The 288358-nt window shown below is 43.7% G+C and overlaps 1 protein-coding gene across 1 annotated transcript; it reads left to right on the plus strand.

The window, feature by feature from the left end:
- The first annotated feature begins 20943 nt into the window (after positions 1-20943).
- On the plus strand, positions 20944-21558 carry LOC126452264 (uncharacterized). The gene has a single exon (XM_050091055.1). The coding sequence runs from the start codon at positions 20944-20946 to the stop codon at positions 21556-21558; it is 615 nt and encodes a 204-aa protein (XP_049947012.1).
- The last annotated feature ends 266800 nt before the right edge of the window (positions 21559-288358 follow it).

Consider the following 288358-nt stretch of genomic DNA (forward strand, 5'->3'; position numbering starts at 1 on the left):
ACTGTCTAACTTTGCAATTGGCAAATTATAGCAAATGGAATGTTAAATTAAACGCGATGTATGGACTGTGCCAAAGTATCGTGTGTGAAAGTTGCAGTTGAACTAATACGACCTTCAAGTACTGCATAAACAGTTTGCTTTGTTCTGGCCTACGACAAATGGTTGCTACGCAACTTATTACCACCGCCAGCCGAAACAGAATGTAAGAAAAGAGGATATATTAATGCCAGGGATACGGCTGGATGACATCGACGCGCAATTCGCCGAAGTGGCGTCAAATCGAAAGACTTGCACCCGGCGAACGGTCTACCCGACGGGAGGCCCTAGCCACACGACATTCACATTCACGACTGGATAAACTTACATAATTCGTATAAGGAACTTCAAACTGATTCTCCTGCCGTCGCCACATCACTCCGTCCCACAACAGATAAGAATCGAAACAATTCCTCTCTTCGTCGCCCGGGCTGGCCGAGCGGTTTAGGCGCTACAGTCTGGAACCGCGCGACCGCTACGGTCGCAGGTTCGAATCCTGCCTCGGGCATGGATGTGTGTAATGTCCTTAGGTTAGTTAGGTTTAAGTAGTTCTAAGTTCTAGGGGACTGACGATCTTAGAAGCTAAGTCCCATAGTGCTCAGAGCCATTTGAAGCCAATTCCTCTCTTCGAGAAACTCACAGTTGTAAACAATTTAATTTCTTTCTGCTTTGTAATAGACTGTCTCTTAATGTTTCTCTCCGCAAATAAAATTATAGGTGTGTATTGGAAATGCTGTTCACCTTCAGTGATTGTTGACTCCACCGCTAACAGTAGTTATTGCCATCATTTATTTTTTGCTTTTCAGTGTATTTTTACTAGTCGTTATTGCGTTGTGTGTGTCTTTGGAAGAGTGTGCTTCGACGTGTATATACAGTAGTTTAGGCAGAAGAATTTAGGTGTTGTACTGTGAAATGTGGCCAGACGTGTAATTTGAGGCATCCGCCATTAAAGTTATTTATACCGGTCACTTAACAAAGAAGTAGCTTACTCGCCATTGATTCAAGTTGACGTATTACAGGGAACTTTGAATCTAATAGCTGTCAAACTACGCGATCTCTGTTTACATGCCACTTACCGTCATATTTCCATCCATTCATGTTTAAATGCAAATTTATCTGAGTTTAACTGTTACTGGTAAGCAAAATTACAGTATACTGTGTCCTTATTTATCAGATTGATTTAAGAGCTTTTCACTGTTTTCACTATCAAAATATTTTATTATCAGAATTTTAATAGGATTGGAATACTTCTCTTTCATAGGCTTGCATTTGAAGTTTCCGGAAGTAAAATGGGTTCTTAGGGTTCATGCAATATTAATTTATTTCGCGCTGTTTTTCTTTAAACATTTTCTGATTACAAATTCACGGTCGTAGTAAATCTCCAGGAACCATTCTCTTCACACAATGTACAATGCTCTGTTTACGTGGTGGCTGACTTCTATAATCATCTCCTGCCAACTGCATGTGGGGTGTTTACTGCGGAATTAATGGCAATTTCGCAGGCCTTTTCCTTTATTAAACAGTCCCAACTCAACCGCGTTTTGTTATGTACGGACTCAACGAGTGGCCTTCAGGTTGTTAATAGGTGTTCTCTCCTCCATCCCTTGGTTTCGGCCATGCATCACCGTTGTTTCTCTCATCTTCACCATGCTGCTTGTTCCGTTGCCTCCCTTGGGTCCCTGGCCATTTGGGTATCCCAGATAATGAGCTTGCTGATCGTTTGGCTGGGGGAACAGTCACTTACTCTCCCTTCTCTGTAACCCCTCCTGCAGCGGATTTACGGCTTCACATCAAATCCCACTTCGCACAATCATGGGCCAACTCTTGGGAGGCTACCTCCCTGCCTAATATACTTCGTGCAATTAAGGTGACACTTGCCCCTTGGCGTTCTTCCTTCCGCCTCTCCCGAAAGGACTCGACCACCCTGTGTCGTCTCTGCATCGGCCATACCAGGCTGATCCACGGTTTTCTTTTGCATAATGGCCCACCCCCTCTTTGTGTTTGTGGAGCCTTCCAGTCAGTAGCCCACATTTTGGTGGAATGCCCCCTTCTTTTGGCTCTGACAGCACTAAAGCCCGATAAAGGCAGAGAAGAGTGGAACGATCCGCATCCCAAGAGATATGGGCAAGGAAGCGAAGGACATTGAGTTTATGGAAAGTATGAAGTATGATATGAGGCAATCAAGTGAGCTTGTTGTCGAAAAGAAGACCCAGGAAACGAAACTGTGGGACCACAGGTAATCGTTGTGCATCGAGGCAGATCTACGGATCGGGGTGGACCGTAGTATGGCGACAGAAGTGGACCACCCGCGATTTTAAAGGAGAGAATTGAAACCCGTGTGAGAGAGTCTATGCAGAGGCATGCTGAGGCCATCGAAGAGGAACTAACCCAAGTACAGAAATCACCCACATACAGGGCAGGGGTGACCAAAGGACCAATGGAGGCCACAAGTCCATCTATAGCAATGAGAAAAAGAAGTACACTCAGTACAGAACCCTGTGGGATGCCATTCTTCTGGGTCTGTGGAGAACTAAAAACAGTACCAACCCAAAGCCTGAACGACCGATGGAACAGGAACTGGTGAATAAAAATCGGGAGTGGGCCCCAAAGACCCCACTCATGAAGTGTAAGTAAGATATGATGGCGCCAAGCCGTGTCATAGGCCTTGCAAAGATCGAAAAATACTGCAACCAAATGGCGGCGCTACGAAAAAGTCTGCCGAGCTGCAGTTTCCAAGCGAAGTAAATGATCGATCAGAGATCATCCCTCTCGGAAGCCACACTGGTAAGGGGACAATAGATCCCTAGATTCGAGGACCCAATTGAGCTGATGGGCTACCATCCGACAACGTTTGTCAGACTAATTGGCCGATAGCTTTCGACAAACAGGGGGTTATTACCAGGCTTAAGGACGGGAAACACAATGCTATCCCTCCATTGAGAAGGGAAGTACCCCTGGAGCCAAATACGGTTAAGCACCCAGAGAAGATGTTGTCGTTGTGGAGCACTGAGATTTTGATGCAATTGGTTATGAATGCAGTCTGGGCCAGGGGCCATCTCATGAGAAGAAGAAAGTGGAGAAAGAAATTCCCATTCAGTAAAAGGGTCATTGTAACATTCTGACAAGGGGTAAAACATAAGGCGGAAGCTTTGGCCTGCTGTATCTGGTGAAGGAAAGCAGCCAGATAGGAGGTTGATGCTGATGCTGTTGCAAAATGGGTTGCAAGATGTTCCATGAGAATCAATGGGTCTGTGCAAAGGCCATCCGGGAGGGCAAGGCCCGGGAGGGTATATTGCTGATGACAACCTTGGAGAGAGCGAAGTGTAGCCCATACCTATGACATAGGGACAGTAGAACTGAGGGAAGAAACAAAGCATTCCCAACACACCCGTTTGTTCCGTTTTATTAAGTAACCGGCTTTGGCGTGAAGGCGTTTAAAGATAATAAGACTGACAGTGGATGAGTGCCTCTTAAGGAGTTGCTAAGCTCGACAGGGATCACGGATGGCAATGGCCGTACTGGTTCAAATGGCTCTGAGCACTATGCGACTCAACTTCTGAGGTCATCAGTCGCCTAGAACTTAGAACTAATTAAACCTAACTAACCTAAGGACATCACACATATCCATGCCCGAGGCAGGATTCGAACCTGCGACCGTAGCGGTCGCTCGGCTCCAGACTGTAGCGCCCAGAACCACACGGCCACTCCGGCCGGCAATGGCCGTACTCCACCACGGAACTTGCAGGTTGCGAAATGGACCAGATGAGCGTTGGATAGCAAGGCTAGCATCGCATACAATCGCATCAGACACGTCATGTAGGACGTCATCAATACAACCCGACAAAGAGGGAGAAAAAACGACCTGTGCAATATATAGAGGCCAATCGGCGTGTTGGAAAGACCAACGAGGTAACCTGTCCATCGGGGAGTGGGAAGGAGCGAGAGAATCAACAGGAAGTGGTCAATATCGCGAAGGTCGTCGTGTGGTAACCAGTGTAATGAAAGGAGGAGGGAGGGAGAAGAAAGAGAAAGATCAATGGTAGAAAAGGTACCATGACTAGCACTGAAATGGGTAGGGGAGCCATCATTAAGAAGGCAGCGAATGGGAATGGACAGCCCAACAAGGGATGATGAGCATTAAAATCCCCAAGAAGGAGGAAGGGAGGAGGAAGTTACTGAAGAAGGGCAACTAAGGCAACAGGTGTAAAAGTCCTGTCACGAGGTAGACAAAGATTGCAAACTGTGATTCCAGAGTCCAGGTGGACCATAACAGTAACTGCTTCCAATGTAGTTTGAAGAGGAATTCATGTGTTAGCAACATCCATATGGACCAAAGTACAAACACCACCAGAGGCCTGCAGTTGGCTGACCCTATTGCTACAGAAAGCATGGAACCCCTGGAGGGTTGGTGAGTGATCATCAGTAAAATAAGATTCCTGTAGGAGCACACAAGTTGCAGAGTAAAACATAATAAGGGATTTCCAGAAACTGACGGTAAAATCCGTTACAATTCCATTGGATAACCACAGAATGATGATTCAAATGGGGGCTGAACAGACTAAAGCCAGTCATGCCACTGGGTCACCATCCTTCACCGACAAGAACATCCATAAACAGCAGGTCTGAGTAAGGTTGCGAAGGTGGGGACAGGACCTCTGGCGATACCAGAGGCTCCTTTTCCTGGGACTTATTTTTCTTCTTTTTTTCTGTTTGAGATCGAGAAGGGCTGTGCTGCAAAGAGGAGCCAGCCGCAGCAAGATCTGGAACAGAAAGATAGAGGGCGACTTGGGGCCCATAGACTGTGGTTCTTGTGGTCGTCGGGTGGCAGCAGACCTTTGACCAGGAAGTTGCCAGGAAGTGAGGTCCCGGGAGGGGCGCCCTTGACCTGCAGACTCCGAAGAAGTGGGACACTTCTCCAGCTGGGAAGGGGGAGCAGCACCCAGAGGGGAAGGTGTGGGACCCACAGTAGAGATGGGAAGGAGAGGGGTTTGGGGCTGGGATAAGGAAGGGGGAGGAAGGGGTGAAGATGTAACTAAAGCATAGCTAGACATCACTGACACAGGATGGAGACGTGCATACTTCTTACGTGCCTCGGTATAGGTTACACGATCAAGGAACTTATACTCCTGTATCTTCTTTTCCTTCTTATAAACTGGACAATCCAGTGAACATGGAGGATGATTGCCATGACAATTAATACACACAGGAGGGGGGGGGGGGGGGGAACACAGGAACTCCCCTCATGGTGTGGACGGCCACAGTCACCACAGAGAGGGGTCTGTGAACAGTGGGAAGACATGTGTCCATAACACAAGCACTTAAAACATCTCATAGGCGGTGGGACGTACAGCTGCATGTCACATCGATAAACCATAATCTTGACCTTCTCAGGGAGGGTATCCCCTTCAAAGGCCAGGGTAAAGGCACCAGTATCAATGCAATTGTCCTTCGGGCCCTTCTGAAATCGCCCAACAAAGTGAACATCCTACCATCCTAGATTGTCCCAAGTTCCTCATCAGTTTGAAGGATGAGGTCCTGTGAAAAATTACACCTTGAACCATATTCAAAGACTGGTGTGGGTAATGGACACAGGAATTGTTCCCAGATGTTCACAGGCACAAAAGGTCACAGATTGGGCAGCTGAAGCAGTTTTGATCGACAATGAACCCAACCATATCTTGCTCAGAGAGTCCACTTTGCCAAACTTGTCTTCAATGTATTCCACGAAAAATAAAGATTTGGCATTGGTGAAAGTATCCAAATCAGTCCTGATGCAAACCAGTGGGGGAAAGGTTCTGTCCCTAGCCAACAAGCCTGACCCTCCTCCCAGAGGGTAGCCATGGAAGGGAAGGCTGAAGGGGCAGAAGAAGCAGCATGAAAAGAATCATTTTCATTCAAAGAGATGGCTGTAGAGGAATGGCCGGAGTTCTGGACCCATATGAGTTTCATTTTCATAGCATCTGCCTTGATGCCACCCATTCTGATCAGGGGCTCCTCCCACAGGCTCCGCCGGCCGCGGTGGTCTCGCGGTTCTAGGTGCGCAGTCCGGAACCGTGCGACTGCTACGGTCGCAGGTTCGAATCCTGCCTCGGGCATGGATGTGTGTGATGTCCTTAGGTTAGTTAGGTTTAAGTAGATCTAAGTTCTAGGGGACTGATAACCACAGCAGTTGAGTCCCATAGTGCTCAGAGCCATTTTGAACCACAGGCTCCACCCAACCACAGAAAGTGCCGCCTGGCACAGCGGCCATTTTTGGGAGTTCTGATGCTCCATGATGACGAACAACCACTCCTATACTTACATGAGGAGGTCACAGCTCAGGTATCAGAAGTGTGATCGTTGTATTTTCAGGGGGCTCAACCAAAAGGCTACATAGCGACCCCACCACACAAGCCGACTACCATGCTGGTTATGTACCCTAGCATCAGAAAACGACGTGAAGGAAAAGATGGAAGGAACTAGGTGGGCACACGCCGGAGACACTAGGTAAGGTGCTCTTCCCCAGATGGCTCACACTACGGAACAGAAATTTAGTAATGGAGGTCAAACCCCAGAGGGGGACCAGAGAATGCCAAAAGGATGAGTAAATACTCAACAAAACCAAATCGCAAAGCCAACATAACCAGGAGGATAGTGGGGTCAACATAAACAAGGACACGAAGAGAGCGAGTGGAGAGGGAAAGGAGCAAGGACAGCAAAGGAGGGGAAGGGAAGGGAAATCCAGCCTGGGAAAGAAGGACGGCTGCAATAGCTCGGGCCTCCGTGCTCGCCACGCACGTACTTACGAAAGGACCATGAGCCCCCTGAGCGGTGTGGCGGTAATAGTTCATGTTTCCCACTAACGGCAGGAGCTGTCCAAATGGAGATGCCTGTTGGGATGCAGGAATGTAGTTGACTTAACCATGTCGTCCTCTACACGGCGGCGAAATACTTGGTATTTGTTGGAGAGCATTCATGATCGCGTGAAAACTTGAAAAGATTCAATATGGACATGTGTTTGTGCTGGACCAATATTCCCTCCCACATAAATTGTCTGGTTGACTGCTGCTACACGTTTCCCGTCTTTACTTGGTTGAGAGAACATCGATTGTGGTGTGTGCATCTAGCAGGTGAAAGACGGGTGGAAGACACATTTCCTGGTTCTGTAGACATGAGAAACACCTTAGTTGACTATGTAAATCGGTATTCACAAGTGGAAATATCAGTTTCCGCTATTTATTATAAGGTCTTCGCAGACGAGATCAGTTTCTAGTTACTCAATCGTTTACAGCACGCTCCACCTCGCTAAAGTTTCGGGTTTCTAGAAAAATAATCTCCAGTCTATATCTTCAGAATTATGTTGCAAGAGCGATCGGTAGCACACTGCGATGTGCTTGAGAAATCGCGAAAATGTTATGATATTCTCGCAAGCCATGTGAAATTAGATGCGTTTTTGTAATCCTAGGGTCTGGAGATTGGTGTAGAAAACAAGCAAGCAAGCAAATAGGTCGGGGCCAGAAACAGTGACGCCTTTGTGCCGAGGGGAACCGAGCCTGCCTTTGAAGCCATGAAATCATTGCGACGATTTTGTGAAAAAAAAATAATGTGTGGAACTGTGGGAGATTTCAATATAGAAGTGACACAAGATTCAAAGTCTTCGTGTGATTCGTTTCTGAGAAAAAAATCGGAGGTGTTATAGCTTGAATGCAACTTGTAACAGATACATATCTCGGACATTCCAACACAGAACTGCTTTCTTGCTTTGTCGTCATCTCGTCAAGACTAATTGACCTGGGCGCAATACATACTCTGTGACTTTTTAGTACTATTCATGCATCAGTCGTATTTGTACATGTAATAATGTAGTCTGGGAAACATAGTGCTTTGAAAACGACTGAATCATTTATATTAGTCCTATCTAACGAAGATTTTTTGCCCCCTTATATATGTCAGAACTAGATGCACAAAACGTATCAAACTGATACTCAATTAGTTACTATGTTCGCTGTGGCAGACCCACATCAGTGCAGGCCAGGTGTACCCAAACTTCCTCTGACGCAACACTCGAAATTCTGGCACTTTGATGGAAAATCTTGTTTGAAGGTTAATTGAATTAATAAAATTTTAAACAATGAGAAAACTTGTTTAATTGAATGTTTACTTCAGCATAAAATCGTAACTAATAACACAGAAACAGTAATAATTTTTTTTTAAATACCAAAAAAAGTCGGAAACAACGCCATGATATTAATAGTTTACCACAGAGCAGTTATTCAGTTCCCAAGGAACACCTTTTGCTGAGTGGAACACAGTTTGCTCACCCTGGTATAGGAAATACCATCAGCAATCCTCTGTTTAAGGTCGGTGATGATCCGTACTTTTGTTCGATAGATGACATGTTTAACAAATCCTTACAGAAAGAATTTTGGGGGAGTTTCATCTGGTGAATGAGACTGCCAGGGAACTGGACCACACCTTCCAGTTCATAGAGCTGGAAGCATTTCATTTAGAAACTCGCCAACATGCAGTCCCTCCGTTTGACGCTGAACAAACTTGCTAGAAAAAGTGATGCCACGTATTCCGACAAAAGGTTCAGGTAAATATCTGCCCTTTCTGATGTGTCGTCGAAGAGAAACGGACCAAAGATGCGATTACACATGATTCTGCACCAGTCATTCACCTTTGGAGTTGCTCACCGAAGTTCCGTAGTCACATAATGGTTTTCTGATCCACAGATCCTCATACTGTGAGTATTCAGTATTACTGAAATGTCGTCTGATCACTAAAACAAACCCTATATGAAGAGGGCATTAAAATGTAGTGCGTGGACAATAAGTTGGAAATGTGGGTCGCACTATTCTCTGTGTCCTCGATGGCTTAGTCGGACAGAGCGCCTGCCAGGTAAGCAGGAGATCGCAGGTACGAGTTCCAGTCGAGGCACGCATTTCCAGTTGTCCCCGTTGTAAGCAGCTAAAATGGTCTGGATTTCATTGTAATTTCAAAACAAACTCTGGTGATAAATGTTTCATCACCAGACGTTCGTAGCACTATGTTATCCATTAACTCTTTTCGTCTTTTTTTATCATTTGGCTACAGTGGTTGTAACAATTGCACATTTAAAGTTTTCAGACGCAAATTTTGGGGTAATACTTTGTGCACTGTTGAACGTGGTCGTTGAAACTTTCTGACAGTACTGTGGATATAATTTGTGGAAAAACAAATGAAGGCTTGTCTCATTCTATCGATCTTTTCCTCAGATGTTTTGCTTCTTGGTTGTTCAGCTGTTCCATTTGTGGGTTGCTGTTCACGTATCCTTAAATACCTCGTGCCATGCACGAATTGATAGTCGAGATGGTGAATCTCTTCCGTCTTAGTTCCAGTGTCGCTGAGTCTGCAGGCTCGATTTTGTCTTAATAAATCATTATACACACTGCACTCTGCCTTATATTGACAAGTAGCCATTTTATATAGAGTTCCTTCCAGTATTCCACTCGTCAACAGGGAACCTGAAACAAACAGATGCAATCTGATTAAAAATTATGATAACCCCTGACTGCAGTGTAAAAATATGATGAAGATGTATCAGCAGTTGCTTTTTTAATAAAATTTTGAAACTGTTAAAAGACTTAGCGACCATCCTGTATATGAATGATGATTTGGTTAGCTTCGGAGCTTCCGTGAGTCTGTTTGCGGACGAAGCTGTTGAATATAGCAAAACAACAAGAAAGCTGTAGCGGTAAAAACATAAACATCCAGACGATCGACGTTTGGTGCACCGGTCACGCCAATACTCAAGAAAAGAAACAGGAGTATTCCGCTGAATTACAGAGCTATATCATAACATCGATTTTCAGTACGGTTTCGGAACATATACTGTGTTCTAACATTACAAATTGCCTCGAAGGAAACGATTTATTGAGAGTCAACAGGGATTCAGAAAATATCGTTCTTGTGAAACACAACTAGCTCTTTATTTTATGAAGTAATATGCCCTTTCGACATGGGTCAAATTGATTCCACCTTTCTAGATTTCCGGAAGGCTCTTGACAACAGTGCTCACAAGCAGCTTCTAATCAAATTGCGTGCCTGTGGAGTATCGTCTCTGTTGTGCAAAATGGGCTCGTGGTTTCCTGTCAGAAAGGTCGCAGTGCGAAGTAACATGGAAAGTAATCGAGTAAAACAGAAGTGATATCTGGGGTTCCCCAACGAACTGTTATAGGTCCTCTGCTGTTTCCAGTGCTTAGTTCTAATATCATTCTGGGGGTTTGGTATTACCTAGAGCTGACCTTACAAGGCTAAATTTGTTTACGTTTATAGCGTTGACTTTACAAATCCAGTTGACGTTATTTCTTTTTTAGAATTTAGCTGACCGTGATCATGTGTCTAATGGATTAAGCAATCGAACTATTTATTTCTTTTCCTAGAGTAGCTAAATAAAACAATAACAAGATTCGAACCAGTGTCCCTCAGACAACAGGAACTGTATGTGCCAAGATAATCAAAAGCAGCCGCCAATCAAAAACGGACAAACAATTTCAGAACGTATGTAAAAAAAAAAAAAAAAAAAAAACTATGAAACTTGAGAAATGGAAACAACATGTGGGATTTTCTTTATGTTAAAAATTCATGCATATTATAAAAGTGGATGTAAACAATTCCATTAGGAACGCTTGTGTGAAATTCCAAACTGCAATGCTTGGCGACTTGTGGCATTAAGATCTTTGAAGCTCCAACAACAGCCATACGAAAGGTCAGAGAGCTGCATCGCTGCAGCAGGCGTACTGACCACGAATGTAACACTGCGTGTCTGAGATGCGTCAGAAAATGACGGTGGAACAACGATACAACATCCAGTTTTGTGTTAGGTTATGTGTTTGTGGGCGAGAATTCGTCGAATTTGACCTGAATACCGAGAGGAAGGTTCTTGGTTTCTCCTCCACGGCAAAGCACCAGCCCATAATGGAAGATCATGCACGAGGTTTTGCCCAGCAAACAGATCACGGTCCTGCATCATCCGCCGAATTCGCCGGTTTTGGCACCAGCCGAATTCTGGTCGTTACCCAAATTGAACTTGGCAATGAAAGGATACAGTTAAGGAAATCCAAGAAAACTCAACCGCAATACTAAATGCAACTCCTAAAAAGGATTACAGTGACTGATTCAAAACACTTTTATACCAATTTCAGCTGTGTATCTATTCCAGGGAAGACTATTTTGAATAAACACAGTAATTTTATGAACGTAATTCACAACTTTTATTATTCGTAGCAGCAGTTCTAACGGAACTGGGACACATTGTGTGTGGGTCTATGTTCCACATTTCCTCTTAAACCACTGGACTGATGTCAACCAAACTTAATACACATGTTACTTATCATCTGGACAGAAATAATGTGGGGTTAAGGACTGCTCATTTCTCAAAGAACTGGGGGTGGGAGTGAAAAAGAAGCGTAGCTCACGACGCACAGATAGTCAGACTATAGTCATCCAGTATTTCAGAATGAGAGAAGATGGTTACTTTGAAGTAACTTCACACATAATTTCACATTTACGAGAATTTTTCTCGCTGACACGCTTCACGAAATGACGAAGGAAGAAATTTATAGCTTACTACATTTCAGCTGTTCATGCAGTAAAACTGCCGCATCAGGCATGACCTTTTAATTTATTACTTCTGTATTACTTACTCTATTCACAACACATTTTGGTGACAGTATTCACATACACCGCTGGATGTACAGTCATGCTCAAAAGTATCCGAACGACCTGTATTGCATTTCGCCTGATTCGCATGCAACCCACATAAAGCAGCTGTCTAGCAGCTCCTCTAATCGCTCCTGGGTACAGTCGTTTGACTATTGAAAATCACAAGTCACCACTAGAAAACACTGCTCTGTATCGCAATAACTCAAGATGTAAAGTAATACCACGATACTACAAATATCAGGGAATACCTTATCACAGATAAGACTGTCCTTAAGGCTTGTAAGCTCACATTTATTACAATAAATGACATACCTGAAATGTTACCACTCTCATTATTACGTCAGATAGGTAATGCACGTAGTAAGTTCGTCGTATTCGTGATTTCCTCTTCAAAGTAACATACCGTGCTTATTATTTAACACACAGTGAGATTAAAAATTTAAGTTATTCACGAGCAGCTAGTTGAGGATATGTATGAACTTCAAATGACACGACGAACCGTCTCGTTCTGCATATGGATTCAAACCCAGGTCATGCAGACTAAGCAAAGATTTCGTGACTGACGGAAACTAACAGTAATTCCTGATTAGGCATAGAGAGAGTGATATACATCGATTTTAGATAGTATCAGTTAGCAAGTACCAACTTTAAATTACATAACGCAAGCATTTTTAACGGACGCGAATTCCTACCCAGCACCTATTGTCCCTGTTAACGAACTACGAGAGATGTTAAATATTGCTTCTTAACAAGTAACTTACTTGAATTGCCGTGAGGTAAAGCTTTGTGTTGGACAGGGATTCGAGCCCAGAACCTAATCGGATAGATATCGACGCACAATCAACTGTGACATTTCGGATTTTTTTCGGCAGTAGCTAGATGTTTTAACTGAAATGACGAGACGAAACATTAATTTTTTATCTTGCCAGGACTCCAACGTGGCACCTATCGCTGTTATATTAAAGAGAAACCGAACGTTAAATATGGGCTTGTTGCACCAGCAGCGACATGTGAGCATGTTTGAACTAGAAATAATATGACGAAGAGTTCAGTGCTGACTAGGAATTTATGGTCAGCGACTAAGTGTAAGGTCAGTGAGTCGGATGCGAGTTTTGCAACTGTGAAATACTTTCCTACATTATAGAAGCGAATATTAAATTTGAACTAATATGCGAAAATTTTGTACTTGGATAGCTTAGAATGAAAATCTTTCTGTTTATTGCAAAGGAAAACAAATTGATTTTCTAAAACATTCTCTGTCATACACAACTTTAAACAGGTCACGTCGACCAAATCATATGGAAGAACTGACAGCGACGTATATGGGCAGGCAGTAAGATCTCTTGCCTTTTGGTTTGGCATTACTTGATAGCCATTTCTAGGCGCAAGTAACTGAAGAAAGGCAGCGCGTTTTTGTTATCAAGTAACGTCTCCATCAATTACTTTAGTTTTACTGTAATGTATGAGTAATTGGTGATGTTTGATATTAACATGAAAAGAATTCCGTAGACAGGGAAAGAACCTGTTCTTGGGAAACTACTTCTATAGTGACCAAAAGGCATCAACTGATCTTCAAGTACAGTGTTCCAGCAGCGGTATGAAGAAAATGATAGTAATAATGAAGTTAATAATCGAATTATCCGGTAACTTCACACTTCCCAATGAATTTTCTCGAACTAAGAAATTTGCTGAATTTGTGAAAATTTCAAAATGGCTTCACATCGAGCCTATGATGCCTAGAAGAGTCTTTACATCCTGCTGACATGAGAATAGCATAATCTCCGCGTCAGAAGCTTGCTTCTACTTAACCATTTAATAGACTCGCGTTTTTTCCACCGTGACTGGTTTTGTAAGCTAAGCACATCATCCGTTACAGCACACTCCTGGGGCTGGGAAATGTGACTACAATGGTCTGGTGGAACGAACTATCACAGGTGCAATGCATGGGTTCAGGCATTCACTTTTAAGAGGCACAAACAGATTTACTTTACCTCTGGTAACCTCAAGACAAAGACGTTATAATCCAGAATCCGCATTAAACATCACGTTCCTTCATTACCAACTGCGCAGAGCCGGTTTACGTTGGGAAATGACATAGCGGAAGTCATGGTAAACAGAAATACAGTCACCAGTAAACTTACTTACATTAGAAAATTTTATTTTATTTGATGAAGCGATAGCCATTTAAAGGAACAGAGCTCTTATTTTACTTGTACTTGATTGAACTAGAGACGTTGAAAACTTTGGTGCTGGACTGTGATTCGAATTCGTATCTCCTTTTTCGAAGATCTGAATCTCTCGGAACAGTATAGTTCAATCATTTCGTTCCTTTTCCCAAGACTACAATCTTCTCTAGGTCTCCTCCAAAGGTAAGTATGTGGGTCCGAATCCTGATCCAATACAAAAATTTTCATAATTTCATTTCAAGCCCTATCACGTGCACACCGTCCTGCTAGTGAAAATTAACGTGCATTTTTAATGTTTCTTCATGTGTTGCCAACAATCGCAATAGGTGTCGTTATTTCTGGTCAAACACGCACATATCTTACCGTTGCTGAGTAAGCAACTGATATTTAAGCTATATTCGTGGATGCACGGTAGGTGTGCAGTTCGATTGTCGCTTAGGCACAAAAGTTTGTATCTTTATTTTAGATTCAAACACCTAGCAGCTGGTAAGAAAAACTGATACGTAACATTTGATTTTACTTAGTTAACAATCCGATAACGTGTTGGGTTCGTATCTCCGTCACAGAACTTCACATCATGTACTTCATCTTTAAATGCATGCAAACTTTGTTACTTCAGAATGGAGGTATATCAGACATCTTTCGTGGTTAGTTAACAGGGACGAAAGGGTCTTGATAGGAGTCCCGGTTTATTACAAAAATTGTCGTCTTTTAATATCAAGTTTAGATTTGGTTACTGGTATTGGCAAAAGTTTCGGTAATTCATGACTCTTCATGGCTAGTCATCAATATGATATGATTAGATTAGATTAGATTAGATCAATTCTTGTTTCATAGATCATGAATACGATATTTCGTAATGATGTGGAACGTGTCATTTTAATGAAAGATTTCTTTACATACCATGATTCAATATCTTTACAACAATTTTTTACTCTCTCTCATTCTTTTTGATTTTTATCTCTCTCTCTCTCTCTATCACACCCACACACACACATTCTTTTTTTATTTTTATTTGTTTGTTGTGCTCGACTATCGGCGAGTCACGAAAACGTCTGTGAACGAGTTTCTTAGTTTTGAGTACTCTTACGAAAGAAATATAAAAACAACTATGAGAGTTACTGATTTATGATGCTTAGTTTGCAGTGAATTCTGAGTATTATTAGTAACTAAGCTCCAGTCACAGAAATGCGAATCAGACGCATTACGTATTCCAGGCCGTAGCAGCCGCGACTTAGAGACACCAGCTGTGGTCACTTCCCAGCCCGCTGTAGGATCACATCGGTTCGTCTTCTTCCTGCTGGCAATGTAACTGAGATTTAGCAACAAGGCAAGGTATGTTTGGCAACTCTGTGATCGACGAGTTACTTCCTGGTGTGCACGGAATTAAGCCTCAAAGTTCACTTGATTTTACCTGTCATTTCCATTGAATAATCTGAGTTATTATCGCTTGAGGTTTTAAAAAAGATTGTAAATTTACGGTATTCAGTCGTTGCACGTGGAATCGCAGCTAATCTCGTCCTTTAAATAGCGGTTTACGAGTTCTAGGCACTATTGATCTCGTAATAGGAAGCTAAGACACGTACTTCTTCGCCGCCTCTGTGGTAACGTGCTGACCTGTGAAAAAGTGTCTTATGGTTCGCAGTTCCAGTCTCTCTGACTGCACCGTTTTTATCCCTTCTGTGCAAGAGCTACAAGCAGTCAGATCAAACATCGATAAGGAAATCGCAAGAAAATACTTTCGGCTCATAGTGCAATGATGAAAAACTTACAATGCTGCACAACAGGTAACTCCTCTTCCCGCCTCTGACTAGCAAATTTTGGGTTTCTAGGAATAGAAAACTTTATTTATGAAATACCACATTTGCACTGCACCACATTTTCAACAAAGCGATAGCGCAATAGAGTAGCTCAAGTGGAAAGAAACACTTCCTATTTCAATTTCTGCATCTTACACTGTTGGCAGTTCTGTGTAGGTGGCATTTACGTGATTTTATAGGGAGAGACAGATTCCATTCTCTTCTGGCTACACCAAGTGAAGAAGATATAATGGCATTGTGGTCTGAAATTAAAAATTCCTTCTCAACCAAGTAGACGTTGGGTTGAACCACAATGAAGTCTGGAGTGGCGACATATAGAAACTCTATCACCAGTAACCTATCTTATACTAGTTATTTATTTCTAGTGACGTAACAAACGCTGTGTAGGCTCACAGGGCACTTATTCCATCTTTTATCTGAGCTTCTGAATGTCGATAACATTGGTTCTGAACTGGGAATGCAAACCAGACCGTCCTTAACGCTGAATTAGATCCCTTTGTGACAATACAGCTCGGTTACAATTCGTTGTTTGTTCAAAACTGCAGATTCCTCAACATCTCCACATCTTGCGCGTGAATGGGTTCGAATCCTAGCCTGGGACTAAAGATTTCATTATGTATTATCAAGCTCTAGCATGAGAACACCTATCTGCTGGTGGATAATAAGTTTGATTTTTAATGTATTTTAATTCGTTGTCGACACTAACGATATGTGACGTTTTTGACTCCCAGTGAGACTCAGAACTATTTACGAGATCACTGTAAGTTCAAGATGTTAGTCCGAGTTGAGGAAAAATTCGGTAGCTGACGTCTCTTTGTGTGTGTATCAACAACGATATGTGTGGAGCTCTATTCCTAGTCAGCACTGAACGCTTCGTCATATTATTTCTAGTTCAAACATGCTCACATGTCGCTGCTGGTGCAACAAACCCATATTTAACGTTCGGTTTCTCTAGGATATAATAGTGATAGGTGCCAGGTTGGAGTCCTGGCAAGGAAAAAAATTAATGTTTCGTCTCGTTATTTCAGTTAAAACATCTAGCTACTGCCGAAAAAAATCCGAAATGTCACAGTTGATTGTGCGTCTATATCTATCCGATTAGGTTCTGGGTTCGAATCCCTGTCCAACACAAAGCTTTACCTCACGGCAATTCAAGTAAGTTACTTGATAAGAAGCAATATTTAACATCTCTCGTAGTTCGTTAACAGGGACAATAGGTGCTGGGTAGGAATTCGCGTCCGTTAAAAATGCTTGCGTTATGTAATTTAAAGTTGGTATTTGCTAACTGATACTATCTAAAATCGATGTATATCACTCTCTGTATGCCTAATCAGGAATTACTGTTAGCTTCCGTCAGTCACGAAATCTTTGCTTAGTCTGCATGACCTGGGTTTGAATCCATATGCAGAACGAGACGGTTCGTCATGTCATTTGAAGTTCATACTAGCTGCTCGTGAATAACTTAAATCTTTAATCTCATTGTCTGTTAAATAATAAGCACGGTATGTTACTTTGAAGAGGAAATCATGAATACGACGAACTTACTACGTGCATTACCTATCTGACGCAATAATGAGAGTGGTAACATTTCAGGTATGTCATTTATTGTAATAAATGTGAGCTTACAAGCCTTAAGGACAGTCTTATCTGTGATAAGGTATTCCCTGATATTTGTAGTATCGTGGTATTACTTTGCATCTTGAGTTATTGCGATACAGATCAGTGTTTTCTAGTGGTGACTTGTTGGGACCATTTTCAATAGTCAAACGACTGTACCCAGGAGCGATTAGAGGAGCTGCTAGATAGCTGCATTATGTGGGTTGCATGCGAATCAGGCGAAATGCAATACAGGTCGTTCGGATACTTTTGAGCACGACTGTACTTGCAAATATGTGTCGTTGTACCACACGTAGTTCAGGATATATGACGTCACAAACATTGAACTGATGCAATGGTTCGCAGGAGAGCTTTTGTAAAGCCTGGAAAGTAGGAGAAGAGGTACTGGCGGAAGTAAAGCTGTGAGGACGGGGCGTGAGTCATGCTTGGGTAGCTCAGTTGGTAGAGCACTTGCCTGTGAAAGGTGTAAGGGGTCCGTAGGCTCTTACTATAAGTTTGCACTTGGCACAGGTCGATAGGGCAAACAATCGATAGTGTCGTGTTGCGAGAGTGAGTGTAGAGTTGAGTCAGTTCCCAGGTTGCGGGCCGAGCCGTGTGGAGGCCTGTTGCTGTAATGCAAGGCTTTACCGACAAAGGGAGTGGCCATCGCCACGGTTTAACCCCTTTGTGCTAGAATAATACGGGAAAGTGAAAAAGTATAATTACGAGAGTGATCAGTGATATTTCTGTGCCGATATTTGTGGTTGAGTGACGTCACACAGACCCGTGTAGCAGCTGCGCCAAAGAGCTTCGATCTGCGAGGTGATTTCACACGTCATCCCAACTACCTGTGCAAGGAGTAGGTCAAGTACAGACGCACTACACCGACGGTCTTCAGTGCGACTTCGAGACACCGAGCGCCGACCCGACATCTAGCAGCCGAACTACAAACTACGCCCGCCTGCAGCGCCACGGAGCGGCCGGCTGAGAACTACGACGTCGCGCCACATCGAGCAGCGCAACTTCGAGACACCGAGCACCGACCCAGCATCTAGCGGCCGAACTACAAACTATGCCTGCCTGCAGCGCCACGGAGCGGCTGACGGAGAACTACGACAACTCACCACAGATCTTCAGCGCGACTTCACGCGGCTCTGGCGGCAGTACAGCGCCACGTCCACTTCAAACGTCAAAACATCGCGACTCGTGGTAACGTCAGTTGGTGAGTGAAGACGACTGGTTGACATAACATTAAATTGTAGTGTGCAGTCTTCGCGGTAAATAAACATTTGTAAACTGAGTTTTGTGTTAGGAAAAGTGCTCAATTACAGTAATTTCCGAAGAGTTTGCGAAATATACTCTGAAATATAGCATACTTATTGATGCATGCTGCACTGTATAAATGGTGATTATACAGATATGCTCATTGTTTTTGGGGATTTTACATTTATAGATTTTATGAATGGTGTGATTTATCTTATTTAAAACATTTTACATAAACTGTGTATGTGAGAATTGATATTTGAAGTGATTAGGTTTTGAGAGTTGTTATGTTCAGTACTCATGCATATTGTATCAATTTTGGGATTAACTGAAAATACTGCAGGTACTGTTTGATTAGTTTCATGGTAATTAGGAGTGTTTTTGGGTTACTAGAGGTTATTTTGTATTACTTGCCAGTGCATTAAAAATAAACCAAACATGTCTACTGAAGATAAGCGGGTTTGTGAGGCAGTAGTTGAAAGGAAAGGGATAGGACAGGAAGACAGAGATGATTCGGGAATCAGTGATTATGGAGTGTCATTAGATAGCCCATTAGCACATTCAACTAGTTATCCCAAGACACCGGGACAAACGACGAGAAATAAGTCAGTTTCAGAAGATGCAGATAAGTGGTCAATGTTGGTAAACTTGATAAAGGAAAATAACGCATCATTAGAGAAAGGTTTCAGAGAATCATTAAAGGAAGGCTTACAAGAAAATAACGCATCATTTACAAGAAAATAACGCATCCCTAAAGGAAGATTTACGAGAATCATTAGAGAAGGGTTCACAAGAAACAAGAGAATCACTAAAGGAAGATTTACGAGAATCATTAGAGAAGGGTTTACAAGAAACAAGAGAATCACTAAAGAAAGATTTACAAGAAACTAGAGAAGAGGGAAGAATATTCCACGAATCGTTAGAGAATGGTTTACAAGAAACTAACGCATCATTAGAGAAATGTTTACAAGAGATCAAAACATCGCAAATGAAGATGGAATGTAATCTGAAGAAGGAAATGCAGGAGTTACAAGAATGACTGAAGATGGACATCGACGAGAGAGAGAGGAAGCTACAGAAGAGCATAGACCAAGTCCAGGGAGACGTGGAGAAGATGGAAGGAAAGTTAACAAAAAGGATAGAAGACGATATTGAAGAAACGAAAGTCGAATTGGGAGAAAGAATCAACGAAGTGGAAACAAATTGCAATCATCGAATCGCCGAGGTGACGCAGATGCAGAAGCAATGCAATGATCCTGTTACAGGGATAGGAGATAGGCAAAACCAACTGGCTGTCAATCTGAGAAATGCTATAGCCGTGCAACGAGAAGAGGATAACAAGAGGGTTGCAATGGAGGTCAGGCAATTACAACAGGGAGTGCAGCAATTGGAGAGGAAGACAGAAAAATTGATAAACGAATTAGCAATGCCACTTTAACTGTTGGGGAAGGTAGAGTCGTTACCTTGATGAGCAGTGATAATCGGTACATCCAAAATAATACAGGGCAGAAATTTAGACCGAAAGGAGGGTTGCACCCAATGATATTTATGAAATGGTTAAAAGGAGTTTTCCCAGCACATCTTAAAGACTCAGACAAGATTCAATTTGCAATAGATAGAATGGAAGGTGAGGCCTTCACTTGGGGAGTCAGGAAAAAGGAAGGGACTACTAGTTATGATCAGTTTGAAGAGGAATTCTTGAAGAAATACTGGTCCAAAAGTCATCAGTTTGCAGCAACTGAGGACCTACTCCACCGAAAGTCACTTAGTACATGGAGAGGAACGTTGAGAGAGTTTGCTGAACATTTGTGGGAATTGAACGAGACCTTGGAACAACCCCTGAGTGATGACATAATGATATCAGCGATAAAAAGAAGAATGAGCCAGAGAATGCAAGAAACTGTATCCGGGAGCCTAATTAAAGACAGGGAGGCCTTGATGGAAATACTGGAACAGTTGGAATCTGTTCGATCACAGGAACACAATCAAGCTAATGATCAAAACCGAGGGGGAAGTAATGAGCCAAGGAATCATTTTGGTAATTCGTCTAATTATAGAGGAAGAGGTGGTGGCTAAAGGCACAGGAACCATGGTGGTGAACGGCAATGGAGAAATGATTGGAAAAGGAGTGAAGAACCAAGAGATCATGAGAGAGGATGGGATAGGCGAATGAATGACACAGTGCATATAGAAGAGGCGGAGAGACCGGAAAACTGAATGACACTCCAGATGAGGTCCAGTCAGGAGTGAGAGCTACAAGGACCAGAGTAAACCTACTAAGACACGACAATGGTGGAGATCTGAGAGAAGATCTAGTGGAGGAAAGAAGTGGGATTCCCAAAGAACCCATACTACCCATGATAAGGATCAAGCTATGTGGACTGAATATCGAGGCGTTAGTCGATAGGGGAAGTGAAGCATGTGCAGTGTCCAAGAGGTTATATGAACAGGTACTAAAAGCAAACATTAGCTTGCCTAGTTTCCCGGTGAGTGGAGTGAGAATTGTGAATGCGTTTGGCGCAAGGAGTAAACCTATTAAAGAACAAGTGTCGATTACCTTCGAGATAGAGGGAGAAGAATACGAAGCAACATTTTTGGTGGTGGCTGGATTGAAAACATCAATTATTTTAGGGCTAGATTGGTTGAATGAAGTTGATGCAGTAGTGAGTTTTGATGAAGGTACTATCAAGGTCAAAGGAAGAAAGGGAGAAGAGAAGAGGTTAAAGTTTGCTGAGGGGAGTGCAATCGAAGAAGAGGAGGAATTCAGAAGGATAAGTTTGTGTTATGAAGAGGAACCCACCATGGGATACGGGGAAGAAGAACTAGAAGAAGAAGTGTTGATATACCTTGAGGGATTAGCACGAGAGGATAGACTTAAAGAGGATAAAATCAGTAAAAAGTTGGAGGAGATGACACACCTAGATGAAGGGACTAAAAGGAAATTAGCCACAGTTTTATACAGGCGTCATTAGGTATTTTCTCAACGGCCAGGTGTCATGAAAGGGGTGCAGTGTAAGCTAAAGATAAAGAACCATAAACTGTTCAATATAAAACAGTATTCCATTCCCCAGGCGAAACGAAGAGCAGTAGATGAAGAGATACAGAGGATGATGGACCTTGGTGTTATAGAAAGGGCCAACAGTCAATATAATAACCCCCTATTTGTTGTTGATAAGAAGGATGGAAAGGTGAGGATAGTGTTAGATGCGCGAACAGTGAGCAAGATCATCGAGCCTGAGCAGGACAAACCTGAGACTATAGAAGAACTGATTCAAAAATTCCGAGGAGCAAAGGTGCTTAGTAGTATCGACTTAACTGCTGGTTACTGGCACATACCATTGGCCACAGAGTCCCGCCAGTATACAGCATTTACTTATGGAGGGAGGTGCTAACAATTTAGAGTGTTGCCATTTGGGCTTAATGTGTCAGTGTCTGAATTCATAAGAGCAATGGATAAGAAACTAGGCGAGGAGTTACTTAAAAAGGTCACTGTCTACGTGGATGACCTCTTGATAGCAAGCGAATCATGGGAAGAACATTTGAATAGATTGGATGCAATCTTGGCAGCTTTTGAAACCGCAGGGGTAACTGTAAACCTGGACAAGTCGGTATTTGGCAAGTCAAAGATAAAATTCCTGTGCCATATAATATCAGAGGAGGGTATCTATCCCGATCCTAGTTAAATGGAGGCTATTAGAAATTTTCCGACCCCCCATAGTAAGAAGCAGTTGTGAGCATTCTTTGGGGTTTGTGAGTTTTATAGAAAATTTGTCAAAGGATCTGTACTTAATGCCCCGAGTATGAGGGAACTGACCAAGGCGAAGATGCCATGGCATTGGAGTGCAGAGTGCCAAACCGAGTTTGAGAATATCAAGGAAGCACTATATAGTGCAGATATATTGTACCACCCGGATTTTTCCAAGGATTTTTATTTTGGAGCAGACAGCTCTGACTATGGACTAGGAATACATTTGTACCAAATGGAGAGGAGCGGAAATGGTGAGAGTGTAAGAACAATAGCGTTCGGTAGCAGGAGTTTAAATGCTTGGGAGAGAAAATATTCGATTACTGAAAGGGAGGCATTGGAAATTGTGTGGGGGTTTAAGTGTTTCCGGTATTATTTGGCCGGGAGGCATGTGAAAGTAGTGACTGACCATAAGGCCCTTACATTTTTGACCACAAGCAAGTTGAGGCATAGCAGACTAACGCGATGGGCCCTGGCATTACAGGACTATGACTTCGAGATAATTTATGAACCAGGAGCAACACATATAATACCTGATGCTTTGTCAAGATTACCAGCTGACTCGAGAGGAATGTTGGTGGACAGACCAAAGGGAGAAGGAGTTAGAATTAACCTGATGAAGGGAGTACAGTATGAAGAATTCATAAGGAAGTTCCTAAAGAATGTGTGCAGGGAACAGAACGAGGATGAGAAATTAAAGACAATTAAAAACAAATACAGGTGTGCAGGAGAGGAAAGAATTCGCACATTTTATTATATTCATAATGGGATACTTTATAAAAGAAACAAGGAGAGTGAGGAGAACTGGAAACTCTGTGTGCCTGACCATGTGGTAGAAAAGTTAATTTGGTATACGCACTATAGTAATGCGCATTATGGACCGAAGAAGTGTCTGGAAAAGTTGAAGTTAGATTGTGCATTCAACAACATGGGAAGGCATATACGTAAGATACTGAGTACATGTGACACCTGTCAAAAATCTTAAACGACTACAGTACAGCACAAAGGATATATGCATGCAATTGTACCAACAGCGATTAAGGACATAGTTGCAGTGGATCTCTTTGGGCCACTTCCTGCCTCACGAGGGAATTAAACACAAATCTTAGTAGTGGAAGAACTGGTTTCCAAGCCAAAAGGTGTGTATTCCTAAGCGAATTTTGAGTGATAATGGTCACAATTTAGGTCAAAGGAGTGGACAGAGATGCTAAATGAGCACAGAATAGAAGAAATTGCCATTTCTAGGTATAGGCCAGCTTCTAACCCTGCAGAACGAACAATGAAGGAATTGTTGAACCGTTTATGCCGAACATACTGTCATAGGAAGCATGGTTCATGGAAAGAATATCTGGAAGAATTTGAGCAGGTCAGGAATCACCTCCCACATGATTCTACAGGGTTTGCACCATGCGAAGTATTGCTCAATCAAGAACCCGACAGTATTTTTCGTGAGTTGCTAGTCTACCCGCCAGGAAGTTCATTGACCTGGGAAAGGAAATTGGAGCTAGTGGAATTAAGTATGAAGGAGAAGGCTCGGAAAAACAGGAAAGACACGACAAGCTAGTGAAACCGATAACTTACCGAGTGGGAGACTTGGTACAATAGTTCAATTCTTTTATCTTGGTGGCTCGCGCATGCCCGCCCAGACGCTGGAGATTGCTGCGTTGCCAGTTGCACACGACGCACACGCCAATAGAAGCAGCGCCATAGTATAGCATAGTTCGCAAGCTTACATGTAGGGGGGAGCGCGCAGTTCATGAAGTAAAGCCACCACGGCCGCATTAACCCTTTCGCTGCTACAAAGACGTGCTCCCTGCATTCCGCGCTGTGGGCGATTTGTCACTGCACTGCTCGCCTGTGCAGACACATTGTGTTCCGACTGCTTTGACACTCTTTATCATTCGATTCCACAAAAACTATTTGGCTCAAAAATTAGATTTTTACCTATCTTCTTGACTGATACCTTCCCCCCATAAATGACTTAATTTTGTTTCGATGTTCAACGCAGTTATTATGCAGCATCAAATATAGTAAACCTTTGCACGAAATTTTGAAGAGTTTGCAGAGGTAAAAGTCCATAGAGTATACTTTCCGTATGGTCGATTTTAGTTGCCACAATGTTGAGAATGAAATGTGGACAAGATACCTATATATTTCATTTAAGTACCACATAAGTGTCGTATGTAATATTGAGAAATATTCCACCTTTCGCGACTGTAACAAAAGTTTTACTTACATTGGGCACGTTTGGCTTTATTTTAAAGCACTTCAATCAATCAAAAGGAAGTAGACAAAATACATTAAACAAAACTGTGGACTTACAAAAACATTAGGACTTGAATATACCGTCTGTCAGTGAAGTGCTCAGAGCTATGTCAAATATAATTTTGTGTGTGGCACATACAAACAGCATTTATTTGCTAAAACATGAGCCAACACAAACGTTGAATATTGTGCTACCGCAGCACAAAACTACGAAAGGTGACTTGGCAATGGCGGACACAAAATACATGATGCTTCAAAAGAGAGAAACGCGTCTGGTCTAAATACGTCGCTTATTACAGTTGCAGAAGAGGGATATATTTCAACACCATTGGTAAAACTGCGACTGTGGAACAAAAACAAGAAATAGAACATGAATACCATTGTGTATGTGCCATACCTTTCACCGATGGAAGTGCTTTAAAATAAAGCCAAACGCGCCGTGTGTATATAAAACTTTTATTACAGTCGCGAAAGACGGAATATTTCTCAATATTACATACGACACCTATGTGGTACTTAAATTAAATGAGATATTGTTATACAGTAAATATTATATGAAATTTAGGTATCTTGTCCACATTTCATTCTCAACATTGTGGCAACTAAAATCGACCATACGGAAAGTATACGCTATGGACTTTTACCTCCGCAAACTCTTCAGAATTTCGTGCAATGGTTTACTACATTTAATGCTGCACATCAAAACAAAATTAAGTCATTTATGGGGGGGAAGGTACCAGGCAAGAAGACGTGTAAAAATCAAATTTTTTGGCCAAATAGTTTTTGTGAAATCGAATGATAAGTGTGTCAAAGCAGTGGGAACACCATGTGTCTGCACAGGCGAGAAGTGCAGTGATGACAAAATCGCGCACAGCGCGGAATGCGGGGAGCACGTGTCTGCAGCAGCGAAAAAGTTAATGAAGAGGCAAAGCACTAGAAATTTCATTCAAACGAATAAAATTCGTGAAGTAAGGCACTCCAATATTGTTTTTAAATAAAGAAAATATTAAGCACCGCATAACGTTTGAACTCATAACCTTTCACTTGGCAGTCCAACACCTTAACCGTTCTGCTACCTCAGCTCCTTGAACAGTCTAACTCCATAAGGACTCTAACAGCACACGCAACTACTTATAAACACTGTTGGTATGACTGATTACTCACGCTTCGTCGAAGTACAATAGGAAATAAACAATTACCGCTGTTCTTTATTGCGAAAAAGCAGTTCGTGAGATTGAAACAAACACCTTTCCTTGCTATCGCCTGAGTTAGGAGTCTTATTGCTTGTTTGGTTTAATTAATTAATAGAATATGAAGCAATTGGTATAAAGAATGCTTTTTCCAAACTTTCTGTAAAAGAAAGTCTGCTATCAAGACATTGCTTTTGTTCTATTACTTTATTTATGACTGAACGTTTCTAAAACTGAAGACACTCGTCCGTGCTCTGCACTGCTGTCGAGATCTGGCAACATCGTTCTCTGTTCATTGGCTGACTGTGTTTTGTGACGTCAGATGAGCAGAACGAACCTAAACTCGGCCGCCAAGATATATGACGCGCACTTTAGTAAAGGTTCATGCAAAATCAAAGAAAATAAACTCTGAAATACATAAATTCAACCACGTTTATAAGGGACCATACAGGATTATAAAAATTGGTCATCCTAACACTGTGGAGTTGGAGTATGCACGGACAAAGAGAGTGCATGGTAAGGAACATGTGGAAAACATAATAAGGTACTACTCACACGAGAACAGGGATAACCCAGATGAGGAAGGGGAACTCAATTAGGGCGAATGTCTGAAATGAGAGTGTTCAAGCTCCTTGATGTAGTTGGGTAGGACATGTTTAGGACATTTAGTTGTTGAATGGACATTTGAAAAAGGGGAATGTTTATTTGCATTGTATTTTCTGATGTATTGTAACTAGAACTTCATATTTCATATCGATGAGTACCTGAGAATGGGTGTAAAACCAGTAACAACTATTTTGTAATATAATAACTCATATGTCATATGTTCACGTAATAATTTTTGATTGTATGTTGTGTGTTACATTCAATATGGACTATAGAGGATTATTGTTGCTTGATAAAAAAATTGTAATTTGGACAATGCCATGTTTATGAGATGTAATAACCTTTTGTAGAATATTATTGTGGAGGCAGCCCACTACCGGAGTCGAGGGATTATTTGGTGAATTGTAATTTCATTAATTATTTACACTGTGTGTTTTGTTCAGATGTAGTAATGTCTAACTCCCTAGCCGATTCTTTTATGCCAGAGGCTCCAAAGAAGTTTTCAAGGGCGTGGATGTAAGGGGTCCGTAGGCTCTTACTATAAGTTTGCACTCGGCACAGGTCGATAGGGCAAACAATCGATAGTGTCGTGTTGCGAGAGCGAGTGTAGAGTTGAGTCAGTTCCCAGGTTGCGGGCCGAGCCGTGTGGAGGCCTGTTGCTGTAATGCAAGGCTTTACCGACAAAGGGAGTGGCCATCGCCACGGTTTAACCCCTTTGTGCTAGAATAATACAGGAAAGTGAAAAAGTATAATTACGAGAGTGATCAGTGATATTTCTGTGCCGATATTTGTGGTTTCGCGTCTACCGCGCCGGCATCATTTGGATTGCAGTGTTGGATTGCAGTGATTGAATTTGCGTGTGATGATAATGAATAGCGAGGAAGCCTGTGCTGAGATTAGCCGTAATTAAATATGTATGACGAAGGCAGTGGCTGTCTCCTTCCTTTTGTGTTTTTGAGACGAATATAGGTTCTTGATTAGTGAAGCTGTGTTGGCGTTCTTCTTGTCACCAGACATTTCATTATTACAGCATTTGAGAAGGACAAAATGGAATGTAACAACTTCGTAGCAGTCAAATCCGATTGCCAGCCCCATTAGGTACACGGTCACATTAATTAATAATTATTTGGGCTGCTATCAGATCCGGATCGGGTCGAGATACATAAATCGGACTTGTTACAAAGGCAAAGGTCCCGAGTACGAGTCTCGGTCTGGCACACAGTTTTAATCTGCCAGGAAGTTTCACATATGGATTTGGTAAACAATGTGCATGGTTCACAATCACAGCTTGCCATTTAGCTTGAAGTTTACTTGAGTGCCACCAGGTGGTAGCACACTGCAGCAAACTCTTATCCCCGCCCGCTTGGCATAAATCCCGCTAGATGATAGCACACTCCTCAGAGCCCGCACTGCTATCCGCACCATCTATCGCGCTGCTTACCGAGCGGGAAGGCATGCCGGTCCCCGGCACGAGTCCGCCCGGCGTATTAATGTCGAGGTCCAGGGTGTCGGCCAGCCTGTGGATGGTTTTTAAGGCGGTTTTCCATCTGCCTCGGCGAATGCGGGCTTGTTCTTCTTATGCCGCCTCTGTTGCACTATGTCGGCGATTACTGCGCAGACACTTTTTCCGCGTAAGCCTACACCATAATTGCTCTACCATGCAAACATTTGGGGTTACAATCGTTTGTTATGAGACGTTCCCAGGAGGTCCACTGTGGGGCGCACCGCACAATAACCCTGGGTTTTGTGTGGCGCGGCGGTGGGGCTGGTAGACTGCTGTGGCCTGCTGTGGGGTTGTGAACCACTGAGGACTGCGGCGGCACGAAGCCTCTCTGTCGTTTCTAGGTCCCCAGTTAAATACGCAATACACACACACTCCTCAGATATGCTAATTCAGTCACTATATACTGTTGTAAAATTAGATTGGTCGTCAGTATATGCTATATTTGTACTGTTAATAAACCTATTTTGTGTGTATTATGTATTTTATCATACAGTAATCCATTTGAGGCGCTGAGAATCATAATGGCCTAACGAACATTAACGTCGATTGTGAGATTGTAGCATTTATTCAAATGGTTCAAATGGCTCTAAGCGCTATGGGACTTATCATCTGAGGTCATCAGTTCCCTAGACGTAGAACTACTTAAACCTAACTAACCTAGGGACATCACAAACATCCATTCCCGAGGCAGGATTCGAACCTGCGACCGTAGCAGCAGCGCGGTTCTGGACTGAAGCGCCTAGAACCGCTCGGCCACAGCGGCCGGCATTTATTCATGTTTCTGAAATTTGTTGATCTTATCTGTGCTGTACACCCACACTGTATATATGAAAATTCACGAAAGGCTGTATCACTGGTTTCTCTGATATTCACTTAAATGTAGGATCGACGGCGGTGTGCTTTAGGCCCTTATGGATCTCAGCACCTCATTTTTATTCTAGTCAAGTAACCCTGTTGGTAGACATTACTACCTGAAATTAATCATTTCCACAAACGGCACTTTGTGTTTGGACTTGGATGTTTAGTGTGCGAGAATCAGATTTCGTGTGCAGTGTAAACATAAACTATGTCGAATCTATTTTAAATGCTAACAAAATGGTTCAAATGGCTCTGAGCACTATGGGACTTAACTGCTGAGGTCATCAGTCCCCTAGAACTTACAACTACTTAAACCTAACTAACCTAAGGACATCACACACATCCATGCCCGAGTCAGGATTCGAACCTGCGACCGTAGCGGTCGCGCGGTTCCAGACTGTAGCGCCTAGAATCGCTCGGAGAAGTTATGCATCATCTTATTATTATTACTATTATTATTATTATTATTGCTGGCAGTGGCTGTAATTATATAGACTTGTTGATAAGCATAACCGGTATTCAGCAGTTGCTATTAAGTCCACACTCTCAAATTTATCTGAATCTAAAAATTTGTGAACACCTCGAATGTGTACTCACGAGCCACCACTGATTCTACCCCGTGCGAAGTAATCCAAATGTTGTCTCGCGGCGATGTGGTAATGAAGAACACCGCCACAGTGCAGTTTAACTGGTCGCTGATAGACACACAGACAGACACTGTCTTTTCACGTTCCTTCAACTGCCTCGTGTTGCGGGGCCAGCCCCTTTTGGAGCTGTAGTCACATAGACCTCACACCATGCGACGTCCGGCTGTCTTTGCACGATTGGGAGACCCCTGGCAACGTGCTCCAGCCATTTCATTCATTTCCGCAGAACAGTTAATATGTTATGTTTATGTTATGTTTCTTTATCTATCTCGTTCTGAAGTGTTGCAGACGTCCTCCCGTTCCTGTCCCAAGTTTTCAAGACTGCAGCCGGCCTGCTTACTTTCTGGGGCGCTTCTTCCGCAGAGTAGATCAAGTCGACCTACATTTACATCTGAATCTAGATAGACTTCTACACTCTACTAGCCACCCTTCGGCGCATGGAGGAGGGTACGTCTGGTTTCGCAGTTTTTTTTTCATGTCATGAAGGATAATTCGAGAAAGGTGTGTGTGAGAGGGGGGCGGGGGGTGGGAAAGCAGATAATGTACGGTCTTCGAATTTAAAACTAAGCTTCTCTGCGATCCCAGCGCCTCTATTGTATCGAATATGGTTGGAGTTTGAGGAGCATATCCACAACGCTCTAGCAGTAACTAAACGACCCCACAGTTACATTAGATTAGATACTGTGTGCTTTTCGTTCCAGTGGATCCATAGTGAAGAAATCATCCAGTATGTAGACACATATCAGGAAGACAAGAATATGCAATAAATATTTCAAAAGAAAAACAGATTTGCTAGTATGCCTTTCACAGATCCCAACCAAAATGGTCTTCACAAACGCGGAATAAGTCAAAAAACGTTGACCATATTTTCTTTTAGAAGCTAATAGCAGATTTGTCTCATAACATGTAAATGTTTAGCACAGTAAGATGAGTATTATGATAACTGTTGGGCTATTTCAGCCAGCTGTGAGCAATTGTTCATCTTCGCTAGTGTGACATCTATATTGAACAAATGCTTGTAGCTCTTAAGGTTTGCGTTTTAAAGGCCACGTTTACCAGCCATTTCCACTTACTTTGGTCCATACTGTCACCTCAGAAAGTCGAGTATCCTACAAAAAATGGTTCAAATGGCTCTGAGGACTATGGGACTTAACTTCTGAGGTCATCAGTCCCCTAGAACTTAGAACTACCTAAACCTAACTAACCTAAGAACATCACACACATCATGCCCGAGGCAGGATTCGAACCTGCGACCGTAGCGGTCGCGCGGCTCCACACTGTAGCGCCTAGAACCGCTCGGCCAAACCGGCCGGCCTGTGTATCCTACAATCTTGGCAACAACAATACAGGTACAGATATTCCACTGTCACAGATATCAGAATAGTTTTTGCTTATAATGTAGACAATTTTAGACGTATGTCTATGCCATCAGTGTTTGCTAAAGTTATTGAAAAGGCTGTATATGTAAGGATAATTGATCATTTTATGTCACACGATTTGCTATCAAATGTACAGTTCGACTTTAGTAATCTTTTAACAATTGAAAATGCTATATTCTCTTTTCTCTGTGAGGTACTGGATGGCTTAAACAAAAGGTTTCGAACGCTAGGCATATTTTTTGATTTAACTAAGGCGTTTGATTGTGTTGATCACAAAATATTGCTCCAGAAGTTGGACCATTATGGAATACGGGGAGTAGCTCACAATTGATTCACCTCTTACTTTAGCAAGAGACAGCAAGAGGTCATTATTCACAGTGTTGAGAATGGCTGTGATGTGGGTTCTGAGTGGGGTATGTTCCAAGGTGGGGAGGGGAGGGGGAGGGTGCCCCAGGGATCAGTGTTGGGGCCACTCCTGTTCCTTATTTATAAATGATATATCCTCTAGTATTACAGGTAACTCAAAAATATTTCTGTTTGCTGATGACACTACCTTGGTAGTAAAGGATGTTGTGTGCAACATTGGCTCGGTTTCAAATGGTGCAGTTCATGACCTAAGTTCATGGCTTGTAGGAAATAAACTAATGGTGAATCACAGTAAGACTCAGTTTTTACAGTTTGTAACACACAATTCAACAAAACCTGACGTTTTAATTTCACAGAATGGGCATACGGTTAGTGAAATTGAAGAGTTCAAATTTCTAGGTGTTCAGATAGATAGTAAACTGTCGTGCAAAACCCACGTTCAGGCTCTTGTTTAAAGACTTAATGCTGCCATTTTTACTATTCGAACGGTATCTGAAGTAAGCGATTGTTCGGCACAAAAATTAATCTACTTTGCTTATTTTCAATCGCTTATGTCGTATGGTACTATATTTTGGGGTAACTCTTCCCATTCTAAGAAGATATTTTTGGGTCAGAAACGGGCGGTTCGGGCAACCAATGGTGCAAGTTCACGAACTTCTTGTCGACCCCTGTCCACGAGTCTGATATTTTGACATTGGTCTCTCAATATATATCTTCCATACTGTCATTTCTTGTTAACAATATAAGCTTATTCCCAAGAATAAGCAACTTTTACTCTGTTAATACTCGGCAGAAATCAAATCTGCATTTGGATCGGACTTCCTTAACTCTTACGCAGAAAGGTGTGCAGTATACTGCTGCATCCATTTTCAAGAAGCTACCACAAGAATTCAAAAATCTTAGCAGTAATCCACGCGCTGTCAAATCGGAACTGAAGAGTTTCCTCATGGGTCACTCCTTCTATACTGTCGAGGAGTTTCTTGAAAAATTACGCTGATTCCTAGGTTATGGTGTCGATTTCGTTTATTTAAACGTATGGCTTGACTTCTTTTGAATTCATAAACATTTTATTTTATCTGTTATTGCTTTTATGTCGTAATTTCATGTACTGACAAGTTCCATTACCTTGGAGATTTGGTCCTCAATTTGGTCCTACGGAACCTGGAGTGTAAATAAATAAATAAATACAAAATGTGGGGTACGGAACGACAACATGAAGTTGTACAACATGAGAGGGTCTCTCCAAAATTTAATGTGTTTTGTGCAGTTTCACGGGAAAAGGTGTATGATCCATTTTTCTTCGTCGAGAACACTATTACAGGAAGCACATATCTCGATATGTTTGAGAACTTTATTTTCCCACAATTGGAGACTGATTCGAACGACTTCATTTACCAACAGGATCGGCCACCTCCACACTGTCATCTGGAAGTGCGGGAATTTTTAAATCAAAGAATTACTGAACGATGGATCGATCGCACTGCATCAAATGTCTCAGCCGTACATTACTGGTCTCCAGGGTCACCGGATCTGACTGTAAGAGATTATTTCTTGTGGGGGTTTATAAAAGACTCTGTTTATGTGCCTCCGTTACCACCAACAATGAATAAAATGAAACATAGCATAGCAGCAGCTGTGGAAGCTGTAACTCAAGACATGCTCGCTGCAGTGTGCGAAAAATCTGAATACCGCATTGACGTATGTCGTGCATCTCAAGGGGGCATATTGAACACCTCTGAAAAGGTATGAAAAAAAGTTTTTTGAGTTTCCAGTGGATCAAAAAACAAAATTCATTCTATATGTTTATTAGTTTCGGAAATATAGGTGTACCATATCTGATGATTCTTTTCGACATACCCTGTCTTTTGGGTAAGAAGCCATGACCGAAAACGCCATCCAGCGGCACAGAGCGCCAAAGTTGTAGGCACCGGTGCGTGTTAGTATATATATATATATATATATATATATATATATATATATATATATATACAGGGTGATTCCGTGATGTTGCAAACTTTCGTGGGTGATGGAGACGGATAAATGTATCAATTTTTGGTAAGGGGTCCTGGTTCGGAAACGAACAAGTCGAAAGTTAGAAGCGAAAATCATTCTGATACCCCTGACAATGGAATAAATGTACCCGCGCGGTCTCAGGCGTCTTGTCACGGTTTGCGCGGCTCCCTCCGTCGGAGGTTCGAGTCCTCCCTCGGGTTTGGGTGTGTGTGTTCTCCTTAGCGTAAGTTAGTTTAAGCTAGATTAAGTAGTGAGTAAGCTTAGGGACCGATGACCTCAGTAGTTTGGTCCCATAAGATCTTACCACAAGTTAGTTTAAGTTAGATTAAGTAGTGAGTAAGCTTAGGGACCGATGACCTCAGCAGTTTGGTCCCATAAGATCTTACCACAAATTAGTTCAAGTTAGATTAAGTAGTGAGTAAGCTTAGGGACCGATGACCTCAGCAGTTTGGTCCCATAAGATCTTACCACAAGTTAGTTTAAGTTAGATTAAGTAGTGAGTAAGCTTAGGGACCGATGACCTCAGCAGTTTGGTCCCATAAGATCTTACCACAAGTTAGTTTAAGTTAGATTAAGTAGTGAGTAAGCTTAGGGACCGATGACCTCAGCAGTTTGGTCCATAAGATCTTACCACAAATTTCCAATCATGCAACTTTCAGAAGTGGCAGTACGGGCCAAATCAAGGAAAAAAAATCTAGTAAACACTCATTCTACAATGCATACCTAAGGAGCTGTGAGCAATTGTTCATCTTCGCTAGTGCGAAACACATCTCTGTGGAACAAGTGCTCCTAGCTCTTAAGGTATGCGCTTTAGAGGCCATGTTTATCAGACTTTTTTACCTGATTTGGTCCATACTACCACCTCTGAAAGTTTCCTACCCTACAGTCTTAGCAACAGCAGTACAGGCACAGTATTTCCACTGGCAGAGGTATCATAACGATTTTCGCTCATAACTTGCAATTCGTTCCCTTCCGGTACAGAGACCCTTACCTCGAATTGACACATTTACCCTCCTCCATCATCCTTGAAAATTCGTATCATCAACACGGAATCTCTCTGTGTATACTCGCCGTCGCCTATTACTTTGACCCTCTGTAGTATCGTTGGATGACGTTTGGCGGATATGGGTTCCTACTTAAAATACTACGTACTCACTCCCTTGTACAAGTTCTAGAAGTTTGTAGCGGGAATTCCCGAACACCCCATATGTGCTCCTGGGTACACTTTACAATCCAATACCTGGTTTCGGAATATTTGTCTGATGACGATGTAATCTAGATGACATTATCCCGTATCTTCAGACCTTTTTCAAGTATTCCTCCTCTTGTGGTTTTTAAACAGTGTATTCGCCATTGCTAGCTGAAATTTATTTCAAAAATCAATTAGACTTTCTCCTGTCTCATTCTCACTATCAAACCCATATTGAACCGTAACCCTTTCTTCTATTCCTTCCCCCACAACCGCGTTCCAATCCCGCATGGTTATTAGATTTCCATCTCCCTTTATATACTGAATTACCCGTTCAGTACCGTCGTATACTCTCTATGTCTTTTCACCATCTGCTTGTGACGTAGGCGTGCATTCCTGAACTATTGTTGTTGACGTCGGTTTGCTGCCGCTTCTGTTGAGAGCAAACCTATTGCTGAACTGTGAAAGTAGCTCGCTCTCTGCCCTACTTTCCTATTAATAACGAATGCCACTCCTGTTATTTTCTGCTGCTGTTGATATTTCACGATATTCGCTCGGCAACAGTTTCTTATCTTCTTTCTATTTCACTTCACTGACCTCCTACTACATCCAGATAGAACCTTTGCACTTCCATTTTCAGATTTTTCTAGCTCTTCTTCCCCTGTTCAAACTCCTGACGTCCCACGCTCCTACTCATGCAATGTTATCCCTTCCTTGGTTGTTCAGTTTTTTTCTCATTGTTACCTCCCCCTTGGCAGCCCCCTTCACAGATCCGAATAAGGGACTAATCCGGAGTCTTTTGCCAATGGACAGGTCATCAGTTACAAGCCACGCGTCATGTGGGTACAAATTGTCGTGTCTTTAATGAAGAGCTTTCCATTGCTTTCTGCATCCTCATGCCGTTGATCATTGCTAATTGTTCTGCCTTTCGGAAAATTCTCGAAAATTTTTGTTTTGAATTTAAGCGGCTTCGAAGAACACTGGACCCTGGACGTTTTGATTATTAGTGAAAGTCAGTCCCCCCCCCCCTTTTTTTTGCATCAGCTCGGGGCGGACGTTGTAAGACATCCGTTTTAGTTCGTTGTTGATCGATTAGCTCAGTTTTTTTATTACAGAGGGCTGCTAACCCTCTGACCGAACACGCTGAGCTACCGTGCCGGCATGCCTCAAAATATAAGGAGCGCTGAATTACGTATATTACAACTGCTCACTATTCTTCAGCGCTTTGCAGTATTATTTGTAGTGAAATCCTGTAACTGGGTTCTGACTGTCCTTCATATTATGATGCGGCACCTGTTTTCTCTTACACGATATTGTAATGTCATTAATTATGTAAATCGGTTGCTTATTAGTACTGCACATCTGCTTACAGTTTTTTAAATGAGAAAGTGGTATCAAAGAAAGTGTTTATGCTTTGTAGAAATTTATTATATTTCTTGTTCAAGTTGTCTGTTTTGTAGCCTTCTTGAGGAGTTTTCACTTCGTGATTGGCTTTAAATGACGGCTCTGCAAGCAGAGTCAAATTTTCTCCACTCAGGACTGGATATGCGTGCCGTCCTCGTCATTCACATCGTTGTCAGACGCAAATCGCCGAAATGGCGTGTAATACTGGGTTGGCGCATAAGTTTGTAGCCGTTTTCCGCAAGTTTAATAAACACAACAGATACACATAACAGGGGCTTTAGTCATCAATAATATATTCTCTCTCACTATTTACAAAACTCAACGCTGGGATAGTTTCTCGTTCCGTTACTGTAGAAATTACGTGGTTTGGAGGCGAAGAACTCGTCGAGCCATGTTCGGAATGCATTTTCATCGAGAAAGGAAGTTCCTTGAAGGTTGTTCGATAGAGAGCAGAAAAGGCGAAAATCTGGGGGCGCCAGATCAGGTGAATAAGGTGGGTGAGGAATGACTTCTCAACCCAACTCGTACAGTGTCTTTTGTTAGTCTAGCAGAATGCGGGAGGCCGACAACATGGAGTAGCATCACATCACGCAGTCTCCCTGATCGTTGTTCTCGGATTGCGTCTGAAAGATGTCTCAGTCGTTAACAACAAATGTTAACAGTGATGGTTACACCTCGGAGAAGCAATTCGTAGCACAGCACATCGCCGCTGTTCCACCGGATGCATAACATTATCTTTTCTGGATGCGCGGAGGTATTTGTACGGTGAGTTGCTGCTTTGTTTGGGCTCAACGATACCTTTCCTTTCCGTTAGTTAGTATGTTGTTGATGTTGTGGTCTTCAGTCCACAGACTGGTTTGATGCAGCTCTCCATGCTACGCTATGCTGTGCAAGCTTTTTCATCTCCAAGTAACTACTGCAATCTACAGCCATCTGAATCTGCTTAGCATATTCATCTCTTGGTCTCCCTCTACGATTTTTACCCTCCACGCTTTCCTCCAGTACCAAATTGGTGATCCCTTGATGCCTCAGAATGTGTCCTACCAACCGATCCCTTCTTCTAGTCAGGTTGTGCCACAAATTCATCTTCTTCCCAGTTCTATTCAGTACCTCCTCATTACTTACGTGATCTACCCATTTAATCTTCAGCATTCTTGTGTAGCACCACATATCGGAAGCTTCTGTTCTCTTCTAGTCTAAACTGTTTATTGTCCGTGTTTCACTTCCATACATGGCTACGCTCCATAAAAATACTTTCAGGAAAGACTTCCTGACAGTTAAATCTATACTTGATGTTAACAAATTTCACTTCTTCAGAAACGCTTTCTTTGCCAGTGCCAATCTACATTTTATATCCTCCTTACATCGACCATCATCTGTTATTTTGCTTCCCAAATAGTAAAACTCACTTACTACATGCTTTAAGTGTCTCATTTCCTAATCTAATTCCTTCAGCATCGCCTGATTTAATTTGACTAGTGGCCGTGTGGTTCTAGGCGCTTCAGTCTGGAACCGCGCGACCGCTACGATTGCAGGTTCGAACCCTGCCTCGGGCATGGATGTGTGTGATGTCCTTAGGTTAGTTAGGTTTAAGTGGCTCTAAGTACTAGGGCACTGATGACCTCAGATGTTAAGTCCCATAGTGCTCAGAGCCATTTAATTTGACTACATTCCATTACCCTCGTCTTGATTTGGTTGCTGTTCACCTTATATCCTCCTTTCAAGACACTGTTCATTCCGTTCAACTGCTCTTCCAGGTTCCTTGCTGTCTCCGACAGAATTGCAATGTCATCGGCAATCCTTAAACTTTTTATATCTTCTCCATGGATTTTAATTCCTACTCCAAATATTTCTTTTTTTCCTTTACTGCTTGCTCAATATGTTGTTGTTGTGGTCTTCAGTCCTGAGACTGGTTTGATGCAGCTCTCTATGCTACTCTATCCTGTGCAAGCTTCTTCATCTCCCAGTACCTCTCAATATACAGATTGAATAATATCGTGGATAGGCTACAACCCTGTCTCACTCCCTTCCCAACCACTGCTTCCGTTGCATACCCCTCGACTCTTATAACTGCCATCTGGTTTCTGTACATGTTGTAAATAGCCTTTCGCTCCCTGTATTTTATCCATGCCACCTTCATAATTTGAAAGAGAGTATTCCAGTCAACATTGTGAAAGCTTTATCTAAATCTACAAATGCTAGAAATGTCGGTTGGCCTTTCCTTAATCTATCTTGTAAGATAATTCGTAGGGTCTGTATTGCCTCACGTGTTCCAATATTTCTATGGAATCCAAACTGATCTTTAGTTAGCATAAGGAAACAATTTCTCGTCACCAGTAACGCCACAGGATAGGAAAGATCGGTGTTTTTCAGAAGCCGACTGAAGACGAGCAAGTAGAGACGCACATTTGGCTGCCAGCTGATTTTTGTGATTGTGGGTTAGAGCATGCGGTACCCAGACAACCGATTTTTAAACTTCTCCATTGCATTCAAATGTCACACGATGGTGGACCAATCGCAGTTCATCGCATTTGCCAGTTCTCGAGTACTGCTAGTTCTCGAATACACTACCGTGGATCATTGTAGATTAATGCGTTCAACCGATCTTCATCAAACTCCGAAGGTCTTCCGGAACGTGGAGAATCGCTAATGTCACAACGATCCTCCTTAAAAGGAAAAAACCGTTTTCTTGCTGTGCTCTGTCGAGTGAGACCCACCCCGTACAGGACGCAAATGTTTGTGGCTGCCTTCGCTGCTGTCACCCCTGCATTTATCTCAAACAGAAGAATATATCGGAAACGTTCCGATTCCTCCACTTGGCACTCAATTTGCTAGCGTCCACAGCTCCACTCACTGTCTCCAAGTGTCAAAATGGAAATATTTTAACTCAAATAGCAACAGTGATCTACAAATAAAAAATGACAATCGATAAGTAAACGTACAGCAACCAGAATACCAATAATGCAACAAAAACGCTACGAACTTATGCACTAACCTAATAGAAAGAGTAGCATCTGGCGGCTAGAACAGGCCCAGATAGAGTCTCTCGGCCAATAAATCCGTACTATCATTTCATTTACTGAAGTACTGAGAAATGATGAGACGGATTTGAAGTTCTCTGAGGCTATAGACACTGCGATAATCAATAACACAATAGGCAGTTCAGATGAAAACGAATGAACACTCTAAAAATGGCATACACAGAATCTGTACCACACACACATAGGTTCCAGGCAGATAACTGTGAAGAAACCTTGAATAATAGAAAAAAAGGTACTACAGTTGATCGACGAAAGAAGCGAGTACGGAAAATCTATGTAAAATTAATGGAAACAGAAATGTAAATCACTTACGATTGAAATATATAGGAAGTGTACGGAAGCCAAGGCGATATGGCTACAAGAAAAATATGAAAAAAACGGAAATGAAATGGCCGTCGGAAGGACTGATTCGGCTCATTGAAAAGTCAAAGCAGACTTCTGTGAAACTGAAAGCGAGGCCGTCAACGTTAAGAGTAAAATGGGAATTCCAGTGTTGAGCCTAGAGGAGAGCGGATAGTTGGAAGGAGTACACGTAAGGTCTCAATGAAGGGGAAGATTTGTCTGAAGACATGATAAAAGAAGAAAGAAGAGTCGACAGGGAAGAGATAGGGGATCCAGTATTAGGATCAAGAGTTGAGCTCTGGAAGACTTGCGATGAAATGAGGCAGGAAGGACAGAAAATATTCCTTCGGGATTTCTGAAATCATTGGAGGAAGTGACATCCAAGCGATTACTCAAGCTGATGTGTAGAATATATAAGTCTGAAGATATGCCACCAGACTTTCAGGAAAACATCATCCACAAAATTCCGGGGACAGCAACAACTGATGAGTGCGAGAGTTATCGCGCAGTCGGTTTAGCACCTGATTCTTCCAAGTTGCTCATAAGAATAATATACAGAAGAATAGAAGAGAAAATTAAAGATCTGTTAAAATGACGATCAGTTTGACTTCGGAAAGGTAAGAGAGTCGGAGAGGCAATTCTAACTTGGTGATTGATAATGTAAACAAGAGTAAAGAAAAATCCAGGCACGTTCATAGGATTTGTTGACCTGCAAAAACCTTTTGACAATGTAAAATGGTACAAAATGTCCGAAATTCTGAGAAAAGCAGTAGGCTGTAAGAAAAGACAGATAATATACAATATGTACAAGAACGAAGAGGGAACAATAAGAATGAAAAACTAAGAACGAAGTGCTCGGATTAAAAAAAAAAAAAAAGAGGACACGGATATAGTCTTCCGTCCCTGCTGTTTAGTCTAGACATCGAACAAGCGATGACGGAAATAAAAGAAACGTTCAAGCGTGGGCTTAAAATTCAGGGGGAAATGATATCAATGATAAGATTCGCTGATGTCATTGCTATCCTAAGCTAAAGTGAATTACAGGACGTGTTGGATGGAATGAACAGTCTAATGAGTAAAGAGCATGAATTGAGAGTAAGTCGAGGAAAGACGAAATTAGCGAGGTGTAGTATAAATGAGATTAGCTATAAACCTAACATTAAAACAAGTAGGTGACGTGAAGAATTTCTTCTGTCTTGAAAGCAGCATAGCACATGATCGACAAAGAAAGGAGGACATTAAAAAGCCAACTAATACCAGCAAAGAGAGCCTCCCTGGGCAAAAGAAATGTACTGATATCTGGCGCCGGCCTTAATTTTAGGAAGAAATTTCAGACGATGTACGTTTGTATTGTATGGAGGTTAATAATGGACTATGGGAAAACTGAAAAAATAGGGAATCGAAGTGTTCGAGGTGAGGTCTTATAGACGGATATTAAAAATTGGATGGAATGATAAGATAAGAAATGAGGAGGTTTTCAGCAGAATCTGTGAGGTAAGGAATCTTTGGAAAACACCTACAAGAAAGGCGGACAGGATGATAAGACATGAGGGAATAATCTCATGTTAATACAGGGAGCTGTAGAGGGCAAAGATTGTAGGGGAAGACTGAAAGATACATCTAGGAAATAGCTGATGATGTAGATTGCAAGTGCTACTCTGAGATGAAGAGGTTGGCGCAGGAGAAGATTCACGGTGGGCCTCATCAAACCAACGATGTGACTGACTTAATAAATAAAGTATTGCACATTGTATACTATTTTGGCTTTTTGTTTTGTTTCTCGTACTGAGACGTAAGTAATGGCTAGACTTGGTTTCACGTTCTGTAGAAACATGATGGTTCGATGCTGCACGGAAAGTTGAAAAAGAGAGAGTGAGGGAGAAGTGATATAGACGTGTGTATGATAAACCCTTTGCATCAAAAATATTTATCTCTTTCATACCTCCTCTGTGTTACCACACGTAACGTGTCACTCATCTCATTTGTATTAAGATTGCAGTACGTGGAGGTGGGTGCCTATTTGCTTACACCGCCCAGAGTGGAATGCATAAATCTAATAAAAGTACACCAACCTGCAGTCTTCTACAGTTGTTGCTCCCTGCGCGGAAAACAGCACGTAGATTGTGAATCCGTAATCTTGACGCTGTAAGAAACCCTTTGAGAGGGACTCTTATTTTAGAAATGATTAAATTTCCAATCAGTTTGTTTATACCGGATGCCACTCGCTTTTTATTGGCAGAGCACGAGAAACTGCACAATTACATTCCTTTTCAGAGTCACAAATGATTTCCATTCTTCCACAAATTAATGAACGGTATATTTCCGTAATTATTATCACACTGTTCTCAACTATATGTCCAAATAACCATACATTGCTAATAAAGTCTTAACTGACACCTACCGCGGCAGACTACATGTCTGTCTTCCGACATTGCCGAACCAAATAGTTCAAATGGCACTGTGCACTATGGGCCTTAACATCTGAGGTAATCAGTCCCCTAGAACTTAGAACTACTTAAACCTAACTAACCTAATGACAACATACACGTCCATGTCCGAGGCAGGATTCTAACCTGCGACCGAGCGAGGTGGCGCAGTGGTTAGCACACTGGACTCGCATTCGGGAGGACGACGGTTCAATCCCGAGTCCGGCCATCCTGATTTAGGTTTTCCGTGATTTCCCTAGATCACTTAAGGCAAATGCCGGGATGGTTCCTTCGAAAGGGCACGGCCGATTTCCTTCCCCATCCTTCCCTAATCCGAGCTTGTGCTCCGTCTCTAATGACCTCGTTGTCGACGGGACGTTAAACACTAATCTCCTCCCCCTCCTCCTCCTCCTCCTCGAACCTGCGACCTTAGCAGTCGCGCGGTTCCGGACTGAAGCGCCTACAACCGCTCGGTCACAGCTGCCGGCCTGCCGAACCAGCTCTGATTTACACATTAGACATTTCTAACTAAGTCTTAACTGATACCGCGGCAGACAACATGTCTGTCTTCCACACTACCAAACTAGCTCCGTCTTACAGCCAAACCGTTCCGCCCGCCATCCAAGTTAGGCGCGATCCGAAGATCACCGAAGGGCTTCGACGGCATTTTCGTTTACCAGCTGTTTATTACTCTGTTGGTTATTCATACTTGTGAAATAATGGAATAGTAGAACGCTATTGAGAGATGCTTCAATTTGCAATGCAAGTAAATGAGCTATTTAGTTTGTCTAATACACTACTTTCCATTAAAATTGCTACACCACGAAGATGACGTGCTACAGACGCGAAATTTAACCGACAGGAAGAAGATGCTGTGATATGCAAATGATTAGCTTTTCAGATAATTCACACAATGTTGGCGCCGATGGCGACACCTACAACGTGCTGACATGAGGAAAGTTTCCAACCGATTTCTCATACACAAACAGCAGTTGACCGGCGTTGCCTGGTGAAACGTTGTTGTGATGCCTCGTGTAAGGAGGAGAAATGCATACCATCACGTTTCCTCCTCTGATAAAGGTCGGATTGTAGCCTATCGCGATTGCGGTTTATCGTAGCGCGACAGTGCTGCTCGCGTTGGTCGAGATCCAATGACTGTTAGCAGAATATGGAATCGGTGGGTTCAGGAGGGTAATACGGAACGCCGTGCTGGATCCCAACGGCCTCGTATCACTAGCACTCGAGATGACAGGCATCTTATCCGCATGGCTGTAACAGATCGTGCAGCCACGTCTCGATCCCTGAGTCAACAGATGGGGACGTTTGCAAGACAACAACCATCTGCACGAACAGTTCGACGACGTTTGCGGCAGCATGGACTATCAGCTCGGAGACAGTGGCTGCGGTTACCCTTGACGCTGCATCACACACAGGAGCGCCTGCGATGGTGTACTCAACGTGAACCTGGGTGCACGAATGGCGAAACGTCATTTTTTCGGATGAATCCAGTTTCTGTTTACAGCATCATGATGGTCGCATCCGTGTTTGGTGACATCGCGGTGAACGCACATTTGAACCTAGCGTATCACCTGGCGTGATGGTATGGGGTGTCATTGGTTACACGTCTCGGTCACCTCTTGTTCGTATTGACGGCACTTTGAACAGTGAACGTTACATTTCAGATGTGTTACGACCCGTGGCTCTACCCTTCATGCGATCCCTTCGAAATCCTACATTTCAGCAGGATAGTGCACGACCGCATGTTGCAGGTCCTGTACGGACCTTTCTGGATACAGAAAATATTCGACTGCTGCGCTGGCCAGCACATTCTCCAGATCTCTCACCAACTGAAAACATCTGGTCAATGGTGGCCGAGCAACTGGCTCGTCACAACGTCACAATACGCCATTCACTACTCTTGATGAACTGTGGTATCGTGTTGAAGCTGCATGGGCAGCTGTACCTGTACACGCCAGCCAAGCTCGGTTTGACTCAATGCCCAGGCGTATCAAGGCCGTTATTACGGCCAGAGGTGGTTGTTGTCGGTACTGATTTCTCAGGATGTACGCACCCAAATTACGTGAAAACGTAACCTCATGTCAGTCCTAGTATAATATATTTCTCCTATGAATACCCGTTTATCATCTGCATCTCTTTGTCATTTTGGCCGGCAACTACCGAACGCAGCAGCCTATCGCGGAGAAGGATCACAATTTAGGCGGTCTTTCTTACGATACCCGTACGGAACAAACCTTCTGTCATCGGTACCTGACACTACATTACGTCATTTTGCAACTGCTGTCTTTTCAACTGCTCTAAGAAGAGTTTTTTGTAGCTGAATATGATGGCTGCAAAGAAGGAAATATTACAACTGGTCGAGGTCTTCGTGTCTTTCTATATGTAGATCAGTGTTCACAAGCTATACTGACATTGACAGTCCAGATTCTCATAGATTTAAACAACTCAGTGCAACGAATTCTCTTGATACTTTTTGTTATAATTCGTATAGTCGTTTGTTTCACCTTAAATGCTGTTTGTTTATTTTGTTCATTTGCTCCCCTTAAGGTTATCCAATAAATAATTAGGGAATGGACGTAAACTAGTACACACTGAAGTTATTATTCGAACTGCAAACGCTACTGAAGCTATTCGCTTTTCAAGGACTGTAATATGCTCCGTCCACTTTAGTTGTAAGTCCGTATACTTCCGCAGAATTTTTGTTCTTGCTGCACATTCTACGAGCTCATCTTTCACTTTTAGAGAGATACTGTTGGTTTTTCTGCTTTGTGGAAACTAATACTGTTGATTTTTACTTTAAATGTGAGGTTAATTTGTTGTTTACTATCCACCTGCATATATATATATATATATATATATATATATATATATATATATATATATATATATATGTGTGTGTGTGTGTGTGTGTGTGTGTGTGTTTCCTAAGCTTTGTCCTTTAGTACTCTTGGTGACTCATTGCTCATTAGAATGTTACTTTAATCATGATAAATGACACTCTAGGAAGTCATCGGCGTGTATTGAAAACACTATTGGACTCAGCATACTACTATGCGAGATACAATATTAACGTATTTTGGGTTAGAAATATGTTTTATGATATGATTGGATTTCGTTTGAGAAATTTCGTCCCATTGTACGATGTTTTTCGGGTACGAAGGAAACCAATTACTTCTACTCCCCTTGTTTCTAATATATACAGTTTATTTAGCATTATTTAATGGCTTACTGTGCGAGAGACGTTGGTAAAGCCAAGGAAGATACCGGTTTCCAGATCTCCTTTGTTTAGTGGTTCTAGACCAACGTTTGTGAACTGAGGTATAGCTGAGCCTCTGTTTTTACCAAACGTAAAAACGAACTGTTTTCTTTTTTACTCAGAAGATTGCACTTTGTTAAGATCTCTGTTTTTCGTGATGGTTTCCATTAGCTTTGAAAACGACGAGCTAGAAATGGGGCACTAATTTTCTGTATTTCGTGGGTCACCTTTCTTATATAGAGGCAGAAATTTTACATGGTTTAGTGCCCTGGGAAGCAACTTGTGGCGAAAGATTCATTTATGAAGCACACTACAGGGTCGTTGCTGCTGCCTATATAGTCCTCGGGACATCGAGTGATATCTGCTGATGTTTTATTTTTTTAGGTTGCACGCAATAGTACTTAGTTCTTCCACAGTGAGTGGTCGCTGCATCATTGAGTTTGATACGTAGTTGAGCCTTTGTGCAGGCTGTCTTACATCAGATTTTTGTTGTACCTTGGTAACTAAGTTGCTGAATATTGATTTGCGAAGTTTTCTAGTTTTTCTGACGCATCAATTGCGGTACCATTCTGCTGAAACTGTATGTTTATTTGATTTAGTTTTTTTTTCTTTTTCTCTCCTGTTTGGTGATGTTCTAGGCTGCTTACATTTTTTCTACCTTTTCTGTACATTTATCATTTTGGGAGATTTTGGCTACTGATAATACTTTCCTATTACTTTTCTATTACGTTTTTGGCGTGTAGTAGTAGTTTAGAAATGCAGCATCATTTTGGTTGATTCTTATGCTGCTGAGGTGCTTGGCTGTTATGGAAGATTTACTTATCTCTCCAGTCACCCACTTATTTTTGTTTTGTACTTTAATGATTCTTAATACTTTTGGAAACACTTCTTTTAATGTCAGCGTTGTTGGGAACTTTGAAAACTTCCCGTTTGTTCTAATCATTGTGTACACTACGTCCTGTGTTTGTTGCTCATCTGTGGGACAAATTGAACTCTTTTTAGCTTAGAGAAAACTCTAGTAATATATTTTTGTTTTCTACAGCTATGTTTAATTTTAAGGTCTGACTAGAACGATCTGAAAGATTAAGGTTATCTGCAACAACATTAAAACTTCATTTCTCTATGTCCATTAGTATCTGGTCAACACTTGCTGCTGCTTTCTTTATTATCCTTGTGGCTGTGTTAATCATTGGTGATATTCGTTAGCTGTACATAATCTTTAAGAATGTGGTGCAGAATCCATCTGGTTTCATTGAGTTGATGTTAAATCACCAAAAATAATCATTTTCCCCTTAGGATTAGAAACCATGTCCAATAGTTGGGTTAATTTTCCAATGAAAGTATCTGTGTCATCACTGGAAAAACAGTAAACGCATAATATAAGTAATCCTTGGAACATGTAGTATATGACTTTCTTATCCAATGTCTCTATGTATTTTCCTTGACTTAAAGAAATAATTTCATTTCTAATTATCTATGTAAGCCCTTCCTTCGTATACTCATACGTGCGTGATCATCCATCTATCAAAATTTTTATATTATGGACTGAAAATCCTCGAGCTCAAGATCACAAATAAGTTTTAATTTTGATTCCTGGTTTCAGCTGGACACGAGCCACCTTCAGATCTAAGATATAAAGCTGCACCTAAGAATACAGCAACTTGCTATAGTTTATAGGAAACAAAATTACAGACCCAAAATAGAAAATGCACATAAAATATTAGCAAATCAAGCATACACAAGAAGTAGTAATTACAGGATACATACCATAAAATTTCTTGATTAGTTTAATTGCCATAATGACTCAACACATAGTTAAAATCTTTTTTAAAAATAACAACTTCCATACATACATCATATACTATGATTTACTATTCAACAATTGCCAATAACAGAGGTATTGGTACATTCACACCAAGCCCTTGAATAATCAATATATTCTTTTCAAACATGTGTGCAACACATATAATACAGAGATACAGGAATATACTGTCATACTTTGTCTTACGCAGACAATTTAATCATATTTGTTCCTGTCTCACAGCCATTTTAATCTAGACTTTGGGCAACATTTCCATATAGAATTGGACGATAACTAAGACCCATTTCCTCTGGTGCATTCTGGATAAAACATACTAACGTATTCTGTATGTATTTGCTCTTAAGAATGGGAACGTCAATCTTGTGGTAGAATGTGTTGTGATGTTGGTTGCAAATAACGATATTTCACTGATTGGATATCGAAAAATACTACATCTAGCCCTCGAGTGATGACTACTGTTGTTTTTTGATATATAAGATTAAGATAAATTCCAATGACCCAAGTTTTGTAGCTTTTATGTATGCATTTGGTAGACATCTAGCTACTGAGATCTGCAGTTTTTATTACTTTTATAATCTATTTCCATTATATCATTTTTACTATTGTACATTTAGTATCTTTTTTCGTTTTCAGTAATTGAATAATTTTTTATTATTGCTTAATACCATCATTAAGATGAAAAACTGATTACCATTATTTCAACCTGTTATGGTCCATAATGTTGTATGTTGATAATATTTCTTATACTTTGATTTGTTATGAAGACATGTCGTTTACAGTTTCAAAATGCTTAGACTATGGCTGAGGCCGGTAAACTTTAGTAAATTATCAGTTTGGTAGAATATTACATAAAATTGGATCGCTTATTAACGCTAATAACCTCGTATTATCAGGTCATACCATCATTAGTTGAAGCCCTGTTCATTCAGTTATAATGTGGACTGTATCGATGTTAATAATTCAGCTATAAATACAGTTGTACCCTGTATTATTTTTAAATTTTATTAGAACATTAATATTTTACGCACATTGCATAGCCGACTGCTAATCCCATCTAGCGATCATTGCTGTAAGTGGATTACCGAACTTAAAAAATGGCTATTAGTCCCCTCTTCACTGCAGTAATGGCCACACATGTTTACATGATGTGTATTTCAAATGTTTTATTTCTTGATTGTTGTGATGGTTATCAACTGCAATACTATTCTTATACGCCACGTGTTAATAACGTACTCCTGATGATATCTGCTACGAGGTAATATAAATACTGATTAAATTGTGTCAGTTGTTGTACACTTCTGTAATCTCATGTGAAATTTTATGTCGTAAATCAGAAGATGGCTCGTGTGTACCTTAAACTAGTAATCAAGCTAAAAATTTATTTCCCGTCTTGACATCGAGGATTTTGAATCGTTGATATAAAAATTACGGCAGATCGCGTGTCTCCAACGTTGACAATGTCAATAAAAGCTACCTCTCATAGTGTTATACCATAATGACAAGTTAGACCATGAGTTTGGAATTGCAGGTGCTATTTCAAATCTTCTTCACCAATATTTTGTAATGCTAGCTACGAGCTATCAAGAGTCTTCAATTCTATGTTTAGCTGCGGCACTGTATTTCTTATGAAGTCGATATTTTGCTGGAGAGCTAAGAAAAAAAGCACACTACTTACCTTGGAGACTTCTCCTTCTTCTTGCCTTCAAATAAAAAATCATTTGGACGGTGAGGAGGTATAGGTTTCTTACCGTTCCCTTCTCTATCCACAGCTGCTTCTGTTTTTTATTTTATTTTTATTTTACACATCTATTTCCTTTAGGACCAAGCTGAGGAGCTAATCTACGTGATCATGGAACGTGTCAGTACATGAAATTACAACAAAAAAGTTGTTTATGAATCCTAAAAAGACGACAAGCTATACGTTTATGTAAACGCAATCAACAATATTGCACCGGAATCACCTTGATTTTTCAACAAACTCCTGAATAGAATAGAAGGAGTGGTCCATGAGGGAACTCATCAGTTCAGATTTGAAAGCGCATTGATTAATGCTAAGATTTTTTTAATTGTTGTGGTAGCTTATTGAAAATGAATGCAGCAGGACAGTTCACTCCTTTCTCCACAGAGTTAAGGAAGTGCGAACCAAACGTAGATTGTATTTCTGCCTAATACTGAGTGAAAAGTGGTAATTCTTGGGAATAAGCTGGTATTGTTGACAACAAACGACACTGAAGAATATACATATTGAGTGACGAATGTCGAAATACCCTGACTAATGAACAGGGATCGACAAGAGGTTCGCGAACTTTCAGCAACTTATTGCCTGAACCGCCAATTTCTGAGCCAAAAATACCATTTGTGGATGGGAAAAGTTACCACAAACTATAATACCATACGTCATAAGCGAATGAAAATAAGCAAAGGAGAATATTTTTCGTGTCGAACTATCACTTATTTCAGATATTGTTCTAATAGTAAAAATAGCAGCATTAAGTCTTTGAATACGATCCTGAACATTGGTTTTCCAAGACAGTTTACTGTCTATCTGAACACCTAGTAATTTGAATTGTTCAGTCTCACTAATCATATGCCCATTGTGTGTAGCTGGAATGTCAGGTTTTGCTGAATTGTGCGCTAGAAACTTTAAAAATTGAGTCTTACTGTGATTTAGCGTAATTTATTTTCTACAAGCCATGAATTTATGTCTTGAACTGCACTATCTGAAACAGTGTGAACGTTGCACACAACATGCTTTACTATCAAACTAGTGTCATCAGCAAACAGAAATATTTTAGAAGAGACGCCAAAGCACCGATCCCTGGGTCTCCCATCCCATGTACCTGTTTTCCACTCGGACACCACATAATAGCCATTCTCAATATTGTGGAGAATAACCTTTTGCTGTCTGTTCTTAAGCTAAGAAGTGAACCATTTGTGAGCTACTCCCTGTATTCCATAATGGTCCAACTTCTGGAGCAATATTTTGTGATCAACACAATCAAACGCCTTAGTTAAATCAAAAACAGATGATTAACGTTCGACACCTTTTGTTTAATCCATCCAGTACCTCACAGAGAAAAGAAGATGTAGGATTTACAGTTGTTAAATCACTTCTAAAACGAAACTGTAAGTTTGACAACAAATTATGTGACATGAAATGATCAATTATCCTTACATACACAGCCTTTTATATAACTTTAGCAAACACTGATGGCATAGAAATAGGTCTAAAATTGTCTGCGTTATCCTTTTCCCCCTTTTTATAAAGCGGCTTTACTACTGAGAACTTTAATCTTTCAGGAAACTGACCATTCCTAAAGGAAAAATTACAAATATGGCGAAGTACAGGGTTGACGTGTACAGAACAGTACTTTTGTATTCTGTTACATACTACATAATGTTCAAGAGAGTACTTAGTCCTCAGTGATTTGATTATTAACTCGATCTCCCTTTGTATCACAGAGGAGTATTTCAGATATCAGTCTCGGAAAGGCGTTCCCCAAGAGAGTTATATGATTCCCTGCAGAAACTAAGTTTTCATTTAGTCCACCAGCTATGTTCAGAAATTGATTGTTAAATACGATACGTATACCTGACTTACCAGTAACAGAAAATTTTTACTACGTACTGACTTTTTATCTTCGACTCTGTGCTGCTGGCCAGACACTGCCTTCACGGCTGACCATATGATTTCAATTTTATCCTATGAATCGGCTATTCTATTTGCGTACCACATACTCTTTGCCTTCCTAATAAGATTTTAAGCACCTTACTGTACCTTCTGTAAAGGGGTGCTGTTGCTTCTAACATTTTGATATAATTCCGACTTGTTCTACATGATATCCTTATCGCACTAGTCAACCATCCAGACTGCCTTATACTGCTAGTACCCTGTTTTGAACATTCTAATGGAAAGCAACTTTCTAAGAGCTTGAGAAATTGGATATATATAGATATATATATTTGTCATCCTGACACTCTTGTTGCTTAATGAGGTTTAAAGAACTCTCTAGTGCCATTGTATTTCCTTTTCTACATTGTTTCTAATTATATACAACATTTGTTTGAGAACAAAAAACCTTTCAGTGTTAAAATTTTTGCATCATAGTCTGAATGCCATTGAACCTTTTACAAACAGAATGTCCATCTTATAATGAAGGATGATTAGAAATACTGTCTGTGGCTATGCTACCTTTCCTCTGGTTGGAAAAAAATACGGCCAGCATAAGATTTTATGAGTTTAGGAGATCTTCCATCATCCTTTTTCTTCAGAATCACATACAAAATTAATAATGAAGCCAATACATAGAACTAATTTTTGGTACATCCTATAAAGTGATCCAAGAACCCTCTCTAGCTTGAGCAGAAAAGTTATGAAGTCAAAATTATGGGAGCTACAAATAATAAGAATTAGAAGTTCAGTTTCACTGAATTCAACTGCCCCTGTGCAACATTCAGATACCTGTTCAGTGCAGTATTTTGACACTTCTCCTCATCTTTTTTAGCTGTCACTGCTACTAGTGCAGTTTTTATTGGCAGTGATGCTGATTCTGACTCTTCTATCTCTTTTAGTAGTGCTATTGTTGCAGCTGTTATGGTTGACGACGAAGTTACTACTACTGTTTTTGTTTTGAAATTGTTTTCGTGTTTTTTTTATTACCTTGATTATCGCGTTCGCCAGATGTGTTTTTCCCCAAGCCATTTAGGTGTAGTCCGCTTTGTGTGTAAAGTCTTCTGTGACGAACAAACTTTGGTCAGTCTTCGGTATTCTAGTGACAGTGTTTCACGAATTGAGTATCGTATAGGAAAGAATATAAAATTAAACATATCTTTCTTATTCTCTTTCTTTGAGCTTTATTGATCCATTTGGTGGACTTGTACATGAAAACGTAAGTAAAAAGTGTTTTGTAAATACATGTTACTTGTGTTACGCGTGTAATATTATCTCAATGTAATTTTTATGTTTTCTCTTTGTACTTCTAGAAAATGAGCCTGCTAAGGTGTAATCTGTGTACTAATATTTGACGAGCAAAAAGGAGAGACAGATGATGAGCGATAAGGGGTTCGAAGCCTTATTTTTTCCCCCTGGATATCTGGAGACGTTCGGTCACGAGCGCGGTTTAAATCGGGGAAAGTGTCACTAAATTCTGAAGGAAAGACCAATTTTGCCAGAGTCGGAAGGAAGAGGAATTCGAAAGAAAGTAGAAGTCGCCATTTGGAGGCTGAGAACGTCATTATATACGGAAAAAACGCTAATTGATACGTGAAAAGTTTTAGAAAGCGACTGCTGCATTCTGGTTACTACGAGGAAGAACTAGACCATATATCGACAGAGGAGAGGACGCGCAAGAATAAAAGACAGCAGGAGAAGAAATCCCACGTGAGAAGATTCATCGAGGAAGATGGAGGGAAGAAAAAGATAGAAAGAGTCGTCACAACTTTCAGAATCTATAGCCGTTAGGTAGAGAGAGTATAACTCACTCAAGCAGCAAAATGAACAATTTACTTAATGATCGTGGCCAAACGATGGACAGGGATTTGTTTGTTCGACCAATCTTCAAGTGAAGTGGATTGATAGTTGAACTGCGGCTTCTTTTGTTTTCAACTGTATTCCAAATGTGTAAGGACACAACTTTCGATCGTTAATTTGAACGGTGTGTTAAACAGACGAGCTGACACATAAGAGTGCCGTCAAGCAGTCTTCCCTTGATAGAAGTGAATATCTGTGTTCATGAACTAAACCCGACGTCTGCCCATTTCGCTGCTTTAGAATTCACCTAAATATTAGTCTAACAGTGTTTTACTCAAAGTTTGAGGCGTCAGAGCTGCCTAAAAGTTTTTATTTTCAGCTTCCGTGAATATTTTAGAAATCGACGAAACTGCCTTCGCATTTTAGCAGCAGCTTTGCGATATTCACGGAACAGCAGAGCGCTGACTCCTGAGAGTACGCTGTAGTCATCACAAGGTAAGAGGTAACTTAAGTGACGTCTCTATCAACAATACGCAGCCATTTGTTTTGCTTGGTCGTACCAAAAGAAATCTGTTTACCTAACATCAGGCTAAAGAGTACTACACAACAAAACAGTGTTCATATTCCTTAAGGTGATAATTAAAGATCTTAATTTACCAGAATTCCCGAATTTAAAACAGAGTTGTTGTGAAATGTAATTTGTGCACAGCTGTCAGCTACTTTAAATAAAAATTGCGTACTAAGGTAGTTTATTCTATTTTATACAAGTAATCGCTAGTTTAAAGAATCATTTAATTCCTATTACGGTTTATATTGCTACTTACTTTCATCCCAAGCAGTATTTAAGAATTATTGCCTCGATCGGTCTGAAATGTGACAACACGAATCTGTTAACGCTTCCCTACAAATATATACATTTTGTTCACTTACTCTGTGAATAACATTTACATAAAGTGCATTTTCATTACTTGTCCACACATAAACTTCCGACAGCTAACAATTACACATCAATAATAACCACCTCAGCAGCACTTACATATGCTGTGTATTTATTTGACTGTAGGCATTGGTTGTGTGATTGCCGGGGGGGGGGGGGGGGGGGGGGGCGGGGTCAGTGTGTAGAATGGGCGTAGCCTCCTTAAGTAATGTTGTGGTCTATACATTCTGTATCGAGCTATTATGTACTTATCACAGTATAGCATATTCTGAGAATCCAAGTTTGTATTTAGTGTGAGAAGAGCACAGGATTCTTACATATCCGTTGATTACAGTGGGAGCATACCGTAAAGCACGTCAGCTGTTTACAAACTCCACGAACAGTCTTGAAACAATCCTAACCAATCAGGAAACAGGCGTAGTGACTAAACGGTTTTAAAAGCAGAGAGAGAGAGAGAGAGAAGGGAATTAGAACCGTTCCACTACGTCCTGTATTACTTATATCAACTTTTTACAATGACTGCAGGATTTATCAAACTTCTACATTAACAGATGACTTAGTTTGTTAGTTAGTTACGTATTCCATTGATCTGTCTCACTTTAACCGTTATGATGTGGAACGTGTAAAGTGCATAAGAAATGCAGATGTGAATCAAGGTTCGTTTTTTTAAAAAAAAAGAAAAAAAAGCACCTTAAAATTTTATTACCTACCTCATTCCTTTAAATGGCATAAAATACATATATTATACCTATAGATTTATTTATTCCTAATCAAGAATTCATCTATGGTAAAGAAGAAGTTGTCAAGGAAATACGGTTTCAATTGATTATTAAAACTATTACTGTTGACTGTCAGACATTTTATTTAATCGGATAATTTATCGAAAAGTTTAACAGCAGCGTATTTTACCCCTTTCTGTGCCAAAGATAGTTTAATTAGAGGACAGTGTACGTCTTTCTTTCTTCTGGTATTACAGTCATGACTGTCTTTGTTGTTTTTAAACTGGTCCATGTTGTTGAGAACAAATTTCATTACTGAGTAAATGTACTGTGATGCTTTTGTAAGAATTCCTAACCTTTTAAACAGATGCCTACAAGATGTGCGACTATGAGCACCCCACATTATTCTGACCACTTTCTTTTGAGCAGTGAATTCTTTTTGCCTAAGTGTTGAGTTACCCCCAAAATATTATTCTGTATGACACCAGACAAAGTATGCAAAGTATGTTAGCGTACTAATTTCTGTATCCTCAAAATTGGCAATTATTCTGATAGCAAAAGTTGTTGAACATAGTCGCTTTAAGAGTTCCAAAATGTGAATGTTCCAATTAAGATTCTCATCTATATGTACACACAAAAACTTAGTATGCTCTACCCTGGCTTCTGACTTCTGTTGATGCGTTATATTTATTGAAGGAACTGTACTCCTTGCAGCATAGAATTGGATGTACTGTGTTTTTTTAAAGTTCAGAGCAAGCTCATTCGCAGAAAACCAATCAATCACTTTTCCAAAGACATTATTTGTATAATTTTCTATTGGAGCTTCTTTTATTGAATTAGTAATGATGCTTGCATCATCAGCAAACAGTGTCAGTTTAGCTTCTTGTTTCAGATAAGAAGGGAGGTCATTCACATACTTATATCAAGAACAGAACGCAACCCATGATCGAACACTGTGTAACACCTGATGTAATTTCACCCCAGTCAGATGAATTGGGAAATTTTCTTAAATCGCTTAAACCATATAAGGAAACTTTTTGCCTCCTGTTCTGTAGTATGACTTAAACCGCTCGTATGCTGTTCCATTTATGCCATAGAATTGTAATTTCTGTAATGTAATGTCATAGTTCACACAATCAAACGCTTTGGATAAGACACAGAAAATTCCTATTGGTGACATTTCACTATTTGAAGACTCCATTATGTTGGCAGTGGAATTGTATATTGTTGTTACAGTGGAACAGCGTTTCACAAGATCGTGCCGATGCGGAATATTCACATTTATAACATTTCTGTGTGAGGTTGTCCATACTCCGTTTAAGATCGCCTGTAGCGCTGGCAGTTTGATTTTTGCAGACGTCGTTTGAGTTTTTAAGTAGTACAATAAAGTCTTTATCGTGTAGTTGGTAACCTCTGTGGCTGCAATCATCTTTCTAATTTCAGAAACTGGGGATCCCGGCTTCACCATGCGACAAGAACTTTTTTCCTTTGATTTATTTGCAGGTCCACGACCGTGACTGAAAGCACCAGCGGTATGCTGTTATAAGAGCTGCTTCAGTTGGGGCGTCGTTTTGTGTTGTTTCTCGTAATTCACGTGGTACTTCATGCATGTTTCGTGTTTTTACGATGTTTCCCTCCTGTTCGTGAGTTGATTTTGAACCTGCCACCAGAGACTTTGATTTCACACTCCTCTGGTTTGGCCCACTGTTATTGAATGGTGTATTTCCTTAACATGTACCTTAGTTGTGTTTCTGTCTCCTGTTTCTTCGCTGCAGTTACATCTGCAAACAGATTTATTTTCATGCGTTGATATTTGTGCACTGTATTGCGCATCGATTATGAATAGAATAAAAGTTTAATCGTTTGATGCCAGTTGTGTGATGAAAATCTTCATAAAGTTTGATAAATATCGGAATGGAGATCCATGGTGTAATACTGGCCATTTTCATTAGTGAGTATGATATCTGGGAGTCAATGCAAACAACCTATCGTAAGTTTTAGACGGACAGTGTTGAGGGGTCAAAAGATAAACTATTATTTCTGACAGAAGGCACAAAAACAAGGAAAAGTGGTGTCCCCGGAAGTACAGGAGAGGGGAGGTAGAGAAATTAAAAAGAACTGCAAACACGACATCTGTCTGATGTCTTTCAATGCGAACATTTTAGGGTCTCCTTGACCCTGACTAATTTGCAACTAAAAATTAGTGTACTGAATCACAGTGAAAGTTGTCTGTTAATTGGCCTCTTTCAATGGCGAACTTAACTTTGCTATTACCTTGTGAAAAAGCCTCTGTCACAAATGCCGATATATACAGTATATATTCTTTGAATTTGTCTCTTTGGGAAGTTGGTGTTTTATCCAGTCGACTCACTGGTAGTTAAGAGTAAATGCTCCCGGTAAATTTCGAAACAGTCTGTTTTGTTCAAAACTCCGGATATGGCGTGTTCGCGGTTTTATTTTTGAGAATATTTCATTTATCTGCGTGTGTTCGAAGTGATTGCTCATCAGCAAAATTTTGCCATTAATTCAGTAGTATCACAGGATTTAATTTTCCCGAATTTCGTGTGCCAAAATTGCTATGATTGGTGAAGGCGAGCATGTATCCATGCACACAATGTTAGAAAATTTCGTGTCCTTGGGAATTCGTTGAGCTTGACGTTAGTAATGGAGGCGTGGTGAAAAGTAATGCCTCTGAATTTATCTGAGAACCCTTAAAGCTTTTGAGCTAAAGCAAACATTGAAACTTCCTGGCAGTGTAAAACTGTGTGCCGGACCGAGACTCGAACTCGGAACCTTTGCCTTTCGCGGGCAAGTGCTCTACCAACTGAGCTACCCAAGCACGACTCACGTCCCGTCCTCACAGCTTTACTTTCGCCAGTACCTCGTCTCCTACCTTCCAAACTTTGCAGAAGCTCTCCTGCGAGCCTGAAAACAAACATTATTAACATTCTACTTCTTCATTCTTCACGTCTACGTATTTGCAGCCCTCTGCCGTTAGAGGGGAACGAATTGCAGTATGTAACATGGCGATGTGCAGCATAAGCACACTAAAAAAAAGAAAAGAAAGAATTATCCGAATGGAACGGTAAGCGGTAATTGTGGTGCGCCTGTACAGACAAACAACTCTTTACAGTTTCATAGCCGGCCGTTGTAGCCGAGCGGTTCTAGGCGCTTCAGTCTGGTACCGCGCGACCGCTACGGTCGCAGGTTCGAATCCTGCCTCGGGCAGGTTAGTTAGGTTTAAGTAGTTCTAAGTTCTAGGGGACTGATGACCTCAGATGTTAAGTCCCATAGTGCTCAGAGCCATTTGAACCATTTTTTTTGAACAGTTTCATATAAACTGAATCATTTATTCCAGAGAAAGAGCTTCACACACTGAGCAAGTCAATAACACGCTGGACCAACTGCGGGCCTTATACAAGCAGTTATTCGGCTTGGCATTGATTAGCGGAGTCGGATGTCCTGCGCAGGGACTTTGTCCAACTGCCGCGTTAGATCGTCAAAATCACCGTCTGATTGGAGGGCACTACCCATAATGCTCCAAGCGTTCTCAATCCAGCAATCTTGTTGGCCAAGTTAGGTTCGTGGAAAGAAAGATTGTCGGTATGCCTCTGTGTGGGCTCTAATCTCTCTGATTTTATCCTCATGGTCTCTTCGCGAGACATACCTAGGAGGGAGCAATATACTGCTTGACTCCTCGGTGAAGTTATGTTCTCGAAACTTCAACAAAAGCCAGTACCGAGCTGCTGAGCATCTCTCTTGCAGAGTCTTCCACTGTAGTTTATCTATCATCTCTGTAACACTTTCGCGATTACTAAATGATCCTGTAACGAAGCGCGCTGCTCTCTGTTGGATCTTCTCTATCAACCCTATCTGGTACGGATCCCACACCGGTGAGCAGTATTCAAGCAGTGGACGAACAAGTGTACTGTAACCTACTGCCTTTGTTTTCGGACTGCATTTCCTTAGGATTTTTCCAATGAATCTCAGTCTGGCATCTGCTTTGCCGACGATTAATTTTATATGGTCATTCCACTTTTAATCACTCCTAATTCCTACTCCCAGATAATTTATGGAATTAACTGCTTCCAGTTTCTGACCTGCTAAATTGTAGCTAAATGATAAGGGATCTTTCTTTCTATGTATTCGCAGCACATTACACTTGTCTACATTGAGATTCAATTGCCATTCCCTGCACCATGCGTCAATTCGTTGCAGATCCTCCTGCATTTCAGTACAATTTTCCATTGTTACAACCTCTCGATATACCACAGCATCATCCGCAAAAAGCCTCAGTGAACTTCCGATGTTATCCACAAGGTCATTTATATATATTGTGAATAGCAACGGTCCTACGACACTCCCCTGCGGCACACCTGAAATCACTCTTACCTCGGAAGACTTCTCTCCTTTGAGAATGACATGTTCCGTTCTCCGATCACACAATTGGTCTGATAGTCCATATGCTCTTACTGTGTTCATTAAACGACTGTGGAGAACTGTATCAAAGGCCTTGCGGAAGTCAAGAAACACGGCATCTACTGTGTCTATGGCCCTCTGAGTCTCGTGGATGAATAGCGCGAGCTGGCTTTCACACGATCGTCTTTTTCGAAACCCATGTTGATTCCTACAGAGTAGATTACTAGTCTCCAAAAAAGTCATTATACTCGAACATAATACGTGTCCCAAAATTGTACAACTGATCGACGTTAGAGATATAGGTCTATAGTTCTGCACATCTGTTCGACGTCCCTTTTAGAAAACAGGGATGACCTGTGCTCTTTACCAATCTTTTGGAATGCTACGCTCTTCTAGAGACCTACGGTACACCGCTGCAAGAAGGGGGGCAAGTTCCGTCGCGTACTCTGTGTAACATCGAATTGGTATCCCATCAGGTCCAGCGGCCTTTCCTATCTCTCTGTCATCTATTTCGATATCTACCATTTTGTCATCTGTGTGACAATCTAGAAAAGGAACTACAGTGCAGTCTTCCTCAGTGAAACAGCTTTGGAGAAAGACATTTGGTATTTTGGCCTTTAGTCTGTCATCCGCTGTTTAAGTACCATTTTGGTCACAGAGTGTCTGGACGTTTTGTATTGGTCCGCCTGCCGCTTTGACATAAGACCAAAATTTCTTAGGATTTTCAGCCAAGTCAGTACTTAGAACTTTACTTTCGAATTCATTGAACGCCTCTCGCGTAGCCCTCCTCACGCTACATTTCGCTTCGCGTAATTTTTGTTTATCTGCAAGGCTTTGGTTATGTATACATATATATGCTCTGAAGTTCCCTTTGATTCCGTAGCAGTTTACTAACTCGCTGAAGACAATTCTACTCCAGTCAATGAGAGTCCAGGCCGAATACATTTCAGGAGACTCCGTGGACAGCGGTGGGACACCGACCTGCCTTGTCGCCCGCTATACGCCCCGACAATCACAAATGATGTTCTGGATGCCATTACATTTCATAGCAGGACTCCTTTGGTTGCCATCCGTGGCACTCTTACAGCACAGCGGTATATAGAACATATTCTACTCCCTTTCTCGTCGCCCTTCATGGCAAGCCGTCCTGAGCTTACATTTCAACAAGATAATAACCGTCCGCACATGGCAAGAGTTTCGTCTGCTTGCCTTCGTGGTTGCCAAACCTGATCTTGGCCAGTACGGTCGCGGAGTCTCTCCCCAACTAAGAAAGTCTGCAGCATTGTGGGCAGGTTCCTCCAGCTAGCTCGGGATTTTGGCGATCTACCAAGCCAACTAGATAGAATCTGGCACAATATTACTCGGCAGCGTATCCATCAATTAATGTCAAGCCGAATAACTGCTTGCATAAGACCAGAGGTGCATCAGTGTATCATTCACTTGCACAATTCGTGAAGCTCTTTCTATTGAATCTATTGAACTACATCTCCCGGTTTCTGTACCATTCGGATACGCAGCGTGGTCCATCGTTAGTGACCGGGCCAAATATCTCACGAAATAAGCATCAAACGAAAAAACTACAAAGAACTTAACTCGTCTAGCTTGAAGGGGGAAACCAGATGGCGCTATGGTTGGCCCGCTAGATGGCGCTGCCAAAGGTCAAAAGGATATCAACTGCGTTTTCTTAAAATAAGAACCCCCATTTTTTTTATTACATATTCGTGTAGTACGTAAAGAAATATGAGTGTTTTAGTTGGACCACTTTTGTCGCTTTGTGGTAGAGGGCTCTGTAATAGTCACAAACGTATAAGTACATGGTATCACGTAACATTCCGCCAGTGCGGACAGTGTTTGCTTCGTGATAAATTACCCGTGTTAAAATGGACCGTTTACCAATTGCGGAAAAGGTCGATATCGTGTTGATATATGGCTATTGTGATCAAAATGCCCAAAGGGCGTGTGCTATGTATTCTGCTCGGTATCCTGGACGACATCATCCAAGTGTCCGCGCCGTTCGCCCGATAGTTACGTTATTTAAGGAAACAGGAAGTGTTCAGCCACATGTGAAACGTCAACCACGACCTGCAACAAATGATGATGCCCAAGTAGATGTTTTAGCTGCTGTCGCGACTAATCCGCACATCAGTAGCAGACAAATTGGGCTAGAATCGGGAATCTCAAAAACGTCGGTGTTGAGAATGCTACATCAACATCGATTTCACCCGTACCATATTTCTGTGCACAAGGAATTGCATGCCGACGAATTTGAACGTCGTGTACAGTTCTGCCACTGGGCACAAGAGAAATTACGGGACGATGACAGATTTTTTGCACGCGTTCTGTTTAGCGATGAAGCGTCAGTCACCAACAGCGGTTACGTAAACCGGCATAATATGCACTATTGGGCAACGGAAAATCCACGATGGCTGCGACAAGTGGAACATCAGCGACCTTGGCGGGTTAATGTATGGTGCGGCATTATGGGAGGAAGGGTAATTGGCCCCCATTTTGCCCCAGCAATGTATGCTGACTTCCTACGTAACGTTCTACCGATGTTACTACAAGAAGTTTCACTGCATGACAGAATGGCGATGTACTTCCAACATGATGGATGTCCGGCACATAGCTCGCGTGCGGTTGAAGCGGTATTAAATAGCATATTTCATGACAGGTGGATTGGTAGTCGAACCACCATACCATGGCTCGCACGTTCACCGGATCTGACGTCCCCGGATTTCTTTCTGTGGGGAAAGTTGAAGGATATTTGCTATCGTGATCCACCGACAACGCCTGACAACATGCGTCAGCGCACTGTCAATGCATGTGCGAAGATTACGGAAGGCGAACTACTCGCTGTTGAGAGGAATGTCGTTACACGTATTGCCAAATGCATTGAGCTTGACGAACATCATTTTGAGCATTTATTGCATTAATGTGGTATTTACTGTTAATCACGCTGTAACAGCATGCGTTCTCAGAAATGATAATTTCACAAAGGTACATGTATCAGATTGGAACAACCGAAATAAAATGTTCAAACGTACCTATGTTCTGTATTTTAATTTAAAAAACCTACCTGTTATCAACTGTTCGTCTAAAATTGTGAGCCATATGTTCGGACTATTACAGCGCCATCTATCAGAAAGCGAAAAAAGTGGTCCTACTAAAACATTCTTATTTCTTTACGTACTACACAAATATGTAATAAAAAATGGGGGTTCTTATTTTTAAAAAATGCAGTTGATATCCGTTTGACCTATGGCAGCGCCATCTGGTTTCCCCCTTCAAGCTAGACAAGTTTCGTTCTTTGTAGTTTTTTCATTTGACGCTTATTCACGATATTTGGCCCGCTCACCATCAATGGGCCACCCTATAAACAAAGATGATGTAACTTACCAGACGAAAGCGTTGGTAGGTTGATAAGGACACTAACAAACACAAACAAACACACAAAACTCAAGCTTTCGCAACCCACGGTTGCTTCATCAGGAAAGAGGGAAGGAGAGGGAAAGACGAAAGGATGTGGGGTTTTAAGGGAGAGGGTAAGGAGTCATTCCAATTCCGGGAGCGGAAAGACTTACCTTAGGGGGGGGAAAAGGACAGGTATACACTCGCACACACACACATATCCATCCGCACATATACAGACATATATGTCTGCTTGTGTCTTTATATGTGCGGATAGATATGTGTGTGTGTGCGAGTGTATACCTGTCCCTATGTTGGTTCGTGAGAAACAGCGTGCTGTAATCGAATTTCGAATGCAAAGAGTTCGTTCACACTGGTGGAAGCATCCTTTCCTTTAGCATAACAGTGCCGGACCACACAACAGCACTGACATGTCTGCAACAATCCGACGCCTTGGGTTCACTGTCATCGATCATCTTTCATACAGCATCGACTTGGCATCATCCCATTTTCATATGTCTCCAGACCTTAAATGGCAATTTCGAGGAATTCACTATGATAGTGATGAAGCAGTGCAAGCAGAGGTGAGGTTGTGGCTCTCTTCAACAGAATCAAACGTTGAATAGTGACGGTATCAACAAACTAGTCTCTCGTTGGGGGATACGTGTTCGTCGTTTTGGTGACTATGTTGAGAAATAAATATGTTGGCATGAAGAATAGGGATGTAGACTGTTAATAATGATTTAGCACCCTTTTGCTTTTTATGGAGTCGTACAAACAAGTCTGTGTCTTTGTGTATGCTTTTTCTCTCAGTTTTATGTTTTTTGTTTTTAATTTTACACTTCTAGTTCCTTAGGACCAAACTGAGAAGCAAATCTCTATGGTTATGGAACGTATCAGTACATGAAATTTCAACAGAAAAGTAAAAAAAAAAAAAATAGATAAAATAAAATATTTATGAATCCTAAAAAGACGACAAGGTATAAGTTTATATAAACGCAATCGACATTATAGCACAGGAATTAGCTTGATTTTTCAACGAACGGCTCGATAGAATAGAAGAACTGCCCATGAAGAAACTCATCAGTTTAGATTTAAATCCATGTGAATTACTACTAAGATTTTTTAAATTTTTGTGGTATCTTATCGAAAATGGATGCAGCAGAATACTGCACGTCTTTCTGCTCAGAGTCAAGGAAGTGCGATCAAAATGACGATTGGATTTCTGTCTAGTATTAACTGAGTGAAAGGTGATATATATATATATATATATATATATATATATATATATGTACATATACATATATATATATACACTCCTGGAAATGGAAAAAAGAACACATTGACACCGGTGTGTCAGACCCACCATACTTGCTCCGGACACTGCGAGAGGGCTGTACAAGCAATGATCACACGCACGGCACAGCGGACACACCAGGAACCGCGGTGTTGGCCGTCGAATGGCGCTAGCTGCGCAGCATTTGTGCACCGCCGCCGTCAGTGTCAGCCAGTTTGCCGTGGCATACGGAGCTCCATCGCAGTCTTTAGCACTGGTAGCATGCCGCGACAGCGTGGACGTGAACCGTATGTGCAGTTGACGGACTTTGAGCGAGGGCGTATAGTGGGCATGCGGGAGGCCGGGTGGACGTACCGCCGAATTGCTCAACACGTGGGGCGTGAGGTCTCCACAGTACATCGATGTTGTCGCCAGTGGTCGGCGGAAGGTGCACGTGCCCGTCGACCTGGGACCGGACCGCAGCGACGCACGGATGCACGCCAAGACCGTAGGATCCTACGCAGTGCCGTAGGGGACCGCACCGCCACTTCCCAGCAAATTAGGGACACTGTTGCTCCTGGGGTATCGGCGAGGACCATTCGCAACCGTCTCCATGAAGCTGGGCTACGGTCCCGCACACCGTTAGGCCGTCTTCCGCTCACGCCCCAACATCGTGCAGCCCGCCTCCAGTGGTGTCGCGACAGGCGTGAATGGAGGGACGAATGGAGACGTGTCGTCTTCAGCGATGAGAGTCGCTTCTGCCTTGGTGCCAATGATGGTCGTATGCGTGTTTGGCGCCGTGCAGGTGAGCGCCACAATCAGGACTGCATACGACCGAGGCACACAGGGCCAACATCCGGCATCATGGTGTGGGGAGCGATCTCCTACACTGGCCGTACACCACTGGTGATCGTCGAGGGGACACTGAATAGTGCACGGTACATCCAAACCGTCATCGAACCCATCGTTCTACCATTCCTAGACCGGCAAGGGAACTTGCTGTTCCAACAGGACAATGCACGTCCGCATGTATCCCGTGCCACCCAACGTGCTCTAGAAGGTGTAAGTCAACTACCCTGGCCAGCAAGATCTCCGGATCTGTCCTCCATTGAGCATGTTTGGGACTGGATGAAGCGTCGTCTCACGCGGTCTGCACGTCCAGCACGAACGCTGGTCCAACTGAGGCGCCAGGTGGAAATGGCATGGCAAGCCGTTCCACAGGACTACATCCAGCATATCTACGATCGTCTCCATGGGAGAATAGCAGCCTGCATTGCTGCGAAAGGTGGATATACACTGTACTAGTGCCGACATTGTGCATGCTCTGTTGCCTGTGTCTATGTGCCTGTGGTTCTGTCAGTGTGATCATGTGATGTATCTGACCCCAGGAATGTGTCAATAAATTTTCCCCTTCCCGGGACAATGATTTCACGGTGTTCTTATTTCAATTTCCAGGAGTATATGTATATATATATATATATATATATATATATATATATATATATATATATATATATATATATATATAGCGAGAGAGACAGAGAGGCCAGTGTCAGACTATTCGGACGACTGGACAGGGATCGACAAGAGGTGAACTTTCATCACTTACTGCCTAAACCGCCCAGCCGCCCGTTTCTGAGCCAAAAATATCATTTGAGAATGGGAAATGTTACCTCAAAACATAATACCATACGTCATAAGTGAATGAAAATAAAGTAGAGTACTTTTCATGTCGAAATATCGCTTACTTCAGATACCGTCCTAATAGTAAAAATGGCAGCAGTAAGTCTTTGAACTAATTCCTGAATATGGGCTAATCGTATGCCCATTCTGTATAATTACAACGTCAAGTTTTGCTGAATTGTGCGCTAGAAACTGTAAAAACTGAGCCTTACTATGATTTAGCGTTAATTTATTTTCTACAAACCATGAACCTGTCACTTGAACTGCACTATTTGAAACAGTGTCGACGTTACACTCAACACGCTTTGCTACCAAACTAGTGTCATCAACAAAGAGAAATATTTTCGAATCACCTGTAATACTAGAAGGCATACCACTGATCTCTGTGGCACCCCCCTCCCCCCCCCCCCCCAAGTTTAACCGTGCCCCACTCGGACACCACATCATAGTCATCCTCAGTATTGTGGAGAATGACCTTTTGCTGTCTGTTCTTAAAGTAAGAATTAAACTAATTATGAGCTACTCCCCGCACTCCATAATTGTCCAACTTCTGGAACAGTATTTTGAGATCAACACAATCATATGCCTTAGTTACATAAAATAAAGATTCCTGGCGTTCGAAACATTTTGTTTAATCAATCTAGTACGTGACAGAGAACTGGGAATACAACTTTTTTAGTTGTTAAACCACTTCTAAAGTCAAACTGTACATTTGACAACAATTTGTGTGAAATGAAATGATCAATTATCCTTACATATACAGCCTTTTAAATAACTTTAGCGGACACTGATGGCATAGAAATAGTTCTAAAATTGTCTACGTTATACCTTTCTCCCTTTTTATAAAATGGCTTTATTACTGAGAACTTTAATTGTTCAGGAAACTGACCATTCCTAAAGGAAAAATTACAAATATGGCAAAATACAGGGCTAATATGTGCAGCTCAGTGCTTTTGATTTCTGATACATACTCCATCATATCCATGAGAGTCCTTAGTCTTCAGTAATTTAATTATTGACTCAGTTTCCCCTTTGTCAGTATCACAGGGGGATATTTCAGTTATCAATCTCGGAAATCCATTTTCCAAGAGAGTTATGTGATGCCCTGTAGAAACGAAGTTTTTATTTGATTCACCAGCTATATTCAGAATTTTATCCCATGAATAAGCTGTGTTCTATTTGTGTACCACATTTCCCTTTGTCTTCCTAATAAAATTTATATGCACCTTACAGTACTGTTTGAAATGGGCCACTGTAGCTAGATTGCGACTACTTCTAACATTTTGATATAATTCCTACTTTCTTCTACATGACATCCTTCTCCCACTAGTCAGCCCCCAGGCTGCCTTTTGCTGTTAGTACCCTGTTTTGAACATTCTAATGGAAAGCAACTTTCAAAGAGAGAGAGAAAGATGTTAAAGAAATCATTATAGTCCTATTTGTCATCTATGTTATCAGAACATCCAGCCACTCTTGTTCCTTAACGTTGGATTAGTTTTTCTATCTATTTTGTAATTATATAGACCATTTGTTTTATTACAAAAACCGTTCAGAGTTAAAATTTGTGCAACATGGTCTGAAAGGCCATTCAGTCGTTTACTAATAGAATGCCCATCTAGTAAAGAAAAATGAACAAAAATATTGTATATGGTTGTGCTAGTGTTTCTCTGCACGCTGGTTAGAAAGAATACAGTTTGCATCAGATCATATGATTTTAGGAGATCTTCCAACATCCATTTTCGTGGACAAACACACAACAAAATTAATATTGAAGTCACGACATAGAACTAATTTTTGGTTCTTCCTATAAAGTGAACCAAGAACCCTCTCTAGCTTGAGCAGAAATCCATTGAAGTCAGAGTTAGCGAACCTATAAATAACTATAATTAAAAGTTTAGTTTCATTAAATTCAACCACGAGTACACAACATTCAAATATCTTTTCAGTTCAGTGCTTTGACACATCCACAAACTCAAATGGAATACTGTTTTTTACGTACCCACTCACCCACCCCGCAAAGAGCTCTTTGAAAAACAACCAGTTAATGTGTAACTTGGTTCATGAACACAGGTTTTTCGGAAGCTTATTGGCTCGTATTCGTTGCTAACTTGGAAACAATTATACGAGCTAATTGCACATGTTGATTCTCATTTACATTTTCCTAAATCATTTATTAACTATTTACGTACGTTTTTAAGTGTGCTTGTCCATCTCGTGTTCACTTGTTGAAAAGCTGCGCGGAGTGGCCGCGCGGTTTGAGGTGTCATGTCACGGATTGCGCGGCCCCTCCCGCCGGAGATTCGAGTCCTCCCTCGGGCATGGGTGTGTGTGTTGGTCTTAGTATAAATTACTTTAACTAGTATGTAAGTTTAGGCACCGATTACCTCAGCAGTTTGGTCTCTTAGGGATTCACACACATTTTGGAAGTTGTGGCAAGTTGTCACCTTTGTCTACCTAACTGTTGCACTTAACAAAGCTTGTGAAGCATTTCATTTCTCAAATGATTTCCCATTATTTACTAGTAGATGCCCCATTACATTCCAGCTGCGAAGCTAGATCTTAACGACAGGCGCTGAATGAAGAAGAGCTGTCGCTGAAGCTGTAGAAGCATGTGGTCAAGAACCACAAGCTAAATTGCAGAGAGAGTTGCGTCGATGTGTTACTTAATAGGTCACACGTTTTTAAATTTTTCAAACTGCAGCTTATTCAAATGATCCTGACTCGTATTGCCAGCAGTTGCTAACTTTTCATATTGGACTATTGACGTTAGACAGAGGAGCCTTGATTACCATTGCACAGTGGTCGAGAGGTTCACTATTACGCTCAGTAAATTTGGTAAGATCTTAGAAGCGATCTTCCTATTCATTGATGTTAAGTTATTCATGCTATGCCCGCCTTTCATTACGTTGCACGATCTACGCATGAGCTGCTCTTTCGGTTTACTTTTTCACTATGGAAGTCATATAGCGTAACAGAACTGATTAGTTCGATCGTGAGTCTGTTTATTACAAGGCATAGTTTCAATAAATCAGGGCTTCATGTTTCTAATTCTCCTAGTAGCGCCATTGTTCAAAAGAGTAGCCACATTACAACAGTTTATCGTTCTATCCTCTATGCGCTTCTACAGGTTCTGCCTACATAACGAAGTGGATTTATCCCAATTAGTAAGGCACAGACGCTTTGTATTACGACTTTTGTGAGAACTCTGCGAGACCATCTTTCAGTACTCACAGGCTACTTTTCCAGCCTATTGATATCAGAAATAATTTATAGGCATCATGCATAAGTGACAGATGAGGTTGTAAAAGAGAGATTTGGGCGGATTTAGGATCCAAACTACTAGGTAAACGATATGCCTTGGAATAGCCATTATATAGTTTTATCAAACGTTAACATGGCAAGTGCTGACAGACATTTAGGGAGGTGCGGCGGGGTGGGGTGGGGGAGTGGGGCGGGAAGGGAGGCAGTAGGTCTTTAACTTTTCTAAGCGGATTTATGCGTTCCATAATTTCCATAATTCATATATGAGGAATGCCAAGATCATTCCTGCCCCATCAAATGTCCAATCCTCCCACTCTCCCTTCCTAACTCCAAATTCCTTCGTAATGATCTCTTTCTCAATGAGACAAAGTCTTACTTCCCCTCCTTATTGATCTCAGCTGCCTTGTCATGTCTGAAGAATATGATATCACATGAAAGCAACGAATTCTAACACTTTATCCGAAATGCATGGTAGTTTCAGGCTGTCATTAGTTATTTGATGCTTGCGAATGAGGTCAGTGGCAATGATTCAATGTTCGTTCTATGTCTTGACAACAAAAGAAGCTTCAACTATATTAATGGACCAGAAATGTCCAAGAAGAAATCTCACCTGTGGCCAAAATTGCAGAATGTTGTATTAAATCATCCTAATGTTAGTGCCCTATGATTTATATATTACATAGAACCTATTGGTAGCACAATGCATTTGATGACCAAGACAATGGTTATATCTTTTGCAACAGTTCTCTCAAGTTAGCGGAAGAAAGAAATAAGGATTTAGGTTTAATGATCCACTGTTGCAGTGTGTTTAGAGATGGAATGAGGCACAACAAGTGTGACAATTTGTTGAATAAACTACTGCAGCATTTGCTTCAAGTAATTTAGTGAAGCCAGAGAAGATCCACATCAGGTTTATTGGACATAGAGTTGTGTCCCACACCTTCAAAATGAGGTTTCAGTGCCCAGAGATTTTATTCAGAACTGCATTTGTCTTAAATGATTAAATGGAGTCATATGATTTCCTAGATATCAAGTCAGTGCCATGTAGACATACCTTCTCTGTGTTTTACCTCCATTTCCCAGTTATTCATACACTGTGAGCTACAACAGTGTGGCTAAAACAGTGTTTGGGTAGGAATATTAAGGAAAATGACAAATAATTTTTGTTTAACATATTTTATTACATTATACTGGCATAAAAATTACATTGTATCTTCAGTCTATAAATATAAATAAATATCTACAATCTTGGATGTAGCAGTGTCAATGAAATGTTTTCTACAAATCACTACATACAACTTAAGGGGAAAATAGATATAATTCTGTTCTCAAAAGGTGATTAAGCAGCAAAATCACGAATACTGTAAAACGACATTGTCGATATAGTTCAATTAAGACACTAACTTTCCAGTCAGAGAGTGATCCAATAAAGCCCAAGAAAAAATAAGAAGCTTATGTAGACACTCCCACATAGCGCGAATACTGTACTGTATATACACTGGCTGCACAATGTGTGGATTCTCCTGAGTTTGATCAGTCGGGAAACATAAGACCACATACAAAGAACTTGTGTCATCTGTGTAGTTCATTGTACAATGGTATCATCAGTCGTGATTGAAAATATGCTTTGGAAAAGTAATGAGTGAGGAAGACAGTCTTCCACATATCAAAGTGAACAATTTTCTTATCTGAAATAAATGAAAAATGATCATAGTATGATAAACTTATTTACAATATGAAAGAATAGCTAAATGGATATGATAAAACTGAATGCTGTGAGAATTGTTTAGTCAAGGATAGAAGCAGAATAGGAAGGGCAAGGGAAGGAAGCGTGTGGACAGGAGGTGTGGATAATGTAAGGAAGAGAATATGAACCATAGAAGCAACATTTGCCACTCAAGGACACTTGCAATATTCCCAGCAGTGTGACAGCAAAACATAGACAGTACAAGAGCACATACCACTGTTGTGGTAACATATGTATATGAAATTTAATTTACTCATTACTGACTGAGTGATGGATATGAAGAGATTGATTACAGTAAATATTTGATTTTAGTGACAATTAAATGGCTACTCAGACACAATTTAGTGAGTACACTAATATTTGGGTCATAGTTTGGGTTAGAGATTGCATCATTAGGTAATATTAATAGAGAAATTAACATGTGCAATCATATTTTGAACAGAAGGCACAAGTAATTTTTGACGTTGTTCGTGAAACATGCATTAAATACTGATTAATCTCATAAACTGTGACAAGATCTGTGTCAAGCACTAATAAAATAAAGATGGTACTGATACTGAGAGGAGCACAGTTGTAAAGAAGTGGCCAGTTGAATGCTATTAATGCTACTTGAGCAGAGAAGAAGAAAATCTGGCATTTGGAGAATAATTGTTTCTTCTGTTAATCCTTCCAGGTGGAGAGGCTGTAGTCACTGCTTAAAACTATTCACTAACCTTTTGTTCCTGTATGCAGGGTACACATTCAGAGGTGAGTCACTGACAATTCTTTAGAAATTTCAAGGTGCCTGAACTTACAGGGATAGAAAAAGCAGATGTAAACAGAAGTAGACAGTGCTTTCGTATTACTTTTGGAGAATACGTCGGGCAAATGTACGTACGATGGAAGAATGTGTTCTATTTTTTGTAGGAATAAAGGTTGTGAAGTTTGGGAGGGTAGCACCTTTGTGAGAAATCAGAATGGGTTCGAAGCACAGTAGACTGAGCAATGAATGACATTCTAATGGGAACGATTTAAATGACAGAAACAGCCACAGAAAAGAAATAAAGAGGAAAGTGAGGCAGTCGAATACGTGTTAGGAACTGTCACTGGGGAAATATGCGAATGAGAGATACGGGCTGGACTGTGGTACAGAAATGGAGCTACAGAGTGTTAGAGAGTGATGTCGGCTAGGAGCATCCAGTAGAGGGAGAGTAACGGTTTGCACTGTAATGGAAACTGTTTACACAATGCTCGAAATGGAATGGATGAAAGACGAGCGGTGTGGGCGAAAGGAAAGTGAGACACCGTTCGAGTGAGTAGCCGCCGGGATCTGCTGCCGGACAGACGTGCAGTGGCGGCGGGTGGTGTGTGGCGTCGCGGTGGCTCAGGCCGGGCAGTCGAGGTTGTCGAGCAGCGTCCAGGCGGCACCGGTGGCTGCGCAGTGCGCACGCACGGAAAGGTTGCGCGCGGCTGCCCAGGAGCGCAGCGGGTATAGCGCGCAGTCGCACGCCAGCGGGTTGCCTCCCAGCTCGAGGCGCGCCAGCGAGCGCAGAGGCGCGAAGGCGGCGGCGGGCGGCGCCAGCAGCTCGTTGTCCTGCAGGTCGAGCCTGCGCAGCGCGCCCAGCCCGGAGAAGGCGCCGGCGGGCAGGTCGCGCAGCCGGTTGGCCGACAGGTCGAGGAAGAGCAGCGCCGACGAGGCGGCGAAGGCGCCGGGCGCGGAGGGCAGCGCGCGCAGCCTGTTGCGCGCGAGGTAGAGCGCGCGCAGGTGCGGCAGCGCGGCGAGCGCGCGGCGCGGCAGCGCGGCCAGGCCGCAGCGCGACGCGTCGAGCACGAGCAGCAGCGGCGCGCGCAGCCAGGCGCCGTCGGCGGGCAGCGCCGCCAGCGGGTTGCCGTCCAGGAAGAGCTCCTGCAGGCGCGGGTTGTGCGCGAACGTGTCGGCGTGCAGCGCGCGCAGCCGGTTGTCGCTGAGGCGCACGGTGCGCAGCAGGCGCAGCCCGCGGAACGCGTCCGGCTCGACGGCGGCCAGCGCGTTGGCGCCCGCGTCGAGCAGCTCGAGCGCCGACAGCCCCAGCGCCGCCAGCGAGCCGTTGCGCAGCGCCGTCAGGTTGTTGTCGGACAGGTCGAGCTGCTGCGCCGCCGGGTCCAGCGAGGCCGGCAGGTCGGTCAGCCCGGCGGCCCGGCAGTCCGCCTTGGAGCCGGTGTACGTCCAGTAGGTCTTGCACGGCGACGGTACCAGCTCGGACTCGTCCGAAGACGAGGACGCCGACGCCTTCATCGTCGACAGGGGCGCCGAGACGACGGCCGGAGCGGCCGACGCCCACGACGCCAGCAGCAGCAGCGGCAGCGACTTTGCGATACGTAACATCTGCGAGACACAAATTGTCGGGGTAAACGCACTGATCTGAGCGCACTATTTAAACGTAATAAATTATTGACAGATGTGTCGAGGAAATCGAATGAGGAACAGTACTGGCCAAAAGCACCTTCCTGCAAGTTTCGCAGGAGAGCTTCTGTGAAGTTTGGAAGGTAGGAGACGAGGTACTGGTGGAACAAAAGCTGTGACGATGGAGCGTGAGTCGTGCTCGGGTAGCACAGTCGGTAGAGCACTTGCCCGTGAAAGGCAGAGGTCCTGGGTTCGAGTCTCGGTCTGGCACACAGTTTTAATCTGCCAGGAAATTTCATATCAGCGCACACCCCACTCTAGAGTGAAAATTTCATTCTAAAGCCTTCAGGTTGATAACAACTTAACCATTCAATGTAACTGGTAACGAACTTACACTGGCCATCCGCGGTGGCCGAGTAGTTCTAGGCGCTACAGTCTGGAACTGTGCGACCAGTACGGTCGCAGGTTCGAATCCTGCCTCGGGCATGGATGTGTGTGATGTTCTTAGGTTAGCTAGGTTTAAGTAGTTCTAAGTTCTAGGGGACTGATGACCTCAGAAATTAAGTGCTCAGAGCCATTTGAACCATTTTTTGAACAAACTTAAAATTAGTTTTTGTTTTAGCTACATGTTCTACCAGATTTTGATTAAAAATAGAAAGAATTTTCCAGAAGACTTATTTTAGGCTAGGCTTAAAATCTGATACGTTACCTGTCAGACATTTTGTCTTACTCAGCGAGAGATAGAAGTACGAGTATTTCTGCCTAGTTACTGAGCTCCATTCTGAGATGCTGACAGATATAGTCTCGAGTAACGAAGTCCATTTTTTTCATTGTCTTGTAGGCGTGGACATTACTATCCTTGAAGGGAAGAAGACGAGCTTCTCGCGAAATAGAGAAAATTTATGGAAACAGCATTTGCGACAGACGGCAGAGCAATATTGCAATCTACAAAATCCATCTCCATCTACATCTATATTCTGCAAACCACTGCAAAGTGCACAGCACTGGGTACTCATCATCCTACCATTTATTATGACTTCTTTCTCCCTCATCCGTGCATGGAGCGTAGAAGAATGCTTCTTAAAGACATCTGTGCCGCTGTAATTAGCCTCATTTCACTATCGACATCCCTGCGGGATCGATACGTAGAGTGCTATAGTATACGTCCAGATTCTTCACTTAAAGCTGGTTCATGAAACTTCCTAAGCAGACTTTTCTGGGACATTATACATCTAACTTCTCAGTTTGTGTTGATTTCCTCAGTTAGTCCTTTTTGACACAAGTCCCACATAATTAAGCAATATTCTAGGGTGTGTCCTACAAGCATTTTGTAAGCAATTTCCTCTGTAGACTGATTTCCTTTCCCTAGTATTCTAGCAAGTGAAGTCTGCCATCTGCTTTACCTGTGGCTGAGGCTATATGATGACGAGCAGTGGTAGAAAGTACTCTAGCCATGTACTGTACTATGACTTAAGGAATATACGCTAATCAGCCAGAACATTACGACCACCGACCTGCTATCGATAGAAACCCGTCCAGGCGATAGCAGCATCACCTCGTAAGGAATGACTGATAGTCAGACACACGCACGGTGCATGTAGTATCACTGAGCGTGCTGTCTGAGTGTGTAATGGGGAAGGCGAGCGATCTATCTGTCTGACCGAGTGCAGATTGTGATGGCCTGGAGGCTCGGCAGGAGCATACGGGAAACTGTACCACTTGTTGGGTGTTCAAGGAGTGCTGTGGTGAGTGTCTTCCAACACGTCGCGAAACCAAGGTGGAACCACGTCTAGATGTCGTGGGGATGGGTGGCCACGCCCCATTACAGACGTCGGACGTCGTAGGCTGGGCAGACACGAAAAACAGGACAGGTTGCGAAATGTGGTGGAACTACACTACTGGCCATTAAAATTGCTACACCAAGAAGAAATGCAATGATAAATGGGTTTCATTGGACAAATAGATTATACTAGTACTGATATGTGATTACATTTTCAGGCAATTTGGGTGCATAGATCCTGAGAAATCAGTACCCAGAACAACCACCTCTGGCCGTAATAACGGCCTTGATACGCCTAGGCATTGAGTCAAACAGAGCTTGGATGAGGTGTACAGGTACAGCTGCCCATGCAGTTTAAACACGATACCACAGTTCATCGAGAGTAGTGACTGGCGTATTGTGAAGAGCCTGTTGCTCGGTCACCATTGACCAGACGTTTTCAGTTGGTGAGAGATCTGGAGAATGTGCTGGCCAGGGCAGCAGTCGAACATTTTCTGTATCCAGAAAGGCCCGTACAGGACCTTCAACATGCGGTCGTGCACTATCCTGCTGAAATGTAGGGTTTCGCGGGATCCTATGAAGGGTAGAGCCACGGGTCATAACACATCTGAAATGTAACGTCCGCTGTTCAAAGTGCCGTCAACGCGAATAAGAGGTGACCGAGACGTGTAACCAATGGCACCCCATACCATCACACCGGGCTTCCAACGTGCGTTCACCGCGATGTCGCCAAATACCGACGCGACTATCATGATGCTGTAAACAGAACCTGGATTCACCCGAAAAAATGACATTTTGCCATTCGTGCACCCAGGTTCATCGTTGAGTACACCATCGCAGGCGCTCGTGTCCGTGATTCAGCGTCAAGGGTAACCGTAGCCATGGTCTCTGAGCTTACAGTCCATGCTGCTGCAAACGTCGTCGAACTGTTCGTGCAGATGGTTGTCTTGCAAACGTCCGCATCTTTTGACATGGCCGCACGATCCGTCACAGCCATGCGGATAAGATGCCTGTCATCTCGACTGCTAGTGATACGAGGCCGTTGGGATCCAGCACGGCGTTCCGTATTACCCTCCTGAACCCAACGATTCCATATTCTGCTAACAGTCATTGGATCTCGACCAACACAAGCAGCAATGTCGCGATACGATAAACCGAAATCGCGATAGGCTACAATCCGACCTTTATCAAAGTCGGAAACGTGATGGTACGCATTTCTCCTCCTTACACGAGGCATCACATCACCGTTTCAGCAGGCAACGCCGGTGAACTGCTTTTTGTGTATGAGAAATCGGTTGGAAACTTTCGTCATGTCAGCAGGTTGTAGGTGTCGTCACCGGCGCCAACCTTGTGTGAATGCTCTGAAAAGCTAATCATTTGCATATCACAGCATCTTCTTCCTACGGTTAAATTTGACGTATGTAGCACGTCAATTTTAATGGCCAGTAGTGTAACATCAGACTTTAATGCTGGGCCGAGTACAGGTGTGTCTGAACACACAGTGCATCGAACGCCCCTAACGATGGGCCTCCGCTGGCCCAAGTGGTCGAGCGGTTCTAGGCGCTACAGTCGGGAACCGCGCGACCGCTACGGTCGCAGGTTCGAATCCTGCCTCAGGCATGGATGTGTGGGATGTCCTTAGGTTAGTTAGGTTTAAGTAGTTCTAAGTTCTAGGGGACTGATGACCACAGCAGTTAAGTCCCATAGTGCTAAGAGCCATTTGAACCATTTTGATGGTCCTCTGCAGCCGACGACCCATGCATGTTCCAATGTTAACAGCATGACATCAGCAACTACGACTGAAATGGACACATGACGATTGGCACTGCATGTTGGCGCACTGACAGAACGTTGCACGGTCTGATGAATCCCGATATCTTGTTCATCTTGCCGATGGCAAGGCGCGAATCCGTCATCTTCCAGGGGAACAGCTCCTTGGGAAATTTTGATGTGGGCATGTATGGGTCCATCTGAGCTCGTGCAAGGCACCGTGACGGCCAAGGAGTATCATACGCCGGTTGCAGACCACGTACACCCCTCCATTACGATCATGTTTCTTGACGGCGGTTGCATTTTTCAACAACGTAATGTGCGGCATGTCACAAGGCCAAGAGTGTGATGGAGATGTTCGAGGAACACAGTGCCGAGTTCCAATTGATGTGCTGGCCCGGCAACTACCCATATCTGAACCAGATCGAACGGATCTGGGATGTTATTGAACGTGCCATCAGAGCTCATCGCCCCCTCCCAGCAAATTACGGGATTAGGTGACTTCGTGTGCAGATGTGGTGTCAACTCACTCTAGCGACCTACGAAGGCCTTATTGCTTCCATGCCACGATGCATTGCCTCTTCTTATCTGGCCCATAGGTGGACGTACTGCCTATTAGGTACGTGAACATAATGTTCCGACTGATCCACGTATATCTATATGTAGAAATACGGGAAACTCAACATCTTTATCGATGTAACGCAATTCGTAGTGCCTCGTTTTCGTACTAGGAAATACGATATTGCAGCGCCTGCGTAATTTCGAATGACGATGTGATGTTCCTTCTGAAATGCATGTGTGTCCGAAGGAACAAGTACTGCTGCGACTACAGCCGTCACGAAATGCATGAAATGTATTCGCAGTTGCGAATATGGACTACCATCAACCGCGTAATGGAATGACGACTATGAAAATTTGTGTCGAATACATTTCATGTACTCGGAAATGATAAACAGACATTATATAAGAATTGCGGGAAACGTAACCCCTGTCACAACAGATAGAGCAGCTTCAAACGCAATAGCTAGTACTGCGAAATCTGCGCGGAGAATGAATCGGAGGATTGACTTTTACTGCGGAAAAAATAAGTGAAGATAAGAACTAGAAATCAAAACAGCTGTGTTGCACGTATTGTACGTCACACAATCTATTGGAGCTCAGACGGCGTTTGGCGATTTCAGCGTACCGCGTGGCGTTTTTGAAATGCTTGTCCGCTGTTTACGTCTCTGTGTGATACGGGAATGTTGCGTAAGCTAGAGGCTGCGTAACCATTTAGCAGCGAAGAATTACACGAGTGCCTTGAAAACAAATGTTTGGAAATTTGTGGTAAGTTCCTACGGGACCAAACTGCTGAGGTTATCGGTCCCTAGTCTTACACACTACTTAAAATAACTTACGATAAGGACAACACACACACACACACACACACACCCATGCCCAAGGGAGGACTCGAACCTGCGACGGCGGGAACCGCGCGGACCGTGGCAACGTGCCCAGAGACCGCGCGGCTATCCCACGCCGCCTTTGTAAACAAAGCTATCGAGGTCAACACCCGCAGACCAGCACACAACACGAAAATTCGCGACAGATTACATCTTTGTGCTGCAGCAGGAATAGAACGTGGACCTTCGTCTTTAGCAGCCAATGTTCTGCGATCAGATGTACAGAAAACCTACGTCTCGTTCACTCTTCTTGGAGTTGCTGTCGAGTTCCTTACAGACTTTGCGAGTGAATCGTGCCGCTATTGGTCACAGTTTAGCGAAGTTTCTTCTAGATCAGATACGTTTTCTGTGGTAAGAAAAGAGGATAGATCACATCCATCTACAAAAATGGAATTAGAACCGATCCACAGATCACGTCCGTTTCCAGTAGACCCAGTAAACATACCCCCCCCCCCTCCTCCCCCCCAACCCCATTCTTTAAAGAACAGGACTCTCATGTATAAGACGTCTCATCTTGAGAGCTACGTGTTGTGCAGTGCTGTAATTTTTCATGTACGTTTAGTGGAATATGTGGAATCTGTCTACATAATGCGTTGCGAATAGACTTAGTAGTAAAGAAGTACTAAATTAAAACGTCATGCCTAATATTGAAGTTTTACTGCATGAACAACAAAAATGCAGTAAGTCATCAATTTTTTTCTTTCATTTTGTTACGGTGTTAGCGAGAAGAAGTTTCTAAAAGGTTTAAAATTATGAGTAAAGTTTGTTGCAAGTCACCAAATGCTCTCATTCTGGGTGACCGTAGACTGAGTAATTTTTGCGCCTGTCAAAATAGGGGCCAGCTTTCAAAGACAGATATCTGTAGATTTCTGCTTGATACAGCGATCACTGAACTAATGAGATCATTTTACCATTGCCTTCTCCAGTATGCGACACTGGACGGATGTATCTTTTATGTGTCTTTATCTCGACCGTAACCAAACACAGTTATGTGTAAACGACACTGATACATCGTGGCCAGTTCCATTATACCAACATTCTGGACCTTCTGTCGTGTGGCTTGATGGCTTTGTGGTAAGTGCTGAACAACAAATCAAAAAGCGCGGCTTTCGGTTTCCGCTGGATTAATCAGTTCAAAGTCTGAGTGAGGCAAAGAAGATGTCACCGTCAGTAGGGTCGTGCCAGAAAAGAACCACAGTGATCAAACTACCTTTGCGCTCAGGTTGCTTTACAAATAGGAGTTGGCCAGGACTAAATAGCCACTGTATGGCAGGATTTAATGAAACATGATTTCGTGAACAGTGGACGTCGCCGCAATTACGACACTGGTGAAAATGTTCTTACTCTCAGTCTACCTAAAGATGCGTAATTTATTTAGGTCAGCACAGCCATGTCAAATTTAACCGTTTCCCCAGATGTTAGATAAAGCTGCGATGGGTTGAAACCTACCTCATGGGAGAATGAATACGACAAGAAAATGTATAGCTACTGATTGCTGTTTCGGCCAAATTGTCGAAGTTTTAAACCACATCCACTGGTTCAAAATAATGCGGAATGTTAAAAATAAATTTACTTGTAGCTGCGTTGTGGGAGCTAGGATGTTGATACCGATGGGTCCCTTTAGGATTTCATAGTACCATTCCCGACACATTGGACGCTTCGTCACAATGCCCAATCGAGAAGATCGTAACTATACTGCACAACCTTTCCGAATAGTTAGTTCCAACTAATGGTCTTCGTCAGATTCTGTTAAAAACAAAAGGTGTAAAAGTTTCTCCTTTATTCAGGATATTTAATTATTTTTTTAAGAAAAGCTTTACATTTCCGGTCTCAGAAAGTTATTTTCACCAACAAACCTGGTATGAATTTTAACAAAAACTTCCGTCGAAAGCTAAAGAAAACATCTCGTAGAAGACATCATGGTTCGGCTGAGAGTGTGTTCTTTAAGTTTTATTTGTCACTACTGTCCAATTTCTACTACATCATAATTATCAAACATATATGACCATACACACATCAAAATAGTTTTGCATCACCCCGGTTCCAAGAACTCATGAAGACAGACGTTGACGGTGAATAGTGAATCACAGACATAGTCCGTTTTACTGTTCAGAGACGTCACTAAACCCTCCCAAAGATGTAAACAACCATGCATGAGCAGCGCCTATTAGACGGAGGCGGTCCGACAGCCGTTCAGTTCCAGTCATTCTACTAGGAAGGAGGTACACGGCTCGTGTTGTCTGTAGTTCAACCATGCCTAGACGGTCAATACCGCAGTTCGATTGCGTCCGCATTGTTACTTTGTGCCAGGAAGGGCTCTCAGCAAGGGAAGTGTCCAGGCGTCTCGGAGTGAACCGAAGCGATGTTATTCGGACATGGAGGAGATACAAGAGACAGGAATTGCCGATGACATGCCTCACTCAAGCCGCCCAAGGGCTACTACTGCAATGGATGACCGCTACCTACGGATTATGGCTCGGAGGACCCTGACAGCGACGCCACCATGTTGAATAATGCTTTTCGTGCAGCCACAGTACGCCGTGTTACGACTCAAACTGTGCGCAATAGGCTACATGATGCGCAACTTCATTCCCGACGTCCATGCCGAGGTCCATCTTTGCAAACTACGAAACCATACAGCACGGTACAGATGGGCCCAACAACATTCCGAATTGACCGCTCAGGATTGGCATCACGTTTTCTTCACCGACGAGTGTCGCATATGCCTTCAACCAGATAATCGTTGGAGACGTGTTTGGAGGCAACCCGGTCAGGCTGAACGCCTTAGACACACTGTCCAGCGAGTGCAGCAAGTTGGAGGTTCCCTGCTGTTTTCGGGTGGAATTATGTGGGGCCGACGTACGCCGCTGGTGGTCATGGAAGGCGCCGTAATGGCTGTACGATACGTGAATGCCATTCTCCGACCGATAGTACAAGCATATTGACAGCATATTGGCGAGGCATTCGTCTTCATGGACGACAGTTCGCGCCCCCATCGTGCACATCTTGTGAATTACTTCCTTCGGGATAACGACGTCGCTCGACTAGAGTCGCCATCATGTTCTTTAGACATGAACCCTATCGAACATGCCTGGGATGGATTGAAAAGGCTGTTTATGGACGACGTGACCCACCAACCACTCTGAGGGATCTACGCCGAATCGCCGTTGAGGAGTGGGACAATCTGGACCAACAGTGCCTTGACGAACTTGTGGATAGTATGCCACGACGAATACAGGCATGCATCAATGCAAGAGGACGTGCTACTGGCTATTAGAGGTACCGGTGTGTATAGCAATCTGGACCACCACATCTGAAGGTCTCGCTGTATGGTGGTACAACATGCAATGTGTGGTTTTCGTGAGCAATAAAAAGGGCGGAAACGATATTTATGTTGATCTCTATTCCAATTTTATGTACAGGTTCTGGAACTCTCGGAACCGAGGTGACGCAAAACTTCTTTTGATATGTGTATATACATGACAACTGACAATGACCATTTGTTCGAACCTGGCCAGTAGTGACAAAACAGTTTATTCAAATAACACACTATGACTTCTTTTACGCAATGTGTAATAATGTCCTGTGGCACACCAGCCTGGTGCAAGTCTTTCAACTGCAGGCCACTTCGCGACTTGTGTGTCCGACAGCCAACGCCAGCCCGTTTTCCTCGGACGGTCACCCATCCACGTACAAATCGAGCCCAGCGTTGCTTAAATTCGGTGATCGCGTCTGAACCGGTTTTACCAACGCGGGAAGGCCGTTGGCAACGTATATGTGAGGGTTCTGGACCCAAGTGTAACGACCAGCGAACTTGGTTCTGTATGCGTGAACAACGTGAAAACAATTTTACCAATATATAGGTGCATTTCGGTGCACAATATCGTGAACTGAAACAGTTTGTGTTGTCTTAAAAAGTAGTTGCTTAAAAGAAGACATTTTCTGACTCATGCTCTTTTTCTGTTTGAAATGAAGTGCTTCTTTCAAATAAAACCCGAGCCTACGAAGAAACATTATTTCGTTTCGGAAATTAGTAGCGACTGTGCTCCCTATCATAGTTAACTACTAAAATACGGTGCTAGAATACTGCCGGCGAGAAAAATATTCATACCATGTTTGTAGATAGCAATGTCTTGCCTGAATCGCTAATGTGAAATTTTTTTTTCCGAATAACATCAGTAAAGATGCAACAGGTCGCATGACTTCCTAACGACACTACGTCAGTCCTCAATAACTCCCCCAACCCCAGCTCTTAATTCTTAAAATTCCTTAAAATATCGAACCCCCGCGAATAAAACAGCTACAAATGTCTCATTACTTTAAAAACAAGTTATTGAGTTAAATATTTGAGGTACAGCATATAATCGATGAAAAGCTTAGGAAAGGGTTCAAAATTTAAAGTTTGATGGGACATGCTAAGCGCTCTGATTGCCAAACACTGGATGACTATATTATCGCTAAATTGCACTCCCTTCTAAAAAAAAGCTAGCTTTCCACGCATTTCAATGTTTGTTACGTCGTACCTCTCGAACTGTGCCGTACAATGATAGAATATTGTAGGTACATTCAGTTGGATGTCTGGATACTGTGGCCGAGCGGTTGCAGGCGCTTCAGTCCGGAATCACGCGGCTGCTACGGTCATAGGTTCGAATCCTGCCTCGGGCATGGATGTGTGTGATGTCCTTACGTTAGTTAGGTTTAAGTAGTTCTAAGTTTAGGGGACTGATGACCTCAGCTGTTAAGTCCTATAATGCTTAGAGCCATTTTTTTTGTGGATACTGTCTGCAAGTGTGTTGCGAACTGAGTTACCGCTAAAGAAGTAATAAATTAAAACGTATTGCCTCATGCTGAATTTTTATAAACAGCGAAAATGTAGTAAGCGATAAACTTGTTTCCTTTCGTTATTGTTTTGAGGTGTCGGTGAGAAAAAGTTTCGTAAAGTTTTGAAATTATGTATAAAGTTTACTGGAAGCCGGTAAGTAATCTCTTTCTCAAACACAGGGTGAATATAACCTGAGTAATATGGTCAGCGTGATGTATACTGCCTCAAGGCGTTAAAAACTCTGTAACCTTAGTACCAGACTTACTGCATTTAACTTTTAACGTAAGATTGTACCTCTTAAAGAGTAGATTGTAACAGCGTTTTAAATTTTTAAATTCAGTCAATAATCACATGAAATATCTAAAATCAAATTTTTGTTTGTCCTTCCAGCAGTTAGAAATATAACCTGCACTAGATTATGGTCCATGATAACTTTTTTCAACGTACCACAGTGCTTTAGAGGAAGTTAAGATGAAAAATTTGGCGTAGGATGCTTGTAATCTATCAAGTCGGGAAGGTACCACAAATACAACGCAAACTACTGCGCATGCCCATCGCACCAGGTTTTCAATATTCTCTCATTCTGTTCTCTCAAACTATTGAGCCTAGAGGAGATATTAATAGGGCCTTTTTTTTTATAGGATATTCAACGTAGTGTAATTTTGTACTGGGATACGTTTACGCTAGAGGCCGCGATTTTCGAGTTATTCAAACAAAACGAATGGATGTGAACTTAAAATGCACTCCACCCTCAAACTCATCCCTCTTGTTCAGGATTTTTGTTTGGGATTTTGTTCATGGCACTCCCTCCTATTATCGTACAAAAGTTTGTGACCACATGAACTATTTCGCATATTCGATCTTTTTTGGTCTTCATTGACTGGGCTATTATTACGCCACCGGCTTAGCTGTGCACTTACAAATTGTAAAATTGATATTTACGTAAATTTTATCTCACAATTTTGACAAATTTTACAGCATAAAATTAATGAAAAAATACATTAGTTTATGTAGCCTTTTTATTACGATACTGTGGTGTTTGTAACGCTTAATTTTCGATCCAATTGTAATTAGATTACGCAGAATTTTTATAAAAGTCATTTTTCTTTCATTTCCCGAACAGGGATGTTTAAATTAACGAAACAGCCGATTAAGCTGGTGGCGTCAATGAAACTTAGTTAATGAAGACAGAAAGGGTCGCTAGGGGAAGTAACTCACGAAGTCGCAGACCTTTGCACGGTGGTAGGGGGGGGGGGGGGGTGCCACGAACAAAACACCAAACAAAAATCGTGATCGTGACCGGTAAGGGGAGGGGGGTGACGGCGGGGGTACGTTTGAAGGTCACTCCCGTTCGTTGATTTTGAGTAACTCAGAAACCACGGCTTCTATCGGAAACGTATCCCAGTATAAAATTAAACATTAAATTTAATACAAAATGGTCCTGTTAGGTTTTTTCTCTAGGACCGATAGTTTGCGAGAAGAGAACGAGAAAATATCGAAGATCTCGCAAGACGCGCATGCACTGTAGCTTGGGTTGATTTTCTAGGCGAATTTGTGGTAGGTTGCCGATTTGATAGAATACAAGCGTCTTGCATCAAACTTTTCGTCTCGACTTGCTCTACGCCTTGGTACGCTGCAAACAACTATCGTCTACACCAGTGCTTCCCAGCATTTCTTAGACCATTACTTATGACTGTCCTCCCCCCCCCCCCCCCGCTCCCCCGTCATCTGTTGCCCCCCCCCACCCCCACGAACTGTAACACCTAACTAAACTGTAGGCTGAAAGACTCTTCTAGGAACACTTTCATTTTTAAAAACGATGAAAGATGAATGATATTTGGTTTGTGTATGTGTGTGTGCGTGCATGTGTGTGTGTGTGTGTGTGTGTGTGTGTGTGTGTGTGTGTGTGTGAATGAATAACGAAGGAATTCGTGGTGCATTGCAAGTGCTATCCACAACTCCTTCTCAGATAAGAAAGCTAACTATCCACAGTGAGGGTAGACACTTGTTTAAAATGTGTGCACTATATTCATAATTCGTAAATCACTTGGTTGCACTCCTTACTTCTGAACTGGCACAACTGGAAGACTTCGGGCTGTTAATGGTTTGTGTCTGCCAACAATGACTAATAATAATAATTATAATAAAAATAATAATATTGTTTACAGCGCTATAGTAGCTCTTATTGTAGATAGTGTCGGAAGTTCCATGCGGCTTTTCGTGGATGATGCTGTAGTATATAGAGAAGTTGTAGCATTAGAAAATTGCAGCGAAATGCAGGAAGATCTGCAGCGGATAGGCACTTGGTGCAGGGAGTGGCAATTGACCCTTAACATAGACAAATGTAATGTATCGCGAATACATAGAAAGAAGGATCCTTTATTGTATGATTATATGACAGCGGAACAAACACTAGTAGCAGTTACTTCTGTAAAATACCTGGAAGTATGCGCACGGAACGATTTGAAGTGGAATGATCATATAAAATTAATTGTTGGTAAGACGGGTGTCAGGTTGAGATTCATTGGGAGAGTCCTTAGAAAACGTAGTCCATCAACAAAGGAGGTGGCTTACAAAACACTCGTTCGACCTATACTTGAGTATTGCTCATCAGTGTGGGATCCGTACCAGGTCGGGTTGACAGAGGAGATAGAGAAGATCCAAAGAAGAGCGGCGCGTTTCGTCACAGGGTTATTTGGTAAGCGTGATAGCGTTACGGAGATGTTTAGCAAACTCAAGTTGCAGACTCTGCAAGAGAGGCGCCCTGCATCGCAGTGTAGCTTGCTGTCCAGGTTTCGAGAGGGTGTGTTTCTGGATGAGATATCGAATATATTGCTTCCCCCTACTTATACCTCCCGAGGAGATCACGAATGTAAAATTAGAGAGATTAGAGCGCGCACGGAGGCTTTCAGACAGTCGTTCTTCCCGCGAACCATACACGACTGGAACAGAAAAGGGAGGTAATGACAGAGGCACGTAAAGTGCCCTCCGCCACAAACTGTTGGGTGGCTTGCGGAGTATAAATGTAGATGTAGATGTAGCTACTGCTGTGTTTTACTGTCAATTAATTCGTTTATCTGTTTCTAAGCAAGTAATGAAGCAATGGACTACTGCAGGTACTATCTACAACTGGAGAAGACATTTTCGTGAGATATTTAGCATTTGTTACCTATATGTCTCACTTTTATCGTCAGTGATGTACGGGACAAAGCACAACATACGTGCGTAGTGAGTAGACTATGTGAGGAACTTGCAACCTCCACTACATTAATGCTATTGATTCTCAAAGTAATTATTGGTAAATTGTACAATCAGTATTGGAGCACTACAAAATTGTGTGAATAGTAATGATTGTTTGAAAATAATTCACTTTCGTGAATGAGAAAGAATTGGATCTTTTAGTTTTTAGCCCTCAGAAAATTTCATTTTACGCCTCGGGGGGTAATTTCCCCTAGGTTGTGTTCAAATGTTTCAAATGGCTCTGAGCACTATGCGTTAATTTCTGAGGTCATCAGTCGCCTAGAACCTAGAACTAATGAAACCTAACTAACCTAAGGACATGACACACATCCATGCCCGAGGTAGGATTCGATCCTGCGACCGTAGCGGTCACCGGTTCCAGACTGAAGCGCCTAGAACCGCACGGCCACACCGGCCGGCAGGTAGACTGGATGTAAGTACATTTTCACCAGTGTCGTAATTGTGGCGGCGTCCACTGTTCACGAAATCGTGTCTCATTAAATTCTGCCATACAGTGGCTAGCAAGCTAGGGAACAAGTGGTCTACACCCTGCAGGTGGACTAGAATCTGATGACGGGAATCAGATAGGCTGCAAACAGGTCCGGTTCCGAGAACATTTTTCGACACAAACGACTTATCGTTTGGCGCCCCCCTTTCCCCTCGCGCACTTATAGACGGGTCAGCTTTTGCTGTTGGCTGCAAAGCGCACTGTATACAAATCTTGCTTTTGAGCCCCTCTCCAAGCTAGGTGCCCAAAGCGGGCTCTGCTGATTGTGATACAACCTGTGCTGAAATCATACAGTTTGTGGCACCAGAGGCTCTCCTCTCTCCTCGGCGCCCCAAAGTGGCGGTTCAAAATGGTTCAAATGGCTCTGAGCACTATGAGACTAAACATCTGTGGTCATCAGTCCCCTAGAACTTAGAACTACTTAAACCTAACTAACCTAAGGACATCACACACATCCATGCCCGAGGTAGGATTCGAACCTGCGACCGTAGCAGTCGCGCGGTTCCGGACTGAGCGCCTAGAACCGCTAGACCACCGCGGCCGGCCAAAGTGGCGGGTTGAGTCGCTTGGGCCTGATTGCGAATAGCTCTGTTTTCAAAGTCATTGATCAGACATGAATTTTCCGTTTGCAGCAGCCCATTAACACGCTGAGACGGCTAGCACAGTGGAAGCAGTGCGCCCCGCTATCGCGTGGTGACGCCCCAGCTGGGCAGCGGGCGCTGGTACCTTACCTGGAGCGACAGGTCGTGCGTGGCGTGGTACGGCAGCGGGCGGAGCACCTCGGCGGCGACAGAAGCGGAGCGAGACTGGCACTGCGACGCCACACGCACATGCGTGAAAGCTGCTGCGTGCCCGCGTGCGAAAAAAAAGGAAACCGAACAGCGAGCGCGGCCAAGACAAATATTTGCTCTGGAGCAGATAAACGCGCGGAAAACTTTGCTGCCTCTCGGCTCCCTCCCTGCCTCCGGATGCGTCTGGCGCCTTCCAGACTGCTGGATGGGGTGGGGCGGGCATCGTCTTCTGTCAAGTGCCGAGGCTGTCGCACGCCAGCCGACGGGCAACGGGCGGCACTGCAGGGTAGCATTCAGGGTCGAGTTGCCGGAGCGGGAATCACAGCTTCTTAGTTTCGCTCCTCCCCTCTCCCCTCCACCACCCAGTACAATTTTCTGTTACTCCCACTTTCAATATAACACTTTTAGCGTAGTTGCCTAGGACTTAATATAAAATACACTACTGGCCATTAAAATTGCTACACCACGAAGATGACATGATACAGACGTGAAATTTAACCGACAGGAAGAAGATGCTGTGATATGCAAATGATCAGCTTTTCAGAGCATTCACACAAGGTTGGCGCCGGTGGCGACACCTACAACGTGCTGACGTGAGGAAAGTTTCCAACCGATTTCTCGTACACAAACAGCAGTTGACCGGTGTTGCCTGGTGAAACGTTGTTGTGATGCCTCGTGTAAGGAGGAGAAATGCGTACCGTCACGTTTCCGACTTTGATAAAAGTCGAATTGTAGCTTATCGCGATTGAGGTTTGTCGTATCGCGGCATTGCTGCTCGCGTTGGTCGAGATCCAATGACTGTTAGCAGAATGTGGAATCGGTGGGTTCAGGAGGGTAATACGGAACGCCGTGCTGGATCCCAACGGCCTCGTATCACTAGCAGTCGAGATGACAGGTATCTTATCCGCATGGCTGTAACGGATCGTGCAGTCACGTTTCGATCCCTGAGTCAACAGATGGGGACGTTTGCAAGACAACAACCATCTGCAAGAACAGTTCGACGACGTTTGCGGCAGCATGGACTATCAGCTCGGAGACAGTGGCTGCGGTTACCCTTGACGCTGCATCACAGACAGGAGCGCCTGCGATGGTGTACTCAACGACGAACCTGGGTGCACCAATGGCGCAACGTCATTTTCTCGGATGAATCCAGATTCTGTTTACAGCATCATGATGGTCGCATCCGTGTTTGGCGACATCGCGATGAATGCACATTGGAAGCGTGTATTCCTCATCGCCATACTGGCGTATCCCCCGGCGTGATGGTATGGGGTGCCATTGGTTACATGTCTCCGCCACCTCTTGTTCACATTGACGGCGCTTTGAACAGTGGACGTTACATTTCAGATGTGTTACGACCCGTGACTCTACCCTTCATCCGAACCCTGCGAAACCCTACATTTCAGCAGGATAATGCACGACCGCATGTTGCAGGTCTTTTACGGGCCTTTCTGGATACAGAAAATGTTTGACTGCTGCCCTGGCCAGCATATTCTCCACATCTCTCACCAATTGAAAACGTCTGGTCAATGGTGGCCGAGCAACTGGCTCGTCACAATACGTCAGTCACTACTCTTGGTGGACTGTGGTATCGTGTTGAAGCTGCATGGGCAGCTGTACCTGTACACGCCATCCAAGCTCTGTTTGACTCAATGCCTAGGCGTATCAAGGCCGTTATTACGGCCAGAGGTGATTGTTCTGGGTACTGATTTCTCAGGACCTATGCACCCAAATTGCAAGAAAATGTAATCACATGTCAGTTCTAGTATAATATATTTGTCCAATGAATACCCGTTTACCATCTGCATTTCTTCTTGGTGTAGCAATTTTAATGGCCAGTAGCGTAAAATATTTTAATCTATAAAACCGCCATGTCTGCCTGTTTCGACATGCTAATCTCAAAACTACTTGATTATTTTTTTCATGGGTTTTTCACAGTAAATTTGACTGTAACCCAGGGTAACATATAGGCTCTATTTCATGAAAATCGAATCACGAAATAAAGATATATCGTGATTTCAAGTTTTGTCGAAAACCGCCGAGTCTGCCTGTCTGTTTGAATACGCTAATCTCCTAAATTACTAGACGAATTGTAATGGGTTTTCAAGGGTAACATGAACGTAACTTGAGGTAACATATAGGCTTCATTTCCTCAAAGTGGTATCACGAAAAAAAAAAAAAAAAAAAAAAAAAAAAAAAAAAAAAAAAAATAAAATAAAATCGTAATTTAATGTTCTGGTAGTCTGCTCAGCTTAGCAGTTCGGTTGTTTACTTAGTGAGAGCGTGGCACACCAAAGAACCAATAGACGACGCTGTTGGTTTTTTTACCCCAGTGACAGAAATACCGAGTGATCAAAAAGTCAGTATAAATTTGAAAACTGAATAAATCACGGAATAATGTAGATAGAGGGGTACAAATTGACACACATGCTTGGATGACATGGGGTTTTATTAGATCCAAAAAGAATACAAAAGTTCACAAAATGTCCGACAGATGGCGCTTCATCTGATCAGAATAGCAATAATTAGCATAACAAAGTAAGACAAAGCAAAGATGATGTTCTTTACAGGAAATGCTCAATATGTCCACCATCATTCCTCAACAATAGCTGTAGTTGAGGAATAATGTTGTGAACAGCACTGTAAAGCATGTCCGGAGTTATGGTGAGGCATTGGCGTCGGATGTTGTGTTTCAGCATCCCTAGAGATGTCGGTCGATCACGATTCACTTGCGACTTCAGGTAACCCCAAAGCCAATAATCGCACGGACTGAGGTCTGGGGACCTGGGAGGCCAAGCAAGACGAAAGTGGCGGCTGAGCACACGATCACCACCAAACGGCACGCGCAAGAGATCTTTCACGCGTCTAGCAATTTTTTTGGTTCTAATAAAACCCCATGTCATTCCAAGCATGTGTGTCAATTTTTACCTCTCTATCTACATTATTCCGTGGTTTATTAAGTTTTTAAATTTATACTGACTTTTTGATCATCCGGTACTTTCGGAAGTTTACGTCAGCGACAACATTAAAATTACATGGTTAGGATATAAGGATTTACTGATTTCGCTTTGTGTGTTAAAAGCTTAAGGAAAATGCTTTGCTTCTTTCGATAGGTTTCATTTACTTTGGACTTATTGGCTAGGAAAACGAATTTATTGACAAATTGATCCTATAAGGATTCCATTTTTACCGACTGCGGCACGCAACCCTAAAAACAGACGGTATGAAAATATCCTTCTTCAACCTCTGCTGGTAAGCACGGGAATATAGCTAGTAATAATTGTAAAAGATTATACCCAAACGAGCAAACATGACAAAAGAGACGTTAAGAGGCACAACTTCCAAGGTGAAATTCTTGTAAGAATTGCCACGGCCCTTTGAAATTTAGACAGGCGTGAGAAAAAATGACAGACTATCACCTCGACTATTGAACTTCGCTCCAGAATGGTTCAAATGGCTCTGAGCACTATGGGACTTAACATCAATGGTCATCAGTCCCCTAGAACTTAGAACTACTTAAACCCAACTAACCTAAGGACATCACACAACACCCAGCCATCACGAGGCAGAGAAAATCCCTAACCCCGCCGGGAATCGAACCCGGGAACCCGGGAACCCGGGCGTGTTTGCTCCAGAAAAGATTGAGAGAATTTGTAAATCAGAACTTGAAAATAAAGGAATAATCCTGGTCTGCTTACGGAAAAAATGGGAAAGAATTAAAGTCACCTGCACGTGACTCTCTCCTCCTAGCATTGTTCTTTCATCCCTGACGACCTTAATTTTGTCATATCGAACTTTGGTATCAGCACGGTCTTCGTATGTAACGTGAAAGATAACTCCATAGACAAACTTCGGGAACTTCTTCGGGGATACCTTCTGAGTATGGTTGTATACTCAGTATCATTTACTTGCGTTAGCCGGCCGGGGTGGCCGAGCGGTTCTAGGCACTAAAGTCTGGAACAGCGCGACCGCTACGGTCGCAGGTTCGAATTCTGCCTCGGGCATGGATGTGTGTGATGTCCTTAGGTTAGTTAGGTTTAAGTAGTTCTAAGTTCTAGGGGGCTGATGACCTCAGAAGTTAAGTCCCATAGTGCTCAGAGCCATTTGAACTTACTTGCGTTATAAGATTCTAATATTATTTTTCAACTGCAATGTACACTGAAGAACTAAAGTGACTGGTACACCTCCCTAATATCGTCTAGAGCTCCCACGAGTGTGCAAAAGTGCCGCAACACGATGTGGCTTTGACTCGATTAATGTCTGAAGTAGTACTGGTTGGAATTGATACCATGAACCCTGCAGGGCTGTCTATAAGTCCATAAGAGTACGAGGGGCTGGAGATCTCTTCTGAACAGCACGTTGCAAGGCACCCCAGGTATGCTCAACAATGTTCATGTATGGGGAGTTTGGTGGCCAGCGGAAATGTTTAAACACCGTAGAGTGTTCCTCGAGACACTCTGTAGAAATTCTGGGCGTGTGGGGTGTCGCATTGTCCTACTGGAATTGCCCAAGTTCGTCGGAATGCACAATGAACATGAATGGATGCAGAGGATCAGACAGGATGCTTATGTACGTGTCACCTGTCAGAGTTGTATGTAGACGCATCAACAGTCCTATATCACTCCAACTGCACACGCCCCACACCATTACAGAGCCTCCACCAGCTTCAACAATCCCCTGCTGAAATGCAGGGTCCATGGAGGTTGTCTCTGTATCTCTACACGTCCATCCACTCAACTCAATTTTAAAAGAAACTCGTCCAACCAGGCAACATGTTTCCAGTCATCAACACTCCAGAGCCTGCGTTGATGGGTCCAGGCGAGGCGTAAAGCTTTGTGTCATGCAGTCCTCAAGGGTACACAAGTGGGCCTTTGGCTCCGAAAGTCCATATCGATGATGTTTCGTTGAATGGTTCTCACGCTGACACTTGTTGATAACCCAGCATCGAAATCTGCAGCAACTTGGAGAGAATTGCACTTCTCTCACGTTGAACGATTCTTTTCAGTCGTTGTTGGTCCCATTCTTGCAGGATCTTTTTCCTGCCGCATTATGTCGGAGATTTGATGTTTTACCGGATTCCTGACATTCACGGTAAAACATCAAATATCTCACATCGATGCGGCCGGAAAAAAATACTGCAAGAATGACACCAAAGACGACCGAAGAGAATCGTTCAACGTGACAGAAGTGCACCCTTTCCGAAAATTACTGCAGATTTCAATGTTAGGCCATCGAGAAGTGTCAACGAGTGAACCATTCAACGATACATTATCTATATGGGCTTTAGGAACGGAAGGCCCCTCGTGTACGCTTCATGACTGCCCGACACGAAGTTTTAGGCCTCGTCTGGGCCCGTCAAAACCGGCATTTGACTGTTGATGAGTGGAACATGTTGCCTGGTCGGACGAGTCTCGTTTCAAATTGTATCAAGCGGATGGGCTTGTACGAGTATGGAGACAACCTCATGAATACATGGATCCTGCATGTCAGTAGGGGACTGTTCAATCTGTTGGAGGATCTGTAATGGTGTGGGGCGTGTGAATTTGGTGTGATATGGGACCGCTGATACGTCTAGACACGAATCTGACAGGTGACACGTACGTAAGCATCCTGTCTGATCGCCTGCATCCACTCATGTCCATTGTGCATTCCGACGGATTTGGGCAATTCCTGCAGGACAATGCGACATCCTACACATCCAGAATTGCTACAGAGTGGCACTAAGACACTCTTCTGAGATTTAATACTTCCGCTGGTCATCAACCTCACCAGACATGACTATTATTGAGCGTACGTGGCATGCCTTGCAACGTACTGATCAGAAGAGGTCTCCACCCCCTCGTACTCTTACAGATTTATGGACAGCCCTGCAGGATTCATGGTGTCAACTCCCTCCGGCACTACTTCAGCCGTTAGTCGGGTCCATGACATGTCGTACTGCAGCACTTCTGCATGCTTGCGTGGCCCTACGCAATATTAGGCAGGTGTACCAGTTTCTTTAACTCATCAGTGTACAACTCTAATATCGTTTGCAAAAACTACCAATTCTGGATGTTGGATATTAAGTGGAACGTCATTCAAATATATAAGGAAGAGGAGTGCAACCAAAGTTACATTCTGTAGCCTCTCTTTGCGATTTTTTTCTCCCAAGTCACTAAAATTTTTTGCCCTCCCAGCACTATTGGTATTATTCCACAACTTTTTGCATACTGACATTTAGTATGTTTCAGACCAGCTGTGTAAAGCCACGAATTCCATGAAACTTCACACGACTGTCTGCAGTCCGTTTTTTAAGTATATTTTAAACTAGCTGTATGTAAAGCCATGAATTCCGTAAAAATTCATTTTTTCAAAGACAGTAACATGATCAACGCAATCAAACGCCTTCGACAGGTGGCAAAAAAAACGAACTGGAGATTCTATATTATTTAAGGCTTGCAATATTTGATTGGTCAGTGTGTAAATAGCTCAGTGACCCTTCTCGAATCCAAAGTGTCATATCGTAAGAAAATCTTTTGTACTTAAATGTGAGTCTTCTCTGAACTACGTTACTTTTAGATCTGCTAATTTCTGAACAACAGAGGGGAAAGTCGTGATCCAATGCTCACCCCCGCCCGCCATAAGCAGATTCCTTGTCGGCCACTTCCGCTAGGGAACTCTCGGTTGGAATGTTCTGCCAGATGATCGTGCAGCGCTCAGTTCGCCTGCGGCGACGTCGGGATGTCGTAAACTCCGGACGGACGTATCGCTAAAATAGAGATGATGCGCGGTCGTGTTATGACAGGCGGCTATTTGGACAGCTGTGGCGGCTACGCGCTCTGCCATTGCACCCACCGAGAGGCGCGTCCTTCTGCAGCCCCTCAGCTTCCCCCGTGGTTTATTTTCTGTGACGCTTCTACGCGTTTTGCCACTTTCCGCGTTCTACCCGTGGACGATGACCTCTGGAATCTGTCGGCCAAAACTATCACAGTTTAGAAATCAATTTGCAATGCAGTCATTGTCTGTACTTCACCTCTATGGTCACAATTTTTTTGTCATCAGACTACAAGTTTCGGTCTACAATGACCAGCTTCAGATGTGTTTAATAAAAAAAGTGCTGCTGACAAGATGACTCTTGTATATACTATTATTTATACACACATCAAAAAAAGTTTTGCATCACCCCGGTTCCCAGAACTAATGTAGATAGACGGTGACTGTGGCTATTGTATGACACGCACAGTCCCTTTCACTGTTCAGAGATGTCACTAAAACCACCCAAAGATGTCAACAACCATGCATGAGCAGCGCCTATTAGCAGGAGGGGGTCCGACAGACGATCAGTTCCAGTCATTCCACAAGGAAGGAAGTAGTTCAACCATGCCTAGACGGTCAACACCGCGGTTCGATCGCGTCCGCATTGTTACTTTGTGCCAGGAAGGGCTCTCAGCAAGGGAAGTGCCCAGGCTTCTCGGAGTGAGCCAAAGCGATGTTTTTCGGAGATGGAGGAGATACCGAGAGACAGATACTGTTGATGACACACCTCACGCAAGCCGCCCAAGGACTACTACTGCAGTCGATGACCCCTACCTATGGATTGTGGCTTGGAAGAACCCTGTTAGCAATGCCATCAAGTTGAATAATGCTTTTCGTATAGCCACAGGACGTCGTGTTACGACTCAAACTGTGCGCAATAGGCTGAATGATGCGCAACTTCACTCCCGACGTCCATGGCGAAATGCATCTTTGCAACCACTGCACCAGCGCGGTACAGATGGGCCCAACAAAACGCCGCATGGACCGCTCAGGATTGGCACCACGTTCTATTCACCGATGAGTGTCACATATGCCTTCAACCAGACAATAGTCGGAGACGTGTTTGGAGGCAACCCGGTCAGGCTGAACGCCTTAGACACACTGTCCAGCGAGTGCAGCAAGGTGGAGGTCCCCTGCAGTTTTCGGGTGGCATTATGTGGGGCCGACGTACGCCGCTGGTGGTCATGGAAGGCGCTGTAACGGCTGTACGATACGTGAATGCCATCCTCCGACCGACAGTGCAGCCTTATCGGCAGCATGTTGGCGAGGTATTCGTCTTCATGGATGACAATTAGCGCCTTCATCGTGCACATCTTGTGAATTACTTCCTTCAGGATAACGACATCGCTCGTCTAGAGTGGCCAGCATGTTCTCCAGACATGGACCCTATCAAACATGGCTGTGATAGGTTGAAAAGGGGTGTTTACAGACGACGTGAGCCACCAACCACTCTGAGGGATCTGCGCCAAATCGCCGTTGAGGAGTGGGACAATCTGGACCAACAGTGTCTTGATGAACTTGTGGATAGTATACCACGACGAATACAGGGATGCATCAATGCAAGAGGACGTGCTACTGGGTATTAGAGGTACCGATGTGTACAGCAATCTGGACCACCACATCTGAAGGTCTCACTGTATGGTGGCACAACATGCAATGTGTGGTTTTCATGAGCAATAAAAAGGGCGGAAATGATGTTTATGTTGATCTCTATTCCAGTTTTCTGTACTGGTTTCGGAATTCTCGGACCCGAGGTGATGCAAAACTTTTTTTGATGTGAGTATATTCGTAGTTGACGATGCTCGCGCTGATTTTGGGTTCAGTACTTGAGAAAATGAGTGTGAATTGCCAAGGGACCAAACTGCTGAGATCATCGGTCTCTAGACTGACACACTACTTAAACTAGGTTAAACTAACTAATGCGAAGGACAAGACAGTCACTATGGCCGAGGGAGGACTCGAACCTCCGGCGGGAGGGGCCGCGCAGACCGTGACAGCCAGGCTCGGTGGCCGAGCGGTTCTAGGTGCTTCAGTCTGGAACCGCGCGACTGCTACAGTCGCAGGTTCGAATCCTGCCTTGGGCATGGAGGTGTGTGATGTCCTTAGGTTAGTTAAGTTTAAGTAGTTCTAAGTTCTATGGGACTGATGACCTCAGATGTTAAGTGCCATAGTGCTCAGAGCCATTTGAACCATTTTTTAGACCGTGACATGGCGCCTTAAACGGCACGGCCACCCCGCGCGGCGTTTAGCATTTGACGATGCCAGTATGGCTCCGGTACCTTAGGACATGTTTTTATAAAACAGATCTGAAAATTGTCATTATAAACTGAAACCGGGAGTCTGATGAAGTTTGTGACCATAGACGTGAAGTAAATTAAATTTATTCTACATTCGGGTCACTGTTTAATTTGCGACCATGTCTCAGCTTGTGCAGTCATTGTCTACAACACAATTTTATTGCGTGTGTAACTTTTACTCTAGATGTTAGGAAAAGCAATGACTAGTTATTGTATAAGACACCCTACGCCACGTATTATATGGTGGCATCCGGAGCATGTAAATGCGTAATCAGAACTATACGAAGAGCCCAAAGTAACGCGGAACTGATGAGAAGGTGTCACAAGAGGCGGACCCGCCAGTGTAAGAGGAGGAGGGGAGTGTTGTGTTGTCAGTAGAGAAGCAGTGACAGCAGTTCAAATGACTCCGAGCACTATGGGACTTAACATCTGAGGTCATCAGTCCCCTAGAACTCAGAACTAATTAAACCTAACTGACCTAAGAGCATCACACGCATCCATGCCCGAGGTAGGATTCGAACCTGCGACCGTAGCGGTCGCTTGGTTCCAAACTGAAGCACCTAGAACCGCTCGGCCACCCCGGCCGGCGTAACAGCAGTATGGGCCGGTAATGAGAGCTCAGTGACTTCGAAAGATGCACTAGTTACTGGATGTCACCTGAGTAACAAATCCATCAGCGTCATTCCAACCTTTCTAAAGCTAGCCATGTGGACTATTTGTGATGAGATTATGAAGTAAAAATGCGAAGGGACGAAAGCTGTGAAACGAAGAGAAAGCAGTCCTCATGTACTGACGAAGATGGGCAGTCGAAGGTTGCAGATTCTTTGATGAATGGGTTTATTTGTCGAATGATATTACGTGGTACTACATCGTCTCATGTAGGTAACGACAAGGAAATTAAATGTTACTTAACACATAATTATACAGGTTAAAACATAACAACCCATAAATTCAATGTCATTTCTCGCCTGATATACTGTTGTTGCCGTAGTAACATGTAACATGTTGCGACAGAGAAGACCTATGTCTCAAAGCATGGGATGTGGCAAAGTGTCATCTTTGACATTTCGATAATCGTAGCACACTCTGAGTAAATCGCTTGCATCTAAACATAATCGTTTGAAAGACGTGCACTTCACTCACCATTCAGTGCTCTTATTTCACATTTCTAATACCAGCATTCTGGTACTCGGTCAAGTAATAATTCAGGTAATATTAATAATTTCTATGGGTTGCCTGATTTATTTGAAGATTTTTACAGCTTGTCTCACACTGATTTGTGATAGGAGCTTGGCGCTAGAAATTTGCTTTATTTATGGGCGAGGGCAGCAGTCTTCCTAGCAGCCATGATGACTTCCCGTTTCCCATCCCTTTTCCGATCGCCAGGGTAACACGTGGTGTCGTTTGAACATTCAGTAGTGGCCAAAGTTTCTCCCGTTCTCAGTCCCCCAACCTGCCTTACCAACCTTGTAAACGCTATTTCTGCTCAATCTTAACGCCGCGAGGTCGCCTTCCTGTGGAATTCCGGCCCTATGATTGGCCAGTTTAGGTGCGCGCCCGTTTTTCGCGGGCGGGCGCCAACCGCCCTCCGCGGATGGGTGGTGGACAAAGGGGCAGTAGGCAGTTCTAGTGTGACCGTGCCGGAGACCGGAGGTGCCGCTTCCACGAGATGAAGTTCGGTGAGCATGAGCGCCGACGTGCCCTGCAGCCCAGAGGGAACCTCATAGGTCATTGTGAATAGTTTCGAGTCTTCCGGGTTTCATTGCTTTAGTACGGGAGGCTACCGAGCGACTCGCGCACAGTAGCATCTTCTTACTCTTAGGCTAATTCCTGATGGTGGTCGTTGCACGCCTGCAACCCCTCCCTTTACTAAATGGGATTCTACACTCCTGGAAATGGAAAAAAGAACACATTGACACCGGTGTGTCAGACCCACCATACTTGCTCCGGACACTGCGAGAGGGCTGTACAAGCAATGATCACACGCACGGCACAGCGGACACACCAGGAACCGCGGTGTTGGCCGTCGAATGGCGCTAGCTGCGCAGCATTTGTGCACCGCCGCCGTCAGTGTCAGCCAGTTTGCCGTGGCATACGGAGCTCCATCGCAGTCTTTAACACTGGTAGCATGCCGCGACAGCGTGGACGTGAACCGTATGTGCAGTTGACGGACTTTGAGCGAGGGCGTATAGTGGGCATGCGGGAGGCCGGGTGGACGTACCGCCGAATTGCCCAATACGTGGGGCATGAGGTCTCCACAGTACATCGATGTTGTCGCCAGTGGTCGGCGGAAGGTGCACGTGCCCGTCGACCTGGGACCGGACCGCAGCGACGCACGAATGCACGCCAAGACCGTAGGATCCTACACAGTGCCGTAGGGGACCGCACCGCCACTTCCCAGCAAATTAGGGACACTGTTGCTCCTGGGGTATCGGCGAGGACCATTCGCAACCGTCTCCATGAAGCTGGGCTACGGTCCCGCACACCGTTAGGCCGTCTTCCGCTCACGCCCCAACATCGTGCAGCCCGCCTCCAGTGGTGTCGCGACAGGCGTGAATGGAAGGACGAATGGAGACGTGTCGTCTTCAGCGATGAGAGTCGCTTCTGCCTTGGTGCCAATGATGGTCGTATGCGTGTTTGGCGCCGTGCAGGTGAGCGCCACAATCAGGACTGCATACGACCGAGGCACACAGGGCCAACACCCGGCATCATGGTGTGGGGAGCGATCTCCTACACTGGCCGTACACCACTGGTGAGCGTCGAGGGGACACTGAATAGTGCACGGTACATCCAAACCGTCATCGAACCCATCGTTCTACCATTCCTAGACCGGCAAGGGAACTTGCTGTTCCAACAGGACAATGCACGTCCGCATGTATCCCGTGCCACCCAACGTGCTCTAGAAGGTGTAAGTCAACTACCCTGGCCAGCAAGATCTCCGGATCTGTCCCCCATTGAGCATGTTTGGGACTGGATGAAGCGTCGTCTCACGCGGTCTGCATGTCCAGCACGAACGCTGGTCCAACTGAGGCGCCAGGTGGAAATGGCATGGCAAGCCGTTCCACAGGACTACATCCAGCATCTCTACGATCGTCTCCATGGGAGAATAGCAGCCTGCATTGCTGCGAAAGGTGGATATACACTGTACTAGTGCCGACATTGTGCATGCTCTGTTGCCTGTGTCTATGTGCCTGTGGTTCTGTCAGTGTGATCATGTGATGTATCTGACCCCAGGAATGTGTCAATAAAGTTTCCCCTTCCTGGCACAATGAATTCACGGTGTTCTTATTTCAATTTCCAGGAGTGTATTTGATAATACGGCGATCGTTACTAAAATTCCTTTCCTCCTGCTATCGTGGCGTGCTATGAACGTACGTTAGGGCAGGCTGCTGAACTCGAATCTTTCTTCCCCCCACCCCCATTTGGTTGTATTATTGTTCGATTCTCAACTGTTTAATAAATGAGTCCGTAAATCTTACATTATCTCTCTTTCCTTACGTGAACTCAACCCTAGTGTAACAAAAAATGGTTCAAATGGCTCTGAGCACTATGGGACTTAACAGCTATTGTCATCAGTCCCCTAGAACTTAGAACTACCTAAACCTAACTAACCTAAGGATATCACACAACACCCAGTCATCACGAGGCAGAGAAAAATCCCTGACCCCGCCGGGAATCGAACCCGGCAACCTGGGCGCGGGAAGCGAGAGCGCTACCGCACGACCATGAGCTGCGGACAACCCTAGTGTAACATAACAATGCGGAACTATAACGGTTGCTACAAGGTCGTGCAGGTCTCGCGCCACTAACGATAGTATAAAGATCCCATATCGTGCGGCTGGCACGACCATTGCACGCATGGCACTGATAACAGTAGTAATCATGTTCAACTGTTCCCCATTGACAAACTGGGAAGTGTTCACGGCTCCGTGTGAGTACGTGAGCACTAAATCCACTTGATGTGGTGGAAGTAGTGCCCTCTGTTTTGCCTTGCTAGTTTAGACAAAAAATATCAAAAATCACAGCCCCTACAGCAAGGAATAGTAACCTGTAAAATAAAAAAAAAAAATGAGCCACCGCTTTAACGTTCCACGGTTGTGTGAACAAATAGTTCTCCCAAACCCCTGACCATGTTTGTTGTTGTTGTGGTCTTCAGTCTGAAAATGGTTTGACGCAGTTCTCCATACTACTCTATCCTGTGCAAGTCTCTTCATCATCGAATAACTACGGCAACCTACATCCTTCTGAATCTACTTATTGTATTAATCTCTTGGTCTCCCTCTATGGGTTTGACACTCCACCCCCCCTCCTTACTACCGTCCAATACTAAATAGGTGATCACTTCATGTCTCAGAATATGTCCTATTAACCTACTCCTCTTTTAGTGGTTATGCCACAACTTTTTTTTATTTAGTCGATGCTTTAGCGCGCAAAACTGCTAAGGTCATGAGGGTCCGACAAATTTCTTTTTTCCGCAGTTCTGTATAGTTCCTCAGCATTAGTTACACCATCTACCCCTCTAATCTTCGGTATTTTGCTGTAGTACCACTTTTCAAAAGGCTCTATTCTCTTCTTGTCTAAACTATTTGTCGTACATGTTTCACTTTCATACACGACTACACTCCGGATGAAACCCTCCTGAAAAGGCTTCCAGACACTTAAATTTATATTCGATGTTAACAAATTTCTCTTCTTCATAAATGCTCTTCTTGCAATTCCCAGTCCACATTTCATACACTCTCTACTTGGGCCATCATTAGGCATTTTACTGGCCAAATAGCAAAACTCATCAATGCTTTTAGTATATCGTTTTCTAACCCAATTGCCCCAGCATCATTTGAACACTATGACGCCTCAACAACCGATAAACGACAATTATCGCTTATTTGTTAGCGTATCCTTTCTGTAGACGTCACCAGCATTCAATAATTTATTGAAATATACAAAGAATTGTAATCGGCCACTTTTGTTGAAAGTTCGACTATGCGTCTCCGAGAGTTACACCTCCATCATGACGGATTTATTTAAATTAACTATAAACATACGATCTATATCTGCAATTTTTTTCCTCAGCCGGCGCATTATATTTCAGTGGTCGCAGAATGCTTTTCCATATCCTATTTATATTACACATGCATTCTATCCATAACATGTTTTACACAAAAAAGCCAAACGCTGCGCAGAATAATCATATTTACAAATCATCTTTGACACAAAATAATCTTGCCTCGAAACGTTTCGGAAATGATTGCGAGGTGCACAATGCAGCGAAAAACTTGGCTTAATGGATTCGCGGCAGGCGACTGCGACACGGGAATTCTGAATCTCATGCATAGGTGCGGCAGATAACGAAGACTCTCGTGTAAGGGTGAAAGGTAACCTTCTGTTTTGTCAGTGAGATGTTTTTCGAGAATACAGATCTTGCATATACGATTGGAAAATGGTGGCTACTTTCTGAAACACCGTCGTACGTAAAATCAAGTCCGAGTTTTCCAGTGGACTGAGAATTTCTTAGTAGGCAGCGCACAGCGTGTCATCTTGGATGGAGAGCCAGCGGCAGCTGTAGAATTACTTGCCCACGAGACTATCAGTTTTGGAATGATTATGTCTCGGGTGCGCGCGGCTGGTTACATCCCAAATCGAATCGTAGTGCCTCCTTCGGAGTTATAGAACTGAAGCGTGGGTGAGAACAAGACGCACAAGGGCTGAGTGAATCCCGCTTGCCTACAGCGCTCTGCAGACCCGTACGGTCACCCATCCAAATGCTAGCCAAGCCCAACAGAGCTTAATTTCCATGAGCTGACGGGAACCGGTGTTACCATTGCGGCAAGACCTGTAATCTCCCCTCCCCCCTCCCCCTAATTCCTTCTTCCACCTATTGTCCACATTAAACAATGCCCAGTCTAAGTAATTAATAAGCGAAGTCTTTTATGAAGATTTGAGAGGAGCGAAGTTACAATAGACTTTCAAGTTTACTTAACTTGTCATGTTGAGATGACTCCTATTCTTCTTGTCTAGGGGACTGATTCTTGAAGCTGAAACTGTCACATTACGTTCACACGGTTGATTTGAACTAAATAAATGTGAAGACTGTTGTTGCAGCATTTTTTTACATAAATATATTTTCTCACATTTTTGTATATCATACAATATTTTGATTTTTCACATTAACAAAGCCGAAATTACATTGTTCGCACCTATTATTATCACATCGGAGGCAAGCTTACGACTCCCGTACTCTGCGGAAATAACAACATTCTAAACGGCTTACAATTTTTCTTAACAAATGAATTCCTACAAGTTTTCGTTACACTATTAATTTCGATTATTATTTCGTAAACGAATCCAGAAATAAACATAGTAAACGGTACAGGATTGAGTAATTAATAATAGAAATTTTAAGTGTGCAAATATTTCGTAATTTCAAATATTTCGTAATTCAAATAAATATGCGGACACGAAGAATAAAGATGTAAAATATTAGTAACGTTTATTTTATTTTTAGCTTTAAGAGTTTTGACATAGAAGGTTAGAAAGCATTACTCTCCAGCACGCTATAGCCGATTTATCGGAGTTTAGAGACGTAGCAAAATGCCTGACTTAAAAAAATGGTTCAAATGGCTCTGAGCACTATGGGACTTAATATCTGAGGTCATCAGTCCCCTAGAACTTAGAACTAGTTAAACCTAACTAACCTAAGGACATCACAAACATCCATGCCCAAGGCAGGATTCGAACCTGCGACCGTAGCGGTGTTGCGGTTCCAGACTGCAGCGCCTTTAGCCGCACGGCCACTTCGGCCGGCATGCCTGACTTAATTATCGCTTGTGGCTCAATAGTGTGGTTACTATTGGAGGCCATTCCGGCGACTTATTTGCACCAATGTACCCCAGTTGGAAAAGTGTCCAATGGGTGGTAATAAAGGAGACTTTCCCTGTTTATTCATCTGAGTCCCCAGGAAGAAGGAACAAGAAAGATTGGCATTTAACGTACGGCTGACATAAAGATCGTTCGAGCAGCTTTGTCGAACTGTGTTTCAAGCAACTGTGTTCCACGGGAGGTGGATAAGAGCTCCGCGAAAAACAATTTATAACATGCCGATTTCCTTCGACACTTAGACGACACCAATTACTTTAAAAAAAAATTATTATGAATTGTGTATTATTAGGTACAACCTGAAATTGAAGAAATCGCTCGATTAAATATCTTTTTTTATTTTTAAAAATTTTATTAACATTCAAAATAAATGGGGTGTTCTATCAAAGTTCCAGGATCCTCTAAGTGTTTCGTCCGAGAAAAAGTTTGGGAAGCCCGCAATAGAGACGGTGTGAGCCCATAGGAGACGTCGTACTCACCAACTGCAGGTTTGATATCTCTTTTTCAAGACTGTGCACTCTGGTGTACAGTGAAGTTCGTGTCATTCCCAGTAACTTTAACACGGCTGCAGATGTGCTATGAGCTACTTTCATCAGGGTTATTGCGGCACTATTCCGATGTTCCTCACGAACTCGTGCGGCGTACGTAAACCACCCATACCCGTAGCGCTACCTGGTACAAAACACGACACGGACCTAAACAGTACAGAGTCCATGTATGGAGACGAAGAAGAAAGAGGGTCATTGTACTTTGCTGTCAACAGCGTGCACCGTGAGTCAATGGATATGTTTTGTTTGTAAACACGACACACGTTACGTGTAAACAGATACGAAGGTACTGTACAGCGACGCTAACTGTGGTCACGGCTGTATGAGGGTGTAAACTGGGTCACGTGACAACCTACAGTGTCGTACAAGCCCCAACTGTTTTATTTTTCTTTTGTAGCGCAAGCGTAGCAGCGATCGCAAAAAAATACTTGCACACACAGATGTTGCGATTCTGTGTAGAGGTTAATGAATTTACTGGCGACGAATACAGACTATCTAAATCTTACGGCAAAACGTAGCAGGGCAGTGGATTAGCATTCTGGAGAACTTCGTTTCAAATCCCCGTCCGACCTTTCAGATTTAGCTTTTAAAACGTTTCCCTGCATCTCTTACGGCAAATAACGAACGGGGCAATTCGCTTGAAAAGGACACGCACGATTTCCGTCCTCAAATTCCTCCTGTCCAAGTCACTAAAGACTTCGTCGTCGACGCGACCTTCAAGCGAAATATTTCTCTGTTTTAAGACTTACGGATTAAAATCACATAGACAGTAGATTTCTGTGAACTGCATACTTTGAGATAGGGTCGGAAATGAAAATTTAGTTTGTTATTGGCGTACAAAACTTGCAATTTCGTCAGCTCATTGCAGCTGCTCGAAATGATGACCACCGCCCCGAATTCATGTTTCAGAACAGCGCATATAATTTTACTGCAGGCTCTCAGATCTTCGTTGTCTGTTGCACTGTGAGACAAGCAGCTAAGAGCTTACCAACCACTTCATCACCGAGCGAGGTGGCGCAGTGGTTAGACACTGGACTCGCATTCGGGAGGACGACGGTTCAATCCCGCGTCCGGCCATCCTGATTTAGGTTTTCCGTGATTTCCCTAAATCGCTCCAGGCAAATGCCGGGATGGTTCCTTCCAAAGGGCACGACCGACTTCCTTCCCCGTCCTTCCCTAATCCGATGAGACCATGACCTCGCTGTCTGGTCTCCTTCCCCAAAACAACACAATCCAACCACTTCATCTTCAGTTCCTACTGTGGTTTCTCGTACCAACAAGTTCATCTACACTCCTGGAAATTGAAATAAGAACACCGTGAATTCATTGTCCCAGGAAGGGGAAACTTTATTGACACATTCCTGTCGTCAGATAGATCACATGATCACACTGACAGAACCACAGGCACATGGACACAGGCAACAGAGCATGCACAATGTCGGCACTAGTACAGTGTATATCCACCTTTCACAGCAATGCAGGCTGCTATTCTCCCATGGAGACGATCGTAGAGATGCTGGATGTAGTCCTGTGGAACGGCTTGCCATGCCATTTCCACCTGGCGCCTCAGTTGGACCAGCGTTCGTGCTGGACGTGCAGACCGCGTGAGACGACGCTTCATCCAGTCCCAAACATGCTCAATGGGGGACAGATCCGGAGATCTTGCTGGCCAGGGTAGTTGACTTACACCTTCTAGAGCACGTTGGGTGGCACGGGATACATGCGGACGTGCATTGTCCTGTTGGAACAGCAAGTTCCCTTGCTGGTCTAGGAATGGTAGAACGATGGGTTCGATGACGGTTTGGATGTACCGTGGACTATTCAGTGTCCCCTCGACGATCACCAGTGGTGTACGTCCAGTGTAGGAGATCGCTCCCCACACCATGATGCCGGGTGTTGGCCCTGTGTGCCTCGGTCGTATGCAGTCCTGATTGTGGCGCTCACCTGCACGGCGCCAAACACGCATACGACCATCATTGGCACCAAGGCAGAAGCGACTCTCATCGCTGAAGACGACACGTCTCCATTCGTCCCTCCATTCACGCCTGTCGCGACACCACTGGAGGCGGGCTGCACGATGTTGGGGCGTGAGCGGAAGACGGCCTAACGGTGTGCGGGACCGTAGCCCAGCTTCATGGAGACGGTTGCGAATGGTCCTCGCCGATACCCCAGGAGCAACAGTGTCCCTAATTTGCTGGGAAGTGGCGGTGCGGTCCCCTACGGCACTGCGTAGGATCCTACGGTCTTGGCGTGCATCCGTGCGTCGCTGCGGTCCGGTCCCAGGTCGACGGGCACGTGCACCTTCCGCCGACCACTGGCGACAATATCGATGTACTGTGGAGACCTCACGCCTCACGTGTTGAGCAATTCGGCGGTACGTCCACCCGGCCTCCCGCATGCCCACTATACGCCCTCGCTCAAAGTCCGTCAACTGCACATACGGTTCACGTCCACGCTGTCGCGGCATGCTACCAGTGTTTAAGACTGCGATGGAGCTCCGTATGCCACGGCAAACTGGCTGACACTGACGGCGGCGGTGCACAAATGCTGCGCAGCTAGCGCCATTCGACGGCCAACACCGCGGTTCCTGGTGTGTCCGCTGTGCCGTGCGTGTGATCATTGCTTGTACAGCCCTCTCGCAGTGTCCGGAGCAAGTATGGTGGGTCTGACACACCGGTGTCAATGTGTTCTTTTTTCCATTTCCAGGAGTGTACATCTATTTACATCAACATACACCGAAACGCCAAAGAACTGGTATAGGAAAGCGAATTCATGTACAAAGATACGTACAGGCAGAATAGGGCGCTGCAGTCGGCAACACCTATATAAGACAACAAGGGTCTGGCGCAGATCTTAGATCGCTTACTGCTGCTACAATGGCAGTGAGTTTGAACGTGGTGTTATAGTCGGCGCACGAGAAATGGGATACAGCATCTCCGAGGTAGCGATAAAGTGGGGAATGACCCGTACGACCATTTCGCTAGTGTGCTGTGAATATCAGGAATCCGATAATCATCAAATCTCCGACATCTACGGCTGGAAAAAGATCCTGCAAGAACGGGACCAACGACGACTGGAGAGAATCGTTTAACGTGGCAGAAATGCAACCCTTCCTCAAACTGCTGCAGATTTCAATGCTGGGCCGTCAACAAGTGTCCGCATGCGAACGATTCAACGAAACACCATCGATATGGGGTTTCGGAGCCGAAGGCTCGCTCGTGTACTGTTGATGAGTGCACGACACAAAGCTATACGCCTCGTCTGGGCCCGTGAACACCGACACTGGACTGTTGATGACTGGAAACATGTTGCCTGGTCGGACGAGTCTAGTTTCATATTATATCGAGCGGGTGGACGTGCACGGATATGGGGACAACTTCATGAATCCATGGACTATGCATGTCAGCAGGGGATTGTTCAAGCTGGTGGAGGCTCTGTAATGGTGTGGTGCGTGTTCAGTTGGAGTGATATGGGACCCCTGATACGTCTAGATACGACTCTGAAAGGTGACCCGTACGTAAGCATCCTGTCTGATAACGTGAAACCATTTATGTTCATTGTGCATTCCGACGGTCTTGGGCAATTTCAGCAGGATAATGCAACACCCTACACGTCCAGAATTCCTACAGAGTGGCTCCAAAAACACTCTTCTGAGTTTAAACACTTACGGTGTCCAACATACTCCCCAGACTTGAACATTATTGAGCATGCCTTGCAACCTGCTGTTCAGAAGAGATCTCCGCCGCCTCGTACTCTTACGGATTTACGTACAGCCCTGCAGGATTCATGGTATCAGTTCCCTCCAGCACTACTTCAGACATTAGTCGAGTCCATGCCACGTCGTGTTACAGCACTTCTGCGTGCTCGCGGGGGCCCTACATGATATTAGGCAGGTGTACCAGTTTAATATTTAAGAAACTATCAGCCTCGATTGCAGTAATGAAACCAACCTTTATCTCTGTTTCAGCCCAATTAGTTGAGCCTTCTTCAGAAGATATACCAGATTCTATAATATGTCTACGAGGGCATGGTCTAGAAATAAAACTAAAACAGCTTGAATAGGCGTAGTCACATTTTAAAAATGCGGTACATAGGTACTAAGACACCACCAAGACTTAATTTAAGCTCCGGCGAGCGCCTCGTCTCCATGGACGACGTGCGGTGGACCTCGGGAGTTACATCTTAAAACAAATAACTTATAGAATTGTTGAAACTCTGAAACATAATGTCTCTGCAAATGTTGTAAGATATAACTGCGTTGGTCTTTTATCTTTGACAGTGATGCACTCAGACATGCGTAATGTTCCCCGCCATGTTGATATGCAGCGCGTCATCTACTTAGTTTCACGTGAACTCCCGAGGTCCATCGGACGTCGTCCATGGAGACGAGGCGCTCGCCGGAGCTTAAATTAAGTCTTGGTGGTGTCTTAGTACCTATGTACCGCATTTTTAAAATGTGACTACGCCTATTCAAGCTGTTTTAGTTTTATTTCTAGACCATGCCCTCGTAGACATATTATAGAATCTGGTATATCTTCTGAAGAAGGCTCAATTACTTGGGCTGAAAGGTAAAGGTTGGTTTCATTAGCGCAATCGAGGCAGATAGTTTCTTATATGAGGGTCACTCCAAAAGAAATGCACAATATTTTTCTAAACATACAGTATTCATGCTGCATGTGTGAAAGTTTTACAGTGTATTGATACATCCTTCCCGCTTGTTTTCAAACTTAGTTCAACCTGTTCCCGTGAGTGGCGCCGTCACAGCATGTCTTCAAGATGGCTGCTACAATTGACGTTCGTCAGAAGCAACGTGCTGTCATAGAATTCCTGTGCTGTGAAAACGAGACAGTGGGAAACATCCACAAGAGGTTGAAAAATGTGTATGGAGATGCTGCTGTTGATCGCAGTACAGTTAGTCGGTGGGCAAGCAGGTTACGTGATGAAAGCGGGCACGGCAATATTGAGGATTGTCCTCGCAGCGGCAGGCCCCGTACTGCACACACTCCAGACAATGTGCAGAGAGTTAACGAATTGGCGACTGCTGACAGACGCATCACAGTGAACGAATTGTCACGCTACGTTGGGATAGGGGAAGGAATTGTTTGCAGAATACTGAAAGTGTTGGCGTTTAAAAAGATTTGTGCCAGATGGGTTCCCAGGATGTTGACAGTGGCTCACAAAGAAACAAGAAAAATGGTATGCAGCGAACTTTTGGAAGAGTACGAGAATTTTGGAGATGAATTTCTTGGAAGAATTGTGACAGGTGATGAAACACGGCTATATCATTTTTCACCAGAGACGAAGAGGCAATCAATGGAGTGGCATCATGCAAATTCACCCAAGGAAAAAAAAATTCAAAACCACGCCTTCAGTTGGAAAGATTATGGCTATGGTGTTTTTCGATTCTGAAGGAATCTTGTTTGTGGACATCATGCCAAGTGGAACCACCATAAATTCTGATGCATACGTGACGACACTGAAGAAGCTTCAAGCTCGACTGAATCGTGTTCGACCACATCGGCAAAAGGAGGATGTTTTGCTGCTGTTGCACGACAATCCACGGCCACACGTCAGTCAAAAAACCATGGAAGCGATCACAAAACTCGGATGGACAACACTGAAACACCAGCCTTACAGTCCTGACTTGGCTCCATGTGGCTATCATCTCTTTGGGAAACTGAAAGACTCTCTTCGTGGAACAAGGTTTGAAGACGATGACTCCCTTGTGCACGCTGCCAAACAATGGCTCCAACGGGTCGGCTCAGAATTTTACCGTGCGGGTATACAGGCGCTGGTTTCAAGACGGCGTAAGGCAGTTGAGAGGGATGAAAATTATGTGGAGAAATGAAAATATTGTTCCTAAAGGATGTATCTACACACTGTAAAACTTTCAAACATGTAGAATAAAACCAGGAATTAAAAAAATATAGTGTGCCTTTCTTTTGGCGTGACCCTCGTATATTAGATTATCACGACTGCTGATTGGGCTGCAATGTTGAAAGTACTAAAAAGGTGTACCAGTTTCTTTGGCTCTTCAGTGAGTATGGGCATTATTACAGTTTGCGGCCTTCTGTTCGAGTTCTTTCGGTGCTGTGTCGAATATTTTATGATCAGCATTATTATAATTTTCGGCCTGTGGTGGTCGGACGTTCAACCGCGTTCGCACGAGAGCGATATATATGACGTCGTAAATGGTGTCGGAAGTTCCATGCGACTTTTCGCGGATGATGCTGTAGTATACAGAGAAGTTGCAGCATTAGAAAATTGCAGCGAAAAGCAGGAAGATCTGCAGCGGATAGTCACTTGGTGGAGGGAGTGGCAACTGACCCTTAACATAGACAAATGTAATGTATTGCGAATACATAGAAAGATGGATCCTTTATTGTATGACTACATGATAACAGAACAAACACTGGTAGCAGTTACTTCTGTAAAATATCTGGTAGTATGCGTACGGAACGATTTGCAGTGGAATGATCATATAAAATTAAATGTTGGTAAGACGGGTGTCAGGTTGAGATTCATTGGGAGAGTCCTTAGAAAATGTAGTCCATCAACAAAGGAGGTGGCTTACAAAACACTCGTTCGACCTATACTTGAGTATTGCTCACCAGTGTGGGATCCGTACCAGGTCGGGTTGACAGGGGAGATAAAGAAGATCCTAAGAAGAGCGGCGCGTTTCGTCACAGGGTTATTTGGTAAGCGTGATAGCGTTACGGAGATGTTTAGCAAACTCAAGTGGCAGACTCTGCAAGAGAGGTGTTCTGCATCGCAGTGTAGCTTGCTGTCCAGGTTTGGAGAGGGTGCGTTTCTGGATGAGGTATCGAATATATAGCTTCCTCCTACTTATACCTCCCGAGGATATCACGAATGTAAAATTAGAAAGATTTGAGCGCGCACGGAGGCTTTCCGGCAGTCGTTCTTCCCGCGAACCGTACGCGACTGGAACAGGAAAGGGAGGTAATGACAGTGGCACGTAAGGTGCCCTCCGCCACACACCGTTGGGTGGCTTGCGGAGTATAAATGTAGATGTAGATGTAGAGAGAGAAAAGGGGGGGGGGTATCGGTGTCGGTGACGACGCACAGCAAGTGGCGGGCACTGCGATTTCTTTTATCTCGCCTGCCAGACGAGGCGGCCTTGACGAGCGGCGGGCGCGTCGCTGCCGCCTTGTTTACGCGCCGCGCCGGCCGGTATCTGGCGCTCTCGCTCCCGTGAATGGGAGGAGCAGCAGCCGCCCACACCGGTCACGTGACGCGCCCTGGCACAACGCGGGCCTTCCGTACAGCCGTGCTGTTACCCTCTGCTGCGTTTCGTATAGCCGGTGGCCGCTCGCCGCCGAGACACAGCCGCCTTCTCACTCGCTGCCAACGGACGTAACGTCTTCTCTTCTTAACATATCGCCAGTGCAGTTTTACTACCAAGTGGTTATAATTAAACTCCTCTAAAATATGTTTTTGAGTGTGTGACGTATAAAAATTTTCGATGCCTACAGTGTCACGTCTTTCAGTGTCACATAAATTTTTATTTTTAAAGGGGATCACTTAAGACTATTTCCATGGGTTCGCCCCTCAAATTCCTCCCTCATATCACAATATTGTCGTCTGATGTAGTACAAACTGAAAAAATAAATTCCTTTTAAAGCACACTTTCGTATACAGGATGTTACAGAAAGGTACGGCCAAACTTTCAGGAAACATTCCTCACACACAAATTAAGAAAAGACGTTATGTGGCACTTGTCCGGAAATGCTTAATTTCCATGTTAGAGCTCATTTTAGTTTCTTCCACCTACCCTCAATGGAGCACGTTATCATGATTTCATACGGGATAGTGTACCTGTGCTGCTAGAACATGTGCCTTTACAGGTACGACACAACATATGGTTCATGCACGATGGAGCTCCTACACATTTCAGTCGAAGTGTTCGTACGCTCCTCAACAACAGATTCGGTGACCGATGGATTGGTAGAGGCGGACCAATTCCATGGCCTCCACGCTCTCCTGACCTCAACCTTCTTGAGTTTCGTTTATGGGGGCATTTGAAAGCTCTTGTCTACGCAGCCCCGGTACCAAACGTAGGGGCTCTTAGTGCTCGTATTGTGGACGGCTGTGATACAATACGCCATTCTCCAGGGCTGCACCAGCGCATCAGGGATTCCATGCGACGGAGGGTGGATGCATGTATCCTCGCTAAAGGAGGACATTTTGAACATTTCCTGTAACGAAGTGTTTGAAGTCACGCTGGTACGTTCTGTTTGCTGTTTATTTCCATTCCATGACTAATGTAATTTGAAGAGAAGTAATAAAATGAGCTCTAACATGGAAAGTATGCGTTTCCGGACACATGTCCACATAACATATTGTCTTTCTTTGTGTGTGAGGAATGTTTTTTGAAAGTTTCGCCCTAACTTTTTGTAACACCTGTATAATTTATATTCAAAACCTTACACCTGTGTCACAGAACAAATTCTACACCGAGAATACTTTACACAAGTTTAAGGGAAGAAATGCTTCCGATAATTATTACAGTATTTAAAGAACATCAAAATATGAACAGGCTGAAATGAACAAACAGTACATGAGACTATGTTAATCAATTCAACTGTAAAAAGCTAAGGAGCAAATTATTAGCAAAATGAGAAATATGCAAAAGTGAAATGCCAAAATGAGCACTTCTCAATTGGAAGTAAATCAAAACAACCAGAATGGCTGAAAGAGAGCACAATAACATGAGCCATAAACGAATAAGAGCCAAGCAAATAAGAGAATAGGCAAAAATGACATGCCAACAAAATGAGAGCTGGCCGAACTCCGTCGTTACTTATACAGGGTGTTACAAAAAGGTACGGCCAAACTTTCAGGAAACATTCCTCACACACAAAGAAGGAAAATATGTTATGTGGACATGTGTCCAGAAACGCTTACTTTCCATGTTAGAGCTCATTTTATTACTTCTCTTCAAATCACATTAATCATGGAATGGAAACACACAGCAACAGAACGTACCAGCGTGACTTCAAACACTTTGTTAGAGGACTTCAAACACTTTGTTAGAAGAAATGTTCAAAATGTCCTCCATTAGCGATGATACATGCATCCACCCTCCGTCGCATGGAATCCCCGATGCGCTGATACAGCCCTGGAGAATGGCGTATTGTATCACAGCCGTCCACAATACGAGCACGAAGAGTCTCTACATTTGGTACCGGGGATGCGTAGACAAGAGCTTTCAAATGCCCCCATAAATGAAAGTCAAGAGGGTTGAGGTCAGGAGAGTGTGGAGGCCACGGAATTAGTCCGCCTCTACCAATCCATCGGTCACCGAATCTGTTGTTGAGAAGCGTACGAACACTTCGACTGAAATGTGTAGGAGCTCCATCGTGCATGAACCACATGTTGTGTCGTACTTGTAAAGGCACATTTTCTAGCAGCACAGGTAGAGCATCCCGTATGGAATCATGATAACGTGCTCCATTGAGCTTAGGTGGAAGAACATGGGGCCCAATCAAGACATCACCAACAATGCCTGCCCAAACGTTCACAGAAAATCTGTGTTGATGACGTGATTGCACAACTGCGTGCGGATTATCGTCAGCTCACACATGTTGATTGTGAAATTTTCCAATTTGATCACGTTGTACAGACAGTACATACTGACGAAACTAAAATGAGCTCTAACATGGAAATTAAGCGTTTCCGGACACATGTCCACATAACATCTTTTCTTTGTTTGTGTGTGAGAAGTGTTTCCTGAAAGTTTGGCCGTACCTTTTTGTAACACCCTGTATACGGTTGCGCTCGCGGCGGCGTCTAGCGGCCAGTACGCAAGTTGTGCGATTGCTGTCGCAGGTCGACCCTTAATCTATGTTGTAATTATAGAGGGATATCGCTATTACCAGTATGTTCCAAAATTTTCTCGAATATTCTGCTAAGAAGGCTTACACCATATGCAGATGAAATTGTGGGGCATTACCAAGCTGGCTTTCGGAGGAACAGCTCAACTGTAGACCAAATATTCACCCTGCGTCAAATTTTGGAAAAGAAATGGGAATACAATAAGCAGTTCATAATCTTTTCATAGATTTTACAAATGCATATGATTCAGTATCGCAATCAAAATTGTACAGAATTCTTTTGGAACTTGGAATACCAAAGAAGTATGTTAGACTTACAGAAGCGAGTTTGAAAAACACAAAAGGTAGAGTACGCGTGGGGAAATTGGAGTCAGAAGAATTTGTAATAAAGAACGGACTTAAGCAAGGAGATGCCCTGTCTCCGCTACTTTTGAATTTAGTCCTAGAATATATTGTACGAATGGCAGCAGATAATTCAGAGAGTGTGCAGTTAAATGGAAATATTAAGATATTAGGGTATGCAGATGATCTAAACATCAATAGCGACAGGAAAGAATCTGTAACAGCAAATGCGAATGCGCTAATCGAGGCTAGTGAAGATTTAGGTCTAAGGATAAGTGAAGACAAAACTAAATACCTGGTTACTACTAGAATGCCAACAGCAGTAGATCAGGAAATGTTAAGAGTTGGAGACATGCAGTTTGAAAAAGTGAACACATTTAACTATCTAGGCGTGGACATCACTTCGAGAAATGAGACTGAATCCGAACTGAAGAAGAGATTACAGGCGGGAAATGCGTGCTACTTCTCACTGAATAGATTACTTTCATCACGGATATTGTCTAGGTATTTAAAGATTAGAATATACAAAACTATTATTCTACCAGTTATGCTGTATGGATGTGAGACTTGGTCTCTCACTGTGCTAAATGAAAAGCCGTTTCGAGTATTTGAAAACAAAATTTTGAGGAAAATTTTCGGAGCAAAAGGGGATGACATTAGCGGAGAGAGGCGAAAACTGCATAACGAAGAGGTTCACGAACTCTATTCAAGCCCTGACATAATCAGTATTATTAAATCACCTAGGCTGCGATGGGCGGGTCACGTGGCTCGAATGGATGAGGACACGGCAGCGCGCAGAGTACTGGTAGGGCACATAGAGGGAAAACGTCCTGTGGGGAGACCGAGGCGTCGATGGGAGGACAATGTGAAGGCTGATTTGAGGAGCCTAGGTACTGCAGGTGAATGGAAGGAAATAGCCCAAGACAGGGAGTGAGTGTGAGTGTGTGAGTTATGTTTTTGAGTGGGGTCCGCCTTTAGCAAAACATAATTTTGTTTTTTGTCCCAGAGACGATTCATTGCAGTTGCAGAATCATCAGTGTTTTTTTTATTGTTATGGCTGTTAAACGTAAGGAATGTTCTTCACTGTTTAAATACGAGGTGCATTCAAGTTCTAAGGCCTCCAATTTTTTTCTCTGGACTGGAAAGAGATAGAAACATGCGCATTGTTTTAAAATGATGCCGCACTCATTGTCAATACGTCCCAGAGATGGCAGCACCGTACGGCAGATGGAATTTTACCGCCAGCGGCGAGAATGAGAACTGTTTTAAATACTTAAAATGGCGACGTTTTCCTTACTTGAACAGCATGTAATCATTCGTTTTCTGAATTTGCGTGGTGTGAAACCAATTGAAATTCATCGACAGTTGAAGGAGACATGTGATGATGGAGTTATGGATGTGTCGAAAGTGCGTTCGTGGGTGCGACAATTTAATGAAGGCAGAACATCGTGTGACAACAAACCGAAACAACCTCGGGCTCGCACGAGCCAGTCTGACGACATGATCGAGGAAGTGGAGAGAATTGTTTTGGGGGATCGCCGAATGACTGTTGAACAGATCGCCTCCAGAGTTGGCATTTCTGTGTGTTCTGTGCACACAATCCTGCACGACGACCTGAAAATGCGAAAAGTGTCATCCAGGTGGGTGCCACGAATGCTAACGGACGACCACATGGCTGCCCGTGTGGCATGTCGCCAAGCAATGTTGACACGCAACGACAGCATGAATGGGACTTTCTTTTCGTCGGCTGTGACAATGGATGAGACGTGGATGCCATTTTTCAATCCAGAAACAAAGCGCCAGTCAGCTCAATGGAAGCACACAGATTCACCGCCACCAAAAAAATTCCGGATAACCGCCAGTGCTGAAAAAACGATGGTGTCCATGTTCTGGGACAGCGAGGGCGTAATCCTTACCCATTGCGTTCCAAAGGGCACTACGGTAACAGGTGCATCATACGAAAATGTATTGAAGAACAAATTCCTTCGTGCACTGCAACTAAAACGTCCGGGAATGGCTGCGCATGTGCTGTTTCACCAAGACAACGCACCCGCACATCGAGCTAACGTTACGCAACAGTTTCTTCGTGATAACAACTTTGAAGTGATTCCTCATGCTCCCTACTCACCTGACCTGGCTCCTAGTGACTTTCGGCTTTTTCGAACAATGAAAGACACTCTCCGTGGCCGCAAATTCACCAACCGTGCTGCTATTGCCTCAGCGATTTTCCAGTGGTCAAAACAGACTCCTAAAGAAGCCTTCGCCGCTGCCATGGAATCATGGCGTCAGCGTTGTGAAAAATGTGTACGTCTGCAGGGCGATTACGTCGAGAAGTAACGCCAGTTTCATCGATTTCGGGTGAGTAGTTAATTAGAAAAAAAATCGGAGGCCTTAGAACTTGAATGCACCTCGTACATACAAATAATAGTTTCTAAATCGTAATTACAGTTTTTTGAGGAGCACATAAAATTGTGTATTCATACCTTCATACCACATGCTGGGGTTTTGCTGTTGTATTACGTTTTCATAATGTCTGTTTTTGTTTACAGTTTGTCACCTGTAACTATATACAACTTAATATAGGCAAAACATTTACGCAAAAATTACGATTTCTGAACTGTTGTGGCTATGCCTGATATCAATAATTTATATGAAAGGTTGTGTGTGTGTGTGTGTCTATTTACATTATGTTTCACTTACAGTTTTTTTTCGTCATCTTCTTCATTGTCAAGTTCAGTGTTTTGAGTTGTCACTGTCACTGTATCAAACGCTTTGCGGAAGTCAAGAAACACGGCATCTACCTGGGAACCCGTGTCTATGGCCCTCTGAGTCTCGTGGACGAATAGCGCGAGCTGAGTTTCACACGATCGTCTTTTTCGAAACCCATGCTGATTCCTACAGAGTAGATTTCTAGTCTCCAGAAAAATCATTATTCTCGAACATAATACGTGTTCCAAATTTGGTATGTGTGGTTTATGAGTTATTGGCATGCAGAAATTTTGTGCAGAATATTCATATACACTCCTGGAAATGGAAAAAAGAACACATTGACACCGGTGTGTCAGACCCACCATACTTGCTCCGGACACTGCGAGAGGACTGTACAAGCAATGATCACACGCACGGCACAGCGGGCACACCAGGAACCGCGGTGTTGGCCGTCGAATGGCGCTAGCTGCGCAGCATTTGTGCACCGCCGCCGTCAGTGTCAGCCAGTTTGCCGTGGCATACGGAGCTCCAGCGCAGTCTTTAACACTGGTAGCATGCCGCGACAGCGTTGAAGTGAACCGTATGTGCAGTTGACGGACTTTGAGCGAGGGCGTATAGTGGGCATGCGGGAGGCCGGGTGGACGCACCGCCGAATTGCTCAACACGTGGGGCGTGAGGCCTCCACAGTACATCGATGTTGTCGCCAGTGGTCGGCGGAAGGTGCACGTGCCCGTCGACCTGGGACCGGACTGCAGCGACGCACGGATGCACGCCAAGACCGTAAGATCCTACGCAGTGCCGTAGGGGACCGCACCGCGACTTCCCAGCAAATTAGGGACACTGTTGCTCCTGGGGTATCGGCGAGGACCATTCGCAACCGTCTCCATGAAGCTGGGCTACGGTCCCGCACACCGTTAGGCCGTCTTCCGCTCACGCCCCAACATCGTGCAGCCCGCCTCCAGTGGTGTCGCGACAGGCGTGAATGGAGGGACGAATGGAGACGTGTCGTCTTCAGCGATGAGAGTCGCTTCTGCCTTGGTGCCAATGATGGTCGTATGCGTGTTTGGCGCCGTGCAGGTGAGCGCCACAATCAGGACTGCATACGACCGAGGCACACAGGGCCAACACCCGGCATCATGGTGTGGGGAGCGATCTCCTACACTGGACGTACACCACTGGTGATCGTCGAGGGGACACTGAATAGTCCACGGTACATCCAAACCGTCATCGAACCCATCGTTCTACCATTCCTAGACCAGCAAGGGAACTTGCTGTTCCAACAGGACAATGCACGTCCGCATGTATCCCGTGCCACCCAACGTGCTCTAGAAGGTGTAAGTCAACTACCCTGGCCAGCAAGATCTCCGGATCTGTCCCCCATTGAGCATGTTTGGGACTGGATGAAGCGTCGTCTCACGCGGTCTGCACGTCCAGCACGAACGCTGGTCCAACTGAGGCGCCAGGTGGAAATGGCATGGCAAGCCGTTCCACAGGACTACATCCAGCATCTCTACGATCGTCTCCATGGGAGAATAGCAGCCTGCATTGCTGCGAAAGGTGGATATACACTGTACTAGTGCTGACATTGTGCATGCTCTGTTGCCTGTGTCTATGTGCCTGTGGTTCTGTCAGTGTGATCATGTGATGTATCTGACCCCAGGAATGTGTCAATAAAGTTTCCCCTTCCTGGGACAATGAATTCACGATGTTCTTATTTCAATTTCCAGGAGTGTAACTGCATGTGTAGCCTGTAGAGAACACCCGAGGGGCCATAGCGGAGGCGATGGAGAACGGGAGGGAGATGGACTGCGGGCCATGAATGCTGAGTCCAGCGACCTGGCTGTGCGAGTGATTGTGGGAAGCGGCTCTCTGTGGATCGTAGCTGCAGAGGGACTTTGGACCGCGCCACTCTCCTCTTCCCACTTTAGCGTCGGAACAGGGGCAGCCGGTTCGCAACACATTTTACTTGCGCTAAGCAATAAACCGTCGTAAAGGTGGCCGGTTCGTGAAAAATGGGTGGAGGAAGCCATTTAAGAGCGATTGCTGTAATCTGAGCTTTCGTGCAAATGGTGGGAAGGTTGTAAGACTCCGAGCATTCTCATGTTAGAATGCGGGACGATACGGACAGAGCGGCTGGCGCACGTGTTTAGTAGACTGTAAATCCCCCGACGACAGGAAGTCGCCCGGCTATTTTAACGAGCGGTAAAAACGTATATTGCATGGTTACGGCTGTTGGGAAGCTTAACAGCCTTCTTTCAGAAACTGGAAATGGTCGGACTGGAAAGACTGGATCTCTCCATAAATGAGGGACTGTAATCCCGTCTAGTTAGACGTTCTCTGCTGAAACAGGTCATGCTTACCGTGAGAACGACGCCTCCCTAGTCTAAAAACTTCTTTTTGTAGACAAGAGTGATTCTGAATCGCTGAATGGCTGCTCTCAGGATATGCAAAGTAGGGGCTTGCTCCCCCATCGTGGGAACCTCGGTGCTGTGTCTGGATTGGCTATCAGGTCAGCAGAACAGTCAAGTTGGTTTGTACAACGGGGAGCGGTTTCGTTTTCGCTAATACGGCTCCCATACCGAGGTTTGGTGGAAAGTGGTTGTAATTCTTTGCCTTCTTCATTTTCTGGTCGTCCTCTGGTGGAAAACTTCAGGTCTTTTCCTACCTGGTGTGCAGCTTATGGTGGACTAAGAGCCAGTGGCGGCTTCCAACTGTACTGACAGTGGAATTGCAAAAAAAAAAAAATGTTCAAATGTATGTGAAATCTTATGGGACTTAACTGCTAAGGTCATCAGTCCTTAAGCTTACACACTACTTAACTTAAATCATCCTAAGGACAAAGACACAAACCCATGCCCGAGGGAGGACTCGAACCTTCTCCGGGACCAACCGCACAGTCCATGGCTGAAGCGCCTTTGACCGCTCGGCTAATCCCACGCGGCTGTGGAATTGCATATCACCTCGGACATATCATGTGTCACGAGGACGAACTTATTCGTCCGGAGTCTTCCATCTGACGTCTGACAATTCCAGCACACACTGTTGTGCCTGTGAATCAAATTGGTTCTGCCAGACCAGCGAAAGGGTGCACCTCAGACTGAAATCTGCCGGCTTTTCAGGGCTCTAATACGGAATTTTCCCATGTTCTGATAATTAGAACAGTCAATCGGCGTAGTTTTCAAGTTTCCGTGGACGCGTCAGAACTTTACATCAGGGCTCTAATACGGAAGTTTCCCATGTTCTGATAATTAGAACAGTCAGTCGGCGTAGTTTTCAAGTTTCCGTGGACGCGTCAGAACATTACAACGCGCCGTTTTCTGCTGCCGCCTGAATCAAGGCGGAAGGGTAAAATACTGCAGCACCGGCGTAGGGTTGCTAAATGATATGCACAGCTTCCTGTTCTCCAGTGAACCATAGTTTGTGGTGTACTTGGTCGTAGTTGATTCCATATGAATAGAATTGGGCGTCACAGTGGATTCATGTAAATAAAGTCAGATTGAGTTGTAAAAGTGATTAATTCAGGTGAGACTTTGTATAGCTTCCACCCTATTGAATGCTTTGCCAATGAAGCACAATCCGTTTTCTGATTCGTGTTTGCCATTTTTTGTAAGATTTATCAGTTCGTTGCAGTTATAAAAGGATTAATAAAAACTTGTCATTATTTTGTTAACTTAAAAACGCATACTCTCTCAACTATTCATAGTTTTCATTTCATTGTGATGATATATGTGTATACAAGCAATTAAATGTTCAACCCTATTAAAATAGTTAATGTGATTATTAATTCCAATTTCCCCGCCCCCCATGAACCATGGACCTTGCCATTGGCGGGGAGGCTTGCGTGTCTCAGCGATGCAGATGGCCATACCGTAGGTGCAACCACAACAAAGGGGTATCTGTTGAGAGACCAGACAAACGTGTGGTTCCTGAAGAGGGGCAGCAGCCTCTTCCAGTAGCTGCAGGGGCAACAGTCTGGATGATTCACTGATCTGGCCTTGCAACACTAACCAAAAGAGCATTACTGTGCTTGTACTGTGAACGGCTGAAAGCAAGGGGAAACTACAGCCACAATTTTTCCCGAGGGCATGAAGCTTCACTGTGTGGTTAAATGATGATGGCGTCCTCTTCGGTAAAATATTCCGGAGGAAAACTAGTCTCCCATTTGGATCTCCGGGCGGGGATTACTCAGGACGAAGTCGTTATCAGGAGAAACAAAACTGGCATTCTACGGATAGGAGCGTGTAATGTCAGATCCTTTAATCGGGCAGGTAGGCTACAAAATTTAAAAAGCGAAATGGATAGATTAAAGTTAGTTATAGTGGTAATTAGTGAAGTTCGGTGGCAGGAGGAACAGGACTTCTGCCCAGGTAAATACAGTGTTATAAATACAAAATCGAATAGAAGTAATGCAGGAGTAGGGTTAATAATGAATAAAAAAATAGGAACGAAGATAAGCTACTACGAACAGCATAGTGAACGCATTATTGCAGCCAAGATGGACACGAAGCCTACACCAACCAAAGTAGTACAAATTTATACGCCAACTAGCTCCGCACATGAGGAGGAGATTGAGGAAATGTATGATGAGATCAAAGAGATTATTCAAATAGTTAAGGGAGACGAAAATTTGATAGACATGGGGGACGGAAATTCGATAGCAGGAAAAGGAAGAGGAGGAAAAGTAGTAGGTGAATATGGACAGGGGGTAAGTAATGAAAGAGGAAGCCGCCTTGTAGAATTTTGCACAGAGTATAATGTAATCACCGCTAACACTTTAAGAATCATGGGTCGTGCTTCTTAACCGCGCGGTCTCGGGCGCCTTCCCACGGTTCGCGCGGCTCCCCCCGTCGGAGATTCGAGTCCTCTCTCGGGCGTGGGTGGGTGTGATGTCCTTAGCGTTAAGTTGGTTTAAGTTAGATTAAGTAGTGTGTAAGCATCGGAACTGATGATCTCAGCAGTTTGGTCCCATAGAAACTTATCACAAATTTACAAATTTTTAAAAATCATGAAAGAAGACTGTATATGTGGACGAGGCCAGGTGACACCGGAAGGTTTCGGATTGATCATACAATGGTAAGACAGAGATTTATGAACCAGGTTTTAAATTGTAAGACATTTCCAAGGACAGATGTGGACTCTGATCACAATTAATTGGTTATGAACTGCAGATTAAAACAGAAGAAACTGCAGAAAGGTAGGAATTTAAGGAGATGGAAACTGGGTACACTGAAAGAATTAGAGGTTGAAGAGAGTTTCAGAGGGAGCATTAGGGAACGATTGACAAGGACAGGGGAAAGGAACACAGTAAAAGAAGAATGGGTGGCTTTGAGAGACGTAATAGTGAAGGCAGCAGAGGCTCAAGAAGGTAAAAAGACGACGGCTATCAGAAATCCACGGATGATACAAGAGATATCGAATTTAATTGATGAAAGCAGAAAATATAAAAATGCAGTAAATGAAGCAGGCGAAAATGAATACAAACATCTCAAAAAGGAGATCGACAGGAAGTGCAAAATTGCTAAGCAGGGATGGCTAGTGGACAAGTGTAAGGATGTAGAAGCATATGTCACTAGGGGTAAGATAGATATTGCGTACAGGAAAATTAAAGAGACCGTTGGAGAAAAGAGATCCACCTGTATGAAAATCAAGAGCTCAGATAGGTAACCAGTCCTAAGCAAAGAAGGGAAAGGAGAAAGGTGGCGACGTAGATGAAGATGAGATGGCAGATATGATACTGCGTGAAGGATTTGACAGAGAATTAAAAGACGTTAAGTCGCAACAAGGCTCCGGGAGTAGACAACATTCCGTTAGAAATACTGACAGCCTTGGGAGAGCGAGCCATGACAAAACTCTACCATCTGGTGAGCAAGATGTATGATACAGGCGAAATACCCTCAGACTTCAAAAAATATATAATAATTCCAATCCCAAAGAAAGCAGGTGTTGACAGGTGTGAAAATTACTGAACTATCAGTTTAATAACTCACTGCTGCAAAATACTAACACGAATTTTTTACAGACGACTGGGAAAACTGGTAGAAGCCAACCTTGGAGAAGATTAGTTTGGATTTCGTATAAATATTGGAACACTCGATGCAATACTGGCCCTGAGACTTCTCGTAGAAGCTAGGTTAACGAAAGGCAAACCTACTTTCATAGCAATTGTAGACTTAGAGAAAGTTTTTGAGAATGTTGACTGGAATACTCTGAAATTCTGAAGGTGGCAGGTGTAAAATACAGGAAGCGAAAGGCTATTTAGAATTTGTACAGAAACCATATGGCAGTTATAAGAGTCGAGGGGCGTGAAAGGGAAGCAGTGGTCGAGAAGGGAGTGAGACGGGGTTGTAGCCTATCCCCGATGTTATTCAATCTGTATATTGAGCAAGTAGTAAAGGAAACCAAAGAAAAATTTGGAGAAGGAATCAAAATGCAGAGAGAAGAAATACAATCTGTGAGGTTTGCCGATGACTTTGTAATTCTGTCAGACACAGCAAAGGACTTGGAACACCAGTTCAGTGGAATGAACAGTGTCTTGAAAGGAGGATATAAGATGCACATCAACAAAAGCAAAACGAGGATGATTGAATATAGTCGAATTGAATCAGGTGATGCTGAGGGAATTAGATTAGGAAATGAGACACTTAAAGTAGTCGATGAGTTTTGCTATTTGGACAGCAAAATATCTGAGGGTCATCGAAGTAGAGAGGATATAAAATGTAGCCTGGCGATGGCAAGGAAAGAGTTTCTGAAAAAGAGTATGGATTTAAGTGTCAGGAAGTCTTTCTGAAAGTATTCGTCTGGAGTGTAACGCTGTATGAATGTGAAACTTGAACGATAAACATTTTAGACAAGAAGAGAATAAAAGTGTTCGAAATGTGGTGCTACAGAAGAATGCTGAAGATTAGATGGGTGGATCACGTAGCTAATAAGGAGGTACTGAATAGAACTGGGGAGAAGAGAAATTTGTGGCATAACCTGACTAGAAGAAAGGATCGGTTGGGAGAACACGTTCTGAGACACAAAGGGATCACCAATTTAGTACTGGAGGGAAGCGTGGGTGGTAAAAATCGTAGAGGGAGACCAAGAGATGAATACACTAAGCAGATTCAGAAGGATGTAGGTTGCAGTAGATAGTCGGAGATGAAGGGGCTTGCCAGGATAGAGTAGCATGGAGAGCTGCAACCAGTCTTTGAAGTGAAGACTAGAACAACAACAATATGAATTCCGAATATGACCGCAGACATAGGCAACACTAGTGCCATGAGTTTATTCACTAATTTCATATATATAAGTTAAAGGCGTAGCTCACGATTTGAAGATTATTGAGAAGATAATACTTTTCTTTATGCAGAGATAATAACTTTTAGCATCACTCGGACATCTATTTATGATTAAATCAAGTGACGGCTTGCAATTTAACAAACGCTGAAATAAAACTATTCTACAAACAAGGTGAACTGAGTCTATAATCCGTGGGCCGCGTATTTTAAATAGAAGATTCCAAGGAGTAAATAGAATACGACTTCCACATCTGGAAGGATTGCAAATTTAAAATAAATTAGAGAAGTCTCAAAACGCAGGTAACTGAGCATGCAAGCTGCGTTACCAAAATTGGTACGAACTGCTTAGAAGATGGAATGCGCTACTGCTTGGGCTACACTTACTTTCTTCAGTAGCTGCAAATCGACGTCAGACAGCACTAGACGAGAGACAGGAATACGGCCTTCCTAACCCACGACTTGTTCTCGAATGAAGTCCCGCTCCCCAAGTCCCGATACCCAAACTCCAGCTTTGAAGGGGAAAAGATACGCTTCTGCCACTATGACGAACGAAAATTTTACTTCTCTGTGTAAAAACAGGGAAAAATCAACGTAATTCCCCACGCAAACTTAGCAGAACGCACAATTTCAAGTGATGAGGTTGGCACAGGTTTCGAAACATCTTTCTCATTGGCTAGCCTTGAACGCTCCACTCTTGGTGGTGGGTGGACGTTACTCCCGATTGGACTGTTTGTAATGTGGAGGGAAACACCACTTCTCCCACGTCATGAAGGCGTCGGGAGGCGGCTCACTTTGATGAGGGAACATAGAGGCGAGTTTCACGCCCAGGCGTTGTCAGGGGAAGGCTAGTCCAGCAGGCGGCTTCACACACGACAGACTGATGGATGGGAGGGGAAACAATTCCTTTCAAGCCAAGGCGGCCCTGCTACGGCATACAAACACAATGGCGAATTCCACAATCTTGCACTCCTAGAGTGGACAACTAGACAAGCAGACGGCTCCGCCGCCGGCTCTAAAGGTGCTACGAAGACATTCTGTAAATCGTACAGAATCTGCCAGGCCCTGTCGATCCTTCTCCATTTGCCGAAAAAACTCACACACGTGAAATCACGAAATCTTAGCAATGGTGAATCGAAATCGCGAAGCGGTAAGTGACAGTCACGAGAATGTCACAAAACCTATGTTGAATGTACTAGTTACGTGCCTTTGAGTAATGCTCGGAATCATGTTCATGTTCATGTTCAGACGTCAGTGACGTGAGGGGACCAGTGAGAGAAACTACACAAGTCAAGGATTCTTTATCCATTTTAGTGTTCTTAAAAATCCTAGGATTTTAAGATAAATATTGAGCTTCAAATTCTCAGTCGGCACCTCGCCTGCTGTATAAAATTTCGGGCATCATTCAAAGGTGCGTAAATAGTTTCTCTAATGTATTTTATTTCGTACTTTTGGATACATCATATCATAAAATATCTGACCATTTTTTTAATTTAAATTTTTTTCAGAAAGCATGATATATTTTAAAATATTTAAATATTTAAATAATAATCCTTATTTTATTATTACGCATCAAAAAAAGTTTTGCATCACTCCGGTTCCCAGAACTCCTGAAGATAGACGTTGACTCTGAATATTGTAACACAGACACAGTCACTTTGACTTTTCAGAGATGACACTACACCCGTCCAAAGATGTAAACAACCATGCAAGAGAAGCGCCTATTAGACGGAGGGGGTCCGACAGCCGATCAGTTCCAGTCATTCCACCGGGAAGGAGGTACACGTCTCGTGTTGTCTGTAGTTCAACCATGCCTAGACGGTCAATACCGCAGTTTGATCGCGTCTGCATTGTTACTTTGCGCCAGGAAGGGCTCTCAGCAAGAGAAGTGTCCGCGCGTCTCGGAGTGACCCAAAGCGATGTTGTCCGGACATGGAGGAGATAGAGAGAGACAGCAACTGTCGATGACATGCCTCGTTCAGGCCGCCCAAGGGCTACTACTGCAGTCGTTTTGCGCTACCTACGTATTATGGCTCGGAGGACCCTGACAGCAACGCCATCATGTGGAATAATGCTTTTCGTGCAGTCACAGGACGTCGTGTTACGACTCAACCTGTGCGCAATAGGCTGCATGATGCGCAACTTCACTCCCGACGTCCATGACGGGGTTCATCTTTGCAACCACGACACCATGCAGCGCGCTACAGATGGGCCCAACAACATGCCGAATGGACCGCTCACGATTGGCATCACGTTCTCTTCACCGATGATATGGCATACACCTTCAATCAGAGAATCGTCGGAGACGTGTTTGGAGGCAACCCAGTTAGGCTGAACGCCTTAGACACACTGTCCAGCGAGTGAAGCAAGGTGGAGGTTCCGTACCTACTGTTTTTGGATGGTACTGTGTGAGGCCGACGTACGCAGCTGGTGGTATGGAAGGCGCCGTAACGGCTGTACGATACGTGGATGCCATCCTCTGACCGACAGTACAACCATATCGGCAGCATATTGGCGAGGCATTCGTTTTCATGGACGACAGTTCGCACCCCATCGTGCACATCTTGTGAATGACTTTCTACAGGATATCGACATCGCTCGACTAGAGTGGCCAGCATGTTCTCCAGACATGAACCCTATCGAACACGTCAGGGATAGATTGAAAAGGGCTGTTTATGGATGACGTGACCCACCAACCACTCTGATGAATCTACGCCGAATCGGCGTTGAGGAGTGGGGGAATCTGGACCAACAGTGTGTTGATGAGCTTGTGGATAGAATGCCACGACGAATACAGGTATGCATTAGTGCAAAAGGACGTGCTACTGGGTATTAGAGGTACTAGACCTCACGCTTCTCAGCTTGATGTGCTATATTCCACTATTCATTTGTCTGTGGAAATTCGGGAAAAGAGTCATTCTGCAATTTTTGCATCAAATCACTAATTATGTTTTTCTTAATTACCTCGAATAATTTCAAGGAATCAAATACTTAAGAAAAACTAGATCTCACGCTGGTCGGTTTGATACTCCATTTGTCCATTTCTCATTCTTCATTGGCTACGAAAATTCGGACAAAAATCCAGTGTGCTTGCTAGGGAGCCTGCTTGAGGAAGGCTAAAATAAAACTAGTACAGAATGTTTTCCTGCGTCATGAAAACGTAATCATAAGAGCAAAGGCATGATTAGAAATCGGGACAGATACGTCAACAGTGTCCATTTCTAGCATCTTCTGTTAAGAATAGCTCTCCTCTCTAGTAACTGGGTCTCCTAACTTACATTAACCATGTCTTCTTATTTCGAATCATAAACAGTTCCGATTTCAGTTTTGCTTAGACCACACTAAATACGGAAAAAACAGTACCCCTGTATGTACTTCCAGTAATCTCAATTGTTTTGAAAGTCCTTTATTTATTCTGTATGTGCAGCGAGAAGTAAAATTGCCTTCGAACAGCAGGCTTACAAAAACATCACGGTTAATGCTTTAGGACTCGTAAACAAAATGGAAATACCTCAAAATATTCATTAACATGTCTACGAATGTTGTAAAGAAATACAAGGTGTCCTTCACAGGTCATTCACCTTACGCCACTTAACGTACGTTACAACCTAAAGGTACCCCGCGCCCGCGCCTTGCTTGCTGTTATCGTCACAGTATTTCCGTTCGTAGAAATATTTGTGCGCAACATCTAAGATTTCTCGGAACTATTGCGCAGAAAAATATCGGTCGCTGTTTCCTTTTTTTTTTTGTTTTTTTGTTTTTTGGGCTGCTTCCAAATAATTCACTGTGCAGAGACCCATGGCTGACATTCTCTCTGTTTGATAAGCTTGCCGGTGCTGTGATATATGGGGTCCCGCGTTTATTTTGCACCGCCACTCTGCCGTGAAGATTGTTGTGCTCCTCAAAATTCTTTCCATCATTTGGACTCAGTCGTACTCGGCACATCTGCGAAGCCAGTGGGCGAGGTTTTGCGCATGGGACCCACCTTCTTGTTAACTTCCGTGAGATATGGGCGACGGTTGAACAGCAACGAATCAGGATAGCTAAGTAACCCCTCGAGTGCGAGGTCGAAAAAGGCCAATGCTGTTTACGGCGTTCGTCGTCCCACTATTGTCTACCATGCAACCACAATGTCGGCTGCTAATGGCAACAGCGGGCGGGACTGTAGGTATCCAGTGGTGAGCACAGCATAGGCTACGGAGCGTAATTGACCTGCTTATTCGACGAGTAGCTCACAGCCGTGATACAGTGCGTTACTCCGATCCACGAACGATGGCGGCTCGCGCACGTCGAGGCACGGACGGGGATTGCATTGTTGATGATTTTAAGAGACAGTTGCGGTAAGCGCTTGCGCGTGCTTTCCGCTTGAAGAAAAAATGGCTCTGAGCACTATGGGACTTAACATCTGTGGTCATCAGTCCCCTAGAACTTAGATTTACTTAAACCTAACTAACCTAAGGACATCACACACACCCATGCCCGAGGCAGGATTCGAACCTGCGACCGTAGCGGTCACGCGGTTCCAGACTGAAGCGCCTAGAACAGCACGGCCACACCGGCCGGCCTCCGCTTGAAGAAAGCGTCCATCCCGCAAATTATGTCTCTCGCTTACTTATACAGAATTTATCACTAACCACTACAATCAGAGATAACAACTCGCAACAAATGGAATCGAAATTCACTAAACAACTCGCTACGATCACGTTTAATGCTCCCATTAGCTATGGTATTTACAACAGAGCGCTTAGAATATACTGAACGCTCATTGGCTGTCGGATCGTACGTGTCGCAGATCCGCAAAGCCTAAACTAGACCGCTATCGTTCATGACTGCAACTATAGATATATCGATATCTGTATGGTGCGAAAATTGGCAATTGACCCTAAATAATGAAAAGTGTGAGGTCATGCACATGAGTGCTAAAACAAATCCGTTAAACTTCGGTTACACGACAAATCAGTCAAATCTAAAGGCCGTAAATTCAACTAAATACCTAGATACTACAATAACGAACAAATTACATTCGAAGAAACGCATAGAAAATGTTGTGGGGAAGGCTAACCAAAGACTGCGTTTTATTGGCAGGATGCTTAGAAAATGTCACAGGTCTAAACAGATTGCCTACACTATGCCTGTCCGTCCTCTTTTAGAATACTGCTGCGCGATGTGGGATCCGTACCAGATAGGACTGACGGAGTACATCGAAAAAGTTCAAAGAAGGGCACACGTTTTGTATTATAGCGAAATAGGGGAGAGAGTGTCACTGAAATGATACAGGATTTGGCATGGACATAATTAAAACAAAGGCGTTTGTCGTTGCGGAGGAATCTTCTCACGAAATTCCAATCACCAACATTCTCCACCGAATGCGAAAATGTTTTGTTGACGCCGACCTACACAGCGAGAAAAGGTCACCATGATAAAATCAGGGAAATCAGATTTCGCATGGAAAGATATAAGTGTTCGTTCTTTCCTCGCGCTATACGAGTTTGGAATAATGGCGAATTGTGAAGGTGGTTCGATGAACCCTCTGCCAGGCACTTAAACGTGATTTGCAGAATATACATGTAAATGTAGATGTGTAGCAGTGTTGATACAAAGCAGAACAATGGCAACGATAAACAAAGCAAACATTGCATTATATCTACAACAGTTGCCGAAGTTGGCATTTTCTCAGAAAGGAACCCAGGAAATTTCGCTGAGTGCGAAAGAAGTGGCAGATGAAATATTAGCGCTTCTGCAAGGCGAGTCATGAAATGTATGGTGTCGTATATGCTCGACTGTGCGGACAATGCACATGAGAAGAACAATGATGAGAATATGTGCTTAACAGGTGAAAGTGATATTGAAACAGGTGTTGAACCATGTAGTACATCATCCTTGTCGGACAGCGAGCCACAAATCCTGTCTCCAGTGAAGCGTCGTCTAAAGATCGAGTACTAAACATAATTACGTACATGGAAGATCATTGACAGCATAGTAAAAAAGCAATTATGAATAGATTTCGAATAAGTTCGCTGTAATATGACCGTGTAGTGCATTGGAAAAACTAAGGGTTTTCAAGGGAGGACAAGGTGCACTTGTTATAAAAACTGGTGCTCGCGCGTTTCAATGACGCTCGATACAATGTAGAGGTATACATGATAGTTATCTACTAACTGATGCACTCAAATTGTGCGCGACATGATTACAATGATTTCAAGGGAAGCAGTGGATGGTTGCACAACATCAAACAGTGCTACGGAATTAGATGGTTTGGAGATTAAAGGGACTGAACTGCAAGTTATCAGTCCCTACAGAATTGGAAAACGTAAGATAACGGAATTTCAAACAAAGCGTCAACTTCACGATGCACAGCAAACTGTGCAATAGCGCAGAAAATTTGTAGATGAGATAAACAAACTTATCCCATCGTTCAGTAAGGATTTTGCTTTCAGTTCCGAAAAATCGAGATGTGAGGAGAAAATGCATTTGAAAGGAACTCTGGAAATTAGATGTACCAAGAGAGTTTTATCAAGATCAACTAACATCACTGCCTTAACGCATTCACATATAATTATCGCGAGCGTTAATCTGAGTGTTGAATTGGCTGGAAAGTTATTTATTGTGCTGGGAGAAGTTCCCCCTATGAATTTTTCTCGTGTGTGCGATCTTGCAAGGGCAGTAGGGAATATTTACGTCACAGCAAGAAAAAGTGGGAAAATGGGCGTAAGAGAACTGTAACTATGGTATGAGCACTGCTTTTGCCCAATAGCTGGTCAAAATAACTTGCTTTTGCCTGATTCTTAGTCTCCATATAAAAATAGTACTACGAGGGCAGTTCAATAAGTAATCAACACATTTTTTTCTGAAACAGGGGTTGTTTTATGCAGCATTGAAATACACCAGGTTATTCCCCAATCTTTTAGCTACACAACACTATTTTTCAACGTAATCTCCATTCAATGCTACGGCCTTACGCCACCTTGAAATGAGGGCCTGTATGCCTGCACGGTACCATTCCACTGGTCGATGTCGGAGCCAACGTCGTACTGTATCAATAACTTCTTCATCATCCGCGTAGTGTCTCCCACGGATTGCGACCTTCATTGGGCCAAACATATGGAAATCCGACGCTGCGAGATCGGGGCTGTAGGGTGCATGAGGAAGAACAGTCCACTGAAGTTTTGTGAGCTCCTCTCGGGTGCGAAGACTTGTGTGAGGTCTTGCGTTGTCATGAAGAAGGAGAAGTTCGTTCAGATTTTTGTGCCTACGAACACGCTGAAGTCGTTTCTTCAATTTCTGAAGAGTAGCACAATACACTTCAGAGTTGATCGTTTGACCATGGGGAAGGACATCGAACAGAATAACCCCTTCAGTGTCCCAGAAGACTGTAACCATGACTTTACCGGCTGAGGGTATGGCTTTAAACTTTTTCTTGGTAGGGGAGTGGGTGTGGCGCCACTCCATTGATTGCCGTTTTGTTTCAGGTTCGAAGTGATGAACCCATGTTTCATCGCCTGTAACAATCTTTGACAAGAAATTGTCACCCTCAGCCACATGACGAGCAAGCAATTCCGCACAGATGGTTCTCCTTTGCTCTTTATGGTGTTCGGTTAGACAACGAGGGACCCAGCGGGAACAAACCTTTGAATATCCCAACTGGTGAACAATTGTGACAGCACTACCAACAGAGATGTCAAGTTGAGCACTGAGTTGTTTGATGGTGATCCGTCGATCATCTCGAACGAGTGTGTTCGCACGCTCCGCCATTGCAGGAGTCACAGCTGTGCACGGCCGGCCCGCACGCGGGAGATCAGACAGTCTTGCTTGACCTTGCGGCGATGATGACACACGCTTTGCCCAACGACTCACCGTGCTTTTGTCCACTGCCAGATCACCGTAGACATTCTGCAAGCGCCTATGAATATCTGAGATGCCTTGGTTTTCCGCCAAAAGAAACTCGATCACTGCCCGTTGTTTGCAACGCACATCCGTTGCAGACGCCATTTTAACTGCTCCGTACAGCGCTGCCACCTATCGGAAGTCAATGAAACTATACGAGACGAAGCGGGAATGTTTGAAAATATTCCACAAGAAATTTCCGGTTTTTTCAACCAAAATTGGCCGAGAAACAAAATGTGTTGCATTACTTATTGAACTGCCCTCGTACTTTAGAGCAAACTATCCCTCCTGGAAAGTCTGTGACACTGCAGTTCATACCACCTGGAACCACTGGACACTTTCACTTCTAGATGCTTTTTTTCGTGCCTGTAGAGCATATTATACTACGACTTAAAGGGTAGCCAGTTTCACGATAAGCTCCACGACAGACTGTTTCGCATTCGGCCGCATGCCATCACATTCCGTCAGTTCTCACCACCCCGTCACAGCAATATGATTCTATATGCATCTTTTAAGAGTGGATACCTAGCTGAACGTCGTGCACCGTTTGTAACTCCCAAGGAGTTCGCCTTCGGTCTTGATGGTGCGAATCTTTGTGATCACTGTGGCGCTCCATTTTTCATTCTATGTTCATGGTGCAAGTTAATGGATGGTTTTGAACATTTATTGAATGTCGACAATGTCCATTTTGCGAGATGTAATACATGCATCCCATAGAAGGTTGATCTCTGCACCTCCCAGACACTCATTTGCTGTCGCCCACCTGATGCACATGGAGAGTCATTAGCTGCTAATATTTTGCCTGTCGTGGTTGTTAACACAACACTTTCAAATGAGCCTTGGTACTGATTGAACACGCGACCTCGAACTCAAGGGTTTCCTTGCCAAAAACGATCACCATCTCGCCCACCCGTTGCCCCGGGGCTTCGAAACCACCACAGGCTGATAGGTCGTGCTATAAGTCGTTGCAAATTCATTGTGTTTCCTGCTCTGGAAGCGCACAATTTCTGTGATCGATTACTTCCTTCTTCATGATGTTGTGTTGAAATCTAGTGAGCATATTGTTCAGGGCCTGAGCCCTGTCCTCCACTCACATAAGCGAGATAGCGCAGTGGCTACCACACTGCACACGTATTCAGGAAGTCGACGGATCAAATCCCAGTTCGGACATCTAGCTTAATACTATATTTGATTGCCTGTGTTATTCTGACTATGATACAAAGTTCCTTTGCACAAGCATGCATGTTATGAAATACATTATAGTATTTGAAATTGCGAATAGGGACGTCCATCAGTTGCTGAATGGAATGACAGTGAAAATTTGTGCCAGACCGGACTCGAACCCGGATTTTCTGCTTGCTTATCGCGAGCGGCCGCCTTACCAGTTGGCTATCCGTGGACGACTCACTGCCAGACCCAAACTTCAACATGTCGTCAGTTATGCTCCTATGATCTGTACTTGTATATCCATTATGCACACTATGTGATCAAAAGTATTCGGACACGAGTCTGAAAAAGACTTACAAGTTCGTGGGGCCTTCCATCGGTAATGCTGGAATTAAATATGGTGTTGGCTCAGCCTTAGCCCTGATGACAGCTTCCACTCTCACACGCATTCGTTCCATCAGGTGACGGAAGGTTACTTCGGGAATGGCAGCCCATTCTTCACGTAGTGCTGCACTGTGGACAGGTATCGATGTCGGTCGTGAGGCCTGCCACGAAGTCGGCGTTCCAAAACATGCCAAACGTGTTCTATAGGATTAGGGTAAGGACTCTGCGCAGGCCAGTCCATTACAGTGGTGTTATTGTGGTGTAACCACTCTGCCACAGGCAGTGCATTATGAACAGGTACTCGGTCGCTTTGAAAGATGCAATCGCCATCCCCGAACTGTTCAACAATGGGAAGCAAGAAGGTGCTTAAAACATCAATGTAGGCCTGTGCTGTAATAGTGCCACGCAAAACGACAAGGGGTGCAAGCCCCCTCCATGAAAAGCACGACCACACCATAACACCACCGCCTCCGAATTTTACTGCTGGCACTGCACATTCTGGCAGATGACGTTCACCGGGTATTCGTCATACCCACACCCTGCCATCAGATCGCCACATTGTGTACCGTGATTCAGCACTCCACACAACGTTTTTCCCCTGTTTAATCATAAAATGTCTACACTCCTTACACCAAGCAAGGCGTCGTTTGACATTTACCGGCGTGATGTGTGGCTTATGAGCAGCCGCTCGACCATGAAATCCAAGTTTTCTCACCTCCCGACTAACTGTCGTAGTATTTGCAGTGGATCCTGATGCATTTTGGAAATCCTGTGTGATGGTCTGGATGGATGTCTACCTATTACACATTACGACCCTCTTCAACTGTCGTCGATCTCTGTCGGTCAACAGACGAGGTCGGCCTGTACGCTTTTGTGCTGTACGTGTCCCTTCATGTTTCCACTTCACTGTCACTCGGAAACAGTGGTCCTAGGTATGTTTAGGAGTGTGGAAGTCTTGCGTACAGACGTATGACACAAGTGACGCCCAATCATCTGACCACGCTCGAAGTCCGTGAGTCCCGCGGAGCGCCCCATTCTGCTCTCTCACGATGTCTAATAACTTCTGAGGTCGCTGGTATGGAGTACCTGGCAGTAGGTGGCAGCACAGTGCGCCTACTATGAAGAATGTGTGTTTTTGGGGGTGTCCGGATAACTTTTAATCAAATAGTGTATATTCCCGTACAGTTCAGACGTTGTACTTTCCCGGTATCGGCAGATAAATCCGATACTGTAGTGCCTGTGTTACTCTGATTACGATGCAAAGTTCCTTTGGACGTGACAATACCTGGCAAGCGACTTTCAGCTACAACGTCTCACCTGTACGTGAATATACATAATGGATGTAAGAGTACAGATCCTAGACGTGTGGTTGACGACATGTGAAAGCTTGGCTCTGGCTGTGAATCTTGCACGGATAGCCATATGGTAAGGCGACAGTTCGCGATAAACGGGAAATCGGGGTTCGAGCCCCGGTCCGTCACAAATTTTCCCTGTAGTCATTCCATTCTGCAGCTGACGGTAGTCCTTATTTGCAATTGTGAATACATTTAACGTATACCGGATTTATGCTTCCCGTGATTCTCTTAAACTGCTTAAGGTGAATATCGGGATGACTCCATTTAGAAGGCATGGCAGATTTCCTTCTCGTCTCCGAATTTGTGATCCGTCTCGAATAGCTTCGTAGCCAACGGGACTCTACATCTACATCTACATCTACATTTATACTCCGCAAGCCACCCAACGGTGTGTGGCGGAGGGCACTTTACGTGCCACTGTCATTACCTCCCTTTCCTGTTCCAGTCGCGTATGGTTCGCGGGAAGAACGACTGTCTGAAAGCCTCCGTGCGCGCTCTAATCTCTCTGATTTTGCATTCGTGATCTCCTCGGGAGTTATAAGTAGGGGGAGCAATATATTCGATACCTCATCCAGAAACGCACCCTCTCGAAACCTGGCGAGCAAGCTACTCCGCGATGCAGAGCGCCTCTCTTGCAGAGTCTGCCACTTGAGTTTATTAAACATCTCCGAAACGCTATCACGGTTACCAAATAACCCTGTGATGAAACGCGCCGCTCTTCTTTGGATCTTCTCTATCTCCTCCGTCAGACCGATCTGGTACGGATCCCACACTGATGAGCAATACTCAAGTATAGGTCGAACGAGTGTTTTGTAAGCCACCTCCTTTGTTGATGGACTACATTTTCTAAGCACTCTCCCAATGAATCTCAACCTGGTACCCGCCTTACCAACAATTAATTTTATATGATCATTCCACTTCAAATCGTTCCGCACGCATACTCCCAGATATTTTCTAGAAGTAACTGCTACCAGTGTTTGTTCCGCTATCATATAATCATACAGTAAATGATCCTTCATTCTGTGTATTCGCAATACATTACATTTGTCTATGTTAAGGGTCAGTTGCCACTCCCTGCACCAAGTGCCTATCCGCTGCAGATCTTCCTGCATTTCGCTACAATTTTCTAATGCTGCAACTTCTCTGTATACTACAGCATCATCCGCGAAAAGCCGCATGGAACTTCCGACACTATCTACTAGGTCATTTATATATATTGTGAAAAGCAATGGTCCCATAACACTCCCCTGTGGCACGCCAGAGGTTACTTTAACGTCTGTAGACGTCTCTCCATTGATAACAACATGCTGTGTTCTGTTTGCTAAAAACTCTTCAATCCAGCCATACAGCTGGTCTGATATTCCGTAGGCTCTTACTTTATCAGGCGACAGTGCGGAACTGTATCGAACGCCTTCCGGAAGTCAAGAAAAATAGCATCTACCTGGGAGCCTGTATCTAATATTTTCTGGGTCTCATGAACAAATAAAGCGAGTTGGGTCTCACACGATCGCTGTTTCCGGAATCCATGTTGATTCCTACATAGTAGATTCTGGGTTTCCAAAAACGACATGATACTCGAGCAAAAAACATGTTCTAAAATTCTCCAGTCCCTATTCTTAGTTCCATCTTTTCCTTTTCTTCCACTCCCTACATATCCTTCTAAAAACTGCTTTATGATTCTAGCTCACTTTCTCTATACAAGCTCAATCCAGTCTTCTTTCCTACATTTAGCTGTATTCCTAAATTTTCTTCTCTCAGTCTCCTCACCATCTCCTGGAATACGTTTTGGTTCCCCTATTTCATTTTAGACTCTCCGTTATATCCACATTTCAAAAGTCTCCAACAGCTTACTATCTTCCTCACCATCCACATTGTCCGCCCCCAGTAGCTGAATGGTCAGCGTGACAGATTGTCAATCCTCTGGGCCGGGTTCGATTCCCGGCTGGGTCGGGGAATTTTCTCCGCCCAGGGACTGGGTGTTGAGTTGTCCTCATCATTATCGTATCAGTCTTATCGACTGCAGGTCGCTTAAGTGGCGTCAAATTGAAAGACCGGCACCCAGCGAATGTTCTGCACGATGGGGTTTGCCCTTGCCATACGATTAAATAAAAAAAACAACCATCCACATTTCGGTAACTTGTAGTATGACTCACCAGATAAAACACTTCATTGGTCTTTCCCTTTATTCGGTTTTCATGACACAGACAATCCTCCTATTAACAGAAAATGTCAATCATTGCAACTTTTGTGTTTAATTCAGTGTCCGTGCTGCGTCTCCAACTGCACTCTGTTCTACTTCCTGCTTAACTAAAATCGTGGACACACTCCAGTTCAACATCGTTCAGCATTATTTCTATCCTTTCGCCTCCTCCTACGGGCATTACCTTCGTTTTATTTCCGTTTACTTTCATCCCGTAATCTTTTCCTGTAGTTTCGATCCACTCTGCCATTTATTGCAGTTCTTTTTTATCCCTAGCTCTAGCGCACCGTTTGCGAATCCCAAACATTATATTCTTCGGCCACCAATTTTTAGCCCCTAGTACTGTTTGAGGTTGGAAAAGTCTCTGGAACTTTTAATTTGCTAATTTCATTACCATTATACCGAAAAAGATGACATTTACTCTGCATTCTTGCCTCACTGTAGATGAGTAACATAATTTACAATGTAGTTTACAAATATTGTAACTTGTTTCAAGTTAAAATTTGGTGATCTGCTATTTTCCGTTACCGTTGTCTTACTTTTGCTGATATTCATTTTACACTTTGTTTCCAAGACAGTATGCTATTATAAAGAGGCGGTAAAATGAAGACGAGAGAGGTGGAAAAAAGTATGTAAACCGCTTATTATTTCAAAAGTAATCGCCATGACACTAAATTCATTTATCTCACAGTGAGACAAGAGGATCAATGCCTTTGTGGAAAAATGTTGGCGGTTGTCATGATTGTACCCAGCTGTGCAGCTCTTCCTCCGAAGCAAATCGACGGCCGTGAATGTCTTTCTTCAGGGCTCCAAAAGTATGGAAATCGCACGGGGAGAGAACTGTAAGGTATGAAGGGCGTGTAAGGGCTTCCCAGCGGAACTTCTGCTGTATACTCGAAACAACCTTCACAACGTGTCGGCCCGCCCAAACCGCAAACAAACATTTTTCCATGAACACGTTGACCGCCATGTCTCACAGTGGGATAAATGTATTTAGTGTCTTGGCGATTACTTTCGGGATAATAAACCCTTTACTTACTTTTTCGCATATGCCGTGTGTCCATTTGACTGTTCCTTATAGATAAGTACCAGTAAACGCCCGATTCATTAAAGAATCGAAGCCGCGCGGGATTAGCCGTGCGGTCTCAGGCGCTGCAGTCATGGACTGTGTGGCTAGCCCCGGGGAGGTTCGAGTCCTCCCTCGGGCATGGGTATGTGTGTGTTTGTCCTTGGGATAATTTAGGTTAAGTAGTGTGTAAGCTTAGGGACTGATGACCTTAGCAGTTAAGTCCCATAAGATTTCACACACATTTGAACATTTTTGAAAGAATCGAACTACCATGTATAGAACAGCGTCTGATTACTGTACAGATGAGTCAACGTGTAAAATATTTGATTTTAAGCGTGCAAGTGAGGAAAAATTCAGAGAAGGTTCGAAGTGGTGCTTTAAGCTTGTCGGAAGCCGTTAAGTGCTACGACACAGTTGATGAGAACAGTCTGGGTAACTTGGGCTAGCGCTATATTTGAAGCAAAAGATAGTGTTTGGAGCATGTTAGCGTTTATGACGCCTTGTCTCCTAACTATGTGTCGTAGAATTACATAATTTTGCACATACATCTAGCGGTTAATGCGGACAGTGTCTGCAAAATGTTGCGAATAGATGTAGTAGTAAAGGGATAATAAATTAAAACGTCATGCATGGTTTTGAAATTTTATTGCACGTCATTTTAAGCAAAAGCTAATTTTTCACGTATCTAATCGTTTAAAACCTCATATTTCCTGAACTACGTGTTACATAATGCTATAATTTTGCATGTACATTCATTGGCATATGTGAATACTGTGTACAAACTGTCTCGCTAATGAAGTAGGTAGTAAATAGGTAATAAATTAACACGTCATGTCTGATGCTGGAGTTTTACTGCATCAACGGCGAAAATGTAGTAAGCGAAAATGTATTTTCCTTTCTTCATTTTGTGTGGATTGTCAGCGAGAAAAAGTTTCGTAAAAGTTTGAAATTGTGTGTAAAGGTTGTTGGAAGTCGCTATGTTCTCTCATTCTCCGTAACTGGGGACATTCTAGTCAGGTATGCATCATGCAGCTGGTACTGCATTCGAGGTTAGTTGCTTAGTGCCACTAATATAGATCACTTATTCCACGTGGTAAGTCTGGCAAATTTCTGCGAAAGAATGGAGCATTGCCGGCCGGAGTGGCCGTACGGTTCTGGGCGCTACAGTCTGGAGCCGAGCGACCGCTGCGGTCGCAGGTTCGAATCCTGCCTCGGGCATGGATGTGTGTGATGTCCTTAGGTTAGTTAGGTTTAATTAGTTCTAAGTTCTAGGCGACTGATGACCTCAGAAGTTGAGTCGCATAGTGCTCAGAGCCATTTGAATGGAGCATTGTTGTTGCGCCTTCATAATTGGTAAGCTTGATTATTGCAAGGATCGTATAAAGAATTTAAACAATGCGCAGTGTAAAGTTCATTGTCGACAGCCGTCTGAATGTCTGAATTGGTGAATGTCTCATCCGCCTACCATGCAGGGGGCCCGGGTTCGATTCCCGGCAAGGGACTGGGTGTTATGTGTACTCCATCATCATTTTCATCATCATTGACTCGCAAGTCGCCGATGTGGCGTCACCTAAAAAGGACTTGCAATACGGCGGCCGAACAGCCCCGAATGGGGTCTCCCGGCCAACAATGCCATACGATCATTTTATTTTTTTAGCGTATCGACTGCGATTGAAAATCGAGAAAACAGAGTTTCGGGCTGCTATTAAACATTTCCATTTTGAAGGACTGGACTGCCGCACAAATCAAAACAGAACAGCGTGAAGTTCACACGGGCTCTGCACCGTCATTAAAGACCATTATAGATGCTTAGAACGTAGTTGGACAAGCACAGAAGACGAAACTCACTCCAGCCGTCCAATTAAGGTCCCCACAAAGGAAACAATTAATAAAATCCATGATACGGCAATTTAAGACAGCCCAGTAAAAAAAAATCATGTGATTGCTGAGAATGTAGGCATCTCAACTGAGTGAGTGCATAATATCCAGCAGGGAGAACTGGCTGTGATGAAGCTGTGGTGCGAGATGGGAGCCGCGATTGCTCACAGTAGACCAAAGGCTCATCCGGATCAGCATTTCAACAGAACGTCTGGCGATGTTTAGTCGCAATCCGCAAGACTTTTCGCGCCGATTTGTGAGTGTTTATGAAACGTGGATCCATCTTTACAAACCGACAGTCAAAACAGCCTGGTAATAGAGCACTGTAGAAGGCAACGACCATTTCGCCAGCTGGTAAAGTGAAAGCCACTGTTTTTTGGGGTTCCCGAGAAATAATCCTCATAGATTACTTGGAAAAAGGCAGAGCCATGTTTGGACCCTATTAGGCTTCATTGTTGGATCGGTTGTACTTTGTTCTGGCTGAAGGAACACCAACGTTGGCGCGAAAAACAGTGCTCTTTCACCAAGATTATGCGCCATCCCACACATCAGCGACACCGATGGCGAAAGTGTATGAACTGGTCTTTGAACTGGTTCCTCGTCCACCCTGTACACCAGACGTAGCCCCGAATAACTTCTTCCTTCTCACTAACTTGAAACTTCGGTTTTGCTGGGAATAAATTTTCATCAAATGGGGATATGATAGTTGCAGTTAATGAGTATTTTGGTGAGTTTTGACAGAACCCGTTTTTCTGATGGGATAAAAAAGCTGGAGGATCGTTGGACGAAGGGCATATCCTTCAAAGGAGTCTAGGTCGAGAAGGTGAGTTGTTTACAAAACAAACTTTTTTTTTATCAGGCTTATCTTACCACCATCATAATACTCATGGCCGCATACAGTAAATTCCGTAGCTACATTCGATTCAGAGTCAGGGCAACCTCGAGCTGGTACGATTGCGAATGCTTTAAGGTAGGCAGACGTTCCAACCGTGAATGGAAAGGACGGCAGTGCCCTGAGGGCGTCTGTCGGTTGAAAGACGCGGGCGTGGGAGTAAACAGGCCTAAATGTGGGAGCCCGAGGTGACAGGGAGGCCCCCAAAGAGGCGGAGTGGAGTCTGGGCAGGCAGACTAAACACAGGCAGCCAGCCAGCCCGTAGTAAACACCGGCGAGACGGGGCGGAGCGCTCTGGCCCCGGCAGCTCTTCCCATTGACGCCTCCCCACTGCCCGGGCTGCGCACGTAAGGAGGTGGCCTCATTCCTCGTCACGTTCGGCGCCTGCTGCAAAAGCTGGTTCGGCCATTCGTTGAGTGTTTAGTGCTGCCGTTACTGTGGTTTGATGCTTCTCTCTACGCTAGTCTGTCCTGTGGAAGCGTCCCCATCTGTGCATAAGCACTGTAACCTATACAAGGTGTTTGAAAAAGAACTCTCTACTTTTAAGTATAAATTTAATGGGGAAATTAATGAAAAATTACATCAATGACTGCACATGATGAAAGAGAATACTTTCACGTTTCGTTAAATGTTATTTATTTATTCTTTTATTTATTTATTTATTGTTCCGTGGGACCACATTTAGGAGAAGTCTCCATGGTTATGGAACGAGTCAATACATGAAATTATAACACGATTGTAGAAACAGATAAAATTAAATATAAGAAACATATTCAGGCGACAAGTCGTTAGTTTAAATAAAGAATATCAAGAATGTAACACTGGAATTTGCTTAATTTTTTAGCTCTTCCAGGAGCTCCTCGACAGAATAGAAGGAGTGAGCCATGAGGAAACTCTTCAGTTTAGACTTAAAAGTGTTTGGGCTACTGCTAAGATTTTTGAGTTCTTGTGGTAGCTTATTGAAAATGGATGCAGCAGAATACTGCACTCCTTTCTGCACAAGAGTCAAGGAAGTGCATTCCACATGCAGATTTGATTTCTGCCTAGTATTAACTGAGTGAAAGCTGCTAACTCTTGGGAATAAGCTAATATTGCTAACAACAAACGACATTAAAGAAAATACGTACTGTGAGGGCAATGTCAAAATTCCCAGACTATTGAATAGGGGTCGACAAGAGGTTTTCGAACTTACACCATACATAGCTCGAACAGCCCGTTTTTGAGCCAAAAATACCCTTTTTGAAACAGAAGAATTACCCCAAAAAATAATACAATACGACATAAGCGTATGAAAATATGCGAAGTAGACTACTTTTCGTGTTGAAATGTCACTTATTTCAGATACTGTTCTAATGGTAAATAAAGCGGCATTTAGTTTCTGAACACGATCCTGAACATGGGCTTTCCACAACAGCTTACTATCTATCCGTACGCCTAGGAACTTGAACTGTTCCGTCTCGCTTATAACATGCCCATTCTGTCTGATTAAAATGTCAGTTCTTGTTGAATTGTGGGTTAGAAACTGTAAAAACTGAGTCTTACTGTGATTTAGCATCAAATTATTTTCCACAAGCCACGAACTTATATCATGAACTTCATTATTTGATAATGTTTCAATATTACACACAAGATCCTTCACTACCAAGGTGGTGTCATCAGCAAACAGAAATATTTTTGAATCACCTGTAATACTAGAAGGCATATCATTTACATAAATAAGAAACAGCAGTGGCCCCAGCACCGACCCTTGGGGAACGCCCCATTTAACAGTGCCCCATTGCGACTGAACATCATTACCACTCTCAATATTGCGGAGGATTACCTTCTGCTTTCTGTTCTTAAAGTAGGAGGCGAACCAATTGTAAGCTACTCCCCTTACTCCATAATGTTCCAACTTCTGCAGTAATATTTTGTGGTCAACACAGTCAAAAGCCTTCGTGAAATCAAAGAAAACACCTAACGTTCGCAACCTTTTATTTAATCCGTCCAAAACCTCACAGAGAAAAGAGACTATAGCATTTTCAGTTGTTAAGCCATTTCTAAAACCAAACTGTACATTTGACAGCAAATTATGTGAATTTAAATGCTGCAGTAACCTTGTATATACAACCCTCTCGATAACTTTAGCAAACACCGATGGCATAGAAATAGGTCTATAATTGTCAACATTATCCCTGTCTCCCTTTTTATAAAGTGGCTTCACTACCGAGTACTTTAATCGGTCAGGAAACCGACCACTCCTAAAGGAAAAGTTACAGATATGGCTAAGTACTGAGCTAACATACGTGGAACAATACTTCAGTATTCTGCTAGATACCCCGTCATATCCATGAGAGTTCTTGGTCTTTAGTGATTTAATTATTAACTCAATCTCCCTCTTGTCAGTATCATGGAGGAGCATTTCAGGTAACAGTCTCGGAACAATTTTTTCTAAGAGCGCTATATGATTCCCTGTTGGGACTAGGTTTCTATTTAGTTCACCTGCTATATTCAGAAAGTGATTATTAAGTACTGTACATATATGCGACTTATCAGTAACACGGACATCCTCACTACGCACTGATTCTATATTCTCGACCTGTCTCTGCAGACCAGCCACTTCCTTTACGACTGACCATATGGTTTTAATTTTATCCTGAGACTTAGCTATTCTATCTGCGTACCACATACTTTTTGCCTTCCTAAACGTGGGATCCATTTGTTGCCCTGGACACGTCGAAACGATATTTCAATTCACGCCACGTATTCACCAACATTTCAGATGTAACTGTTGTCGTGTTGGCAGAAGAGCCAACACCGTGTTACTGGTGGAGGCCGAAATGCACGCGTTTTAGATCACGCAGGCTGGCGTGGGGAGGGAAGAACTATACTGACGTGAGGTCTGGAACATGACAAGGAATTAGAATTCAGAAAGCGGACATAATTAGTTTGATACTTAACATTAATCCATTAATGATGAACGTCGCTCTTGACGATACATGATTCACAATATTATCTGTTCAGAATACATTCTTGAAGATATGGCGCCTTGCTAGGTCGTAGCAAATGACGTAGCTGAAGGCTATGCTAAACTGTCGTCTCTGCAAATGAGAGCGTATGTAGACAGTGAACCATCGCTAGCAAAGTCGGCTGTACAACTGGGCGACTGCTAGGGAGTCTTTCTAGACTAGACCTGCCGTGTGGCGGCGCTCGGTCTGCAATCACTGATAGTGGCGACACGCGGGTTCGAAGTATACTAACGGACCGCGGCCGATTTAAACTCTACCACCTAGCAAGTGTGGTGTCTGGCGGTGACACCACAACTGTCCCAACCGCCGCGACGATTCTTTCCCGTAAATGATTGATGTCTCTGATCTTTTCACTGTACATAACATCCATTTTCTCATTTTTGCGTGGAAAATGGTTACGGATAGATAAAAATCACTTATTTACTTCGTAAGTTTTGATTCGCTAAAACTAAAACTCTCCCTCTCTCCCCGTAGGGTGGGGTTTGAGAGAGAGGAATTAGAGTTTTACAAATGTTGACCCAAATACTGTATTAATTCGGATAAGTTTTGTATGTTTCGTGGTCATGAGGCCACACAACTTTTAACTATCAAACAAATCAAAATTTACGAAGTAAATAAGTATTTTTTATTGATCCGTAACCATTTTCCACCCAAAACTGAGAACTTGGATTTTGTTGAATTACAGCGCCAGATACTAAAGATCAAAGCAAATGCTTAAGACAAAATGTACGTAGTTTTCTACCTAGAATCTGATTCTGCAATAAAAGAATGGGGGTTCCCATTTGAAATTTTAAAGTTGCCTCCCGCCCCACCCCCAGGGGGCTGGGGTGGCGGCTAATTTTAGCACCAGCAGATGTCCACCTAGAAAATAATCAACTCTGGATTCTACACATTGTTTCATGCGAAGTTTATCTTTCGAGTTATTCTGGTTTGTCAACTTAAAATTTACACCCTGTATATACGAGTAACAATAAAAGATAAGCCGGCCGAAGTGGCCGAGCGGTTCTAGGCGCTACAGTCTGGAACCGCGCGACCGCTACTGTCGCAGGTTCGAATCCTGCCTCGGGCATGGCTGTGTGTGGTGTCCTTAGGTTAGTTCTGTTTAAGTTGTTCTAAGTTCTAGGGGACTGATGACCTCAGAAGTTAAGTCCCATAGTGCTCAGAGCCATTTGAGTCAATAAAAGATAAATACGTACCTAAAGTAGCCTGACAACTTGACAGTTAATACAAACATTTAGCAAAAGTGATAATCAGATTCCAACATTAAAATCATTGCCAAAATTATTTCCGCTCTGCCATGAAGTGTGCGCTGATTTGAAACTATTTGGCAGATTCAAACTGCGTGTCAGATAGGAACTCGAACCCGCCTTTCGCAGGAAAGGTGCTCTATTTCCGCCATTAATTGTCCTCCTAGTTTCCGAAGTTCTCAGATGTTGTCTTCCATACTTTGCAGGGATAGCACTGTTGGAAGTGCTACAGTGAAACTTTGAGGATCGGTTGGGAGCTGAGGTGTACAAATTCTCCTTCCAGCCTGCCTGCCCCTGTCTCCGCCGCAACCATTAAAGCAGCTCAGCCCGCCGCAACGGAAACCCAAGATTACACGTGTGCTGAAAGCATAGTGGTTAAAGCAATCCAGCTTGGGTTTCCGCTAGCCTGGCAACCTTCACGGGACCCGTTCATACGGCCTCACCTGACAATAGGTTGCGCTGTTAGTCCAACGTGACTACAGAATAACCTGGTATACTACGTTTGCATAGGTAGTTTCACTGCAGCTCATTTATCTAACGGTGGCAGCAGAAAAATGAACAAAGCAAACATAAAAGAGATTGAGTAGAAATTAAGAATCTGGGAATATATAACAGTCAGGAAACAGTGCCCTAGTCCATCAGGGCAAAAACTCTCGTGCGGTTCTTGGCGCTTCAGTCTGGAACCGCGCGACCGCTACGGTCGCAGGTTCGAATCCTGCCTCGGGCATGGATGTGTGTGATGTCCTTAGGTTAGTTAGGTTTAATTAGTTCTAAGTTCTAGGGGACTGATGACCACAGATGTTAAGTCCCATAGTGCTCAGAGCCATTTTGAACCTGTCGTGCGTTTTGTGGCACCTTCAAAATAAATCGGTAGATGTCTCGCAGTGCAAATTGTGTAAAAAGTTACTAAACACTCATTCCGGAACCTCGAATATATTAGGACATGTTCATAAATTTGTGCAGCACTTCCTTCAGTACAGAAATATTTTGAGAGAGGACAAAATCTTAGTGGAAGACACGTGTATGGAAATGTGAGCTAAGAACCTGAGGCCATTTAGCAGTATATAGGCTTACTAAATGTTGGGCCAACATTGAGTGAAATAGGAGAAAAATTTGGCTCAGTGGGAATTAAAAAACCAAAGTCTGATGATGTGCAACGTATCGCAAAGACAGCTTAGTATGAATGAAAAACTCGTACTTTCAGATGATTAATTTTTAAACTGACGTAACACGCAATGAAAAAAGCGTGCCAAATTTAAAAGAACGCAAAATCCCAGGTTTGCAGAAGTTCGAAATGTAACACATACTTCAATGCGAGATGCTTTTAATAATTTCCACAACTATACTCTGTCTCGGAATCTGGCAGAAAACCCAAAGAGATACTGGTCATATATAAAGCACATCAGTGGCAAGACGCAATCAATACCTTCACTGCGCGATAACAACGGTGAAGTCATTGATGACAGTGCCAAAAAGCAGAGTTATTAAACACGGTTTTCCGAAACTCCTTTACCACGGAAGACGAAGTAAATATTCCTGAAATCCAATCAAGAACAACTGCCAAGATGAGAAGCATAGAAGTAGATATCCTTGGTGTAGCAAAGCAGCTTAAATCATTAAAAAAGTCAAGGGCTCTAGTCTAGATTGTATACCAGTCAGGTTTCTTTCAGAGTATGCTGATACAGTAGCTCCATATTTAGCCATTACATACAGCCTCTCGCTCTCAGAAAGTACCGTACCTAAAGACTGGAGAATTGCTCAAGTCACACCAATACCCAAAAAGGGAAGTAGGAGTAATCCGCTGAATTACAGGCCTATGTCACTAACGTCGAATCCAGTAGGGTTTTGCAACATATACTATGTTCGAAAATTATGTATTACCTGGAAGAAAACGATTTATTGACACATAGTCAGCACGGATTCAGAAAACATCGTTCTTGTGAAACACAACTAGCTCTTTATACTCATGAAGTAATGAGTGCAATCGACAAGGGGATGTCAAATTGATTCCATATTTTTAGATTTCCAGAAGACTTTCGACACCGTTCCTCACAAGCGTCTTCTAAACAATCTGCGTGCCTATAGAATATTGCCTCAGTTGTGCGACTGGACTCGTGATTTCCAGTCAGAAAGGTCACAGTTCGTAGCAATAGACGGAAAGTCATGGAATAAAACAGAAGTAATATCCAATGTTCCCCAAGGAAGTGTTATACGCCCTCTACTGTTCCTGATCTATATTAACGACATCGGAGGCACTCTGAGTAGCCGTCTTAGATTGTTTGCAGATGATGCCGTCGCTTACGGTCTTGTAAAGCAATCAGATGACCAAAACGAATTACAAAATGAATTAGACAAGACATCTGTGTGGTGCGAAAAGTGGCAATTGACACTGAATAAGGAAAAGTGTGAAGTTATTCAAATGAGTAATAAAAAAATCCGCTCAATTTCGATTACACAATTAGTCACACAAGGCTGAAGGCTGTAAATTCAACTAAATACTTAGGGATTACAATTACAAATAACCCAAATTGGAACGATCACACAGATAATATTGTGGGTAGAGCAAACCAAAGACTGCGATTCATTAGCAGAACACTTAGAAGGTGGAACAGGTCTACTAAAGAGCCTGCTTACACCACGCTTGTCCGCCCTATTCTCAAGTATTGTTGTGCGGTGTGGCATCTGCATCAGGTGGGACTGACGGATGACATGGAAAAAGTTCAAAGAAGGGCGGCTCGTTTTGTATTATCACGAAATAGGGGACATAGTGCTACAGACATGATACGTGAATTGGTGGGGCAATCATTAAAACGAAGGCGTTTTTCATTGCTACGGGATCTTCTCATGAAATTTCAATAACCCATTTTCTCCTCCGATTGCGAAAACATTCTTTTGGCACCCACTTACATAGGGAGAAATCATCGCGATAAAATAGGAGAATTCGGGCCTCACACAGAAAAATTTAAGTGCTCGTTTCTCCCGCGCGCTGTTCGAGAGTGGAACGGTAAAGAGACAGCTTGAAAGTCTGCCAGGCGCTTTATTGTGAATAGCAGAGTAATAACATAGATGTAGATGAAAAACGAACATCGTCTCTAATAAAATGTATTTCGAGAGTTTCGAATGAACTATTTTGGGCACCGAACCCGCAGTGCAGATCCTGGAAAAACTAATTACAATTGATCCAACTGGTGTCATATTTGGATAGAACACACTAAGGTTACAGGAAGTAGGATTCCAAAACATTACTTTGGTTGGCAGTGCCGTATAGTAGATATCTTCAGGTTCTTACTACAAAAAACATTTTTAAACGTGACCTGATGATGGTTCGAATCGGGAATAGTCGAAAGAGGCTGCACAGAATATTATTCATGTCGAAATAAATAAATAATCTCGAAAGATGACAAAAAGTAAAAAATGGCACGTAAAATTCTCAATTTTCTTGCCTACAATGACCCAAAATGAATATATATTTCACTGAGTCCTGTGATACTTAGGTAAAGGAAAGACTTCTCATCAACTTCCGAAATCTACTCATAACACTACAGCGGAAGCGAGCAGGGAAGCAAGATTCCTTTAGCCTGTTTGGGCTGGACATAGCCTGGCTTGGATGGGGATAAAGCAGACTGACCGTACTGCAGATAACATGCGGCAGCTTGCCTGTCCGGCTAACGGGCAAGTATTGGCAGGTTAAAGGCGAAATGTCTACGCCTCCGGTTGGGAGGTGCGTATGTAAATTAGACACCTTTCTGGCCACATACACACATGACCATTTTTGCTCCTTATCCTCTCAGAGCAACGCTAAGGAATGCAAAGACAATAAGCTTTATCATTCATGTTATAAAGGCTGTAAGAAGGTTCAAACTAAGAAGAACTGAAAATAAAATTGAGAAACACACTGGAGAAGACCATTCCGGGTCCAGAGAAGGTAAGGAGACAAGCGATGCTATAGTTTGTCTGAGGATGAGTGCCGGCCGGAGTGGCCGTGCGGTTCTAGGAGCTACAGTCTGGAACCGCGAGACCGCTACGGTCGCAGGTTCGAAAAAAAATGGTTCAAATGACTCATATGTGATTTAGCTTCTGTCATTAGTCGCTTAGAAATTAGAACTAATTAAACCTAACTAACCTAAGGATATCACACACATCCATGCCCGAGGCAGGATTCGAACCTGGTCGTCCGGTTCCAGACTGTAGCGCCTAGAACCGCACGGCCACTCCGGCTCGAAGGTTCGAATCCTGCCTCGGGCATTGATGTGTGTGATGTCCTTAGGTTAGTTAGGTTTAAGTAGTTCTAAGGTCTAGGGGACTGATGACCCCACCAGTTAAGTCCCATAGTGCTCAGAGCCATTTGAACAATTTTTTGAGGATTAGTAGAAAAAGAATGAGAGAAATGAACAAGGAGGTGTAGATTTCTTTAATCGACTGGAGTAAGCCCATCGACAGAGACAAGCAGATGATGATGATGTTTGGTTCGTGGGGCGCTCAACTGCGCGGTTATCAGTGCCCGCACAAATTCCCAGTCTTTACACAGTTCAGTCTCGCCACGTTCACGAATGATGACGAAAACACAAACACCCAGTACCCGGGCAGAGAAAATTCCCAACCCGGCCGGGAATCGAACACGGGATCCAGTGATCCAGAGGCAGCAACGCTAGCCACTTTTTTTTGTTTTTATTTTTTTTCGAGTTCGAGGATCGAAGGATCGGGAAGAGGATGTAGTGGGTTTGTCGCATTTTTTTTGTATTATCGATTTATTTTTGTTTCATTACAAAGAAAGATCCTACAACTGCCTTAGCCGAGCGTCCGAGTCGTCTTCTCGTCTGTTGGGAGGGGTTCCCCCCTATTCCGTCCGTAGAGGATCAATATGCTCCATGATTCTTCTTCATTTTCAGCGTCTCATACCCGGAACGCCCCAGTGAGCAGGAGGATCCGCAAATAATGAACCTAAATAGTTTGCGAAACGAGTTCTGTACTTAGGGTGGCGGCTGAAAGCTGCATGTGTCGTCATCAATAGGGACCAAAAGTCGAGTGTGCCTTTGGGAGCATCGCAAAATATGTAGTAAACGGCCATGCCTTTTAGCCAGTTAACGGCGTTCGTTCTGGTTGATGGAAAGTATACGCCGTCGGGGCGCAATACGTCATCGGGGGAGATAGACTCCCGCAATCGCCGCAAGAGTAATGCCAGCATGCGCTGCGTCAGTAGCCAGCACTCGCTGGTCGCGGCACACGTCAGACGGTGTGCATCCGAGTCAGCGACTGAGCATGTCGGACACAAGGGGTCGTCCGTCAGATGAATGGAATGTAGCCTCTGACGAGTAGCGAACTTCCCATTCTCAACCACGTACCACAATGAACGCACCGTCGTAGGTAGAAAAGGCGTGTGTACCGCTCGCCACACCGTGTTCCAGGCAACTTCAGGATGTCTGTGGGTGACTGTATTTACAGGTTGCCGCTGTTGATAGAGGCGATAATAGTCTTTTGTGCTGGGCTTCCGTGTCGTCGGAAGTTCTGACCGTAAGTAGCTGAAGTCAATCAAGAACTCTCAGATGTGGGTGAGTGCCGATGAAATGTGTCCTACAGAAATCGGGGGATGCAGAGAGTGTGGTGCCACTTCCGCTATCAGGGTGCCCGTCAGAGTGGCGTGGGCAGAGGTCCATGTGCGACGCATAGTGTGGAGATAAAGCGATCGCGCACGGTTATATACACGAATTAAACCGATACCGCCCGCCCGCTGCGGCAGTGTCAGAGTGGTGTATCGGACTTTAAAAACCAGACCGGTGCTTACGAGATGTCCATATGCTGCTTGAAATTTGTCGGCCATCGTAGCCGTCAAGGGAAGGATATGCGCAAAATAGTTCAGTTTTGAGACAAGATAGGTGTTGACATAACGTGTTCTGAGGAGCATATCCAAGCGACGCAGTTTGTTGTCCTGCAGCAGAGCACGTGTCTGGTGTAGGAGCCGGCGGTACGTAGCCGCCGCCGTGCGGCGGACATTGCTATAGAATTGCACTCCTAAACACTTGAGTACGGGCACCTTGCCAAAGGGCACCGCCGTTGTGTGGGAAAGCCCCCCTCCGACATCCATGTATTTTGTCTTCTTCACGTTGATGACGCTCCCAGCGACCGCCCCGTACTGGCGTAGCCACTGTAGCGCCATATGCATTTCATCCTCTGATCTGGCCAGGAACACCACTTCATCGGCGAATGCACCACAACAAAAGGTCACGTCCCGCAAGGAGATACCAGTTAATCGCTGCCGTAGACCATGTAAAGCTGGTTCAAGCGCTGCAGCAAATAATATACCCGACAGGGGCACCCTTGTCGCACTGACCGTCCAACAACAATGTGACCAGACTGATAACCGTTGACCATCATGCGGGAGCGCGCTCCGTGGACCAGTCGAAGGACCACCTGTGCAGACTCCGGAGAGAGGCCTATGTGTTGCAAAACTGCGCGTAAGAAGCCGTGGTCGACGCGGTCGAATGCGTGGTCAAAATCTACGGCGACAAGGGCGCCTCGTATTTTGCAGGTCGCCGTCAAAGCAATTACGTCGCGGTATGCTCCTAACGCCGTATGAATGTTGCTGACACCACCTAAACATATCTGATCGGTGTGGATGGCTTTCCCGACAGCGGTGTGGAGACGCGCGCGGAGGATACGGGCGAAGATCTTGTAGTCGTTGTTGAGGAATGTGAGTGGGCGAAAATCCTGCCACCTACAACCACCATTCGGTTTCGGTACTGGGATCAAGATGCCTTCTGTGAATTCTGTGGGGACAGTGAAATCAGGGTGGATCAGGTCTTGAAACATTTGGAGCCACTTGTCACCCATAAGGTGGTAAAAAGTGCGGTAGAATTCCAGGGATAAACCGTCCGGTCCAGGCGACTTGTTCGGTGCTCCACGTGCCAAGGCCGATGTCAGCTCGTCGGGTGTAATGGGCAACAGCAGACTATCATCGGGTGCCACGTCCCGAGGGGCGGGAAAATCGTGCAACAGCTCGTCATAATCACGTACATTTCGCGGATCTTCCATGTACAAGGTCCCATAGTGTCTGGCGAACGTGTGCGTGATGTCCGTTTGTGTCACTGCGCGGCCGTCCTCCTCCGTGTTTACCGCCGTAATGAGCTGACTTTGCGGTGGCGCCTATCGCGCACAATGTGATACACTAACGCTGTTTCGTTGGGGATACAGTCTTGCACTCGCGCACGGATGCGGACACCTTGTAGCTGCTCTGTCCTGATGCGAAGTAGACGAGCTTTGATGCGTTGTACGGACATCTGACGTTCGGGAGACGGCGGTTGCGTCGCCAGCTCACGTAACGCTGTATAGTAAAATTCCGATGTTGCCCTTTGCCAGTTCGATCTGTCGCGCCCGTAGGTCTTTCGGAGTGCAGGTTTGACACATCCCAGCCACCACAGCAACGTGGAAGCATACATCGGCAGGCGCCTGATACATCGACGCCACGTGTCAGTGACTGCTCGCCGACACGCTTCCTCGCGAAGGAGGGAGACGTTCAGCGTCCACGGGCCCCTGCTGCGTCTTGTCAGTTGTCGGGGCAAGGTGACAGTGCAGATGTACGCGAGATGGTCCGTGAAGGCCGTCGGCCAGAGTTCTGCATCACGGGTTGCTGTGCGGAGGGCACGCGAGACGTATATCCGGTCCAGACGACTGGCAGAATAACTGGTAAAGTGCGTTTATCCACTCTGGGTCCCATGATGTAAGAGCCATGTGTCGTGGAGCGCGAGGTCACGTATCAATGCTTGGAGAGCCGGACATGGGACTGGACTGTTAAAATCGCCGCCCACTATGTAATGGTCCATATTTCCTTGCAAAAGTGGGGCTACCTCCTCCGAATAGAAGACATACCTGTCACCACGGTGCGAATTACCGGAGGGAGCGTAGACGTTAATGAGGCGGATTGCGCCAAGTGTGAGTGCGATGCCTCGCCCGTTCGGCAAGTACGTCGCGTCCGTCGCGTCTATGCCATCTCGGAGAAGAATGGCCGTTCCTCCTGCGCCATCACCTACGGGTAGGCTGTATGTGGTGTAGCTATATAGGTCTAAACGCAGCTCGGGACGGACCTCCTGGAGAAGGGCAATGTCCAAGTCTGCCGCTCTGATCATGTCGTGTAACATGCGGGTCTTGACAGTGGAGTGGACACCATCTGCATTGACTGTTCCCACACGGTATGACTGAGACATATCAAGTGGCGGAGCCCACAGTGATCTCACACACCACACAGCCATCCATCTGCATGCTGTGCATTACTGTGCCGTATGAGTCCCTGACTGGCAGCGCTACGGTCGCAGGTTCGAATCCTGCCTCGGGCATGGATGTTTGTGATGTCCTTAGGTTAGTTAGGTTTAACTAGTTCTAAGTTCTAGGGGACTAATGACCTCAGCAGTTGAGTCCCATAGTGCTCAGAGCCATTTGAACCATTTGAACCTGACTGGCAGAGCCGTCCGGGCTCAATGTCAGCCATGGGCTCTGGTGGAGATATCGATGTTTGCTGTGCATCATCTGCCTCCATATCGTCTGCCCAATCACCAAGAGACGATTGTGATGTCATTGGGGGCTGGTCGCTTTCACAGGAGCCCACATTTTGGGAGTTGACGCAATGCGCCTCGTTTTCTGGGCCACCAGATTTAGGAGAGTGTTCCTTGTCTTCAGGCACGTTCTGGTGAATGATGCCACTGGAGTCCGTTGCAATTATGGGCGAGTCAACGAAGTCGATATCTTCCGCCGGCTTCACACCCCTGTCCTGTTCTTCAGCTGACAATCGCCTCTTCTTGTGTCGCTTGGGTGATTTTTGCTTTCGGGTCCGAGATTCGACATCCACTGGAGGGCGGGGCTCGACACAGTCTCGGTCGCTAGGAACCCCTGTGTCCGATCCCGACAGTGACGATGGCTGGGTGCCCACGACGCTGCGGTGGGCAGAGGCTGTAGGAACCTCTGCACCGTTGGGCTGCGGCGTCGTCGACGGCGCTGACTCTCCAACGGAGCTGGCAGCGGCTTGAGGAGGTAGCAGGTTTTGATCATCCGTCACATCATGTCGTGCCGCCTCCACATATGTTAGCGGGAGAGAGGTCATAGTGGATCGTTGGGGAAGTTCATTGCGGGGCACCTGAACGAGGCGGCGCTGCAGACACTCAGTTCTAACATGGCCCTCCTGGCCGCAGCCCGAGCAGGTCCTCGGTTGTCCGTCATATATAACAATTGCGCGGCAGCCACCAACGAAAACATACGATGGAACGTGCTTCTTAAGTTCTATGCGCACTTGTCGTACCCCGTTAAGGACAGGGTACGTTTCGAATGTGTTCCATTTCTCCTCTGTGTGGCTCAGAACTGTGCCGTATGGCCGCAGCGCATCAACGACTAGGTTGGCAGGAACTTCGAACGGTAGTTCAAAGATGCGCACGGTACGCACCCCCAGACCAGCATGGTCAACTCCTACCACGCTCTCGTTACCGTCTGCGTGACAGAAGCGAAAGCCGTTTGCAGATCGTTGGAGTAATCTGTCGCAGGCCGCTTCGTCAATCAGCTTGAGGTACACTGTGCTGGTTACAATAGACAGATGAATTCCTATCAGTTCTTGTGGTTCTATGTGCATGATGTCTCGTAGAAACCGTTCAATTTCATGGGCCTTCGGTCTCGTGTACGATGCGTTGAACGTTAGTTTGATTGTAGCTTTTCGATATGAGAACGCCATGTCGGGTCGGTACAGGTACTATACGGCAGTACAACGACGCGACCGCGCGCTAGCGGGTAAACAACAACATCTGCGGAGCACTGCCCGGCGCGCCGAGCCCGTTCGCACGGTAACACGGCTGAAAGCCGACTGCCACTAGACCACGAGCTGCGGACGAGTCAACTGGAGTAAACTTCAAAGAACTTTAAAGGATGTTGGTACGTACTAGAAAGATAGATGGCTGGTAGAGGTGATTCACACAAAGGAAAACGTGACCGAGCAGGTAATGAAGAGACGGAAAAGATGTGCACTGGCAAGGATATAAGGTAAGGATGCTCACTGTCAGCGAAGCTGTTCACCATTCATGGAGAAGAACAGCTGGGTAAGGTCACCGCAGAGGGCGCATGAGGCACTGTAATTGGAGGAGACGAGATGAAGACTGTAACATATACAGATGATCAAGCGATGCTGGCGGAATCAGAAGACGAGGTAGAGAAGATGTTGAAGACCATTACAGGAATGGGGAAGAAGTATGGAATAAACATAATTATAGAAAAGACAAAACCGATGAGAATAAGGAGGAAAGACGCTCCAGTTAACATCTTCTTAGACGGAAAAAAGATAGAACAAGTAAAACCCTTTCTATACCTGGGAAGCTTCATGACGTGGAACGGAAGCTGCACAGAAGAACTAAGGAGGAGGATATCTGTGGGATAGAGAGTGTTCGAAAAGCTCAAAGAGTTACTAACTGGAGAATTCCAATGGAGATGAGGAAAAGATTTGCCAAAAATTATGTCTGGGGCGTAGTGTTACACAGCAGTTAATCAAGGACAGTTAAAACGAAAGAAGAAAGATATTCATAAATGTGGCTGTGGAGAAGAATATTTAATGCGAAATGGACTGACAGACTTAAGATTGTAGAAGCAATGAGGAAAATAAAGGAAGAAAGAAGGTTATTGGAAGTGACTAGAAAGAAGAAAAAATCTCAGCTGGGACATATGCTGCGTAGCAGTAGTCTGCAACAAAGAATTATGGAGGAAAAAGTGGAAGGAATGAGAGGAAGAGGTAGCAAGAGAACTGGAATGATCGACGGCATTAGAAGAGGGCGAACTTACAAACTGAAGACAGAAGTAGCTTAGAAGAGGACACGATGGAGAAGCCCCAGTTGGAACGTGTCACACGACAGGTATACTAAACAAGAAAGAAGAATTCTTTCAGGGATCCATTTCCGCAGTTCTCCCCCACCTGGTGAACCCGCTTTCACCCTGTACAATTACTTTTACCTCGACTAGGAAGGCAATGATTTCCTAACAAGGGAACCTCCCCATCGCACCCCCCTCAGATTTAGTTATAAGTTGGCACAGTGGATAGGCCTTGATAAACTGAACACAGATCAATTGAGAAAACAGGAAGAAGTTGTGTGGAACTGTGAAAAAATAAGCAAAATATACAAACTGAGTAGTCCATGGGCCACATAAGCAACATCATGGACGAAGTGTGTTTAGAAACGCCGTGGTCCCGTGGTAGCGTGAGCAGCTGCTGAACGAAAGATCCTTGGTTCAAGTCTTCCCTCGAATGAAAATTTTACTTTCTTTATTTTTGCATAGTTATTATCTGTCCGTTCGTTCATTGACATCTCTGTTCACTGTAATAAGTTTAGTGTCTGTGTTTTGCGACCGCACTGCAAAACCGTGCGATTAGGACGTGCCTCTCCAATGGGAACAGAAAACATTTGATCGTAAGGTCATAGGTCAACCGATTCCTCCATCGGAAAACACATCTGATATATTCTATACGACACTGGTGACGGCATGTGCGTCACATGACAGGAATATGTTGTCGACCCACCTAACTTGTACACTTGGCGAATGGGTAAAAAGATTCTTCTACCTTGCCCGATTTAGGTTTTCTTGTGGATGTGATAGTCACTCCCAAAAAAGTGATGAAAACATAAGAGTTTGTCACATAAACTGAAAATAAAAAATTAAAATTTACACTTGATGGAAGATTTGAACCTAGGACCTTTCGTTCCGCAGCTACTCACGTTACCACGAGACGACGGCGCTCCTGCGTTCCTATCGTCCTTATTATTGCTTATCTTCCCTTGAACTACTCAGTTTGTATATTTTGCTTATTTTTTCACAGTTCTACACAACTTCTTCCTGTTTTCTCAATTGATCTGTGTTCAGTTTTTCAAGGACTATCCACTGTGCCAACTTGTAACTAAATCTGAGGGGGGTGCGATGGGGAGGTTCCCTTGTAAGTATCGAAATTGTCTTTCGATGATAACTCTAGTGGGCAGTGTCTTAAACTGCTCCATCCCTTCGAGACATGCTCAGATACAGCGGTAACGCATCCCTCTACTTGGCCTGCACGAAACTGTTCGGCAAGCAGCGGAACAACACAGTCGCTATGAAGACTGCTGATCTGACATCTGTCACCGTCCGACCTTCGCTTTACAGATGAAACTGTCGACTGCCGCACTGTCTGGGAGTGCTGTTCGGAGCTGTTCGTCGAACAAAGGAAACGGGAAACCTCTTGTCGGCCTAGCGAAGCGTTTCCTGCTAATGGGCACGCCGCGTGCGGTGCTACGGCGGCTGTATATTGTCTGCAGGTGTCTGGAGAGTTCTACACCTGGGGGAACAGTCGTTTGTGCGGAAATCTCTCAAAAGGCAGCAGGGCTGAGTCAGCAGCGTGGCAGATGCTGGGTGGTAGCTGCAGCGAGGCCCACACCTGCGTGAAGTGCCTCGGTAGGCAGGCGTCACGACAAACAACAGTCTCCCGCACACTACACTCCGGTCATCATAAGAATAATCCTGATGTTTTATTCATTTTTATTTATTTCATTCGTGTTCTGTAGACCCATTCGCGATAAATCGCTTGGGTGCAGAATGTGTCATTTACATAGATTTGAGGCATTTGTTTATAATAATAGGTTGTACAGTGAATAATATATTACATAGAAAAAAATGTTTACAAGAATTGTTTTTTGTAAAAAGTTACAAATTACATTGAACAGACTTACAATGGATCAAAATCAATTCACATATTCTCATACATAAATTCGTCCATTGAGTAAATGGTTTTACTTAGAAGATACTGTTCAAGTTGATCTTTAAAAGTAGGTGGATCTGTAACTGTCATTTTTATTGCCTGAGCATTAAATATTTTTATGCAAGAGTAGTGTACACCATTTTGCACCATACTTAGATTCTTTTGCTCAAGATGTAGATCATTTTTACCCTAGTGTCATAGTTATGATACATGCTGTTCATTTCAAAAAGGGAATGATTTTTACACAAGAAACACATGAGAGAGAAAACGTACTGAGATACTGTTGTGAGTATTCTCAGTTCTTGGAAGAGTTTCCTGCAGGAATGTCTGCAATTGACACCACACAGAATCCTAATGACTCTTTTCTGGGCTATGAGGATTTTGTTTGCCTTCAGCTGGTTTCTCCAGAATATAATTCCATAGGCCATCAGGGCATGAAAATAACCAAAATAGGCAGCTATCAAAGTATTTAAGTCACTGAAGGAAGCAATCGCACGAATAGCGTAAATTGCTGAGCTTAGTTTTATATAGCTAAGGAATGTGTGAGGACCAGTTTAGATTGCTATTAACAAGTAGACCCAGGAACTTTGTCGACTCCACTCTTGCTAAATTCCCATCATTGTATTTGACATTAATCTCACCTTCGATATTTTGGCTTGTATGGAATTGAATCAACTGAGTTTTTTCAAAATTTAGTGATAATACATTAGAGGTAAACCAGTTAAAGGTCTCCTGAATAATTTCATTTACATTGATTTCAAGATTAGTATTTGTTGAACTGTCTACCAGAATCGCCGTGTCACTGGCAAACAAAGTAAATTTTATCTTAGCCCTTGCACACATTTGAAGGTTATTTATGAAATAAGGAAAAGTAGAGGACCCAGAATAGAGCCCTGAGGAACTCCACAGTTTATTGTGGCCCAAGAAGAGGACACTGGTTCCCCATTAGTGTCGTTTACCATGACTTTCTGTTTCCGGTCCTTTAAATAGGAGGCAAGCCACATCCCTGCTTCTCCAGTTAACCCATAAAATTCTGCCTTTCTCAGAAAAATCTCATGGTTCACGCAATCGAACGCCTTAGAAAGGTCACATAAAATTCCAGTTGGAGACATTTTATTATTGATTGATTCAAGAATTGCATTGGTGAAAGAATATATTGCATCTTCTGTTGAGATGTTTTTCAGGAAACCGAACTGACTTTTATTGAGAATATTGTATTTACTAAGATGTTCAAGAATCCTTCTGCGTACAAGTTTCTCGAGAATCTTGGAGAAACAAGTTAAGAGTGAAATAGGACGATAATTGGTTACTTCGTTTGTGTCACCCTTCTTGTACAATGGTTTCACCACTGCATATTTAAGTCTATCAGGGACAATTCCTTGCCTCAGTGATTCATTAAAGATGTGGCACAGAACTTCACAAATGAAAATGTGTGTGTGTTTCAACACTTTGATGGAAATACCATCAATACCAGTTGAGTTTTTGTAAACAAACACAAACGCTATGATTGGTCAGAAGCCGTACACTGGTGTTGTCACGCTCTTGGAAGTAGGTGCTACTTATGTTCTAGATATATTATTACTGAGTTACGTTCAATGAAACTTCAAGACATTCAAATGTGTTAACAGCCATCAACGCTTTAGCTATGTAGTTTTTATATCAAAAATCGTGACAGTCACAGCCTCTGCACTGTTGTGCTCTGATTGTCTCGCTGCTGACGCGCAGTATGAAAATGGCTGAGTCTGCTATACTGTTCCGTAGTGAAACACGCGCGTGGAACGCGGTTAAAAAGTTCCGAGAAATATGCTTTTCTTAACGTTTTTCATAGATTTACAGAGGTAGTCGGCTTGAAGTTTACGGAGGACTGTATTACATTCCGTTGAGAAACAAATACAAATAGGATGTGTAGCTGACTGAAAATGAATTTCAGTGTTCGGTTCGCTGTTCAAATCTCGTGTGAGCCATTGTTTTTTCTCGTTCAATTTGAAATACCTACATCTCATAATTAATAATAATAATAATGTCATGTGGCTAGGGCCTCCCGTCGGGTAGACAGTTCGCCGGAGGCAAGTCTTTCGATTTGACGCCACGTCGGCGACTTGCACGTCAATGGGGGATGAAATGATGATGATTAGGGCAACACAACACCCAGTCCCTGAGCGGAGAAATCTCCGACCCAGCCGGGAATCGAACACGGGCCCTTAGGATTGACATTCTGTCGCGCTGACCACTCAGCTACCGGAGGCGGACATCTCGTAATTGTAAAAGTCATCATAATTTTTTGTGAATAATGCACGTTTGTTATTTCTAATTACATACTGCACGCGAAATTCCTGTTTTCATTACAAATATAAATTCTCTGTTATCGATATTTTATGAAAGACTGTTAATAAAAGTTGCTTAAATTAAGAAAATATTAGAGTTTAATTTTTTAAGGCAAAAATGAAAACTGGATACTCTTTATTTGTACTATGTCCGTCGTTTCATATCATATATGTAGATAAGTGTCGTAGGAACATGCCGGCCGGTGTGGCCGAGCGGTTCTAGGCGCGTCAGTCTGGAACCGCGCGGCCGCTACGGTCGCAGGTTCGAATCCTGCCTCGGGCATGGATGTGTGTGATGTCCTTAGGTTACTTAGGTTTACGTATTGCTAAGTTCCAGGGGACTGATGACCTCAGATGTTAAGTCCCATAGTGCTCAGAGCCATTTGAACCATTTTTCGTAGGAACACGAAAAACAATCATTTTCACAGCATCGAGCACACCATGCAAATGCTGTATTTTTACATTTGCCACTGTACCATTACAATATGAACCCAACAGAAATCATCCGGTGCCAAGTTACGGGATTTGGGCCGCGAAGTAACAAGACTGTCAAGCTGCCAGACGTACTGGAACTAAGGCACGCAGGTTTTTCACATGTCTGCCGAACGCTAGCGGGATTTAGAACGGCTCGTCATAAAAGAAGAGAAAATGCGGCGCCTGGTTGGCTTCGTGGTTTCTGTTGTTGATAGGCTCGTTATCATCGTAGCAGGTGACACTGCAAGAACTGAAATGTATTTTTCCGATTCGGATAAAGAAGGATCTAAGAGATTTCTAAACGACTGACTTGTATTAGTACCTTCAGTGGCTTCAGTATTCAACAGTGCGGTGAAATCCCTGCAGTATGCTTCTGCACGACTCATAGCTCATTCAGAACAATTACTCTGTGTTTGATGGAGATATTTTCATCACTCTTGTTTGTAATTAGGTGATAACGAGAGCATTTTATGCTTTCCGTCTCGTCACCTAAGAAGCGCACGGTAGTGCTTGAGTTTTGCCGAATATTATTTTATGCTCTTTAAAAATTAAATGACATTCTAAGCTACAGTTTTCCCCTGCTCGTCTCTTTTTACGTCTCAACTGCAAATGCTCTCGTCATTACATTGTACGTGGACCGCTGGCTGGGCAGTGCTGTCCCAAGTTTAATACGCCGGTAAAGCTGTTGTCCCGCATTATCGCTCTGTCTATGTGTGTGTAACAAAGCATAAAACGTATCCTTATGATGGCGTAATGTTTACATCAGGTTTTCTTATGATGATCAGAGTGCAGAAGGCGTTATAGGTTTACCAGACAGGACCAGCGTCACCATATACGAGACTGTTAGAGATGACAATGCTGTTGTCTGCAGGATAGCATCATTCGTAAGGAAATGCAGAAAGAGTTGGACAAAATTTTCACTTGATCTAATGATCGGCTTGTCTCTTCAGATGTGAATAAAGGTAAAACGAAAAAGAGGAACCCGATAGTAAGAGGAAATAAGGGAACGGCGGCCAACCTAAGGAAACTGCTATTTTTCTCCGACATCGTCATAGATAAGCGTATGAAGTGTTTCTGTATAAACTATACGCATTACGTACCTATAAAACTTTATCCTTTTATAGTGGAAAAGTGAGCTTAAGTGAAACGCTGCCCGGTAGGTAGGACAAAATGGCTAGATGTAGATAAAGGAAAAATAAGACTTATACGAAGTGAAATCTGATTTTGTAAGCCTTGTGTTTGGGAGTGTCTTCCTCAACTGTGTCACTCAATCCTTGCCTGCAACAATTTACTCTTTGTTGTGGTAGATTATTCCCTAATGCCAAGTGGCGTAAATCAGTTACTGATGTGTCACAATGACTTCGTTGTGCGCCAAAAATATTGTTAAGGAGTTCTTCCTCTTGCTTTTCGTTTTCATCTGTTAAAGAATGTTCTTACTGTTTGCATACATGTAATTATTAGTGTAGAGTCGTAATTACAGAAATTTGAAAAAAACACATAAATTATGAATTCATACCTTTTTTACCACATGGTGTGGTTTTTCTGATGTGTTCTGTTTCTACAGTGACTGTTTTGTTCCACAGTTTGTCATCTGCAACCACTTACACCTTAAAGTAGATAAAATTGTTTAAGCCAAAATTACGATTTGAAAATTATTATGTCTATGCCTGAAATTAATTAATTCTACGTATGAGTGTGTGTGTCTATTTACATAATGTTTCACTCACATTTTCTTATTCCTCATCTTCATCACTCTCAAACACCATATATTGTGTTGCCACTGCCACTGTCACTGTTTCTCTGTTTACAAGCTGTAAAAACAAACATGATGGACAATGGAACAGTTGAAGGTGCTCCTGGCGGTTGTTCTGAATCTTTCAGAGTTGTCTGTGAATGTGTGTGTGTGTGTGTGTGTGTGTGTGTGTATGCGTGGTGTGTGAAAAGGGAGAGAGGGAGAGAGAGAGAGAGAGAGAGAGAGACAGAATGTGACAGTAGGTTTTAGGATTTTTTGTGTGAGTGTGAGTGTGAGTGTGTGTGTGTGTGTGTGTTTTTGGGGGGGATGAAAAGCGAGGGAGGGAGGGAGGGAGGGAGGGAGGGAGGGAGGGAGAGAGAGAGAGAGAGAGAGAGAGAGAGAGAGAGAGAGAGGAAGAGAAAGAGGGAATGTGACAGTAGGTTTTAGGATCTTTTTGTAGGGGGCGGGGCCTTGGATGGTGGGGAGGGGGGGATGAGAGCTCTATAGGTTGGTCTTGTCTAATAACTCTTTGAGGGCAGAGACCAGAGACCCATTGCAGAGGGCTGTGTATTCATTTATCACTTCTTTGCCTTCCACTATGACTTTTTGTATCTGACAATTTTCTTCAATTATTAGTTTTTGTGGAGGGCTGTTGCTGCATTTGAGAATTTTTAAACCAGTATTGATATTTGTTGGGTTATGTTTCTTCTCCATGAGGTGTTCAGCGAATGTGGAATGACAGATGTTACTTTTTAATGCTCTTCTGTGATCTGCTATTAAAGTTTCTGCTTGTCTGCCCTATATAAACTGCTCTGCAGTCCTTACGTTTGGATTCTAGTGTAGTACAGACGTGGATTGAGATTTGACAGAAACAACCCCAAGCGAGCGTTCGTGTCGATGTTACACTGCGGTTCCTGGCGAGTGGAGACCGCTACTCATAGAAAAATGATTAAGAGTTTCAATGTTAGGTGCTACTCGCTAGTTTATTTTTGCGTTCACAGCTAAGAGGAACTGTTACGTTTATTATAATTGTTATTATCTACAGGGATTCTCTCATTCTTTCTTGTTACGGCCTAAAGTCAAGTGCCGACACGCCTGTCAGGAACGGTAGAGGGGACAGAGCTGCGAAGAAGACGTCAGCCAATCGCACGGCAGCGGCCTCTATGCGACGAGGACGTAAGCGCCGCGTCGAATGGCCACGGCCCACTTTTACAGCAGGCCCTTCAACACCAGCGACTTAGGAATTGTACAAAATGAAGAACATTGTCTATTTTGTCTCTTGCCCTTTGCTTGCGACACATTTGTGTTAATACCAAGTTAAGCATTGTCATAGTTCATTTCGTAATAAAATTCATTAATACGATTTGTTTGAATGTCGTCTAGCGATACGAGAAAGCAGGTTTCCTAGACACCTCAGATTCGAGGACTAGACAGGATTCAACATTTCTAACCAATTTTTCGAGTGAGACTTTCTTTAATAATATATCACGGAATTCAAAATTGATAAAAGAATCGAATGTACGGCGAAAACTCTCATAAGTGGGTACGTAAAGCCTGACGAATGTAAGGTTTTCCTTTGTCTTTCTTTAGTAAGAAAGAGTTATACAGTGTCATACTTCATAAAACCAGCAAAACAACGTAATGCTACTTTTTTAAATTTTTACACAAGAAGACGTTTGTCAACGTCTTTTATCTCAATTTATTTATTTATTTATCGTATGATGTGTACATTGATTTACATTTATATACAATATTTTCAGGACTAAAATGTACAATCACAAGTTCGTACAATTTTACAGCTCTATGTCTAGTTCTTCAATCCACTTGACTGCTTCATCCGATGTACGATGAATGTCCATTAAAGTTCCTCTGAAAGTACGATGAGGGCAGTCAGCAACAATGTGATGAATCGTCTGTGAGGGGGCACCACAGTCACAATTTGCAGAGCCAACCCATCCCCATTTGTGCAGTAGATAGCCATATCTGCCTTGTCCAGTTCGAATGCGGTTAATGATCCTCCACTGACGCCTTGGAAGATCAAATCCTTGCGTCTGCTTGGAAGGGTCCTCGACTAGATGTTTATTGGCTACTGAAGACTGATCCCACTGGAGTTTCCATGAACTGTTAATGTTGAAAGCAGATCCTTCAAGGTCGAGTGCTGTGCGCCATGGTGGTTTCCTCGATTTCAAGCGTTGGTGTGTTCCTTGTACAATATCTTGATGGATGGGGAGCTGGGGGTTCTGCTGAATGTTTTTCCACGTCTTTAGGAGAGCTTCTGATCTTCTTAGGGCTGGAGGTGGGATATTGCTTAGAACCGGCAGCCACAGCGTGTTTGTGCTCCGAATACATCCTGTGATTAATCGCATTGCCTGATTGAGTTGCACGTCTATCTTCTTAGTGTGAACACTGTTGATCCAGGTTGGGCAGCAATATTCAGCAACAGAATATGACAGAGCTAATGCTGTAGATCTCAGGACGTTAGTATTGGCTCCCCATGATGTACCAACAAGCTTCTGAAGAATATTATTTCTAGTTTTAACTTTAGCAGCCACATTTGATAAATGCTGCTTGAAAGACAGAGTTCTATCTAGTGTTAATCCCAGGTACTTTGGTGTACTACAGTATGGCAACACTTGGTCTCTGAATACAACTTCTGGTTTGTAATTTGACTGTCTGTTACGTAGGTGGAATGCAGATATAACTGTTTTCTGAGGATTTAGGTGGAGGCACCATTTCTTGAAATATTTGTCTAAGGCTTCCAGATCAGTGGATAGAATAGTTTCAGCATCAGCAAAGTTGGAGCACTGAGTCACCAGACAAATATCATCAGCATATATGAATTTCCTTGAAGATGTTTCTGGTAAGTCGTGTGTATACAAATTGAAAAGGAGGGGAGCCAGAACAGACCCTTGAGGTAAGCCGTCATTTAGTTTAAACATTCTGCTCTTATCATTATCTGAGTAGATCTGAAAGTACCTATTGCTTAGCATATTGTTGAGTAAGGCCGTGAGTTTACGACATGGGATAACACTCACAAATTTTAAAAGGAGTCCTTCTCGCCAGACAGTGTCATAGGCAGCAGATAGATCCAAAAAGGCAGCCACACTTACTGATTTCTTCTCATACCCATTTTCAATGTGCGTAGTGAGAGATAGTACCTGATCGTTACAACTTCTCCCAGGTCTAAATCCTGCTTGCTCGATAGGAATATGATGGTTGATTGTTTCACAGATTCTGTTGTAGATCAGACGCTCAAGGAGTTTATAAGTGATACTTAAGAGTGCTATTGGACGATAGTTTTCCACTTTTGTGGGATCTTTATTTGGTTTCAGTATGGCTAATATTTTTGATTTCTTCATCAGATGTGGGATGTTTCCAGTTTGCAGGATGTTTGAAAGGAAGTTGGTCAACCATTTTACTGTAGCTGGTCCACAGTGAGCCAGGAATTCTGGGTATATTCCACCATATCCAGCTGCTTTTCCAAGTTTCATACTTTTGATTGCAGCTTTAGTTTCCTCTTCTTGAAATGGAGTAGAGAATTCGGAAGACTGTGGGGCTGCTCTTTTCTTGGTGTTCAACTGTAGTTTGATATCCCTTTTGGCTTGCTTGTCCTTTATATTCTTTGTAACTGACACAAGGTGTTTAGCATAGTCATTCAAATTGATGGCATTTTTTGATCTTTTTGTTGTAGGGTTTGAAGAGTCTAATTTCCTGATGATAGACCAGGCTTTTCTGCTAGAATGGGTGTAATCTAGGGACCCCACAGTTTCATGCCAGATCTTTCTTCGATTATCATCCAGGGACTGGAGGAGGCTTGTTGCCTTGTCAGAGTTAGGATGGTCTTCATATTCTTTTAGTAACTCCTCACTCTCGGAACTCCAACCAGGGATATACTCTTTACGGTACCCTCTAGGAATACATCGTCTGGCTGCACCTTTGATAACCCCAACAAATCTGCTGTAGTTGTTGTACGTTGGTTTGATCCATCTGATATTGGAATCTGTTTGCTTTGCAAATTCAGTCCAGTTGGCTTTCTTGAAGTTCCACCTCGGTTTAGGATGTGATCGTACAACAGGTATAGACATCCCCACCTCCAATATAACAGGTCTGTGTTGACTATGTGGGAATTCCTTGAGCACAGTTCGTCGTACTTGATTTAGGGAATTATGAGACTGAGTTGTGAAGCACAGATCTGGGGTATAGCCTTGGGACCAGCGAGCTGAGTGGAAGGTAGGCAGATCTTTAGCATCGTAAATTAAATTCAGGTTTTCAGTTTCCATCCAGTCCTCAAGCGCTTCACCGTTGAGGTCATTCTCCATATATCCCCACAGGTGATGATGACTGTTGAAATAACCGAGGTATATAGTTGGATGTTGCAGAGACGGTAGAACGGGATTAGGCCAATTAGTCCCTGGGGGTTTGTACACGTTAACTATCGTTAGGTTTTCAATTTTAACAGCAGTTGTAAAAATGTCATTTTCAGAATTTTCTGACAGCAGCTGGTAGTTTGTTATGTGATTCTTGACGTAAGTTGCAAGGCCATAATTTTGATGGTGATTAGAGGCTATCAGTTTAAAGCCCGGTATTTTCCCCCTACTCTGTAGCTGTGGTTCATCAGCTGTGTGCGTTTCTTGAAGTGCGATGATATCAACTGCATATTTCTGTGTGAGCCTGGAAAGATACTCACATTTTGCTCGACTTATCCCTTCGATATTCAGTTGACAGATGCGCAGAGATGGTCCAATTCTACGAGCTTGTGGGTCCTGAATAGGACCGCACGTGTCCTTCGTCATTCTTTGACCGAGAGGTCTTTTCAGACAGCTCGGTCTCATCTTATCGTTGTTGCTTTCTTAGCACCACCCAGGGGTCACGTGTTTATCTCAATAAATAACGGTAATGAGACAACATCAAGAATATGTTCTACATAGTGTGCTAACAGCTTTGTATTACATTAGCACACTAAAATAACATTTATTTTTAGTTTTGTGTTATTTAATCTCTTTAAGAAGCTGATAATATGTGATAATGTGTGTGTGAAATCTTATGGGACTTAACTGATAGGGCCATCAGTCCCGAAGCTTACACACTACTTAATCTAAATTATCCTAAGGACAAACACACACACCCATGCCCGAGGGAGGACTCGAACCTCCGCCGGGACCAGCCGCACATATGTGATAATGCCTTGCAGAAATGTGTAAGCATTCCCAAGACGTTATTCTAGAATAATTCCCATTGGAGGCAATCAATACATCAATTTTTTTCTTCTTCACTGTGCGAGTAGGGCATCCAGCTGGGTCGGTATGCCTTCGTCATGTGACCCTTCCTGCTTTACATTTCTTGAAGTCTGGGAACCTGAGACCACAGTAGGCCGCTACCCAGCTGCGGCCAAACTGGCAGACAAGCCGTTATAAAGAAGCAACTTGGTGCAACAGCCTGACCGCAGATGCGATACGACGCGACCGCGGCTGGTCTCGTGTTTCCTGAAGCACGCCTGCGGGTTCAGCGAACTGCTCCTCTGCCGTGATCCCCGCCTCCCCGCCGCCCCACCATTCACAGCCCTTACCACACCTCTCCTATCCTCCGTCATAGTTCTCCCTATCTGTCCTCACCATCCCTTGCAACTCACATGCACTTTGCAACTTTAACCCGCCCAACAAACCAACTCCGCAACTTTATCCTGCTCTACACGAGAAATCCGCAGCTTAAGTTGTTCAACACACCAACTCCGAGGCTTACTCAAAACTACCCTCAAAGCCAGTATCCAAACTCCGCAGCTGGCAGCACACCTGAGATATTCTCTTGGGCACTCCCCGCGACACGTCAGTAGTCCATACTGTAGCAGTGTTGAGCTAATGAACACTACACTGGAGAGCCAAAGAAACTGGCACACTTGCCTAATATCGACAAGACGTGGCATGGACACGACTAATGTCTGAAGTAGTGTTGGAGGGAACTGACACGATGAATCCTGCACGGCTGTCCATAAATCCATAAGAGTACAAGAGGGTGGAGATCTATTCTGAACAGCACGTCGCAAGGCATCCCAGGTACACTCAATAATGTTCATGTCTGGGGAGTCTGGTGGTCAGTGGAAATGTTTAAACTCAGAAGAGTACTCCTGGAGTCACTCTTTAGCAATTCTGAACGTGTGGGGTGTCGCACTGTTCTATTGAAATTGCCCAAATCCGTCGGAATGCACAATGGACATGAATGGACGCAGGTGATCAGACAGGATGAATACGTATGTGTCACCCGTCAGAGTCGTATCTAGACGCATCAGGGGTCCCATATCACTCCAATTGCACACGCTCGTCACCATTACAGAGTCTCCACCAGCTGCTGATGTGCAGGTTCCATAGATTCATGGGGTTGTCTCCATACCCGTACACGTCCATCCGCTCGATACAATTTGAGACGAGACTCGTACGACCAGGAAACATGTTTCCAGTCATCAACAGTTCAATGTTGGCGTTGACGGGCCCAGACGAGGCGTAAAGCTTTGTGTCGTGCAGTTATCAAGATTACACGAGTGGGCCTTCGGCTCCGAAAGCCCATATCGATGATGTTTCGTTGAATTGTTCCCGCGCTGACATTTGTTTATGGCGCAGCATTGAAATCTGTAGCAATTTGCGGAAGAGTTGCACTTCTGTCATGTTGAAGGATTCTCTTCAGTCGTCGTTGGTCTCGTTGTTGTAGGATCTTTTTCCGGCCCCAGCGATGTCGGAGATTTGATGTTTTAACGGATTCCTGATATTCACAGTACACTCGTGAAATGGTCGTACGGGAAAATCCCCACTTCATCGCTATCTCGGAGATGCTGTGCCCCATCGCTCGTGCGCCAACTATAGCACCACTTTCAAACTCACTTAAATCTTGATAACCTGCCATTGTAGCAGCAGTAACCTATCAAACAAATGAGCTAGACACCAGTTGTCTTATATAGGCGTTCGCGAACGTAGCGCCGTAGCAAACCTGTTTACATATCTGTGTATTTGAATACAGATGCCTATACCAGTTTCTTTGGCGCTTCAGAATATATTAAAGATTATTTTATCCAGGTTGGGTGTTAAAACTCTGTGACTGTTGATATAATGAAAGACTGAAAACTGCGACCGTTCACTTTCTTTTGATATTTTGCCGTTATCCTTATGAACATCGTTGCCACAGCTAGGGAGCAACGACTTACGCAAACTGGTGACCTTCTAATGTAAGTATGTAACGACGGTCTGAATATGAGCAAACCTGCCTGAAACTGGTAACGGTAAAATAAATGACCATGAAAAAGTGACTCGTTGCAAGTTTTTCAACCTTGCTACACATATTAAAACGATTTCCTGGTAATACGTGGCACATTGCTCTACACTGCGTGACAGGAAACATATTGCTAGTGTGCCTGTATGCTACCTGCGAAATTACGGTTATCCGTGCAAAAACCCCAGGCTCCGCAGAAGTCAGTCCGCACAACTGATATAATGCGCGTTTCGCTACACGAACGGGACTTTCCATCACGTAAATCAAGGCGATAGTTTACGCCTCGGAAACAGCGGGCGTCACGCGCTGCGCGTCAGAAGCTCTCACGACTCGTATGAGAGCGTGAGCACCCAGAACGAGATTCGCCAACATGGCGGCTAGAGCGACGTCCAATGCGACTGACACTGCATTCAAGACGCGGGTGTGCGTGTTGGCGGCGTCACAAATCTGACAATACTCAGGTTCTGAGGCTCCTGGGTCCTACTTATGCCAGTTTTACAGGACGAACCAGTTGCGTTAATGGCGGCCATCTATCGTGTGAACGGGCTCATTATTATGATCGCGTCAGTAGCGGCGCCCGATAGTTCTGCGCGAGGTTGTAGCTGTCTGCAGCGGTCAGGTATCAGCTGAGTGCTGAGTCTGCCATATTGCTTACCGGTGCACTTAACGTACGTTCAGCTTTGTTTCTGTTAAAGGTCGTTTCGTTATAACAAGGAACTTTCTGAGCGAGTGAGTACAGTGCACTTTTGGTAAATATTTTCACGGAAGTTTCTAAATCATTTTGAATTTCATAAGCAATTAATGATACGCTAATGTGAATTCAAAACTTTGGCACTGTTATGCTAGTAATGGTACGCTGAAACCCACCCGGTTTGCCGTGCTGTCTAACGCACGGATTTCCGGGCGGCACGAATCCGCCCGGCGGATTAGTGTCGAGGTCCGATGTGCCGGCTAGTCTGTGGATGGTTTTTAAGGCGGTTTTCCATCTGCCTCGGCGAATGCGGGCAGGTTCCCCTTATTCCGCCTCAGTTACACTATGTCGGCGATTGCTGTGCTAACACTGTCTCCACATACGCGAACACCATAATCACTCTACCACGCAAACATTGGGTTCAAATGGCTCTGAGAACTATGGGACTTAACAGCTAAGGTCATCAGTCCCCTAGAACTACATAAACCTAACTAACCGAAGGACATCACACACATCCATGTCCGAGGCAGGATTCGAACCTGCGACCGTAGACAAACATTAGGGTTACACTCGTCTGATGTGAGGCGTTTCCGGGGAGGGGGGGGGGGGGGGTGCGCTCCACTGGGGGCCGAACCACACAATAACCCTGGGTTCGGTGTGGGGCGGCGGTGGGGTGACTAGACTGCTATAGTCTGTTGTGGGGTTGTAAACCACTGAGGGCAACGGCGGGAACAAGCCTCTCCGTCGTTTATAGGTCCCCAGTTCAATACTATACCAATGGTACTTTGTGTTTTTATCATTTAAACACACTGCCACAAGATCTTGTACGGGCTTATAATTCGGGCTTAGTACGCTTGGAGCGCTTCAGTAGACTATAATCAGGAAAATTGCACAGGTTACACCAGTACACTAGAAAGTTAATAGGAGTAAACGGACAAATTACAGACGCACATCAATGACGTCCATTTGCAGTGGGATTTTGGAACATTATGAATCACCTCGAAGAAAACGATCTATTGATACTTAGGGTTCAGAAAGTAACTCGTTCTTCTAAATACAACTAGCTTTTTATTCGCACGAGGTAATTAGTGCTATCTACAGGGGATCCCAAATTGTTTCCATATTTCTAGATTTCCGGGAAGCTTTTTCACCGTTCCTAACAAGCGGCTACCAATCAAGCTGTGCGATCGTATTCGTGATTTCCTGTCGGAAAGGTCACAGTTGGTATTAACTCACGCAAATGAATCGAGTGAAACAGAAATGATATACAGCGTCCCATAAGGACTTGTCATAGTTCCTCCCTGTTGTTAATCTCTATAAACGATTTAGGAGACAATCTGAGGAGTCCTCATAGATGATGCTGTCATCTATCATCTAGTAAACTCGTCGGATGATCAAAACGGTGATTTAGAATACCAAGAGCTCAGATAAAAACCAGTTCTAAGAAAAGAAGGCAAAGCAGAAAGGTGGATGGAGTATATAGAGGGTCTATACAAGGACGATGTTCTTGAGGACAATATTATAGAAATGGAAGAGAATGTATATGAAGATGAAATAGGAGATAAGATACTGCGTGAAGGGTTTGACAGAGCACTGAAAGACCTGAGTCGAAACAAGGCCCCGGGAGTAGACAACATTCCATTAGAACTACTGACAGCCTTGGGAGAGCCAGGCCTAACAAAACTCTACCATCTACTGAGCAAGATGTATCAGACAGGCGAAATACCCTCAGACTTCAAGAATAGAATAATTCCAAACCCAAAGAAGGCAGGTGTTGACAGACGTGAAAATTACAGAACTGTCAGTTTAATAAGCCACGGCTGCAAAATACTAACATGAATTCTTTACAGACGAATGGAAAAACTGGTAGAAGCCGACCTCGGGGAAGATCAGTTTGGATTCCGTAGAAATATTGGAACACGCGAGGCAATACTGACCCTACGACGTATCTTACTAAGTAGGTTAAGGAAAGGTTCAAAAATGGTTCAAATGGCTCTGAGCACTATGGGACTCAACTGCTGAGGTCATTAGTCCCCTAGAGCTTAGAACTAGTTAAACCTAACTAACCTAAGGACATCACAAACATCTATCCCCGAGGCAGGATTCGAACCTGCGACCGTAGCGGTCTTGCGGTTCCAGACTGCAGCGCCTTTAACCGCACGGCCACTTCGGCCGGCGTTAAGGAAAGGCAAACCTACGTTTATAGCATTTGTAGACTTAGAGAAGGCTTTTGGTAATGTTGACTGGAATATTCTCTTTCAAATCCTAAAAGTGGCAGGGGTAAAATACAAGAAGCGAAAGACTATTTACAATTTGTACAGAAACCAGATGGCAGTTGTAAGAATTGAGGGGCACCAAAGTGAAGTAGTGATTGAGAAGGGAGTGAGACAGGATTGTACCCTATCCCCGATGTTATTCCATCTGTATATTGAACAGGCAGTAAACGAAACAAAAGGAAAATTTGGAGTAGGAATGAAAATCCATGGTAAAGAAATAAAAACTTTGAGGTTTGCCGATGACATTGTAATTCTGTCAGAGACAGCAAAGGACCTGTAACACCAGCTCAACGGAATGGACTGTGTCTTGAAAGGAGGATATAAGATGAACATCAACAAAAGCAAAACGAGGATAATGGAGTGCAGTCGACAGTGTCTTGAAAGGAGGATATAAGATGAACAGTAACCAAAGCAAGACGAGTATAATGGAGTGCAGTCGAATTAAATCAGTTGATGCTGAGGGAATTAGATTAGGAAACGAGAAACTTAAAGTAGTAGATGAGTTTTGCTATTTGGGGAGCAAAATAACTCATGATGGTCGAAGTAGAAAGGATATAAAATGTAGACTGGCAAAGGCAAGGAAATCGTTTCTGAAGAAGAGAAATTTATTGACATCGAGCATAGATTTAAGTGTCAGGTAGTCTTTTCTGAAAGTATTTGTGTGAAGTGTAGCCATGTATGGAAGTGAATCATGGACGATGAATACTTTAGATAAGAAGAGAATATAAGCTTTCGAAATGTGGTGCTACAGAAGAATGCCGAAGATTAGATGAGTAGATCACGTAACTAATGAGGAGGTATTGAACACAATTGGGGAGAAGAGGAATTTGTGGCACAACTTGACAGGAAGAAGGGATCAGTTGGTAGGACATGTTCTGAGGCATCAAGGGATCACCAATTTAGTACTGTAAGGAAGCGTGGAGGGTAAAAATCTTAGAGGGAGGCCAAGAGATGTATACACTAAGCAAATTCATGATGTAGGTTACAATAGTTATTCGGAGATGAAAATGCTTGCAGACGATGGAGCAGCATGGAGAGCTGTATCAAACCAGTCTCTGGACTGAAGACCACAACAACAACAACGACAACATGGTGCGAAAAGTGGCAATTGACCATCAATAATGAAAAGTGTGAGGTCATCCACATGAGTAGTCAAAGTAACCCGTTAGACTTCGCTTATGCAGTAAATCAGATAAAGTTGAAGGCTGTGGGATCAGCTAAGTATCTGGCAATTGAAATAGGAACCGTCATATCGAAAATGTTCGAGGGAAACCTAACCCAAGAATGCCTTTTGTTGGCGGAACACTTAGCAGTGCAACCGGTGTACTAAAGAGACCGCCTAGGCTACACTTGTCCGTCGTCCTATGGAGTCTTGCTGACTGGAATGGCATCCGTGCCACATAGGATTGACGGAAAGCACGAAGAAAGTTTAAAGAAGGGCAGATCGTTTTCTTCTATCGCGAAATAGGGAAGAGCGCGACTTCGATTACGCAGAATATATGCCACGCGATTTTGAATGGCAGTCACTGAGAATGAAGGCGTCTTTCGTTGCGAGACGAAATTTTCACGAAATTTCTATCACCATCTTTCCACTCTGATTGTGAAAATATTTTGTTGACACCCACCTATAAAGGGAGATCATTGAAATAAAATGATAGAATTCAGAGCTCGCAAGGAAAAACTTAAATGCTGGTTTTTCCGACGCTGTACGAGAGTGGTACGACAGAGAAATACAATATTGTGAAGGCTTTCGTGGGCACTTGTTGACAAATTGCCTGTCGGCTTCTGCCTCGGGTTCTTGAGCCGAAGTTTGATGATTTTTCTGACATTTCGCCGACACGAGTGGCTGGCATTGTCAAAGCTTCACCCTCCATTACTGGTGGTGAATAGAGGGTGAAGCTTTGACAATGCCAGCCACTCGAGCTAGCGAAACGTTAGAATAATCGTCAAATGGCCGAAGAACCCGAGACAGAAGCCAAACAGGCAGGCAGAGAAATAGTCTAAATGTGGTTCGAAGAACCCCTCTGCCACCCACATGAGAGTGAACTGTAGAGTAGTTATGAAGAGGTATATGTACATCGTACAAATATTACGGCAATTTTAAACCGAGTTTTGAAGAAACTTTGCAGGTCTGTTTGGTTGCTCCTAACCGCCCATTAACTTCCAGCCCAAGTATCCTTGCGCTCAGCACGGTCTCCTTCATGCATTTGGGCTAAATGTATGACGTATTCTAAAGTATTTTTGTGATATCGAAGATAAATCAGTTGTACGTTTGTTGCGAGGCATAAACAACCTAAACGTCACAACCTTCTGGTGGAAATTTAACAATTATAAACGGAGAGGATTCACATGGAAACTAAAATTCCCCAAATATACTTCTCTATCTAAGGAATTAGATGGGCAGATCACGTAACTAATGAGGAGGCACTGAAAAGGAATTTGTGGCACAACTTGACTAGAAGAAGGGACCGGTTGGTAGGACGTGTTCTGAGGCATCGAGGGATCACCAGTTTAGTATTGGAGGGAAGCATGGAGGGTAAAAACCGCAGAGGAAACCCAAGAGGTGGGTACACTAAGCCGATTAAGAAGGACGTAGGTTGCAGTAGTTACTCGGGGATGAAGAGGCTTGCACAGGATGAAATAGCATGGAGAGCTGCCTCAAACCAGTCTTCAGACTGAAGACCAGAGCGACATCTAAGGAATAACATGATCTCATTTCCGCCTCTCTTCGCTTCGAAACACAAAGAACGTCATCATAATCATAAACAGAAATTTAGATTACCAAAATGGACACATAATTAGTGAATCTGAACAGTCCTCATCCCTTGTTGTTCAGATAGATGGTAAGTTGTCATAAAAAGCTAGATGTTCTGGGCCTTGTTCAAAACTGAATGCTGGTGTAGTTACTATGAGGACTGTATCCGCAATAACTGATTATCCAACACAAAAATTAGTCTACTTTGCTTATTTTCATTCGCGTAAGACATACAGCATTATATTCTGGGGTAATTCTCCCCATTCACTAAGGGTATTTTGACTCAGAAATGTTCAGTTCCAGAAATATGTGATATTAATTTCGCGAACCTCTTGTCGACCCCTGTTTAGGAATCCGGGAATTCTGACATTGGCCCCTGAATATATATTTTCTTATGTCGTTTGTTGTTTACAATATGGGCTTAATCCCAAGAATTATCAGCTTTCACTGAATTAATACTAGGCATAAAACCAATCTGCATTTGGTTCGCACCTTCTTAACTCTTGTGCAGAAAGGCGGGCGGTATTCTCCTGCATCCCTTTTTGATTAAGGTACCATAAGAATTAAGAAATCGTAGAGCAGTCCATGTTCATTTAAGTCTTGACTGAAGAAATTCCTCGTGGGTCAATCATTCAATTTAAGCAACTGAAAGCTTGTCGCACCACGAAGAATATCGTTGTGGAAATATTAGAGCCCATTAATTAACACCTTATTTGCTAATCGTAATATTACCCATCCGTTAAATCAATGGTCCTTAACTTAAGGCCATGTAATCATACTAAAGCCTCTAGTCCTTTGTGTGTCACGCTACTAAATGGAAGAGATTCTCCCAGAAAGGAGACACCCAGGTTTGAGACGTGAAGCGGCTTACACTTTCGACCCGTCGGCGTGCGCTATGGTCCACGCTATGATCGTCAATGCTGGTGATCTCAATTCATAAATGAAGATATATTTCTGGTTGCAGATATGGGAGAACAACGAAATGATAGGCAAACCCGTTCGGAGAGATTGGTGTCAAAAGTGTTTGTGAGAATAAAGGTATAGGGACAGAGGATATAATTATTTTTCCCACTAACAGTTATACTTTTTAGTGAAATTCTTATTTCGCAAATAAGTGATCTTCACGGTTTCAACAACATTTCTTATGGTTTTTCAGTAAGATAGCAATAATGTTATGAAATATAATGTATCTAACCTTTCGCAGCCCGGAATGGCACGATTGCTAAAATTTTGAGGCACAATATGCCGTGGTTGAATTGATGTCGTAAACGAAACGTTTCGTCAACATAGAGCGAGGACGGGGCGGAGGGGGGAATGCGGTGGTAGTGGTTTCGGTTCAGTACTGCAGTGAATTGAAGGCACAACAATGCTGCTCCCCACTCCGGCCCTAGCACTATTTGAAGATTGTTTTGTAGATTGGGACGAAACGCCTGGAGTTTATCAAGCAAGCATAATGCCTCGTAAATTTAAAACAAGTGCAATCATTCTGCAGTAAACGAACTTATTACGATTCGTCGCGAAGACGTTGGATGTCTGAAATGTCTAGTGAAGTACAGCTGAGGTGGTTTTCTCGCATCCGATGTTACGATTTCAAGCCTGGTTACACATTCTTCTTCAGTTACTTATTTTCCAATCTCACACCCTTCGCAGAACTTATTTTGGCACAGTTACAAGCTAAAAAGAACCAGAGAACTGTAGAATGGATTCGAGAAAGAGGAGACATAAATCTAAAGCAGATTAAAACAAAACACTCCGAAATGGGTACTGGAAATCTACAGCTACCAGTGTTAGGTTAACTCAGTTGTATCCTGAAAGAGCGCAGCGTCATTTAAATTAGAACGATATATAGCAAACTCAATGGTATCTGCTATTATTTTTTGCTCCTGAAATACTTAAGGCCGAGGGAGTAGCACTGAGTCAAATACTATGAAGAAAAGAAGAAAATGGCTCTGAGCACTATGGGACTCAACTTCTGAGGTCATTAGTCCCCTAGAACTTAGAACTAGTTAAACCTAACTAACCTAAGGACATCACAAACATCCATGCCCGAGGCAGGATTCGAACCTGCGACCGTAGCGGGCGTGCGGTTCCAGACTACAGCGCCTTTAAGAAGAAGAATCATGTACATATTAGGTGTCTTAATTGAGGTTATTTTCAGTAAACAACTTATGCTGAACCTTATTACACTGAGCTGCGTTGTCACGTAAGATGGTTACAACCACACCGTTGACGATATGCTAAGATCTAACACAGCGCTTCGTGTTTTGAAATTTATATCCCATGACGGGAATGTTATTGGCCACATCGAGGTAACGGTATGCGTATTCAAGTACAGAGATGTGTAAACAGGCAGAATACGGCGCTGCGCTCGGCAACGCCTATACAAGACAAGTGTCTGGCGCAGTTGTTACATCGGTTAACTGCTGCTACAATGGCAGGTTATCAAGATTTAAGTGAGTTTGAAAGTGGTGTTATAGTCGGCGCACGAGCGATGGGACACAGCGTCTCCGAGGTAGCGATGAAATGGGGATTTTCCCGTACGAACATTTCACGAGTGTACCGTGAATATCAGGAATCCGGTAAAACATCAAATCTCCGACATTGCTGCGGCCGGAGAAAGATCCTGCATGAACAGGACCAACGACGATTGAAGAAAATCGTTCAAGTGCAACCCTTCCGCAAATTGCTGCACATTTCAATACTGGGTCATCAACAAGTGTCAGGGTGCGAACCATTCAACGACACATCATCGATATGGGCTTTCGGAGCCGAAGGCACATCCGTGTGCCCTTGATGACTGCACGACACAAAACTTTACGCCTGGCCTGGGCCCGTCAACACCGATATTGGACTGTTGATGACTGGAAATATGTTGCCTGGTCGGACGAGTCTCGTTTCAAATTGTATCGAGCTGTTGGAGGCGTAAGCTTGTGGAGGCAACCTCAAGAATCCAAGAACCCTGCATGACGGCAGGGCAGTGTTCAAGCTGGTGGAGGCTCTGTAATGTTGTGGGACATGTGCAGTTGGAGTGATATGAGACGAATCTGAAAGGTGACACGTACGTCAGAATCCTGTCTGATCACCTGCATATATTCATGTCTGTTGTGCATTCCGATGGATTTCGACAATTTCAGCAGGCCAGCGCGACATCCCACACGCCCAGAATTGCTACAGATTGTCTCCAGAAACACTCTTCTGTGTTTAAACACTTCCGCTGGCCACCAAACTCCCCAGGCACGAACGTTATTGAACATATCTGGGGTAGTGCGGTAGCGTTCTCGCTTCCCACGCCCGGGTTCCCGGGTTCGATTCCCGGCGGGGTCAGGGATTTTCTCTGCCTGGTGATGACTGGGTGTTGTGTGATGGCTTTAGGTTAGTTAGGTTTAAGTAGTTCTAAGTTCTAGGGAACTGATGACCATAGATGCTAAGTCCCATAGTGCTCAGAGCCATTTGAACCATTTGAACACATCTGGGATGCGTGCAACGAGCTGTTCAAAAAAGATCTGCACCTCTCGTACTCTCACGGATTTATGGACAGCCCTGCAGTCCACGCGACGTCATGCTGCGAACCTTCTAAATGTAAAAATCATTCTCTTCTACGGCTCCAACTGACGCAAGTATTCGTAGAAGGTAACACATTTCCATTCATCTGACGCCCGCCTAATTCAAACTAGAAACGACCCAGTGAGAAGCTGCGAAAGCGGGCAAAAACAGAGTTATCAAGCGGAATGATCCAAATTAATTAAACTGGATCTGCTTGTTGTTTAGATTCATCTGACAGCTGCGTGCCTTATGTAAGCTTGCAGCCTTGTCGTATTCTGGTAATGTAACACACAAACATCTTTATTTATGTGTCTTGAAGTTTTCCCGACGGATCGAATATTCTATCATCTTTCGGGCGTGCATAGAGGACGTTATTTTTCTCTTTCCGGTACTTTACTCGTAGCTCACTGCCTTACAGCCATTCTCAAGGCGAGTCGTTTGCAAGACTTTTAAAGTGATTTCAAAATATTGCATGCGACTCACCATGAGAACGTCTGTACGGTTGTCAGCCAAAATATCGGAACGAAAATTAATCATATCTCGGATGATAATGTGTATGTGAAGACACGAAAATCCCTGCAGCTGGTCAAAGGAAATTCCTGTAAGTACTTCGTTTGTGATGGCAACTAATGTCCTCACCAGACACGTACGTTTGAGGCTACGTTTAAAAAGAGCTGCATACAGTAACGAAGCAGTGCATGCACTAAATGGCGCGGATGGGGATAAATGGAAGGAAAATATCTGCTAGAAAACAATCCTTTCCATAAAGCTTTATAAATGCTGAAACCATTATTATACTCCACGGCGTTGTCAGATAGACGAAATATAAAATTTGATATATCCGCTTTTCGCTGTTTGGTGCGTGTTTGTAAACACTGGAATTCGGTCAACAACGATCGAGGTAATAAAATATGTGCACAAACTTGCTAGTCTAGGATTTCTTCAGGGACCACAACAAACAAAACTAATCTGCTCTGGAATTATAACAAATCTAGACAAATGCATGCATTACTTCGTAGATTCATATTCTGTAGACAATTGTCACAGATTTTCAGATCGACAATGAAAATAATCGTAAGGAAATAATGCTCTTATCCTTAGCAGAAATGCTTGGCAGCTCTGTGGGTTTATTCTCTGCAGTATATTAAACAGATATATATAATCTACATTAAGATTTGTCGTGTTTCTTGTTCTCCATACCAAGTATTGGGGCTAAATGTACAAGGTATTCTAAGGTATTTTTTTAATAACCGAAGATAAACCAGTGATACATTTGTTGCAAAGCATAAACAGTTTTCCTTTTCAGACACGTTTGGTACCGAAAACTTGTGGAATAAAGTAACAATTATAGTGATTTTTTCACTACGGCAGTCCCAAAAAAGCAAGCAGACAAATGAAGAAATGAATCCTCCGATAAGTACTTATATTTGTGTCTGTAGATGTTTTCGCCAAATTTACAATTTTAATTCTTCTCTGGATATCAGGTGGATATACTGTTCGATGCTCAACGACATTTATAGCAAGTTTCTTACTTTTCATCTTCACCAGAAAAAAAAAGAAAACTCGGTGAAACGTAATAAATCATCGACCAGTTTACTCATTTCATCAGTAGTCATAGTATCTCACGAACGTGAATGATTACGCCTCTACTGCAAGAAAAGTATAAACACGTGGAGCTACGAAAAGGGGCAAGAGTTGATCTGTACGGATAAGGCCCCCCCCCTTTTTTTATGTGCCGAGATATTCATTGTAGCTATCTTTTCTTAGTTGCACATTGATTAAGTGTTCCATAAAAATAAATTAATGTCATTCAGGTAAATGGTCAATATGCAACCCTGTGAAAAAGTATAACATTTATAAAAAATCGAGACTTTCCACTGCACAATGAGTTACTGAAACAGAAAAGAACCATATTACAGTGGAAACAAAAATAAAGACGTAGTAGATTCACGCACTCGTCTTATAACCATGTCATACCGAATCTGCGGGCATATGCCTCGGACATAAAATTTAGAATATTTTGCGGTCATTTCTGCAAAACTTACTACTGCATATATTAAAGACTGTTGCCATTCTTTTCAAAAGGCCTCGAGTATTGACAGAATTGCACATTGTAGTAAGATCAATAGTATCCTGTTAACTTCCTGTTACTTCAGGACCTCGACAGCTGAAAACGGATACAAGTACTAACCACACAGAAATATACTCGGCACGTTGCTTAATGTCGCTTCCTGCAACCTCGCTTCGGTACATTCGAGAAATATTAGGCTGATGAAGTTGCTGGTGGCGTTGTGCATTAGAATAACCATAAAAAAGACCTTGTAGGTACTTGCCTCACCCGAATATACAAGTTGTTAACTTTTATATATATCATCTGCCTTTCGCAGCTTTATTGTTACTATCTTCTCAGTATTTAAGGTCCGTCTCTCCGAGTAAATAAAAGGCTGTTCGTTTGATTGCCATAAGCGACTCGTCTTTTTATTTTTGAAGCATCGTAAGTGGTTTGTAATACACACTTTGATTCTAACTGCTATTTTGTCAAAAACAGACATTTTGAGCCCGTGGCTGTGTACAAAATATAGGTTTACTCTTACATAGAAGATAACAGCAACCAGCCACTTTTAACAATGCTGTTACCTGTTTCGAAACGACAGGTTCATCTTCAGACGGCTAGTTCATTTTTTTCACATGTTTTCGCTGCTGTAAAATCACAAGCAGTCTGCAGTGGAACATAATGGCGCGGATGTTTCGTCGTAAGTAATCGAAACATTTTCTCTTTAATGATTTGTTTACATCACTTAAAATCGTTGCGAGGCACAATTACATTTAAAAAGACGTTGTCTTACATCTGGTTTTGGTTGTAGGGCAGCACGATTATTAGGAAATCTCATTAGTTGGGGAAAGAAAAGGCGAAAACTAATGTAAAATGTGAACAAGCCGTCTGAAGATGAACCTGTCGGTTCGAAACCGAAACGGCGTTATTTAAATAAATAAATAGCATTGTAAAAAGCGGCTGGTTGCTGGTTATAGCTACGTTTTTACGACACATAGGTGACAAAATAGTTCTAAACACGGTTGTATATTCCGGTTTTGTCGTTAGTTTCATATTGTTTCATTAAAAACAACTTTCTGGCGTGTAAACTGCTCAAGGTTTTAACAATTCGTGATTCCACTAACGACTTCGTGTGATCCTTTCTTCACATCAGTGCGGTGATGGATCTGAGTTTCGTTATCCTGTAACGTTTAGGATGTCCTATTGTAGACACTGGGTGCACATTTCACTGTACGCGTGTTCATGCACTGTATACACTTCACGTAAAATATGGAACATGGATTTAAACTGTTACGAAGGATTTTCTGAAAGTATTTGTTTGCATTTTAATCGTCACTGAAAATAATACTTGGGCAATAAACAACACAAACGGAAAGAGAATAGAGCTCTGGTACTATGCTAGAACGCTGTTAATTAGGTTGGTACAATGAGCAACAATTGAAGAAGCACTGAATCAAACTGGGGGTAAAAGGACTTACGGTACTACTTGGCTAGAAGAAGAAATAGGTTGTACATTATGAGGCATCAAACGACAGTTAATTTGATAATGAATGGAAGCGTGGGGTGTAAAAATGATAGATGGAGGCCTTACGGTAGCAATCGGCTTCAAATGTTATGCAGACATGAAACAGCCCAATGTGGATTTCGCAAATTCTTATATAATGAAATATCCAACGTCCCTAATACGACGCCCTTGAATATAAAGGATAATTAAATATACGTACATCACGGCAGAGATGTGAAGAAAGATCCACATGAAATCGAAAACGGAACAAAAAATGTTAAAGCCTTCACTGACTTACGGGACACAATGTTTTCTTTAAATTAACAATAGAACATTCATTGCACACTGATGTTTTGCCCCTGATTTATCTGTGTATGCAGAAAAACAATGTATGAATTGTGGGTCCGTCTCGATACGCACAAACTATATGTTTGCACAAAATTAATCAAAAAATTTAATATCGGCCACAAACGTTGACTAACGCCAAACTGACTGCAATACAGAAACATGTTTCAAACTACTTTGTCGCATATTTAATATATACGTACAGTGCAGAACTAAATATCTATTACAAGCCTCAGAAGATGTTGCGAAACTATATTCAGCGTATCGTGAATGCCGACTTTTTAAACACTTTTGTGATTGTTTACCACATATTTATATAAATCACAAATTTTACATTTTATCACTTTTTTGGCCAATGATGTTGCATCACATTTCCTGTATCATCTGTGGGTTCTTAATTTATCAATATTTCAGTTATTAGTTGGTTAGGCATTGCAAAACCTCTAGCAACCGGTCACATAGCGGTATAACGAAACAAGCTATCACGTGGAGATCTCTCTACATTTCCTCATAATTACAGCACCGTGCATCCATCTGAATCGGATTTCTGTGTTCAAGCCTTGAGCTCCGTCTACACTTTTTACCTCTCAGGTACTCTTCATTATAAAACTGTTCGTCGATGTCTCAGGACGCATCCTATCAACGAGTCCCTTATAACAGTCAAATTGTACGATGACCTTTTTTTTCTGTCCGCTTCAGTTGAATGCTTCTTTACTGGGTAGCCGATCTACCCATGTAATCTCCAGCATTCATCAACAGTACAAAACGTCAAAAGCTTATGTTATTTCTTGTCTACACTTATTATCGTTAAGTTTTCACATGCTCATCAGGCTACATTCCAGTTAAGTACTTTCAGAAAACAGATCACAGAAATTCAGTTTATATTCGCTGTTAATATACATCTATTTTCACGCGAAGTATATGTAGTGCATGTTTTTCTATGTACAGCTGCGAATAGGTGAAGCGAATATAGTGCACATTCCACAATACATACGGGTGTGAAAACGGGGTTGCGTTTATAGCCAAATTTGCGCGCAGATTTCCGGGACTGTACAAGAGAAATAAACGCAGTTCCTTCGCCGCACATATGTAAGAACTCCGTGAAGCCGTAATTGAAAGCTAACTTTGCGAGAAACGCGAGAAAGTTGGCGCGGCAAAAGGTTGCTTACAACCAAACAATAGTCAACTAACGATGAAAACTGTAATATAGAAACAGCTTGTAACTGTTCTATCGCTTATCACATAGTTTTTGTGTGGAGCTATATTCATAGCACAAACCTCCGAGAATTACTTTAAAAAAAAAGTAAGGAAACACCTGTGGCAAGGAAATAGTCGCAGAGACGGACATTAGGTACTGAGATAGAATGTTAATTTCATTTTTATTAGAAATCGGGAGATTTAAAAAAAATAATAAAAAGAATCCTGGGACAGTTAAAGGAAAAAACGGAACAAAAATATTGTACTAACAAAATCCAACGGACGTAAAGGAGTATCTTTGCATCATAGACTCGGATGATACCAAGTGCTTTTCACAATTATTCTACCACACTGTCACCATACTTATCAGTTCTACGTAGTTCGTCAAGAGGCGCATTTTCGTTTGAACACTCGTGCGACGTTTCTTCGCCCTAACGTGTTTCACAGTGTCAGAGCTTCCACCACGTCAATAGCACAGTTTGAGTTTCACAGTGTACGTACTACAGTTTCTCCACTACTGTTGTACAAGTGGTTCTTCCTACCGTATATACTTAGGCAATGGGCAGTAATTAACCACAAATCAAACATCCGGTAGCGTAAAATACTTTAGCCACGGGGAATAAAAAAAACGGGACATTTTAGGCTCCCAAAAAATTTTTCGGGGCAGGCGGGCATTTTGAAAAAAAAAGGGCTATTCCGGGAAAAACGGAACGAATGGGCACCCCACACTAAGAAGATTAGGCAATAATAGTTTGCGCGGTCCCTTACCGGTGAACGTTACGTTATCGCCGGATACTGCCGAAGTCTGGGCACGTGACAGTTGCTCACCTGTTGACACGGAGGCGGCGGCGCTACTAAGGGAAGGCTCGTGGCGTGGCGGGCACTCACTCACCTTGCGTGCGTACGGAGCTGTCGCGGCGTTGCGTGCTCGCTGCCTGCGGACGTCGCCTATTTTTACACACGGTGCCGCCACCGGCGCGGTTTTATACCGAGTCTCGCCTGAGGTCAGGCGCCGATAATCCGACGTAGCAAAAAGACGCCGCCGCACGGCTCTGTCGTCCACCGTGACACGCCGGACGGCGGGGGAGGGGGGGCGTGGGCGTGGGAGCGGGAGGGGACGTCCCCCCCCACCCCTGCCCTCTCACACTGCTGGGGGAGTACACGGTTAGCGCGCTCTTCCAGCTGCTCTCCCCTTCCGGGAGGTTTACGAGGAACTAGTTCCGCGAACAGGCTCCGGACCCACGCTTTCCACTATCTGGGATGGGAACATGGAGGTAAAAATAAGAGGAGTTGTCATGACGTCACAAACTTGAAGCCGACTCAACTGGAGATCCGCCATGTTGGCTACCCCAAAACATTTGCTTCTGGTGGTTTGATTCCGTGTAGTTGTGAAGTGTTTCGATGAAAAATGCCGGCTTGCGTCGCTTACGGGTGTACTAATCTTTCTGATTGTAGTCTGAAGTTTAAACAAATCACATTTCATTCGTTGTTGTTGTTGTTGTTGTGGTCTTCAGTCCTGACACTGGTTTGATGCAGCTCTCCATGCTAATCTATCCTGTCCAAGCTCCTTCATCTCCCAGTACCTACTGCAACCTACATCCTTCTGAATCTGCTTTGTGTATTCATCTCTTGGTCTCCCTCTACGATTTTTACCCTCCACGCTGCCCTCCAATGCTAAATTTGTGATCCCTTGATGCCTCAGGAAATGTCGTACCAACCGATCGCTTCTTCTAGTCAAGTTGTGCCACAAACTTCTTTTCTCCCCAATCCTATTCAATACCTCCTCATTAGTTACGTGATCTACCCACCTAATCTTCAACATTCTTCTGTATTACTACATTTCGAAAGCTTCTATTCTCTTCTTGTCCAAACTATTTATTGTCCATGTTTCACTTCCATACACTCCATACAAATACTTTCAGAAACGACTTCCTCACACTTAAATCAATACTCGATTTCTCTCCTTCAGAAACGCTTTCCTTGCCATTGCCAGTCTACATTTTATATCCTCTCTACTTCGACCATCATCAGTTATTTTGCTCCCCAAATAGAAAAACTCCTTTACTACTTTGAGTGTCTCATTTCCTAATCTAGTTCTCTCAGCATCACCCGACTTAATTCGACTACATTCCATTATCCTCGTTTTGCTTTTGTTGATGTTCATCTTATATCCTTCTTTCAAGACACTGTCCATTCCGTTCAACTGCTCTTCCAAGTCCTTTGCTGTCTCTGACAGAATTACAATGTCATCGGCGAACCTCAAAGTTTTTATTTATTCTCCCTGGATTTTAATACCTACACCAAATTTTTCTTTTGTTTCCTTTGCTGCTTGCTCAATATACAGATTGAATAACATCGGGGAGAGGCTACAACCCTGTCTCACTTCCTTCCCAACCACTGCTTCCCTTTCATGTCCCTCGACTCTTATAACTGCCATCTGGTTTCTGTACAAATTATAAATAGCCTTTCGCTCCCTGTATTTTACCCTGCCACCTTCAGAATTTGAAAGAGAGTATTCCAGTCAACATTGTCAAAAGCTTTCTCTAAGTCTAAAAATGCTAGAAACGTAGGTTTGCCTTTCCTTAACCTTTCTTCTACGATACGTCGAAAGGTCAGTATTGCCTCACGTGTTCCTACATTTCTACGTAATCCAAACTGATCTTCCCCGAGGTCGGCTTCTACCAGTTTTTCCATTCGTCTGTAAATAATTCGCGTTAGTATTTTGCAGCTGTGACTTACTAAACTGATAGTTCGGTAATTTTCACATCTGTCAACACCTGCTTTCTTTGGGATTGGAATTATTATATTCTTCTTGACGTCTGAGGGTATTTCGCCTGTTTCGTACATCATGCTTACCAGATGGTAGAGTTTTGTCAGGACTGGCTCTCCCAAGGCCGTCAGTAGTTCTAATGGAATGTTGTCTACTCCGGGGGCCTTGTTTCGACTCAGGTCTTTCAGTGCACTGTCAAACTCTTCACGCAGTATCGTATCTCCCATTTCATCTTCATCTACATCCTCTTCCATTTCGATAATAATGTCCTCAAGTACATCGCCCTTGTATAGACCCTCTATACACTCCTTCCACCTTTCTGCTTTCCCCTCTTTGCTTAGAACTGGGTTTCCATCTGAGCTCTTGATATTCATACAAGTGGTTCTCTTCTCTCCAAAGGTCTCTTTAATTTTCCTGTAGGCTGTATCTATCTAACCCCTAGTGAGATAAGCCTCTACATCCTTACATTTGTCCTCTAGCCATGCCTGCTTAGCCAATTTGCACTTCCTGTCGATCTCATTTTTGAGACGTTTGTATTCCTTTTTGCCTGTTTTATTTACTGCATTTTTATATTTTCTCCTTTCATCAATTCAATTCAATATTTCTTCTGTTACCCAAGGATTTCTACTAGCCCTCGTCTTTTTACCTACTTGATCATCTGCTGCCTTCACTACTTCATCCCTCAGAGCTACCCATTCGTCTTCTACTGTATTTCTTTCCCCCATTCCTGTCAATTGTTCCCTTATGCTCTCCCTGAAACTCTGTACAACCCCTGGTTTAGTCAGTTTTTCCAGGTCCCATCTCCTTAAATTCCCACCTTTTTGCAATTGCCTCAGTTTTAATCTACAGTTCATAACCAATAGATTGTGGTCAGAGTCCATATCTGCCCCTGGAAATGTCCTACAATTTAAAACCTGGTTTCTAAATCTCTGTCCTACCATTATATAATCTATCTGATACCTTTTAGTATCTCCAGGATTCTTCCATGTATACAACCTTCTTTTATTCATTAAATAGTAAAATTAATTTTTATTAAGTTAATTTCACCGTCAGCCATAAAAGGACTTTACTGCTATCGTTGCAACAATATAGCTACGTAGGTGGTTGTATCGTCCCTGTGCATAGCATTGTTTTACAAGGTAATATTTACACTTGCTAAGCTACGTCGTGTGTGGTATATTCTGGAAGCATTATTGTATTAAGAAGCGAACTTTCGCAAAGCGATAATTCAGTCGTAGCGCATTTCATTGCCGCCAGCATTTAAAACTAGCCATTCGTACAAACGCGCGAAAACACATACGGAAAATTATCGAGACACTTCAGTGAAGGAGAGAGGGACTATCGACGTGCAAGATAATCAGAATCGTTTTTCCTCGTTCATTGCGACATAAGTGAAATTTTTTGGAAGCTTCGACTAGAAGCACGAATGTGCTTTGAATGGGAGGAATGATTCCCATCCATGGAGGTAGAATAAGGGGAGATGGCGCTACAGACTTACGCTGTAAGTTGTTTTGAAGACAGTGGGCGGGGCCTGCCGCCATCTTGGATCCCCCAAAACATTAGCAGACGCATGTTTACAATTGCTTCTTGTTCGTTATTTCTGTTTTGTGCACGCGATATTTATTATATATAGGTAATGTCACACTGTTTTAGTGAACAACACAGCATAAGGAACGCAACTTCAAACGTTTTTCTGGTCTTAAATGCGTATTCGATACAGTAATGGGGCACGAAAATATGAGGCTTCTGGCCTCAGTACTGTAATTCCTTTTTGTTTATACACTTCGAATAACCGTGAAGAGAAGTATGTGCTATAAAAAGCGTGCTTTCGTAATCCATTTCTATTCACTTTCATTGTGTTTGTGTCGATAACTGATAAAGCCAGAACTCCCAAAGCAATGATTGATAGTTTAGAGACACCGATTTGTATTCGTTGCATTTTCAAGTTAAATGCAAATGTTAAATGTTCAAGTTGATGTCCTATACATGTATGCAGGGAAGATATAAACAAGACAGCACTCATGTCAACAAAGTGAAAGATTCGTTAAATTACGAAGGAAAAGAACGGAATTTAAGATTTTCAGGCCCATTGTAGTTTACACATCTGCTTTGTTCATAAATTGTACCTACCGAGTGACATTCAGTGTGGCAAATAACAGCAATTTACAGAGTAACACGAGAATACAGTGATTAATGTAATGATCTCAATAGCCTCGACTTAGATAGGGAACTTTGCTTTAATAAATATGTAACCCTTTAAGTACTTATAATTTAACCACTGTAACAGGTGATCCACACATTTTACTGAAGATTTAACTGTTGTTGTTGTTGTGCTCTTCAGTCCTGAGACTGGTTTGATGCAGCTCTCCATGCTACTCTATCCTGTGCAAGCTTTTTCATCTCCCAGTACCTACTGCAACCTACATCCTTCTGACTGACTACATGTAATTACATTACTTTTATGTTAAATTATCGCATTTTAAAACGTTAGTCCCCATTTCCAGGATGTTTCGTGCCAGGATGTTTCGTCCCAGGACTTTTCAGTTACTTGGGAATAAGCAAACACAGAAAGCCAAGTGTATTGCTCACCTCGAGAGAGCTCTTCGTGTTGGATTGGTAGGAAATCTAAAGTCAAATCACAGTAATAAAACCATACTGTAAAACTTTACAGTGTATCAGAATTTCAAGTACACTACTAGCCATTAAAATTGCTACACCACGAAGATGACGTGCTACAGACGCGAAATTTAACCGACAGGAAGAAGATACTGTGATATGCAAATGATTAGCTTTTCAGAGCATTCATACAAGGTTGGCGCCGGTGGCGACACCTACAACGTGCTTGACATGAGGAAAGTTTCCAACCGATTTCTCATACACAAACAGCAGTTGACTGGCGTTGCCTGGTGAAACGTTGTTGTGATGCCTCGTGTAAGGAGGAGAAATGCGTACCATCACGTTTCGGACTTTGATAAAGGGCGGATTGTAGCCTATCGCGATTGCGGTTTATCGTATCGCGACATTGCTGCTCTCGTTGGTCGAGATCCAATGACCGTTAGCAGAATATGGAATCGGTGTGTTCAGGAGGCTAATACGGAACGCCGTGCTGGATCCCAACGGCCTCGTATCACTAGCAGTCGAGATGACAGGCATCTTATCCGCATGGCTGTAACGGATCGTGCAGCCACGCCTCGATCCCTGAGTCAACAGAAGGAGACGTTTGCAAGACAACAACCATCTGCACGAACAGTTCGACGACGTTTGCAGCAGCAAGTAAGCTACTTTTCTTACTTTTATTTACAACAATTGTATAAAACCACAAGTCATTCTAAGGAGCTGTTAATTCTATAGAAAGAGTAAATTAATAATATTTTATCGCACCTTGTTGGTGCCGGCCGGTTTGGTCGAGCGGTTCTAGGCGCTTCAGTCTGGAACCACGCGACCGCTACGGTCGCAGGTTCGAATCCTGCCTCGGGCAGGTTAGTTAGGTTTAAGTAGTTCTAAGTTCTAAGTTAGTTAGGTTTAAGTAGTTCTAAGTTCTAGGGGACTGATGACCTCAGATGTTAAGTCCCATAGTGCTCAGAGCCAGAGCACCTTGATGATAATAGCGAAATATTTGCAGTTGTTTTAATCTTTAAATAACTTCTGACAGATTTCTTTCAAAGCTTTTGAAATAGTCAATAAAATTGCAATCAGTTATATACTTTGAGCACTCATGCAATTTCCTCTTGTGCTGACATGAAATTTTTACGCCTGTTGTGTTCCATTTTAACATTATTCCGTAGCTATTTACGAATGCAACTCCTACTTACCGTAGACTTAATTGGATGTACCACACATAAACCAGAAAAAAGATACTGGTAACGCGTTTTAACTGTCTTTGGTATATATTTAGAACTGCAATGCGTGACTTGTATGGAACGTAAGTGAATTTATCATATCTCGAAATACTCGTCTGACCACACGCTTTAATTTGCTTGCCTCTTAAAGTCAAATGAAGCCATTGCATTTACTACGCTGTAATATTATCTACACAAGGAATGTACATTTGATTGCCTTAAGAGCATATTAAAAAATGTAAGTGTTCTGCAGAGTTTAAACGAGCGCCTTCCACGTGGGATTTAAAATGACGGATTGTTCAGCTTGTACTATACAGCGCAGTGTAGCATCGTGCTGCAATGCAGATTTTCGACGAAGGTGCGAGCATACGGATTAGGTTTCCAGATATGTGAGTGGCTCGAAGACTTTTTAAGTAATAGAACCCAGTCCTCGATGGCGAGTGTTCATCAGAGGTGAGGGTATCGTCAGGAGTGCCTCAGGGAAGTGTGGTAGGTCCGCTGTTGTTCTCTGGATACTTAAATGATCTAGGGGACAGGGCGGACAGCAACTTGTAAGGTGGTAAATTTTAGGATCTTACATGATATTTATTCAGAAAATAATATATGACAAATACCAGGCGGACAGAGATAGCCATTTGACAGAACGATACTAGTATCAACATATCAACGTTAATACTGGTACGTAATATTTTAGAACCGTGCATATCATAATTGGGAAGGTGGTTTGGACGCAGGAAAGAGTTGTTTGTGGAGTCGAACATGTGAGGTGGCCGGCAGCAGGCCGGTGCTTCACACGGCGGCTGCTTTGTCGGTTGAGTGACCACAGGGGGTATTGGGGGAGACTGAGACCTCACAGGTGGAAGAAGAGAGAGAGGGCGTACGTTGCGGCTCTCGGGACGCAAATACGGCGCGCCCATCAAAGGTGGGAGATCCACGCGATTGGCCGAAAAGCGTAGGAATACATGTGAGAGGAACGGTAGAGTTTGGCGGCAACAAGAACCGCACGGAAATTCAGAGTCCTGATTGGCCAAAAACCGCGTAAATAGTGCGAGCAACGGCGCAGTTTAAGGAACCGGAGCGCCAGTATATCACCCGGAACAAGTCCGCCCACTTACCCCCGGTTTTCCCGGTCTTTGTTCGGCGCCTGGGCATCGTTTCAGTTGACCCAAGTGGTTTACCGCGTTCGGCTGCACTCGGAGTGAATGTTAAATTAATGTCTTGCTAGGTCTTAAATTTTGCCAGATAGTTAAGAGACACGTTACAAAAACGTGCACAACTGGCCTCAGCTGTGCCAGGTACTTCCACAGCAAACATAAGAGAAAACAATTTAGCACTGAATTCTTTAAATAAGAGAACTCAGTTTTCAGATGAATAGCCTATGAAGAAACATACTTCTATGTGAGAAAAAACACAGTAAAAACCAACCCTCAAAGAATAATTTGCTTGGAGAAAGAGGAACCACGGTATACTTGACATTTGAGTTTCAGAACTCAGGCAGTATACGCGAAACAAGCACCAGTGTTCACTTGTAAGATGTATGCATTGCCAGCGATGGGCGAGGCATGGGAGAGTCTCTGACCAGAGAGCAGTATATAGTTAGTTGTTGCTTGTCGCTAGTCTTCTGTAGTCTTCGGGAGTCGGCAGTTGTGTGCGCGTGTCGGGAGTCTGCTCTGGTCGAGACTCTGGAGGATGGGTATTATTGTTTAAGGTAAAGAAGCAGCCTTGCGCATATCTAGTAATGTATGTGAATTGTCATTCCAATTTTTTTTAAAAATGCCACAATAATAATTTTTATAATATAAAGTAATTTTTTAAAAAAAGTATTCATTTCAATTTAAAGATTTTATCCAATGAATAATTAATTCCTTTCACGAGTCACAAAGCATAGGCCAGCATTGCAAGGAGATGTGCCGAAAATTTTTTATGTAAGAGCAGATATATTCGCAGTTTTTATTGAGGTAAGAATTTTTGCTTTTTTTATTCAGAATACAGGGCCGAGACGCAGCGCTGCTGTCAAAAAAAAAAAAAGGTTCAAATGGCTCTGAGCACTATGGGACTTAACTACTGTGGTCATCAGCCCCCTAGAACTTAGAACTACTTAAACCTAACTAACCTAAGGACATCACACACATCCATGCCCGAGGCAGGATTCGAACCTGCGACCGTAGCAGTCGCGCGGTTCCGGACTGCGCGCCTAGAACCGCTAGACCACCGCGGCCGGCGCGCTGCTGTCGTCATAAAATTTACCAGGTTACTGAATTTTTTTATTATTTTTGGGTTCAGGAATTTTTCTGTTTCGAACTTAACATTAAAAGAGAAAAGAATTTTGTGGGTACATTAAATGTGAATGCATTTCTGCACAGAGATTATAAATGGGAGCTAATTTTGTTCTGAGGTTACAATAGGTAAGGATTAATCAAGCACAGTATGATTAATAATGATGTTATTAATACAAATGTAATAGAATCCCTGAAAGTAAAGTATGGGTGAAATGGAATTTTTTCAATATCTCCATTTACGCCTAAGGGATTTAAAATTCATTTAATTAATATTTCCGTGGGCAAGTTACACTAAAATTCATTTAATTATTATTTTTGTGGGGAGGTTACACTTGGTTCATATTTATAATTTAAATATTTTGAAAGGTGGCTACACTGAGCCACAGCGCCAGAGATTGCGCCAAAGAGTATTATTCAGCCGCCTCCACTGGCAGTGCTTGGGGAGAACTTGTAGTAGTCAGTGCTTGTTGAGATGTGCTAGTGAAGAGTGCTTGGCGAGAGGTCGTGGTGGAGAGTTCTTGTTGAGATGTGGTAGTAGAGAGTCGGTGTGGAGATATATTGTAATGATTAGAGTGATTTTCGTCAATACATGAAGGTAAAAGAAAAAAAAAAATTCCTTTTCTTTTTATTATATCAATGTCTTAAATAATGCGTCATTACAGGTTCAGTCAACAAAGCATCTGGCTTGTGTTTTTGTATTAGAGTGTAATTCTGCTTTCCTTACGCAATTATAGTATTTCTATTTTTTAATTACTTCAGTATAAATGATATTTAAAATTTCTTTCCTTATTGAAGAAGAACCGTGCCAGATGTGTACGTTGAGTCACACTCCCACACACAGAACAATTACACTTGTGCTTTGATTTCGTAGGTTTTATAGTTGCTGGGGACTTAATTAATTAATTGTGTTAACAGGAAATTTTCATTTCATTCTTTGTTGTTGTTCTATGCAGTCAGATTGCGTACTAAAACTAGTCAGGGCCACCGTTTACGAGACACAGCGTAATCGGACATACAGCTACCGAAAAATTAAAAATTATTTTCATATTTAATAATTAAGCCCCCACGCAAATTTTTGTGGGGAGGTTACACACTATAATTCCAGAGGGCATCAAAATTACTTTGTTCTTGCTAGATCGATCCAGGCTGTTTTTGCGTGTTATGCACTGAATAGTTTTGCTGAAAAGTTTTAGGCGTGGAAGGACGTTTTACAGCCGTGAAACACTGCAGCATCTATTTCCTCCATAACTGCTCTGTCGCCGGCGCTTCAGTCTGGAACCGTGTGACCGCTGCGGTCGCAGGTTCCAATCCTCCCTCGTTCATGGATGTGTGTGATGTCCTTAGGTTAGTTAGGTTTAAGTAGTTCTAAGTTCTAGGGGACTGATGAGCACAGATGTTAAGTCCCATAGTGGTCAGAGCCATTTGAACCATTTTGACTACTCTGTCACAAACATACACATCATCATTATAATTTTTAAAAAATGATTTGAGTGACATTTATGAAATTAATAAATCTTTTGGTTAAAAATAGACAGCACACAGAATAACGACAGATTATTTTCCTGAGACGTTTGCAACAGCATATAGGACACTAATCACACAGAAACACCCACGATTCTTTATAACCTCGTTCATAATGCACAGGTATGGCATTGGAAGAATTTACAAATTAAAATTCACCCATTACACAAGCAAATACTAACGGAATATGTCATATAAGCAAATATCTACTGCTTTGATTAGGCATATCTACTTTATGGCATTCATATATTGTTTAATTTTCGTGAGCTGCTATGAAGGCCTACACAAAGAAAACGACTTTCACTTATTTCCATATAACGATGACTTTAGACAACAGAGTTAGTCGACTGCATCCGTGGCTTTACTACCGACATGACAGGTTCAAGACCTTTGTTTTCGCATTGTATGTTTGCTCTGTCGTTTCCCTTAAATAAACGTATTATAGTAAGTGAATTAGTTATGAAAATTTGTCCTTATTGCCCTTTAAAAAACATCACTTTATTTTTTGTTTTCTATTGCTGGCGATGCTTTCAATTCTCTATAAATATTTTTATTTCTTTAATAATGCAAATTCATATTATATTACTATCCAGAAAAACTTAAATTTCTTATTATTACTGAATTTCATCGCAGTGTAACATGTGTTGGACTGTGACGACAGTCCGCAGCTCGTGGTCGTGCGGTAGCGTTCTCGCTTCCTACGCCCGGGTTCCCGGGTTCGATTCCCGGCGGGGTCAGGGATTTTCTCTGCCTCGTGATGACTGGGTGTCGTGTGATGTCCTTAGGTTAGTTAGGTTTAAGTAGTTCTAAGTTCTAGTGAACTGATGACCATAGATGTTAAGTCCCATAGTGCTCAGAGCCATTTGAACCATTTTTTTGTGACGATAACAACTTTGATGTAGCTTCCAGTTTGCGGAACTGGTGGCTGTTTAGGAGAGGGCCTGACACTATGTATAGGCGTGGAGGCGGGCGAATGGGCGGGACTTGTTCCGGGTGAAATCCTAGCGCTAAGGGCACGTCGCAGTTTGGCGGCAGCGAGATCGGGAGATTCGGGACTCTGGTGTCGGCGGAGGTGCTTAGGCGGACGCTGAGGGTCTGCTCCGGAAGAGCTCTCACAGGGGAGAGGCGGCGTCACGCTGGTGCCTGGCACCACTGCCGTAATGTTGTTTACATTGTTCATATTATTTAAAAAAAGCATTAACAACTGTATACCAATAAGACTGTAACAATGAGAAGTCTTTGCTATTAGATTCAGAAGCATCCGACCCACCTTACATTTCAAGGCGGTGGGTTACTCTGTACTGTTAATGACATAAATAAATAAATAAATAAATAAATGTCGTAATCTACTTGCTGAATTATGTTGATATTAGAGCAAACAGCTGGGAAGGAAGGGCACTGTAACTGAAATTGCGTACGCGTTCCCATATCTCTTTGCTTGAGCTGGCTGGCTCTGAACACTATGGGACTTAACATCTATGGTCATCAGTCCCCTTTGCTTGAGCTCTCAGATTCTGTATCCCTCTAGGTGGAACTTCAGTAAAACCACTTGCGTGGCCAGTATTAACCTACGTAAGTTAGGGAAAGGGACGATTAGGGATAGAGTCTCCATTGTGCCAATGGTAGGATAGTTGGAATTAATTTGATTGTAATGTTTTAGGTTAGGAATATTGCTCATCCTGTCTTTAATGAATAAATCTAAGATTTAATAACAAATTCTGTGTCGATCTATTGTGCTTTCGAGAATGACAAATACGTTCCTGAGACCATAAAGCTCCCTGCTCTAGCCTGGACCCTTCTCACGATTGTTGCAGGGTGTTTGCTTTCAGACGTTCCACGCTTTACACACCAACGGCCAACTGTCCGTTGGAACATAAAACGTGACTCACGTGGAAGGGATACGTGTCGCCACACAGTGGATGTCCAGTTGCGGTTCTGGAGTGCAAATTCCAGGCTTCGTCGCCGATGAAAAGCAGTCGGCATGGGTGCACGAACCAGGAGCCTGCTGCGGAGGACCGTAAGCACCAACGTTCGCTGAACTGTCGTTGAGGAGACACAGTTGGTAGCTCCTTAGTCCACATGGGCGGTTGGATGCACGTCTATGCGCCCGTAAACATCTCTGCAACAGTATTTCACCCCTGTCATCTATAACCTGTCATGCACTACAGGTCAGTGTCGGTTTTAGATAGCGCCGTTTTGCCATGCACGGTATGCTATAACCGTTTCGGAAATGCTTCCACCCTGCCAGTGGTCATGCCCTTTTGGACGTCAGATAAATCTCCTCTGTTTCCGCATTACGACTGCGACTGCACTGTTTCCCACGTCCCTCCGACAGGCTTTGTATACCATCCACTGCTAGTGCTGCCACCTTCCGTCTGTGAGTGATTATTGCACGTTAACGTCGAACATGGACCGTTGTCGCATTGAAGCGAATGGACCGTGTACGTGCCGCTGAAATAGGTACATATAATGAAAACTAAATTTTAACGTTTCATCCAAGAGCATAAGAGATATGTCGATTACAAAGGTGTAGTTGTGAAAGAACGCTGCGATGTGGCTATCGCTTAACAAAGAGCTTACGTTAGCTTGCGCAGTGGTCGGAAGTTGTTGCTTACAAGGGAACCTCCCCATCGCACCCCCCTCAGATTTAGTTACAAGTTGGCACAGTGGATAGGCCTTGAAAAACTGAACACAGATCAACCGAGAAAACAGGAAGAAGTCGTATGGAACTATGAAAACAACTGTTACATTTGGTGTCAGAAGCCGTTTCAGTTGGTACAAAACTGAGTAGTCCATGAGAAGATAGGCAACATCAAGGGTAATCTGAGCTCAGGAGCGCCGTGGTCCCGTGGTTAGCATGAGCAGCTGCGGAACGAGAGGTCCTTGGTTCAAGTCTTCCATCGAGGGAAAAGTTTTAATTTCTTATTTTCAGACAATTATTATCTGTCCGTCCGATGCGATCACTTTTTTTGGGAGTGATTATCACATCCACAAGAAAACCTAAATCGGCCAAGGTAGAAGAATCTTTTTTCCCATTCGCCAAGTGTACAAGTTAGGTGGGTCGACAACATATTCCTGTCATGTGACGCACATGCCGTCACCAGTGTCGTGTAGAATATATCAGACGTGTTCCTGTGGAGGAATCGGTTGACCTATGACCTTGCGATCAAATGTTTTCGGTTCCCATTGGAGAGGCACGTCCTTTCGTCTACTAATCGCACGGTTTTGCGGTGCGGTCGCAAAACACAGACACTAAACTTATTACAGTGAACAGAGACGTCAATGAACGAACGGACAGATCATAACCTTGCGAAAATAAAGAAAGTAAAATTTTCACTCGAGGGAAGACTTGAACCAAGGACCTCTTCTTTCGCAGCTGTTGACGCTAACCACGGGACCACGGCACTCCTGATCCAATATTATCATTGCATTGCTTATGTTCCACATGGACTACTCATTTTGCATATTTTGCTTTTTTTTCATAGTTCCACACAACTTCTTCCTGTTTTCTCGATTGATCTGTGTTCAGTTTTTCAAGGCCTATCCACTGTGCCAACTTATAACTAAATCTGAGGGGGGTGCGATGGGGAGGTTCCCTTGTTAGGAGTACTAGGATAGCACGCCAGAGGCTGGCAGTGACAGTTGCGGTGCTCCGGAGTGGCCAGTTGCCTAGTATTAAATATTCAGTGTAGTAATTTCAGTGTTGTGTATTAATGAGTTATGTAAGAAAGTAGATTTGAAGTAAAAATCTTTCTTTCTTTTGCTTACGCCATAGCCCCGCAGCGATCGCAGGGTCGGCGGGGTTAGAACGCATTTGGCTGGATGCCCTTCCTACCGCCACTCCTTACCCCCAGGGATGGAATCAGTGTACCCCAGCTGTCTGCATCTAGTGTAAATCGTGAAAGAGTGCGAACGTGTTTCAAATATCTGCGATGCGTGTAACTGAGGTGGAACGTAGGAACCCGCCCGGTATTCACCTAGCAGGATGTGGAAAACCGCCTAAAAACCGCATCCAGGCTGGTCGGCACACCGGCCCGCGTCGTTAAACCGCCGGGCGGATTCGATGAGGGGCCAGTGCACCTACCCGAGTCCAGGAAGCAGCGCGTTAGCGCTCTCGGCTACCCTGGCGGGTATAAGATTTGAAGTAAAAATATTACAATGAAATTCTGATGAATCTTTCTACATATTGTTAAATCGATCTACAATAAGGTAATGATTATTCATGTATATACGCGCTTTTGCTGTAGAACGAATTTGAATGAGACCAGCTTTGTATGTAACCCCAATTTTTTTATTGTATTTTTTTGTAAAGATCATTCGTTTGGGTAAATGTTATTTTCATGATATGGCTTAAAAATTGCTAGTCAGTTTCACAATACAGTAAGATTTTCAAGGAAAAAAAAAGGAATAGGTGTGTCGTTTATGTCTAAAGTAAGGCGTAATGTTTATGTCTAACAAAGAACAGTTATGGAAAGTGATGTGCTGACTGCGTATCTGTCACGTGTATCTGTATATTTACCTGACCCTGTTGTAAACACTCTGTGCCGCGCAGGGTAGCCGATCGGTCACGCGCCTTGTCACGCTTCGCGCGGCTTCCCCCGTCGGAGGTTCGAGTCCTCCCTCGGGCATGGGTGTGTGTTGTCATTAGTGTAAATTGGATTAAGAAGTGTGTAAGCTTAGGGAGCGATGACCTTAGCAGTTTAGTCCCATAAGACATTGCCACAAAATTCCAAAAAATTTTCCAAACAGTCTGTCTACTAGCAAGGAAGTAATACCAGTAAACCCAAACTAATTAAAACCTGTGAGCGATAATGAAAAATTAGAAGTGAATACATTCAGATCTACTAGATCTTACTATGGCCCTGTAAATCTGAATAACTACGAAAGTGGTCCCTGTGCGAAAATCCATAAACTGTGTGAAATTGAAGCTTTCCTGGCAGATTAAAACTGTGTACCGGACCGAGACTCGAACTCGGGACCTTTGCCTTTCGCGGGCAAGTGCTCTAGGGCACCAGGAAAGTTTCATATCAGCGCACACTCCGCTGTAGAGTGAAAATTTCATTCTAGTTGTGTGAAATTAATTTCTTACCTCGTATTGCTGTCGCCTTGATAACGCGTTGTTCTGCTCTCAGCGCTACTAAACTAACAACAGTTACAAAAGCCAAAATGCAAGATATTTGACTGAGACACATTAAGAATTTGTTTAAATAAAAACGACTGGAATTGGGAGGCGGAACGTGACTGAGGAGAGTGACTGTGAAATCTTACTTTAAAATCTGCCTATATTGTGAAACTGACTTGCAATTGTTAAGCCATACCATAAAAATTACATTTACGCAAACAAATGATCCTTACAAAGAAAAAAAAAAGAAAAAACCTGGGATTACATACAAAGGTGATCTCATTCAGGTGGTCTCATTTGGCATTCGTGTGAATCAAGGAAGTCGAGTGATTGTCAAAATGTGGACGAAGAAGAATTTCCTGTAGTGATTGAACATTACTTTATGAAATGCAAAACGCCTCAAGAGACTACGGTGACTCCGCACCTCCGATTAGAACAGTATATAAGTGGTTTCAAAATTTTCGAAGTGACATATGGGCACAAGTGATGCTGAAAGTTCTGGATGCCCTTTGGAGGTTATGACTCCAGAAATCATTGATAAAATCCATGATATGGTGATGGATGAGAGAAGAGATAAGCTGCGTGAGATTGCTAATGCTGTGAGCATCTCGAATGAACGTATACATAATATTTTGCACAAACATTTGGACATGAGAAAGCTATCCGCAAGATGGGTTCCGCGATTGCTCACGCTTGACCAAAACGGAATCGTGTGAAGTGTTGCAAGGATGGTTTGCAGATGTTCAGGGAGAATCCGCAGGACTTTAAGCGTCGTTTCGTCACTGTGGATGAAACATGGGTACATTACTATACTCCTGAGACCAAACAACAATCTAAACAATGTGTTACCAAGGGAGGATCTGCACCCCAAAAGGCGAAGACCAGTCCTTCGGCCGGAAAGGTTATGGCGACTGTCTTTTGGGATTCGCAAGGGATAATCCTCATCGACTATCTGGAAAACGGTAAAACTATTACATGTGAATATTATTCATCGTTACTGGAACGTTTGAAAACCGAGCAGCAAGGAAAACGCCGGCGATTGGACCGCAGAAAAGTCCTTTTCCATCACGACACTGCACCAGCACACACCTCAGCAGTTGTGGTCGCAAAATTAATCGAAGTAGTATTCCAACGGGTTTCACATCCCCCCTATTCTCCAGACTTGGCTTCCTCGGACTACTATTTGTTCCCTAATAGCTATTTTGCAGACTTGGACAATTCCTGTTATTCGGAAGGGATCAACAAATTACAAAAGCGTTGGACGAAGTGTATAAGTCTAAAAGGAGGCTATGTCCAAAAATATCAGAGGTTTACCCCAAACACGGCAGTAGTTTTTATTTTTGCACGGACTTTTCAAATGTCCCTCGTATGTAGAAAGATTCTTCATCAAAATTTCATAACAATATATGCAGCATTTTAGTAATTGATTTTACTTCAAATCTTATTTCTTCCATAAATCATTAATACATAACACTGAAATTATTACACTGAATATTTAATACTACAGTCCGTGAGACGAGTGATTGGTACTGACAGTTCCGGCGGGCAGACGGCGCTGTTGCCGAACGTGGCTCACAGCACGCGGCGCCCTGTCTGCTACACGCATTCTCTAGCAGCAGAAATAAAAGCGAGACAAAATACAAGTCGTATTGGTACGCGTGAATTTATTTAAAGTTGATGCTTGAAGTATATTAACTCGGAAACTGATAAGAGCTATTTAGTACAAGTATCTAAGATGCTGAAACATAATAAAGTTATTTGTTAAACTTCACAACTGAAATGAAAACTATTTTCGCAAGTTGTTGAACATTAGCAGTTTTGGTTTCCATTGTTAAGTATTAGCATTATTAATTTGTTCTACTACAAGCTACAGAATAATTGGTCAGTGTATCAAGAGTTATAATCTGAAGAAAGTACTCACAATATGATGATCTGGTTGTAGATCGATAGCAAACTCCCTCCTTACATTCCTGAATACGTTGCAGTTACTGTAATGGAAAAACACCACTCACATCACTGTCAGAATCTGATTTGACATTGTCTTCCTCAGCACTACTCGAACTATCACTGCTCTCTCCCAGATGTATAATTAAATTTTCGATGCATTCTTCCACAACCCTTTCGGTTTTGGCCGCCTCTCTGATGGCACTTGCAGTGCTGTTTACAATTTTAGCCCACGTCTCGCTTGTCACTTTATTGATAGCTGCTGGAAGGAGAGTTTCCACTTCAGAGATCGTGAATTTTTTATTGTTTGCAGCAATGTAATTTTTTATCTGCGCCCACACTCCTTCAATTGCATTGAAGTGACAGTGGTATGGAGGAAGCCGAACGATTTTATGCCCGTGCCTTTTAGCAATCTCGTCAATTACATATGTTGGCAATTGGGGTTTCTTTTGTGCCACAATTTCGAGCAGTTCCGCCTTCCTTAAATCTTCTCTGAAATCTACTTTTCGCCGTTTCAACCACTGAATGATATCGTCTTTTTTTGTTTCCAAGGTTGGTGCCTTATCGTGAACAACGGAATGATAAGGCGCATTGCCCATAACAATCACTGATGGACTTGTCAGATTCGTCATAAGCGATGTCTCGAACCATTCTTGAAATACTACACTGTTCATTTCTTCATGGTAATCTCCCGTCTTTTTTGACCGAAACATTTTCAAGCAGTTTGGCACAAAACCTTTCGATGTTCCTGCATGTAAGACAATAATACGCCCTCCTTTGCCAACAGGCACTGCCATTGTCCCCTCGGGCGTTCCATCATTCCAGCCTCTACGTAAAGAATGGCTGGCATTGACCCAAGTTTCATCTAACCACACTATACTTTCGAATTCCACACCCATGATCCTGCGCAGAAATCTGCACCGCCATGCAACTACATCTGTCCTTTCCATTAATACACTCCTGGAAATTGAAATAAGAACACCGTGAATTCATTTTCCCAGGAAGGGGAAACTTTATTGACACATTCCTGGGGTCAGATACATCACATGATCACACTGACAGAACCACAGGCACATAAACACAGGCAACAGAGCATGCACAATGTCGGCACTAGTACAGTGTATATCCACCTTTCGCAGCAATGTAGGCTGCTATTCACCCATGGAGACGATCGTAGAGATGCTGGATGTAGTCCTGTGGAACGGCTTGCCATGCCATTTCCACCTGGCGCCTCAGTTGGACCAGCGTTCGCGCTGGACGTGCAGACCGCGTGAGACGACGCTTCATCCAGTCCCAAACATGCTCAATGGGGGACAGATCCGGAGATCTTGCTGGCCAGGGTAGTTGACTTACACCTTCTAGAGCACGTTGGGTGGCACGGGATACATGCGGACGTGCATTGTCCTGTTGGAACAGCAAGTTCCCTTGCCGGTCTAGGAATGGTAGAACGATGGGTTCGATGACGGTTTGGATGTACCGTGCACTATTCAGTGTCCCCTCGACGATCACCAGTGGTGTACGGCCAGTGTAGGAGATCGCTCCCCACACCATGATGCCGGGTGTTGGCCCTGTGTGCCTCGGTCGTATGCAGTCCTGATTGTGGCGCTCACCTGCACGGCGCCAAACACGCATACGACCATCATTGGCACCAAGGCAGAAGCGACTCTCATCGCTGAAGACGACACGTCTCCATTCGTCCCTCCATTCACGCCTGTCGCGACACCACTGGAGGCGGGCTGCACGATGTTGGGGCGTGAGCGGAAGACGGCCTAACGGTGTGCGGGACCGTAGCCCAGCTTCATGGAGACGGTTGCGAATGGTCCTCGCCGATACCCCAGGAGCAACAGTGTCCCTAATTTGCTGGGAAGTGGCGGTGCGGTCCCCTACGGCACTGCGTAGGATCCTACGGTCTTGGCGTGCATCCGTGCGTCGCTGCGGTCCGGTCCCAGGTCGACGGGCACGTGCACCTTCCGCCGACCACTGGCGACAACATCGATGTACTGTGGAGACCACACGCCCCACGTGTTGAGCAATTCGGCGGTACGTCCACCCGGCCTCCCGCATGCCCACTATACGCCCTCGCTCAAAGTCCGTCAACTGCATATACGGTTCACGTCCACGCTGTCGCGGCATGCTACCAGTGTTAAAGACTGCGATGGAGCTCCGTATGCCACGGCAAACTGGCTGACACTGACGGCGGCGGTGCACAAATGCTGCGCAGCTAGCGCCATTCGACGGCCAACACCGCGGTTCCTGGTGTGTCCGCTGTGCCGTGCGTGTGATCATTGCTTGTACAGCCCTCTCGCAGTGTCCGGAGCAAGTATGGTGGGTCTGACACACCGGTGTCAATGTGTTCTTTTTTCCATTTCCAGGAGTGTATTTCAGCGTGAAAACGGAGCCGAGGGTCAAGTCGCGAGCCGTGCTTGAGAGTGGGCATTGTCGGGAGAACTGAGTTTTAAGTGGTCATATTGCGACCAGGATTTGTGCCTTATTTCACAGTCTTTGCGCTACCACATCTTGGTACTGTATTTTGCCGCACTCATGAACGTACTCAGGAAAAGGTGAGACGCAATTTCAGTAATACTTAGGGCGACTTGCTTAATGAGAAAGTAAATGGCTAGTCTTAAATTTGCTACCTGTTGGTTCCACCAAAGTTCGACTCATGAGCCACCCAGTACGAATAAAAAGTTACATAAAGCAAGAAAAACACTGTTCTTAGGGCTCCCCAATGCGTGTTTGGATTTTAAAATATTGCCTTCGTCCCTGTCCAGGGGCCAACCAACGCATCCATCGCATTTATTCGTAAATGAATGCAGCCACAAGTTTATTAAAACTGCATGCAGAAATTTACGGTGAAATAATAATCGCTTCTCACTTTTCACAAATTTAATCTATTCTAGAGAAAAACAAACGAAATATCCTTACACATTATTCACAACAGTTTACTGTTAAATTAATACTTCTCAGTGCGAGAAGCTAAGTAGTCGACCGGCATCACATATTTGCTTAACCTTTTACAAAGCCACTAAAATTACTCATGTTCTTCAGCATAACTCTAAATTGAGGTTCTGTAATAGCGAACTAAGGGTATTTTTCATTGCTGATTATCATTAAAGTCAACTGCAGAGCAGTTCATAGTTCTTTAGACAAAGTCGCTTAACCCAGTTTATTCAGAGTCCAAACATCGAGCAATGTTCGAAACTCTTTTCGATCGACACTAGTGAAATATTTATGAGTCCCAAAGATCCGTCTACGCGGCGTGAATTTCTTCTGAGTACGAAAAAGCTAAAATTACTTCAGAGTTCCTCGCGAATGTCTCAGGTGAAACTCTTACAACACCCGACCGAATACTTATAAAATATTTCTGTTATGTAGACGAGGCGCCTTCGAGCCGCGCACAGAACTGTGTATTCCCGAGCTCCGCTCCAGCTGAGCGCGCTAATCTACAGGGTGTTTCAAAAATGACCGGTATATTTGAAACGGCAATAAAAAATAAACGAGCAGCGATAGAAATACACCGTTTGTTGCAATATACTTGGGACAACAGTGCATTTTCAGGCGGACAAACTTTCGAAATTACAGTTGTTACAATTTTCAACAACAGATGGCGCTGCAAGTGATGTGAAAGATATAGAAGACAACGCAGTCTGTGGGTGCGCCATTCTGTACGTCGTCTTTCTGCTGTAAGCGTGTGCTGTTCACAACGTGCAAGTGTGCTGTAGACAACATGGTTTATTCCTTAGAACAGAGGATTTTTCTGGTGTTGGAATTCCACCGCCTAGAACACAGTGTTGTTGCAACAAGACGAAGTTTTCAACGGAGGTTTAATGTAACCAAAGGACCAAAAAGCGATGCAATAAAGGATCTGTTTGAAAAATTTCAACAGACTGGGAACGTGACGGATGAACGTGCTGGAAAGGTAGGGCGACCGCGTACGGCAACCACAGAGGGCAACGCGCAGCTAGTGCAGCAGGTGATCCAACAGCGGCCTCGGGTTTCCGTTCGCCGTGTTGCAGCTGCGGTCCAAATGACGCCAACGTCCACGTATCGTCTCATGCGCCAGAGTTTACACCTCTATCCATACAAAATTCAAACGCGGCAACCCCTCAGCGCCGCTACCATTGCTGCACGAGAGACATTCGCTAACGATATAGTGCACAGGATTGATGACGGCGATATGCATGTGGGCAGCATTTGGTTTACTGACGAAGCTTATTTTTACCTGGACGGCTTCGTCAATAAACAGAACTGGCGCATATGGGGAACCGAAAAGCCCCATGTTGCAGTCCCATCGTCCCTGCATCCTCAAAAAGTACTGGTCTGGGCCGCCATTTCTTCCAAAGGAATCATTGGCCCATTTTTCAGATCCGAAACGATTACTGCATCACGCTATCTGGACATTCTTCGTGAATTTGTGGCGGTACAAACTGCCTTAGACGACACTGCGAACACCTCGTGGTTTATGCAAGATGGTGCCCGGCCACATCGCACGGCCGACGTCTTTAATTTCCTGAATGAATATTTCGATGACCGTGTGATTGCTTTGGGCTATCCGAAACATACAGGAGGCGGCGTGGATTGGCCTCCCTATTCGCCAGACATGAACCCCTGTGACTTCTTTCTGTGGGGACACTTGAAAGACCAGTTGTACCGCCAGAATCCAGAAACAATTGAACAGCTGAAGCAGTACATCTCATCTGCATGTGAAGCCATTTCGCCAGACATGTTGTCAAAGGTTTCGGGTAATTTCATTCAGAGACTACGCCATATTTTTGCTACGCATGGTGGATATGTGGAAAATATCGTACTATAGAGTTTCCCAGACCACAGCGCCATCTGTTGTTGAAAATTGTAACTACTGTAATTTCGAAAGTTTGTCTGCCTGAAAATGTACTGTTGTCCCAAGCATATTGCAACAAACGGTGTATTTCTATCGCTGCTCGTTTAGTTTTTATTGCCGTTTCAAATATACCGGTCATTTTTGAAACACCCTGTAAGTGTCGTGCGCGAATGGCCGCCTATACTTATAGGCTCGTACTGAACGTGAGTCAAACTCAGGTACTTCTGACTTTGGAAAACATACATAAACTGTAAATTTACTGTTGTATAGATATATTACACACGAATTTAGACTAAGATTGCAGCCACTTTTCTATGATGCTCTTAATTTTTGTATCCTATCACCAATAATTATTAAACAATTAAACTGATGACTCATACAACCCTAATTACCTATGTTTATTAATGCTGCCGCTGCTTTTACTGTTACATGTTTTATTTGCCAGAAAATTAATTTTTCATGCTTGGAAAATACATTCCGGTCTATACTGTGAAATAATAAATATTCACAGGAAATATATTAAAACAGCTCGATAGGGCTGTCTGAATGGCCAAGGGTGTTTGCGAGTTATTAATTTTTAAAAATCATTTTATATCCAAAAGTTTAACAGTTGATACCTTTTCAACTCCAGTCTCGTAGCGGGGGCGCGTCTTCACTCACGTATTCGTCTAATTTCTGTCTTTAAAATTATTTTATCGGCTTCTCTGTCACTGATTCCGTTAAGTTTATATTTAGAGTTTCCCTTATTTCGTATTTTCTTTTTTCAGTTAGTTTTGCCTTGGCGACTACCTTCGCTGGACATCTCAAACGGTCGCGAATACCCATTGCATGTTCACAGCCTCATGACATCTGACCTGAAGTCAGGCTTTCTCATACTTCTAGTTCCGACACTCATCGCTTGTCAGAGGTGCTGCCATGTACTGACCACGCCGCAAAGCTCGTCCGGCCTAGCATGGCCCACAGCTGTCAATCCACTAGAGATGGGTCGAACTCGTTCATTCCCGTGAACTACTTCATTCATTCCACTCTTTACCGTGAAACGTTCAAATGAAGTAGTTCATTCATGAAGTACGGAAGCCTGGCGAAGTTGCCCAGTTCGCCGCTAAGCCGCGGCTGCGCTCGCTTCGCCTCGCTCGTACAATAAAGCTTCGTAATACTTCACAATTTTACCAACAGATGACAGAACTATGCAGTAACGTGCACGCAACCTTTCTACGCTCTTACAGCGTCTGGGTTAACTTAAATAGAGCATGGTCGAAGGGGACAAAGGAAAGATAAACAGAGAAGCCTGTCACATATAAAGAAGGTATTACATTTAATCTTGCTCGACATTTTCTCATGAAGCGCCCAAAAAAAGTCTTTATCTGCCAAATGAAACATTATTTGTTGTATTCATGGACTGAAAACTAGGGCTACCAACGAAATGCAGTCCAATTTTATGTTCCTTTTAAAATTTAATTCAAAATAGAATGAGTATGTTTACCACTGTCGCAAAGTCTATAAACCTATGTTAAGTAATTATTCAGAAGTTTTCCTGTAGATTTTATTTTTGTTGAGAATAATAACCCTCCAGATTCAAAACGTAAACTGTCACCTGTAGTCATTGGTACGATTTCAGATAAAATCCCTCTTTCAGTGTTATTAACAAACCTTTTATTTTCATGTTGGCTGTGCGTGCTCACACAGCCAGCCCCTTCATTTATATCTTTAATATTCATTTGTCTTCAAGCGCTGCCAACGGTAGGCTACCCGTAGACGCGAAGTTTAACTGCACAAATAGTCACGGGTAATGATGTCAGCACTGCAGGTAGCAGCTGACGCTGCATTCCCCTCACCCCTCACCTCCTCCGCCCGTCTTAAACCTATCGTTCCCCACTAACACCGCGTGATTCGTCGACAGGCAGGACAGGGAGGACTGAAGTGAAGGGAGGATGAGTGACGTAGCGCCGATGTAATGGGAGAGGGAGAGGGGAAGAGAGTGAGTGAACTAGAAAAAAGTGTGGAGTGTGCTATCTGTGAAGAGTTTGATGTACCCGTTCGTTGAACTGAGTGGTTAGTTCACACTTCACTGGAGTGAAGCGTTCATTTGAACGACTCATTCACGAGCTCCCCATCACTACAATCCACGCACTTCTACCCGTCACAACGCCTGCCCAAGCGGCTGCAAGTGTTTTGACAGAGCGCGCGCGCACGAAGGCGCCTGTTGTCAATTTTTCATAGACATTTTCGGTATGTTCCGTCTCAGATACGTGTTCTGAGACATAATTTGTGGCCGTGATATATTTATATGCAAAGAAATTGTACGTTTTACCCCCTACAGGAAGAGCACGAGCTATTTCAAAAGATAGAATTTAAACAATGCAATGCAGCAAAATAACTTATTAGAACATCATAGACCTATTACAAAGAACTTTAAAGAAAAAAAAATCGTCATCGAGGAGATTCGATCCTACGTTAATTTGAACGAGAGAGCGATGAGTTATTTCATCGCTACACATAGGCGGTGGAAGTAACTGCTCTATAAATGTGTACCGGCATTGTCGAAACAATTACAACCAACGTCGCGATGGATACGCGCGGAGAAGTGCATGTCAGCGATATGTGGGTAGAAAGTGCGAAGAAGAAAGCTGCCGGGAATTAGATTCAGGACGAATTTGCGTACTTAAATACACTCCTGGAAATGGAAAAAAGAACACATTGACACCGGTGTGTCAGACCCACCATACTTGCTCCGGACACTGCGAGAGGGCTGTACAAGCAATGATCACACGCACGGCACAGCGGACACACCAGGAACCGCGGTGTTGGCCGTCGAATGGCGCTAGCTGCGCAGCATTTGTGCACCGCCGCCGTCAGTGTCAGCCAGTTTGCCGTGGCATACGGAGCTCCATCGCAGTCTTTAACACTGGTAGCATGCCGCGACAGCGTGGACGTGAACCGTATGTGCAGTTGACGGACTTTGAGCGAGGGCGTATAGTGGGCATGCGGGAGTCCGGGTGGACGTACCGCCGAATTGCTCAACACGTGAGGCGTGAGGTCTCCACAGTACATCGATGTTGTCGCCAGTGGTCGGCGGAAGGTGCACGTGCCCGTCGACCTGGGACCGGACCGCAGCGACGCACGGATGCACGCCAAGACCGTAGGATCCTACGCAGTGCCGTAGGGGACCGCACCGCCACTTCCCAGCAAATTAGGGACACTGTTGCTCCTGGGGTATCGGCGAGGACCATTCGCAACCGTCTCCATGAAGCTGGGCTACGGTCCCGCACACCGTTAGGCCGTCTTCCGCTCACGCCCCAACATCGTGCAGCCCGCCTCCAGTGGTGTCGCGACAGGCGTGAATGGAGGGACGAATGGAGACGTGTCGTCTTCAGCGATGAGAGTCGCTTCTGCCTTGGTGCCAATGATGGTCGTATGCGTGTTTGGCGCCGTGCAGGTGAGCGCCACAATCAGGACTGCATACGACCGAGGCACACAGGGCCAACACCCGGTATCATGGTGTGGGGAGCGATCTCCTACACTGGCCGTACACCACTGGTGATCGTCGAGGGGACACTGAATAGTGCACGGTACATCCAAATCGTCATCGAACCCATCGTTCTACCATTCCTAGACCGGCAAGGGAACTTGCTGTTCCAACAGGACAATGCACGTCCGCATGTATCCCGTGCCACCCAAGGTGCTCTAGAAGGTGTAAGTCAACTAACCTGGCCAGCAAGATCTCCGGATCTGTCCCCCATTGAGCATGTTTGGGACAGGATGAAGCGTCGTCTCACGCGGTCTGCACGTCCAGCACGAACGCTGGTCCAACTGAGGCGCCAGGTGGAAATGGCATGGCAAGCCGTTCCACAGGACTACATCCAGCATCTCTACGATCGTCTCCGTGGGAGAATAGCAGCCTGCATTGATGCGAAAGGTGGATATACACTGTACTAGTGCCGACATTGTGCATGCTCTGTTGCCTGTGTCTATGTGCCTGTGGTTCTGTCAGTGTGATCATGTGATGTATCTGACCCAAGGAAAGTGTCAATAAAGTTTCCCCTTCCTGGAACAATGAATTCACGGTGTTCTTATTTCAATTTCCAGGAGTGTAGTTAGTACGAGGAAACTGAACGTTATGGAATGTACAGGTACTGGATTACGGGAACCGAGATAAGGAGCGAAGTTTGTTGGCTGAAATGGCCACAATTTTTAACACCTACAGAGAAGAAATTTACCAGAATATCCACAACTAGCTGAGTGCTTACTGCTCCGCTCGCGCAGATTGTATGCTGTGTACAGATTTTTGTTTTTTTGTCTTTAATCGAATTTTTGTGTTGTTCACAAATTGCAACACTTTCTAAATTTTTCACGCTAATTAAAGCCATAGAAGCATGGTCCTTTCCGAATAAATTCTGACCAAAAAGCGGTTCTGGTAGCTGGAATCCAAGGTTTTTGTTAATCATGCCTTTTGCGTTCTTGTGATATTTCCATAGAAACTTTATTCTCCCTAATACATATTTCTTCATATTTAACAGAGAACTTAAATACCCGTTATCATAGATTTAGCTGTAAAATCTTTTTTCCTTAAAATTCTCATCCCCTTCAGGGTTGAATTTCCAGAAACAATGAAAAACATAGTTTTTTATTTCCAACCGATAATCCAATTATAAATTTTTATAGATTTAGCTTTGTAAATGCTTTCATAATGAAATAATTTCATAATACTTTTCATGCCCTATTTCACTCCACTATGGCGCTGAAGTTCCAAAAACACTCAAACTTATGTTTTTCTATTTCTGGGAAGTCAAATGCCGATTTTCATAGATGGAGCTTTAAAAATGCTTTAGTAGTTTTTTAACAATGACTTATTAAAAGAAATAGCCACCATTTTTAGCCATCTTAAATACTGAATTTCCAAAAATGCCGAAATACGTATTTCTTTCTGACTGAGTGACCAAATACCAATTTCAGTAGTTCAAAATTGCCCTAATGGCGACATATTTCCCAATAGTCTCTTACAAAGCGATGTCTACAGTACAAGATCAATACCTTCACCAACTTCGAAGTTTCTATCCTTGGCGGTTTGGGCGGGCGATGATGAGTCAGTGAAGGGGTTGAATTTCTAGAAATGATGAAACACGTATTTTTTTTAAACTTATGACCAGGAAGTCAAATATCAGTTTTCATATATGTAGCTTTAAAAATACTTCAATTATTCTTTAGTAATCTGATTTGATCCATTATAAATGGTTTTTGAAAGCCTGCGACTGTAGATACAATAGGTTTGTTTTTAAATAATAAATCTTCTGCTACCAGTCATGATTTTTTATTTTACTATTCGCACGACGCGTTTCGAGAAATAATTCTCATTTTCAAGTGCGTTTCTTTGATGTGTGTTAAGCCATTTCTTTTGATGTTGTCAGTGTGTGTGAGTCTCACACACACTTAACATCACACACAACTTGTACACTTTACACATCGAAAATATCTGGTATAAACAAAACAGTTTTGTTTATATAAGATATTTTCGATGTGTAAAGTGTACAAGTTGTGTGTGATGTTAAGCGTGTGTGAGACTCTACACAAATGGACCATTAGAAAACTTAAAAGCCAACAAAATGAAGCAGACTCAACACACTGACAACATCAAAAGAAATGGCTTAACACACATCAAAGAAACGCACTTGAAAATGAGAATTATTTCTCGAAACGCGTCGTGCGAATAGTAAAATAAAAAATCATGACTGGTAGCAGAAGATTTATTATTTATAAACAAACCTATTATTCTTTAGTAATGATTTATTTTCAAACAAACTTTCACCCACTATTTCACTCCCATAGGAGCCAAATTTCCGAAAATACTGAAACACGTTTTTGTTTATTTATGACCAAGAAACTAAACACCACTTTTCACCGGTCCAGCTTCAAAGTCTCCTTAATAGCGACCTATTTTCAAAAGACCTTTCATCCCCTATTTCACCACCTTAGGGGTGGAATTTCGAAAACTCCCTTCTTAAACGACGCCCACAGTATAAGATCGAACACCTTCTCCAAATTTCAGATTTCTATCCTTAGTGGCTTGGACCAGGCGTTGATGAGTCAGCCAGTCAAGGCTTTGCTTTGCCTTGTATGCACATATATTTAAGGAATCAGGCAAAGTAGTTTTATGACACAGATTAATTAATATAGAGAAACAATTGAGTTTACGTTTGAAATAATCAGTCTTTTGGATCTCGTAAAATTGTCATTTAACTACAAGTAATGCAATTACATGTATAATTTTTATGACGTAGTGTTTATTGATTATATTATTATATTAGGTGCCGACATAAAGACCTTGAGGAATTTACGAGTGGTTTCGTAAGTCAATACAAGTAAAAACGTTCACATAATGTATGTCTGGAAATGCTTCGTTAATTAGATATCCACCCTATTTCACTGTTGTATCAAGATGAAGTGAGGTGTTACGTTATTTTATTGCAACTGTTATTTTACAAAATATTTCTTCCATCTCCAGCCCTGTCATTCTCATAAAATTTCGATATTGTTACGGATCTTCCGCTACAATCCCTGCAGTGAGTTTCTTACATGCTCCAAAACCATACGGCCGCCTAATCTACTCTCTTATCCAACACGACTGAGGTCGTTCCTGCTTTTTCCTTTGTCACTAAAGCTATTAAAAGTACAGCTGCAGACCGACGCCCTCCCGTCGCAAACTCTTCCTTCACGTACAGAACTACGACTGATAGTCTGCTCTAATGGACACTCTCGTCCCGCTGTGTGTAAACGCTTCCGACATCTGCTCCAGCAAGACTCACAAGCACTTACAGAAGGTACTCGCAAGTAACTTCGCGCACCCAGGTTCGTCGTTGAGTACACCATCGCAGGCGCTAGTGTGTGTGATGCAGCGTCAAGGGTAACTGCAGCCATGGTCTCCGAGCTGACAGTCCATGGTGCTGCAAACGTCGTCGAACTGTTCGTGCAGATGGTTGTTGTCTTGCAAACGTCCCCATCTGTTGACTCAGGGATCGAGACGTGGCTGCACGATCCGTTACAGCCATGCGGATAAGATGCCTGTCATCTCGACTGCTAGTGATACGAGGCCGTTGGGATCCAGCACGGCGTTCCGTATTACCCTCCTGAACACACCGATTCCATATTTTGCTAACAGTTCTTGGATCTCAACTAACGTGAGCAGCAATGTCGCGATACGATAAACCGCAATCGCGATAGGCTACAATCCGACCTTTATCAAAATCGGAAACGTGAGGGTACGCATTTTTCCTCCTTACACGAGGCATGACAACAACGTTTCACGAGGCAACGCCGGTCAACTGCTGTTTGTGTATGAGAAATCGGTTGGAAACTTTCCTCATGTCAGCACGTTGTAGGTGTCGCCACCGACGCCAACCTTGTGTGAATGCTGTGAAAAGCTAATCGTTTGCATATCACAGCATCTTCTTCCTGTCGGTTAAATTTTGCGTCTGTAGCACGTCATCTTCGTGGTGTAGTAATTTTAATGGCCAGTAGTGTACTTCCTAGGTTGCAGAATTCCTTAACTTCATCTACTTTGTGACTGTCAATCCTGATGTTAAAGTTATCGCTGTTCTTATTCCTACTACTTCTCGTTACCTTCGTCTTTCTTCAAAAAAAAAAAAAAAAAAAAAAAAAAGTGGTTCAAATGGCTCTGAGCACTGTGGGACTCAACTGCTGTGGTCATAAGTCCCCTAGAACTTAGAACTAATTAAACCTAACTAACCTAAGGACATCACACACATCCATGCCCGAGGCAGGATTCGAACCTGCAACCGTAGCAGTCCCGCGGTTCCGGACTGCAGCACCTAGAACCGCACGGCCACCGCGGCCGGCCGTCTTTCTTCGATTTACTCTTAATCCATATTCTGTACTCATTAGACTGTCCATTCTGTTCAGCAGGTCATGTAATTCTTCTTCCCTTTCATTCAGGGTAGCCATGTCATCAGCGAATCGGATCATTGATATCCTTTCACCTTGGATTCTAATTCAATGCCTGAACCTTCCTTTTATTTGCATCATCGCTGCTTCGATGTACAGATTAAACTGTTGCAATGAAAGACTACGTTCCTGTCTGACACTATTTTTAATCCGAACACTTCGTTCTTAGTCATCCACTCTTATTTTTCCCTCTTGGATCATGTACATGTTTTATATTACCCGACTCTCCCTTTAGCTTACCCTTATTTTTCTCAGAATTTCGAACATCTTGTACCATTTTACGTTGTTGAACACACTTTCCAGGTCGAGAAATCCTATGAAAGTGCCTTGATTTTTCTTTAGCCTTGCTTCCGTTATCAGCAGCAACGTCAGAATAGCATCTCTGGTGCCTTTACCTTTCCTAAAGCCAAACTGATCGTCATATAACACCCCCTCAATTTCCTTTTCCATCCTTCTGTATATTATTCTTTTCAGAAACTTGGATACATGAGTTGTTAAGCTGACTGTGCGATAATTCTCGCACTTGTCAGCTCTTGCAGTCTTCGGAATTGCGTGGATGATATTTTTTTGGAAGTCAGAAGGTACAGTGCCAGCCTTACACGTTCTACACACTAACGTGAATAGTCGTTTTGTTGCCACTTCACCCAATGATTTTAGAAATTCTGATGGAATGTTATCTATCCCTTCTGCCTTATCTGATCTCAAGTGCTCCAAAACTCTCTTAAATTCTATACTGGAATCCCTATCTCTTCTAAACGACTCCTGTTTCTTCTTCTGTCACATCAGACAAATCTTCCACCTCACAGAGGCCTTCAATGTACTTTTCCCACCTACCCGCTCTCTCCTTTGCATTTAATAGTGGAATTCCCGTTAATGTTACCATCCTTGCTTTTAATTTCACCGACGGTTGTTTTGACTCTCCAGTACGCTGAGTCAGTCCTTCCAACAATCATTTCTTTTTCGATTTCTTCATATTTTTCATGCAGCCATTTCGTCTTAGCTTCCCTCCAAGTAACTATTAGCAAAAAATTCGCCCCGAATGTAAACGATTCTGAGAGTGCTATATCTCTATCTTTCTGAGCCCTGTCCCGCAGTTATGCAGGGTCGGCCACGGTTAATCGGATGTGGCATGCTAAGTTTAAGGGGTGGCCTGATACCCTTGCTGTCGCCACCCTGTACCCCCCGGGAAGGTAGCACTGTACCCCAGCTGTCTGCAACTAGTGTCCATGGAATAGAGTGAACGTGTAGCAAATGTCTGCGAGGCGTGTAACTGAGACGGAACGTGGGGACCAGCCCAGTATTCACCTTGGGGGATGTGGAAAACCGCTTAAAAACCACATCCAGGCTGGCCAGCACACCGGCCCTTCGTCGTTAATCCGCCGGGCGGATTCGATCCGGGGCCAGCGCGCCTACCCGACTCCAGGAAGCAGCGCATAAGCGCTCTCTGCTATCCTGGCGGTTTTTTTCTGCAAGTACTATATGACGGTTCAAAAATGTCTGAGAATAAAAAGATCTCACGTGTGTCCCAGCCATAGAGTATAGATAACATAGACTGCACATTACGTCATTTTACTGAAACCAACATCTTAGTCACGTGACTCGAGGCACGAAGCCGAGCATGTAATTACGCATTGAAAGTGGATAATTTACGGCATTTTTGTTGCAGAGCAAATGTTGTGCTTTCTACTAGATGCAGAAGTAAAGGCCTTCACATGTGCTCGTGTTAGTATTGTTTTGTTTCCTACAGATTAGGAAAAGTGCGGAAAATCTCAGATGTGCAAGCGAATTACTTTAAAATACTTGCAGAGGTATTTCCACAAGTTGAAAGTTTCGATAGCTGTTGGTCCTTGGACATAAAACTTACTGAATGACTAAGATTTTGAGACGACGTATCGTTAATATCTAGCTCACTACACCAATGTAGTCAACCGTTTGTAATATATTACGCTTCCTATCTTGATGTCGTTTCGATATCTGTAGTGGATTAAACAAAATTCAGAAAACATACGTGCTTACCTCATACTATGCACATGAATGGATTTCCTTTCTTACAAAAGCTTACTAAAATATTTCACACATATTCTTGTGGAGTCGTTAGTAAACTAATGCTACGGTCGAAATTGTTATTTTGTCTTACACCTCTCTGGAAGCGGTGAACTACAAGAATTCGAAGTGAAAAAAAACAGCAAGTATTCGCTAAAGATCTGTCGCTTGTTAAAAGAGCTGTTAATACGTTTCAACTTGATCACATGTAAAAATGATAACCACTGTTTTGTTATCAGGAATTTCGGAGAAACTAGGTTAACTGCACTACTACATGTGTAAGAGTAGAATTACATTTCGTTGAATTCTCAAAATCAGTGCCTGATTTCAGCTATAAATGAGAGAAACTGTAACTGTCAGCTCCATTCAGTTGACCGGCGTTGTCTGGTGAAACGTTGTTGTGATGCCTCGTGTAAGGAGGAGAATTGCGTACCATTTCGTTTCCGACTTTGATAAAGATCGGATTGTAGCCTATCGCGATTGCGGTTTATCGTATCGCGACATTGCTACCCGCGTTGGTCGAGATCCAATGACTGTTAGCAGAATATGGAATCGGTGGGTTCAGGAGGGTCATACGGAACGTCGTGCTGGATCCCAACGGCCTCGTATCACTAGCAGTCGAGATGACAGGCATCTTATCCGCATGGCTGTAATGGATCGTGCAGCCACGTCTCGATCCCTGAGTCAACAGATGGGGACGTTTGCAAGACAACAACTATCTTCACGAACAGTTCGACGACGTTTGCAGCAGCATGGACTATCAGCTCGGAGACAATGGCTGCGGTTACGCGTGACGCTGCATCACACACACTAGCGCCTGCGATGGTGTACTCAACGACGAACTTGGGTGCACGAATGGCAAAACGTCATTTTTTCGGATGAATCCAGGTTCTGTTTACAGCATCATCAGGGTCGCATCCGTGTTTGGCGACATCGCGGTGAACGCACATTGGAAGCGTTTATTCGTCATCGCCATACTGGCGTATCACCCAGCGTGATGGTATGGGGTATCATTGGTTACACGTCTCGGTCACCTCTTGTTCGCATTGACGGCGCTTTGAACAGTGGACGTTACATTTCAGAGATCTTACGATCCGCGGCTCTACCCTTCATTCGATCCCTCCGAAACCCCACATTTCAGCAGGATAATGCACGACCGGGTGTTGCAGGTCCTGTACGGGCCTTTCTGGATACAGAAAATGTTCGATTGCTGCCCTGGCCAGTACATTCTCCAGATCTCTCATCAATTGAGAACGTGTGGTCAATGGTGGCCGAGCAACTGGCTCGTCGCAATACGCCAGTGACTACTCTTGATGAACTGTGGTATCGTGTTGAAGCTGCATGGGCAGCTGTAGCTGTACACGCCATCCAAGCTCTGTTTGAGTCAATGCCCAGGCGTATCAAGGCCGTTATTACGGCCAGAGGTGGTTGTTCTTTTCTCAGGATCTATACAACCAAATTGCGTGAAAATGTAATCACATGTCAGTTCTAGTATAATATATTTGTCCAATGAATACCCGTCTATCATCTGCATTTCTTCTTGGTGTAGCAGTTTTAATGGCGAGTAGTGTATATCGTCTATGGTCCCAGCCGTAGACCACCGTCGTTTTGTCTCCCTGTGTAGATCAGATGAAATAAAACGGCACAAACTCAACATTTCGTGATGCTCCGTCCGTTTCCTCACGTTCCGGGAAGAACAGGAGATCGCCATCGAGGACGTGCCAGAAGGCCGTCGCCGTGTCGTTCGCCGGAAACGACGCGATTGAGTTCGCCGAAGGCGGCCGCCGCTAATTCGGAGACGGCTCGCATGTGAGTCAGCGGGGACGGGACAGGTTGTGTGTGACCGCCGCTGAATGAAGGACCGCCTTTGTCTCTGGCTGCAGCCGGCGAGATGTGACTCAGCGCGCGGAGGGTCTTGACCCCGCCGAGCCTGCAGGAGAATGCCTAACGGGAGATGGTCTCGGCGCAAAAGCGTTCCCCTTCCTCTATAATCAACGTCGCCCGCATGCGGCGGCTGCGCTCTGCGTATAGCGCGGAACGCTGCTTCGCAAAGATGAGCGCGCCTTGCGTACAGGGGCGGCAACCTATCGAACAGGAGCCCGCGGCGTGAGTGTTCACCTCAACACGGGCGGTCTCTGCAGCTACGTGACAAGCAGCAACAGAAGCGAGAAGCACTTAAGGGGGGTAGGACGCCAAACGGGGCGACTCGGAGCAGGAGAGGCACAACAGGACATTTTAATTTCCACTGTCTACAGTTTTACAGATAAATTCATCACGGCCTTATCACTTTAGGACACGGTGTAGAAAAGATCTGAGAATGGTCGTTACTGACTGAAACCGCTCATCGTCAAAAGAATTGATATTGTCATCAAAGACTGGAGTAAAAAACGTTTGACAGCATTGGATCACTGTTCAAATACGCGACTAGGTCGCAGCGGGTGAAATTCGTAAAACTTTGTCAGCATGACCAGGAAGGATTCAGGATTCGCACTCATAGCAGTGGACGTTAAAAAGAAACAACAAAATAATTTTTTTACATTTGTAATTTCACCTTTTTTTTAACTTACTATTGGCTGGGTTTGCTGCTATAGGTACACTTCTCTTCATAAGTAAGAGAGTCTAATATTTTATATTCTACTAATTATCCCTGCATAATTCTATGAGTGAAGTACGTTTCCTACTTGACCATTTATAAACTCGCAGAATCGATGCGCAAAGTACTGCAGTACTATTACTTTCCATGAGCGCATAATTACTCTTTGTAATATTCTCTCTGGTGTGTTGAGAGGACTTCTAGGATCTTCTCCGTGCCGAATAGCCACATTGAATAATTGTAATTTTGCTATCGAGAGTACTGGAAGAAAGAAATTGAAAATACACTCCTGGAAATTGAAATAAGAACACCGTGAATTCATTGTCCCAGGAAGGGGAAACTTTATTGACACATTCCTGGGGTCAGATACATCACATGATCACACTGACAGAACCACAGGCACATAGACACAGGCAACAGAGCATGCACAATGTCGGCACTAGACAGTGTATATCCACCTTTCGCAGCAATGCAGGCTGCTATTCTCCCATGGAGACGATCGTAGAGATGCTGGATGTAGTCCTGTGGAACGGCTTGCCATGCCATTTCCACCTGGCGCCTCAGTTGGACCAGCGTTCGTGCTGGACGTGCAGACCGCGTGAGACGACGCTTCATCCAGTCCCAAACATGCTCAATGGGGGACAGATCCGGAGATCTTGCTGGCCAGGGTAGTTGACTTACACCTTCTAGAGCACGTTGGGTGGCACGGGATACATGCGGACGTGCATTGTCCTGTTGGAACAGCAAGTTCCCTTGCCGGTCTAGGAATGGTTGAACGATGGGTTCGATGACGGTTTGGATGTACCGTGCACTATTCAGTGTCCCCTCGACGATCACCAGTGGTGTACGGCCAGTGTAGGAGATCGCTCCCCACACCATGATGCCGGGTGTTGGCTCTGTGTGCCTCGGTCGTATGCAGTCCTGATTGTGGCACTCACCTGCACGGCGCCAAACACGCATACGACCATCATTGGCACCAAGGCAGAAGCGACTCTCATCGCTGAAGACGACACGTCTCCATTCGTCCCTCCATTCACGCCTGTCGCGACACCACTGGAGGCGGGCTGCACGATGTTGGGGCGTGAGCGGAAGACGGCCTAACGGTGTGCGGGACCGTAGCCCAGCTTCATGGAGACGGTTGCGAATGGTCCTCGCCGATACCCCAGGAGCAACAGTGTCCCTAATTTGCTGGGAAGTGGCGGTGCGGTCCCCTACGGCACTGCGTAGGATCCTACGGTCTTGGCGTGCATCCGTGCGTCGCTGCGGTCCGGTCCCAGGTCGACGGGCACGTGCACCTTCCGCCGACCACTGGCGACAACATCGATGTACTGTGGAGACCTCACGCCCCACGTGTTGAGCAATTCGGCGGTACGTCCACCCGGCCTCCCGCATGCCCACTATACGCCCTCGCTCAAAGTCCGTCAACTGCACATACGGTTCACGTCCACGCTGTCGCGGCATGCTACCAGTGTTAAAGACTGCGATGGAGCTCCGTATGCCACGGCAAACTGGCTGACACTGACGGCGGCGGTGCACAAATGCTGCGCAGCTAGCGCCATTCGACGGCCAACACCGCGGTTCCTGGTGTGTCCGCTGTGCCGTGCGTGTGATCATTGCTTGTACAGCCCTCTCGCAGTGTCCGGAGCAAGTATGGTGTCAATGTGTTCTTTTTTCCATTTCCAGGAGTGTATATTGTATGCTACTCCAGAAAATATATACTGAGCATTTACATCAAAGGTGTGTAAGGAATTTCATTATATATGTATTCTCTAACTGGAAATTTGCACGGAGGTGTCGTTTCGTTGGTAATCAGAAGGGAACTTCTGATGAATTGGAAACGAACCTGCAATTATTGGATCCAAGGGCTCCATTATTTCATCGGGTGATTAAACTCTATCAAAGCAAACTTTCCGCTTGATCGGAGGTTTGCCGACTGACTACGCAACGCAAGAAAACCAAGACATTTTATTTACACAGGACTGCAGATCGCTTCGAATCATCGAGACTGCGGACAAGGAGAGTCATCGTCCGATTCTGATTAAACAAGTAAAGCTTAATTATAACTTTCCTGATCGACTGTGATATGGCTGCTTATGAATGAGATCATTAATAAAATACTAATAACTAACTTTCCTCCTCACCAGCAACCAGTATAAACACAATATTAATTAAAATTATATTGGCGCCAGTGTGACAGGACTCTCTTGGATTGTTCTATAATACACGTATTTTCTGTTTCACGATAAACTACGAGAACGAGCTGGAACTAAACTGTAGAGATATCCTGTGCTGACAGTAAAGGTTGCCGACAGGAAAGGTTTCATCTACTAGACAAGAACAGCACTCCAGATAAAGGCCAGAACAAACCAATTTTTAATTTTGTAGTTAAAATAAAATTTGAAGTATCTTGGAAAGAAGTTTTTCAGAGAGTAGTTAGCTTGTAGAATTTTAATGTTGTGTGGTTATTATTTCGTGTGTGAGCATTTAACTTGACTACCTCAGTGAATTAATCTGAACGTTAAACTTGGTTAAGACATTAATTTTGAAACAATATTCAGTGATTTATAAACTGTGATAGATAATTATTTCATGGTATTAACTAGAGCTGCATATAAAATGTCCATGCATCAGCAACAAGACGTGCAACAGCGTTCAGCTGTTTGCGCCCAAGCAGAGGCCACAGAGAGCAATTCTGAGACTGTTGTGGATAGCGGTAGCGATATAGAAACCCCCGCTGGTTCAGACAATGTTCGCGCGACACCAGATCAAAATGTTGTGGACCCGTTAATTGTGATTATGCAGCAGCTATCCTTCTTAGCAGAAAATGTGTCCAATCTTGCTAAGGCACAAACAGAAGTCAAACGAGACTTATCAGCTGTACAGGCTGACCTGCATAATAAGTTAAGTGAAAATCGAACCGAATTACAGAATAAATTACGAGAAAGCTTTAATGAACTAGATCATAGCTTAAATACCAAGACACAGGAAATAAAAGAACAGGCAGAAAGAACCGAACAAAATCTCATTGCTCAAATTGAGCAGGTCCGTCAGCAACGTCAAGAAACTACCAGTAAATTAAAGGCAGAACTAACCGAATATGTATCTGTCAAGATAGACACGATACAAAAACTAGTCGAACTTGTTCCTCAATTAATACAACGACAGATAGCAGCGATTCGTCGCATGCGATATTGTTGCAATCGGCCGTTCGCCTCGATTCCGCCACAGAAGTTAAGCGGACGGTATATATTGGCAGGCGGGAGAAGAGCGGTGCGGGGGAATGAGCTCCGCCTTCCTCTCCAAGAGCTGCCATCTTACGTCCGCCTTCTGCGCTTCCACGAAAGCAGTCTTGAAATAACGGTCATAGCGATTGCAGATTCCTTTTCTTGCGGTGAGAGTCTCATTCGAATCCCTTTATACACGAAGATTAGTCTCCCTACTCATTTCAAAATTTAAAAAAAAGCAATGTACAACGCGTAGCAAATTGTAGTTCACAAGGCATTTGTTAGTGGCTACAGCGCAGTTGTTTGCTGCGGTAGGCAGTGGTAGTTCGGGCCCGGCCCCTACCGGTATCTTACGCAACCATAGTTCAAAACACTCCTCACTTAAAACTGGCACTATAGCGGGTTCAGCAGGTGCTGGCCCGCCAAGCACAAGCACGAGAACTTTTCAGAACATGTTACACTTTTCACTGACGTCAAGTGCGTTGTGTACATCGTTCTAGTGTGCTAATACAATTCTTTTTTCGTTTACTGATCCTCAATTTCTTTTTATTCATTATTCTTATTGTGTAATTTGAAATAGCCACACTACTTTTACACAATTTGATTTGCAATCTCGATGTGTCCATCGAAATGTTGTAAATAACAGCATTAGTGATTATCAGAACTCTTATTATAAATTAATAGGCTGAGAGTTTATTCTACAAAGCGACACAGGACTTGAGTATAACTGTAGATTTCCCCTGATCATTTAAATTAAAATGTCCACATGATATTACGGAACCTGTACGCAGTTCTTTAAGTGTTTCATAAGTAATTTAATACCATGAGATGAAGGCCGCTGTATCGTGACTACTACTAACTACTACTACTATAAACTTCCCATCAATTCTGTCTGAAAGAACAGACACCACTGATGACCTCCAGCCGTCTAGAATGAAATTAGATTTATATAGTAATACCTTCAGCTGCTGACGGGCGTTGATGTGTATCAACGGGGACAGGTGAAAATGTGTGCCCCGACCGTGACTCGATCCCGGGATCTCCTGCTTACATGGCAGACGCTCTATCCATCTGAGCAACCGAGGGCACAGAGGACAGTGCGACTGCAGGGACTATCTCGCGCACGCCTCCCGCGAGACCCACATCCTCACCTTATACACTCCTGGAAATGGAAAAAAGAACACATTGACACCGGTGTGTCAGACCCACCATACTTGCTCCGGACACTGCGAGAGGGCTGTACAAGCAATGATCACAGGCACGGCACAGCGGACACACCAGGAACCGCGGTGTTGGCCGTCGAATGGCGCTAGCTGCGCAGCATTTGTGCACCGCCGCCGTCAGTGTCAGCCAGTTTGCCGTGGCATACGGAGCTCCATCGCAGTCTTTAACACTGGTAGCATGCCGCGACAGCGTGGACGTGAACCGTATGTGCAGTTGACGGACTTTGAGCGAGGGCGTATAGTGGGCATGCGGGAGGCCGGGTGGACGTACCGCCGAATTGCTCAACACGTGGGGCGTGAGGTCTCCACAGTACATCGATGTTGTCGCAAGTGGTCGGCGGAAGGTGCACGTGCCCGTCGACCTGGGACCGGACCGCAGCGACGCACGGATGCACGCCAAGACCGTAGGATCCTACGCAGTGCCGTACGGGACCGCACCGCCACTTCCCAGCAAATTAGGGACACTGTTGCTCCTGGGGTATCGGCGAGGACCATTCGCAACCTTCTCCATGAAGCTGGGCTACGGTCCCGCACACCGTTAGGCCGTCTTCCGCTCATGCCCCAACATCGCGCAGGCCGCCTCCAGTGGTGTCGCGACAGGCGTGAATGGAGGGACGAATGGAGACGTGTCGTCTTCAGCGATGAGAGTCGCTTCTGCCTTGGTGCCAATGATGGTCGTATGCGTGTTTGGCGCCGTGCAGGGGAGCGCCACAATCAGGACTGCATACGACCGAGGCACACAGGGCCAACACCCGGCATCATGGTGTGGGGAGCGATCTCCTACACTGGCCGTACACCACTGGTGATCGTCGAGGGGACACTGAATAGTGCACGGTACATCCAAACCGTCATCGAACCCATCGTTCTACCATTCCTAGACGGGCAAGGGAACTTGCTGTTCCAACAGGACAATGCACGTCCGCATGTATCCCGTGCCACCCAACGTGCTATAGAAAGGTGTAAGTCAACTACCCTGGCCAGCAAGATCTCCGGATCTGTCCCCCATTGAGCATGTTTGGGACTGGATGAAGCGTCGTCTCACGCGGTCTGCACGTCCAGCACGAACGCTGGTCCAACTGAGGCGCCAGGTGGAAATAGCATGGCAAGCCGTTCCACAGGACTACATCCAGCATCTCTACGATCGTCTCCATGGGAGAATAGCAGCCTGCATTGCTGCGAAAGGTGGATATACACTGTACTAGTGCCGACATTGTGCATGCTCTGTTGCCTGTGTCTATGTGCCTGTGGTTCTGTCAGTGTGATCATGTGATGTATCTGACCCCAGGAATGCGTCAATAAAGTTTCCCCTTCCTGGGACAATGAATTCACGGTGTTCTTATTTCAATTTCCAGGAGTGTATGTCCACATACTACTTTCGTAGTGTTCCTACCCAACACACTCATTACTCGTGGAAGACATTCTTACCAAGTCCCGTAAGAGTTCGGGTAATATGTGTGCATCCGCAAAGAAGAAGAAGGTCATGGCCGGTATTGCCAGAACTATATACTTATATGGATATGGTGTCTGTTCTTTCGGACACGAGTAATGAGTGTGTTGGTTAGGGACACTTCGAAAGTAGTGTGTGGACATATAAGGTGAGAATGTGGGTCTTGCGGGAGGCGTGCGCGAGATAGTCCCTGCAGTCGCACTATCCTCTGTGCCCTCGGTGACTCAGATGGATAGAGCATCTGCCATGTAAGCAGGAGATCCCGGGTTCGAGTCCCAGTCGGGGCACACATTTTCACCTGCCCCCCTTGATATATATCAACGCCCGTCAGCAGCTGAAGGTATTTATATATAATTCTAACTTCCCAGAGTAGTTCGTGGCCCCTGAATTACTACTAATTCTAACGGAAAGGTGTCACTCAACGTGGGTAAACCGAAAAGGAACTGCACAACCAGACTTAATGACAAGAGAAACAAGTCACCATCGTATTGTCACACACCTCTGCTAACATGCCAGGCAGCCGTACTAGGTTTCCTGGGATCTGAGGTTTCTATGCGATCAGCAACCTATCGTTGCAGTTTGCCCACAAACGTGCGATGTAGGAGGCGGTCGGTCGCTCGTGTGTAAAGTAACTATCGTCCAACCGATCACGAAGAAAGTTCAACACATATTTGAAACTCACGGGGAAATGGCAACAAAAGATCTTTAAAAACTCTTAAGAAATGTTATTAAAAATCCGCGCACGTCGTTCGCCTATGTTCCGTTGCGACCTGATGTTGGTAACGATTCACGTGATGAATGATGGTAAAGGAACAGTGCAGATCATGAACTGGATTTGGGTAACCAATCTCATTGCTGGTTCGCAATTAGCTACGCTTCTTAACTAAGTTAACTTTTTGCTGTTGGTTAGCAAGTTAATCACATCCTCGGAAACTGCAGCAAATTCAGAAATAAAACGCACAAGTAGGTGACTACAACGACGACGGAAACATTGAGCTTCGCTGTGCATCAGTATGTTACCACAACCATTTTTTATTGTTCACATTAGTGGACTTCGACAACTCACAACCAGTTTATCACATTACAACGTAGCCTATACCTCTAACTACGCTGGTCATAGGCCTGTTACCACCATCATTTTCTGATGTTCACATTCGTTGGCTTCACCAACTCAAAAAAAGGTTACCAAATTCCTATTTAACCTAGACCTCGGGCTGCGCTACCAGTGACTGCGATACCACAAATATTGTTTGCTATTCACATTTGTTGGCTTCGCCAATTCACAACAGCTAGTCACATTCAAACCAAACGGAGATCTCGAGCTACGTTACTGCGCAATCTGCCACCATAACCAAATGATACGAAAATCAGTAACCAACTTCGAAATCTGTAATTGACAGATCAATAACAGTTAATCTCGCGCTCTTCATACCGAAAACAAAAGCAATTCGTATCGTCCGCCAAAAGAAATCATGGGATTCAGCAATTCTTATTACACTACTGGCCATTAAAATTGCTACACCAAGAAGAAATGCAGATGATAAACGGGTATTAAATGGATAAATATATTATACTACAACTGACATGTGATTACATTTTCACACAATTTGGGTGCATAGATCCTGAGAAATCAGTACACAGAACAACCACCTCTGGCCGTAATAATGGCCTTCATATGCTTGGGCATTGAGTCAAACAGAGCTTGGATGGCGTGTACAGGTACAGCTGCCCATGCAGCTTCAACACGATACCACAGTTCATCAAGAGTTGTGACTGGCGTATTGTGACGAGCCAGTTGCTCGGCCACCATTGGCCACACGTTTTCAATTGGCGAGAGATCTGCAGAATGTGCTGGCCAGGGCAGCAGTCGAACATTTTCTGTATCCAGAAAGGCCCATATAGAACCTGCAACATGCGGTCGTGCATTATCCTGCTGAAATGTAGGGTTTCGCAGGGGTAGAATGAAGGGTAGAGCCACGGGTCGTAACACATCTGAAATGTAACGTCCACTGTGCAAAGTGCCGTCAATGCGAACAAGAGATGACAGAGACGTGTAACCAATGGCACCCCATACCAACACGCCGGGTGACACGCCAGTATGGCGATGACGAATACACGCTTCTAATGTGCATTCACCGCGATGTCGCCAAACACGGATGCGACCATCATGATGCTGTAAACAGAACCTGGATTCATCAGAAAAAATGACGTTTTGCCATTCGTGCACCCAGGTTCGTCGTTGAGTACACCATTGCAGGCGCTCCTGTCTGTGATGCAGCATCAAGGGTAACCGCAGCCACGGTCTCCTAGCTGAAAGTCCATGCTGCTGCAAACGTTGTCGAACTGTTCGTGCAGATGGTTGTTGTCTTGCAAACGACCCCCATCTGTTGACTCAGGGATCGAGACGTGGCTGCACGATCTGTTACAGCCATACGGATAAGATGCCTGCCATCTCGACTGCTCGACTGCTAGTGATACGAGGCCGTTGGGATCTAGCACGGCGTTCCGTATTACCCTCCTGAACCCACCGATTCCATATTCTGCTAACAGTCATTGGATCTCGACCAAGGCGAGCAGCAATGTCGCGATATGATAAGCCTCAATCGCGATAGGCTACAATCCGACCTTTATCAAAGTCGGAAATGTGATGGTATGCATTTATCCTCTTTACACGAGGCATCGCAACAACGTTTCACCAGGCAACGCCGGTCAACTGCTGTTTGTGTATGAGAAATCGGTTAGAAACTTTCCTCATGTCAGCACGTTGTAGATGTCGCCACCGTCGGCAACCTTGTGTGAATGCTCTGTAAAGCTAATCAATAGCATATCACAACATCTTCTTCCTGTCGGTTAAATTTCGCGTCTGTAGCACGTCATCTTCGTGATGTATGAATTTTAATGGCCAGTAGTGTAGCTACCATACACAGGGTGTCCGCGCAGGATACGGTGGCCAATGTGCAGGGACCAATTTTCACCCAAAGGGCCGGCGAGTTCATTCGTTTGCCCAGAAGGGGTGGCCGACGGTGTGTGTCTGCCACCTGCCGGCTGGTTGGCGATGACAGAACAGAGGTGCACGCCCTGGAATATTTCCCTAAAGCCGTCGGCACACGGACCGTGCTGTCGAAAGTTAACGTTGAGCGTGCCAAGTTCAACGTGTTGCTGAACGCTCAGGAACGATGCGACTTGTGCATACGGTACGTGGGCTCAACGTGGTATACGCGATCGCAACGCACTCCAGCGGCATTTGAGGGACGTTTTTAGTTCCGCAACGGGCGCGCGTAAAATTCCCATGTTAGCTCTATTAAAACGCACATTTCCTCCATCGTCCACGAAAAGGAAAGTACCTTGTCCAATCAATAAGGACACAGGCTTATAAAATTTCCATTACAAACAGTGCGGTACAAATTTGGAATACTTCTCCGCACAAGATAAACATTATTTCATCATTCCCAAATTTTAGTAATACCTCAAGGTCAGTCTTTCTTGATCACTGTTCCTACCCAGTAGCAGAATCTTTGCAACATGTGAATTACGAAGCGGAAAGGAAAAAGGAGCAAAATATCTTTATACAAGTAGCGCAAGCTGTCCTGTAGATTAAGCCAATAGAACAGAAGCACCCCTCAAAAAACGGTAAACTTGCATTTACATAACACCAAATATTATAGTATATACTAATATTAAACTAATGAAAAAGTATCAGAACCTAATAAAAACGCGAATGTTAGGAAAAAAAAATTGGAAGCGCCAAGACGCGAACCACCACCCAAACAAACAACTCAACAGCGACCAGTCACGCTAGTTTTTTTTTTTTTAATCTTATTATGTTCGGTATTGTTCATTGCGTTTGTTCGGGGCGGATGTCCCATAACTCCCACTGAAGTTCATCGTTGATCCATTTACTCAGTTTTTTTATTACAGAGGGCAGCTAATCCTGACCGAACACGCTGAGCTACCGTGCCAGCTTTGTTCGTTTTTCGTTCGTTGCTTCTGCTCGGGGCAGCCCTCGTAGGACATCCGTTTTAAGTTCGTCGTTGATCCATTAACCCGAGCGGTTCTGGCGCTACAGTCTGGAACCGCGCGACTGCTACGGTCGCAGGTCCGAATCCTGCCTCGGGCTTGGATGTGTGTGTTGTCCTTAGGTTAGTTAGGTTTAAGTAGTTCTGAGTTCTAGGGGACTTATGACCTCAGCAGTTGAGTCCCATAGTGCTCAGAGCCATTTGAACCATTTGATCCATTAACTCAGTTTTTTTTGTTACAGAGCGCAGCTAACCTTCTGACCGAACACAATTTTCATGGTTCGTTTCGTTTGGTGTGGGCGGACGTCACATGACATCTGTTCAAGTTGATCGTTGATTCCTTCACTCATTTTTTTTTATTACAGAAGACAATCGGCCCTCTGACCAAACACGCTGAGCTACCGTGCCGGCCGCTAGTCAGTACGCTACACTACCAATGTACTAGCTTAATCTAATCATAGTGTCTTAGCCATAGCTAAAAACCTTAATCGTAGATATGTTACTAATTGAAATTTAATTATAACAAACGGTACGAAGAAGAATGCGTTTTGGGTGGATCTTCAGTGTGTCTCTGCTTTCAAATAGCCTACTCTCATAATACGCAAGTTACAATAATTCTTTTGCCACGAATATGATGTTTCTCATTATTTACTGGAACGAATCACACAATCAACATCGGGTTTTCCAGTGATTCTCAATTTGCTGGTGCTCAGAAACGGCATATATACATATAGGCTTGAAATGAATGTCAATATGGCGCCTCACAACTCTGTACTCAAGGGAGACGGCTCGCGTGTGACGTAGGTGGCGTTGTGCCATCTCATTGGTCAACGCTCAGACGCACGCTCTGACATGCCGGATATTGCTCTGCACATTCGGAAAGACTACCGAACGTGCTATTCCACGCTATGACGTCAGAAACTCGGCACACAAAACGCTCAACGTTCGGATGCACGGTCCGTGTGCCGACTGCTTTCGATTTTACAGGAACTATTTGGTAGAAAAATTTCATATTTTCGTTACTTGTGGCTTTATATGACAGGTTCATGTTGATGTGCCTGTCGTTTCGTTAATTGTCATAGTTATTGTGATATTTACATGGAAATAACACACTGCGCGAAATTCGAAAAAGATTGCAATGAAAAATAGGGGTTGCTATGATTTTGTGTTTGTTGCATATTACATAATATGTACTGCGTATAAAATTTTGTTAACGTAACAAATTTTTCTTGAGACTTGGGTGGAGACCTCTATGTCACTAATCGCGAGAAGATTCATCTGATGTTGCACGTTCATATGCGATCGAGCCGCGCCAGTGATAAAGCCAGAGTGAAATACCCAAAATATTGCTGATATTTCGTAAACAGTTTTAGATATCGAAATGAGATTTTGGTAAATGATAGCACACAAAGAGGAGAGTATTTCAGCATACTATTATTATGTAAAACTTCATTATCTACCGTGTTATTCCAATAACTACAGACTTTTTCGGTGAAAGAATGTAGTTTTTAGTGCCATCGATTGCTGGTGTAACTACAAATGATGTGGGTTTTGGAACAATGTAAGTGAAGACACTACACGTTTATTTTGTACCGTGGATATGCTTTTTCAGAAGCTGCTGGCCCTACTTTTCGTCAGTTCCTCACTTAATAAACTTAACAAACCACAGTTTCGGAATTTTGTAGAGTTGGCGTGCGCATCATGCAGAGACTGAGACCAACTGTTACAATTTTATATTGACAAGAGCCTCTACCTGTAGGCATTTGCTAGTGAGCATTCATTCTGAAGTACTATACATGTAATCTGGCTGTTAGCTAAAGCCATGGCTTGAGATAATTCTTGTTTTGTCAATTTTATATATGACAAGAGCCGCTCGGCTTCATCTAATCTAACGAACCGTCATGTGATGTAACAAGAAGGCCCACTCCTTCTGAAGAGGATTTTTTTTAGTAATATCTACACATAGGTCAAGAGCTAATAAACCTTTGTTTTGCAACTGGTTGGCTGATTTTTCAACCTCTTCACTTTTAATGAACATATCGGTATTCCGATTTCATCGACAAACAGGCCATAGTATAAGGAGGGACGATTCTGCCCATCCCAAGAGTCAACAAGGTACGAAAACGCCTCCTTTTTTTTTTTTTAAGGTACAGTCGCAAAAATTGGTCCAGAAACTGGTGATAGGTTTCTTTTGTGAGCTTTCTACTGTAGATATTGTGGCAGCTGCGTGCACATTCTGATGTCGTTCCATTCTTACTTTACGTCTTGACCGACTCGAGGACTAAATTCGTTACGAATTTCTTGTCAAGAAACGAAAACTTGTGTTAGAAAATTTTCTGGAAGCTGTTACTCTGTGTCAGCCGTGATGATAAAACTGTTTGTCATAGGATTTGAAATCCTTATTTCTTTTGCCATTAATTCTATTTGTATCACGATGTCATAAAAAAATATTGATGTCACATACTTCCGCGATAAAAAAAAGGCAAAATAAGATTGTAATTTAACACGGGGCGTAAAATTTTGATATTATGGTCTTAACCACTGCGCTACCAACTCACCTGATTTTTTGACGAGCAAGGAGTCTGATGAAATCGCGTTGAAACTTTGAACGCCATTTTCTTGGATGCTATTGCATGCCGGAACCTAAGCCGAAATAGGTGTCCCATTATTTTCACCTTTCTTTCACCCTGCCAAGTTTCGACTGCGTCAGAGTGTGACTTATGACGAGTTTCTCCTTGTCGAATTTATCACGGGAAAAGTGAATTACTTGATTATCTTAGATTTTGTGCACAATGAGCCTAGCAGAAAATTTCCTTTCTGTTTCCTATTATCTTTCGTCTAATGTTTTCTTTTTGCTCAATGTAGGTGTAAAATTGTACTAGCACTGCTCCTTGCTCTTTTTCGTGCAAGTTCACATTTTTTTCCTACGGTTGGTCGTAAAAGCAATCGCTGTTTACGTCTGGAGAAGTTGTTGGTATTGTGTGCGCTAATAAGCTCTCGTAATAGACGTGACCGCAGTGCACTTTAAACATTAAACGGAGAATGATATCGAGACTAGCCAGACGTGAGGGCAACAAAAACTAGTGACCTAACCCGATAAGCGAACTGCGCGTTCCTGGGACGAAAGGGAGTCTCCCATTTGGGAGTCTACCAGCGCTTATTTGAACGGCCACATTTGGTCAGGGTCACTGACACTACAGGTCACAGCGTTGGGCAACGATGCTCTTTCCCTATTAATCGTGCACACGGCTTTTCTGGCAGGTACGGGCCCGGATATGTGATTATGCTTTTACCAGACTGCGCTCGATGTACAGTTAGATCCTGTCACTGGGTGCAATATGATCTCCCACAGACATGGATTTGACAAGTTACACCAAAGGAGTTTTTTTAACGCGTTAACTAGTAACAAGTTAAACCAAGTGCTAGTACTATGTGGCTATGTACCCTGGAGCGCCAAAGAAACTGGTGTAGGCAAGCGTCGGCAACGGCTATATAAGACAAGTGTCTCGCACAGTTGTTAGATCGGTTACTGCTGCTACAGTGACCGGTTATCAAGATTTAAGTGAGTTTGAACGTGGTGTTATAGTCGGCGCTTGGGCGATGGACACACCGAGGTAGCGATGAAGTGGGTACTTTCTCGTACGAGCATTTCACAAGCGTACAGCGAATATCGGGAATCCGGCAAAACATCAAATCTCCGACATCGCTGCGGAATAGGATCCTGCAAGAACGGGACCAACGACAACTAAAGAGAATCGTTTGACGTGACACAAGTGCAAACCTTCCGCAGATTGCTGCACACTTCAATGCTGGGCCATCAACAAGTGTCAGCGTGCGAACCATTCAATGAAACATCATCGATATGGAGTATTGGAGCCGGCTGGAGTGGCCAAGCGGTTCTAGGCGCTACAGTCTGGCCCGGCGACCGCTACGGTCGCAGGTTCGAATCCTGCCTCGGGCATGGATGTGTGTGATGTCCTTAGGTTAGTTAGGTTTAAGTAGTTCTAAGTTCTAAGGGACTGATGACCTCAGAAGTTAAGTCCCATAGTGCTCAGAACCATTTTGGAGTATTGGAGCCGAAGGCCCACTCGTGTACCCTTAATGACTGCACGACATAAAGGTTTACGCTTTGCCTGGACCTGTCAACACCGACGTTGGACTGTTGATGACTGGAAACATGTTGCCTGGTCGGACGAGTTTCATTTCAAATTGGATTGAGCAGATGGACGTGTACGGGTTTGGAAACAACCTCATGAATCCATGGACCCTGCATGACAGCAGGGGGTTGTTCAAGCTAGTGTAGGCTCTGTAATTGTGTGGGGCGTGTGCAGTTGAAGTGATATGGAACCCCAGATACGTCTAAATACGATTCTGGCAGGTGACACGTACGTAAGCATCCTGTCTGATCAACTGCATCCATTCATGTTCACTGGGCATTCCGATAGACTTGGACAATTCCAGAAGGACCACGCAACCAACCACACGTGTAGAAGTGCTACAGAGTGGCTCCAGGAACACTCTTCTGAGCTTAAACACTTCCGCTGGCCACCAAACTCCCCAGACATGAACATTACTGAGCATATCTGGGATGCCTTGCAGCCCTGCAGGATTCATGGTGTCAATTCCCTCCAACTCTACTTCAGACATTATTCGAGTTCATGCCACGTCGTGTTGCCGCACTTCTGCGTGCTCGCAGGGGCTCTACACGATGTTAGGCAGCTGTGCCAGTTTCTTTGGCTCTTCAGTGTTGTGGTGTGCGTACTGTAAGACCTTCGGTACACACACGATCAGATTATTTGACTTGTCGCTCTAACGAAGTAGGCGAGTGTCAGCAATACGTCTCGTGGTCTTATCGTGGCGTGTTTATCTTCTGCCGTTAGGTCAGACGATAGAAATGCCACTTCCACGCTTAGAGTAGCAGATTGACAGTGACCAACTTTAAACAGAACTTGATTAATTTTCACACACATTTATTAAAATAATAACAATCATAAACCTTACTTAACTTGATTCTGGATGCTATTTACAATTGACAATCTGAAGTTCCTTTGGTCTTGGTATGTTAATCTTATTCTCACATATCTCTGATACTTGACAAAGTGTCTATACATTTCTCTTCATGGCTATGTACAGAATTATGATAATCTTACTAGGCGCAGACTGAAACTTGACTATAGACTGGTACAGACAAATGCAGACTGACTAATCGGAGGTCTGTACACTCGTTATAATACCTCGAGCGTTCAGGTATCACTGCGCGAGTGTGATCCGCGAGGAGAAAAGGTTCTACGTTAGCAGCAATCTCATTGGCTGCGTTACATATCAATACGCGGATCGGCGGAAGCAGAATTTGGTCCGTCTCTAAGACAGCGCCATCTCGTAGTGCGGAGACGGACGAGCGCTGCGCCTGCGCTGTTGTGCTTAGCGGGGCGCGCTCTAGTGGGAAAGTTGTGTACGCGCTGACTACGCGGAACTATGTACACAACAAGTGTACATTACAAGCCTCTGTACAGTGTATGTCTACTGTCACGTGTCTCGTTCGAGTAACAAATGAAGGAAATTTAATTTCCGTCAAGCTTACATATGCGCCCGGAATCAGTTCGCACCGCAACACACACACAGACAAACACACACATACGCACACACACACACACACACACACACACACACACACACACACACACAGACATAGTACATAAAATAAAACACTCAAATTTCCTTCAGGAAACTATCGCCATCGCGTGTTAGTGTGCTAATAGCCTTGAGGATAAATTTACTGCGAGTCCAGGCGATGGCGGACTAGTTGAGGCGAGGTGAGGAAGTTGACGCTGTGTGGGCGTGTGTGGGTGTGGGTCTGGACTGGCGACCAACGCTTTGAAGTGCAGCGCGGCCCACCCGCCCCTGTGTTACGTAAGGAGTCCGCTCAATGCTCACTATTCTTACGGCTGCAGTCGCATAAGACACCGGTCATTCCCACTTTCAGGAAGGTCACCGCCCAGTTGCACATAGCCGTACGAAGAGGTCTGCGTCATTGGTCCGGATTTCTGCAATAACAATTATTTTTCCTTTAAAATTATCATTATTACAATCTTCTATGAATTATCAAGAGGAGATAAATCCGTAACGTCAGAGTTTTTATGCTAATATTTTTTATTAGTCTCTTGTCATCTTTGTCTTCACTTCGCTTACCAGTTTCGTTCATATTCTGAGCGTATTAAAACAAGTAAGACGTGCTAAGTTGTATAATATTACAGTGCATATGATTCATATTGTAGTTGGAGATCAACCCGTACATGTTATGTGGCCGCGCGGGGTAGACGTGTGGTCACGGGCGCCTTGTCACGGTTCGTGAGGCTCCTCCCCCCCCGCCCCCCCCCCCCCCCCCCGTCGGAGGTTCGAGTCCTCCCTCGGGCATGTGTGTGTATCTTGTTCTTAGCGTAAGTCAGTTTAAGTTAGATTAAGTAGTGTGTAAGCCTAGGGACCGATGACCTCAGCAGTTTGCGACATTGGAACTTACCACAAACCTCCAAAATTTTTCGAAGTTACGTGCTGTGTGCAGCTTCCGTATTTCAGTTGTAATGTCCAGACTTGTTAATGAGTGTGGGCAACCGTGTTAGGAGGTGTAGCCTTCCGTACGTAGCACGTCAAGACGACAAAGTCATTGTGCTGAAAGGAAACATTTAGATACATAAAATTATGCTCAGTTAGTGTGTTATGGGGGCTGCACAGAGCACATAAAACTGACGGGTCGCTGTGCAACTACAGGCAGTATCGTCATCAGTATTATGTTTATCACATGCGTGTTTCAGATTAGTTGTGTAAGATCAAACTTAGCACGTCTTTTATTTGTTTTAACAGCTCTGACGATGTTCAGAATATGAACCGGTAATCATTGTAAAGACAATGGCGACAATGCACTGTAATAAAAATTCTAGAATTTACGATCTTCGTCTATTTCGGTTACATACGGTCGATAGCAATAGTTAGTACTGTCTCGCACCAATATTTATACAGATCGGAACGAAGTGCTACTATATTCGCTGGAGTATGTAGCGTCCTGCAGATGATACATGCGCCGCCGATATCTGTAAGGACTACACATGGTCAGATGGCCGTCTTCCTTCTGGTTTTTCCGCACCATTAATGTGCAATTCCGGTGCGGCGGCTGTAGCGACCAAAGCCGCGAGGCAGTATCCACGCGCCAATGAACTCCTTTAATCAACACTGAAGGCGCAAAGAAACTGGTACACTTGCCTAATATCGTGTAGGGCCCTCGCGAGCACGCAGACGTGCCGCAACACGACGTGGCATGGACTCGACTAGTGTCTGAAGTAGCGCTGGACACCATGAATCTTGCAGGGCTGTACATAAATCCGTAAGAGTAAGAGGGGGCGGAGATCTCTTCTCAACAGCACGTAGGAAGGCATCCCAAGTATGCTCAATAATGTTCATGTCTGGGGAGTTTGGTGGCGTTCGGACTTGTTTTAACATAGATATGTGTTCCTGGAGCCACTCTGTAGCAATTCTGGATGTGTGGGGTGTCGCATTGTCCTTCTGGAATTGTCCAAGTTCGTCGGAATGCACAATGGACATGAATGGATGCAGGTGATCAGACGGGATCCATGGGTTCATGAAGTTGTCTCCATACCCGTACACGTCCATCTGCTCGATACAATTTGAAATGAAACTCGTCCGACCAGGCAACATGTTTCCAGTCATCAACAGTCCAACGTCGGTGTTAACGGGCCCAGGTGAAGCGTACAGCTTTGTATCGTGCAGTCATAAAGGGTACATGAGTGGGTCTTCCGCTTCGAAAGCCCATATCGATGATGTTTCGTTGTATGGTTCGCACGCTGACACTTGTTGATGGCCCAGCATTGAAATCTGCAGCAATTTGCGGAAAAATTGCGCTCCTGTCACGTTGAACGATCCCCTTCAGTCATCGTTGGTCCCATTCTTGCAGGATCTTTTTCCGTCCGCAGTGATGTCAGAGATTTGACTTTTTAACGGATTCCTGATATTCAGATGGTTCAAATGGCTCTGAGCACTATGGGACTTAACAGCTATGGTCATCAGTCCCCTAGAACTTAGAACTACTTAAACCTATCTAACCTAAGGACATCACACAACACTCAGTCATCACGAGGCAGAGAAAATCCCTGACCCCGCCGGGAATCGAACCCGGGAACCCGGGCGTGGGAAGCGAGAACGCTACCGCACGACCACGAGCTGCGGACTATTCCTGATATTCGCTGTACTCTTGTGAAATGGTCGTACGGAAAATCCCCACTTGATCGCTACCTCGGAGATGTTGTGTCCATCACCCAAGCGCCGACTATAACACCACGCTCACATTCACTTAAATCTTGATAACCGGTCACTGTAGCTGCAGTAACCAATATAACAACTGTGCGAGCACTTGTTGTCTTATAGGGGTGTTGCCGACCGCAGCGCTGTATTCTGCCTGTTTACTTATCTCTGTATTTGAATACGCAGCCTATACCAGTTTCTTAGCCGCTTCAGTTTATTTTCCCTGCGCGTCAAGCTTGCATTCAGTCCTGTTCGGTTCTGCCTCGGATTAATTTCTGCAGCAGTGATAGCTGTACGTTAACAGTGACACATAAGTATGGATACTGATGGAGTTGGATATGCAACCCGTGTATGGGTTCACTGAGTGCAATGGAAAGCAGCGCTGTGCTCAGCTGTTGCCGCTGCGATGGCAACCACACCACAGCAATTTTTGCTGATTCCGTATTGTATGGTTTTTCGCTGTTGTGAAGGTATTTTCACAGTAACAAAGGTAACTGAGGCAACGATCCGAATAGATCTAAATCCCATTATTCTGTAATAAGCACCGGAGGCCATTGTTACGTTATACCAAAATATTCGGAAAATATTCCTAAGCAATCACAGGAATTGGATGTTCGAGCGCTCCCTCGGCCATGGGTATGTGTGTTGTTCTTAGCATAAGTTAGTTTAAGTAGTGTGTAAGTCTAGGGACCGATGACCCCACCATTTTGGTCCCTTACAAGGGAACCTCCCCATCGCACCCTCCTTACATTTAGTTATAAATTGGCACAGTGGATAGGCCTTGAAAAACTGAACACAGATAAATCGAGAAATCAGGAAGAAGTTGTGTGGAACTATGAAAAAAATAAGCAAAATATACAAAATGAGTAGTCCATGCGCAAGATAGGCAACATCAGGACAATGTACGCTCAGGAGCGCCGTGGTCCCGTGGTGAGTGTGAGCAGCTGCGGAACGAGAGGTCCTTGGTTCAAGTCTTCCCTCGAGTGAAAAGTTTATTTTCTCATAGTTATGATCTGTCTGTTCGTTCATTGACGTCTCTGTTCACTGTAATAAGTTTAGTGTCTATGTTTTGCGACCGCACCGCAAAACCGTGCGATTTGTAGACGAAAGGACGTGCCTCTCCAATGGGAACCGAAAACATTTGATCGCAAGGTTATAGGTCAATTGATTCCTTCACAGGAAAACACGTCTGATATATTCTATACGACACTGGTGACGGCATGTGCGTCACATGACAGGAATATGTTGTCGACCCACCTAACTTGTACACTTGGCGAATGTGTAAAAAGATTCTTCTACCTTGCCCGGTTTAGGTTTTCTTGTGGATGTGATAATCACTCCCAAAAAAGTGATGAAAACATAAGAGTCACATAAACTGCAACAAATGAATGCAACAGTTTCACAGTCGCGCAGTTTTCCCTGTGCTCTGCCAAAACATGTTTTTAACGTTTTCATATTTTTCCGTGTGTAGACCGTCAAATCCTGCATATGTCCAAGCAAATCTGAACATGTCCTGGAATTTTGGAGAGCGAAGTTGATTATGTGTGAGCGCCTGAACTTTGATAATTGTCTGAAAATAAAAAATTAAACTTTTCACTCGAGGGAAGACTTGATCTAAGGACCTCTCCTCATTCCGCAGCTGTTCACGCTAACCACGGGACCACGGCGCTCCTGAGCTCGCATAATCCTCAGTTTGTATACACTCCTGGAAATTGAAAGAAGAACACCGTGAATTCATTGTCCCAGGAAGGGGAAACTTTATTGACACATTTCTGGGGTCAGATACATCACATGATCACACTGACAGAACCACAGGCACATAGACACAGGCAACAGAGCATGCACAATGTCGGCACTAGTACAGTGTATATCCACCTTTCGCAGCAATGCAGGCTGCTATTCTCCCATGGAGACGATCGTAGAGATGCTGGATGTAGTCCTGTGGAACGGCTTGCCATGCCATTTCCACCTGGCGCCTCAGTTGGACCAGCGTTCGTGCTGGACGTGCAGACCGCGTGAGACGACGCTTCATCCAGTCCCAAACATGCTCAATGGGGGACAGATCCGGAGATCTTGCTGGCCAGGGTAGTTGACTTACACCTTCTAGAGCACGTTGGGTGGCACGGGATACATGCGGACGTGCATTGTCTTGTTGGAACAGCAAGTTCCCTTGCCGGTCTAGGAATGGTAGAACGATGGGTTCTATGACGGTTTGGATGTACCGTGCACTATTCAGTGTCCCCTCGACGATCACCAGTGGTGTACGGCCAGTGTAGGAGATCGCTCCCCACACCATGATGCCGGGTGTTGGCCCTGCGTGCCTCGATCGTATGCAGTCCTGATTGTGGCGCTCACCTGCATGGCGCCAAACACGCATACGACCATCATTGGCACCAAGGCAGAAGCGACTCTCATCGCTGAAGACGTCCCTCCATTCACGCCTGTCGCGACACTACTGGAGGCGGGCTGCACGATGTTGGGGCGTGAGCGGAAGACGGCCTAACGGTGTGCGGGACCGTAGCCCAGCTTCATGGAGACGGTTGCGAATGGTCCTCGCCGATACCCCAGGAGCAACAGTGTCCCTAATTTGCTGGGAAGTGGCGGTGCGGTCCCCTACGGCATTGCGTAGGATCCTACGGTCTTGGCGTGCATCCGTGCGTCGCTGCGGTCCGGTCCCAGGTCGACGGGCACGTGCACCTTCCGCCGACCACTGGCGACAACATCGATGTACTGTGGAGACCTCACGCCCCACGAGTTGAGCAATTCGGCGGTACGTCCACCCGGCCTCCCGCATGCCCACTATACGCCCTCGCTCAAAGTCCGTCAACTGCACATACGGTTCACGTCCACGCTGTCGCGGCATGCTACCAGTGTTAAAGACTGCGATGGAGCTCCGTATGCCACGGCAAACTGGCTGACACTGACGGCGGCGGTGCACAAATGCTGCGCAGCTAGCGCCATTCGACGGCCAACACCGCGGTTCCAGGTGTGTCCGCTGTGCCGTGCGTGTGATCATTGCTTGTACAGCCCTCTCGCAGTGTCCGGAGCAAGTATGGTGGGTCTGACACACCGGTGTCAATGTGTTCTTTTTTCCATTTCCAGGAGTGTATTTTGCTTATTTTTTTCATAGTTACATACCGCTTCTTCCTGTTTTCTCGATTGATCTGTCATCAGTTTTTCAAGGCTTATCTACTGTGCCAATTTATAACTAAATCTAAGGGGGGGGGGGGGGTGCGATGGGGAGTTTCCCTTGTTAGAATTCACACACATTAGAACATATGAACATTGAAAAACATTTAGAAACTCTCAAGGTTATCTTCTGCACCACTCGTCGCTCGTAGAACATTAATGCGGCGTTCGAGTTCTGGCCATGTAGGGGTCAGCCTGGCAGTATCAACGCTTCTGATTGCTTCATTGATTCGTGCACGAGACGTAGCAATGCCGCTTACAGTCGTCGCGCACACGCATTGCTTGACGTAACCCCATTCGAGTAAGTCTAGTGGCGTGACATCGGGAGAGAGCGGCGGACATGCGAGAGGACCATTACGGAAAGTGTCATTTAGTTCTCTCGCTGCAGTCCGCCTGATGCAGGATGGAATGACGAGGCTGTGTTGAACGTACTCTGCCAACACGTGTTTCAGACATGGGGCGCAGGCGGACGTCCATTTCGAGAAAAGTCTCTTATGCAGCCTGTCTGCGTGTCCTCTTTGTTTCTGAACCATCTCTCCGGTGCTCCCCTCCTATACTTGCGTCGATATTCAAAAAAATGGTTCAAATGGCTCTGAGCACTATGGGACTTAACATCTGTGATCATCAGTCCCCTAGAACTTAGAACTACTTAAACCTAACCAACCTAAGGACATCACAAACATCCATGCCCGAGGCAGGATTCAAACCTGCGACCGTAGCAGTCGCGCGGTTCCGGACTACGCGCCTAGAACCGCTAGACCACCGTGCGTCGATATTCCGCAGTACTTTTGTCACAGATTTGGAATCTGCATACCACCTGAGACAGTGGGTCTCCTCCTGATTTTTCGCCCCTTTTGTTGCATTACAAGTCAAACTACTACAAAGGACAAAGGAAAAAATACTCTGACAGCTGCTAACCACGGTCCTCTATCTGTAATGCCGTCCAAGTTAAGATTTTTTGGAATGATGCGAGACTTTATGGATACTGTGTGTTATTTGTAATAGTGACTCCGTTTATTTGACTACATATTTCGTTAGCGTACATCTTGTCAACTGGATACGGCATTTTATAATTTTCATATGGCATCTTTGTCATTTTCTAGTCGGATCAATGCCTGTAGGAAGTGATCTCTGCCGTAAATATTTTATTTAATCCTTACGTTCCCTTTGTGATCAGCAATCTCTATCTCATGAACACTCCCAGTCTTGTATGAAATCCGCTCTCTTAGTATGGCTGTGGGCTAAGCAGAATTTTCTATCTCCAAGCTTAGAAAAGGAGGAATGAACCGATGTAATGCACAGGACAGCAGCACGGGGGAGGAATCGAAGCCGGCCGCTGTGGCCGAGCGGCTCTAGGCGCTTCAGTCCGGAACCGCGCTGCTTTTGCGGTCGCAGGTTTGAATCCTGCCTCAGGTGTGGATGTCCGTGATGTCTTTTGGTTAGGCAGGTTTAAGTAGTTCTAAGTTTAGGGGACTGATGACCTCAGAGGTTAAGTCCCATAGTTCTTACAAGGGAACCTCCCCATTGCACCCCCCTCAGATTTAGTTATAAGTTGGCACAGTAGATAGGCCTTGAAAAACTGAACACAGATCAATCTAGGAAACAGGAAGAAGTTGTGTGGAACCATGAAAAAAATAAGCAAGATATAAAAACTGAGTAGTCCATGTGCAAGAGAGGCAACATCAAGGATTATGCGACCTCAGGAGCGCCGTGGTCCCGTGGTTAGCGTGAACAACTACGGAATGAGAGGTCCTTGGTTCAAGCCTTCCCCCGAGTACAAAGTCTAATATTTTATTTTCAGACAATTTATTATCTGTCCGTCCGTCCGTCCGATGCGGGGTAACTGCGCCGTAGTATAGGGACGCTACACCTAAACAAACGTCGAAACAAAACATATGTTTTGACAGAGCACAGGGAAAACTGTGCGACTGTGAAACTGTTCCACTCATTTGTTGCAGTTTATGTGACAAACTCTTATGTTTTCATCACTTTTTTGGGAGTGATTATCACATCCATAAGAAAACCTAAATCGGGCAAGGTAGAAGAATCTTTTTACCCATTCGCCAAGTGTACAAGTTAGGTGGGTCGACAATATATTCCTGTCAAGTGACGCACATGCCGTTACCAGTGTCGTATAGAATATATCAGACGTGTTTTCCTGTGGAGGAATCGTTTGACCTATAACCTTGCGATCAAATGTTTTCGGTTCCCATTGGAGAGACACGTTCTTTCGTCTAGTAATCGCACGGTTTCGCGGTACGGTCGCAAAACACAGACACTAAACTTATTACAGTGAATAGAGATGTCAATAAACGAACGGACAGATCATAACTTTGCGAAAATAATGAAGGTAAACTTTTCACTCTAGGGAAGACTTGAACCACGGACTTCTCGTTCCGCAGTTGCTCACGCTAACCACGGGACCACGGCGCTGCTGAGCTCACATTATCCTTGATATTGCATATCTTGCACATGGACTACTCAGTTTGTATATTTTGCTTATTTTTTTCATAGTACCACACAACTTCTTCCTGTTTTCTAGATTGATCTAAGTTCAGTTTTTCAAGGCCTATCCACTGTGCCAACTTATAACTAAATCTAAGGGGAGTGCGATGGGGAGGTTCCCTTGTTAGAGCCATTTTAACCATTTGAGCGACATGTTGGCAGAGGACCCCAGGCTCGCTGTCTTGCCTTATGTGACTTGGAGCACGTAGGGTGGACGATATTTCCCGCCGAATTAGTGGATTGCGACTGGGCCGTTGTGTTGCGCCAGGAAGCGAGAGTTTCGACCGGTCAGAATGTGCGCCGAAAAGTGTATCCTCTCAAGTGTGTACAGGAGCGAACGGACAGTTGAAGACGGGACCACCTACAGGCTGGAAGCGCTGGAGATGTTCTGGGACGGTGGGGACCCGCTGGGCAGCTTTACCATGAGGCAGTGATGGAGACAAGATGCAGCTGCTTGCTGGCGCATCGTTCATTGTATGACAGAGTATGCTAGTAGTCCCTATTTTTTGTACCAAACTCTCTCCGAATTGTTGAAGTACTTGCCACGTGTGTCTTACGCTAAATTCTTTTCATTGCACTATTTTAGGCTGAAGGGTGTGCTCGTTCCTATGTTTCAATGACTGTAATTCACATCCATTTTTCTCTCGCTCTACTCTTGTCCCGTGCAAATTCGTTAACGAAATTTTAAACTTATCAGCATCGGGAATTTCTGCGAGTGAGACGTCATAACTTACTCTCTTGTTTTTTGCTCTCAGCAGTGCTTATCTCAGCTGCACCATGCTGAATTACGCACAAGCTTATAAGATACTTTCCCTTGTTCCCATAGAGGCACCCCCCAATACTGATCACTTTTTTAAACCTGCATTTAGTAAGGGACAGTAGCATTTAAGAACATTGTTCGTTTTACATTAATGTCATGTACAAGTTATTGTAATAAGTCCAATGGTTTGAATTATGTAATTACTAAAGGCCTCCCATGTCATTATAAGATGCATCAGGCAACAGATTAAGAGCCGGCAACTGTGGCCGAGCGGTTCTAGGCGCTTCAATACGGAACCGCGCTGCTGCTACAGTCGCATGTTCGAATTCTGCTTCGGGCATGGATGTGTGTGATGTCCTTAGGTTAATTAGGTTTAATTAGTTCTAAGTCTAGGGGACTAATGACCTCAGCTGTTAAGTCCCATAGTGCTTAGCGCCATTTGAACCATATGAACAGGTTAAAAAAATTCTGTGAGGTTGAAACACGTATGTAACGCAGCAGCGATGGCGAGGCATTGTAGCATCTGTGACCAGAGAGTATGCGCTTGACCGCGCGAGTGTTGCGAGCGGTTCTCAGTCAGTAGTAGTCTTTGCGAGTTAGTTGTCGCTATGCAGAGTAGCAGTCAGTTCAGTCGTTGCGAGTCTGTAGCTCTGTCTAGTTGAGAGCAGTACTCAGTCTGTAGTCGTCATGCAGAGCGGTCGGTCAGTAGTAGCAGCCCAGTGCGGTTGTGTGATGTAGGCGGTCGGCAACAATGGTCAAGATGAGGAATAAGGTATACTGTTAATTAATATAATCATTAGATAATGAAAAATTTTATTTATTGTAATTATTCTCCAACAAGTCTCCCAATAATAATTTTTTATTTCAAAAGCATTTTCTCAAAAGTTTAATTTTTTTGAACTAAAGATCTCGTTGCACTTCCCATTTCATTTCACTTCTTTTTGAAGAAAAATTTCACTAGAATTACAAAAAAAAGGAGAATATTATTATTTGCAATGTAGTTCCTCCAAGTGGTGCGCAACAACAAGAGCAGATATGTGACATCCATTTATTCTGAGGTAAGACTTTAATTCTGATTGTTTTTACACAGGGCCAAAAACCGATATTTCGGTTTAATTGTATTTTCTTGTCAGTGAACGGACTTTAAATTTTGTGAAGAATTTATATTTGAGTCAGATTGCGAATTTCATATTTTCGTTGCCATTTTCAGTACATTTCATTGTGGGCAGGTTACGCATAGAGTAATGTCCATCAGCATTTCTAATTAGTATCGTCCTTTTTCTTTAAAAATTTTGTGGGGAGGTTACACTTGGCCCCCAATTTCTATTAAGTATTGCTGTATTTTCTTTAAAAAATTGCGGTGGGGAGGTTACACTTGGCGACACCCAGTCCAGGATCGTATTTCGTTGAGAGTCTTTTGAGCGACAGTCAGATATCTGCTCTTATTTGCTTAGATAATTAGGATTTGGCGCAACGCTTTTAATAATATTGTGACTTTCTTTCTACAGGTCAACGGCAATTTGCTGCTTTGTTGTATTTGTGTGTTGCTTTTGCATTGTGCTTATTTGTTTTGTGAAAAATTTTGACTATTGTAAAAATGCCGCGAAAGACTGTGAATAGTGTATCGCGAAGTATTGTGAATGAAATTACCGACTTAAACAACGTGACCGATAGTAATTGTGATACGCAACGTAATGATGACAATCCTGCGTTCACTAACAATCAGTGCATTCCAACCACTAATGATGACTTTCACCTTAATGATGAACAAACGAACTCAATTGTCTCGTCTGTTAACTTGACGACAATTGATGACGCAGAATGCTCTATGGTAATGAGCGCTGTAGAGCTTAACACACCCGATTTGGAAAATTCAAGTAATGTACAGTCAAATCTGTCTAATGAAAATGAACAGATCACACAAAGTAGGACAGATGTATTTAATTCCGAAACAATGACTGATAGTATACATTTGACTGACAAACCTTTTTGTAAATTACAGAATGACCAAATGGTCACACAAAACGCGACAATGGCAAATACACCGTCAAACAGTACAGAGAATAGAGCAGGTAATGCTACTGAGGCTGAAATTATAGCATTATTGCTACAAATGATTAAAAAACTTGATGAACAGCACAAAGAATTTGTAAAATGGAACAAAGAATTTTCTGAAAGTCTTAAACAGCAGAACGAAAAACACGACAACGTTAACGAACAGAACAAACAAGTTAGGGAAGAGATTACAGCTGTTACCGTTCAATGTCAGGACAATAAAGAACAATTACGTGTGGATAGTAAGGCTTGTGCTAATAACAGTAATGAAAAAGTTGGCACTGTTGCACAAGAATCAAGTAGCACACGTGTAGACACAACAAAATCACAGATACACGAAATTAATGCAGTCACCGAACAATGTCCTAAAAACGCAGTACAGATTCGCGACGAAGTTAATTTAGAGTCAGTGGAAGTTTTACACACTGTGAATACGGAAGTTGTTAATAAAAGTGAACGACACAACAACCAAATTGACGAAAGTAGTAAAGTAATAGAATTAACAATTATTTCAGTCACCAATACGTCACAGAACCCGCCACGTTGCGAAGATTTGTCAGACTTACGCAGCGCGTATCATGTGAGCAATTTACAGAGACTACGAGACGTAAAATCCGAAAAGCCACGCGACTTAAAATCTGAAAAGCTATGCAACTTGAAATCAGAAATGACACAGACGAACAGATTCACTCACAAACCCGAACGTGTTATTAAACCGAGTGACGAGAACGTAGATTTCGAGCAATTTGCATTTGTAAGAAAATGTAAGGAACTTAATAATGACAGCGTACAGGTACACGATTTGCACTGTATACGACAATTTATCTTTGTACATTCACCGCTATTGCCTGTAATGCAGAAGCTAGCTTTGAACCAGATGCGACAATTTATTTTTGGATTTACAACAGCATTGCCTGTAATGAAGAAATTTGAATTAGCACGGATACAACAATTTGCCTTTGAAATTTTACCGCTATTGCCTGTAACACAAAAGCTAAAATTTATTTGCAGTGCGTAATAGACCTCAGGGGATTCATTACGCTTTAATGAATATGTGCCGTAGCGAGCATAGGGCCCCGAGCTGTAGTAGTGCTGTTTCATCTTTAGTTTTCTGCACTGCTGCCTTCTCTTCTACTATCCTTTATATCTATCAAAAGTGCTCTTTAACTATTGCTCTACCTAGAATTAAGAAAAATGACAAAGAAAACCGGATATGACAAATATTTTACCGAATGTGACAATTTTCAGTAGGCACTCCCGTAATGACAACTACCGCCGTAACTTTAATAACAGATAAAATCGTAATCATCAGTATGTGTAAAATTAGCAGTAACAGCAAACGCATTTTTTTGGTAACAATAGACGTTTTCCACCACAATAGCATGAAAGTCAACCGCTTAGCATACCTAACCAACAATGCAGTCTACAAGGTCAACCAAACTTTAATGTTTCGCCGCGTGCATGTATAGTCTCAGCGCCAACAAATAGTAACGCATGGCAGCAAAGAAATAACTACGTACAGACAACACTCTATTTCAATTCCTATCGCAATACACCGTATAGGAATGATTATTAGGACAGACGTAAAAAGAATGATGAGCACAATTTTCAGCGTACATTTAATAACAGTCGATCTTATGAGCAGCAACAACATCAGCAACAACAAATAATCATGAATGGAACAGACAATAGGTGTCATCCATAGCGTAACACGTCAGTAAGAAATAACAGAACAGTTCATATAGTGGATATGCCACAGCATCCTCCCGTAAATAACAGGACGAACGATAGAATTTAACCAGATACAGCACAGATTGCATACTACAGTAACGCAAACATTACTTTTGACACGCAGAATTTTGCTCACGAGAATGTTATTTGAAGCATGCTTTGTTGAATGCTCCACTATTATCGCACCCAGATCTTACTAGAAATTTTTCCATTGCCACCGACAGTTCTAACACCGCTTTAGGCGTACACATTTTCCAGGAAATTGAAGAAGATGGTTCAATAGTAATCAAAAACATCGCATTTGCAAGCCGCATTCTGTCACCTGCTGAGCGAAATTACTCTGTTACAGAATTGGAAACATTATGCGTTGTATGGGCTTTTACGAGATTTCGGCACTTTCTTTATGGCAGACATACCACCGTTTACACAGACCATAGAGCTATACAATTTTTGCTTTCAGCTAAATTTACTCACGACAGATTAAGTAGATGGAAACTATATTTACAAGAATTTAATTTTACGATTGTTCATATTCCCGGCACACAAAATGTTATAGCAGACGCACTATCGCGTTCTCTCGGCAACAATCAGCAAGACATCGCGACCAACTTCTGCAAAGCAAATTTCAGCGTCATGTACATTCAACAAGTTGCATTTGAAAATTTTATTTCATCGTGATTACAGGACATAGCACAAGAACTAAATAAGGACAATGTGTGGAAAGAAATTAAACACCTTTGGCAAGATAGGAAAAATGTTACGATCAGGAACCACTACACTGTACGCAATGACATTCTGTTTCGCCGCTCTCATCCTGACAGCAACATTTGGTTATTATGCATTCCTGACGAACTGGTTAACAAACTAATTTGGTACACTCATTTAAGTTACGCACATTACGGAGCACGAAAATGTTTTCTTATACTGAGACAGAACTGTTATTTTACCAACATGGAAAAACGTATACGACGAGTTTTAGCGTCTTGTAAAATTTGCCAGAAAGCTAAATCAGACACCACTTCACATATTCCTCCTTTATATCCCATTATACCTGTGAAATTAAGACACATGGCCGCTGTAGATATTTTTGGTCCGATTCCGAGAACTAACAGAGGTTTTTGCTACATTTTTGTCGCTGTTGAGCTCACTTCAAAATTTGTTACTTTCACTCCATTACGCAAAGCTACTGCTATAACTGTTTCGAAAGCATTTGTAAAACATTTTCTATTTCATGTAGGGCATGTAATGAAAGTAATTTCTGATAATGGATCTCAATTTCGTAGTAGTGTATGGACACGCATGTTACGAGCTAGAAACATTTCTCCGATCTATATATCCAAGTACCACGCTTCTTCGAACCCTTGTGAAAGATTAATGAAGGAAATTGGTAAGCTGTGCAGAATATACTGCCACAAAAGACATATTGATTGGGATACACACATACTCTCATTCCAAGATGTAATTAATTCCATTCCAAATGAATCCACTATGCTATCTCCGACTGTTATACTGAAAAACGTTGAACCACCGAACAAAATTAAAGAATTAATAGAATTCCCCAAAAATCGTCGCCTACGACACCACGAAATAATTGACATTGCGCTGAACAACATCAAACGTGCCGCAGAGCGCCGGAGAAGACAGCAAAAACAGGTTTGTACACGCCGCGACTTTCACGTTGGACAGAAGATATTAGTACGTACACACTATTTATCCAGCAAATTAAAAGGTAAGTGCAGTAAATTTGAACTTCTATACGCAGGTCCGTATCGGATTCGCAGTATCCCTCACCCCAATGTTGTACACGTCGAAACTTTGAGAACAAGAAAATCGAAAGGCAATCACCATATCTCAAACATTAAACCGTTTATTGAGTGAAACCACTGTATGATTCAACACACTATGATGCCATTTACTAATGCAATTAATTCACCTGACTAATTACTGATGATTATCGTATTTTTTCTTGGCAAGTGCCCGGCAAGGTAAGGTTAATAGGTCGCTTTTCTTGTCGTCACACATCAGACCATGCATATTTTTCCAGATGAATTTACACATTTACGACTATTTCTGCAATTATATTTATGTGACTACTTATTGATGATTATCGTATTTTTTTCTTGGCAAGTGCCCGGCAAGGTAAGGTTAGCAGGTCGCTCTTCTTGTCGTTACACATCAGACCGTGCATATTTTTCCAGATGAATTTACACATTTACGACTATTTCTGCAATTATATTTATGTGACTACTTATTGATGATTATCGTATTTTTTTTTCTTGGCAAGTGCCCGGCAAGGTAAGGTTAGCAGGTCGCTTTTCTTGTCGTTACACATCAGACCGTGCACATTTTCCATTTTTTTTGTGTATATGACTGTACTCCAGTTTTGTTTGTATGCACTATGAAATAGTTAAGATATAACACACACCAGTCGACTTTGACATTTTTTTTTTTTTTTTTGCCTTATGACATCTCAACATCGTGACTGTTTCACATTTTTTTTGCTACTGCATTGTATTATTCTGTGTACATTTTTTCGCATCCGAACACTGTCAATGTCTTGGACATATTACGTTTTCTGTCATGTTATGCTGTATGGTTAATTGTGTCACCATAAACCAGTCATTATTTAGTGGGTATAGGATTTAAATGCAAGACATTAATCTTTGTTCATCAATTTCAGAAAGGAATGATGATTCTAAGAAATAAATTTAACATAAATGGGAATTTCACCTACGGAATAAACGAAAGGAGATGCAATAACTTTATGAGGAAGAGTAAAGGGATCAGGATTAACAAGCATTAACAAGACTATACTATACTCATCACAGAATAGCAGTCTTAACTAATTTTTTCTTTCAGAATACAAGGTGATTGATGCAGGCTGTCAGAGAGAACTACACATCTTATTTTTAGTGATGAAATATGCTAGAGATAAGGAATAGTTATGTAATGAGTAATGAAGTGATTTTTTGCAGATGATAGTGAATACTGATGAATAATGATGAAGGATATGCTGTTATGAATAATGAAGTTTTTCTTTACAGGTGGTGATAATAATGAAGTTATGATAATATGGATAATGAAGTGATGGATAATGAAGTTTTTTCTTTACAGATGAGGATAATGTTGAAGTTATGTATTTATGCTACGTAGTTATTTAAGTATTTGTTGCAGTTTGCTTTGACAGCAGGTGTTACATTGCATAGTAGGATGACGGAAAGTTTTGGAAAGGACAGCTATGGAACACATTTTATACACATTTCACTACTTGTTAATTCGAAGTTCACTACTTTTCAGCATAGTGTGCGTTTCTTCTTTCAGGTCAATAATCCGTTTTTGTATTTTTTCCAGGAGAAGTTTTTCATGACACTTACTAAACCTGTTACTTATTATACCTGTTCTAGTACTTGCATTTTTATATTTTTTACCCATTTGTGTTTATCATTTATAAATGTGATCACATGTACTGCCTTGTTACATAATCTTGCTACAGCTGACTTATGACGAATGACGTTACCTATCCTCATTTGCAGCAATAGGTCAAAAGCAAAAAGTATTATGCCTCAGCAATTAATTATCGATCCCAACGCAATGCATTGCTACCAAAAAAAATGTATTACCAGTCCCACATAATGTCACTAGTTTATGATAATTCTGAATAATACTGATCAACTCTGAATAGCATGTCACTCGAGTAATGACCTCTTAATGAGACTATATTCAAAATAATGCTTTGTCACTAGCTAATAACTGCCACTGTTTATTGTAATGCCTGTGATTACTAATGATTTGACTGTAATTAACTGATTTTTAATAATGACTTTGTATTGATCTGAATAATACTGAATGATGAACTATGTTTTATTCTATTCAATACTTGATGGCCACTGAGTGCCAATAATTAATGTCAATCAACGAAATTGTTATTAATTATGCCATTAATTAACTCTTGTTTTCAATGTTCATACTTTGTAATTTGAAATGAATGTGACGGTTTAATAATGCTTTGTAATTAATTAAGGCTAATAATTCTTAATATATTGAAATGACAAATGATCAATTAATTAACTGTAATTATACAAATGATTAATTAACTGTAATTAGACAAATGATTAATTAACGACAAATGATTAATTAACTGTAATTAGACAAATGATTAATTAACGACAAATGATTAATTAACTGTAATTATACAAATGATTAATTAACTGTAATTAGACAAATGATTAATTAATGACAAATGATTAATTAACTGTAATTAGGAAAAGGCTAATGATTCTTAATTATACACTGTAACTGGAAAAGAATGCGATTATTTAATAATGCTTTGTAACTAGGAAAAGAAGATTACTGATTCTATGTAAAACAATTAATGAACATTTTTCTGTAATACTACATACTTGGTACAGAAATGTTCAATAACTGGGCTATGAATGCCACGAACTATCAATGAAGACTGTAATTGTCAATATTATGTGACTTGATGTCCTTCACCTCATAAGCTGACTACCCTGAATTACTGCAATGTCCATTTGTCCTGTTTATCCCAGTGATCATGGAGCACTATATTTGGTTTTGCACTAATTCTACGTTGGTGTGCCTTGTAAGAGTGTGGTGTTGACACGACATGCTGTCCACCACCATGAGCGATGAAGACATTATTATGGTCCCACTGTTTGGTGTACCTAATGTACTGCCAAAATGAAAACATGGAACATTACTACGACAGTTCAGTGTCTTGGCTACACTGATAAATTCTGATGGGAAAAGAACTTCAAGTTGTGTCACTTGGTGTTGTACTACTGTGGAAAGATATGGACTTTCAGAGCAGCTGTGTGCAATCTAAAGTGCTACAACCATGATGCAATCCTTCCCTTTCCTATCCTGATTCTTGTCACATAAAGAAAAAATTTTTTTTTGGTAACATCATTTATGTTCATAGGTTATACATTTTTCGATTCGCTAAACTCCAGTGTGAGTACACTTATGTCACTGGTCGACATGATGTTTGCCATTATGTTTATTTGTTGTGAAAATACTAAAGACATTTTTCAGTGCATGTGCACTTTGGACATGAATTTTTTTTTTTTGCCATTATGTTTATTTGTTGTGAAAATGCTAAAGACATTTTTCAGTGCATGTACACTTGTCAACATAATATTTTTTGCCAGTCTGTTTATTTGTTCTGAATATGCTAAAGAATTTTTTCAGTGCCTGTGCACTTTGTTATCTGTCAAATAATTTGTATATACTTTTCTGATTTGCTACTATGTTTTGTACTCACATTTTGTCTTTGTCTGATATATTTTGTACTTAGTGCGTGTGCACAACATTTACTTTATGTACTACATCTAATTATTCTTGCCAGTCTGTTTATTTGTTCTGCATATGCTAAAGAATTTTTTCAGTGCCTGTGCACTTTATCTGTCAAAAAGTTTGTATATACTTTTTTCTGATTTGCTACTATGTTTAGTATTCACATTTTGTCTTTGTCTGATATATTTTGTACTTAGTGCGTGTGCACAACATTTACTTTATGTACTACATCTAATTATTCTTGCCAGTCTGTTTATTTGTTCTGCATATGCTAAAGAATTTTTTCAGTGCCTGTGCACTTTATCTGTCAAAAAGTTTGTATATACTTTTTTCTGATTTGCTACTATGTTTAGTATTCACATTTTGTCCTTGTCTGATATATTTTGTACTTAGTGCGTGTGCACAACATTTAAATATTCTGTAAGTTGTAGGATTTTGTTAATTAAAGAAAAATTTTGCCGCGCTTGGCAAGTCCAAATGACTCACCATCGCTGCCAAATTTTTGCCCCCCGAGTGGAGGGTTATGAAACACGTATGTAACGCAGCAGCGATGGCGAGGCATTGTAGCATCTGTGACCAGAGAGTATGCGCTTGACCGCGCGAGTGTTGCGAGCGGTTCTCAGTCAGTAGTAGTCTTTGCGAGTTAGTTGTCGCTATGCAGAGTAGCAGTCAGTTCAGTCGTTGCGAGTCTGTAGCTCTGTCTAGTTGAGAGCAGTACTCAGTCTGTAGTCGTCATGCAGAGCGGTCGGTCAGTAGTAGCAGCCCAGTGCGGTTGTGTGATGTAGGCGGTCGGCAACAATGGTCAAGATGAGGAATAAGGTATACTGTTAATTAATATAATCATTAGATAATGAAAAATTTTATTTATTGTAATTATTCTCCAACAAGTCTCCCAATAATAATTTTTTATTTCAAAAGCATTTTCTCAAAAGTTTAATTTTTTTGAACTAAAGATCTCGTTGCACTTCCCATTTCATTCCACTTCTTTTTGAAGAAAAATTTCACTAGAATTACAAAAAAAAGGAGAATATTATTATTTGCAATGTAGTTCCTCCAAGTGGTGCGCAACAACAAGAGCAGATATGTGACATCCATTTATTCTGAGGTAAGACTTTAATTCTGATTGTTTTTACACAGGGCCTAAAACCGATATTTCGGTTTAATTGTATTTTCTTGTCAGTGAACGGACTTTAAATTTTGTGAAGAATTTATATTTGAGTCAGATTGCGAATTTCATATTTTCGTTGCCATTTTCAGTACATTTCATTGTGGGCAGGTTACGCATAGAGTAATGTCCATCAGCATTTCTAATTAGTATCGTCCTTTTTTCTTTAAAAATTTTGTGGGGAGGTTACACTTGGCCCCCCATTTCTATTAAGTATTGCTATTTATTTTCAGTAAAAAAATTGCGGTGGGAAAGTTACAAGGTACTGTAAAACATTGCGTTCGTCTCAGTGAGGCCATACTGTGCTGCTTGTTTGCATTCTTTCAGGGTAGAGAAACTGTTTTACTTGTTTCCATGGCAGAAATTCCTCCTACTTTAATGAACCACAGTGTGGTCTTTGCACTTATGAGATACGTCACGATAATAAATGGATGTGACAAAAAAAGGAACTGGGATTAGTTGTTAAATATATTCAAGTCCCATTTTTGCCTATTTTTAAACCGAGCGAGGTGGCGCAGTGGTAGCACACTGGACTTGCATTCGGGAGGACCGCTGTTCAATCCCGCGTCCGGCCATCCTGATTTAGGTTTTCCGTGATTTCCCTAAATCGCTCCAGGCAAATGCTGGGATGGTTCCTTTGAAAGGGCACGGCCGACTTCCTTCCCCATTTTCCCTAATCCGATGAGACCGATGACGTCGCTGTTTGGTCTCTTCCTCCAAACAACCCAACCCAACCCCTTATTTTTAAGTAGAAAAATAGATTAAGATCACTAATTTACCGTCAAACCACTTGATACTACTACACATTAAAACACAGCCGACGCCTCATAATGTCTTTTCCTTCCCGTTTTTATTTCCATTCTATACACCAATTTTTATTGTCATTACTTCTCTGTTGTTTTGTAATTTTAGGGACAAGGTACTTATTGTGGGACGTTTTAATAGGTAAGTTCGTGATATAACTTATACCTAGTCGTTAGAAGAAACACGTGGGAAGCAAATCTAACTGGCGGAAGGGAACTAGGTAATAACTGTATACTAGGCACGTCGAGAAATCGCAATAAATATATTTTACTACAGATTTGTTCCCCCCCCCCCCCCCCCCATGAACCATGGACCTTGCCGTTGGTGGGGAGGCTTGCGTGCCTCAGCGATTCAGCGATACAGATAGCCGTACCGTAGGTGCAACCACAACGGAGGGGTATCTGTTGAGAGGCCAGACAAACGTGTGGTTCCTGAAGAGGGGCAGCAGCCTTTTCAGTAGTTGCAGGGGCAACAGTCTGGATGATTGACTGATCTGGCCTTGTAACATTAACCAAAACGGCCTTGCTGTGCTGGTACTGCGAACGGCTGAAAGCAAGGGGAAACTACAGCCGTAATTTTTCCCGAGGGTATGCAGCTTTATTGTATGATTAAATGATGATGGCATCCTCTTGGGTAAAATATTCCGGAGGTAAAATAGTCCTCCATTCGGATCTCCGGGCGGGGACTACTCAAGAGGATGTCCTTATCAGGAGAAAGAAAACTGGCGTTCTACGGATCGGAGCGTGGAATGTCAGATCACTTAATTGGGCAGGTAGGTTAGAAAATTTAAAAAGGGAAATGGATAGGTTGAAGTTAGATATAGTGGGAATTAGTGAAGTTCGGTGGCAGGAGGAACAAGACTTCTGGTCAGGTGACTACAGGGTTATAAACACAAAATCAAATAGGGGTAATGCAGGAGTAGGTTTAATAATGAATAGGAAAATAGGAACGCGGGTAAGCTACTACAAACAGCATAGTGAACGCATTATTGTGGCCAAGATAGATACGAAGCCCACACCTACTACAGTAGTACAAGTTTATATGCCAACTAGCTCTGCAGATGACGAAGAAATTGAAGAAATGTATGATGAAATAAAAGGAATTATTCAGATTGTGAAGGGAGACGAAAATTTAATAGTCATGGGTGACTGGAATTCGAGTGTAGGAAAAGGGAGAGAAGAAAACATAGTAGGTGAATATGGATTGGGGCTAAGAAATGAAAGAGGAAGCCACCTGGTAGAATTTTGCACAGAGCACAACATAATCATAGCTAACACTCTTTTTAAGAATCATGAAAGAAGGTTGTATACATGGAAGAACCCTGGAGATACTAAAAGATATCAGATAGATTATATAATGGTAAGACAAAGATTTAGGAACCAGGTTTTAAATTGTAAGACGTTTCCAGGGGCAGATGTGGACTCTGACCACAGTCTATTGGTTATGACCTGTAGATTAAAACTGAAGAAACTGCAAAAAAGTGGGAATTTAAGGAGATGGGGCCTGGATAAACTGAAAGAACCAGAGGTTGTACAGAGTTTCAGGGAGAGCATAAGGGAACAATTGACAGGAATGGGGGAAAGAAATACAGTAGAAGAAGAATGGGTAGCTTTGAGGGATGAAGTAGTGAAGGCAGCAGAGGATCAAGTAGGTAAAAAGACGAGGGCTAGTAGAATTCCTTGGGTAACAGAAGAAATATTGAATTTAATTGATGAAAGGAGAAAATATAAAAATGCAGTAAATGAAGCAGGCAAAAAGGAATACAAACGTCTCAAAAATGTGATTGACAGGAAGTGCAAAATGGCTAAGCAGGGATGGCTAGAGGACAAATGTAAGGATGTAGAGGCCTATCTCACTAGGGGTAAGATAGATACTGCCTACTGGAAAATTAAAGAGACCTTTGGAGATAAGAGAACGACTTGTATGAATATCAAGAGCTCAGATAGAAACCCAGTTCTAAGCAAAGAAGGGAAAGCAGAAAGGTGGAAGGAGTATATAGAGGGTCTATACAAGGGCGATGTACTTGAGGACAATATTATGGAAATGGAAGAGGATGTAGCCAACCTTGGGGAAGATCAGTTTGGATTCCGTAGAAACACTGGAACACGTGAGGCAATACTGACCTTACGACTTATCTTAGAAGAAAGATTAAGGAAAGTCAAACCTACGTTTCTAGCATTTGTAGACTTAGAGAAAGCTTTTGACAATATTGACTGGAATACTCTCTTTCAAATTCTAAAGGTGGCAGGGGTAAAATACAGGGAGCGAAAGGCTATTTACAATTTGTACAGAAACCAGATGGCAGTTATAAGAGTCGAGGGACATGAAAGGGAAGCAGTGGTTGGGAAGGGAGTAAGACAGGGTTGTAGCCTCTCCCCGATGTTGTTCAATCTGTATATTGAGCAAGCAGTAAAGGAAACAAAAGAAAAATTCGGAGTAGGTATTAAAATTCATGGAGAAGAAATAAAAACTTTGAGGTTCGCCGATGACATTGTAATTCTGTCAGAGACAGCAAAGGACTTGGAAGAGCAGTTGAATGGAATGGACAGTGTCTTGAAAGGAGGATATAAGATGAACATCAACAAAAGCAAAACAAGGATAATGGAATGTAGTTTTGCTATTTGGGGAGCAAAATAACTGATGATGGTCGAAGTAGAGAGGATATAAAATGTGGACTGGCAATTGCAAGGAAAGCGTTTCTGAAGAAGAGAAATTTGTTAACATCGAGTATAGATTTAAGAGCCAGGAAGTCATTTCTGAAAGTATTTGTATGGAGTGTAGCCATGTATGGAAGGGAAACATGGACGATAAATAGTTTGGACAAGAAGAGAATAGAAGCTTTCGAAATGTGGTGCTACAGAAGAATGCTGAAGATTAGATGGGTAGATCACATAACTAATGAGGAAGTATTGAATAGGATTGGGGAGAAGAGAAGTTTGAGGCACAACTTGACCAGAAGAAGCGATCGGTTGTTAGGACATGTTCTGAGGCATCAAGGGATCACCAGTTTAGTATTGGAGGGCAGCGTGGAGGGTAAAAATCGTAGAGGGAGACCAAGAGATGAATACACTAAGCAGATTCAGAAATGTAGGTTGCAGTAGGTACTGGGAGATGAAAAAGCTTGCACATGATAGAGTAGCATGGAGAGCTGCATCAAACCAGTCTCAGGACTGAAGACCACAACAACAACAACAGCTTTGTTGTACAAATTGGTTCAAAAATGTAATATAAAAGGACCTGATCCATTTAGTTAGCTCGGTGATGTACCATCAATAAAAATAAATAACTGTGAAAAAAATGTTCGTACATGACGTAGTTGTGTACATCGAGATTACAGAGTTAGAAAAATGTTACGAAATATAGAGAGACTTGCGGACAATGTGTGTAAAGATTGACAGCTGATGCTGAAGATAAACGAATGTGTTGTGATGTGCGTAAACAAACGAAATGATTTAATACTGTCTGAATACGCTATGGGCCTTTGCAACCACATAAGTTCGCCATGTATCTAGGAGTGTGAGTGGAGATTTAACGTGCAACGAGCACATAAATCTGTCAATAGGAGGAAGAAGACTTCAGGCCCATTTTTATTAGAAGAACCCCAAGAGGTATGGTTCACAGACCCAAGCACTCACGTTCGTGAAATTCTTGAGATTTGCTTGTAAGTCTCGGACGATTACTGTCTTGGATTAACGGAACAGATAGAAAATTTTCGATGAAAAGCTATGCGACTGGTCACAATTTGTTCAGTAGGCGTGTGAGTGGAATGACACAGGAATGTTCAACAAACTGCAATGAGAGACGTCACAAGAAAGGCTTTTTGCATGTTGGAGATCCTCACACATTCCAAAACAAGTCAGAACCATTCTGGCGGGTACACGACGACAACAACACTGGCCTCGACTCCTCGCTGTCTCGTTCTGCCTGTTTGGGAGTTCAGCTAATGTTTTGAGCATCAGGTAATGAAATTAGTGCCAGCCGGAGTGGCCGAACGGTTCTAGGTGCTACAGTCGCAGGTTCGAATCCTGCCTCGGGCATGGATGTGTGTGATGTCCTTAAGTTAGTTAGGTTTAAATAGTTCTAAGTTCTAGGGGACTGTGACCTCAGAAGTTGAGTCTTATAGTGCTCAGAGCCAATGAAATTAGTGGACTACGATATAAGGACGGAGACAGTGTGACATACGGAAGTTTAAGTCGACCCATTGAGCGTGCACGGACAGCCGAAGTAGTTGAAGTGAGAAATCCGTGTTCGAGTCCCGGTCCCACACCAATTTTCATATGTTACTGTTCGTTAGTATATCTATACATAATACAGGGAACATTCTGAGCACCGACCTACTATCGATCACGTAACTAATGAGGAGGTGCTGAATAGAACTGGGGAGAAGAAGAATTTGTGGCAGAACATGACTAGGAGAAGGGATCGGTTGAAAGGACACTTTTTGAGCCATCAAGAGATCACAAGTTTGGTACTGGAAGGACCAATCCAGGCGACAGCAGCATCACCTGGCGAGGAATGACTGCTAGTCAGACACTCACGCGGTGCATGTAGTATCAGTGAGCGCGACGTACGCGTGCTGAATGGGGAAGGCGCGCCATCTATCTGAATTGGGCCGAGGGCAGATTGTGATGGAGCAGAGAATGCACGAGCATTTCGGAGACTGCACGACTTGTCGAGTGTTCGAAGAGTGCTGTGGTGAGTGCCCTCAACACGTGGGGAAGCCAAGGTGAAACCACGCCCAGACGTCGTGGGGTTGGGCGGCCACCCCTCATTACAGATGGACGTCGTAGGCTGGGGAGACTGGTAAAGCAGGACAGGCGGTGAACTGTGGCGGAACTAACATCAGAGTTTAATGCTGGGCACAGTACAAGTGTGTCTGAACACATAGAGCACCGAACGCAGCCAAAACCTCTCAGACAAACAGAAGCTAAACGAGATGTCAAGGCTATGCGTGAAGCGTTCAGTGAATTCGAAAGTAAAATTCTATGTACTGACTTGACAGAAAATCCTAGGAAGTTCTGCTCTTACGTTAAATCAGTAAGTGGCTCGAAACAGCATATCCAGACACTCCGGGATGATGATGGCATTGAAACAGAGGATGACACGCGTATAGCTGAAATACTAAACACCTTTTTCCAAAGCTGTTTCACAGAGGAAGACCGCACTGCAGTTCCTTCTCTAAATCCTCGCACAAACTAAAAAATGGCTGACATCGAAATAAGTGTCCAAGGAATAGAAAAGCAACTGGAGTCACTCAACAGAGGAAAGTCTACTGGACGGGACGGGATACCAATTCGATTCTACACAGAGTACGCGAAAGAACTTGCCCCCCTTCTAACAGCCGTGTACCGCAAGTCTCTAGAGGAGCGGAAGGTTCCAAATGATTGGAAAAGAGCACAGGTAGTCCCAGTCTTCAAGAAGGGTCGTCGAGCAGATGCGCAAAACTATAGACCTATATCTCTGACATCGATCTGTTGTAGAATTTTGGAACATGTTTTTTGCTCGAGTATCATGTCGTTTTTGGAAACCCAGAATCTACTCTGTAGGAATCAACATGGATTCCGAAAACAGCGATCGTGTGAGACCCAACTCGCTTTATTTGTTCATGAGACCCAGAAAATATTAGATACAGGCTCCCAGGTAGATGCTATTTTCCTTGACTTCCGGAAGGCGTTCGATACAGTTCCGCACTGTCGCCTGATAAATAAAGTAAGAGCCTACGGAATATCAGACCAGCTGTGTGGCTGGATTGAAGAATTTTTAGCAAACAGAACACAGCATGTTGTTATCAGTGGAGAGACGTCTACAGACGTTAAAGTAACCTCTGGCGTGCCACAGTGGAGTGTTATGGGACCATTACTTTTCACAATATACATAAATGACCTAGTAGATAGTGTCGGAAGTTCCATGCGGCTTTTCGCGGATGATGCTGTAGTCTACAGAGGAATTGCAGCATTAGAAAATTGTAGCGAAATGCAGGAAGATCTGCAGCGGATAGGCACTTGGTGCAGGGAGTGGCAACTGACCCTTAAGATAGACAAATGTAATGTATTGCGAATACATAGAAAGAAGGATCATTTATTGTATGATTACATGATAGCGGAACAAACACTGGTAGCAGTTACTTCTGTAAAATATCTGGGAGTATGCGTGCGGAACGATTTGAAGTGGAATGATCATATAAAATTAGTTGTTGGTAAGGCGGGTACCAGGTTGAGATTCATTGGGAGAGTCCTTAGAAAATGTAGTCCATCAACAAAGCAGGTGGCTTACAAAACATTCGTTCGACCTATACTTGAGTATTGCTCATCAGTGTGGGATCCGTACCAGATCGGGTTGACAGAGGAGATAGAGAAGATCCAAAGAAGAGCGGCGCGTTTCGTCACAGGGTTATTTGGTAACCGTGATAGTGTTACGGAGATGTTTAACAAACTCAGGTGGCAGACTCTGCAAGAGAGGCGCTCTTCATCGCGGTGTAGCTTGCTCGCCAGGTTTGGAGAGGGTGCGTTTCTGGATGAGGTATCGAATATATTGCTTCCCCCTACTTATACCTCCCGAGGAGATCACAAATGTAAAATTAGAGAGATTAGAGCGCGCACGGAGGCTTTCAGACAGTCGTTCTTCCCGCGAACCATACACGACTGGAACAGAAAAGGGAGGTAATGACAGAGACACGTAAAGTGCCCTCCGCCACACACCGTTGGGTGGCTTGCGGAGTATAAATGTAGATGTAGATGTAGAACATTCCTAATGATGGGCCTCTCTAGCCGACGACCCAGGCATGTGACAATGTTAACACCGCGATTTCGGCAGCTACGACTGAACTAGGCACTTGACCATCGGCACTGGAAGTTGGCGCAGTGGCAAAGTGTTGCACGGTCTGATGAATTCCGATACGTTCATCATCGTGCCTATGGGAGGGCACGAGTTCATCGGAGGTGAGGGTATCATCTGGAGTGCCCCAGGGAAGTGTGGTAGGTCCGCTGTTGTTTTCTATCTACATAAGTGATCTTTTGGATAGGGTGGATAGCAATGTGCGACTGTTTGCTGATGATTCTGTGGTGTACGGGAAGGTGTCGTCGTTGAGTGACTGTAGGAGGATGCAAGATGACTTGGACATGATTTGTGATTTGTGTAAAGAATGGCAGCTAACTCTAAATATAGATAAATGTAAATTAATGCAGATGAATATGAAAAAGAATCCTGTAATGTTTGAATACTCCATTAGTAATGTAGCGCTTGACGCTGTCACGTCGATTAAATATTTGGTCGTAACATTGCAGAGCGATATGAAGTCGGACAAGAAGGTAATGGCAGTTGTGGGGAAGGCGGATAGTCGTCTTCGGTTCATTGGTAGAATTTTGGGAAGATGTGGTTCATCTGTAAAGGGTACCGCTTATAAAACACTAATACGACCTATTCGTGAGTACTGCTCGAGCGTTTGGGATCCCTATCAGGTCGGATTGAGGGAGGACATAGAAGCAATTCAGAGGCGGGCTGCTAGATTTGTTACTGGTAGGTTTGATCATCACGCGAGTGTTACGGAAATGCGTCAGGAACTCGGGTGGGAGTCTCTAGAGGAAAGGAGGCGTTCTTTTCGTGAATCGCTACTGAGGAAATTTAGAGAACCAGTATTTGAGGCTGACTGCAGTACAATTTTACTGCCGCCAACTTACATTTCGCGGAAAGACCACAAGGATAAGATAAGAGAGATTAGGGCTCGTACAGAGGCATATAGGCAGTCATTTTTCCCTCGTTCTGTTTGGGAGTGGAATAGGGAGAGAAGATGCTAGTTGTGGTACGAGGTACCCTCCGCCACGCACCGTATGGTGGATTGCGGAGTATGTTTGTAGATGTAGATGTCTTTCTGGGGAAGAGCTGCTTGACACCTTTACTGCGCGACGGAGACAAGCTGGCGGCGGCTTCACTATGCTCTGGAGAACATTCACGTGGGCATCCGTGGGTTCAGTGGAGCCCACACGAGGCAGCATGACAGCCAGGGAGTATCGTACACTGGTTTCAGGCCACGTACACCCCTTCACGACTATCATGTTTCCCGATAGCAGTAGCATTTTTCGACAAGATAATGCACGCGTCACAAGACCAGATGTGTGATGGTGTGGTTCGAGGAACACAGTGGCGAGTTCCAATTGACGTGCTGGCCTGACAACTCGCCAGATCCAAACCCGATCGAACACATCTGGGATGCGATTGGACGTGGCGTCAGAGCTCATCGCTCCCCTTCCTGGAATTTATGGCAATCAGGTGACTTGTGTGTGCAGATGTGGTGCCATCTCCCTCCAGCAACCTACTAAAGTATCGTTGGTTCCATGCCACGACGCGTCGCCGCTGTTATCCATGCCAAAGGTGGACATACTGGCTATTAAGTAGTGGTCATAACGTTCTGGCTGATCAATGTAAGTACACTACAACTATAATCAATAAGTTGCGGATAACAGAAATTTGGAATATTGATGACATTGTAGGTTCACTACATCTGAACGGTTTCAAATGATTCAAATGACTCTGAGCACTATGCGACATCTGAGGTGATAAGTCCCCTAGAACTTAAAACTGCTTAAACCTAACTAACGTGAGGACATCACACACATCCATGCCCGAGGCAGGATTCGAACCCGCGACCGTAGCGGTTCCGGAATGAAGCGCCTAGAACCGCTTGGGCACACCGGCCGGCTCTGAACCGTTTGTACTGATAGCTTCTCACATCGCTGCATGTTCATCCCCATCTTTATTCCCATAGATCCATTGATCTCACTTTCTGGAAGAGAATGGGCTTCTACTGAAGGGGTGTTGATATTCTTCCAAAGAACCGTGTGCAAATGAACAGCAAGGGGGTGGGGCAGACGAAATGATTCATGGTTCTCACATGTTATGCACCCTCCAGCACACAATTTAAAGTGAGTTGTGGAGTACACATATGGATGTCGTTAACAGAGTGCAAGCATTTTTAAACGTCTCAATGGACATGAAACGGAAGCTGCAGTTAAGAAGGGAGTGAGATAAAATTGTAAACTATCCTTGATGTTATTCAAGCTGTGCCTTGAGGAAGCAGTAAAGGAAACAAGGAGAAATTTGGATAAAGAATTAAAATTTATGAAGAAATAATAAAAAATTAAAGTTTACCTATGTCGTTGTAAAGCTGTCAGAGACGTCAAAGGAGTTGGAAGAACATTTGAAATGTACTCTCTTGAAAAGCGATTATACGATGAATAGCAACAAAAGCAAAACGAGGATAATGGACCGCAGTAGAATTAAATCAGATGATTCTGAGGGAATTGGATTAAGAACTGAGGCACTTAAAGTAGTAGATTAGGTTTGCTATTTGGGAAGCCAGATAACTGATGATGGTCGAAGTAGGGAGGATATAAAATGTAGACTAGCAATGGAAAGAAAAGCGGTTCTGAAGAAGAGAAATTTGTTAACATCGAGTATAGATTTAAGTGTCAGGAACTTCTTTCTGAAAGTATTTGTGTGGATTGTAGCCATGTATGGAAGTGAAACATGGGCGATAAGCAGAAGAGCACAGAAGCTTTTGAAATGCGGTTCGACAGAAGAATGCTGAAGATTAGGTGAGTGCATCACGTAACTAATGAAAAGGTACTGAATAGAATTGGGGAGAAGAGAAATTTGTGGCACAACATGACTAGAAGAAGGGATCGGTTGTTAGGACGCATCTTGAGGGAGACAAAGAGATGAATACAGTGAGCAGATTCAGAGGGATTTAGGTTTCAGTAGTTACTCGGAGATGAAGAGGTTTGCACGAGATAGATTAACATGGAGAGTTACGTCAGACCCGTCTTCGAACTGAAGACCATAGCAACTTACTCTACTGTACGTGCTGTCGCCAAGTGTTGTTATTTGCTTCGCCACGCCACATGACCAGACGATTGTTTCATGCACTCGTCTGTACGTTCTTCCAAGATTTCTGATCGATATTGTGTGATCTGGAAAGTTCCGGACTCCAAGTCTTACGTGAACTGCTTATGAAGGGGCGCTGAGTATAAACAGCCGAAGATCGTTACGAAAAGCTGTCACGACCTTGAAAGGGTACAGTACCGCCCGACATTGAAAATAGGTACAACATATTTCATTATTTTTGTCAGAACAACACATTTTTTTGTAAAATAACTCAGTTTCAATTAATACAGCGAAGCCGGATACCAGTGTGGGAAAGAATGACAATTTATTTATTTAATTGATCACATGTGCACTCCCTCAAAATAAATCCCTACATCCAGTTTGGTGAGATCTGTGAAATGAATGAATGTATGGTCGTCTGCTAACCGCAGATAGTGAATGTGAATATATGATCATCTTTGAGACGATCCTTTGGCCCCCTTTGGTGGGACCAAAGAGATGAAATTTACCTGAGCTTTGAGCGCCTGAAATGTGGCTGACCAATACGGTAGCAAGGTACTCCCCCACTTCAACAGAGGTGCGAGAGAACCTGAAGAACGGCCATGTTTCACCACTCTGCCGCTGGATCTTGTGCTGTTAAGACCTGTCTTGGGTGTGCTCCGTAAAGACAAAAGAGTGGAGACATGGTATGCATGTGGAATATTTAAGAGTAGTTTGAAATAATAATTTCTCTATTTCAGGAACTTTTGTGGGGAGAATTAAATGTCAGGCAGGTAATATTAATGGGATCGTAGTAATCTTCGGAAGTGACCAACGGTCACAATGAAACAACGTGTAGCAATAAGTTGAAATACTTCCGTGTGCTTAACTTAAGCCGAATTACTAGCGTGTGTACAATAAGTTGAAATATTTAAGAAATAGCGTGTGTACTATAAGTTGAAACATTTAAGAAATAGCGTGTGCAGGACTTGAAATTAGAGGCGAGTACTTCCACGTGGTAAGTACTGTGTGAGTCTCAATCTGTGTATGAGACAAAGGATAAAGAGAAGTACTCGTCCATGGTATCAGTTGAGGACTCGTGTGTGTGATGAATATGTTCTTAATATTACTTTGCGAGATATGTTTCCGTGTGACGCTTGATTCAAACTACAATACTCTGAGAGAGAAGCAAGGTGAGTCGGCCGTCTATCCAGCAACGCCACATGGCTTGCATTGCACAGGAAGACGTGCTTATATCTCCAGATTTCATAGTAGGAAAGTAGAATTACAAAGTGGGGCAGTGTCGTGTGAATCTGGGATAAATACTAATTGAAGTGGGGAAGCTGAAAGTGATAGTGTTGTGACTATTTATTGTATTGTATTCCATGTTGTAGTGTGGTGTGTGTCATGTAATTAGGGTATGAGTGGTTTGCGTGGGAGAGTAGCAAGGTAGTTTCAAAAGATTAGTGGGTTATGCTTGTTCCTTCTGTACCGCTCGATCTGGAGGAAAGTTTCGTGATGATGATTGTGAGAGTCGAAGTGTGAGATATAATAAAAGATCCACCATCCTATCCAGAAAGTGCACTGTAGCGTTAATAATTACGAGACCATAAGGTAGAGAATCACCAATGTAAAGCCATGCCCTCTGGGGCGGAATTTCTCATGTGTTATTGTTGTAGGTTATAGAATTTGTGTGTTTAGGTTATAGAATTTATCGGAATAAATAAGATAGTGAAAAGAAAAAGATTGGTGGACTTTTCCTTCGAATTGTATGTTGTCATGATGTCCCGAATTTATAATGTGTGCGCCATTCATATTCAGTGCGGTGGCCACGTGTTGATAAAAGCCGTTAAATAAAAGACAAAAAGAAAATGTGGTATTGCCAGTGCGTAGTGAACAGTCAGGTTTCTGTAATTTACTGATAGTCAGATGTGCGTTTCCGTTGCGTATTATTCATACAGGAGGATAATTTGTAACTTAATTGAGAGTACGAGAGTTCATGTTACTCGATAAATAAGAATGAATCCAGCCGGCCGAAGTGGCCGTGCGGTTAAAGGCGCTGCAGTCTGGAACCGCAAGACCGCTACGGTCGCAGGTTCGAATCCTGCCTCGGGCATGGATGTTTGTGATGTCCTTAGGTTAGTTAGGTTTAACTAGTTCTAAGTTCTAGGGGACTAATGACCTCAGCAGTTGAGTCCCATAGTGCTCAGAGCCATTTGAACCATTTAAGAATGAATCCACTCGCTTGGCAGACCACTCATCTTGCAGGCCTGACTGCTTGATGCCACAGTATGAGCAAGGCACGTGGGTGCCTCTCAACCTTACTACTGAAATCAGCGGATAAGTGGCCCCTTGTTTACTACGAGCGGTACAGTGACCCTGCGAAGCGAGCGGAATCGGTCAAGTCGGCATATTTCGTATCAGCGGGGGACGGGTGGCGTTTTCTCAATGCGCCGATAAATGTGACGACGCGGACCGCTTGAGTCGGCAGTTCCACTGAATGGCTATGACGCTAACATGCGATATTCGTGACGGACAGCCGACCGAAATGCTAAACATCTGACTCACGCGTAACGTGTTGAAAGTTTTTTGGTGCGCACTGATAAAAATTTACAACGGCTACAGCATACTACACTCCCTCTTCCGCGCTTACTGACCGCCAGTCCATGTCAGATCATTCTGACATAGGCTTTGCTTCATGGTTCGGGCACTAGAGAGCCTCAGGCGATTATATCTGCCATCCGTGTCCCTCGATACGTCCTAATGTCCTCGGTGTTGAAGGGGCGTTTCGTCTTTAACTTTTTTGTAAAAAAAAAGAAATGTGCAACCGTTCGCTCGACGAAAGATCCGTACCCAAAGACTGGAAAGTTGCACAGGTCACACCAATATTCAAGAAAGGTAGCAGGAGTAATCCACTAAATTACAGGCCCATATCGTTAACGTCGATATGCAGCAGGATTTTAGAACATTATTGTGTTCGAACATTATGAATTACCTCAAAGGAAACGGTCTATTGACACACAGTCAACATGGGTTTAGAAAACATCGTTTCTGTGAAACACAACTAGCTATTTATTCACATGAAGTGCTGAGTGCTATTGACAAGGGATTTCAGATCGATTCCGTAGATTTCAAGAAGGCTTTTGACACTGTACCACACAAGCGGCTCGTAGTAAAATTGCGTGCTTATGGAATATCGTCTCAGTTTTGTGACTGGATTTGCGATTTCCTGTCAGAGAGGCCACAGTTCGTAGTAACTGACGGAAAGTCATCCAGTAAAACAGAAATGATTTCTGGCGTTCCCCAAGGTAGTGTTATAGGCCCTTTCCTGTTCCTTATCTATATAAACGATTGGGGAGACAATCTGAGCAGCCGTCTTCGGTTGTTTGCAGATGACACTGTCGTTTATTGACTAATAAAGCCATCAAAAGATAAAAAAACTGCAAAACGATTAATAAAAATATGTGAATGGTGCGAAAAGTGGCAGTTGACCCTAAATAACGAAAAGTGTCAGGTCATCCACATGAGTGCTAAAAGGAACCCGTTAAACTTCAGTTACACGATAAATCAGTCTACTCAAAAAGCCGTTATTTCAACTAAATACCTAGGTATTACAATTACGAACAACTTAAATTGGAAAGAACACATAGAAAATGTTGAGGGGAAGACTAACCAAAGGCTGCGTTTTATTGGCAGGACACTTAGAAAATGTAACAGGTCTACTACGGTCGGCCGGAGTGGCCCAGCGGTTCTAGGCGCTACAGTCTGGACCGCGAGACCGCTAAGGTCGCAGGTTCGAATCCTGCCTCGGTCATGGATGTGTGTGATGTCCTTAGGTTAGTTAGGTTTAAGTAGTTCTAAATCCTAGGGGACTGATGACCACAGCAGTTAAGTCCCATAGTGCTCAGAGCCATTTGAACCATTTTTAGACCTACTAAAGAGACTGCCTACACTAGGCTTGTCCGTCCTCTTTTGGAATACTGCTGCGCGGTGTGGGATCCTTACCAGGTAGGACTGACGGAGTACATCGAAAAAGTTCAAAGAAAGGTAGCACGTTTTGTATTATCGCGAAATATGGGAAAGGGCGTCACAGAAATGATACAGGATTTAGGCTGGAAATCATTAAAAGAAAGGCGTTTTTCGTTGCGACGGAATCTTCTCACGAAATTCTAATCACCAACTTTCTCCTCCAAATGCGAAAACATTTTTTTGACACCGACCTACATAGGGCGGAACGATCACCACTATAAAATAAGGGAAATAAGAGTTCGTACGGAAAGATATAGGTGTTCAGTCTTTCCGCACGCTATACGAGATTGGAATAATAGAGAATTGTGAAGGTGGTTCGATGAACCCTCTGCCAGGCACTTAAATGTGATTTGCAGAGTATCGATGTAGATGTAGATGAAAAAGACTGCTACTGCATTGAGCACCTTTCTTAAACCGATTTCGAAGCCATGCACACTTCACCAAAGAATAGCCTTTTTCCATATTACAGCCACCGTTTCTGCCTACCTACATCTACTTACGCACTCCGCAATCCACCTAGAGCGCGGGGTGGAGAGTACTTCTTGCGCTTTTTCATTCACGTTCCGAAGGATTTAAATGACTCCCTGAATGCCTTCGTACGCGCCCTAAGCTCTGTTATCTTATTCTCACAATCCCTACGATAGGTGCGCGGTGGTGACAGCTTAAATGTTGTACAGTTACCGAATAGTTATTTGCGAAAATGACATCGCCCTTCCTCCAAAGATTCCCAAAGAGCTTACACCGAGCATTTTTGTTACACTTTCGTATGGGCTATACCGCCATGTTACGACTCTTGCAACGCGTTTCTATTCTTCAATGTGGGCTATCATGCGTACTTCATAAGGGTTACAAACACTGGAGAAATATTTACTGGTCGCACTCACGTCCGCTATGTTTTTCCTTTTTCCTTCGCAGATGTACCACACTCTCCCAGAATCCTTACAACAAATCTACGTATTCCATTAACCTTCACCATCATCGATTTTACGTACTCGTGTCATTTCATATCGTTTCATATCGCTACTTACAAGGGAACCTCCCTATCGCACCCCCTTCAGATTTAGTTATAAGTTGGCACAGTGGATAGGCCTTGAAAAACTGAACATAGATCAATCGAGAAAACAGGGTGCAGTTGTGTGGAACTATGAAAAAAATTAGTAAAATATACAAACTGAGTAGTCCATTCAAAGATAGGCAACATCAAGGAGACTGGGAGTCAAGGAGCGCCGTGGTCTGTGGTTAGCGAGAGCAACTACGGAACGAGAGGTCCTAGGTTCAAGTCTTCCATCGAGTGAAAAGTTGAATTTTTTATTTTCAGTTTATGTGGCAAACTCTTATGTTTTCATCACTTTTTTGGGAGTGATTATCACATCCACAAGAAAACCTAAATCGGGCAAGGTAGAAGAATCTTTTTACCCATTCGCTAAGTGTACAAGTTAGGTGGGCCGACAACATATTCCTGTCATGTGACGCACATGCCGTCACCAGTGTCGTATAGAATATATCAGACGTGTTTTCCTGTGGAGGAATCGGTTGACCTATGACCTTGCGATCAAATGTTTTCGGTTTCCATTGGAGAGGCACGTCCCTTCGTCTACTAATCGCACGGTTTTGCGGTGCGGTCGCAAACACAGACACTAAACTTATTACAGTGAACAGAGACGTCAATGAACGAACGGACAGATCATAACTTTGCGAAAATAAAGAAAGTAAAAGGTTCAGTCAGGGGAAGACTTGAACCAAGGACCTCTCGCTCCGCAGCTACTTACGCTAACCACGGGACCACGACGCTGCTGAGCTCAGATTCTCCTGAATGTTGCCTATGTTGCGCATGGACTACTCAGTTTGTATATTTTATTAATTTTTTTCATCGTTCCATACAACTTCTTCCTGTTTTCTCGATTGATCTGTGTTCAGTTTTTCAAGGCCTATCCACTGTGTCAACTTATAACTAAGTCTGAAGGGTGTGCGATGGGGAGGTTCCCTTGTTAGTATAAACCACTGCCGGCCGCGGTGGTCTCGCGGTTCTAGGCGCGCAGTCCGGAACCGTGCGACTGCTACGGTCGCAGGTTCGAATCCTGCCTCGGGCATGGATGTGTGTGATGTCCTTAGGTTAGTTAGGTTTAAGTAGTTCTAAGTTCTAGGGGACTGATGACCACAGCAGTTGAGTCCCATAGTGCTCAGAGCCATTTGAACCATGTTTTATAAACCCCTAAATATTTAAACGATACGATGTGCTTCACCTATATGCCACTAACGTTTTTAATCACATTCTGTCGCTTTCTATCTCTTTGTTAAGTAATTAATTGACTTCTTTACCGTGCCCATATTAGGACAATCAGGCCCTCTCTTACATCGAGCCAGGCATTCTGTAGTGTGTAAACGATAGTTGTTCACAACGCACCACGGAAACGTAAGTCAAGTCGAGACGAATAATTTTATACAGGACACTAGCGGTCTATCAAGCCGGGAAACAGACACAAATTTGCCTAAAAAAGACTCGCAAGCTACAGTGCATGCCCGCCGCGCAATTTCATTTCTTTTTCTCGCCAAAAACGTCCTCGAATATCACTTGTCTTCTTGCTGTTGTGGTCTTCAGTCCAAAGACTGGTTCGATGCAGCTCTCCGTGCTATACTGTGCAAGCCTCTTCATCTCCGAGTAACTACTGCAACCTACATCCTTCTGAATCTGCTTACTGTATCCATCTCTTGGTCTACCTCTACGACTTTTGCCCCACACGCTTCCTTCCAGTACCACATTGGTGATCTCTTGATGCCTCAAAAAGTGTCCTTACAACCGATCCCTTCTCCTAGTCATGTTGTGCCACAAATTCCTCTTCTCCCCAGTTCTATTCAGCACCTCTTCATTAGTTACGTGATCTACCCATCTAATCTTCAGCATTCTTCTGTAGCACCACATTTCGAAAGCTTCTATTCTCTTCTTGTCTAAACTATTTATCGTCGATGTTTCACATCCATATAGGACTACACTCGATACAAATACTTTCAAAAAGACTTGCTGACAATTGAGTGTATACTCGATGTTAACAAATTTCTCTTCTTCAGAAACGCTTTCCTTGCCATTGCCAGTCTACATTTTATATCCTCTCTACTTCGAACATCATCAGTTATTTTGCTCCCGAAATAGCAAAACTCATTTACTACTGTAAGTGTCTCATTTCCTGGTGTAATTCCCTCAGCATCACCTGATTTAGTTTAACTACATTCCATTTTTCTTGTTTTGCTTTTGTTGATGTTCATATTATATTCTCCTTTCAAGACACTGTCCATTTCGTTCAGCTGCTCTTCCCGGTCCTTTGCTCTCTCTGACGGAATTATAATGTCGTCGCAAACCTGAAAGTTTTTGTTTCTTATCCATGGACTTTAATTCTTACTCCACATTTTTCTTTTGTTTCCTTTCCTGCTCGCTCAATATAGACATTGAATAACATCGGGGATAGGCTAAACCTTGTCTCACTCCCTTCCCAACCACTGCTTTCCTTTCATGCCCCTCGAATTTTATAACTCCTATCTGGTTTCTGTACAAATTGTAAATAGTCTTTCGTTCCCTGTATTTGACCTCTGCCACCTTCAGAATTTGAAAGAGAGTATTCCAGTCAACATCATCAAAAGCTCTCTCTAAATCTACAAATGCTAGAATCGTAGTTTTGCTTTTCCTTAATCTATCTTCTAACATAAGTCATAGGGCCAGTATTGCCTCGCGTGTTCCAACATTTCTACGGAATCCAAACTGATCCTCCTCGAGATTAGCTTCTACCAGTTTTTCCATTCGTCTTAAAAGAAGTCGTCTCAGTATTTTGCAGCCATGGCTTATTAAACTGACAGTTTTGTAATTTTCACACCTGTCTACTCCTGCTTTCTTTGGGACTGGAATTATTATATTCTTCTTGAAGTCTTAGGGAATTTCGCCTGACTCATACATCTTGCTCACCAGATGGCAGTGTTGTCGTGGCTGCCTCTCCCAAGGCTACCAGCAGTTCTAATGGAATGTTGTCTACTTCTGGCGCCTTGTTTCGACTTAGATCTTTCAATGCCCTGTCAAATTCTTGACGCAGTATAATATCCCCCATTTCCTCTTCATCTAGGTCCTCTTCCATTACCATAATATTGCCCTTACGTACATCGCCCTTGTCTAGATCCTCTATATACTCCTTCCATCTTTCTGCTTTCTCCTCTTTGCTTAGGACTGGCTTTCCTACTGAGCTCTTGATATTCATGCAGGTTGTTCTCTTTTCTCCAAAGGTCTCTTTAATTTTCCTGTAGGCAGTATCTATCTTAGCCCTAGTGATATATGCCTCTTCCTCCTTACATTTGTCCTCTAGCAGTCCTTGCTTAGCAATTTTGTCGATCTCATTTTTGATTTGTTTGTATTCCTTCTCGCCTGCTTCACTTACTGCATTTTTATATTTTCTCCTTTATCAATTAAGTTCAATTCTGTTCTGTTACCCAATGATTTCTACTAGACCTCGTCTTTTTACCTACTTGATCCTCTGCGGCCTTCACCATTTCATCTCTCAAAGCTACCCATCTTCTTCTACTCTATTTCTTTCACCCGTATTTGTAAATCGTTCCCTAATGCTGTCTCTGAAACTCTCTACAACCTCTGGTTCTTTCGGTTTATTCAGGTCCCATCTCCTTAAATTACTACGTTTCAGCAGTTTCTTCAGTTTTAATCTACAGTTCATAGCCAATACATTGTGATCAGAGTTCACATCTGCCCCTGGAAATGTGTTAAAATTTAAAACCTGGTTCCTAAATATTTGCCTCACAATTACATAATTTATCTGAAGTCTTCCAGTGTCTCCAGGCCTCTTCGACGTATATAACCTTCTTTCATGATTCTTAAGCCAAGTGTTAGCTATTATTATGTTATGCTCTGCTCAGAATTATACCAGGCGGTTTCCTCTTTCATTCTTTACCCCCAGTCCATATTCTACTATTACTTTTCCTTCTCTTCTTTTTACTACTGCCGGCCGGAGTGGCCGAGCGGTTCTAGGTGCTGCAGTCTGGAGCCGCGCGACCGCTACGGTCGCAGGTTCCAAACCTGCCTCGAGCATGGATGTGTGTGATGTCCTTAGGTTAGTTAGGTTTAAGTAGTTCTAAGTTCTAGAGGACTGATGACCTCAGACGTTAAGTCCCAAAGTGCTCAGAGCCATTTGAACCTTTTGAACCTTTCACTACTATCGAATTCCAGTCCCTCATGACCATTACATTTTCGTCTCCCTTAATTATCTGAATAATTTCTTTTATCGCATCATACGTTTCTTCAGTCTCTTCGTCATCTGCTGAGCTAGTTGGCATATAAGCTTGTACTACTTTGATAGGCGTGCGGTTCGTGTCTGTTTTGGTTACAATACTGCGTTCACTATGCTGTTCGTAGTAGCTTTTTTGCGCTCCTATTTTTTTATTCATTATTAAACCTACTCCTGCATTACCCCTATTCGACTTTGTACTTATAACCCTGTATTCATCTGAGTAGAAGTCTTGTTCCTCCTGACACCGAACTACACTAATTCCCAGTATATCTAACTTTAACCTATCTATTTCCCTTTTCAAATTTCCTAACCTACCTGCCCGATTAAGCGATCTGATATTCCACGCTCCGATCCGTAGAACGCGAGTTTTGTTTCTCCTGATAACGACGTCCTCCTGAGTAGTCCCCGCCTCGAGAGCGGAATGGGGGACTATTTTACCTCCGGAATATTTTACCCAAGAGGACGCCATCATCATTTAACCATACGGTAAAGCTGCAAGCCCCGCGGAAAAATTACGGCCATAGTTTCCCCTTGCTTTTAGCAGTTCGCAGTACCAGCACAGCAAGGTCATTTTGGTTAATGTTACAAGGCCAGATCAGTCAATCATCCAGACTGTTGCCCCTGCCACTACTGAAAAGGCTGCTGCCCCTCTTCAGGAACCACACGTCTGTTTGTCCTCTCAACAGATACCCCTCCGTTGTGGTTGCACCTACGGTACAGGTATTTCTATTATTTAGGCACGCAGGCCTCTCCACCAACGGCGTGGTCCATGGTTCATGGGGGGGCTATTACTGTAACATAAATAGCGGAAAGGTGTAGTAACTATAGGATAAAAAAACAGAGTTTATGGCGTTGTGTTGCGTTTAGTGATATTCACCATTCAGTACATCAAATGGAAATTTTATCGCAGTATTTCTGTATTTCCGGCTTATCTTTCAACGGTGATACTTCCCTGCAGTCGGCAGTAGCCTCAACGAAAAAACTGATAGTAATATCGATCTTACCTGATAAATCGATGACGGGGTATGAGAGAATTAGAAGTCCTGTCATGCTATTAATTTTTAATGTCATTGGGAAACGACAGCCATCGTATTTGACAGTATCATATAGTCAGTCTAGACAGCAACAATTATTTATTTGTGTAGTCAATATTTACCTATCATTTAATAAATAAGTAAATAATTGTAGCTATCTAGACTGACTGTTTCTGTTATCCTTTTACTCTTCGCTGGAGCACAACCGATTTTCCTTTAGTTACTGTTGAAGATTCCCCGTCCAGTATAGCGTATTGCCTTTTATCAGTCAACCAATCTCAGATCCGTGAAGTACCTAGTATGATGGAATTTTGGTTGCTAGCCGACCAAGCGGAAATCTAGGAAACGGGACTATCCCCGTTTTCCTGGATCTACTGTGCGCGCGACATGGTGCATGAGCAAAGCGAGCTACGTTTCACAGGAGTCTTGACACGGAATTTTCGTGAGAAGCTGGAACTATGACTTTTGTGTAGTACTACATAGTAATATGGAGCATTCTGCTTGGAAGAAAAATGATTTCAAACAACGTACATTCTGATTAATATTCTTAATTTCTTCATTTTTACTTTTGAGTGAGTACCTTGTCCGTAGACTTGTCAGTTCTGTAGGCTAATAAGCACAGGGCATCTGGTTATCTTATCGTGGCCAGTCTATAAAGTGTTCTACTTTGCGCATACGCTTTACGCTGACGTCCTAGTTCTGTTATTGCGTCAGCAGTGATTCTTATTAGCCGACCGCAGTATTATTGTATATGGAAGTGAGGGCGCTTTGGTCGGCTTGCCGAGAATTTTTATCACAATATTTCACGAGGACACCCTGAACCTCTTCATAGTTCTGAAGAGCCAAAGAAACTGGTACAAGTGCCTAATATCATGTAGGCCCCCGCTAACATGCAGAAGCGCCGCAACACGACGTGTCATGGACTGGACTAATGTCTGAAGTAGTGCTGGAGGGAATTCAGATCAGGAATCCAGCAGGGCTGTCCATAAATCAGCAAGAGTATGAGGGAGTGGAGATCTCTTATGAACAGCACGTTGAAAGGCATCCCAGAAATGCTCAGTAATGTTCATGTCTGGGGAATTTGGTGGCCAGCGGAACTATTGAAACTCAGAAGAGTGTTCCTGGAGCCCTTGTGTAGCAATTGTGTTCGTGTGGTTGGTTGGTTTGTTTAAAGATGAAAGGGACCAAACTGCAAACGTCATCGGTCCCCTGTACGTGTGGTGTGTCGCATTGTCCTGCTGGAAGTCCTCAACTTCGTCGGAATGCACAATGGATATGAATGGATGCAGTTGACCAGACAGGATGCTTACGTACGTGTCTGCTGTCACAGTCGAATGTAGACGTATCAGGCGTCACGTACCACTTCAAGTGCACACGCCCCACACCATTACGGAGTCTCCACCAGCTTGAACATCCCCCTGCTGACATGCAGGGTCCATGGATTCATCAGGTCGTCTCCATACCTGTACAATTCTATCCACTCGATACAATTTGAAACGAGATTCGTCAAGCCGGCAACTTGATACCAGTCGTCAACATCAGAATGTCAGTGTTGACGGCCCAGGCGAGGCCTAAAGCTTTCTGTCGTGTATTGATCAAGGGTACACGAGTGGGCCTTCGGCCCCGAAATCCCATATCAATGATATTTCGTTGAATGGCCCGCACCCTGACACTTGTTGATGTCGCAGCATTGAAATCTGCAACAATTTCTGGAAGGGTTGTACTTCCGTCACATTAAACGATTCTTTTCAGTCGTTAGTCCCGTTCTTGCAGGATCTTTTTCCAGCAGCAGGTATGTCGGATATTTGATGTTTTAACCGGATTTCTGATATTCACGGTACACTCGTGAAAGGGTCGTACGGGAAAATCCACACCACTTCGCTACCTCGGAGATGCCATGTCCCATCGCCCATGCGCAACTGTAGCACCACATTCAAACTCACTTAAACCTTGATAACCTGCCATTGTAGCAGCAGTAACCGATCTAACAACTGCGCCAGACACTTGTTGTCATATATAGGAATCGCTGACTGCAGCGCCGTATTCTGCCTGTTTACATATCTCTGTATTTGAATACGCATGCCTGCACAAGGTTCTTTGGCGCTGCAGTATAAATGCACGACTGTCTTGAAAGCATTCACGATGTGATGTGTTTTCCTTAGTCACCGCTGCCGCTGTACTTTTCTACTGCAACGTCACTCTGTATTTCTGATAGCGACCACGGGAGGCCAAGTGCAGTTATGTCGTGGTCACGTAGTATTCATGTGTGAAAATTTCTTTCCATACAAAAGGGGAGCGCAGATCAGCGCTGAGCAATATATGGTAAATGAAGTACGGTCCACACAGAATAGAAACTTGTAATACATTCAGCCGAAATTCAGACTGTGCTCGAAGCATATAGTGACCGTGTACCGGATCATAACAGGCAATCGTATCGATTGTGCATGATGGGTACCATTGTATACAATCAGCAAGTGAGCATGCTTGCATCCATTCGTTCAATTGTTTCTAGTCAGTAATGTTCTGCTCAGTAGAGTCTTCTACTTTTGGTAGGTTGCATCTGAGCAACCAATGAGATGCTCCTAGACACCGAAAACGGGGAGAATGTTTAACAAGCCAATGTGTGCTTCTTCGACTGGCATTGTAGTTAATAGCGTTCGTCAGCCAGAGCAATATTCAAAAATGGTTCAAATGGCTCTGAGCACTATGGGACTTAACTTATGAGGTCATCAGTCCCCTAGAACATAGAACTACTTAAACCTAACCAACCTAAGGATATCACACACATCCATGCCCGAGGCAGGATTCGAACCTACGATCGTAGCGGTCGCGCAGTTCCAGACTGAAGCGCCTAGAGCCGCGTGGCCACACTGGCCGGCGAGCAATATTCCTCTCTCGGTGCGACACAGTTTCATTCTGATGTGTTCGCTTCGTATTTTCGAGCCCCATTGACTTGCGCCGAAGCTGGCTGTAGCTGTCAACATTGCATCGTGACATAATTCAGTTGCAAACTTTGGTAGGCAATGTTCGTTTGTAAATGTTGTCACAATTTTCTGTAGAACTTTTGTAGTTCTCTGTTAAGTTTTCGTGATACGGGCTAAGGACTTCCATTTACTTGTTGAAGAATGACACTGAAATATCTACATGTGTTAGTTCTTCAGATAAAGACACCGTACAGCTTTAAACGAAGATTTCTCACCAGTTTGCCTGTGGAGACAGCAGCGGTAACTTTATCGAATGAAGGTCAAGGTGTTCTTCTGACGAAGTTGGGGAAACCATCTAGTGACCAGAAAGGAAATAGAAGTTGGCCGCTCCCATGTTCCTAGGTGCAACTGATTTAGAACAGAGGAAGGCTTAATATTACTGACTTTTAGCTTATGAATTATGGTTTATATGCTATTTTTTTACAATTACTGAGCAGATTCTAGGAAGGTATGAACATATTTATGGAATTTAGTATTGCTATTGTATACACAGGAGACATGTGAAAAAAGTAACTGATTCACAGTCTAGTTTCTCATTGAGAATTTTTTCCCCTTGCTTTCTGTCACGTACAGAAATTAGAGTATTAAAAAAAAATGGCCGCGCGGGATTAGACGAGCGGTCTAGGCGCTGCAGTCATGGACTGTGTGGCTGGTCCCGGCGGAGGTTCGAGTCCTCCCTCGGGCATGGGTATTTGTGTTTGTCCTTAGAATAATTTAGGTTAAGTAGTGTGTAAGCTTAGGGACTGATGACCGTAGCAGTTAAGTCCCATAAGATTTCACACAAATTTGAAATTTGAAAAAAAATGTTCAAATGGCTCTGAGCACTACGGGACTTAACATCTGAGGTCATCAGTCCCATAGACTTAGAACTACTTAAACCTAACTAACCTAAGGACATCAGACACATCCATGCCCGAGACAGGAATCGAACCTGTGGCCGTAGCAGCAGCGAGGTTCCAGACTGAAGCGCCTAGAACCGCTCGGATACAACGGCCGGCTAGAGTATTTTAAGATCTTCTTCTGTGTTTCTGAATGAGTGTCCAGTGCTGTTCATCTTTGTTGCTATTACTGATTTCGTGAAGTGATTATGTTGTAACAACTGTTGTGTTCACTGTATACTGTACTAACGTTCCTGCCCGTCTGTCCTTACTTGAGTAAATTTTTCATGTGATTTTCTATATTCCCGAGTCTGAGAATTTTTGTTGTTGTTGTTTAAAATGGGCACCAATTTCTGTTGTAGTTTGTTGTTTGTGGGCAAAGCTACATTTACTTTATGTTACCTAATCACTTTGGTAAACAAGATTGCAACTGTCATTATCTTATAAAATTTCAGTCTTGTTTCTTTCGTCGTTTTATTTTTTCAAAAATATGTTTATTCTTCGCACGTGTTCTCTAACTTTGCCAGCTTCTTCCCTATGTCTTCTTCATACTCATATGTTACCTCGAAACCTAAATAACTGGCCGGCCGAAGTGGCCGTGCGGTTAAAGGCGCTGCAGTCTGGAACCGCAAGACCGCTCTGGTCGCAGGTTCGAATCCTGCCTCGGGCATGGATGTTTGTGATGTCCTTAGGTTAGTTAGGTTTAACTAGTTCTAAGTTCTAGGGGACTAATGACCTCAGCAGTTGAGTCCCATAGTGCTCAGAGCCTAAATAGCTAACATGTTTGACCTGTTCTATTCAAATGGTATAAATGGCTCTGAGCACTATGGGACTTAATTGCTAAGGTCATCAGTCCCCTAGAACTTAGAACTAATTAAACCTAACTAACATAAGGACATCACACACATCCATGCCCGAAGCAGGATTCGAACCTGCGACCGTAGCGGTCGCGCGGTTCCAGACTGTATCGCCTAGAACCGCTCGGCCACCCCGGCCGGCACCTGTTCTATTAGCTTGTTGCATAAGTTCGGAACGTTTCTGTTTTGTTTTGATCTTGCACTCTGTGATTATTACCTTTTCCGCTTTGGGTCGAACAATCTTCAAGGAACTTCCTTTCCGGATGAAAATGCTCTCCCAACATGGCTCGAAGATATCCTCGCCTCATAGTCAAATGATTTTTGCAGTCACTGAATCGAAAAGTTACCACAGAGCTGGCAGACTGTTGTAAAAAGTGAAGTAGAATATATTATTAATGAGTATAGACATTGTTATGTGTATCTGTTCCGTTTATTAAAATTATGGAAATACGCTACCAACTTATGTACCAATCATATATTATTCCATTGCTAATCGTAATTTTTTTCGGACAGGGTTTTTGTAAGCCATTGATTTTGTCTTCTTTTCTGCTATCGTCCTTATGAAAATGAAAAGGGGCCAGCTGGTGACCATAATGTGCACGTAAATATAAAGAAGACTGAGGTGATGGTTGGGTACCAGGTGAAAGTGCTCAAAAATGTGTGTGAAATCTTATGGGACTTAACTGCTAAGGTCATCAGTCCCTAAGCTTACACACTACTTAACCTAAATTATCCTAATGACAAACACACTCACCCATGCCCGAGGGAGGGCTCGAACCTCCGCCGGGACCAGCCGCACAGTCCATGACTGCAGTGCCTTAGACCGTTCGGCTAACCCCGCACGGCATGTGAAAGTACTGTATAGTAAAATGTTGTAAGAGAGATCTGGTATTTTTTGCAAAATGTTACTTACAAAAGGTACGCTAACTAAACCTGCCGCCGGCCGGAATGGCCGTGCGGTTGTAGGCGCTTCAGTCTGGAGCCGAGCGACAGCTACGATCGCAGGTTCGAATCCTGCCTCGGGCATGGATGTGTGTGATGTCCTTAGGTTAGTTAGGTTTAATTAGTTCTAAGTTCTAGGCGACTGATGACCTCAGAAGTCAAGTCACATAGTGCTCAGAGCCAGTTGAACCATTTTGAACCAAACATGCCAATGGTGAGACAAGAATACTAATTCTAACATTAGCGTGAAAAAAACCCAAGATTTATTTCGCTCGGTTTTCCGACTGCAGTATAACCTCAAAAAGAAGACTAGAGTACAAGAGAGAGTGGATGATACACTTGGGAACGTCGCACGAAGTAGTCACATAAATACACTCCTGGAAATGGAAAAAAGAACACATTGACACCGGTGTGTCAGTCCCACCATACTTGCTCCGGACACTGCGAGAGGGCTGTACAAGCAATGATCACACGCACGGCACAGCGGACACACCAGGAACCACGGTGTAGGCCGTCAAATGGCGCTAGCTGCGCAGCATTTGTGCACCGCCGCCGTCAGTGTCAGCCAGTTTGCCGTGGCATACGGAGCTCCATCGCAGTCTTTAACACTGGTAGCATGCCGCGACAGCGTGGACGTGAACCGTATGTGCAGTTGACGGACTTTGAGCGAGGGCGTATAGTGGGCATGCGGGAGGCCGGGTGGACGTACCGCCGAATACCTCAACACGTGGGGCGTGAGGTCTCCACAGTACATCGATCTTGTCGCCAGTGGTCGGCGGAAGGTGCACGTGCCCGTCGACCTGGGACCGGACCGCAGCGACGCACGGATGCACGCCAAGACCGTAGGATCCTACGCAGTGCCGTAGGGGACCGCACCGCCACTTCCCAGCAAATTAGGGACACTGTTGCTCCTGGGGTATCGACGAGGACCATTCGCAACCATCTCAATGAAGCTGGGCTACGGTCCCGCACACCGTTAGGCCGTCTTCCGCTCACGCCCCAACATCGTGCAGCCCGCCTCCAGTGGTGTCGCGACAGGCGTGAATGGAGGGACGAATGGAGACGTGTCGTCTTCAGCGATGAGAGACGCTTCTGCCTTGGTGCCAATGATGGTCGTATGCGTGTTTGGCGCCGTGCAGGTGAGCGCCACAATCAGGACTGCATACGACCAAGGCACACAGGGCCAACACCCGGCATCATGGTGTGGGGAGCGATCTCCTACACTGGCCGTACACCACTGGTGATCGTCGAGGGGACACTGAATAGTGCACGGTACATCCAAACCGTCATCGAACCCATCGTTCTACCATTCCTAGACCGGCAAGGGAACTTGCTGTTCCAACAGGACAATGCACGTCCGCATGTATCCCGTGCCACCCAACGTGCTCTAGAAGGTGTAAGTCAACTACCCTGGCCAGCAAGATCTCCGGATCTGTCCGCCATTGAGCATGTTTGGGACTGGATGAAGCGTCGTCTCACGCGGTCTGCACGTCCAGCACGAACGCTGGTCCAACTGAGGCGCCAGGTGGAAATGGCATGGCAAGCCGTTCCACAGGACTACATCCAGCATCTCTACGATCGTCTCCATGGGAGAATAGCAGCCTGCATTGCTGCGAAAGGTGCATATACACTGTACTTGTGCCGACATTGTGCATGCTCTGTTGCCTGTGTCTATGTGCCTGTGGTTCTGTCAGTGTGATCATGTGATGTATCTGACCCCAGGAATGTGTCAATAAAGTTTCCCCTTCCTGGGACAATGAATTCACGGTGTTCTTATTTCAATTTCCAGGAGTGTATTTTCACTTGACAGTGAAAATAAAGTCTCGAAACGCGTCGTGCTAAGCATGAAGACTAGTTAAATGGTGCAGTAGTTGAGTATTTAAATGATTCATGTATAGTGCTGGCTCGGAGCTGAAGCGGTTGGGGCCGATTGTGGACCTGTCGTGTCGACAGGTGGATGCCTGCTGTCGCGGGATCTGGTGGACTCATGCGCGCTAAGGCGTCTACTTCCACTCCACATCCGCATCTACCTCCACATATGCGTTTAGCAGGGAGTGTTTTTAATTACGTCACACTTTAGGGTTCCTTTCCGTTCCACGAACGGTTGCAGCTTGGGACAAATGATTGCGTGTAAGCCTTTCAGTTAGCTGATATTTGCCTAATTTGACCTGCGCTGTTTAAGGGGCACGTACGTCGGAGGAACTTCTGGCCTGAAATTCCCTAAACAGGTTCTCACAACATTTATGGTGCCTTCTTTCGAATATCTTCCAGTTAAGATTTTCGTGCCCCTCTATTAGACTCTCTCACAAGTGGGACGAGCATCGCGAGCATTCGCTCTGTCATTATTTGTATACGATCGTAGTGTCCTGTTAGACGGAGACGAAACAATGTATATCCCATACACACTAACAGCATTCGATTATGGCTGCGTAACTAGTCTTGCATGCAATCTCTTCTTCAATAAAATTGCGGTCTTCCTCAGACCTTTACCTCCCAGAATAAAATTTTCACTATGCAACGGAGTGTGGGCTGATATGTAACTTCCTAGCAGATTAAAACTTTGTGCCGGTCCCAGACTCGAACTCGGGACCTTTGCTTTTCGCGGGCAAGTACTCTAACATCTTTTTTTTTTGCGTTTTGTTCGTTGTTGATCGTAGTGTTTGGTCGTTGTGGACGTCACATGATATCCATTCAAGTTCGTTTTTGATCCTTTCACTCAGTTTTTTATTACAGAGGCCAACCAGCTCTCTGACCAAACACACTGAGCTACCGTGTCGGCACCATCTGAGCTACCCAAGCACGACTCACGACACCTTCTCACCCCTTCACTTCCGCCAGTACCTCGTCTCCTACCTTCCAAACTTCGCAGAAGCTCTCTGCAGTTTTAATCTGACAGGAAGTTTCAATGTACCTCCGATTGAGTCTTCGCGGTCCTTCTACTTTAAATCTTCTTCTTCGTTGCCTTGCCCCGTTTCCCCACAGGGTCGGCACTGTTATAGGCGTTTTGGCAGTATCAGTGGCAGGTGGTGGCCTAATGCCGTACCTGAGGTCACCATTTGCCTGGGGAAGGAACTTTATGTAGCCCATCTGCCCGCATCTACAATAAGCCCCGTGTTCAGGTGTGAGCACTTTTTCAAAATGTCTGCGTAGCTTGCATCTAACAAGAGGTACCACGCGGTATTTACATAGTCGCATGTGGGAAACCACCTGAAATCCACATCCAGGCTGCCTATCTCACGAGTCCACGTCATCAGTTTGCGAGGTGGGTTCGGTCCTAGGCTGGCTCGCCTCCCGGCATCCCAGAAGCTCGTGTTAACGCGCACAGCTTTCTGGGGAGTGGGGGTCGATCGTTCCACTTCACGCCTCTAGACATTATTACTGCCATGTATTTCAATGAGATGACTAAATGTGGTTGTTCCATTTTCAAGTTTTATAGTCCTGTCGTCCTTAGTTGCGTATATTTACGGTATGTCGATATTTTTATTTTAGGACTGTCTAATTACAACTGAATGAGACACAACTTTTGTGCCATACGCGTTTCGCTTTCATTGTTTGCAGCGTATGTTTAGTGGCAGATCTTGTGGATATTGACCTACATATTATGCTTTTTTTCCCTTTTTTATCTCTGTTCCGATTCTTATAACTGCTATTTGAAATTTTGTTTTCAAAGTTCACAAGACTAGGAACTGAACACTCGTTTTGATGTTTTCTTTTTAGTTCTTCATTTTCGACATTCTGTAGATGTAGTTGTTATTCATTACTCCTGTAGTCAGAGTATCCAACGCCTTTACATTTCATGAAGTGTAGAACCTTGAGTTTTTCCATATATTTACATCCACATAGATTCTCCGGCAGCCACTGTAAGGTGTGTGGCAGAGGGTGCCCTGTAGCACTACTTGACATTTCCCCTCCTGTTCCACTCGCAAATAGAGCGAGGGAAAAACGACTGGCTGTACGCCTCCGTATGAGCCCTAATTTCTCGTATGTTATCTTCGTGGTCCGTCCGCACAATGTATGTTGGCGGGAGCATAATCGTTCGTCAGTCAGCTTGATGTCCGTTCTCTAAATGTTCTCAGTAGTGCTTCTCTAAAATAACGCTGCCTTCGCTCCAGGGATTCCTATTTGAGTTCCCGAAGCATCTCCGTAACACATAAGTTTTGTTCGAACCTACCGGTAACAAATCTAGTAGCCCTCCTCTGAATTGCTTCGACGTATTCCTTCAATCCGGACTTGTACGGACCCTATACACTCGAGCAGTACTCATGAATAGGGAGCAGCAGCGTCCTATATGCGGTCCCTTCAAAAGGGGAACCTCTCCTCCCTAAAATTCTCCCAATAATCCGAAGCCGACCATTTACCTTCCCTATCACAGTTTTCACATGCTCTTTCCACCTAATGTCGCATGAATAGATAGTTGTCAGCTTTTTCAATGGTTCAATCAGCTCTGAGCACTATGGGACTTAACAGCTATGGTCATCAGTCCCCTAGAACTTAGAACTACTTAAACCTAACTAACCTAAGGACACCACCCGGGAACCCGGGCGCGAGAAGCGAGAACGCTACCGCACGAACACGAACTGCGGACTCAGCTTTTTCACTATGTTGATATTTTATTGAGATGTAACCAGAGGTTACTGGAGTGTTCACCCTATGGAACGTCCTTATACACTACTGGCCATTAAAATAGCTACACCAAGAAGAAATGCAGATGATAAACGGGTATTCATTGGACAAATATATTAGACTAGAACTGACATGTGGTCACATTTTCACGCAGTTTGGGTGCATAGATGCTGAGAAATCAGTACCCAGATCAACCACCTCTGGCCGTAATAACGGCCTTGATACGCTTGGGCATTGAGTCAAACACAGCTTGGATGGCGTGTGCAAGTACAGCTGCCCATGCAGCTTCAACACGATACCACAGTTCATCAAGAGTAGCGACAGGCGTATTGTGACGAGCCAGTTGCTCTGCCACCATTGACCATACATTTTCAGTTGGTGAGAGATCTAGAGAATGAGCTGGCCAAGGCAGCAGTCGAACATTTTCTGTATCCAGAAAGGCCCGTACGGGACCTGGAACATGCGGTCGTGCATTATCCTGCTGAAATGTAGGGTTTCGAAGGGTTCGAATGAAGGGTAGAGCCACGGGTCGTAACACATCTGAAATGTAACGTCCACTGTTCAAAGTGCCGTCAGTGCGAACACGAGGTGGCCGAGACGTGTAACTAATGGCACCCCATACCATCACGCCAGGTGATCCGCCAGTATGGCATTGACGAATACACGCTTCCAATGTGCGTTCACCGTGATGTCGCCAAATACGGATGCGACCATCATGATGCTGTAAACAGAACCTAGATTCACGCGAAAAAATGAAGTTTTGCAATTTGTGCACCCAGGTTCGTCGTGGAGTACACGATCGCAGGCGCTCGTGTGTGTGATGCAGCGTCAAGGGTAACCGCAGCCACGGTCTCCGAGCTGAAAGTCCGTGCTGCTGCAAACGTCGTCGAACTGTTCGTGCAGATGGTTGTTGTCATGCAAACGTCACCATCTGTTGACTCAGGGATCGAGACGTGGCTGCACGATCCGTTACAGCCATGCGGATAAGATACCTGTCATCTCGACTGCTAGTGATACGAGGCCATTGGGATCCTGCACGGCGTTCCGTATTACTGTCCTGAACCCACCGATTCCATATTCTGGTAACAGCCATTGGATCTCGACCAACGCGAGCAGCAATGTCGCGATACGATAAACCGCAATCGCGATAGGCTGCAATCCGATCTTTATCAAAGTCGGAAACGTGATGGTACGCATTTCTGCTCCTTACACGAGGCATCACAACAACGTTTCGCTAGGCAACGCCGGTTAACTGCTGTTTGTGTATGAGAAATCTGTTGGAAACTTTCCTCATGTCAGCACGTTGTAGGTGTCGCCACCGGCGCCAACCTTGTATGAATCGTCTTAAAAGCTGATCATTCGCATATCACAGCATCTTCTTCCTGTCGGTTAAATTTCGCGACTATAGCACGTCATCTTCGTGGTGTAGCAATTTTAATGGCCAGTAGTGTAGATAACTGCATTAGCTGTGAGAGAAGTTGGAGGGTCAAATAGTACTGTCCGCGGAGTTATTAGTGTATAACACGAACAGCATTAGGTCTCAATGTATTTCCCAGGGGATCATCAGATGTTGCTTTAGTGTGTGAAGACGACTGTCCATCCACGGCAACATGCAGCGTTCTTGTTACGAGACGAGATTAATGGCGCAGCGAAGGAGATAGCACGCCCAGAATTCCCAAAGAAACACTGACGGCCATCCGCAGAAGTCGTTAGGAGAGCCGTCGCAGTGGACGGAGACGTCTCGCAACCGCCGCTGCGACGACTCGAGCGGGATGAAGAATTTGCGGGGGCGGACAGCTGGGAGGAGTGTGAGGACGCCGGCAGCGGGACAGAGGTGAGGCGGGAACGAGAGGTCCAGTCACGAGCGCGCATTGCTCAGCTGTGCACAAAGAGAGCTTCTAATTGGACTCTCGTCAAAGCTAGACGAATGTGTGTGAAATCTTATGTGACTTAACTGCTAAGGTCATCAGTCCCTAAGCTTACACACTACTTAACCTAAATTATCCTAAGGGCAAACACACACACCCATGCCCCAGGGAGGACTCGAACCTCCGCCGGTATCAGCAGCACAGTCCATGACTGCAGCTCGGCTAATCCCGCGCGGCACCGAATCCCTTGAGACGTGCAAAACGGTGCTGTAAACACTCCACACGGCTTTTAGTAGCTGTTTCCTGTCACACACAAACTGTGTGGGTTATAGGAGAGGTACAAAGGTAACTTGTCTGGATGCCTTTCCACAGCATATACTGGGTGTGCCGTGTTCATTGTAACTGTTTCTTTCTGCCCTTAGTCAATAATGGTTCAAATGGCTCTGAGCACTATGGGACTTAACTGCTGAGGTCATCAGTCCCCTAGAACTTAGAACTACTTAAACCTAACAAACCTATGGACATCACACACATCCATGCCCGATGCAGGATTCGAACATGCGACCGTAGCGGTCGCGCGGTTCCAGACTGAAGCGACTAGAATCGCTCGGCCACTCCGGCCGGCTCTGCCCTTAGTCCTCTTATTTACCACATTTTAAATGCCTCTTACTGTCACATTTTATCGGTCTAGTACTCGTTCTTCTTTTAAATTCTTTTTACTTTTTTATTTTCAAGCAATTCAGATACATATATTCCTTCAGTTAATATTACCGCCAGTAATATAGTAAATACATATCTGGCAAGCTGAGAATATACCCAAGGACTGGAAAACTGCCCTAATTCACCCATTGCATAAAAAAGGGGATAGAAACGATGTTAATAATTACCGAGGAATCATTCTTCTCCCAGTCACATACGACAATGTCTCTCGGTGTTTATTTGATAGAGTCCAAGAACAGTTAGAACCCAAAACTGGTGAACACCAGGCAGGTTTTGGACCAAACACATCCTGTCCGGAACAAATTCTTAATTTAAAATTAGTCCTTAGGCGCCAAATGATTTATAGTAGTAATTTTGTACGTACATTTCTGGATTGTAAAAGGCCTACAACTGAGTTGATCGCCAATCTGTTTTCCAAATTTTAAAGGAACGAGCGTTGGGTAATAAAAGTCTGACACCGATTAAGGAAACGTTAATCGACACTAGCTCTAAAGTTAAATTCGTGGGAGAAATTTCTGAACCATTTGATATAAAGACTGGTGGTAGACAGGGGGATGGACTCTCCCCACTATTGTGTAACTGTGTTTTGGTAAAGGTATGGCGAGAGCAAAATTCGAGTCAAAATATAAATCAATCCATAATATAAATCAAGCAATCAAGTTCGGTAGAAGTAGTATTAGCGTAGATTGCGTCGCCTTTGCAGCTGATCTGGCAATTTTAACTAGGGATATTACAAAAGTTCAAAAACAAATTGAAATTCTTAAAGAAGTTGCGGAAAAAGTAGGACCACAAATATCATTCGAAAAAAACGGAACATACGAAGTACAACAAACAAGCACCGAAGTTTTTGAACAAGAAATATGGAAAAATGAAAACGGTTTCTCAGTTTGAATACTTGGGGGAAATCATACAAGAAAACGGTCTGGAAAAAGCTACAAACTAAGTCGAAGTTCGCTTTCTAAAGTCACTAAATTTAGGCATTACAGCACTGCAATCAAACCTGAGTGTCTTCATGGAGCAGAAACTTTAATTCTAAATGAAAGAGGGGTATTTAAGAAAAAGAAAAAAAAGAAAGATTATTAGGAAAATATTAGGCTCCAAAATTACTGATGGGAAAACTTATAGGCTGAGAAGTAATGAGGAAATAGAAGAATACACAGAAGTGATTACACAAACTACCTTTCACGAACGATTTCTGAGAAAACAGTGCAACACACTGGCAAACGGGATTTCAGTGAAGTTATGTCTCGAATCAAGCACACCTTATCATTAGACTCAACCCTGGACGAAGTTCACGTTGATGAACCTACTTTAATTTCCAAATATTCAGAAAAATACATCACTATTGAAAGGTTTATAACATTCGTGCCAAATCATGGCCACTAAAATAAAGACAGTGATGTAGATATGAAGAGCAGCTATGGTCAGTGTTAGGGTAACGCTTTTCCAGTGAGATACAACGAATATTGGCAGAATATAGTTCAGAAGCACGGACCCCTAACGCTGACTCGCTCGGATGGCCGTGTGCTTTAAAGCATCGTTTCTTGGACGGGCAGTGCGCCGATCCCGGATAGAATCCATCCGCCGGACTGACGGCGAGAGTGTGTGTGCCCGTCAGCTTGGAAGGGAATTTTTAGGTGGTTTTCAACATCCTACTAGTTGAACACTGGCCCCAT

Source organism: Schistocerca serialis, unplaced genomic scaffold, assembly GCF_023864345.2.
Source record: "Schistocerca serialis cubense isolate TAMUIC-IGC-003099 unplaced genomic scaffold, iqSchSeri2.2 HiC_scaffold_843, whole genome shotgun sequence".
In the NCBI taxonomy this organism is placed as follows: Eukaryota; Metazoa; Arthropoda; class Insecta; order Orthoptera; family Acrididae; genus Schistocerca; species Schistocerca serialis.

Coding starts and splice junctions, on each gene's coding strand:
- LOC126452264 (XM_050091055.1), top strand. CDS start 20,944: ATGATAAGGATCAAGCTATGTGGACTGAATATCGAGGCGTTAGTCGAT.